At 39.3% G+C, this 252,387-nt stretch overlaps 3 protein-coding genes, 2 non-coding genes and 2 pseudogenes across 7 annotated transcripts; 4 read left to right on the forward strand and 3 right to left on the reverse strand.

Moving 5' to 3' along the window:
• Window positions 1-50,126: 50,126 nt before the first annotated feature.
• NAA15 (N-alpha-acetyltransferase 15, NatA auxiliary subunit) lies at window positions 50,127-153,236 on the reverse strand. 3 transcript variants are annotated; one of them, XM_008992689.5, is made up of 20 exons: window positions 152,910-153,236; window positions 110,514-110,598; window positions 107,391-107,495; window positions 103,124-103,281; window positions 101,842-101,976; window positions 97,124-97,277; window positions 94,303-94,422; window positions 92,594-92,689; window positions 92,288-92,394; window positions 90,097-90,169; window positions 86,694-86,863; window positions 84,841-84,993; window positions 84,160-84,288; window positions 82,859-83,072; window positions 71,882-72,075; window positions 63,833-63,941; window positions 61,449-61,547; window positions 55,286-55,429; window positions 54,066-54,163; window positions 50,127-52,550 (listed from the first exon to the last, which is right to left on the reverse strand). In XM_008992689.5, exons 1-20 carry the CDS (start codon window positions 152,961-152,963, stop codon window positions 52,350-52,352), a joined length of 2,598 nt encoding a protein of 865 aa, XP_008990937.1. In that variant the 5' UTR covers window positions 152,964-153,236; the 3' UTR covers window positions 50,127-52,349. The 3 variants fall into 3 exon arrangements, with proteins under 3 accessions (XP_008990937.1, XP_002745391.1, XP_054108886.1); XM_002745345.7 differs by having other exon boundaries at window positions 55,286-55,432; XM_054252911.2 differs by lacking the exons at window positions 50,127-52,550; window positions 54,066-54,163; window positions 55,286-55,429; ... (5 more) ...; window positions 84,841-84,993; window positions 86,694-86,863 and adding an exon at window positions 87,459-87,769.
• Window positions 135,914-136,022, reverse strand: LOC118152494 (U6 spliceosomal RNA). Its single transcript, XR_004741255.1, has one exon. It is a non-coding gene; the product is annotated as a U6 spliceosomal RNA (small nuclear RNA).
• Window positions 153,237-159,231: 5,995 nt separating the features above from the next.
• On the forward strand, window positions 159,232-167,418 carry NDUFC1 (NADH:ubiquinone oxidoreductase subunit C1). Its single transcript, XM_002745347.6, has 4 exons — window positions 159,232-159,324; window positions 159,875-159,978; window positions 161,772-161,849; window positions 164,520-167,418. Exons 1-3 carry the CDS (start codon window positions 159,258-159,260, stop codon window positions 161,829-161,831), a joined length of 231 nt encoding a protein of 76 aa, XP_002745393.1. The 5' UTR covers window positions 159,232-159,257; the 3' UTR covers window positions 161,832-161,849; window positions 164,520-167,418.
• Window positions 167,419-179,339: 11,921 nt separating this feature from the next.
• MGARP (mitochondria localized glutamic acid rich protein) lies at window positions 179,340-194,226 on the forward strand. Its single transcript, XM_002806641.6, has 4 exons — window positions 179,340-179,488; window positions 184,511-184,614; window positions 191,538-191,631; window positions 193,357-194,226. The coding sequence occupies exons 1-4, from the start codon at window positions 179,407-179,409 to the stop codon at window positions 193,800-193,802; spliced, it is 726 nt and encodes a 241-aa protein (XP_002806687.3). The 5' UTR covers window positions 179,340-179,406; the 3' UTR covers window positions 193,803-194,226.
• An 8,754-nt stretch (window positions 194,227-202,980) lies between these two features.
• On the forward strand, window positions 202,981-203,082 carry LOC118152543 (U6 spliceosomal RNA). The gene has a single exon (XR_004741298.1). It is a non-coding gene; the product is annotated as a U6 spliceosomal RNA (small nuclear RNA).
• A 17,847-nt stretch (window positions 203,083-220,929) lies between these two features.
• LOC108590911 (small ribosomal subunit protein eS26 pseudogene) lies at window positions 220,930-221,277 on the reverse strand (annotated as a pseudogene).
• Window positions 221,278-238,926: 17,649 nt separating this feature from the next.
• LOC118152544 (U6 spliceosomal RNA) lies at window positions 238,927-239,020 on the forward strand (annotated as a pseudogene).
• Window positions 239,021-252,387: the final 13,367 nt, after the last annotated feature.

The raw sequence follows: 252,387 nt of genomic DNA on the forward strand, positions 1-252,387 counted from the left end.
TTCAATATAGTACTGGAAGTTCTAGCCAGAGCAATCAGGCAAGAAAAAGAAATAAAGGGTATTCAAATAGGAAAGGTGGAAACCAAATTGTCTCCATTTGCAGACGACATGATAGTATACCTAGAAGACCCCATCGCCTCAGCCCAAAAACTCCTGAAACTGATAAGCAGCTTCAGCAAAGTCTCAGGATATAAAATCAATGTGCAAAAATCACAAGCATTCGTCTACACCAATAACAGACTTAAAGAAAGCCAAATCAAGAACGAACTGCCATTCACAATTGCTACAAAAAGAATAAAATACCTAGGAATACAACTCACAAGGAACGTAAGGGACCTCTTCAAGGAAAACTACAAACCACTGCTCAATGAAATAAGAGAGGACACAAACAGATGGAGAAACATTCCATGTTCATGGTTAGGAAGAATTAATATCATGAAAATGGCTATACTGCCCAAAGTAATTTACAGAATCAACGCTATTCCCATCTAGCTACCATTGACTTTCTTCACAGAACTGGAAAAAAACACCATGAACTTCATATGGAACCAAAAGAGAGCCCACATAGCCAAGTCAATTCTAAGCAAAAAGAACACAGTGGGGGGCATCACACTACTGGATTTCAAACTATACTACAAGGCTACAGTAATCAAAACAGCATGGTACTGGTACCAAAACAGAGATATAGACCAATGGAACAGAACAGAGGCATCGGAGGCAACACAACATATCTACAACCATACAATCTTTGATAAACCTGACAAAAACAAGCAATGGGGAAAGGATTCCCTGTTTAATAAATGGTGTTGGGAAAACTGGCTAGCCATGTGCAGAAAGCAAAAACTGGACCCCTTCCTGACACCTTACACTAAAATTAACTCCAGATGGATTAAAGACTTAAACATAAGACCTGGCACCATAAAACCCTAGGAGAAAATCTAGGCAAAACCATCCAGGACATAGGAGTAGGCAAGGACTTCATGAACAAAACACCAAAAGCACTGGTGACAAAAGCCAAAATAGGCAAATGGGACCTAATCAAACTCCACAGCTTCTGCACAGCAAAAGAAACAGTCACTAGAGTGAATCAGCAACCAACAGAATGGGAAAAAATTTTTGCAGTTTACCCATCTGACAAAGGGCTGATATCCAGAATTTACAAAGAACTCAAACAGATTTACAGGAAAAAAACAAACAAGCCCATTCAAAAGTGGGCAAAGGACATGAACAGACACTTTACGAAAGAAGACATATATGAGGCCAACAATCATATGAAAAAATGCTCATCATCACTGGTCATTAGAGAGATGCAAATCAAAACCACATTGAGATACCATCTCACACCAGTTAGAATGGCAGTCATTAAAAAATCTGGAGACAACAGATGCTGGAGAGGATGTGGAGAAAAAGGAACACTTTTACACTGTTGGTGGGAGGGTAAATTAGTTCCACCATTGTGGAAGACAGTGTGGCGATTCCTCAAGGCATTAGAAATAGAAATTCCATTTGACCCATCAATCCCATTACTGGGTATATATCCAAAGGATTATAAATCATTCTACTATAAGGACACATGCACACGAATGTTCTTTGCTGCACTGTTTACAATAGCAAAGACCTGGAACCAACCCAAATGCCCATCGATGATAGACTGGATTGGGAAAATGTGGCACATATACACCATGGAATATTATGCAGCAATCAAAAATGATGAGTTCGTGTTGTTTATAGGGACATGGATGAATCTGGAGAACATCATTCTCAGCAAACTGACACAAGAACAGAAAATGAAATACCGCATATTCTCACTCATTGGAGGGTGATGAAAAATGAGAACACATGGACACAGGGAGGGGAGTACTAAACACTGGGGTATATTGGGGAGAAAAGGGGAGGGCCAGCGGGGGTGGGGAGCTGGGGAGGGATAGCCTGGGGAAAAATGACAAATGTGGGTGACGGGGAGAAAGGAAGCAAAACACACTGCCATGTGTGTACCTATGCAACTGTCTTGCATGTTCTGCACATGTACCCCAAAACCTAAAATGCAATAAAAATATTTTTTAAAAAGCTTCATTACAAAAGTCAACTAAACACAAAAGAAGATAGGTAACAAATGAAGAACAAAAAAAGCTGAAATATATAGAAAATAGTAAAATGACAGAATTCCCTCATCAGTAATTATTTTAAATGTAAATGGGTTAAACATCAATGAAAAGACAGAGATTAGAGGAGTGGTTTTTTAAAACCATGATTCAAGACTCCCATGCCACATAACATTTCAGTCAATAATGAAATGCACATAGGATGGTAATATAATAGCAAGATTAGAATACCATATTTTTACTATGTATTGTTTGTGTTTAGATATACAAACATCATTGGGTAATGGTTGCCTACAGTATTTAGTATGGTAACATGCTATACAGCTTTGTAGCCTAGGAGCAATAGGCTATACCGTACCATCTAGTTTTGTGTAAGTACCTTCTATTATATTTGCATGATGATGAAACTGCATAACAATGCATTTCTAAGAACATATACCCATACATAAATGATACATGACCGAATATGTCATCCATAAGATGTAAGATCCAAAGACAAAAACAGGTTGAAAGTGAAGGGATAGGAAAGGATATTCCATGAAATAATAGCCAAATATTAGGGATGGTGATATTAATATCTGACAAAACTTCAAACAAAAAAGGTTACTGAAGGAAGACAAAGAAGGACATTATTTACTAAAAATTGTTTAGGATGAGCACATTGGCTCATGCATGTAATCTCAGCACTTTGGGAGACCAAGGTGCGAGTGTGTCTTGAGACTAGGAGTTGGAGACAGCCTGGGAAATGTTTAATAGTTGGAGACTTTAATATCCCAATCTCAATAGTGGATAGAACCATCAAAATCTAAGCAAGGAAATGCAGGACTTTCATAATACAATAAACCAACTAGCTCTAACAACCATACATGGAACACTCCACCCAACAATGAAATACACATTCTTCTCAAGTATACATAGGATAAATTCCAAGATAGACCATAAATTAAGTCTGAATTGATTTTGAAAGACAGCCAAGTATCTTCACTGACCACAATGGAATGAAGTTAGAAATCAATAACAAAAAGAAAACTGGAAAATTCAAAAAGTCATGGAAACAAACACACTCTTAACCAGTAGATCAAAAAAGAAATCATGAGACAAATAATAAAATACTTATAAAGACAAGTGAAAATGAAAACGTAGCATACCAAAACTTATGAGACACAGCAAAAGCAGTCCCAAGGGAGAAGTTTCTAGCTGTAAATTCTTACATTAAAAAATAAGAGTCTAGTTTGAAGAAAGCAAAAATTAAAAATAATTCTAAAAGTAAGAAAAATATCAAATTGCCAACGTAATTTTCCAATTTAAGGACCTGAAAAGGAAGAGTAAACTAAACCCAAAGCTAGCAGTAGAAAGAAAGTCGTAAAGATTAGAACAGATATAGGTGAAATAAAGACTAGAAAAATAATACAGAAAAATCAAAATGAAACCAAAAATTGGTTATTAAAGATCAAAACACTTTGCAAATCTGTAGCTAGATCTACACACAACAAATGAGACAAATCAGAAACGAAAATGAGAACATTACTACCAGTTCTACAGAAGTAAAAAAGGTTATAGGGAGTTCTATGAACAGTTGTATGCCAACAAATTTGATAACCCAAATGAAATGGACAAATTCCTAGAAACACTAAACCTACCAGGCTAAGCCATGAATAAATTTAAAAAAAAAAAGAGGCTGGTCCATGTGCAGTGGTAATTACAATTAATTGATCACAACCAGTTACAGATTTCTTTGTTCCTTCTCCACTCCCACTGCTTCACCTGACTAGCCTTTAAAAATATGTGTATATAATAAAATTTTTAAAAAGTAGATTTGTAACTACTGAAGAGATTCAATCAGTAATCAAACATCTCCTGCCAAAGAGCTCCAAACCTGATGGCTTCACTGATGAATTCTACCAAGCATTTAAAAAAGAACTGCATCAATCATTTCAGACTTTCAAAAAATTAAAGATAAGAGAATACTCTTAACTCATTCGGTGAGGCCAGCATTAACCTAATACCCAAGGCCAGTAAAGCCATTACGGGAAAACTACAGACTAGTATCCCTTATGAAGACTGAGGCAAACGTCCTCAGAAAGGTACTTGCAAATTGAATTCAGCAGTATAGTTAAAGGATTATATAGTAAGTCATCACTTAATGTTGATAGGTACCTGGAAACTGACTTTAAGTGAAATGATATATCAGGAAGCTAATTTTATCATAGGCCTGCCAGGCACAATGCCTCACACCTGTAATCCCAGCACTTTGGGAGGCTGAGGTGGGAGGTTTGCATGAGCTCAGGAGTTCAAGACCAGCCTGGGCAATATAGTTTTCTTAGTCTCCACCAAAAAAAACAAAACCTGCAGTCCTACTACTTGGGAGGCTGAGGTAGAAGGATCACTTGAGCCCAGGAGGTAGAGATTACAGTGAGCTGAGGTTGAGCCACTGTGCTCTCGCCTGACCAGCAGAGGAAGACTGTGTCTCAAAAAAAAAAAAAGAAAAGAAAAGAAAAAAAGCTAATTTATATAAACAAGAATTAAGTTCCTACAGCATGTTAGCATGTTTTTGGTAACAAAACATCATCAAAATTCTAAAGAAAGACCCAAAACATCTCCAGTATTAAACATTGAAATAAATGCAAGCTACTTGTACATTTAAGAAAGATTAATAAAAACAAGTAAAATATCTACATAATTTCTGGCAAATCTGCGAGTGGCAGTGGTTGTAGTAATGGTAAGTTAAAGAATGAATGTTTGCAATGAGAAAGTTGTAAGGGCACACAGTTCATAAACAATAACAGATTATGCCTGTAATCCTAGTACTTTTGGGAGGCTGAGGCCAGAGGATCCCTTGAGCCCAGGACATTGGGAATAGCTTGGGCAACATAGGAAGACCTCATCTCTACCAAAAAAATTAAAAACACAAATGAGCTGAGCATGATGGTGCACACATGTAGTCCCATCTACTCAGTGGGCTTAGGAAGGAGGATTGCTTGGTCGATGCTTCAGTAAGCCATTTTTGTGCCACTGCACTTCAACCTGGGCAAGAGTCTGTCTCAAAAAAAGAAAAGAAAAGAAAAACAAAAAGAGGCAGAGCAAGACAGCTAAACAGAAGCCTCCACCAATTGTGGAGGTGTCTCCTGACAGGGACATCAAATTTAACCACTAACTGTATAAAAAATCATCTTCATAAGAACCAAAAATCAGGGATTGCTGGCAAGATGGCCAAATAAGAACAGCTTCAGTGTGCAGCTCCCAGTGAGATTGATACAGAGGGCAGGTGATTTCTGCATTTCCAACTGAGGTATCTGGTTCATCTCGTTGGGACTGGTTGGACAGTAGGTGCAGCCCAAGGAGGGCAAACAGAAGCAGGGAGGGGTGTAGCCTCACCCAGGAAGTGCAAGGGGTCAGAGAACTCCCTATCCTAGCCAAGAGAAGCCATTAGGGTCTGTACCCTTCAGTCCAGCCCAGATACTGCACTCTTCCCATGGTCTTCACAACCTGCAGACCAGGAGATTCCCTCTGGTACCTGTACCGCCACCAGGGCCCTGAGTTTCCAGCACAAAACTGAGTAGCCATTTGGACAGACACCAAGTTAGCCACAGCAATTTTGTTTTTTCATACCCCAGTGATGCCTGGAACCCCAGTGAGACAGAAACATTCACTCCCCTGGAAAGGGGGCCAAGTGGTCTGGCTTGGCAAGTCTCACCCCCACAGATACCAGCAAGCTAAGATCCACTGGCTTGAAATTCTTGCAGCCAGCACAGCACTCTGAGCTGGACCTGGGATGCACAAGCTTGGTGAGGGGAGGGGTGTCTGCCATTGTTGAGGCTCGAGTAGGTGGTTTTAACCTTAAATTATAAACAAAACTGCATGGAGGTTTGAACTGGGCAGAGCCTACCACAGCTCAGCAAGGCCTCTGCAGGCAGACTGTCTCACTAGATTCACTCCTTGCAGGGCAGGGCATCTCTGAAAAAAGGCAACAGCCCATCAGGGACTTATAAATAAAGCCCCCTCCTTCCTGGGACAAAGAACCTAGGAAAGAGGTGATGGTGAGCACAGCTTCAACAGACTTAAACGTCCCTGCCTGGAAGCTCTGAAGAGACCAGTAGATCTCCCAGCACAGTATTCAAGCTCTGATGAAGGACAGACTACCTCCTCAAGTGGATCCCGGACACCCATGTATCCTGACTGGGAGATACCTCCAAGTACGGACCAACAGACTCCTCATACAGGAGAGTTCTGGCTGGCATCTGGCAGGTACCTCTCTGGGATAAAGCTACCAGAGGAAGGAACAGGTAACAATATTTGTTGTTCTGCAACCTCTGCCAGTGATACCCAGGTAAGCAGGGTCTGGTGTAGACCTCCAGCAAACTTCAGCAGACCTGCAGCAGAGGGCCCTCACTGCTGGAAGGAAAACTAACAAACAGAAGGAATAGTTTAAACATCAACGTAAAGGATGTTCACTCAGAGACCCCATCCAAAGGTCACTGACTTCACAGACCAAAGGTAGATAAATCCACAAAGATGAGGAGAAACCAGCCCAAAAAGGCTGAAAATTCCAAAAACCAGAACGCATCTTCTCCTCCAAGGGATCACAACTCCTCGCCTGCAAGGGAACAAAACTGGATGGAGAATGAGTTTAATGAATTGACAGAAGCAGGCTTCAGAAGGTGGGTAATACCAAACTCTTCTAAGCTAAAGGAGCATCTTCTAACCCAATGCAAGGAAGCTAAGAACCTTGAAAAAAGGTTAGACGAATTGCTAACTAGAGTAACCAGTGTAGAGAAGAACATGAATGGCCTGGTGGAGCTGAAAAACACAACACTAGAACTTCATGAAGCATACACAAGTTTCAATAGCCAAATCAATTAAACGGAAGAAAGGATATCAGAAATTGAAGATCAACTCAATGAAATAAAGCAAAACAAAGTTAGAGAAAAAAGAATGAAAAGAACAAAGCCTCCAAGAAATATGGGATTATGTGAAAAGACCAAATCTACATTTGATTGGTGTACCTGAAAGTGACAGGGAGAATGAAACCAAGTTGGAAAACACTCTTCAGGTTATTATCCAGGAGAACATCTTCAACCTAGCAAGGCAGGCCAACATTCAAATTCAGGAAATACAGAGAACACCACAAAGATACTCCTCAAAAATAACAACCCCAAGACACATAATGGTCAGATTCACCAAGGTTGAAATGAAGGAAAAAATGCTAAGGGCAGCCAGAGAGAAAGGTGAGGTTACCCACAAAGGGAAGCCCATCAGACTAATAGCTTATCTCTCAGCAGAAGCCCTCCAAGCCAGAAGAGAGTGGGGACCAGTATTCAGCATTCTTAAAGAAAAGAACTTTCAGCCCAGAATTTCATAACCAGCCAAACTAAGCTTAATAAGTGAAGGAGAAATAAAATCCTTAACAGACAAGCAAATGCTGAGACATTTTTGTCACAACCAGGCTTGCCTTACAAGAGCTCCTGAAGGAAGCACTTAATGTGGAAACGAACAACCAGTACCAGCCACTGCAAAAACATATCAAATTGTAAAGACTGTTGATGCTGTGAAGAAACTGCATCAACTAATGGGCAAAATAACCAGCTAACATAATGGCAGGATCAAATTCACACATAACAATATTAACCTTAAATGTAAATGGGCTAAATGCCCCAATGAAAAGACACAGACTGGCAAGTTTGATAGAGTCAAGACTCATCAGTGTGCTATATTCAGGAGACCCATCTGACATGCAAAGACACATATTGGCACAAAATAAAGGGATGGAGGAATATTTACCAAACAAATGGAAAGCAAAAAAACAAAAAACAGAGACTGCAATCCTAGTCTCTGATGAAACAGACTTTAAATCAACAAAGATCAAAAGAGACAAAGAAGGGCATTACATAGTGGTAAAGGGATCAGTGCAACAAGAAGAGCTAACTATCTTAAATATATATGCACCTGATATAGGAGCACTCCCAGATTCATAAAGCAAGTTCTTAATGACCTACAAAGAGACTTAGACTCCCACACAATAATAGTGGAAGACTTTACACACCACTGTCAATATTAGACAAATGAACAAGACAAAATATTAACAAAGATATTCAGAACGTGAACTCAACTCCAGACCAAGAAGACCTAACAGACTTATACAGAACTCTCCACCCCAAATCAACAGATTATACATTCTTCTCAGAACCACATCACACCTATTCTGGAATTGACCGCATAATTGGAAGTAAAACACTGCTCAGCAAATGCAAAAGAACAGAAATCTTAACAAACCATCTCTCAGACCACATTACAATCAAATTAGAACTCAGGATTAAGAAACTCACTCAGAACCCCACAGCTACATGGAAACTGAACAACCTGCTCCTGAATGACTACTGGATAATGAAATTAAGGCAGAAATAAAGATGTTCTTTGAAACTGATGATAACGAAGACACAATGTACCAGAATCTCTGGAACTCATTTAAAGCAGTGCCTAGAGGGAAATTTATAGAACTAAATCCCAACAAGAGAAAACAGGAAAGATCTAAAATTGATACCCTAACATCATAATTAAAAGAACTAGAGAAGAAAGAGCAAACAAATTCAAAGCTAGCAGAAGACAAGAAATAACTGAGATCAGAGCAGAACTGAAGGAGATAGAGACACAAAAAAAACCCTTCAAAAAATCAGTGAATCTAGGAGCTGTTTTTTTGAAAAGATCAACAAAATAGATAGACCACTAGCCAGACTAATAAGGAAGAAAAGAGAATAATCAAATCGATGCAATAAAAAAGGATAAGGGGATATCACCACCAATCCCACAGAAATAAAAACTACTGTCAGAGAGTACTGTAAACACACCTCTATGCAAATAAACCAGAAAACCTAGAAGAAATGGATACATTCCTGGACACTTACACCCTCCCAAAACTAAACCAGGAAGAAGTCAAATCACTGAATAGACCAATAACAAGTTCTGAAATTGAGGTAGCATTTAATAGCCTACCAACCAAAAAAAGTCCAGGACCAGATGGTTTCACAGCTGAATTCCACCAGAGGTACAAAGAAGAGCTGGTACTATTCCTTCTGAAACAATTCCAAACAATGGAAAAAGAGGGAATCCTCACTAACTCATTTTATGAGGCCAACATCATCCTGATACCAAAACCTGGCAGAGACAACAACAACAAAAGAAAATTTCAGGCCAATATCCCTGATGAACATTGATGTGAATATCCTCAATAAAATGCTGGCAAACTAAATCCAGTGGCACATCAAAAAGCTTATCCACCATGATCAAGTCGGCTTCATCCCTGGGATGCAAGACTGGTTCAACATACGCAAATCAATAAATGTAATCCATCACATAAATAGAACCAATGACAAAAACCACATGATTATCTCAGTGGATGCAGAGAAGGCCTTCGACAAAATCCAACAGCTCTTCATGCTAAAAACTCTCAATAAACGAGGTATTGATGGAACCTATCTCAAAATAACAGAGCTATTTATGACAAACCCACAGTCAACTCATATTGAATGGGCAAAAGCTGGAAGCATTCCCTTTGAAAACCAGCACAAGACAAGGATGCCCTCTCTCACCACTCCTATTCAACAGAGTATCAGAAGTTCTGGCCAGAGCAATCAGGCAAGAGAAAGAAATAAAGGGTATTTAGTTAGGAAAGGAGGAAGTCAAATTGTCCCTATTTGCAGATGACAAGATCGTATATTTAGAAGACTCCATTGTTTCAACCCAAAATCTCCTTAAGCTGATAAGCAACTTCAGCAAAGTCTCAGGATACAAAATCAATGTGCAAGTCACAAGCATTTCTATACACCAATAACAAACAAGGAGAGAGCCAAATCATGAGTGAACTCCCATTCATAATTGCTACAAAGAGAATAAAATGCCTAGGAATACAACTTATAAGGGATGTGAAGGACCTCTTCAAGGAGAACTACAAACCACTGCTCAAGGAAATAAGAGAGGACACAAACAGGGAAAAACATTCCATGCTCATGGTTAGGAAAAATCAATATGGTGAAAATGGCCATACTGCCTAAAGTAATATATAGATTCAATGCTGTCCCCATCAAGCTACCATTGATTTTCTTTACAGAATTGGAAAAAAAACTACTTTAAATTTCATATGGAACCAAAAAAGAGCCCACATAAACTAAGACAACCCTAAGCAAAAAAAAAAAAAAAAAAAAAAAAAAATGGAGGCATCACGCTACCTGACTTCAAACTATACTATAAGTTTATAGTAATCAAAACAGCATGGTACTGGCACCAAAACAGATATATAGGCCAATGAAACAAAACAGAGGCCTCAGAAATAATGCCACACATCAACAACCATCTGATCTTTGACAAACCTGACAAAAGCAATGGGGAAAGGATTCCCTATTTAATAAATGGTATTGGGAAAACTGGCTAGCCATATGCAGAAAGCTGAAACTGGATCCCTTTCTTACACCGTATACAAAAATTAACTCGAGATGGATTAAAGATTTAAACGTAAGACCTAAAACCATAAAAACCCTAGAAGAAAACCTTGGCAATACCATTAAGGACATAGGCATGGACAAAGACTTCATGACTAAAACACCAAAAGCAATGGAAATAAAAGCTGAAATTGACAAATGGGATCTAATTAAACTAAAGAGCTTCTGTACAGCAAAAGAGACTATCATCAGAGTGAACAGGCAACCTACAGAACGGGAGAAAAATTTTGCAATCTCTCCATCTAACAAAGGGCTAATTTCCAGAATCTACAAAGAACTTAACCAAATTTACAGGAAAAAAAAAACTGCATCAAAAAGTGGGCAAACAATATAAACAGACACTTCTCATAAGGAGACATTTATGAGCCAACAAATATGAAAAGAACCTCATCATCACTCGTCATTAGAGAAAAACAAATCAAACCCACGAGATACCATCTCACGCCAGTTAGAATGGTGATCATTAAAAGTCAGGAGACACATACTGGAGAGGATGTGGAGAAATAGGAACTCAGCCAGCACCCACGGAGGGAGCATTTAGACTAGCCCTAGCCAGAGTGAATTTTCCCATCCCAGTAGTCAGAACATGAGTTTCAGCAAACTTCGCCACCATGGGCTAATGTGCTCTACAGTCCTAAATAAACCTGAAAGACAGTCTAGGCCACAAGGACTGCACCTCCTAGAAAGTTCTAATGCTGTGCTGTGCTCAGAACCAGTGAACTTGGGGGCCATGTGACCTAGTGAGACACCAGCCCAAACTTAAAAAATATATCAATATTCAAGTACCAGAAGCTTATGGAACACCAAGCAGATTTAACCCAAAGAAGACTACCTCAAGGTATTTAATAATCAAACTCCCAAAGGTCAAGAATAAAAAAAGTCCGAAAAACATCAAGAGAAAAGAAACAAATAACATACAATGGAGGCCAGGCATGGTGGCTTACACCTGTAATCCAGCACTTTGGGAGACTGAGGCAAGTGGATCACTTGAGGTCAGGAGTTAAAGACCAGCCTGGCCAACATGGCAACCTGTCTCTAGTAAAGATACAAAAATTAGCTGAGGATGGTTGTCTGTGCCTATAATTCCAGCTACTCGGGAGGCTGAGGCACAAGAATTCTTGGAACATGGGAGGCAAAGGTTGCAGTGAGCCAAGATTGTGCCACTGCACCAGAGCCTGCTGACAGAGTGAAACTATGTCTCAAAAACAAACAAACAAACAAAGAAAACCCACGTACAATGGAACTCCAGTAGGTCTGACAACAGACTTTTCAGTGGAAACCTTATAGGCTAGGAGGGAATGGCATGACATTGATGGCATGGCATTGAAATATTTCAAGTGTTGAAGGAGAAAAAACTTACCCTCAAATAGTATATCTAGCAAAAATGTCCTTCAAACATGAAAGAGAAATACTTTCCCAGACAGACAAAAGCTGAGAGATTTCATCAACACCAGACCTGTCTTACAAGAAATGCCCAAAGGAGTTCAATCTGAAAGAAAATAAGCAATAAGAAATCATCTGAAGATACAAAACTCACTGGCAACAGTAAGCACACAGAAAAATACAGATTAGTATAACTGTAATTGGGGTGTGTAAATGACTCATGTCTTCTTGCCCAGGCTGGAGTGCAGTGGCACAATCTCAGTTCACTGCAGCCTCTACCTCCCGAGTACAAGCGATTCTCCTGCCTCAGCCTCCTGAGTATCTGTGCTACAGGCACGCGCCACCATGCCTGGCTAATTTTCATATTTTTAGTAGAGACAGGTTTTCACCATTTGGCCAAAATGTTCTTGATCTTCTAACCTTGTGATCCACCTGCCTTGGCCCCCCCAAGTGCTGGGATTACAGGCGTGAGCCACTGCACCTGGCCAACGACTCATATCTTAAGTAGAATGATAAAAATAAATCAGTCAGGCTGGGTGCTGTGGCTCACGCCTGTAATTCCAGTACTTGGGGAGGTGGAGGCAGGTGAATCACCTGAGGTCAGGAGTTCAAGACCAGCCTGGCCAACATGGTGAAACTTTGTCTCTACTAAAAATACAAAAAATTAGCTAGGTGTGGTGGCAGGCACCTGTAATCCCAGCCACTCAGGAGGCTGAGGCAGGAGAATTTCTTGAACCCAGGAGGCAGAGGTTACAGTGAGCCAAGATTGTGCCACTGCACTCCAGTCTGGGTGAGACTTCACCTCAAAAAAAAAAAAAGCCTGGGACCTGATGTCTTCACTGCAAAATTTCACCAAATGTTTAAAGAACTATTACCAGTCCTGCTAAAACTATTCCAAAAAATAGAGGAGGAGGGAATACATTCAAACTCATTCTATGAGGCCAGTATTACCCTGATAGCAAAATCAGACAAAGATGAATCGAAGAAAGAAAACTACAGGCCAATATCCCTGATGAACATTGATGCAAAAGTCTTCAATAAAACACTAGCAAACCATATTCAACAACACATTAAAAAATATTCATCATGATCAAGTGGGAGTCATCCTTGGGATGCAAGGGTGTTTCAACAAATGCAAATGAATTATGTGATATATGTGATAACATCATATCAACAGAATGAAAAACAAAAACCATATGGTCATTTTAATTGATGCCAAAAAACCATTTTATAAAATTCAACTTCCCTTCATGATAAAAAACCTGGGTATAGAGAGAACATACCTCAACAATAAATGCCGTATATGACAGACCCATAGCTAATGTCATATTGAATGAGGAAAAACTGAAAGTCTTTCTTCTAAGATCTGGAACACAACATAGATGTCCACTGTCACCACTGTTATTTAACACAGTACTGTACATCTTAGATAGAGCAATCACACAAAAGAGAGAAAGGGCATCCAAATTTGAAAGGAAGAAGCCAAATTATTGTTGTTTTCTGATGATATGATTTTATATTTGGAAAAACCTAAAGACTCCACAAGGAAACTATTAGAAGTGATAAATTACATAAAGTTACAGGATACAAATCAACATACAAAAATAAGTGGCACCCTTTCCAGAGCTTCCCATTCTTTAGAAACCAGAATACATATTCCCAGTGGTAGCACACTGGATTCCAGGCTCTCACATCCCCACCAGCCTCCCTGAAGGCAGATGGGTAGCCACAGAGACCCATCTGGACCCATCTGCAGGGTGGGTGATGCCAGTGTGCCAAGAACTATGTTTGACCAGAACACTGGGAAGGTCATAGCCATGCTAGAGGTTCTTGTGAGGTGAGTTGGTGAAGAGAGAGACTGGGATGAAGATGTCTCCAGGAGTGGGCCTGTTTGGGACTGGCAGCTCTGCCTGGGCTCTGCTCCCACTGCCAAGGGCAGAAGGGTTCACTAGTGGTGCCCTTTGGAGGAAGACCGAGGAAGCAAAGCAGCTTGCTGAGGAGATAAATGTCATCTTCTGTATCAGCCGGACTGATGACATCTTGCTGCATCAAGATGTGGATCTGGTGTGCATCAGCATCCCCCACTCCACTCACCCAGCAGATACATGTCAAGGCTCTAGATTTATTGTCTGTGTCTACAATTGTTTCTGCTGCAAGCTGGCCAGATGAGTTTCCCTCCTGAGCCTGTGTGAACAGAATCCATCTCTGTCTGATATGGTTTGGGTCTCTGTCCCCACCCACATCTCTCCTTGAATTGTAATTCCCATAATCCACACTTGTTGAGGGAGGGACCCAGTGGGAGGCAATTGGATCATGGGGGCAGTTTCTCCCATGCTTTTCTCGTGATAGTGAATTTCATGAGATTTGATTGATTTATAAGTGTCTGGCATTTCCCCTGCTTGCACCTCTCTCTCATGCCACCATGTAAAGAAAGTCCTAGCTTCCCCATCACTTTCTGGCCATGATTGTCAGTTTCCTGAGGCCTCCCTAGCCATGTGGAACTGTGAGTCAATTAAATTTCTTTCTTTTATAAATTACCCAGTCTCAGCTGGGCGCAGTGGCTCATTCCTGTAATCCCAGCACTTTGGGAGGCCAAGGTGGGCAGATCACGAGGTCAGGAGTTCAAGACCAGCCTGACCAATATGGTGAGACCCTGTCTTTACTAAAAATACAAAAATTAGCTGGCATTGTATCACTTGCCTGTAGTCCCAGCTACTCAGGAGGCTGAGGCGGGAAAATCACTTGAACTTGGGAGGCAAAGGTTGCAGTGAGCTGAGATCACATCACTGTACTCCAGCCTAGTAAACAGAGCAAGTTTCCATCTCAAAAAATAATAATAAATTATCCAGGCTTGGGTATTTTTTTAATAGCAGGGTGAGAATGGACTAATAACATAGTCCATCAGGGTATTGGGAAGAATGTGTTTTGCAAGAAGGCAGCAATGTCAGTGGATGCATTCCAGATGGTGATGGCCTTGTGCTACTGCCTGCAGCTGATGAGCCTGGTGGGGAATGTGCTGCATTTCCTGCCTGCCTTTGTGTGTGCTTGAAGCAACCAGTCTTGGAGCACTATGCAGGAGTGGTGATGATCTGCAACACCTCCATTTACTCAGGCAGCCTGCTATGACAAGCTCATTGGCGGCAGGAGCCTGACACAATGGGGACCTACATCGCGGACCTGCTGACTCACCTCACCTACTGGAGAGCTGAGAAGGTGCATGGGCTGGGTCAAGACATATGTGACACAGAATGCCACCATTTGTGGCATCTGGCGTGTCACCAGTGATTACTTCTGTTTCAAAAAAAAAAAGCCTGCCTGCCAAAACAGGATTCAACACTGTGTAAAAGAAGAAGGAAACAGCCTCACAACATCAAGATACTAAGCAATGTAACAATTACCATTATACAATAAAAAATTACTAGGTACATCAAGATTCAACAAAATGTGATGCATACCAGAAGAAATATCATTCAATAGAAACAGAATCAGAAATGACAGAGCCCATGAAATTAGCAAAAAAAAAAAAAAATTAAAGCTATTACTAATATAATCAAGAATTTACAAGAAAATATGAACATGAGAAAAATTAAAGATATGGAAAACAATGAAATGCAACTTTTAGACCTGTGTAATGCAATATCTGAAAAAAATTAAATCACTGTAGGAGTTTAAAGCAAATTTACTGCAGAAGAAAAGATTGGTGACCTTGAAGACATAGCAGTAGAAGCTATTCAAGCTGCAACACACAGAGAAAAATACACCAAGAAGCCAAACTGCTATGAGTGTCTGCAGAAATAACCTTTAATAGATATGTAACTCTAAGGACCATAGGTAGCGGAATTGACAAATATGAAGTATAGAATTTTTGTGTTCCAAATGTTTTAAAAGGTAAAGGATGTTATAAAAAAGAGCTAAAGATTACCAGGAATGAACAGTCAGGTTGGAAGGTAGGTGGGAGAGGGGGAGATGCTCTAGAAATACAAAATACAATTGTTAGAATAACAAAACTCGATGGAAAGGTTAAAGAGCAAATTTGGTACAAATGAAGAGAGAATTAATAAATGAAGCCAGTGCAGTGGCTCATGCCTGTAATTCCAGCACTTTGGGAGGCCAAGGTGAGACAATCGCTTGAGACCAAGAGTTCAAGGACAACCTGGACAATATGGTGAGACCCTGTCTTTACAAAAATAAAAATAAAAATTAGCTAGGCATGGTAGTGCATGCCTGTAGTTTTAGCGACTCAGAAAGCTAAGGCAGAGCATCACTTGACCCCAGGAGTTTGAGGCTTCAGTGCACTATGATTATGCCACTGTACTCCAGCTTGGGTGACAAAGTGAGACCTTGTCTCTTAAAAAAATAAAATAAATGAGAAGATACCTTTTAAAATTACCCAGATTATACTAAGGAGAGACAAGGAAGTACAAATATGAAAACAATATTTAGAGATGGAAGCTTGGATAAAAAAGTTACACGTATTTCAATTCAACAGGAAATTTTTTTAAAAAGTCACACATATGACTAACTGAAAGAAAGATAGAAAAGAAGAAAAAAGAAATGGCAGTATTCCCCGCCCCACAATATTTTGTGAAATTTTTCAAACATACAGAAAAGTTGAAAGAATTATAGAGTGACCTTTTATGTTTACCAATTAATTCTAGAACATTTTGTTACATTTACTGTATCATACAGCTATCCACGGATCCATCCATCAATCCATTCTGTTTTTTAGTGCATTTCAGAGTAAGTTGTAGACATCACCACTAAACAGTATGTTCATCATTAGTGTTAAATATTGTTTTATAGCATTTTTCTATTTAAAATTTACATACAATAAAATGCACAAATCTTAAGTACAATATTTGGTAAATTTTTACAAGTGCATACACCTGTGTTACACAAACTGTCAAAAAATACAACATACAGCACTTCAGAAAGTTCCCTTATGCCTTTTGCTAGTCAGTCCCTGACCTCTACCTCACACTGGTAAGAAGTGTTCTAATGAGAGGTATCATTTAGATAAATAGTGCTGTGATTTTTGCAGAAATGATGACAAAAATGAATCTGAAGATCTAGCAATCACAACATAATGAAAGGAGGATACATAAATAGAAATGTGTAATGACATTGTATAAAGAAACTGCATAACTGATAAGATCTTACAAGCAACTAGAAAGGGCAGATCACTTGCAAAAGAATGACAGTGAAAATGACAGTGGATTTCTCAGCATCAATGGAAGCCAGGAGTTAATAGAATAATATCTTTCCAGTACCAAAAGAAGATAATGGTCAGCTAGAATTTTGTACTTGGCCAAACTATCTTTAAAGAAGAAGAGTAAAAAGGAGATATTTAAAGAGAAATGATAATTGAGAGTTTAGCTCAGAAACATGCATGAAACTCCTAAATGACATACAGTCATGCCCTGCATGACAAAATTTTGGTCAATAACAGACCATGTATACAATGGTGGTCCCATAAGATTATTGGCTGAGTGTTGCTAATCCAAAAATCTGAAATCCAAAATTTGAAACTCTTTAAGTGCCAACATAATGCTCAAAGGAAACGCTCCTTGGAATATTTTGGACTTTGGATTTTCAAGTTAGGGATGCTCAACACTAAGTATCATGCAATTATTCCAAAATAAAAAAAAATTCAAAACCAAAATATTCTTGTCCTAAGCATTTAAGAGTAGGGATACTCAACCTGTAATACTGTATTTTTACTGTACCTTTTCTATGTTTAGGTATGTTTTAATACAAAAATACTCTTATATTACAGTTGCCTATTCAGTACAACAATATGTTGTACAGGTTGGTAGCCTAGGAGCAATAGGCCATGCCATATAATCTAGGTATGTAGTAGCTTATGCCATCTAGGTTTGTGTAAGTACACTCTATGGTTTGCACAATGATGAAATCACTTAAGGACACATTTCACCTTTCTCAGAATGTATCCCATCATTAAGTGACGTGTGACAGTAGTTGAGAAGCAGTATTTCACAGGGGTTAAGAATATGCGTTTTGGAGATTCCATAGGTGTGAATCCCTGTTTTACTGTTTGCTAGCTATGGAACACTGGACAAGTGAGTTAACACCTCTGTGCTTCAGCTTTTTTTTTTCTCACTTGTAAAATTTTGACAATAATTGCATTTACTTCATGAAATTGTTATGAGGACTGAATGAACTAATGTAAAATAAAGCACTTAGAACTAAACCTGGAATATAAGTGCTTTGTTAAGTCAGAGCTTTAAAAAAGGAAATTATAGAAGAATGATCTGAAGTACAAAATAGAATGTGAGTGAATAAAATGGTGAACAATCTTCTCAATCCAAACAAACATTATCAGTCTAGAAAAATAAGGTCTGATTTGTGAAGTTTTGAACTAATGCCTTCAATAACAATAACATGTAGGTATTTGGGGTGGGTCAATATAATTAAAATTATTCTAAGATCATTGTTTTGTTTGGAAGGAAGGTTAAGATATGTTTGCTTTTACATTTTATTAAGTTAGACACTTATAAAGTGCAGGGACAGTTGTAAAAAAAGGAATAAATATAGAGATATGAATTCCAATTCAATGGAGGAAAAATAAAATTTTAAAAATCTAACCATAAAATCACTTTTTTAAAAATGCAAAAACATTGGGGCTATAAAAATAGTAGCTCAGAAAATGCAAGGCAAATATAAACAAAAAAGTAAGATGTATTAACAAATCCAACTATATCAAGAATCACAATAAACATAAATGTATGAAATCTACCAATTAAAAGACAAAGTTTGTCAGACTGAAATAAATAGAAAAATCTAGCTGTATGACATATACAGGAATTTTAAAACATCCAAACACAAAACAATAGAAAATAAGAGATAGAAAAACATATACCAGGCAGATCCTAATACAAAGAATTCACATACATATAGTCATACCAGAAAAAAGACAGATTTTAAGACAAAAAAGATTATCAGAATAAAAATGTCATTACCTACTGATAAAAGATTGAATTCACCAGAAAAATAGAATAATTCTAATCCTGTTTGTAACTAATAAAATGGACTTAAGCTATATACAGCAAAATGTTAGAACTACAGCGGGTGGCAAAGTTCTATGTGACTCTCTCAGTTCTTGATAGGTTAAGCCAACAAAAACCAGTGCATTGGTCTAGGCCCTGGGAATACAGAAGTGAACAGGCAGACCATCATCTACATGCTAGTGGGAAGGTAAATTAACAAAAATATCAAATTTTGGATAATGACGGATGAAGAGAATAAAACCAAATATAAAGGTAGAATCTTATGGGAAGAGGCTATTTTATGAGGGTGGTTAAGGGAAGGCTTCCTTGAGGAGGTGGCATTTACACAGACACATGAACTAGTCGAGAGAGCAAATGATGCATACATATTGGGGAACATTTTTTCAGACAAAAAGAAACGCTACTGGAAAGACCTTGAGGCAAAAATGAGTTTCACATGATGCAAATATACATATTTAGATTTTTTGAATCTGCTTAGAATGTCTTTTCCCCCCATTTTAAGTAAGATGTAGAAACCTTACTACATACAGGTGCACTTATCCTCTACCCTTTACATTAGAGTTGTCATAAATTACATCTACATATGTTGAAAACCCCATCAGACAATGGTACAATTTTTGTTTTCAACTGTCCAATATATTTTATATTTTCTTTTTTTTTTGAAGGCACTAATCTGCCATGTCTAATATATTTTTAAAGAACTTAATGCCCATCAGTGATAGACTAGATAAAGAAAATGTGGCACATATACACCATGGAATACTGTGCAGCCATAAAACAGGATGAGTTCATGTCCTTTGCAGGGTCATGAATGAAGCTGGAAACCATTATTCTCAGCAAACTAACACACGAACAGAAAACAAAACACCACATGTTTTCACTCATAAGTGGGAGTTGAACAATGAGAACACACAAACAGGGAGAGGAACATCACCCACCGGGGCCTGTCAGTGGGTAGGGGACTAGGGAAAGGACAGCATTAGGAGAAATACTAATGTAGATGAAGGGTTGATGGGTGCAGCAAACCACCATGGCATGTGTATTCCTATGTAACAAACCTGCACTTTCTGCACATGTATCCCAGAACTTAGGGTATCATTTAAAAAATATATAACTTAAAAGGAAAATAGGCTACTATTTTTACACAGATATTTACTGTTTCTGATGCTCTTCCTTCATTCCTGATGTTTCAGGTTTCCTTCTGGTATCATTTCTCTCTGTCTGAAGAATTTTCTTTAGCAATTCTTTTAGAACAACTCTGATAGAAATGAATTCTTTTAGTTTGTCTTCATTATGAGAATGCCATTATTTCACCTGAATTCCTGATGGATATTTTCACTGGATGTAGTATTCTATGTTGACAATTATTTTCTTTCAGCATTTAAAAAATGTGCCACTTCTGTGGTTTTCATGGATCCTGCTGAAAGATTTGCTGTGATTCAGATTGTTTCTGTATAGGTAGTACTTTGAATTTCTCTAGCTGCTTCCAAGATTTTTTTCTTTGTCTTCATTTTTCAGCACTTTGATTATGATGTGCTTGCTTATAAATTTATGTGTTCATCCTGTTTGGGGTTTGTTGAACTTCTTGAATCTGTAGATTTGTCTTTTGCCAAATTTGAGACCTTTTCTTCCATTATTCTAAATTTTTCAGCCCCTTTTGTCATATCCAAGAGATCTTGGAGATTCTAGTCATTGTTTTTTCCAATCTTTTTTCTCTCTGTTGTTCAGATTGCTTAATTTTTATTGCTCTATTTACAAATTCATTGACTTTGTCATGTTTACCTTGCTATATTTGATTCTTCTTTATGTCTTCTATTTCTTTGCTGACACTTTCTATTTTTTTATTGGTTTCAAAAATGCTTGTGATTTTTTGTAGGAGAATTGTTATAGCAAAGTCAAGAACTTTGAAGGGCCTGAGATTTTTACCTTACTTGCAAGTTAATAAGTTAGGCTGCCACAATTTTATGAATAGTGACAGAAGACATGAGACTCCTGGGTCAGAGACAAAGGACAGTTTGTTACCCACACGAACAGCAGGAGGCAGAGTATCGGCATTTAACCCAGAGTATCAGCATAAACTGAGTTTTCTAAGCCTCAGTTCCCACACAGTGATGCTATGACGACCTGGTGATTACTGTATATGTAGTGGATTTTGTTATAGAAGAATTCTGTGGGAAACACCAGTCTTTAATAAAGCCCAGCCTTACCCTGAAGAGAGACATTATCTTTTTTTTTTATCCTGGAAAGCAAAAACATCTGTCCTTGGTCGCAAAGGAAGACATTCTATCTTCCAAGGATGTTTGCTATACAAACAGCCCAAAAAGATAGTTCAGAGAAAAAGCTGTTAATGCTTTTGCCTAGAACACATGCAGAAATGAAAGACACCAATGGAGAATAGTCTCCTAACAACTATTAATAGTTGCTTTAAAGTCTTCATCAGATAATTTTATCATCTGTGTTATCTCAACATTTTCCTTTTTTCACCTATATAAATTGAGATTTTCCTGTTTTTTTATATGCTTTGTAATTTTGGACTGTATCATGGATATTTTGAATATTCTGTTTTGAGATGCTGGATCTTATTTAAATCCTATTAAGACTATTGATATTTTTGTTTTAGCAAACAATTAAGCTGGATAGGTTCAGGCCACAAGTTCAGACTAGTCTTCTACGGGTGAGAAAGCACATAATGATATTAATATCCACCTCCAAAACCCCAATATGTATTAAATTCCAGAGTAATAAACCTAGAGAGGCCTTCTTCCTCTTCACCAGAGGAAATTCACTTACATTTCAAGATAATGAGTAATATCTCTCCTGAGTGGGAGGAATGGATAGGTCACCAGCAGCTTTGATAAAACCTTGGAGTCTTCTATATTTAAGATTCTTCACCTGTGATGGAACCCACTGCACAGGAAACATCTGTTGGCTTATGGGAAATGAGGTATGGGGAAATGACATAAGGTGTTGTAAATGCTTTGTGCTTTGAGTAACAAATCTTTTATGGCACTAGCCCAGCAGTCTGGTGTTCTCTGCCAATATATGTATATGAAACTGACAAGCTAACCTATTAGCTTGCGAGAAGGATGAAATCTAAGACACTTCATAGTTTCTGACTTAACAGGGGAGAGTGGCAGGATATGAAGATGAGGAAGCAGGCAAGGCAAATCATGTAGCACCATCCACAGTTGAGGCAATAGATGGATTGTTAATGTTAAGAATAATGACAGCAGTAGCATTGGAAAGGAAAACAAGACACTGCATGCTAAGCTCTTCTGTGATGAGGGTGAGAGACAAGGAGGACAGCAGATGATTGTACAAAAAAAGAATGAATGATATGGTCAAGAGAAGTAGAATTTTCAAAGGAAAAAAAGGGTCTGGAATTGTCAGAGGGGAATAAGCAGGACACCTACCTCATCTGGAATTGTCAGAGGGGAATAAGCAGGACACCTACCTCATCTCTAGGCCCCTTTGGTAAGTGAGTTGAGTGATTTTTAAAAGCAGGCACAATTTGAGAGTATTGTAGGGAAAGCAATATTATTAGGAGATGGTTAGGTTTTGGTTAGAGTAAGAAAATGAAAAGAACGTTTAGAAAAGGTGTTAAGGATTAGGAGATTTGACTAATGACAATACAGTGGAAGGGTCAACACAGATTAAGAGGAGTTGGAGGCTGGGCGGCTCACATTTGTAATCCCAGCATCTTGGGAGTTGAGGCAGGCAGATCACCTGAGGTCACGAGTTCAAAACCAGCCTGGCCAACATGGTGAAACCTCATCTCTACTAAAATACAAAAATTAGCTAAGTGTGGTGGCGCACACCTGTAATCCCAGCTACTCTGGAGGCTGAGACAGGAGAATTGCTGGAACCCGGGAGGTGGAGGTTGCAGTGAGTCGAGATCATGCCACTGCACTCCAGCCTGGGCAACAGAGAGACGCTGCCTCAAAAAAAAAAGAAAAAAAAAAGGAGTGAGAAATTAGGCTAGAAGAGCAAAGCATGATGGTGTTACAATTCTATACAATTGACTCTAAAAGATGCAAATAGGCAAATGAGGTATGACGGGGTTATTTCTAATTTTTTTTAAAAAGAACATCTCATTATAGCCTCTTGGGATTGTTCTTTTAAGCAGTTTATAGCTTGTAATTATAATCTCTTAGAATTATTCTCTTAGGCAGTTTATAAAGCAGGTGGATATTTCGATGGCATCATGGATAGATTTAGCAGGATCACACTCAACTCTGTGTGCCTCTAAAATCCAGTTGGAGTTGTGACTGAGAGGAACTTTGGATGTGTTATTTAAATCCAGGAACACTGGGAATTTTAGAGACTTTCTTTACAGTCTAAGTCTTTGGTGTTGCTGCCACTGGACAGGCAATCTCCAGGAGTTTGGAAATCCTGCTGTGGCTGGAAAAGAGCATAGTGATATAAATATCTACCTGGAAAACCCAAGAAAAGCAACAACACTTTGGGTGTCTCCTCAAACTTCAGCTCATCAGAGGGGGCTTATTTGAACACAATATCTGAGAGAGTATCTTTTCTGGTCACTTTCCATCCTCCTTTCTATGCTTCCCCCCTACCACCACCTCCTTAGCACTTATCACCACCTGTCATATATTTCTCTCTCTAGTATTTCCTCTCAGTAGGATATTAAGACCTTGAGAACAGATTTTTTTACTGCTATTTCCAGGACCCAGAATAGCATTTGGCACATTGTACATACTCAGTAAATATTTGTAGAGTGGATGAATGGATAAATAAACTGAAGAATATTAGAACCATTAAGAAAGTTTGGTAATTAATTACCAATTAAAAAATCAGTAATTCTGCCAAGCATGGTGGCTCATGCCTGTAATCCCAGCACTTTGGGAGGCTGAGGGGCGAGGGTCATCTGAGGTTAAGAATTAGAGACCAGTCTGGCCAACATGGTGAAACCCCGCTTCTACTACAAATATAAAAATTAACTGGGTGTGGTGGCATGCACCTGTAATCCCAGCTACTTGGGAGGCTGAGGCAGGAGAATCACTTGAATACAAGAGGCAGCGGTTACAGTGAGCCAAGATTGTGCCACTGCACTCCAGCCTGGGTGACAAATTGATACCCCGTCTCAAAAAATTAAAAAATCAGTAATTCTAAAATTAATTGTGTTTCTATGTGCCAGCAAAAAAAATTCAAAAAGTATAGAAAAAATGTATTAATAGTAATAAAGAATATGAAATATTCAGAAGTAAACTAAATGGTAAATAATACTCAAATTTTACCGACAGGAAATGGATGAATGGAGGAGAGTATCATGCTGCTGGATGGAAAGACATAATGTTGTGGTAATGCAAACTCTTCAAGTTAATCTGTAAAGTGGACACAATAACAATAAAAATTCCAGTGGAATTTTTAGAGGAAAGGAAGTGGCAAATTTGACAAAATGATTTTAAATTTCATCATGAAGAATAAATGCTTCAGAATAGTCAATTCAGATTCTGAAGAAAGGCATTGATAAGGGACCTTGCCAAAAAAAAAAAAAAAAAGAAAGAAAAAGAGAGAGAGAGAGAGAGAGATAAGGGACTTTGCTCTATTAGACACAAAAACCTATATAAGAAAAGACAAATGGTAATACCATTTAAAAAAAAAGTGTTGTTTTTTTTTAAGTACATATGCTTTACCCAGATATTGCACTTCTGGAAATTTTCCCTGAGAAATAACTAGATAATATGGCAAAGATGTTTATTGAAACATTGCCCAATACCAAACCAATTAAAAACATTCATTATTTGACAAGTAGAGGATGCTTTTAACAAAGTGTGGTTTAAATAAATTCCTGTGGAATACCACGAAGTTCTTAAGCATGATGTTGTGGAACTACATTAATTGATATGGAAGGTGATCGCCATATATTGTGTTTTAGCTGATTACAAAACATTATGTCTAATAGTACCCACATTTTTGTAAAATAAAAATTGGCATATACATGTGAAAAAAGACCTAGATGGAAGATTATATATCAAAATATTAACAATAGTTCTGTACCTGTACACTGAAAAACTGGTACGCTTTCCTCAAAATGGGATGGCGGTTAAACTCCTCATTACTGCCACCTGGTGGCAACCAAGGAAGATTCCTAATTTCTTTTCTACCACCTTGAGTACAACACACAAAACATCATAATTAAATAAAGTTATAAAGAAATCTTCAGTATCATCTGGTTCTACCCATCACTTTGTAGCTGAAGAAATAAAGACCAAAGACTTTAAGCCACTTGTCTAAAGTTTCACTATTCGTGAAATTTAATAATAGTAGCAAACATTTGTTGAGCCTTTTTGCTATGTACTTCAAATGGATTATATCATTTTATCATCACAGGAGTCTATGAGGTTGGTCCTATTTTACTCTCGCTTATCGCCATTTACAAGATGAGGATCCTGAGGTTCAGGAAAAGTAAGCAACTTTCCAAAGCTGTATACTTGAGATACAGCCAGTCATTCCGAGTTTCACCTCCCTCTCCTGAACCTCTGTACTGTACCTTCTTAGCCCATTAATTGCCTCTGCCCTTTCCACTAAGTGCCCTTGCCCTTTCCTTGTCCCTTCCTTCAATGTTTTGCTGACAACTCTTATCATATGCCCAGTCTTTGGGTTATGTTTCTCATGGTTGAAAAGACAGTATAGGCCAGGTGCGGTAGCTCATGCCTGTAATCCCAACACTTTGGGAGGCCAAGGTCAGGAGTTCGAGACCAGCCTGGCCAACATGGCAAAACCTCGTCTCTACTGAGGTAATCCCAGCTACTCAGGCTGCTGAGGCATGAGAATTGCTTAAACCCGGAGGCGGAGGTTGCTGCAGTGAGCCAAGATCACGCCACTGCGCTCCAGCCAGGGGATAGAGCAAGACTCTGTCTCCAAAAAAGAAAAGAAAAGAAAAGATGGTATAAACATTTACTGAGAGAAGTATAAGGAAACAAAATAACCTTTCCCCTGGCTCCTTACCCCAAGACCCTTGTCCAGATAGAAACTTAGACTTATTAACATATTGAATTGTTCAAGTGTCCGTATACCAAGAATCTTACATAGCGATACAGAACTATGGATAGGCTTCCTTGGATTCCCAGCTCCCCACTATAATCCCCCTCTTAAGTTTCTGTATAGCAGAGTTTAGATTAAATATCATTATATGCAGTTTTTCATGTACTTATTCCCCTTTCTTTACTAGCTCTTGACAAAATTCTCAGGGAAAACTGTGTTCAGCTCTAGATGCCTCCCTTTTTGTGGATCAAACACAAAGGGCATCATTCTAAAATGTATATGGAACCATAAAAGCCCCAAATAGCCAAAGCAACCCTGAGCAAAAAGAAGAAAGCTGGAAGCATCATACTACCAGACTTCAAAATTTACTACAAAGCTTTAATACCTCAAACAACATGGTGCTGGAATAAAAAAATATATAGACACATAGACCAATGAAACAGAATAGAGAATCCAGATATACCAACTCATCTTTAACAAAGGCGCCAAGAACATAGAATGAGGAAAGGATGGTCTTTTTAATAAATGATGTGGGGAAACTGGATAACTATATGCAGAAGAATGAAACAAGATTCCTCTCTCTCACCATACACAAAAAGCAAATCAAAATGGATTAAAGGTCTAAATCTAAGATCTGAAACTACGAAACTAGAAGAATACACTGGGGAAGTGCTCCGGGACCTTGGTCTTGGCAAAAGATTATTTTTGTGTAAGACCTCAAAAGCACAGACGACAAAGCAAAAATAGACAAAGAGATTACATTAAGCTAAAAAGTTTCTGCACAGCAGAGAAACAATCAACAGAGTGGGGAGACAACCCATGCAATGGGAGAAAATATTTTCAAACTTTCCATCCAACAAGGGATTAATGACCAGAATAAAGAGCTCAAACAATTTAATAGCAAAAAAAAAAAAAAAAAAAAAAAACCCACAAAACCCAAAAAAGAATCTAACAAGTGGGCAAAAAATATGAATAAACATTTCTCAAAGGAAGACAAAAATGGCCAACAGGTATATAAAAAATGTCCAATATGACTAATTAGAGAAATGCAAATTAAAACGTGTTATTTCACCCCAGTTAAAATGACTTGTATTTAAAAAATAATAACAGATGCTAGTGAGGATCTGGAGAAAAGAGAACCCTCGTACACTGTTGGTGGAAATGTAAACTAGTATAACCACTCTGAAGAACAGTATGGAGGTTCTTCAAAAAACTAAAAATAGAATTACCATATGACCTAGCAATTCCACTACTGAATATCCAAAAGAAATCTGCATATCAAAAAGATATCTACATTCCCATGTTTATTGTAGCACTGTATGCCAAAGTATGGAATCAACCTAAGTGCCCATCAATGGGTGAATGGATAAAGTATGGCATATAAGCACAATGAAATATTAATCGGCCGTAAAAAGCAATTAAATCCTCTTATTTGCAGCAACATGGATGGTATTGGAGATCACTATGTTAAATAAGCCAAGTACATAAAGACAAATACTGCATGTTCTCAGTCATACATGGGAACTAAATACATGGATGTTATGATGACACAGTAGATTGGTGGTTACCAGAGGCCAGAAAGGAGGGGATGGAGTAGGGGATGAAGGGAGAAAAAGTATATGAGTATATTTATTACCTCTGAACTGTACACTTTAAATGGTAAAGATGATATATATTACCTCAATTTACAAGAGAAAAAACAAATGGCATCAATGTTAATAAGTGTAAAATTTATACTGGGAATAAATCTCATTTAAAAGTGAAATTAGAAATCTGAAATAACTAGTGCAGTTAGCCTCTGAAGCCCTTGAAAACCCCAAAAGTCTTATTCAGAACTGGTCCCAAAATGAATATATACCTTTGTTTTATTGTGTAATTTAAGCTGCTTTTTTTCAAGTATTAATTTGCTTCAAAATAATTTTTTTATTTGTACTATAGTATTATAAGAGTGTTATTTCCTTTTTCCAGCTATATTTTTTGGAGAACAGTGTTAGTGAAAAGAACTTAACTGTTAGACAGTTTTGAGTTAAAATTCACATATTAGCTGTGATGAGGAAACTATTACATTAATTAAATTTTAATTACTTAATTTTATGATTTCTAAAATTAAGGAAAATAACGTCACCAAAGGTGGTGGAGAGGATTTAATGGGATGACACATAAAACTGGGACATAGAGGCATCTAACAAGTACACATTTCCTCCCTTTCTCCCTTGTTACATACTTATCCACATGGGCTAGAATTTCTTGGCCAGTGTTCTATCTGAGGTATTTGAGGCTCTCTGCTTTTTTCTTTCACATCCCACTTTCGATCTCTCATTACCTACTGCGAGCTCTGCTTTCAGACTAGATTCATAATTCAGTGATTACCTGCTCCTCCACAAACACCACCCTGGCCCAGGCCATCATCATTTTTCATCTGGACTACTGTAGTCACTTCCTAACTAGACTCGCAACTTCCACCCTTGCTGCTTGCCATTCATTATGCACATAGCAGCCAAAGTTATTCTTTCATAAATTAGATCATGTCACTTCTCTGCTCAAAACCTTCCAAGAGCTCCCCATGACTTTTAGAATAAATATCTAAAGTTCTTACCAAAGTCTACCAGACCTCTGATTTAACCCCAGCTTATCATTCTGACTTCAAACCTCTCTCCTGCTCCCTTACTCTGTTCCAGCAGCACTGGCCTCCTTCCTTTTTTTCCCCCCCCCCCAAAGGACATGATCTTGGCTCACTGCAACCTTTGCCTCCTAGGTTTAAGCAATGTTCCTGCCTCAGCCTCCCAAGTAGCTGGGATTACAGACACCTGCTGCCATGCCCAGCTATTTTTTTTTTTTTTTCTATTTTTAGCTAAGAAGAGGTTTCACCACGTTGGCCAGACTGGTCTCGAACTCCTGACCTCAGGTGATCCTCAGCCTCCCAAAGTGTTGGGATTACAGGTGTGAGCCACTGCACCCAGCAGTCCTTGCTGTTCTTTGATGGTGCCAAGATACTCCTGCCTCAGGCCCTTATACATCTGATGTTCCCACTGCCTGGAATGCTCTTTCTAGATCTTCAATGACTTGCTTTCTCATTTTCCACCTCAGAGAGGCTGAACCTAGGTACCTCATTTTAAATAGATATCCCTGCAAGACTTTCTTTCCTTATGCTTATTTTCCTCATAGCACTTACCCCACAATGATATTGAGATATATATTTTCTTTCCTTCTTTCCTCTCTTCCTTTCTCTTTTCCTTCCTTACTTCCTTTTTTCTTTCTTTCTTCTTCTTCTTCCTCCTTCTTCTTCTTCCCCTCTCTCTCTCTCTCTCTCTCTCTCTCTCTCTCTCTCTCTCTCTCTCTCTCTCTCTCTCTCTCTCTCTCTCTCTCTCTCTCTGTCTGTCTCACTATTTTGCCCAGGCTCTTAGCCTCAAGTGATCTCCCAGCTTACCCTCCCAAGTAGCTGGGACTATAGGCACACACCACCACACCTAACTATACATATACTGCCACCTGAAATGAGGGTTTCCCATCTGAAATATAGGTTCAAGACTTTGTTTTGTTCACTTTGTATTATCAGCATTTACATCTGCCAGGCACTCAAAAGTATTTGTTGAATAAGTAAGTGAGCAAACTTTAACTTACTGCTATCCAATCAGCAAACTTACCTGCTTCCACAGCCATCCTTTCCCCTCTCCCTCCTTTTAAGTAAGAGATGTTTTTCTTCCTGTCTGAGATTATAATGTGTTCCTGTGTCCTGCCTCCTCAGCATTCCTTAATATTGCCTATCTTCTATATTCATTTCTCCCTGGCTACACTATTTGTTTTCTGGCAAGCACACATCTCTCCCATCTTAAATTTTAAAAAAGAAAAAAAATCTCTGTGCATCGCCTGTCAGCTGCTAGTCTCTCTCTCCTGCTCTTAACAGCCAAACTTGTGAAATATTTATTTATACTCTTTGCATTGCCTCATTTCTCTTTCATTCTAGTTTCTCCAAACCCGTAGGAACTGCTCAGTCCTCTATAAAACAATTTATTTCCTGAGCTCTTCTAAGATACTACTCACTGATTGCTTTTTTATGTTACTTCCCTGATTGCTACTTTTCCTATCTCTCCCTTGAATTTTGTGTCTCACAGTGTTCTGATACGGGTTCTTTGTGTTCTCCAGATTCTCCCTTGTCAATCTTACCACATCCATTGCTTTAGTTACCACCCAAACCTAGATGCCAGCCCACATCTCTCTGTTCTAAGCTCATGACTTATTTGACCCAGTGCCTATTTGATCTTCCCCTTGATTTCCATAAGCACCTCAAAATAAAGATACCCTCTTCCATCTCCAAACTTGATTCTCCTCCAGGTTAACTTATTTTAGTGTGTGGTACCATCATTCAGTTGCTCAAGTAGAAAACATGGATATTGTCCTTGATTTATCCTTCTTCTTCAGCCCCCTTCCCCTGTCTAGCCAACCATTGGCTTCCATTAATTCTATTACAGTGAGGGGCTGAGCCTGGTGGCTCACACCTATAATCTCAGCACTTTGGGAGGCTGAGGCAGACAGATCACCTGAGGTCAGGAGTTCAACACCAGCCTGGTCAACATGGCGAAATTCCGTCTCTACTAAAAATACAAAAATTAGCCAGGTGTGGTGGCGGGCGCCTATAATCCCAGCTTCTCTGGAAGCTGAGGCAGGAAAATCACGTGAACCCAGGAGGCAGAGGGCAGAGGTTGCAGTGAGCCAAGATCGTGCCATTGCACTCTAGCCTGAGCGACAGAGCAAGACTCCATCTCAAAAAAAAAAAAAAAAAATCTATTACTCTAAGAGAAATTGTATCACCCCAAGAAGATATGTCAAAGTCCCAGCCCCCGCTGCTTGTGAATGTGATCTTACTAAGAAGTAGGGTCTTCGTAGATGTGATTCAGAATCTTGAGAGGTGATTATCCCGGATTAGGGAGGGTCCCAAATCCAGTGACTGGTGAAAGGAGTCATTGGATTAAACAAGAAAGGAGAGGGCAATGTGAGACACAGACACGGGGAGAATGCCACGTGGAGAATGCCAAGTGGGGATACCAATAAAGCTGGAGAGACAGACTGGAGTGACGCTGCTACAGGCCAAAGAACAAGAATTTCCAACCCTGCTGACGCCCTGATTTCAGACTGCTGGCCTCCACACTGTAAGAGAATAAATTCTAAGACATGAAGTTTGTAGTAATCTGTTATGGTAGTCATAGGAAACTGATTTTCTACCTTCTAAATAGCTCTGAAGTCCATCTGTGTTTCTCTACCATCACTGTCTCTAACAAATTGAGACTGATTACGGTAATCTCCTGCCTTAGCTCCCTGCTGCTAGTCTCAGCCCATCCTTCTAAAATGCATGAAATTCATTTCACTATTTAAAATCCATGAGTGGTTTGCCAGTGACTTGGATTAAGTCTAAATGCCTAGTATCATGGTTTATAGGACTTTGTAATTTGGCTTCTGCTTACTTGTGTAGCCTTTTCTTCCCCACTCACCCTCAAGTCTATGCTCCAGGCACATTAATAATTACTGATATTTCTCAGCACTTACTCTGTGCCAGCCACTATTCTAAGGGCTAAATCACACATAAGATAGAAAACAGGTTTCTTTGGATGTCTCAGCCTTTCTTTCTCTCACCTCCAGGATTTTGCTCATGCTGCTCACACAGCTCTCTGCCTGAAACACTCTACTTTCTTTTCCCGTGTTCCTTGACCCACCACACCCAGTGCCCACCACCACACCCGGTAATTTTTGTATTTTTTGTAGAGATGGGGTCTCGCCATGTTGGCCAGGCTGGTTTTGAACCCCTGACCTCAAGTGATCCACCCAGCTCGGCCTCCCAAAGTGCTGGGATTGCAGGCATGAGCCATCGCACCCAGCCTCAAACTTTTATTTTCAACCATCCATCTGTCTACTCCTGCTTGCTACTGTCATCTACTAAGCTACTAGTTACTCTTCTCTCTGGTTTATGGTCCCACCATAATGATTGTGGGTCCCACCCTCATCTGAGATGACTTCACTGTCCATGTGAACAGCCTTAGCCTCCATTTCCTTGAATCCTCCCAATTTGATACCATTTAACACATTGCACTTGGTCTACACTATGGCTATATCTACGTTTGCCACCATTAAATGATTTGTCACAACTTTGTTCTGTTCTTTGGTCTATTCTATAGCTAAATCTAAGTTTGTTACAAACCAGGTGGTTTATTACCTCCGAAATCCTACCTCTTCCATTCCTTTAGCTCATCCATTGTCTTGCTAAATGCCCTCTTCTGCCACTTCCTTCCTTAAATCAGCCTAGATGCATGATCTAGGTTTCATGATCCAGCTTTCCATAAACAACCTCACTCCTTTGTGCTCTTATTCACCTGGCTCAAATTTGGCCTGGGTTTTACCATGATACTGTGATCCACCACATTCCAAGTTTGTGGCCTAAATATTAGAGTAGGTACTTTTATATGGCAGGGACATCTAAAATGAAAAAAGAAAATCATCCAATCTAAAATGATTCCAGCCATATTCAATATAACAATATAATCATTTACTTCCCAGCTCTGTACCAAGCATTGTATAGGTCAAAATTCTCTTATCCTCTTATCTTCAATGTTGGTTAGGTGTTTTATGTAAAGCTCCTATGGCTCCAAATGTATTCAAGTGTTCAATGGATTTGTTCCCTTTGAAATCTTGTCACTATTCTGATGTAGGCTAAAAATGAAACTATCTATAAGTTTCTTGCTTCTTATTGGTAGGTTTATTCACTCATGCAGCAAATATTTGAGTATCTGCTACGTATTTGGCAGATACTTTCCCTTAAAGAGCTTATAATATAAAAATAAGACAAATTAAAAAGTTTAATACTACATATAAAAATGACTAAAAGAAAGATATAATGTGTTATGAACGATCAGAGAAGAAAGAACTGTTCAGCTGAGAAAATCTTTTAAAGGTGGGCAGAATTTGCTCAGTTGATAAGAGAGGAAATGATATTTCAGCCAGAGTGAAAGGTACAAGAAAAGGCTTGGCATGGGAAAGGATTAGAATAACCCGGTTCTTGTTTGTTTACAGGTGGATGGAAACCTGATTTCCAGTCTTTATGATAATGCCAATGTTCCACTTGGGAAAGAGACTGTACAGCAATGAAAGTAGCTCTTTCTCTTGGCCTCCCAAAGTGCTGGGATTACAGGCTTGAGCCACCGCGCCCGGCCCTGTTTTTCAAATAATGTATATTTAACAAACAGCCTCTGTGTGATCCTTTTGACCACACAATTTGTAAGGTTAACCCCGAAGTTTTCTTTGGCATTAGCAACAATGAATGCACACAGGAACAATATTAATATAGATTAATATCAACCTATTTTGATCAGAAAGCTCATTCAAATGTTTAAGAGACAGAAGTCCCAAATCGTAGTAATTTCTTCTACTAGCAGGAGGAAGCTCAGAATTGGTTTTTCTACAACACTAGAGGAATACTACTCAAAAATAAAAAGTAATAACCATTGATACATGCAACAACACAGATGAATCTCAAAGTAATTATGCTGAAAGAAACCAGACCCCCTAAAAAAGTAAATTCTATATGATCTCATTTATATAAGACTCTAGAAAATGCAGACTAATCTACACATATAGAAAGCTGAGGGCAGGTAGTGGGAAGGGTAGGAGGGAGGGATTACAGAGAGGCATGAGGAAACCTTTTGGGGTGATAGACATGTTTACTACTTTGATTGTGAGGATCAGGTTGCAATTCTGTACATGTCAGTGGTATATTTTAAATATGAACAGCTTATTTTATGTAAATTCTACCCTATAAAGCTGGTTTTTTTAAACAAAAAACACTTCTCTTTGTCTTTTATACCGTATTATGTTGAATCTAAGTAAAAAATCAGTGTAAAATTTTAGTAAGATCAGAGTATGTATGTGTCTTTACTTAAAAACTATCATAGTTAAATGATTAAGCACCTTGCGTAAGGTAAAATGATTATTTTATTCCTATAGATTGAAATTGCTCAACTTTATTAGAGAATAATGGATTAGAGGGCATAGTGACTTATACCTGTAAGCCCAACGCTTTGGGAAGCTGAAGCAAGAGAATGCCTTGAGGCCAGGAGCTGAAGACCAGCTTGGGCAACATAGCAAGAGCACATCTCTACAAAGAATTTAAAAATAAAAAATGTATCCAAGTGTAGTGGCACTCACTAACCTCCGGCCTGGAGTTCAAGGTTGCAGTGAGTTATAGTCACAACACTGCACTTCAACCTGTGTGACAAAGTGTGATCCTGTCTCTAAAATTAGTAAGTGATTCAATTTTTATAATTAGGAAACATTTAAATTCAGATTATAAGTAAATAATGGAATAAACAGGAACGATCCAAGATGGCCGATCGCTAACATCCCGGGATTGCAGCTCTCAGGGAAGGCGCGGAGAACTAGAGGACGCCACACTTTCAGACAAAGTCTGGTCGCTCACGGAGCAGAAGATCCCCCAGTGGTGGAAACACACGGGTCGCCAGCGCGACTCTCGTGGTCGGCGCAGCGGTTCCGCCGGCACCTCGGCGGGGCAGCTCTCGGAGCAGAGTAAACGGGACCGCTTCCCCTTCTGACCGAGGTTTGGAGCCCCGGGAAGGCAGAGTCGCCTACTATGGAAACAAGAAGGAAGCCAGACAGGAGAATCCTGGGCAGAAAAGCACCATCAGTTTTAACGCCGCTGCTCTGGCCCTGGGAACTAACAACCTGGACGTCCACTCAAGAGACCTAATCTGAAAGTTGGTAATTTCAAAGACGAGAGGAGGATAAATTTACAATGACGGGAAGAAACCAGCGTAAAAAAGCTGAGAATGCTCAAAGTCAGAACGCCTCTCCCTCTAAAGATGATCACAGTTCCACATCAACAATGGAACAAGGCTTGATGGAGAACGAGCGCCTCCTGATGACAGAATCACTCTTCAAGGAATGGATAATAACAAACTTCGGTGAGTTAAAAGAACATGTTGTAGCCCAACGTAAAGAAACTAGGAACTTTGACAAAAGGCTTGATGAAATCCTATTGAGAATAGACAACTTAGAGAGGAGTATGAGTGAATTAATGGAACTGAAGAATACAATACAGGAACTCCGAGAAGTATGCACAGGTTTAAACACCCGAATTGTTCAAGCAGAAGAAGGGATATCAGAGGTCAAAGTCCAACTTAATGAAATAAAACGTGAAGAAAAGATTAGAGAAAAAAGGATAAAAAGGAATGAGCAAAGTCTCCAAGAAATGTGGGACTATGTGAAAAGACCAAATTTACGTTTGATAGGTGTACCTGAATGCAACGGAGAGAATGAATCTAAGCTGGAAAATACCCTTCAGGATATTATTCAGGAAAATTTTCCTAAACTAGCAAAGCAGGTCAACATTCAACCCCAGGTAATACAGAGAACACCACAAAGATATTCCTCAAGAAGAGCAACCCCAAGGCACATAATCGTTAGATTCACCAGGGTTGAAACGAAGGAGAGGATACTAAGGGCAGCCAGAGAGAAAGGTCGGATAACCCACAAAGGCAAGCCTATCAGACTTACAGCAGATCTCTCGGCAGAAACTCTACAGGCCAGAAGAGAGTGGGGGCCAATATTCAACATCCTCAAAGAACAGAACCTTCAGCCCAGAATTTCATATCCAGCCAAACTAAGCTTCACAACTGAAGGAAAAATAAAATCTTTTATGAACAAGCAAGAACTCAGAGATTTTATTACCACCAGGCCTGCTTTACAAGAGCTTCTGAAAGAAGCATTACACACAGAAAGAAACAACCAGTATTAGCCTTTCTAAAAATACACCAAAAAGTAAAGAGCACCAACATAAAGAAGAATTTACACCAACACATGGATAAAACAGCCAGTCAACATCAAATGGCAGTAACCCTAAATTTAAATTGACTAAATTCCCAATCAAAGACACAGCCAAAACCCAACGGCATGTTACATCCAGACCTGTTTTACATGCAAGGATACACAAAGACTCAAAACAAAGGGATGGAGAAAGATTTACCAACCAAATGGAGAGCAAAAATAAATAATAAATAAATAAAAAGCAGGAGTTGCAATTCTTGTATCGGATAAAATAGATTTTAAAGCAACAAAGATATAGTGGTAAAAGGATCAATGCAACAACAAGAGCTAACGATCCTAACACCCAGATAGGAGACTTAGATTCAATGAGACAGAAAATTAATAAGGATATCAAGGACTCGAACTCAGATCCAGAACAAGTAAACTTAATAAATATTTATAGAGCTCTCCACTTCAAATACACAAAATATACATTCTTGTCAATACCACATCACACCTACCCATTAGTTTAAATGAAACATTGATTGGCCATTATTAATACCCAATTTTTTTCAAAATAAAGCAATATTTCCATTTACTCTCCCTCTTTCTCTTCCTCTTTCTTCCTCTCCTTTACTTATTTTTTTTTTTTTCTTTCTTTCTCTCAAAAAAAAAAAGAAATCAACTTGTAAACCTCTAGATCCAGGTCGGCAATGTCTCTTTCATTGCTTGATTTCCTTTCTTCCCTTCCCTCCCTCCCTCCCTCCCTCCCCGCTTCCTCCCTTCCTTCCTTCCTTCATCCCTTCCTTCCTCCCTACCGTCCTTCTTCCCTTCCTTCCTGCCTTCCTCCCCCCCCCAAAAAAAAAAAATAATAATAATAATGGAATAAACAGTCCTGTTAACTGATATGGTTTGGATCTCTGTCCCCACCCAAAACTTATGTTGAAATGTAATTCCCAGTGCTGGAGGTGGGGCCCAGTGGGAGATGATTGGATCATGGGGGTGGTTTCTCATGGTTTAACACCATCACCCCCTGGTGCTGTCATTGTGATGGTGAGTTCTCATGAGATCTGGTTGTTTAAAAGTGTGCAGTGGCCGGGCACAGTGGCTCACGTCAGTAATCCCAGCACTTTGGGAGGCTGATCACTTAAGGTCAGGAGTTTGAGACCAACCTGACCAACATGGTGAAACCCCATCTGTATTAAAAAATACAAAATTAGCTAGACATGATGATGTATGCCTATAATCCCAGCTACTTGGGAGACTGAGGTAGGAGAATCTCTTGAACTGTGGAAGCGGAGGAGCTGAGGTCATGCCATTGCACTCCAGCCTGGGCAACAAGAGCAATACTCCGTCTAAAAAAAAAAAGCGTGTAGCACCTCCCCCTTCTCTCTTCCTCCTACCGTGTGAGGTGCCTTGTTCTCCCTTTGCTTTCCACTGTGATTGAAAGTTCTCTGAGGCCTCCCCAGAAGTAGAGCCACGAGCCAATTAAACCTTTCTTATAAATTACCCAGTGTCAGATATTTCTTTATAGCAATGTTAGGATGGATTAATACACTACCTCATGCAATAATGTAAAAACAGGCAACTCACTGAGTAAACCTAATCAACGTGTTCATTTAGATGTAAACTGTAGAGACAACATTGCCATCTAGTTGTTGAATACTGAGTATATTGTCGAAACATTCTTGGCAATGTTCTATTTCTCTGTTTGGTAGACTTAAAAGGAACACACAGAAGCCCCTAACCAATTACATCTCCTTCCTAGGAGTGTGTATATGACTGCCATAGTGCAGCCTACACTGCCCCTGGTAGTTACATGCCTCAACCCAATCAGATGACTGTATATTCTGTGACTACCTCATGTTCAAGACTCTTCCATATCACACACACACACTCACACTCACACTCACACTCAAAAGCAAAAATAAAACAATCTGCTTGATCCCTGTGCTATAGAGATTAGTCTAGCATACAACCAAGCATTTGAATACAGTGCAGTGGGTGCTACAAGAGCAGAAGTACAGAAAATATGTAAGCTCCAAAAAGTACCAGCAGGAGTTAAAGGATTAGGGAAAATTAGTGGGAAATTTATCTAAAATGAAAGCAGTGGGTAAGAGGAGATGAGATTCTGCAGTGTCCTGTAAGCTATTTTATTCTAAAAGCAATGGAAAGCTTTGAACTTTTTGAAAGATCTTAAGCAAGGAAATGAAGTAATTGGATTTGTATGTTAGAAATCATATTCTGGTTTCAGTATGGAGAAAAAGAAGATAAGATTAGTAAGATTAGAGGCAGGGAGAGAGGGTGTTAGAGTTATTTAAGCAAGAGATGATGGCACTAAACTAGGATTATAAACATGGAAATGGAGAGAAGTTGGAGGATTTGAAAGATGTTTTGCAGATAAAATAAATGTGACTTGCTAAAAGCCAACTGTGGAGAATTAGGAAAATGGAAACACCAAAGATGACTTCCATGTTTCTGACTTGACAACTGAAGGCAAGGTGGTGTCCAAGAAGTGGAGGAGCAGGTTTTGAGAGAAGAAAATCTACTTTTACTCCTGTTGAGCTAGAGGCACTTATGGTGTATCTAAGAACAAACCATCTATTTGACAACTGAATATATGGTGTGATGCTCACTACAGAGATCTGGACGCTTCAGCACATACATTATCACTGACACATTGGGGTAGACATAAGGCACGCTGAATCTAATTCAGGAAATATGCCTAGACTTAAAAAAGATATGCACATAGAGTTGAAGAAAGAAGAGCAGAGAAAATTGAGAAGGAATGGTTAAGGAGGCTCCCTGCCTTTTCACTCCACCTTGGGCAGGCAGGCAGAACTTACTGTTGTCCCCTTGGGCTCCCACTGTTTTCCTTCTCTGCATCTACCAAGGCATCCCTTACGTCAGTTGAATATACTTATCTTTCTCTCTCCTTCTACTAAACTACAAGGATCTTAGGACAAAGATCATGTCATATTCATATTTGGATTCCCAGGACTTACAACAGTGCTTGGCAGATAGTCTTTCTTAAGACTCTTATTTAATAGCTAATGACAGGAAAAATTTATTGAGTACTTTCTGTGTTCTAGACACTTTATGTATAAGGTCTATTGAGATTAAGACTCAGAAAATTTAGGTGAGTTGTCCAAGAAGCTTCCAGGATTCAGACCTGGTTCTGTATGAGGCCATGCTTTTTTTCTACCATATCATACTCTCTATGACAGACTGGTGAATGAAATCTATCTTTAACAAAAGAGGAAAAAAGGGATTGCATCTTATATAAGGCACAGATGCTAATCTTTATGCTAAACACGGTGCAGTCCTGTAGAGAAAATTGTGGGGTTTTATCTCCTGGGGTTACATGCCATGTATACCAGAACGTATGTCAAGTAAATGGCTCCATGACTTAAACCATAAGGAAGATTAAGCAAAATACTATGAGTTGCCATTCTGCACAGCAGCTCTTGCAAGGAACCAGCAATTACCACTATACTATGGATCTAAAGACACCCTTACAAAGATAGGTCAAACACTGCCTGCAACCTTCAGCTTGTCAGCTTGTATATCAAAATGGATAAACACTGTGCAATACGTAATTTTAAAAATACTGATATTTAAAATTTCAACATTCTTTTCTTCTAAGGAAGCCCTAAATAGCATAAGCACATTTAACTTCACTTATAGTTCCCTAAGCAAAATAATGGGACCCAGGAACAAAATGCAGTTTACTTTGCCTTGAAACTGAAAACCTGGCTTGAAGTTCCTGCTCTGACATCTACAGTTCAGTGACTTTGAACAACCAGCTGATAACGGGAGGAGAAATAGGGAAAAATGTGTGTGTGTGTGTGTGTGTGTATGGATCCTTTGACCTGGCCGTCTGCACACCCCTTAACAAGTTATTGAACATGTATCTGAGACGTATCTATAAGGAAAGGATAATAATTCCTACACATGACTACCTTGGAAAATACAAAGGAAAGTAACATTTTAGATATTATTTGAGCCCCTTTTCCTCCTGACAAATTATGTTACACAGCCTAGTAACCTTCCCTCATGCTTTTTAAAATCCTTTTTTCATTTTCTGGCCATTCTTGATAAATCAGTAAAAGTGTCCTTGACCTTTGGGAATGTATAGAAACCAAGTAATCATTTGGTTCAATTATAGTTTCCCTGCTTTCTGAGTAAATTTGTATTATCCACTATTTTTGTACACCCACACTGTCAGTGGGGAATGCAAGATTTAAGTTTAAAAAAATCCCAAACAGACCCCAAATTCCAAACAGACCCCAAATTAGCAGAGAAAAAAATCTCAAAATTTTGCCACACTTGCCTCAAATGTTTAAGAAATAAGATTATAGAGGTAAAGCCACTGATGTGTCCCTCCTCCTTTAAAGAGAACCATTGCTCTGAATTTTGTTTATAATTCCCAAGCCTGTTTTTAAAGTTTTACTTTATGTGAATGTATTTATAAACCATTCCTACTATTGTTTTGCATTTTAAAAAATTTATATAAAGGATGTGTAATAAAATGCCATTTAACTTGCCTTTGGGCAACACCATTGTTTTGGAAGGTAATCCTTGATTCCCTTAATGCTAACTTAATGCAGTTAAACTGAACTGCACATTAGATGAACATAGTACAATCTATACATTCTTACGTTGACATTTTATTTCCAGATTGTATTATGAACAATGCTGCACTAAACATTCTTGCACACATCATTCTGGCAAATGTGTGGGAATGTTTACAGGGCATATACCTGAGTGGAATTATTGGTTCACAGGATAGGCATGTTTCATTTTACTAAACGAATATTGCCTCTAGCCCTCATAACAACTATGCCAATTATACTCCTGAAGACAGTGCCTGAGAACTGCTGTGGTGTTTTACAACATCCTCACCAACATTTGATACTCAGACTGTTAAAATGTTACCAACTTGATAGGTGTCAATTATCTCATCTTGATTTTGAAGGCTTGAAACTCTTCAGTTGCTCAGTATGGTTCTATTCTCTTAGCCTTTTGACTACAATCTCTTGCTAGCTTCTTCCTCTACTCACTTCTTTCGGTATTTGCCGGAGTCATCATCTCTGTTCATTCTGTGTAGTCTTGTTCCGGCCACAGTACACACAACTCATTCTTCACCCGTACCTAGCTGCCTACTAGACATCTTCACTTAGATATCTTATAAGCTCCTAAAATTCATGTCTAAAATGGAGCTCTCTTCTTCCCTCAATTTCTTCTACCCAATTCTTACTCTGTTTAAAGACAAAACAGTTTAAGTCAGAACCCTGGACATCACTGTTAATTAACCCTTCTCCATTCACCACCCTCTTTCCCCCAGAGTCAGCTGATCTGTTCCACCTTAATTAACATCCCTTGTATTCTTGCTTTCCTTTCCATATTTACTATTGTTATCTTTACCATTTCTTGCCTAAGGCTACATAGATTGTCCAGTTTTTAGAAGCAAGCAGTTTTGGAGTTAGACACACCTAGGTTTGAATTCAGATTTTGTTTCTTATAACCTGTGTGACCATTGGCAGTTACCAACCTGATTTCTTTGACCCTGTTTTCCTTTTAAGGGCAACAATACCTACTTCATATGTTTTTTATTTTTGTTGTTGTTCATGTATGGTTTTTTTTTGCAAGGATTAAATGTGCTAACAAATGCAGAATGTTTGCCTGGCACACAGTAAGAGCTCAGTGAACGACTGCTTCTATTAGCTCAACTATTAAGTCTCTAGATTAGTCTTGATGCCTCCAATTTTGCTCTCCTTCCCCCACCATCACATTACTAGCAGAATTATTTCAAAAACTTAGTTTTGTTTTGTTTGTAGGCAGGATCTCATATCTATCACCCAGCATTCTCTGAAGCTCTACCTTGTCTATTCAAACAGAAATGAGTACTGACTCCCAGGAGTTTAGATATTGCTGTTGTATTCACTTCTTGAGTTGTCTCCTTTAGGAGCTTGTGAAAAATGTGAAAGCAAGGACAATGTCATGTACCCCCAGGGTGAAGCATAGCACCTGGAGGTAGCAGGCATTCAGTAACTACTCACTGGATGGATGGAGGCATTATGAAGTTTGCCAAGTTTGTTAACAGTACTAAATAAAGGTTTCAATGAATGTCAAAACAGTAGCGGATGCAGATATTATAGGTGATTTTCTCAACTGTGGGAAAGGCAAAAAAGCACTAGCAAGTATAAACACAGGCAAACCTAATTTTATTGCATTTTGCTTTACTGTATTTTGCAGATACTCCCTTTTTTTTTTTTTTTGGCAGATACTCCATTTTTTACAAATTAAAGTTATGGCAACCCTCTGTCAAACAAGTTTGTTAACCATCCCAAAATCATGTGCTCATTTTGTGTTTCTGTGTCACATTATGGTAATTCTGGTAATATTTCTGACTTTTTAATTATTATTTCTGTTATAGCGATCTGTGGTCAGTGATCTTTGATGTTACTATTTTAGCCATTTGTGGGCACCACAAACTGTGGCCATATAACATCAACAAACTTAACAAATGCTGTGTGTGCTCAGACTGCTCTACCAACTGGCCATCCCCCCATCTTTCTCCCTCTCCTCGAACCTCCCTATTCCCTGAGAAACACAATACTGAAATCAGGCCAATTAATCACCCTGCAACGGCCTCCCAGTGTTCAAATTAAAGGAAGACTTGCACATCTCTCATTGTCAATCAAAGCTAGAAATGGTTAAGCCTAACGATGAAGGGATGTCAAAAGCCAAGACAGGCTAAAAGCTAGGCTCTTGTGCTGAATCATTAATTCCTGAAGGAAATTAGAAGTGTTACTCCAGTGAACACAAAACCTTATTGTTGATATGGAGAAAGTTTTAGTGGTCTAGATAGAAACTCAAACCAGCCACAACATTTTCTTATGCCAAAGCTTAATCTAGAGCAATGTTCTAACTTCAATTCTGTGAAGACCGAGAGGTAAGGAAGCTACAAATGTTTGAAATTTGCAGAGGTTGGTTTATGAGGTTTTAAGAAAGAAGTCATCTCCATAACATAAAAGTGCAAGGTGAAGCAGAAAGTGCTCATGTAGAAGCTGCACAAAGTTATTCAGATCCAGCTAAGATCGCATTGTTAAAGGTGAAAAAATCTTTTTGTTAAAATAACAGATGTAACAAGTCTTTTATTTTAAGAAGCCACCTTAGACTTTCACAGCTACAGAGAAGTCAATGCCTGGCTTCAAATCTTCCAAGAACAGGACTGACTCATTAGAAGCTAATGCTGCTGGTGACCTTTCACTGAAGCCAATGCTCATTTGCCATTCCGAAAATTGTAGGGCCCTTGAGAATTAGCCTGTGCTCTATAAATGGAACAAAGCCTGGAAGATAGCACATCCATTTACAGCATGGTTTACTGAATATTTTAAGCCAAATGTTGAGATCTACTGCACAAAAAGATTCCTTTCTAAATATTGCTGCTCATTAACAATCATCTCATACCCCAAGAACTCTGATGGAGATGTACAAGAAGATTCATGCTCTTTTCATGCCTGCTAACACAATGTCCATTCTCATAGACCAAGGAGCAATTTCAACTTTTAAGTCTTGTGATTTAAGAAATACATTGTCTAAGGCTATCTGTGCCATAAATAGTAATTTCTCTGATGGATCTGTGCAAAGTAAATTGAAAACTTTCTGGAAAGGATTCATCATTCTAGGTATCATTAAGAACATTCGTGATTCATGGGAGGAGGTCAAAATATCACTTACAAGAGTTTAAAAGAAGTTGTTTCCAATCCTCATATATTACGTTTAAGGGTTCAAAACTTCAATGGATGAAATAACTGCGGATGTGGTAGAAATTGCAAGAGAACTAGAATTAGGCTGGGTGTGATGGCTCAGGCCTATAATCCCAGCACTCTGGGAGGGCAGGTGGGCGAGTTGCTTAAGAGCAGGAGTTTGAGACCAGCCTGGGATGAAACCCTGTCTCTATAAAAAATACAACAAATTAGCCAGGCTTGGTGGCATGTACTTGTAGTCCCAGCTACTCAAGAGGCTAAAGTGGAAGGATCACCGGAGGCCAAGAGGTAGAGGCTGCAGTGAACTGTGATGGTGCCATGCACTCCAGCCCGGGGGCAGAGCAAGGCTCTCAAAAAGAAAAGGCCAGGCACAGTGGCTCATGCCTGTATTCATTCCAGCACTTTGGGAGGACAAGGCGAGAGGACCGTTTGACCTCAGTTCAAGACCATCCTGAACAACATGGCAAAATTCTGTCTCTACTAAACATACAAATATTAGCTAGGCATAGCGGCATGAACCTGTTGTCCTAAGTCTTGGACGGCTGAGGTGGGAGGATCACTTGAGCCCAGGAGGCAGTTTGCACTGAACCAAGACTGTGCCACTGTACTCCACCGTGGGCAACAGAGCGAGACCCTGGCTCAGTTTAAAAAAAAAAAAAAAAGTGGGGGAGAGGCCAGGCACAGTGGCTCACGCCTGTAATCCCAGCACTTTGGGATGCCAAGGTGGGTGAATCATGAGGTCAGGAGTTCAAGACCAGCCTGACCAACATGGTAAACCCTATCTCTAATAAAAATACAAAAATTAGCCTGGTGTGGTGGCGCATGCCTGTAATCCCAGCTACTCAGGAGGCTGAGGCAGGAAAACTGCTTGAACCTGGGAGGCAGAGGCTGCAGTGAGCTGAGATAGCACCACTACACTCCAGCCTGGGCGACAGAGCAAGACTCCGTCTCAAAAAAAACCCCAAAACAAACAAAAAAAGAGAGAGGAAAAAAAACTAGAATTAGAGGTGGAACACGGATGGGCATGGTGGCTCACGGCTGTAGTCCCAGCACTTTGGGAGGCCGAGATGGGTGGATCACTTTGAGGCCAGGAGTTTGAGACCAGCCTGGCAAAACCGTCTCTACTAAAAATATAAAAATTAGCCAGGCATGGTGGCACCTATCTGTAATTCCAGGTATTTAGGAGGCTGAGGCACGAGAATCGCTTGAACCTGGGAGGTGGACGGTGCAGTGAGCCAAGATGGCGCCACTACACTCCAGCCAGGGTTACAGAGCAAGACTCTGCCTCCAAAAAAAAAAAAAAAAGTGGAGCGTAAAGATGCAATAGAATTGCTGCAATCCAATCTCATTATGGAACTTGAACTAGTAAAGAGTTATTTCTTATGTTACTTCTTATGATGAAAAAACAAAGTGGTTTACTGAGATGAAATTTACTCTTGGTGAGGATGCTGTGAACACTGTTGAAATGACAAAGGATTTAGAATATTACATAAACTTGGTTGATAAAGCAGTTGCAGCATTTGGGAGGACTGACTCTAATTGTGAAAGTTCTACTGCAGGTAAAATGCTATCAAACAGCATCATATACTAGAGACTCCTACTTAATATAAAACAACAAAAAGTTAGCTGCGTTAGTTAATTGCTACAGCCAACCCAACCTTTAGCAACCACCACCTTCATCAGTCAGCAGCCATCAACATGGAGACAAGACCCTCCAACAGCAAAAAGATGACTTGCTGAAGGCTCAATCATCAGCCTTTCTTAGTATTTTTAAATTAAGGTATGTATAATGTTTTATTAGACATAATATGAACACACAATTAACAGACTATGGAATAGGTATAAACATAACTTTTATATGCACTGGGAAATCACAAGTTGTGTGACTTGCTTTAATGTGGTATTCACTTTATTAAAATATTCACTTTATTGTAGTGGTCTGGAACTGAGCCCACAATATCTCCAAGGTATGATTGTACTAAAAAATTAAAAAGGCAAAATTTGACCTGTTCTGACCTAAAAGCTTATTTTTAACTACCTTATACTACTGTTGCCCACACCACCAAGTATTTGTACCAGATATTTAGCAGCTAAGAGTCATTAGGATCAAAGAAGATACTAAGCAAGCATAAGGCATCGATGTGAAGACAGACTAAAAAATGCAGACCTCCCAGTTTGTAAAATGAGAGAAAATCATCAGTGTCTGTAAACTCAAGAATGGTGACCAACAGTATCAACACAGGCTGACTCATTATCAAATATTCTTTAACCAGTAAGAAACAAACTAGATTGGAGAGATTTGGCAGTTCTATCTAGAATGTTATTTCAACAAATCTCATGAGGTAAACTGTAGCTTGATACATGATTCTGTAGCAAATAAATCTCCTTTCCAAGTTCAACACAATCAGGCCAAAATGTTCAGCTTGAATTGTGTCCCAGAATTATGGATCCTTTCATGTTTAAGATTTGTTAATAGTAATTCATTGATTTATGGAAAATGCAGTCTTGTAGGGACAAGCAAATATGTATTTGAGGGTGGGGCATGTCTGTATTTTCAGAGGGTAATATCTACCACTGATCCTTATTTAAAAGTCTGCTGACTCTGCCTTGCTCTGATACTCACTTAAAAACTCAAGCACCTATCTATGGCAACTATTATTTTAAAAGCTGTTTCAACAGAGGTTAAGTTTCCATTACATCTAACAAAACTAAGAGGTGATGTTTTTCTCTGACTACTAGCATCCCACATAGTATAGTCACAGCATGATTTCATGGACTTTAAAAATGCCCAGAAAGTGCTTGACAGAAAGTTCCAATCTTACTTAATGTAAAACAGGAGAAAGATAATCTCTTTGCACTTCCATAGTTGTTTGTCCTCTGATCATTTTGAGGAGAAAAACCAATAGTATAAATATTTCTAAACTTCTTCATCAGAGAGTAGCTCTCAATTTTAGATGTATCTTAGAATCACTGGGGAAGGGAGAAAGGAAGTAGAGGATGGGAGGAAGAGAACAGAAAAGGGAGGAGGACTAATGCCTAGTACTGATTCCAGATCATTTAAATCAGAATCTTTGCTAGTGAACCTGGGCATTAAGATTTGTTGTCTAAGGTTTACCTCACATGCCAATACACAATCAATGTTAAATTTATGACTTAAAGGATTCAACTGCCTGTCCTCAATAGAGATTAACTGTGGGCCACAGCCATTATGAAGGACAGACTGTGGGTCAAGTGTCCAAAAAGAACCATAGCATATCCCTACCTGTTGTCTTCTGACTTGTAATGATTAAAAGTGGAGATACTGGACTGTGAAAAACAGACCCTTCCAGTAGGTATTTATGCTACCAGTATCCTTATACAGTTTGAAAGATGAAAAACAGAGTGACAATCCTTGTAGTAACTTAATTCCAATGGCATGATGTTACCTGGGTGGCTGGTTGCTAGAGACATAAGGGATGAGTAGATTCACTGACAACTAAGTCCACAATGAAAAGCCAACTGAGAAAATTAGAGGACGGTCCTTCCAGGCATCCATTCACAACCATTCCTCTGACAAACTACAGGAAAAAAGCAAAATTAAGATGTGAGAAATATATTCTTAGCATAGACTACAGTGGATCTATAGTATTTTGGAGGTATTCCTTAAGAACAACAGAGAAAGACAAGAAGATGAATGCGAATATTCTTCAACAGATGTAGATAAAAAATTGTGGCCTTGGCAGGTGATCTAAAAGTTAATTGTCTTTTATTGCTATTATACAATCTGTATGTACCGTTGTAGTCATGGTACCTTTATACCACAGCGTACCCAGTATCAACCCTTAAGATTTCATACATCGCATTAAAAATGGATGAGTCTGAAAACACTTAATTTCCTATCGTAACTGACATTTCTCTCAAATAAAAAGCATCCTGGCAGGTGAATGAAAAATGCTACATGAAATGGAATGCTTGAAATACCAAATAGGCTTTATAACTAAAACTGTTGTTATAAAAAAGTACAAGTGAAGCAACTGGCTTATTTTTAGGTTCTTTGCTATAAACTCCCGAACAAATGTTAGCTGTACAATAATGCTAGTTAATGCATGTTTCTAAACACTTTGACTGTTAATGCATAGTAAATGTATTAAGAAGGAATGAATTCGTATTTAGTATTCCAGAGTTCAGAACTTGAAAGGAAAGGGAGGAATCTAAGAGACAGGTTTATTATCTACTTCTTTAAATGGTTCCCTTTGCATTTTTAAAGATACCAAGTGACAGTATGACTATTTGAAGGCAACTAAGTAGTTCGAAAAGAGATGAGAAGTGGCAGCCAATTTAATTTTTCACTACTGATTAAAGAAATATCGATAGCTTTGGAAGAACACTTTAGAAAGGACCCAGGTCCTATCCCATTTGTGATAAGGCATGACACACTGGACACTAAACCCGGTAAACTTGCAGATCAAAGTAAACAAGTGGTACTTATAAAAGCCCAAAGTTAGGAAACCATGGTAGACTGGGAAAACTGCCATAGAATAAGAGAGGCTTCTTGTTTTTGTTAGACAATGCACAGATAACTAAATTAGAAGATAAATGTAATTATTAGCAGAAAGCAAGCCTTGGGATCCAGAACATACTCCAAAAATCTTTTCGCTTCCTACCTTGTTTCTAATTGAGAGGATAATTTGTATTTATTAAAACCTAGTTGAAGATTTAGCAACAGCATAAACCTTTATATCACAGAAAATTCTCCCATCAGCAGTTTTTTTCCAGTCAGGAAGCATTATACCACTTTTATAACATAATGCAGACCCTTAAACTAGGGACAAAGGCCTAATTTTTAAAATGTAAGAACCACAGTATAGTTTTGTTAGATTACCAAGTACCAACTTTACTTTTGGTACAAGCACCCTTGAATCAAGTCTGTATTTTGGTTTTGGCACATAGAATTCTATAAAGACTACAAGTTAGTAAAAGTTCTAATTTATATAGTACCAGTTTTTTTCTTTCTTCTCGCTACAATCCCAAGACATTGTTTGAAAGGCAACTGGATAACCTGAGGTGCTGGAAACTTTTAGATCTTCTTTCCTATAATATGCTGCTCCCTCTCCCTACTTTTAATATATCTTCCTAAGAGGGGGTGTGTCCTAAGCTGGGCATAGTATCTTGTTCCTATAATCGCAGCTGTTCGGGAGGCTGAGGTGGGAGGATTGCTTGAAGCCAGGAGTTCTCGATCAATCAGTCTGGACAACACAGTGAGATCCCATCTCTACAACTAAACATCAGCAACAAAAAAGGGAGTGTGTCCTGATGAAGGCAGCAGGTTTGAATATGCCATATAACCAAGAGAATACATAAAAGATACTGTGATTTATTAAAAGAGCATTATTTTCTCCAGAACCTCCTGCACACTACCAATATTTTAATTTCAGCACCCATCTCAGGTTGCATACTGAAAGGTAAAAGTGCAATTCAGTAATCTTTTCCAAAATGTTTTATTGCTACAGGTTGAAACTTTTCAACCATTAAAATTAGAACATAATTTAAGTTTCTGCTCACTATGGTGTAACACAGCCATTTCATGGGACTTCGTTTTTAATGCAGGTTGGCAGTAGAGTTCAGCAAAGTTTAGACAACAGCAGAATGGTATCATGAAATTTGGTCTATAATTTAAAGAAGTGTGGCATGAGCTAGAATAAAAAGATTGCCTTGTATCTGAAAGGTCAGTCTTTCAATTCTCAAAGATTAATTTCAAAATTTAAGGCTTTAATTATCTAACACAAGTATATACCTATCTTGCATCAAAGTCCAACATTTTACATTACAGCTTTTCCCAAACAAATACTACACATGGTAACCGAAATATTCTTAGAAATTGTACAAAAGACTTCCCTGAACTTATCATAACCCACCTGAATCTGGACCACACTTTTTTGATGATCGTCATAAAGTCACAGCTTTCATTTCACTGCTCTAATAGCAATACACCATGGAGTACAAACCAACACTGTGAAAAACAAGGGCCTGATTAAGCCCACAGGAAAGCTATTCACTAATATTGGCATTATCTTTAGCCATGCTGTTAGAGTTCACACTTTATTTTTGTGAATAAATAAGATACAGAAAAATGTTGAAAATATATGATTCAACTATCTAATTAAAGCTGAGTAAACTAACCTAGTCAGATTTTAGTTTTTCAATGAGAAATGACAAGAGTAGCTGAATATAAAGAAAAACAAAAAGAACTTTACTTTCCTATGTTAATACAGGTCAAGAGACCCTTTCTTCTCAAAAGGGTTGGTAACACCAGTTCTTAGCAATAAACATAAGGCACTTGTTTAGATTATAACATCACTGCGTTTGTTTCCACTTGTTTTTCTAACCCTGTTTTTCCCCCACAGTATCATTTAAAATTAATAGGATGAATGAGGCAAATATGAGATGATCCAGTTGATACTACTCAGAGCAAGATAGTACAGTACAGTGTTTCAGGGGTGATGTCTGGACATAAAATGAACCCAGTCAAGGTCCTCTGACACCAATGTATCCACTATCAAGTAAACCTGAAAGAAAATAAAAGATTTATTCAATAGTTCCAGTAAAATTGGGTTGGAATACAATATACATATTAGGAATTTAGCTCCTTACTGGTGGCATCTGCATCTTAAGAGTTCTGAGTACTTATGAATATTCATTCTAAGACAATCTACATCATTTGAACATCATCAAGACAAATAGATGAATTTCATCTCAATATACAGTAGAGTTAAAACAAAATTCACACATACACCCCCTATTATATGGCTGGTGCCTCCTCCAAACACCTCATTAGTGGCAGAGGTAGGACTAGTGTTCTTTCCCAACAATAAGAACTTCAGTTGCCACTCATAGGAGTTGAAAATAAGTTTTTGTTTTTTTTTGCCATTTGTTAAGATGTTCCTGAGACAGGGCCAGTTAATAAAACATAACAAAGCACTGGAGTTCAATTTGTACTTCTCTTTACATCACGACTAAACTGTTAGACTGGGATGTGGAATGCAGGTCATGTACTATGAAAGGTTGATTGTAGCACAACTGTTCAATCAGTAAAAGATCTTCGGCAAATTCCCTTTAGGGTACTCTTTCTATGAACTACATGTTCCACAAAAAGGTCAATTTTACATACAACTGATTCGTTTTACTTAATCTTATTTGCTCAGATCTTGCAAATGCAATCGGAATATTAAGCCTGAGGCTAGTTTTTAGTGTACAGGTTTAACATATTAAGGCTCATTTACTTAATCGAAATAGTTTTTAGTATTCCTTTTAAATTATGAATTACATTCATAGTACCTGCCACCATCCTTGCACTCAATGAAATATTAATGCAGGAGCAGCATTCTACTTCATTATGGAATTTTCCTGACACCAGCACTTAGTCCCTTCTAAAAAGCTCCCATCTGTATTAGCCTTACAGCATATGACACTGCCTCTGGCTTGCACCTCTGTTTCCACCTGTGTATTTCACAGAAGCCCAACACGGATTAGTTGAAATATTCACACAACTGTTTTTCAAAACAATTTATTGCATCATATTTGGTACCTTATGTTTGACAACAAAAAGGAAATTACATCTGTAACTGCAAGAAAAAGAAGCTGGTCTGTTATTTGGAAAAAAAAAAAAAAAAAAATCTTGGGCCCTTTAAAAATTACAAAGTCTTGGGCTTGCCTGAAACGACTGAGCAAGAAATATATTCTTAGAAATGTAGGGCTTCAAGTATTACAAACCTGTGACACTGTGGAAAAATTCCAGAGGTATCTAAACTGCAGCACTTTTTTTTTCTGCATATCGTGAACAAGGCCTGCTGAGGTTTTTAACTATTAGTCTTTTGATCAGTCATAGAATGGTAGTCAGGAGTTCTGCTCTTTAACTTCAAGCCATGGTAGATTTTCCTTTTTTCACTCTTGGGTGAAAAATTCATGCTTGCTAATTAGTTGGTGCCACATCACAGTGCATTTGGTTCTTGCATTACAGTTTTAACAAGTTTGGCCAAACAATGCTGAAAGGTTTGCATTGTTGTTTTAGTTCTTCAAGTTTTAGTTAAAATTGAGACTGTTACGACTGGTTCCTTCAGTTAAAAACTGTGGTACAAGAACACCAAACTGATCATGTACAGTGAATTTTGGAAAAACAAGCATATTGAACACCTTATAGGTTTCTTATAATTTTGCTTGGTATCTATATGTCCCAGTTTCTACAACATCAAGCATCTGTTGTAGATTTCTCTGTAAATAGTGATTCACATTGCATACTTCCTATGGTCAGAATCAACCCCGTAACAAAATCAGTCAGATGCTAAAGCCCCAACAACTCTTTGTGCTCAGTGAAAGAATCCAGTGCTAAAACAGCATTTATGCTGTCTGAGATATAGTAAAATCTCACAAGACAAATTTAAGGTAATATTTCTGCCACACACCTGCTTTATTAGCTGTAACAGCCTCCAGATTTTATATAAATTAGTTTAAAAACATGGGTGGGTGGGTAGGAATAGGATAAGGTATCTTTTTTAACCACTCAATTTTAGCAGCTTTAATTTTTTAAGAAACTGAACCTCTATCCTGTAATGTTAGATATTTTATATATACTTTTTCAGCAGGATAAAAAACGTAAAACACTATTTGAAGGCAAGAACATTTACTCCTCTCATTCTGTGTAAGTTAGAGCAATGCAGCAGGTGCGTGACAAAAATATTATATACTAGATATGGTCCAAAGTCATTCCATTTGCTTGTTTAGTGATGTTCAAATTTCATTGGCCAGTTCTTCAGCTTCTGCAGAACTATCTCCATTAACTGTGATCTTCATATCCTCTTCATATCCAGGAGGCATGAAAGCCAAAGCATAAGGGAAAAGCTTATGACAATTTGCTCTATAAACTTCAGCAGCTTCTTTACAGTCTCCTAGGCTACCATCACACAAGGCTTCCAATACCCCCATACATGTCTAAGGAAAGAAAAAAAAGTCATGTTATAACTGGTTAAAAAAAGTTCTTACTTTGAATTTATTAGACATTTCAGCAGCAAGGAATTTCTACAGTAAGAAATAAATACACATATTTAAGAAAAACAAAGCTGTTTACTCCTGCAAATACATTCCATTAGGATTTTCTTCAAGGCCTAATTTAACCATTTCTCCAGAATTGCAAGGTTTATACAAAAGGCTAAACAGGGACGACTGTAGACACAGGACTTTGGTGAGGCAAGCAAGGTAAACAGGGTGCTTTATTTAAAGAGGCACTCACTCTCAGCAAGTGTACCTTAGAAAGCAATGTTACCTTGGTCTAGCCTGGCCTTGGGTATAAACATCTAGACTGACAATGCCAGTATCAATTACTGCACATATGCCCTTTAATATTTTCGAAAGCTTAGAGCCAACCAGCATAATCAAACACCGTATTCAACCCTGTGTTCAAATTAAAGAGCATCTTAAGCCACATCCAATAACTAAGCAGAAAAGAGTGTCTCAAATATGAAGTGATTATTTGGAAGAAAAACTAGTTCATGAAAATGAGTGATTCTTTCAACCAAACTCCTAAGTCTGCTTCTAATCTTTTTTATTGATTCATGTTGACTTGCATTTCTCATGTTTGCTTTCTTAATATTTTCACTTAGAAAACACTACTTGGTTTCCAGATATGAAAAACCCTACAAACTTTGCCAGGTTACGAAGCAACTTAAACCCAGGTTACAAAGGACCTATATTAGAAATTTAAATCCAGGTTCTAATCTAAATGGTACAACTAACAAGTCTAATTTTTCTTTCTTAAAGATACTGCCTTCATTTGCTATTAAATATATTAATAACTGTCAGCATATACACATTTATCTAGCAAATTATAATATGAGGTAGCTATCCATTTGTTTCTAGTTTAAACTATAGCATTTTGCAATACACCCATATCAACTTTTGCTTAACTTAATCTCATACTGTATTACAAGTTAGGAAATGGGTATTTTTATTTAGCCCCTAGTAAAGATATTTTTTTGAGTCAGGGCCTTGACTTGTTGTCCGTACTGGAGTACAGTGACACAATCACAGCTCACTGCAGCCAACCTCTCAGACTCAACCTACCAAAGTGCTGGGATTACAGGCCATGAACCACAACGCCTAGTTGAAAAACATCTTAAAAACATCACAATCTTCATTGAGAGCACTGCATGCTCAGATATGCACAGATATGAGGTGAAATCCAAAAATGTATATATGATTTTATTAAAACATATTTCTTAAAAAGTTATTCCAAGCTACACAGATGTGAAACTAGTTACTGAATGCCAAGGAGCCTGGTGTGCATATGTACACACACAAAACTCTAAATAAATTTTAAGGTAAGTTGTTTTTGACACAGATTCATAATGATTTAAAGAACAGTATGTATAAGTAACAAATTATTTCTCTTGGTGAAAAAAGAAAAAGTAGTTCAGTATTCTTCCAGAGAGATAATGAAAAACTCTTTACCTGGAGGTTTCTGTTAGTAAGAGATTCATCAAGTGTTGTTGCCAACTCTATTGCTCGCTTCTGACTAGAAGGCTCTAAATAATATACCATTTTGGCAGCTAAATGAGAGGGAAACGGGAAATTTATTTCAAGGTAAAACCAACATCTTATCCTCTACTTATTTAGATATAAAATGCAAACAAGATATATGTGCACAGAGGGTGTAGCACTTTATTAGAAAAATGGGAACAGCTACTGGAGACACTGTTGTTTTTTAAAAAAAAACAATTCTCGGAAGATTAGTTTATTTAACCATCCAAAGTAAAAGAACAATTAAGGTATACTACATATCTCTACCCAATAAAATAGAATGTATATGCAAAACATGCACAGTAAAGGAGACTATGAAGAAACACAAGCATTCTAGTAATACTTGTCTTTTTGTGGCGGGACCATGATTGTCTTCTTTCTGAAATAAGCAGAATAATTTGGGGGTTTGGGGACTATCCCATCTTGACAGTATGAGCCAAAATGCTGAATTCAGGATTCCACAAAGGCATACAAAGCTGGTGGGCTTAAGCCAGGTATTTGAAAAGTACTACCCACATGGTCCCATAAAGTCCAGATTTTGGTTCAGTGGCTCAGATCAGACCCTTGCCTTAGATTTCTCACAAACTCGGAAGATAATTTCAGGTGTTTAGCATTGTCAAGTCTGATACCTACATAAGAATGAGAAATGGAAAAGGATGGTCATATCTGAGTGAATATTAAGAGCCCAATGATGAAAGAAGAAATAAAAGAAAGCTCTATCTTCATTTTATGGTATACATTTAAGTTCAGTTACACCTGCTTCTTTGTAATGCCAATGCTGAACCAGAAGAGACTACCGACCTTGATGTATAGTGATTATTTTGCCGTAAGAAATTTAAAAATGTGTAGGAAGCATATATATATGTTTGTTTTTGTTTTGATTTGAAACAGGATCTCATTATGTTGCCCAGACTGGTCTCAAACTCCTGGGCTCCAGTGATCCTTCGGCCTCAGCCTCCTGAGTAGCTAGGACTACTGGTATGTGCCACTGTGCCCACTTATTTAAGTTGCCTGTTTTCAAAGGATCACAATATAACATACACATTGCCTCTTCCATTCTAAAAATGTATACCTTATATTATTGCTGATTCATTAAAATAAAGACTGAAGTTGTTTTAGAAGGGTAAGAAACAATAAAATAAAATGATTACCTGATAATCTGTGTGGCAATGAATCAGAATTCCTTTTCAGAAAAGTTTCATTAAAATTCTTTGGATTCGTTGCTCCAAAAAGACGATTCATTTCTTGTTTTAATACTGTTCTAACTGTATCAGGTAAATCTTTACTTTCACACACTGCTGAATAAATTAAAAATAAAACCTTAGCAGTTAAATACTCTGATAAAGTTTACAGAAGTTTGTTTTTGACATAGGGTCTTGCTCTATCACCTAGGCTGGAGTACAGTGGCACAATCGTGGCTCACTGTAGCCTCAACCTTCCAGGATCAACCAATCCTCCCACTTCAGCTCCCCCAAGTAGCTGGGACTTCGGATGTGCACCACCATGCCTGGTCTGTAGGAGTTAAATTACCTAATGATGAGGACAATGAAATATGGCAATTATATATAAAGACAAGATAAAACCTACTGATAATTTTGCAAAAAGAGCTTACCTATATAAATTGATTGATTGAGACAGACATGGTCTTGCTGCTGCCCAGCTGGATGGAGTACAGTGGCACAATCATGGCTCACTGCAGCCTCAACCTCCCCAGGCTTCTGTGATCCTCCCACCTCAGCCTCCTGAGTAGCTAGACCACAGGTGCAAGCTACCAGGCACAGCTAAGTTTACTATTTTTTGTAGAGACAGGGTTTCGCCATGTTGCCCAGACAGGTCTCAAACCCCTGGGCTCAAGCGGTCTGCTCACCTCGGCCTCCCAAAGTGTTGGGATTACAGGCATGAGCCATCATGCCCAGCAATATACATTTGAAAGAATATATGTCAGCAGAACAATCTAATGTTCTAAAGGCATTTAAAGATTATTAACACAAGATTAATTTCCAGAAAGGAACTGTAAGCAAAGTAGATGACAAAACATGTAGTTTCACAGCCTACTAAACCCCAAGAGCTGCTCCCCTCAACCTTACGGTCTGCAAAGCAGCAACTTGAGAACACCTACCTGGTAAATAGTAACACAGCAACTATGTAGTGCTGAAGACAACAAATTTTCCTCACCCTCCCTATCTTTTATATCCAAGTAAGGCACATGTTTCAATAAACAGAACAAAACAAAACATGGCTGATGTCATTCACCTTTATTTCAGAAACTATATAAATTCAGCTATCACTATATAATAAACTCCCAAGGACCACCAAAGCATTTTCCTGTTAATAGGCTAGGCACCGTAGCTCGTGCCTGTAAACCCAACACTTTGGGAGGCCAAGGCAGGTGGATCACTTGAGGTCAGCAATTTGAGACCAGCCTGGCCAACATGGGGAAAACCTGTCTCTACTAAACAAAAAAATTAGCCTGGCATGATGGTGTGCACCTGTGGTCCCAGCTACTCAGGAGGCTGAGGCAGGAGTATAGCTTGGACCTGGGAGGTGGAGGTTGCAGTAAGCCAAGATCATGCCACTGCATTCCAGTCTGGGTGACAGAGGAAGACTGTCTCTATAGAAATAAAGACATACATACACACACACACCGTTGTCATCATATTCCCAGGCCTTGGGATTTGGAGATGAAAAACCAGACCCCAATTCCTCTGGATTGTATCCAAGTTATGTTTTGTTTCATTATCATTTTGGCATAAAGAGAGAGTCTGGAGCTTTGAAGCCAGAGAGACTTGGGTATGGATCCAGGCTTGGATAAGTCATAACCTCTTTGAACCTATTTCTGGATTTATAAAACTGGGGTGATACCTAATCTAGAAGGTTTACGGTAAGGAAAAGCTACTGTGTAAAAGTGCTAGCTTTATGTAACAGGTAGACAATAAATCTTAGTTACTATTTTTATCATAGTATGAAAACATAAGTCAATTTTCTTTATGGCTGGCAACTATGGTGATGGCTTTCAAAGTTTCACTTCAATTAGGTTATTTGTACTGTGACAAATATATATTCCATTTCTGTAACTTAAGTGAAACAAAAGTTTCACAGAACACTCACTGTGCACAACATATGCTGATCTTTTCTACACTATTCCATTTATATTTTGGGTTTTCAAATGCTAGTAATGACCCACTATTAACTCAGTTCACTATCCTGCTAAAGGATCATCAGTCTAAGTTTAAAAAATATACTGAACTCAGTGGGAAGTATTATCTAAGTGAAATATTCTACACATAAATATTAGCTCAATAATTCACCAACAGGCTCTTTGTTGGTTAAATAGCATTTCTTCTATTATTCTATAAAACTAAGTGGTTCAAAATAAATGAGTAAACTAAGTGGTTCAAAATAAATGAGTTACTTGTGAAATACTTTAGCTTAACCTCCATTATGGCTGTACTTTCAACTTGGTTTTGGTAATTTATCAATGCTTGTTTTTCAGAGGAGAAGCAGGAATAGAGAGAGAACAGGGGGAAAAAGTTATTAAAACAGATTACAGCCAACTGCAATGAACATTAAATATCTCAAAAAATATGTATCTTCTGAGAAATAAAAATTATTTACATAGGCTTTGTTGTTTTGCCTGAAATGCTTTCAGGATACTTTACATGTAGGAAGTATCTGCATAGTTTGTATCATAGTTGATAGAAAGAGGGGTAGACAAAGGGTCTTTATGGTTTTCATCATCTTTTTAAACTTGTTTTAATCAGATTAAATGGTTTCCCAGAAAAATTAAAACTGCTAAAAATATTCTACAAAATTAGAAGCAAATAACTTCACTAACAGCTGATTCCAAAAAGGTTGAGGCACACTTAGTTTTCTTCTAAACTTTTCTGGATTATTTTCCTGGAAATTATAGTTCTAGTTTTCTGGAACTATAATTTCTAGGAAAAAGTCAATTACAAAAAGGAAAAAAATTCCACTGCAGTAAATCCCAGAATGTCCTATGGAATTCTGTGTAATGAAACTTTACCTGTACCTTTAAGAAAAGGAGCAACCTCAAATGTCACAGATTTGACACAAAATCAGATGTCCTATTACTGCTAAAGAATAGTGGACAGGGGAAAAAACTCTAAGAAAACTTTGAAAATGATAAAACTGACCAAAAAACATCAAGGCCTCAGGAAGTAGAAAACCTCTTACTACCCAATTACCTTCCACAGCAGGACAGTAAGTCTTGAGAATCAAGGACAAGTAATAACTGGTGAGTGAGAAGGGGAATAAAACCTTTTGTAAGAGGCTTTGATTTGGGTCCTTGACATCTTAAACTGGAATGTTTGGTTCATGCTGTTAGCTTAGTAACAGAATGAATAAATTAAGCAAGCACCAGTGGTTAAAACACACAATGAAAAGGTAGCTGATTCTTAGCAAAAGGGATTGCACAGGGTTCTCGAGCTAGCTGGCATTGTTAATAATTTGGGTAGAAAATATTATTATTTTGTGTGAGGTAATGACTGTTCACTACCAGGTTACAATACAACTTAATAAGTGATTACAACTCAAAATGGCAACATAAATGAGATTAAACAATGCTTTAAAAAATTAAATTATTATTAAACAAGGTTTAAATAATAATAAATTAGAATATTAAAGAAGGTTGGGAAGAGATACCTAAGTATAAAAAAATCTCTGCAGAGAAAAGAAAAATGAATTTATGCAAATGGGACAGGAAAAAGACGTAAGTTTCACTGTACATCAAGGCAGCACTTAGGAGAATATAAACACATAAGAAAATAAGAAGACAGAATAAGAAAACAGTTCGTTTTACTTAGCACTGACCAGAAATGTAATTTAATTTAGGTCCTACAAGTTTAACATTTAAAATCATAAAAAAAACTTTAAAAGGGTATTAAATCATCCTAATAATAATAAAAAGACAGTATTCCTATATAGTAAATAACTGCATGCGGCTTAGTAATAACATTGTTAGTATGACAACATATCCTAGAGATTTGGATGGTGCCAGTAACCATGGTAAAATCCACCTTCACTCAGCAAAGTTTCCAAAACTGATGAAATAGGTCTGGAGACACTATTTTCCTCCATACTCTCCAGAAAGGTCTCTTTGAGGGTTTCTTTGTAAAGAAGCAGTTACAACAATGTATCTTAACATGACAAAAGTATTCCTGAAAAACTAATTATAAATTAAATATTTTTTTAAAGTACCAAATATTTTACTTAAAGAAACCCTTGGGATATAACAAAGATGGCACTATTCGGCTATCCGTAGTTTCTCATACACCTTTATAGTACAGCCCTGTTTCAACAAAGGCAGTGAAGCAGTCTACCCAACTTCTTAAAGGCTTAAGAGATGATGACAAGTCTTTACCACTGTAATTAAAGACAACTTAATTTCATTGCCTAAAGTCAGTGAAAATTGGATCACTTTGTAAAGTAATGATCATTTCAGCTGAACACATACAGCAAGAGGAATAGCCAGTATAGATATTCAATAATTCTAACTAATTATGAATCATTCTAAGTCCATGTGTGTTTTAATTTTCTGAAACCAACTATTGAAAGAAAACACGTTAACCAACCTACATACTGATTATAAGCAAATACATTTAAGTATGTCACTTTTAATTTGTATTTCAAAAGAAAGCATCTAACTCAATAAAATTTAGGTTATTTTAATACCTTTCAGGAAAATCTGTAGAAAGCATATAACAGTGTGTATATTATTTTTGAAAATACTTCATTTTGAAAAGACTTTACATAACTCCATCTTAACTGAGAATAAATTAAAACTATTATTTCTAGCCTTAATTTTATGACTCATGATTGCAAAGTTATTTTTCATACTTCCCTCCCAAAAAAAAACTAAAGAGAAACTACTAAATACAGCAATTCTCTCCTTCACATTCCGTAATGTGGTTATGTTGTTACTTTCATGATTTTTTTAAATTGAGGAAAAACACTACTACAATTCAGTTTCTGTAGCACAAATTATTTTTTGGGCAAGTATAAGTATAATTCAAGTCTAATTTTTCTTGAAAGTCAAAATAATGCTATTTTTTATTTTTTGAGACGGAGTCTCGCTCTGTGGCCGGGTAGAATGCAGAGTCACGATCTTGGCTCACTGCAACCTCTGCCTCCCAGGTTCAAGCAATTCTCCCACCTCAGCCTCCTGAATAGCTGGGACTATAGGTGTGTACCACCATGGCCAGCTAATTTTTGTATTTTTTGGTAGAGACGGGGTTTCACCATGTTGGCCAGGCTGATATTGAACTCCTGGCCTCAAATGATCCGCCCGCCTCTGCCTCCCAAAGTGCTGGGATTACAGGTGTGAGGCACACTGCCCAAGCCAACATGACGTTTTTAATTGGAACAATTTAGTATTTTTTCATGATTGGGATGCCTGATTTAATTTCATCAATTTTAAATTTATGGAATTGGCAATGAGATAGCTAATATTATTTCCAAATTCTATAGATTATTCTGTTAAAAGTTGTATTTCCCCTCCAGTCACTTAAAAATCAAAACAACAGTAACAATACAACCTGACTACAGGAGTACCTTATTATAAATTTACAGTTCTTACAGTGGAAAGAATATGAAGATGTTGGCTCTAGCCACTGTTGCATTACTAACTTTCTATCTATGATACCAAGAGTAAGTAGTATTTTAAGGTCTCAGATTTTTCCCACTATGAAATGAGAGATAATTACTATAAAAATCTACCTTTTGGAGTCTAAAATTCTGTAGTTCTACTTCACATTAAAACTAATGTAAAACTAATAGATCTGATTGTCAAAGTATTTGAAAACACAGATAATTGTTTTAAAGTAACAAAAAAAATTTATGACTCAAAGAACCGTGCTAAGAAAATGTAATTCATGCAAATTCAGATCTACAATACAGATAAATAAGGAGAAAACAAAAACTGTCAATTTCAAAGAGATTCTTCAATTTTAAAACAATTTACTAAGAAGTTTTACATAATGAAATGTGGTCAAAATTTCAATGTACATGTAACTTTCAGAAACAGAAACAAAAGTGATTCTCAAATATCTGGACTGAATAATTCTATGTCAAAATCAGGTAGTACTTGTAGCCTTAAAATAAAAACCTTCATCATAAAGAAAAAAAGCCCTGCTTTTCCCTTAGCTAATTTAATACACAACAGCTAATTTAATACACAACAGATTTTAAAGGAACAGCTTTAAAATCATTGGGTTTATGATAAACTTGTACAGACCACTTATACAGTCACTAACAACCACTGTATCAAATATTAAGTAATGAAAAACAAAAACATACCAGTACTAAAGAGTCGAATCATACACTCATGAAGCCAGGGATGACTAGAATCAATAGCAAATGCCCTCTTTACTGATTGTAGCATCAAAAGAAACTTTTCTATAAAAAGAGAAAGATACACTTTGATCATGTGATAAGAGGCCTCCTTTTGAGGGCCAAGACTTCACAAACAGAAAAAGTAAATTCAGAGTCAATCGCATCAGAACCACAAACATATGATTGAGGCAAATGATTTTCCTCAAACTTAGCAACATTAGTTAATATTTTTCATATAACATACTTTAAGAAAAAAGGTCTGTGAAATGTAGAAATTTTAGGTGGCATTCAGCAATATTTAAACTAATGACATATAAGCTAAGAAAATTTGAAGTGCTTTCATTTCCTAACCTCCTTTATTTCAAAATAAAGAAACCTTTCTCCCTACTTAGAAAATGTCATTGTGTATGTTTGAAGGTATTCTTTTATTTTGTGACATGTGAAACAGCTTCCCTTCTGTTTGACTGTTCCTTTCCTGTTAATCCATGACTCCTCCTTTCCCCTCTAAAGGTAGAATAGTTACCAAGGTTATCTTTTCAGTCATTCTCTGAACTATCCCCACTCCCATTCCCTGTATTTCCCAAGATTCAGTAGTATCTCCACTGTTAAATGGAAATTTGCACTTGAATACTCGGTCTACTTCCAAGTTTTATCTATAACCACCTCTTTGATAAGACTTTCCTAATTTGGCACCATTTTCCCTATATCAAAATTCAAAACCCCAGTCTCTTCTAATTCCCTTCCCTTGTCCCCAATCCTAAAAAAGCCAAACATACTGCCATGCCTTAGTCGTTCCCAATTTCACACAATTGCAGTGGATTCCAACCCCAGCATTCTTTAGAGGTTAGAATACAGCCAAGAAGCCAACTGAATGGGGTAGACTGCCCTTTGCCACTTTAAGCAGAGCAGCTTTTGTATTTTATACTTTGGGGTTCCATTTAAGAATTTTTAAAAAAGGGGGCATTGTATTAACTGTTAAAAGTTTGAAAATTACTGGACTATTAAACTTATTTTCCACATTACAATAATTGTGGGAAGTAGAAAATATAGTAAATATTTTAATCACTCAAAATTCTATCGAGACAATCTATTATGTTTTGATCTATTTCTTCCCAGCCACTTCTATATTGTATACCTATGTAAATATATTAATAAAATTTCAATTCATAGGCAGTTCTGTATCCTACTTTGGAATAATATAACATAGCAACTTTTCCCCAACATCAATTACTTTTGATAAACATGACTTTTTTTTTTTTTTTTTTTTTTTTTTTTTTTGAGACAGAGTTTCCTTCTTGTTGCCCAGGGTGGAGTACAATGGCATGATCTTGATTCACTGCATCCTTCACCTCCCAGGTTCAAGCGATTCTCCTCAGCCTCCCGATAGCTGGGATTACAAGCATGCATCACCACATCTGGCTAACTTTTTGTATTTTTTAGTAGAGACAGGATTTCTTCATGTTGGTTAGGCTAGTCTCCGACTCCTAACTTCAGATGATCCCCCACCTCGGCCTCCCAAAGTGCTGGGATTACAGGTGTGAGCCACTGCGCCCAGCCAAACATGACTTTTTAAATGGATACTCATATAGAGAAGTACCATGTTATTCAAATTTTCTTTAGTAGGTACATGGTTTAGAGCAACAACCTTTTCTTTAATCTTACTAAACAGTTTCTCTTCCCTTTAATATGCATCACCTTTGTAACAAACTTTTTTCAATGGACCATTTGGATAATATTAACTCAGTACTCTAAAATCTTATTATTTACTCTCTCTCTCAAAAATACATATATTATAAGCATTCTAAACCTGAAAACCAAGACACTCTTCATTGATCTTTTACCTGCTCCAGGCAGTTTAGACAACTTCAATATTATTTACATACTCCTGTGTATTAACAGATACTTTTCCCTTCTATGTATCTTTTCCTTTAGAAATATAATCTATCCTTCAAGATCCAGCCCCCAAATTTTATCTTCTATTTGTAACAATAGCTAATAATAGCTAACATTTATTTAATGCTTACTGTATACCAGGTACTAGTCTCAGCTCTGTGTATTAACTAATTTTATCCACATGATCATCAGTTCTTTGAACCATATACATGGTAATTACATCTGACCTGAATTCTAGCTATGTATATACATCTAATATTGATTCTAATATCCTAAAAGAAGTAATTGTATCATTGTATCTATGTACATTCTGTTCATAGCAGCCATGTCTGTGAGAAAGCTGCACTGGTATTTGCTAAATAATCATACAATAGTGAAGCTATTGGTGTTGGGTGATTATACCTAAGAAATACAGTGATCAGTTTTATCAGGGCCACTATACCCTAATTGCCTACCTTTCCTAAAGTAAATCTCAAAGGCAAAAAGATGAGTCTCTATCTTGTTCTTCACCAAGTTCTTCAATGGTGTTAAAAATTTAATAGCTTCTTCCAGTGGAGTTTCAACCTAACAAAAATAAAAGACATTACACAAATGGATGTCAGGTTCTTGGGGAATGTGATTTTATTCTACTAAAAATTCTTATTTTTAAAAAATAAAATCACTTACCAGTCACCCAGAAAAACACTGTCATATTTTAACCTCCCATAATCTAAACAAAGGGGATTTTGAATTCTAGAATTCTTCACTGATTTTTAACCCTAGATATTATATTATTGCTGGATAGGAACTATCCAAAAAGAAGGAAGTAGATAAAATAGAACCAGGAAGAGACAGTAAGAGAAACAGGTCAGATAGCCAAGGGGGAAAAAAAAGAGATGTGAACAAGGATAAGGAGAAGTACAAAGGAAACTATAGAGACCATGACAGAATGAGTGAATATTCTTTATAATTCAAACAAAGTGAAGTATAATCAAGCTATTCAAAACAGTACACTGTCCATTCTGTCTTACTTTGTTCTATAAATTCTATAGAAATTCATACTTATTCAAGTGACATATTAACAGTAAGGCGGCATTTTAAAAAATTAATATTTCTAGAACTGTGTTCCTACAACTTTTTATTAATTACATAAATGTCACAGTAATTACATACTTGTAATCATTACTAGGCAGGCATAATGCAACTGTGTTTCTATTCTACTCCTGGACTGAATATTGAGACAACACTATTTCCTGTCTTATCTGAGGTGGGGCTGGAGAACACCACCATATTTATCAGAAGGGCACTGGACATCTGGATTCTGTATTTGCCTTCTCTCATCACAGAGACAAGAACAATTTACCCTAATGGAAAATGGATTTGCCATATCTGTTCAACATGCCTCTGTCAGTACAGTAATTGTGTTTCACCAAAACAGCTTCTGACCAAGAAAACTGTTTCATTAAGAAGAAAGAAGGAAGAAGGAGGAAGAAGGAGGAAGGAGGAAGGAGGAAGGAGGAGGAGGAGGAGGAGGAGGAAAGAAGAAATGGAAGAAAGAAGAAAGAAGGAGGAGGAGGAGCAGCAGCAGCAGCAGGCAATGGAGTGAATTCTATGGGATTTACCATATCCTAATGTATAAAGCAGTTGGCCTTACAGGACAATAACACAATACAGTTCAATTGCTGGAATGTTTTCTTTTGAAGGATGTAAGTTCTAAACCAGAACCAGAAATTTCTAATAAATGTGGATTCAGGAACCAAGAAATAGAGGAGAAAATAAAGACCCTCATAGGTATGACTTCTCCACACATTTGTACATATTTTACTTCTTGCTCCCATGACTCCATATTCTACTAGATTGGAATTTGTGGTATAAGGGGAGAAATATTTGTATCAGAGAAAGGCAAAGAACTGGAAACTGAACCTGCCACCTAGTTGTATCATGCCTTTCACGCCTCTAGGGTACAGATTGAAATGAGGGTCTGTGTACTGACCAAGGTTATTCACTATCAGAGAGATATTTGGCTGCTATTACAGAAGGCAATAAGGACTATAGGACAGGTGAATCAATACATTGGATTTAGTTAAATCAAGTATTTGAATTTGGAGAGAAGAGACAGAGAAATTAATTCTGTCTCAAACTTTAATAAACAAGAATATATTCCCCCAAAGGAGACTTCAGTTTGATGTTCCCATATGTAGTCTCAGTTTCTGCTTACCTCTCAGGGTAAATCTAAGTGTTTAAATATACACAGATAGCCACAGTAAATCTAACTACACTATATATTTACTCATACATAGTGCAGAACAAGGTTTTATATATACATGAAAGCATGTAATCAGAAACACAAGTCTAAAATCAGTGTTTCAGGGAAAAAAAAGTCAAAATATCCCTTGAAAATCCTTTAAGCTGGGAGAACGATCCAAGATGGCCGATCGCTAACATCCCGGGATTGCAGCTCTCAAGGAAGGCGCGGAGAACTAGAGGACGCCACACTTTCAGACAAAGTCTGGTCGCTCACGGAGCAGAAGATCCCCCAGTGCAGGAAACACACGAGTCGCCAGCGCGACTCTCGTGGTCGGCGCAGCGGTTCCGCCAGCACCTCGACGTGGCAGCGCTTGGCGCAGAGTAAACAGGACCGGTTCCCCTTCTGACCGAGGTTTGGAGCCCCGGGAAGGCAGAGTCGCCTACTACGGACACAAGAAGGAAGCCAGACAGGAGAATCCTGGGCAGAAAAGCACCATCAGTTTTAACGCCGCTGCTCTGGCCCGGGGAACTAACAACCTGGACATCCACTCAAGAGACCTAATCTGAAAGTTGGTAATTTCAAAGAGACAGGAGGATAAATTTACAATGACGGGAAGAAACCAGCGTAAAAAAGCTGAGAATACTCAAAGTCAGAACGCCTCTCCCTCTAAAGATGATCACAGTTCCACATCAACAATGGAACAAGGCTTGATGGAGAACGAGCGCCTCCTGATGACAGAATCACTCTTCAAGGAATGGATAATAACAAACTTCGGTGAGTTAAAAGAACATGTTGTAGCCCAACGTAAAGAAACTAGGAACTTTGAAAAAAGGTTTGATGAAATCCTATTGAGAATAGACAACTTAGAGAGGAGTATGAGTGAATTAATGGAACTGAAGAATACAATACAGGAACTCCGAGAAGTATGCACAGGTTTAAACACTCGAATTGTTCAAGCAGAAGAAGGGATATCAGAGGTCAAAGTCCAACTTAATGAAATAAAACGTGAAGAAAAGATTAGAGAAAAAAGGATAAAAAGGAATGAGCAAGTCTCCAAGAAATGTGGGACTATGTGAAAAGACCAAATTTACGTTTGATAGGTGTACCTGAATGCGACAGAGAGAATGAATCCAAGCTGGAAAATACCCTTCAGGATATTATTCAGGAAAATTTTCCTAAACTAGCAAAGCAGGTCAACATTCAACCCCAGGTAATACAGAGAACACCACAAAGATATTCCTCAAGAAGAGCAACCCCAAGGCACATAATCATTAGATTCACCAGGGTTGAAACGAAGGAGAGGATACTAAGGGCAGCCAGAGAGAAAGGTCAGATTACCCACAAAGGCAGGCCTATCAGACTTACAGCAGATCTCTCGGCAGAAACTCTACAGGCCAGAAGAGAGTGGGGGCCAATATTCAACATCCTCAAAGAACAGAACCTTCAGCCCAGAATTTCATATCCAGCCAAACTAAGCTTCACAACTGAAGGAAAAATAAAATCTTTTATGAACAAGCAAGAACTCAGAGATTTTATTACCACCAGGCCTGCTTTACAAGAGCTTCTGAAAGAAGCATTCCACACAGAAAGAAACAACCAGTATTAGCCTTTCTAAAAATACACCAAAAAGTAAAGAGCACCAACATAAAGAAGAATTTACACCAACAAATGGATAAAACAGCCAGTCAACATCAAATGGCAGTAACCCTAAATTTAAATTGACTGAATTCCCAATCAAAAGACACAGCCAAAACCCAACGGCATGTTACATCCAGATCTGTTTCACATGTAAGGATACACAAAGACTCAAACAAAGGGATGGAGAAAGATTTACCAACCTAATGGAGAGCAAAAATAAATAATAAATAAATAAAAAGCAGGAGTTGCAATTCTCGTATTGGATAAAATAGATTTTAAAGCAACAAAGATATAGTGGTAAAAGTATCAATGCAACAACAAGAGCTAACAATCCTAACACCCAGATAGGAGACTTAGATTCAATGAGACAGAAAATTAATAAGGACATCAAGGACTTGAACTCAGATCCAGAACAAGTAAACTTAATAAATATTTATAGAGCTCTCCACTTCAAATACACAAAATATACATTCTTGTCAATACCACATCACACCTACCCATTAGTTTAAATGAAACATTGATTGGCCATTATTAATACCCAATTTTTTTTCAAAATAAAGCAATATTTCCATTTACTCTCCCTCTTTCTCTTCCTCTTTCTTCCTCTCCTTTACTTATTTTTTTTTTTTCTTTCCTTCTCTCAAAAAAAAAAAGAAATCAACTTGTAAACCTCTAGATCCAGGTCGGCAATGTCTCTTTCATTGCTTGATTTCCTTTCTTCCCTTCCCTCCCTCCCCGCTTCCTCCCTTCCTTCCTTGCTTCATCCCTTCCTTCCTCCCTACTGTCCTTATTCCCTTCCTTCCTGCCTTCCTCCCCCACCCCAAAAAAAAAAAAAAAAAGAAAATCCTTTAAGCTGAAGACAGGCAGATATAAAAATATAAATACTTTGTATTCTGTGTATGAAAACCATGTTTTCAATATCAAAGTAACAATCATCATTGCAAGATGTTTACACCAAGATAGGCACAAAAGAACTAAAATGGACTATGGCAGTCATGCCTCCCATCTCATACTGAGTTGGGGTCCAGTGTTCACTGTGGGAAATATTAGATAGAATTAACCATCATTATACATATTATTCTGTGTCTCCCTTAAAGAAAAAATTACATTCAGTCATGAAGAGTTGAATTCACCTAGGTTAAATGCATATAGGATGAGACTGGACTGCACTTACAGGCAATTTGACACTTGAAAGGGCAATTTTAATCATATGCAATTTTTAACTTTATAAACTGACTTGAAATCTAATCCTCATGTTAAGATATATTATAAAGGAGTATATCTCTCTAGCATAGCAACTCCCAGCACAGCAACAAAAAGTTTAACATGATTAAATTTTTTACTGTACTAAGAAATCATAGTCTATGGAAGGAAAGTGTAGATACAATGGGGAAAAAAATGCTAGGCGGGGCGCAGTGGCTCACACCTGTAATCTCAGCACTTTGGGAGGCCGAAGATGGTAGATCACCCGAAGTCAGGAGTTCAAGACCAGCTTGGCCAATATGGTGAAATTCCATCTCTACTAAAAATACAAAACAAAACAATTAGTGGGCATGGTGGCACATGTCTGTAGTCCAAGCTATTGGGGAGGCTGAGGCAGGAGAATCACTTGAACTTGGGAGGCAGAGGTTGCAGTGAACCAAGATCATGCTGCTGCACTTCAGCCTGGGAAAGAGTGAGACTTTTGTCTCAAAAAAAAAAAAAAAGTGCTGAGATAAGGCAAGGAGGAACATAAAATAAGTGGTACAAAAGGGCATAAATACCAATTAATGCCTCCTGGTAAGTTGGAGAATCAAGTTATAAAGCTTCTGCCAAGACCTCAGATTTATATGCAGTCGACTTAATACTGACCTTATTAACTGAACCCCTTCCCATTTTCCTTTTCTCCTTCTATACTGGAATTACTGCTAATTTAATAATGCTTTGTTTTTATTTTATATGCAGTCATGTGCCACATAACTATGTTTCTGGTCAACAATGGACTGCGTAAGTGGTTTCATAAGACTATAATACCCTATTTTTACTGTTACCTTTTCTATGTTTAGAAACACAACTACTTACCATGTATTACAATTGCCTATAGTATTCAGTACAGTAACACGCTATACAGGTTTGTAGCCTAGGAGTATCAGCTATACCATATAGCCTAGGTGTGTAGTAGACTTTACCATCTAGGTTTGTGTATGTACACTCTATGATGTTCACACAACAATAAAATCACCCAAGCTGGGTGTGATGCCTCACACCTGTAATCCCAGCACTTTGCGAGGCTGAGATGGGTGGATCCCTTAAGCCCAAGAGTTCAAGACCAGCCTGGGCAACATGGCAGAATCCCATCTCCATAAAAATAAAAATAAATTAGCCAGGCGTGGTGGCGCACACCTGTAGTCCCAGCTACTCCGGAGGCTGCTGTGAGAGGATCACTTGAGGCCAGGAGGTAGAGGCTACAGTGAGCCAAGATCATGCCACTGCACTCCAGCCTGGGTGACAGAGCGAGACCCTGTCTCAAAAGAAAACAAAAAACAAAACAAAGCAACAAAATCACCCAAGCATGCATTTCTCAGAATGTATCCCTGTTAAATGATGCATGACTGTGTATTATCCTGAACTGGTGACACTAAATTTGCGATTTAACACATAGAAGAAAGCTGAAACACAAGATCACCAAAAAAAGCCGGGGGGGGGGGAAACACTATAGACTGTAGATCAAGACTTAACAGGCAGCTTTTAAAATAACCTACAAAGTCACTCCTAGTTATGATGGGTTGGTATAATTTGACATTGTTATCACATCGGAGATCTTGGTAAATACAGATGCTTTTAGAGAGGGGCATCTTGGAGGAAGTTAGCTGAGGAATAAAAGGGTCTTATGTATCTAATAGGTAAGAATATGTACTGAGGAACAGTCCATGAAAAAGGGTGCCTTCCACTAAGCTTCCAACCAAAGCAGTCAGAAGCACCTTTTGTAGCCATTACTTGCTCTGAGACTCTATAATCCTGACTACCAATAATTAGACCACAGGTTGTTATCTAGCCTGAAGGCAATCATGACAGCCTGGACACAAGGAAAACCTAAGTGTTTAAGGAAACCTAGCACAAGAATTCTGCTCCGTAGGTATACTCTTTATTAAACAGTAACTAAATAATCAAAAGAAATCCTTCCTCTCCTTAAGAAATATATGAAAACATGAAAAATTATAAAGAAAAAATGTCATTAAGGAAACTCATAGGATAAAAAGAAAAGCAAATAGAGAAAGTGATGATGGCAGCAGGCGGGCAATGAAGGTGGTAACAGTAGTAGTAATAAAGAAAGTGGAGGCATAAAGATGGAAGGTCTAAAGTTTAAGTTATGCCCTGAGTAACTGAAGTTCTCCAAGAGGTTTAAAAGGTCCATTTTCTGTGCCTTCTTGCTTCCCTGTGTAGTCTTCCAATAAATGCCCAACAATAAAAAGGTATTGTGTTTGTTCCTAGCAGGTATGGAACTATTTGTAAAAAAGATATCCATGTATCTGTGAAATCCAACTGGATTTTTCTATATTTTGCACGTGCGTGTATGTGCACGAGCACGTGCATACTATTTTTCTTTTTTTAAGAGACAGAGTCTTGCTATATTTCCCAGGCTGGAGTGCAATAGCTAGTCACAGGCATGATCATAGCTCACAGTGTACTGCAGCCTTGAACTCCTAGACTCAAGTGATCCTCCCACCTCAGCCTCCATAGCTGGAACTACAGGCAGGTGGCTGTATTTCTTACAGCAATATTACTATGTCTACATGTTATTAGTGTCCACCTGCTCTGGTGGACAGAATTCTAAGTATATTCTCCAATTCCACTTGTTTGGTATTTTAGCTTTGCTTGGTTATAAAGCAGTAAGGAAATGATTTGGAGCCTTTTCTTACTAGTGAGGCAAAAATTAAAGTCTGGGCCGATTGCTTACTGTATTGCTTTAATATAAGAAATTATGCAACTATTTTCATACAAAGTAGGAAGATGTCTAGGGTCAAAAGAAAGGACACAGGAATGTTATTAATCAAAATGGTTCATGTGACAATGAATATCTTGGTTTCAACTTAACAGTTAAAAGCAGCAGGTCAGGTTTTGCCTGGGAAAAATATTTATGGCCTTATGCTAGAAAAAAAATAATGTAAACTGACAACATAGGTAAGTGGGAGATATATATATAGTCCTCAGTTTATAACAAACTCTATTTAGCCTAGACATAAAAACTTGCATATTACCACTTGTAATAGACACTGGATGCTTTACATATATATTTTCTCTAGCCCTAAATAAGGATTTTCTTAGTTCCATTTTGTAGAGAAAACCATCAGAGAGGTTAGCAAAGTGTCCAGGGGCACACAGTGAAAATATAAGAGGTAATATCTGAACCCAGATCAGAATGACTCAAAAGCCAAAATTTTTCCACCATACTATACTACATGACTTTGGAACAGGATCATTATTTCAAGTTTTAAACATAAAACACGATCAGAAAAAAATATTAAAGAAAAAATACTAAAAAATAAAATAATTTTGGCTCTAAAATCTATAATCATGTTGGTCAAATAAGACAGTATAAAAATGACAACACCTGGTTATAAAATTTCACTCAATTTTGCTAAACATTATTATTAAGTACCTTGGCCAGTTTCTCTGGAATAAGTTCTTCTTTTGGACCTCCAATTTCCTCATCGTCATCATCCTTCTTCTTTTTCTGATTTCTCTGCTGCTTTTCTTTTTCTGCATTTTTTTTCTCTTCTTCTATCTGGGCTTTCTTTTGAGCTCTTCTTTGTTTATTACGTAGCTTCTTTAGTTCTTTGTCAGACATGTTTGCTGTAGGCAATAAGTTAATTAATAAAATTAACAAGTATGTTAATCAGATTAGTAACTATTATTATTTAATATTACAAAATTCCCATTAAAAATATTGCATGAGGCTGACACAGTGTCTCATGCCTGTAATCCCAGCACTTTGGGAGGCCAAGGCAGGCAGATCACCTGAGGTCAGGAGTTTAAGACCATCCTGGTCAACATGGTGAAACACTGCCTCTACTAAAAATATAAAAATTAGCTGAGTGTAGTGGTGCACACCTGTAATCCCTGCCTACTCAGGAGGCTGAGGCAACAGAATTGCTTGAACCCAGGAGACGAAGGCTGCAGTGAACCAAGATCACAACACTGCATTCCAGCCTGGGCATCAAGAGCAAAACTCTGTCTCAAAAAACAAATAAAAACAAATACTGCATGGTATGGATGTAAATATCCCTATATGTACCTAGCTTTTTAATGGTTCAACATCAGATAGCAAACAATGGAACAAATTCAAAAACTATTTTGAAACGACATGGGGTATGCATGTAAACAAATGACCACAGCAAAACATACAAGTTAAACATCAATATGAAACTACTTGCAATCTATGAATAAAACAAACTGTTGCATATCGCATATCTCTGTGGCTTCAGAGGACTATGCTCTCTTAGTTATGTCTTCTCTAACCTGGCCCAACAATTATTCGTTCTCTCTGTGCTGCCACTACAGCTAATACATTTTGCTTGTCACAATAGTTTGCTTATACAGCTGTATCTCTTTTAAACTATGAGCTCTTTGGTAAAGGAGATCCTGTCTCCTTTGCAACCTTTTTATTTTCAGGGCCTAGCAGTCTGCCAAAACATACAGACAACACTCAAATATTTGTTAACAGAATAAATAACTGTATAATAAATTAAAAATTTAATATTGAAAATTAACAATATCCCTAAAACTATAAACCCCTGAATGTCTCAAAAGACTGGAAATCACTGACAAATATGCTACAATTTAGTGAAAATTTTATATTGTTTTGATTTCAAATAACAAATTTGAAAGCTACAGGCTCATCCAGTATTTATTTGGATAACATATGTTAATACTGAGAATTGAAAAAAGCCATTCCAAAATACACTACCACTGTGATTTCAACATATGCCCACAAGTTCTACCTTTCAAAAGGCAGACCCTATTTCCCCTTCCCCTTAAATGTGGGCTATATTTAGTGATTCACGTGTAAGGAATAACAGGTACTATACACCACAGTATGTAACATTAATATAAGGACGAAAAAGGACTATAGGTTTCTCCTTGCTTTCTTTTGGATCATTCAGAGGAACTAGCTCCTATATTATAAGGAAACTCAATCAGTCTTATGGAAAGACCAATGTGTGGCAAAGAATTGATGTCTCTGGCCATGAGAGTAAGCCATCATGGAAGGAGATCCTCCAAGCCAAGTTGATCCTTCAGATGCGCCAGTTGGCAACTTTGTTTTTTAATTTTAAAATATAGAGACAGGGCCTCACTATGTTGATGAAGCTGGTCTCCAACTTTTAGACTCAAGCAACCCACATGCCTGAGCTTCCCAAAGCATTAAGACTACAGGAATGAACCACCATGCCTGGCCAACATCTTGATTTCAACCTCCTGAGAGACCCAGAGTCTTCAGAAACATACAGCTAAGTGACTTCTGTTCCTGACACATAGTAACTGTCAGATAATAAATGGTTGCTATTTAAAGCTGCTATGTTTTTGAGTAATTTGTTTTGCAGCAATAAACAACATAGATTTTGGTACCTGGACATGAAATGCTGCTGTAACAAAAACCTAAAATGTGGGAGTAACTTTGGAACCAGGGAGTGGCAAAAGGTGGACAAACTTTGAGTAGAGCTTTAGTGGAAGTTTGAAGAGCCTTGGACTATTCCTGTAAGTCTAGTCTTGGAGAAGACTGCAGGTGAGTCCTTAAAATGAAGTGATGGCTATGTTATTACAGCCACAAAGTAGCAGAAAGTTTGGCAACAGTGTTATAAAATGTGTCAAATGAACTCAGAGAGCTAAGTAAGAGGGGATTTTCCGGCAAAGTGCCCAAGAGAAATGCAAGAGGAAAAAGAAGCTAAAGAAAGGAGACGGGCTTGATGATTTTGAAAACTCTCAGCCTCTCCAGAAATGGCTTGCTAGGCAAAGATCAAATCCAGGCAACTGTCAGGAAAATATGTCAAGAGAAAAGGCAAAGTGTTTTGTGTTACAATCTTTTGTTAAGATCCAGAACTCAGAATATGGTGGTGTCTCACTACTTAGTCTGAAGAAAGGCTCTCTCTATTACTCACAGATTCTCTCAAACAATAAAACATCTAAGAAACTTAAGGGCGTTCTCCCCTCCATGGCACCTCAACGTACATGTGGATTCCAATAAGATTCACAAAAGATTCATGATGTTTATTCTATGGGTGGAAATAGTAAATTTAGATGGAAAAGAACAGAGACAACACAAAATGAAAAGAGGCCTTCAGACTCTCAAAATTTGACTGGCCAGAAGAATACAAAAGAACCACTCAGTTGCAAACAATTCTTAACTTCCAAAAGAATAAAAGGATAATTTGGAAAGTGGAACGAGGAACCCAGAGGGCAGGGTCAAGAGCCACAGAAAATTATTCCAGTCTTGGGTCCTAATCAAAGAACTATTAAGCCATGGACTTGAGAATGGACGTGGTAACATTCCTGTGTGCCTCCTAAGAATGTCTACAGTGGTTGTCCTATGTGTGCCTCATTTTATACTGGGTGTGTAGTTGATAGGTAACTTGCAATTTTAGTTCAGAGGATTTCATATTAAAGGAACTAAAATTGAAAAGCCACACTTAAGGTTAAAAAGAATTTCTTTTAACTCTATGCTCAATCAGCACCTGAACCTGATACACATGACAAGATTCTGAACTTTAAGCTAATGTCATAGTAAGATAAATCTTCTGAAGGCCTTGGAAAGGCTAACTATATTTTCCATATAAGAATAATATAAGCTGGGCATGGTGGCTCATACTTGTAATCCTAGCACTTTGGTAGTCTGAGGCAGGAGGATCACTTGAGCTCAGGAGTTTGAGAACTGGCTGTGCAACACAGCAAGACCCCACCTCTACAAAAATTTTAAAATTAGTTGTGCATGGTGGCATGTGCCTGTAGTCCTACCTACGTGGTAGGCTGAGGTGGGGAAAATAGTTGAGCCCAGGAGTATGAGGCTGTAATGAGCTATGACTGAGTTACTGCACTGCACTCCAGTCTGGAAGGCAGTGAGACTCTGTCTCAAAAATTAAAAACAAACACCAAAAATGATAATGTAAATAATTTGTAAACCAAATGCAGACCATGGCAGTTAAACTTATGTCTACAAATTCTTCAGTTCTCCTCCCTTCAAATATAGGGTGTGCTTGGTGACTCTCGTCTGACCAATTAGAATGTGAAGGAAGTAATGGTGTGACATCAGGAAAAGAGAACACTAAAAAGGTATTGTTGCTTCTTCCTTTCTCTCTGTCATCATTAGCTACCATGTCTTCAGAAACATTAGAATCTCTACAGAGACACTAAGAACTAAAGTCTCCTGCCAACAGCCAGGTTGAGTGAGCCATCTAGGAAACAGATCCTTTCAATCCTAGCCAAGTATCCAATGGTTGCAGGCCCATCCAAATTCTCAACTACAACTTCCTAAGAAATCCTGAGCCAGAGTTACTCAGACACTTCTGAATTACTGACCCAAAAAAGGGTTATTTTAAGCTGCTAAATTTAGGGATTAATTTATTATGCAGCAATAGATAACATATAGCCAAAGAAAACAAATGCTTTATCTGTTTCTCTTTAGTGTACTTGAGCAAGTACACTAAAAACAAAATGCAAAAAAAAATTTCTAAGAGACCAAAAAATTACATTCTGGAAACACAAGACTATAAATGGATGGCAACATAAGCACTGACCTTTTTAATGACTGGTAAAATAATTGCTACCACTTGCATCCTTGCTACATGATAGATATAATGCATACCTTATATTTTCTTTTTCTTTCTTTTCTTTGAGACAGGGTCTCACTTTGTCACCCAGGCTGGAGTGCAGGGGCATGGTTCACTGCAGCTCTGACTACCAGGGCTCAAATGATCCTTCCATATCTACCTCTTGAATAACTAGAACAGATGCTCACCACCATGCCTGTGTTTGCTGTTGCTGTTTGTATTTGTAGAGACAGAGTTTCACTATGTTGCCCAAGCTGATCTCCGACTCCTGGACTCAAATGATCCACCTGCCTTGGCCTCCAAAAGTGCTGGGATTACATGGATGTGTGCCATGGCATCCAGCCCAAACCCCATACATTGTATTTCGTTTGACAACCTCATGAATTAGAGAATAATATTTTATTTATAAGAAAACTGAGGTTTCAGAGGAAAATAACTCAAAGTGATGGTAAAAGGTAGAACAAGGATGTAAATCTACTTCGCTTGGACTCCAAAGTCTAGGCTTCTTCTACGCTATACTAAACTCCAGGTGATTAAAAATCTAAATGTACGTGGGCGTGGTGACTCACGCCAGTAATCCCAGCACTTTGGGAGGCTGAGGCAGGTGGATCACCTAAGGTCCGGAGTTCAAGACCAGCCCAGCCAACATGGTGGAACCCCACCTCTACTAAAACCAAAAATTTGCTGGACGTGGTGGCATGTGCCTGTAATCCCAGCTATCTAGTAGGCTGAGGAAGGAGAATTGCTGGAACCTGAAAAGTGGAGGCTGCAGTGAGCCGAGATCACGCCACTGCACTCCAGCCTGGGTGACAAAGTGAGACTCTGTGTTGTCAAGAACAAAAAAAAAGCCAAATCTAAGAATTACAAAACAATACTCCAAAGTCTAAGGCCTTTTCTACTGTGTCATACCAAACAAAAGTCAGCAAACGTTTTTCTGTAATGAACCAGATGCTTAGTAATTTCAACAATGTAATCTATAGGTCTCTGTTGAAATTAACTTAGCTACTGTAGCACAACAGCAGCCGTAGAGAATATGAAAACCAATGGGCTTGGTTTTGTTTATTCAATAAAATTTCATTTACCAAAACAGACTGCACTATGGATTTAACCGAAGAGCTGTACTTTCAGCACTATTCTATACTGCATGCCTTAAAAGGTCTCATGTCAGTTCACCACAGAACTGCCACAAAAAAATACAGAAAACAACCACCATATATGTACTTAATGAAGAATTAATAACAGTTCGAATCCTGTTTCAATTGACTTATTAGCGCTAATTATCTAGAGAATATATATATCTCAACTTTACATATATTAGCTATTACTTCCATTAGCATAAGAGGCTCAGAATTTTAGCTTAGGGCCGGGTGCAGTGGCTCATGCCTGTAATTCCAGCACTTTGGGAGGCCAAGGCAGAAGGACTGCTTGAATTGGGGAGTTCAGGACCAGCCTGGGCAACACAGGGAGAACTCCATCTCTAACCCCACAAAAAAATGTTTTTTAAAATTATTCATTCTGGTCTAGAAGAACAAAAAATAAAGAAAAAATTAAAAAGAAATTAGCCAAGTGTAGTGATACGTATCTATAGTCCCAGGTGATAAGGAGGCTGAGGTGCATAGATTACTTGAGCCTGGGAGGTTAAGGCTGCAGTGAGCTGTGATCATGCCACTGCACTCCAGCCTGGGCAACACAGCAAGATCCTGTCTCAAAGAAGAAAAAAAAGATTTTTACCTTAGAAGAAACTAGAGGAAAATTTTACTCTGCTAGAAGATAATATTGCACCATCTTTTTTTAAAATTATGTATGTATATATAAACGTATACAGAGAAAACAACATTCGAGCCTAGACAACTATAACCAGTCAAACTAACATCAACATAGCAGGGTAGAAGAAATCTGGACATATAAAGACTCGAAATAATAAAAATACAAGAAAAGTAACTTCTGAAGAAATAAAGGCTAACTCCCAGATGTTTATTTTAAATATTAAACTTTCCAGGGGTGGTGGCTCTCTCCTGTAATTCCAGCACTTTGGGAGGACGAGGCGGGCAGATCGTCTGAGGTCAGGAGTTCGAAACCAGCCCAGCCAACATGGTGAAACTCCGTTTCTACTAAAAATACAAAACTTAGCCAGTCATGGTGGTGGGTGCCTGTCATCCCAGCTAGTCTGGAGGCTGCGGCAGGCAAATTGCTTAAACCCAGGAGGCAGAGCCTCCACTGCACTCCAGCCTGGGTGACAATAGTGAAACTTTGTCTCAAAAATATATAAATAATTAATTAAATTTTACCATCAGAAGTACTACTTCTATAGAAAAAAAAGATAGCAAGTACACTTTCATTCCTACTAATCACCACCACAACTCTAACCATACAATAAGACATGGGGGAAAAGGTATAAACATTGAAAGAAATAAAACTACTGCCATTTACAGATTAACATAATTGCTTACATAGAAAATTTTTAAAAATCAACTAAAAAATGACTCAACCTAATATCAGAAACTTTCTGGAAGACAAGCTGATCTACCATGTATACAAAAGCAAAAATCTGCATGTAAAACCACGAAAATTCTAAAGACATAGTGTGTTAGATTGAGAAAAATGGATCATAATAACAGAAACCTATCTGTGTACTGATGTCCATACCATGTAGTTTTAATTGTTATCTTTAATATATGTTAGAACAAGAAACCATGCCTACAACCTACTTCATTATTTTTTCAGAATTTAGCATAATAAAGATAGCATTTGAAATCAGTGGGGAATACAAAAACCTATTCAGTAAATATTACTGAAGGGTTAGTAGTTTATTTTGAGGAGAAAGGGAGGTGGAAAGCCACCCTCCATCTTACAACATGTATAAAAATTAACTCCACTTTCGGAGGCCTAGACGGTGGATCACGAGGTCAAGAGATTGAGACCTTCCTGGTCAACGAGGTAAAACCCCGTCTCTACTAAAAATACAAAAATTAGCTGGGCATGGTGGTGCACACCTGTAGTCCCAGCTACTCGGGAGGCTGAGGAAGGAGAACTGCTTGAACCCAGGAAGCTGAGGTTGCGTTCAGCCGAGATCGTGCCATTGCACTCCAGCCTGGGTAACAAGAGCAAAACTCCGTCTCAAAAAAAAAAGGCCTTTCTAAGCAAGACCTAGACGCCACAAAAGACTAAATATTAAAAATTAAAATTTTACATGATGAAAGATACTCATCTTAAAGGTTAAAACCTAAGTGAAAAAATATATATATAATCCACTTCATTAAAAATCTAGAAATTGGCCAAACATAGTGGTTCCTGCCTGTAATCCCAACAATTTGAGAGAGCAAAGCAGGAGAATCACTTGAGCCAAGGGGTTCAAGACAAGCCCGGGCAATATGACAAGACCATGTATCTATAAAAATAAATTAGTTGGGTGCAGTGGCATGCACCTGTAGTCCCAGCTACTCGGGAGGCCGAGGTGGGAAGATCGGCTGAGCTCAGGAGTTCTAAGGCTGCAGTGAGCTATGATCACATCAGTGGATCCAGACTGGGCAACAGAATGAGATCATGTCTCAAACAAAGCAAAAAAACCAACAAAATATAGAAATTGGAAACGAGGTATTTTGCCTAACATGCAGAAATATAAGAACAATAACTTTTAGAGCTGGCGATAATGTAAAATAAAAGAAATTCTCAATACCTGCTGGTGGTAATAAAAACTGATGAACCCTTTATCTCAAATTCTCATACCCTTTGACCCACCAATTTCCACTTCTTTTTTTTTTTTCCTTTGGAGGCCTCACTCTATCACCCAGTCTGAACTATGCTAAGATCATAGCTCACTGTAACCTTAAAATATTTCTTTTTTTTCTTTTTTTTGAGTCGAGGTGAGGAGCTAGGATGTTGAAAAGTAAAAAAAGGAGAGGAGAGGAAGAAAGAGGAAGAAAAAGAGGGAGAGAGAACAAGAATATTGCTTCATTCTAAAAATGGGTATTAATAATGGCCGATCAATATTTTGTGTATTTAAAATGGAGAACTCTATAAATATTTATTGAGTTTACTTGTTCCGGATCTGAGTGGAAGTCCTGGATATCCTTATTAATTTTCTGTCTCGTTGAGTCTAAGTCTCGTTATGGGTCTTATGTATTTGGGTATTAAGATCTCTTATTGTTGCATTGATCCTTTTACCACTGTATCTTTGTTGCTCTGAAATCTATTTTATCAAATGTCAGAATTGCAACTCCTGCTTTTTGTTTATTTATTTATTTTTGCTCTCCAATTGGTTGGTAAATTTTTCTCCAACCCTTTGTTTTGAGTCTTTGTGTATCTTTGGATATACTGTTAGGTTTTGGCTGTATCTTTTGACTGGGGGATTTAGTCAATTTAAATTTCGGGTTACTGCCATTTGATGTTAACTGGCTATTTTATCCATTCGTTGATGTAAATTCTTCTTTATGTTGATACTCTTTACTTTTTGGTATATTTTTAGAAAGGCTCATACTGGTTGTTCCTTTCTATGTATAATGCTTCTTTCAGAAGTTCTTGTAAAGCAGGCCTGGTGGTAATAAAATCTCTGAGTACTTGCTTGTTCATAAAAGATTTTATTTTTCCTTCAATTGTGAAGCTTAGTTTGACAGGATATGAGACTCTAGGCTGAAAGTTCTGTTCTTTAAGTATGTTGACTATTGGCCCCCACTCTCTTCTGGCTTGTAGGGTTTCCGCTGAGAGATCTGCTGTACATCTAATAGACTTCCCTTTATGGGTAACCTGGCCTTTCTCTCTGGCTGCCCTTAGTATTTTCTCCTTCGTTTGGATCCTGGTGAATCTAACGATTACGTGCCTTGGGGTTGCTCTTCTTGAGGAATATCTTTGTGGTGTTCTCTGCATTACCTGGAGTTGAATAGTGTCCTGCTTTGCTAGATTGGGAAAGTTTTCCTGGATAATATCCTGGAAAGTATTTTCCAGCTTAGTTTCATTCTCTCCAAGCTGAAGGATGAAAAGGAATGAGCAAAGTCTCCAAGAAATATGGGACTATGTGAAAAGACCCAATCTACGTTTGATTGGTGTACATGAATGTGATGGAGACAATTTCCACTTCTAATAATGCACGCTAAATAAATATGCACATAATTATGTACAAGGACATTTACTATAGTACTATTCACAGATTCCTACATAGTCATTAAAATGTTAATGGTGAAAACAATAATTATGATTATGCAGACATGAAGCAATACTATTAAATGAGGTAAAAAGTCCAAGTTGCAGAACACTGGGTATGATATAAACCCATTTATGGACTAAAGAACAGTAAAAGAAACAAGAAACCCTGCAAAGAACCATCCTGAAATTAATGCGTATATGTACACACAGAACTTTGGAAATTGTAGTTGTGCATAAAGGGAATTGATCCTTTCATGGGGATAACGGAAGAATGGGTGGGAGAAAAGTGAAAGGGGATCTTCATATTTACTAAGTATATTTCTGTACTGTCTCAGCTTTGAAAAGTTCATTGTACATTATTTGTATAATTTGAAGAAGAGGAGGAGGAAGGCTGAAGAATAAAAAGAAAGAAAAACAAAAGAAGCCAGAGGGTCAGAGCTCTCAACTTTAAATTGTCCAACAGTTTCTTCTTACTGCAGTTTTCTTCTAAGTTGAAGCAGCACCAACTGGTAGAAAGAGATTCAAGTGATATCTCTACAAGGGCGTCAGTGTGTGACCTTAGAAATTCCTATACTGTCCTTTGGCAACAAGAAGTACAAATTTATGACAAATTAGCAAAATAATTCAAAAGCTCTTTGGCAGGAAGAAGGATATAGAAAGTAGCCAATAATATCCTCAAAAAAGGAATAAGCTCAGAAGAAAAAAGAAAATCGAACACACTTTTTATGCCCCAATTCCTGCAACATTTTTTTTTGCCACAAGTAAGTCACAAAATTTTGGACATATAATTAATTTAAATTTTTCTACATATGAGATCACTCATTCTCAGGTTCTTCCCCAAATAACCGTCTAGGGAAGACTTCTCCCTAGTCATTCTGATACCCTGCTATAAAAATAGTACATTAAAAATGGGTCAAATGATAAGTCACTGGGCAATTTTCCTAGCTTTATCCCAAGCTGGTTTTTCATGTTCAAGCAATATTAATTTTTAGTAGGTTAATCATAAATTACTATTAAAAAGAGGAATAGGCTAGGAACCGTGGCTCATGCCTATAATCCCAGCACTTTAGGAGGCCAATCCCAGCACTCTGGGAGGCTGAGGCGGGCAGATCACTTGAGGTCAGGGGTTTGAGACCAGCCTGGACAACATGATGAAACCCAGTTTCCACTAAAAACACAAAATTAGCCAGGCATGGTGGTGGGTACCTGTAATCTTAGCTACTTAGGAGGGTGAGGAAGGAGATCACCTGAACCTGGGAAGTGGAGGTTGTAGTGAGCCGAGATCACGGCACTGCACTCCAGCCTGGGAGACAGAGCGAGACTCTATCTCAAAAGAATAACTAGTAATACTAATAGCCAACGCTTATGTAGAATTATAATACTAATTATATAATTAGCAGTCTAGTACCTGTAAAATAGTTAGCAATTTATAATTTTGGGTAGACCAGCTATTAAATGTAAAATTCATGACATACAAACTTCTTAAATGCTAATGAATAATTGCAAATTAAATTCCTGTTTAACTTTGGAAGTAGAAAAGTAAACATTTTTCTTTTGTTGCTTAGAGAACCTTGTATAGTATCTTCCCATGTGGTGCTCAAGAAAAATATGTATTACTGAAAAACATAAATACACATACACACACCAGAACACAAGAAAAACTCTAAATATTATACCTGTATCAGCTTCATGTTCTTTATTCTCATCTGTAAGGGGGTTGTCATGAAGCTTCAAATAGATCTCTATAGCAATTCTTGCTGCCTTGAAGTAAAACGGATGCTGCCGAAGTACATCTTCTAGTTTTAATAAGTCCACATATGATCTAAGGGTAATCTTCCTCATACAGTATGTATGAAAGTCAAACTGGTCATCAGTGATTTCTATAAAATGCTAACAAAATTATCTTTTTATTATTATACTGAAGTACAGCAATGGCTAAGAAAACTATAAAATAAAAACCTTGTGATACTTGTTACTTTGGCATGAAAAAAAAACTAGTAAAATAAAAAGAAATAAAGAACTATAATTATTCAACAGGAATATTTTGAATTTCAAATAGGCAAATACAGTTAGCCATTGTGTACCAAAAGATATGGCACACTGCAGGCACTGAATCATTTATTGAAAAGGGAAGCTTTAAAAATATTTATTCATTATCTCTTCCTTAGTTACACTTAAAGCTATTGTGACAATATCAAACATAATTATTAGCAGACATAGCAGTGCAATAAAGTAGATTCACATGTCAAACACTGAGTTTTTATATTCAGAATAATTTGCAAAGGACTATAGTATTTATTTGGTAACTTTTTTGAGGATACAAATCTGAATCCTACGCAATGTGATGCTGGTGTGCGGAAAAGAAATCAATTAGCAAATAAGTCAAGCAACCAGGAACTTAATGCATTTCACCTAAGCTTTGGTATTCTACACATGGCAATATTACAAATGTGAAATTAGTTATAAAAACTATGTTTATCTGTGAAAAACACAAAAAAAAACCAACCACGAGTCATGGAAATTAGTCAAAAGTGAAGAGGATTAAGAAAACAATGATTTTATTAAAAAAAAAAAAAAAACAATGATTTTATCAAAAAACATGAAATTACATAAGCTATAGAAGGAATACTGTGAAAAGTCCTTAACATTTATATCTTACCAAAGGTATATGGCATCATCAATATACTCTACAAAAAACCAGGGTCCTAGGAGTACCTTAATGAGCTTTGTATGTACTACTAAAGAGGCAGCAGCAATTTGCAAGAAAGATTCAAAAATCAATAAAAACAGCCAAGATACAAAATTTCCATAAGTTTTTAAAAAAGAATCCTTACAGAAAGAATAGACAATAGAGACAGTGGCTGAAAATGTAGTCTATATTTCCATCATAAAAACTGAAATTATAAAAAAAACTATAAAATTTGTCCAAAACCATCAACAGAATAAAACAAGAAACTTTTATGTAGAAGGTACTTACTCTCTCAATCTCATGACATTTCTTAAGTGCTTCACCAAATTTATTCATTGCTTTATAAGCCTGGGCACATTCTGTTTGGAACCACATACACTGCATTTCATTCAAATTCTCTACTGCTGATGTTCCTTCCTATACAAAAATCAAAAATATTCAAAATCATTTTTTATCAGACATCATTCTACCACAGGATTAAAAAAAAAAAAAAGATGTTCAGCTGATTTGAACTCTTTCAAATTTTTTTTTAAAACATTCTTAGAGTAAAAGAGAATACTTAACATGTGAAAGCAATTGAAATTCTCTAACCACTAAAAATAATTTGTAGTTCACAAGTGATTAAACAAAAGGTCCACATAATTGATGGTAGAGATTAACTTAAGAAAAAGAATACCAACACATAGCAGGTATTCAATAAATATTAGTTCGTTCCCTTGGCCCCTAAAAAATTCATCTAAAATACATCAATATAAACCAGTTTAAAAGTCCATTGCACAACCCTCTAAAAGGAAAATCCTTTGTAACAATGTTGACTCCACTGTCTTCTGATTTAGGGATTTAATTAAAATCTTGGCTATTTTGGTGTTGAAAATATTAAAAATAAACTTTGAAAAATAAGCATGGTATACAAATATGAACTGGTTCATGTCTTCTGTATTCATAATTAAGAACACTAGCTGTACAAACCCTTGTAAACTTTGAGCACATTTCTTCTGCTTCTTTAATCAGATTGGCTTTTAGCATGTATTTTGCACATTTGGAGTTGATAAATCTGTCTGCTGTGTCCAAGGCCTGGGCTTCATCCATCCACCTTGCAGCTTCTTTAATATTTCCAGCGTGCTTAAAAGGTACAAAAGCAAAATAAACCGGTTAGTATGCTAAGTTTCCTGTGCAGGCAATTCATTACCTGTTGATAAATAATTTAAAAACAAAAGTCAAGGTATTCTTCTGACTCGTAGATGCTAGTCAACATAGAAGAATGTATTCTTCCATAATATAAGTTCTGACTCCTTTTTCCAGCCATCTAGAATATAAGCGAACAGTAAAGACTTATTTTAATAGTTCTGTCTACTGTTATATCTCCATTGCCTAAAAAACTGCCTGGCACATAGTGAAAATACTCAAAAATAATTGTTAAAGAATAAATAAGGCCAGGTGCGATGGCTCACGCCTATAATCCCAGCACTTTGGGAGGCTGAGGCAGGTGGATCACCTGAGATCAGGAATTTGAGTCCAGCCTGGCCAACATGGTGAAAACCTGTCTCTACTAAAAATACAGAAATTAACTGGGCATAGTGGTGCGTGCCCTTAATAGGGGAATCGCTTGAACCCAGGAGATGGAGGTTGCAGTGAACTGAGATCATGCCACTGCACTCTCCATCTCTATAAAAAGGAATAAATAATAATAGAAATGTTTAAGTCAAAACATAATTCAATGTGAAAGTCACAAAAGGCAAATGGATGGCCAAAGCTCTACCTTAAAGGAACATGGAAACATTACTCATTAGGACCACTAGTAGACATTCCCCAATGATCTTCATTCTAAGTTACCTAACTAGCCAACTGGGCAAAGCCTCAAAACCAATGAGCCACAATCTGCCTTTAAAAAGTGCTTCTTTAGCTGGGTGAGGTGGCTCATGCCTATAATCTCAGCACTCTGGGAGGCCGAAGAGGGTGGATCACTTGAGGCCAGGAGTTCAAGACCAGCCTGGCCAACAGGACAAAACTTCATCTCTACAAATAATACAAAAATTAGCTGGGCGTGGTGGTGCACGCCTATAATTCCAGCTACCACTCTGGAGGCTGAGGCACGAGAATTGCTTCAACCCAGGAGGCAGACGTTGCAGTGAGCCAAGACTGTGCCACTGCACTCCAGCCTGGATAACATTCTCTCTCTCAAAAAAAAAAAAAGTTTCTTAAATATTACTTAATTTCATTATTTTCTCACTAAATAAATTACTGGCTTAATATCAGTTCTTTAAGAGCTTCATTACTAAATTTTATTTGCAATAAGATAGACAAGAGCCACCTTTATTTTAAGATGATACTAAAACATATGACTAAAAATTCTCAAGCAAGGCCCAGGAGTTGAGAAGTCAAGAGATAACTTGTAGAATTTACAATAGAATCTTCACAGTTTCATCTCATTAACATTGCCAGATACTGATTTGTTATACTCAAATGTTAATAGAAATACACATTTCACAGCAAATATAATTTCTTTTGGATTACCTATATACTCTTAACTCCCCAGTCCCAAGATAATTACTCGATATGTGTGAATATATGTACATTAATGTGTGTGTGTGTGTGTGTGTTTGTGTGTGCGGGTGTGTGTATGGATATAGATGAATGATCAGATTAGTATGACAATGACAAGTCTCAAAGTGATTAGACTGAGAACTTTACTATACTTGTTATTTCATGTATTGAGTTATCAAATGTCATTTTCCTACATTTAGAATCTATAAAGTACAGGGGAAAAAAATTCTTGTCAAGTCTCATTCCCTTATAAGAAAATAGAAAAAAAAGATTTTTACCTTATAGATTTTAGCTTTCACAAGAAAGAGTTCTATTAATGTAGGTGTACTTTCAATAGCAGTATTTATGTACTCCAGAGCAATAGATGGCTGACCAATTTTGTCATAATGTTGTGCCAAGTAGTACTGGACCCAAAGTAATGTGGTTGGTGGTTCCTCCTTTCCATCATCTTAGAGGAAGAGGGAGAGAGGGAGAAGAAACTAAGATGAGGCATTACATATATTAAGAGCACCCCCCAAAATGGTTCCTATTAATGTTTATTAATAAGGGAGGCACTATGACAGGAGTTTATTTATACATCTAGCTATAAAACTCCCATAAGTCTGTAAGATCTTTGGAAAGGTCCATGTTTTCTGTTCTGCATCTTTACAACCCCTATCGCAATGTCTTGTATATAATAACTTCATGAAACAAAAATGGGAGATAAATAAGGTCTTAACTACCTAGAAAGAAAACTGAAACAGGCAGTGGGGACACAAGCTGTTAGAACTATGAGAGCATACTGATCAGGATGTTATTTATAAAGAAGGGAAAAAAATTAAAAATTTTCTCCGTTCATAAGAGGTGAAAAAAAAAAGCCCTGACTGCTTAACTGAGTTTCTAGCTAATGCACCAAACCATATGTAAATATACTTGTAACATGGTTGTTTTGAATTTGGTGATTATATTCTTAACATATTTTAATATCATGCTGAATATGCAAAGATGCATAACTTAAGTCAAATAAAAATTATACCCTAAAAATGAGATGACAAGTAAAAAAAACTTTATATTGTAGTTTATGATTTAATTTTAATATACTCACAAGAAAATGTGTAAGTTAAATATACAACCCACACATTAAAAAATTCTTTTTTAATACAAATTTCTAAAATCTGAGAACTGTAACATGCTTTCAAAGAAAGCAATGGATTGATTTTTTTTTTTTCCCTACTAAAAGCAGGATGGCTCAGTGGACAAATAATAGGAGTGGAACTCACCAACTCCCCATCTGATAGATCTGCAACAAAAGTGCTGCATATTCTTGGGCATGTCATTGAACCTCTTCCACATTTGTAAAATATGTAGGAAAATGCTGATAATCAAAGGAACATCAGGATGATTAACCAATGAAACCATGGTAACACCTTTTCAAAAAGTACTATTAAAATTAATCTGAGATCTAGAAACAATGACCAACCCAATAGCAATATGCACCCAGGGTCCCATACTGGGCTTTCCCACTATAGGAACCAGAACTCCTAGGAAAAATAATTGATTCCAGATCGGCAGTGGCAGCAATAAACTGGAACATCCTGTCTTATTAACACCCAGGAAGCTATCAACTACTACTATGGTATGTAAAGAATGGGACCATTTGAGATTTAAAACATCAAATATGCTTAAACCCATGAATTTGTAATACTTTTTAAAAATGTATTTGCTGTCTTTGAAGGATGCTACTGAACCAACAATTTATTGTTTTGAAAATTGATAAAGAAATTTTAAAAAGCAGGGTGTGGGGAAAAAAATCCATTTTATCATGCTTTTCCTATGCAAACTGAAACACTGTGTAAACAGACAGTAGAGGAAGAAAATTTTCTCTTTTAAGATAATAAAGAATAATAGAATATCACCAGTTCGTAATTCTCAACAGATGCTAACATATAAAACACACACTATATGCCTACAAATAGAAGAATACGCTACCACCTGTAAGAATCTTGCTCACTGCTCTGTTTAAAAAACAAAAACAAAAGCAAAGCCATCAAAACAATACTGAATCTCATCAAATCTCTAGTTGGACCTGTCCATTAGAAAATTCTGTCATGACAGAAGTGTCCTATATTTTCCCTGGCCAACATGGTAGGCATTAGCTATGTACAGCTATTGAGTAGCACTTAAAATGTGGCTATTGCAACTGAGGAATGGAATTTATTTAATTTTTTAAAAATTTTAATTAGCCACTGTGCTACTGGCTATCATACTAGCAACAAACTTCTACATCCAACTACCAGTTTATAGGAAATTCAGAAGGCAAGGAATAATGTGTTAAGTAACACATGGGGTACAGTCAGCAAATTCTAGACTAGAAAAACTGAAAAAAAAATTTCTTCAACAAATAAATTGCTGGAAAAAGGATGGGACAGAAACCCACAGATTAAAGAGTTTAAGAGACATATCAGCCAAATTCAAAGTACAAATCTTATCTGGATCTTCATTCAAACAAACTTCAAAAAAGAAAAGACAAGAAAAAAAAATGACATTTATAATATACTGGAAATGTAAACACTGAATAGTTAAGAAAGTATTAATTTTTGCCCGGCATGGTGGCTCACACCTGTAATCTCAGCACTTTGGGAGGCTGAAGCACGTGAGGTCAGGAGTTTGAAACCAGCCAGGCCTGGCCAACATGGTGAGACCCCGTCTCTGCGAAAAACACAAAAATTAGCCAGGCATGGTGTTGGGCACCTGTAATCCCAGCTACTCGGGAGGCTGAGGAAGAAGAATCACTTGCCCATGGGAGGCAGAGACTGCAGTGAACTGAGATAGTGCCACTGCACTCCAGCCTGGATGACAGAGCACAACTCCATCTCAAAAAAATATATTTATAATAATAATTATTATTATTTATAATAATAATAATTTTCAGGCATGAGAGCAGTATTAGGTTATGTTTTAGGTTAAGTCCTTCTCTTCAGACATACTGAAATATCCATGGATAAAATGATGTGATATTTAGAATCTGCTTCAGAGTAATATGGGAGTAGAGAAAAGTAGGAGAGGCTATAAATAAATTCAATATAAATTAAACATTATTGAAACTGAGTGCTGGGTAAAGACAGGATCATTATACTGATACATTTGGTTTTGTAAATTTTTTTAAACTTTTAAATAACATTCTTTTCAATAAACCAATGTGAGGCTGGACACAGTGGCCCATGCCTATAATCCCAACACTTTAAGAGGCAAATGCAAGAGGATCACTTGAGTCCAAGAGATTGAGACCAGCCTGGGCAACAAAGTGAGACCTTATGTCTACAAAAAAATTGAAAAATGAGCCTTGCATGGTGGTGCATGCCTGTGTTCCCAGCTACACAGAAGGCAGGAGGATTGCTTGAGCCCAGGAGGTCAAGGCTGCAGTGAGCTATGTTCACACCATTACACTCCAGCTTGGGGAACACAGCAAGACCATGTCTCAAAAAATACCCAAAACACAAAAAACAAAGATAATGTAATTCTCTTCTAACCAAATATCACACAATGTGCAAATTAATGGATCTCCATCTTAAAGGGAAAAAAAATTTAATGCACTAGTGCTTACTGCCTAAGTAATTAATAATACTGACCTTCTGATTAAGAATTTCACAATATATTAAAATTTTTCAACATGTTTTTAAAACATAAAACTTGAGCACTTACCATTGGGATTAAATAACCGGCAGCTTTTTAGAGACGTTTCATAACCTACTACTAACTCTTCTATGATTGCCACCTAGAGTACAAACACACAAACACACTTTAATAGAAAAAAGTTACTATTCTTATGCAAAATGTGTTATTTTCTACTAAAACACTGAATGAATAAACATTCCAACACACACGCTCTCCTTTTAAGTAACCTCTAGATATAAATTTTAAAATACATCGTACTTTTGCATAGGTATGCATTAAGATGTAATTTTCTATAAACTTATTGGTTAGAAGTTTTTAGAAACTTCTAAAAGCTGCTAGAACTTCTTAAAACTGCTAGAAAATAAAGCATCAGCTGAACAAGAAATCAGGAAAGAGTTGGACAAAGAGGCAATGTTGTGGACGATTTATATCTTGATTCTTTATCAAAAATAGTGTAAAATAACACCCATGGCAAACATTTGCACTTAAGAATTAAACGTTATGGGAAAAGAGAAATTCCCTAAGTAGATGTCAGTAATCAACTTTCAATTTCATAATCCAGGGGAAAACATTAGTAAAACTCAAAGTTTAGAGTTTCTGAGATCCAGAACAATGAGTGGCCATCCAGGTTTGGTTTCTCTTGAGTCTTGACTATACTACTTGCTCCTGGCTTCCTGAGAGATCTCTGAGCACTTTTTATTTACTACTTCTGTTCTTTGTTTAATCCATATTACTATTATGGTTTTCTTGAATGATCTCAACTTAACTGACTCAACAGACTAATAATATCAGCTCTCCCCAAAACCTCAGTAAATTCTGAGGACTAATGATTGCAGCTGGGTTATTCTGGTGCACCCATGTTCCCTCCCACAAGTTGAGCTACATGCCTACTAAGACTGTTTTGTTTTCTCAAACTTCTTTGCATCGGTTGCATTTATTATCCTAATGGGAGAATTCAGTATTGTGTAAACTCAAGAAATGAGAACGAAAAGAACTGTTCCCTAAGTTGAATACCAAAGAAAAACTAAAAAGATAAATTAGGTATTTATAACCAGTTTAGATCTAAATCAAAATATCCTAAGTAGAAGAAAATCATAAAAATATAAGATTCTATACTTAAGACCACTTCATAAGCATCAAAGTCTGACTCTTTCAAAACTGGAAATAATAGATCATACTTGGCCAGGCATGGTGGCTCAAGCTTGTAATCCCAGCACTTTAGGAGGCAACGGCAGGTGAATCACCTGAGGTCAGGAGTTCAAGACCAGCCTGGCCAATATGGCAAAACCCCGTCTCTACTGAAACTACAACAATTAGCTTGATGTGGTGGCAAAGTGCCTGTAATCCCAGCTACTTGGGAGGCTGAGGCAGGAGAATCACTAGAACCTGGAAGGCAAAGGTTGCAGTGAGCTAAGACCATGCCATTGCACTCCGGCCTGGGAGACAAGAGCTAAACTCCATCTCAAAATAAAAAAAGATCATATTTTATGGATGTGATTTATGCAAGAAAAAACAGTTAAAGAGCAATCAAAAAAGGCCATACATTGGGCCAGAAGACTGGCAAATAAATGCACATTATATAATTCTCGTTAAAGTGTTTAGTATGTTTCATTTGTTCCATCTTTGACTCTTCAATGTAACTGATTTTTTACAATCTAATCAATATGTCTTGATGAAACTGTACTTACAAGCAAAATAATAGAAATTAAGATTAAAATACCCTTGGCTGGGCATGGTAGCTCAAGCCTGTAATCCCAGCACTTTGGGAGGCCGAGGCGGGTGGATCACGAGGTCAAGAGATCGAGACCATCCTGGTCAATAAGGTGAAACCCCGTCGCTACTAAAAATACAAAAAATTAGCCAGGCATGGTAGCACATGCCTGTAATCCCAGCTACTCAGGAGGCTGAGGCAGGAGAATTGCCTGAACCCAGGAGGCGGAGGTTGCAGTGAGCCAAGATGGTGCCATTGCACTCCCAGCCTGCGTAACAAGACCGAAACTCCGACTCAAAAAAAGAAAACAAATAAGCACTAAGTTACTGGGCTAAAAAGAGGGTAAAATGGTAAACAGGAATTAGAAAGCATTTAAGTTGCAAACTGGGAAGCCTGATACAAGATTCACAAAACATGTATTACTGGGCACAGACAATCAAGAATCAATAATTCCAAATACTGAGTAAAAAAATGGTAGCCAAAAGAAAATACCGTATTTCACTTTACCTTTTCTTTATCTTTGTATAATGATCTTAAAGTATTGAAGACTGGTGGGCAACCCTTGCTGAAATTCATCCTTAGGAACTTATCCAAACATTCTTTAAACTTCTCACCTTGGAAGAGAAAAATCCTTTTGGCTTATATTTATCAAATATGTACTTACATTTACCAACTTACATTTAGTAGAGTTGTTAGACAACTGTAACAATGTAACAATGTATAGTTCAACCTTAATATGCATACTCATACTTAAAAACCAAGAAAAGAAACTAAATCATAAAAGCATTTTTATTCCTTTGCAATTATTCTCACCAGATAAAAAGTTTAATGGCAGCCTTCGTGGCACCAGTCCCCTGGGATATTTAGTCCAGGCCTCCTCGTAAATTTTTAGCCGTTCTAACATATTGGCTGCAGACAAAAAAAAGAAATTATTTGTTATATGTAATTATAAAATGTATATTTTTTTCCTGGAAAATTACAAATTTCTCAAATTATATTAAAATGCTAATATTTAAAAGAAAATTGGAATTATTTGTAATCTTATACCTAATATTTCAACAATCATTTGAGACTATTTCTTTTCAATTTTTTTAATCTTAAATACATAATTATCTTTATCCTGTTCTGCTTTAGGTAGGTTTTTAAAACCTGAGAACTCCTTTAGTCCTGAAAAGGCCTTGCTTATCATGTTTCCATATATTGCTTCTACTATTCTCTTCCTCTAACTCCTCTCCTCTGATTTTGGCCATGGCCTCACTTCCATTCAATTAAACTTTTTATTTCAGTAAGTAGGTTTTTCATTTCAGATTCCTAATTGGTACTTCTCCTAACTATTCATGTTTCACGGCAGCAATTCTATCTTAGATTCCTCCATCATCTCTCCTCTTCCTTTTGCAGACAATTGTGATTACCTTCCTTGCTGATGTTCCTTAAACAGTCTGAGAATCTTTGTTACAAAGTAATCTGCAACAAGAGGTTTCTCTTGTATATTTCAATGGCTCACAAACAGCCTTGAAGGAAACAAATCAGATAATCTCTGCTGAGCATCCTGCCTATTTGTTTTTGTGCCTGTTCCCACAAGTGGACCCCATTTATGGGAGAGGGTGACTGGGGGAGCACAGAGTCTGAATATAAGTTTGAATGACAGAAATTTAAAACCTCTTCCCAAAAATGAACAGTGATGCTCATTCAGCTTGGCTACACTTATGTGACCCTGGCAGGTCACACTGATGCAGCCACATCTTACCACAGAGCTTATGCTTGCTTTTAGGAATATAGCTCCATTTCTGTCACTGGAAACTTCCTTTTTTCTAAAAAGACAGAGTCTCGCCATGTTGCCCATGTGGAGCTCAAACTCCTGGGCTCAAGCAATCCTCCTGCCTCAGCCTCGCAAAGTGCTGGGATCACAAGTGTGAGCCCCTACACCTGGCGTCCCTTCATGTTTTTGATGCTATTATACATTTGTGAATTTTTTTCTAAATTTGTTTCTAAAATCATTTTCTCAACCACTCTATAAATTTGCAGAAGAGAGGTTTCAGAACATGCTCAATCTGTCATATTAAAGAGAAGTTTGAAAACGTACTTTCGTATTCCGATTTTTTTTTTTTTTTTTTTTTTTTGGAGAGTGTCTCACTTTATTGTCCAGGCTGGAGTGCTGTGGCACTATGTTGGCTCATTGCAACCTCTGCTTCCTGGGTTCAAGCAATTCTTGTGCCTCAGCCTCCCGAGTAGCTGGAACTGCAGGTGCATGCCACTGCACCAGGCTAATTTTTTGTATTTTAGTAGAGACAGGGTTTCACCATGTTGCCCAGGCAGGTCTCAAACTCCTGAGCTGAGGCAATCCGCCCACTTCAGCCTCCCAAAATGCTGGGGTTACAGGCATGAGCCATTGCAACTGGCCTGTATTCAGATTTTGAACCAATTCTTGACCACAAGTATTCTAGTTGTGCTTTTCAGTGAGTAAATAAAAGATACATTAACAAAAGAAGCAATAAAACTTAGTAAGTTTTAAACAGTACTACCTGGTTTGAGTGCTTTTTCTAAGCCTTTGTAATAGGCCCAGTTTTCAGGATTCCTCTCTTGCAATCCTCTATAAACATCTGCAGCATCTTCCAAACGACACAGTTGTAACAGAAGTTCCCCTGATTAAAAGCAGGAAAAAAAAATTAAATATCTGAGAAAATCTTCTAATTAGAATTTTAACTTTTCCTCAAATTTTCTCTTAACATCTCATTATAAATCAATGTGCTAAGTGGACAGATCTGGTATCCTCCTGAGTTCTCAGTTCCCTTAAGATCATTTACCACCAAGTTGTTTTATCATCTGCTTCCTTTTTTGAAGTTCATATTATGTAGAAATGCCATCCTCTTCACATCCTCAATTTATTCAGAAAATCTGTCCAATGTCAAGCCAGTTTCCCACATTCACTGAACACACTGTTATCAGGCAATCTTCTATTCCTCAATTATTCCTGATATCATATTAATAACTTCAGCATCCAAATTAATGACTCAATCCAATATCCTAACCTTATAATCCCTTAATCGTCTATAAAACAATACTGCTGTAGCAGCCCTTAATCTGGCCACATTCAAAACCACCTAGACTTTACCTTTTAATGTCTTTCAAGAAGCAAAAAAACACCCTATTTTAAGCTTAATTCTCTTATTTCCTTTTGTCTCACTAATCCTACTATTCAACTACAGAAAAAAAACTATCAGCCTATCAGCAACTTGTCAACTCACTGCTTGTGTTCCCTAGGCTGCATGACCAACCACATCCCTGAATGATATTAGGAGCCCCAATTATCAAAATCAATCTTAAAACCTAGGCTCTTTTGTTTACTAATTTTAAAGCCCAGATCATCCCAATTGTTTATTTGCTCCACACTTTCTCATGGAAGGAAACAAGCCAGATGAAGAAAGAGACAGTGGTTTCACTACTATATATGAGCTCCAAAGTCATAGAGGCATCAAATACTCAGGATTCCTTTTCCCTATCTTTAATGTGCTTCCCTTCATCCAAGGTATTATTTTAAGCCACTACTTCACCCTTGCATCCTTCCCTTTCTGTTGCATCTTTCACTCTCATATGATAATAAAAATGAACACTTATTGAGTACTTATGTGCCAGTGACCTTTTTTTTTCACTGAGACACAATCTCACTCTGTCACCCCAGCTGAAGTGCAGTGGTGCAATCAATCACAGCTCACTGCAAACTTGACCTCCTGGGCTCAAGCGAGTCTACCACCCCAGTCTCGCTAGTAGCTAGCACGACAGGCATGTGCCACCATGCCTGGCTAATTTTTTATGTTTTGTAGAGATGGGTTTTTGCCATGTTGCCCAGGCTGGTCTCGAACTCCTAGGCTCAAACAATCCACCCACCTCGGTCTGCCAAAGTGCTGGGATTATAGGCGTGAGTCATCATATCTGCACACCAATGACTTTTACACACTTCATATGCATTAATTAATTCAATTCTCAGAACTTTATGAGATAGGTTACTATTATTATCACTTTAAAACCCAGAGGACTCAAGTAAACTTGCTAAGTAAGGGTCTTGCAGATCTCTTTTAAATGGACTTGGGCTTTTACCATCCTTCTTCCAGAGGCTCAGAAAGTGCTTCTGTTAGGTCACCAATGACTTCTAAATTGCTAAAAATCCACTGATTAGTTCTGAGTCCTTTATCTAACTTGACTTATCTGCCACTCTCCTTCATTAATAAAATTATGAAAGGGATCAAATGAAAATAATTTGTCATTTATTTCCATAAAGAAACAAGGCCCAAGCCTTGACTCTGGTCATAAAGCTACTTAGTGGCCTATGAGGCAAGTTTTTCCCAGACTTGTGATCTTTTCATTAAGTCAGAAATTTCCTTCCTTTATGATTAACAGACTACTAAAGGATGATTACTTCAAATGAAAGAAGGTTGCCTTGGATCTGCAGTTCACAAGAGAGCTCCCTCCAGGAGCCTCAGACTTCCAGTTTTTCTTGTCAGTAGCGTTATCCTCTGATGAAAGTTCATCTGGCAAAACAATGGCTATACCTATTATGCACATGGATATGTATTACACTTTTCCAGTGTTCAACCTCAAGGTGAGCCAAGAGAATTTGAAACCAGCAAAGTTCAGTTCCCTAGACTAGCAAGGGCAAAGCAGCATTTCAAAAGGTAATTTTTTAAAAAGTACTTGTCCTTTCATTACTTGTTATCCTTCTTTCATTTTCTATAATCACACCCGCAACTTCTAAAACTGTTAAGACTTGTTTTTCTCAGCTCTCTGATAAGAGGGATCTATCCCTCCTATCACAGTCTACACATATGAAACCAAGTATCTCATCTCTTTCTTTCAGAATTTATATTCGTTCAGTGTCATTGAAGACATTGAGATTAACCATAAAGACTCTCTGAAATATCCTATATGTATTTTAGTAAAGACTTATTCATCAATATATATTATTAGCAATAAATCTGGCACATACTACATATACTGTTGTTTGTTAATAAACTGTTTCTAAGAAATTTAATCCTCTCTTATAAAACTAAGTAATTGTCTGAGTTTTGATCAAATTCCATAATATTTTCAATACAAAGATACTTAATTTAAAGAAAGAATGCGATGAGTCATTTCATTCAACTCCTTTTTATTGTTCACAATTATCTTTCTCCTCTATCTATAATATTAATATTTTCCCACATTACAAATTATTCAAAGTACACAAGAAATAGATTTTCCATCATCAAAAAGCTGAATTATATGCAACTGTCAGCAGCAACTAGATTTTTCAGCTTTGCTCTTTGTCATATTTCAATATTAGAATAAATAACATTTTTTTAAAAATACCTTTGGTTTCTTCTACAGCAAGTTTATCACAAATCTGCTTTTCATAGGTACAAAGATGTTCCAAAGCTTCTCTATAGAGACCTGCTTCCCGAAGAACTTGATTCTGATATAGAAGTAGTTCACTATATTCATAGTCCACCTTATCAGGGGATGTCTGTATATGGATATAAGGAATAATGACAGTAAGAATTTTATTTTCATATCAGAAAATTATTTAACATCCAGTTAATAAAACTAATTTTTAAAAAATTCTTAAGGCTCTGTCTATGGAGCAACTAAGTAAATAATGACAATATTAGGATATAACAGGTTGAATAAAATAATAATACATTAAGCCCTTACATACAATAAATATGGGGAAGAAGGGAAAGATCTTACTTAGCAGTAGAATGCCAAACAATAAACGTACAAGGAATGACAAGAATTAAGAAAATCACCATTTTTCAACTATCATGGTAATAGTTGATTCAGGTAAAAATCATGATCAATGAATGCTAAAACTAGATGGTGAAAGTCTGAACAGGCTATTCAGTCTCAGACTACATATTAAACACAAAGAGAAAAAAATAAGTTCACAGTTGCATATACAACTTTCACCATGTAATCAAATGGAATGAACTGATAGCATGTGCCTCTTGATGGGATGAACTGAGAAGGACCCAACATCGCTTCTCTGCTTTCCTGCCAAGATTACAAATCTCTATCTAACAATGAGGAACAATCACACAAATCCAAATTGAGGGACACCCTACAAAAGCACAGCCTTCTTCAAAAATGTCTGTCATAAAATACAAAGGAAGCTGTCAAAACTTAGCTCAGATTAAAAGAGTCTGAAATGATAACTAAATGCAAGGTATGATTCTTTAATTTTTCCCCCCCGACACACAGTCTCACTCTGTCACCCAGGCTGGAGTGCAGTGGCATGATCTTGGCTGACTGTAACCTCCACCTCCCGGGTTCAAGTGATTCTCCTGCCTCAACTTCCCAAGTAGCTGGGACTACAGGTGTGTGCCACCATGTCTGGCTAATTTTTGTTTTTGTTTTGTTTTTTTTTAGTAGAGATGGGGTTTCACCATATTGATCAGGCTGGTCTTGAACTCCTGACCTCGTGATCCGCCCACCTCGGCCTCCCAAAGTGCTGGGAATACAGGCGTGATCCACTGTGCCCGGCTACAAGGTAAGATTCTTAATTTGGATCCTGCAATGAAATCAAATCACTAGAAAGGCTATAACTAGGACAATTAGTAAATTCTGAATATGGGCTGGGGAATACATAACAGTCTATCAATGTTAAATGTCCTAATTTCCACAATCTATCCATATAATACTATCTAGAGAACTGACTATACAGTTATTTTTAGAAAATACACACTAAAGCATTTAGAGGTAAAAGAGTATGATGTCTTGTAATTAGACTGAAATGTTTAAGGAAGAAAATTAAAATAAACAGATATACAAATTTTTTTAATTTTTTTTTAGAGAGAAAAAGAGAAAAAGGAGAGAAAGAAAAAAATAATAAAAGAAGAATGAAAGAGAGAAAGAAAGAGGAAGAGAAAGAGAGACAGAGAACAGGAGTCTTGCTTTATTGCCCAGGCTAGAATGCAGTCTAAAAATGGGTATTGAAAACCTCTTTTATGGCCTATAATTGTGCTTAACAATGGAGACAGGAAGGAATAAGGGAGGAAAATAACAAACAAGCAGCTAACCAGTATTTCATTTAAACCTGTGAAATGCTATGCAATTACTGAGGAGTGATTTACTTCCAGTTATGCAGTCACTTTTAGAGTAGATGTCATGTGGTAGTGTTAAGAATGTATGTTTTGTGTATTTAGGGTGGAGAGTTCTATAAATGTTTATTAAGTTTACTTGTTCCGGGTCTGAGTTCAAGTCCTGGATATCCTTGTTAATTTTCTGTCTCGTTGATCTAATATTGACAATGTGATGTTAAAGTCCCCCACTATTATTGTGTGGGAGTCTAAGTGTCTTTGTAAGTCATTAAGAACTTGTCTTAGGTCGGGCATGGTGGCTCAAGCCTGTAATCCCAGCACTTTGGGAGGCCGAGGCGGGTGGATCACGAGGTCAAGAGATCGAGACCACCCTGGTCAATATGGTGAAACCCCGTCTCTACTAAAAATACAAAAAATTAGCTGGGCATGGTGGCGCGTGCCTGTAATCCCAGCTACTCGGGAGGCTGAGGCAGGAGAATTGCCTGAACCCGGGAGGCGGAAGTTGCAGTGAGCCGAGATCGCGCCATTGCACTCCAGCCTGGGTAACAAGAGCTAAAACTCCGTCTCAAAAAAAATAAAAAAGAACTTGTCTTATGTATCTGGGTGCTCCTGTATTGGGTGCGTATATATTTAGGATCATTAGCTTTTCTTGTTGCATTGATCCTTTTACCATTATGTAATGTCCTTCTTTGTCTCTTTTGATCTTTGTTGCTTTAAAGTCTATTTTATCAGAGGTGGGAATTGCAACTCCTGCTTTTTATTTATTTATTTTTGCTCTCCATTTGGTTGGTAAATCTTCCTCCAACCCTTTGAGTCTCTGTGTATCCTTCCATGTGAGATGGGTCTGGATGCAGCATACCGATGGGTTTTGGCTTTTTATCCAATTTACCTGTCTGAGTCTTTTGATTGGGGCATTTAGTCCATTTAAATTTAGGATTAATAATAATATATGTGAGTTTAATACTGCCATTTGATGCTAGTTGGCTGTTTTGCCCATTAGTTGATGTAAATTCTTCATTATGTTGATGCTCTTTACTTTTTAATATATTTTTGGAAAGGCTGATACTAGTTGTTCCTTTCTACGTGTAGTGCTTCTTTCAGAAGCTCTTATAAAGCAGGCCTGGTGGTGATGAAATCTCTAAGTACTTGCTTGTTCACAAAAGATTTTATTTTTCCTTTGCTTGTGAAGCTTAGTTTGGCTGGATAGGAAATTCTGCGTTGAAAGTTCTTTTCTTTAAGGATGTTGAATACTGGCCCCCACTCTCTTCTGACTTGTAGAGTTTCTGCTGAGAGATCTGCTCTGAGTCTGATAGGCTTCCCTTTGTGGGTAACCTGACCTTTCTCTCTGGCTGCCCTTAGCATTTTCTCCTTCATTTCAACCCTGGTGAATCTGACGATTATGTGCCTTGGGGTTGCTCTTCTTGAGGGGTATCTTTATGGTGTTCTCTGTATTACCTGGAGTTGAATATTATCCTGCCTTGCTAGGTGGGGAAAGTTTTCCTGAATAATATCCTGAAGAGTATTTTCCAGCTTGGATTCATTCTCTTTGTCACATTCAGGTACACCTATCAAACGTAGATTAGGTCTTTTCACATAGTCCCATATATCTTGGAGACTTTGCTCATGCCTTTTTATCCTTTTTTCTCTAATCTTGTCTTCTCATTTTATTTCATTAAGTTGGTCTTTGACCTCTGATATCCTTTCTTCTGCTTGATCAATTCGACTGTTAAAACTTGTGCATACTTCCCGAAGTTCTCGTGTTTTCAGCTCCATTAATTCACTTATATTCCTCTCTAAATTGTCTATTCTCATTAGCATTTCGTCAAACCTTTTTTTAAGGTTCTTAGCTTCTTTGCATTGGGTTAGAAGACGTTCTTTTAGCTCAGAGAAGTTTCTTATTATCCACCTTCTGAAGCCTGATTCTGACAATTTGTCACACTCATTCTCCATCAGGCCTTGTTCCCTTGCTGATGAGGAGCTACAATCCCCTGAAGGAAGAGAGGCATTAGGATGATTTTGGATGTTTTCGGCCTTTTGGCACTGGCTTCTTCCCATCTTTGTGGATTTATCCACCTGTCATCTTTGTAATTGCTGACTTTCAGATTGGGTCTCTAAGTGGACATCCAGTTTGTTGGTGGTGATGTTATTTCTGATTCTTTGTTTTCCTTTGGCAGATGCCCCTCCCCCACAGAGCTGGAGCTTCCCGGGTTCAGCTGTGCTTGCTGTGAAACTCTCAACCTTCAGCGTTTCCAATTGCTGTTTTTTTGTGGGGGTGGGACCGGCCAAGCCCGATCACCTGGCTCCCCGCCTCGGAGACCCCTTTTTTCTTTTCCTAATTGAACGGTTGATTCTCTCCCAGGTGCCCCAGTTGCCCCCTGAAAAGACGCTGGGATCGATGCAATTTCTCGTGTGGCGACTGTGCCAGATGAAACAGCGGCACTGAGATTCGTGGCACTTTTCTGCCCGGGAATCTCCCGTTCTGGCTTCCGGCTTCAGTCGCCCTCCCAGTCAGCTGAATGGGTGACTCTGCCTTCTCGGAGCTCCAAACACCAACTAAACGGGCACCCAGTCCCGCATACCCCGCACTGAGAACCACCGCGCCGGGACACTGGCAAAACAGCTGCACCAGCCAAAAGAGTCACGCTGGCAACCCGTGGGGCTCCTCTGCTGGGAATCTCCTGGTCCATAAGCAACAAAAATTCATCTGGAAGTCTGGCGTCCACTCACTCCCTGCACCTTCACTGGGAGCTGCAACCCTGAGCTGCTGCTAGACGGCCATCTTGGATCTCTCTCCTACACAAATTTTTAAAGTAAATGCACCAAATATTAACAATTAGTTTAACGTGAATGAACCCCTATGTAGAGTTCTTTGTGCTATTCTTGCAACTTTTCTATAAGTTTGAAACTATTTCAAAATTAAAAGCCAGACTCTGCACACTTTTTTTAGTTATACTTAGAATCAGACTTAGTAAAATGGCTTCTAGTTACTACCTGTTGTGTTTTCCTAAATTCTTCTAAAATCTTTGCTGCCATTTCATAATCTTCTAATAAATGGTAAGCAATAGCATAACCAATCCATGATGCTCTCTGTGCAGGTCGAAGCTGAAGTAACTGATATCTTGTTTCCTTTAAAAGAAAAGAAAATAAACACTTTTTCTTAGGCTTTCAGTTACAACAAGTGATCCTTTAAAAGATGATTATTAATTTATCCCACAACCCTAAGCATTTTACAAAACAATGCTGGGAACAATAACAGAAAATAGTTCAAACATCTATATTGCCTAGTTTTATGGAGGCAAAGAAATATTTGTTAAGAACATAATGAAGCCTCCTAGCTAATCTTAGATTTTTTTTTTTAACTTAAGACCAGATAACCTTTATTTCTTGATCTGCTTACTCCAAGAAAAGAGACAGGATAGAAAAGATGGTACAAAGGAAAAATATTCAAAAATTCTTTTAAAAATTAAGTATCCAAATACAGAGTTAAGATATATTTGGAGAACAGTTCAGTAGGTACTATCATATAAAAAAGGAAAGCATATGAAAGAGGAAGTAAATAGATCTAACACTGATTTAAGGGTTAAAACTGACACTACAAAAACATATTAGACTCAGTGGAGGTAGAAAGAAGAAACAAAACATTTGCTTTCGCCAGGTGTGGTGGCTCATGCCCATAATCCTAGCACTTGGGGAGGCTGAGGTGGGTGGACTGTCTGAGCTCCGGAGTTTGAGACCAGCCTGAGCAACATGGTGAAACGTTGTCTCTAACAGAATATAAAAAATGAGCTGGGCATGGTGGCACATGCCTGTAGTACCAGCTACTCAGGAGGCTGAGGCATAAGAAGTGCTTGAACCCAGGATGTGGAAGTTCCACTAAGTTAAGATCGTACCACTGCACTCCACCTGGGCAACAGAGCAAGACTCTAATGTCAAAAAAAAAAAAAATTCCTTTCCAGAAAAATGTGTGAAGTAAATGTTAGAGTTACATGTCAATACCAGACAGAGGCATTGTTTGAGGAGTACTGATGTCAATTTTTAACAGATTAAGTCAACCCTAATACACAGTAGTCCAAATCTGCCTCACCGTAAAATAATTTATTTTTAAAGATCTGATTATTCCAATAATAAACACAACCACTATGGCAGGAGGAAAAAGGGTATTCAATTAAATTCTCTTCAAAATAAAATAAACAATTTCTGTATCAGAAAGTACTCAAAGTTGTACGTTTTCCCCTTGGAATAATTTTTTTTTAAAAATCTCTACTTTACTTACTCTGTAACCCTCAAGATCTCGCATTTGAATCTGTAGTAAGGAAAGGTCCCTTAAGATTTGAAGATTGTCTTTATCCCATTTTAGTGCATTTCTGTAACACTTAATGGCTTCATCATACTTCTTGTCTGACCTCTGAAGAAGGCCATAAACATGCCAACCTAAAGAATGTAGTTAAGGATACAACCTACAAGTCAAAAATTACTATTCCAAATGACTTCCCAAAAAACTTGGAGAACTACAGCCATTTATAAAATTACAAGCTTAAAAAGAGGGAGAAGGAGAGACTTCAAAGCTACAAAGCAGTTTAATACAGTGGAAAAGAGCACAGCTTTTGGAGCCAGAGAAAATTAGGTCTAGCCTGTCTTTTCAGCTCTGTAACCTTGGACAAATCAGTCTCAGTAAGTTTCCTCATTTATAAAATGTAAACAGAAATCGTCTATGCAGCAAATCATACTAGTGACAAGTAAGTGGGATAGCATATAAAAAGGGCTCACTGGCTGGCACAAAGTCAATATATATACCTATGTAAGCAGTTACTATATTACTAATAGTATAAAGAAAAAGAAGGAATGGGTCGTCACGGAATATAATTACGTAAAGTCATAAATATTTTATTCTCTTGAACTAACAAGGTCCTTAAGATAACCTTTAGTGTAATACAAACTTTCTAAAACTCAGCCACAACCCTTAGTATAATATAAAGTTTCTAAAAGCCACAATCCTTAGTGTAACACAAAGTTTTTAAAACTCAGCCACATATAAAATAAAAACATTTCACTCATTTAACTAGTAATCATTTAAACTTTTTGCTTTTTTTTGAGACAGGGTCTTGTTCTGTCACCCAGTTTGGAGTGTTGTGGCATGACCTTTGCTCACTGCAACCTCCACTCCCTGCGCTCAAGTGATCCTCCCACCTCAGCCTCCTAAGTAGCTGTGACTACAGGCGTTCACCAGCATGCTGGCTATTTTTTGTGCTTTTGGTAGAGATGGGATCTCACCATGTTGCCCAAGATGGTCTCAAACTCTTAAGCTCAAGCAATACACCTGCCTTGGCCTCTCAAAGTGCTAGGATTTCAGGTGTGAGCCCCCACACCCAGCCTAAAACTTCTTAGTAACTAAGATATAGGTCATCAAAGTGGTTTAATATATTCAAAGATCTGAAAGTCTAGAAAAGGACAGACAAGTGAGCAAAATTAAAGTAGACTGTAAAAACTGCTTTAAAGGAGGAAAATATCATACTTCCCCAAATACAGGCCTTTTTCACTTTTCTTAATTACTGTACCAGTTACCCAATCCACCTATCTCCAGTCTTTCTTTCATTCTCCTACCAAAGTAACTCGATTTTGTTTTGTTGTGTTTTTTAAAAGGGACAGGGTCTTGCTCTCTCACCTAGGCTACAATGCAGTGGCATGCTCATAGCTTACAGTAGCCTCAAACTCCTGGGCTCAAACAATCCTTCTACCACAGCTTCTAGAGGAGCTAGGACTGCAGGAACGGTGCCACCACCACATGCAGCTAATTTTTTTATTTCTATAGAGACAAGGTCTCACTATGATGCCCAGACCAGTCTTGAACTCCTGGCCTCAAGTGATCCTCCTGCCTCAGCCTCCCAAAGTGCTGAGATTACCAACATGAGTCACTGTGGCTGGCCCAAAATAATCCTTCTAAAACACAATCAAAAGGAAAAAGGGAGTCGAATTCCCTTTCCAGAAACTTACAATATTTCTTTCTGAGATCAAGTTCAAACTCCAATCTGGCCAGGTGCAGTGGCTCATACCTATAATACCAGCATTATGGGAGGCAGAGGCGGGCGGATCACTTTAAGTCAGGAGTTCAAGACCAGCCTGACCAACACTATAAAATCTTGTCTCTACTAAAAATACAAAAAAACATCTGGGCATGGTGGCTAGTGCCAGTATTTCCAGCTACTAAGGAGGCTGAGGCAGAGAATTACTTGAACATGTGAGGCAGAGGTTGCAGTAAGCCAAGATCACACCACTGCACTCCAGCCTAGGTGACAGAGTAAAACTCTTTTCTCGAAAAAGAAAAAAAACCTTCAATCTAACAACTTTTAGGCCAGAGATCCTCAATAGCAATAAAATACAGAATGTTGGCTGGTTATGGCGGCTCACACCTGTAATCCCAGCACTTTGGGAGGCCGAGATGGGTGGATGGCTTGAGGTCAGGAGTTTGAGACCAGCCTGGACAACATGATGAAACCCTGTCTCTAATAAAAATACAAAAATTAGCCCAGCGAGGTGGCACACACCTGTAATCCCAGCTACTCAGGAGCCTGAGGCAGGAGAATCACCTGAACCTGGGAGGCAGAGGTTGCAGTGAGCTAAGATCATGCCATTGCACTGGGTGACGAGTGAAACTCCGTCTCAAAAACAAACAAACCAACCCAGAATGTTTAGGATGGCATGTATGAAATCAAAACACTTATTATACATTTTGAAAGCAAGTCAAATATTACACATTTTATTTGAAAAATAATCTTGGTTTCTGTAATGTAAGTGACAAAGTACAAATGGCTCAAATCCTCTCAGCTGGTTGGATCGTGGTTTTACAAACTAAGAAACACTACCCATTAAAATGTAGCTCCCATACCTATCTTCCCACTCCCTCCCATTTCTATCACTAATACCCTTTAACTCTCTTAAATATTACCACGGCCACTTAACTACCTCTCATCTTCACCTCCTAAGAATTCTATCCTCATTGAGTTTAACATTGCCAAAAATTTGAAGAAAATTATGTCCATCAAGAAGAACTGAAATCAATCACAATAAAGACATTAGTAGAACACTAAAGAATCATTAACAATTATGGAAAGACATTTATCCACAATGGTCTTAATAATGAAGCCTTTGCTTATCTTTCTAGTCCTCTAGTCACTCTCAATTCATATACTTCTGCTTTACTGGGTTAGTGACAATTATTTGAGTAAACCATAACATTTTATGTAATACTCATACATGTTCAGTATTTTCCTTCACCAAACTGTAGTTCTTTGAGAGCAAAATCTGTTGTCTTTTGTCTGTACTAAATTAAGGACCTGGTCAACATCTGAAAATTTGCTAAATATTTCAGTACTTAAAATTGTGTCAGCCCACAAAGTTGGTACAGAAAGTCTATCTTAAAAATAGCAACCCACAATTTTTTCTCTATCCTCCCTCAGATATTTCAATTTGCTCTTACTCTCCCTTAATATTTATCCAATATGGTACTTAGCATTATCAGGAACTGTTATATATTTCATCATTAAATCTTTAATCCAACACAGTGAGGTGGGTATGATTATCCCCATTTTATACATGAAGAAAGTGAGCCTTAAGAACCGTTAGAAAGAAGCTGGAACTGGGTTTTGAATCTAAGTGAAGCACATTCTAAGCCTACACTCCAAAAGCTTGTACTCTAAACCAGGGTATTATAAAGCCTCTATAATATTTCTTATTTTATATCCTTTTTCTTTCCGAGACCCACCATCTGACACTATCACACTGGTGATGAGATTTCAACAAGGGAGGTAGGGAGTGCCACACAAATATTCAGACCATAGCAATGCCCCCTTTTAAGAGTGAGAAAAGCTTTCACAGATATTTTTAAAGGCAAGTCCCATTTATCTGTGAGATAAGAGAATGTTAAAACATGGTAGGTATATAAAAATGTTCTCTGAATGAGGGTAGTCGCTGTTATATTATTTTCAAAAAATAACGCAGTAAAGCCAAGCTGGAGGGGCCCAGTATTAGCTCAAACATGCGGAAGGCTTAGAAGAAGCAAATAAAGCCTAAATGTGCACAATGGGAACCTGAGGAAGTTGATATGCACCTGGCCACTTGATGCAGCTGGCCTGGGAAGCGGGAGAACCAGAGGCCTGGAGGGCGGCTCAGCCTGCTGAACCGGGAAGCTGTGTGGGACACGTTGGCCTGCCTTGAAAACTAGGTGAGGGGACTCAGTGTGGTGTCTGCCCAGCCATGAGCTAGATCTGGGCCAAAGTAGGAGAACTTAAAACTTCTAAAAGTATCCCCTCTAAATGCTACTTCAAATGCTAAAGGATCAATTACTTTCAGATTGGAGGTGAAACTGCTAGGGGGCAAGCCATTTTATTTATTATTATTTTTTAATATAAAAAATGTTTTTAATTAAAAAAAAATATTTTCCTCTGAAATTGCACAATAAGAGAGATCTAAAACTTTGACTCTCAAATTGCTGCCTTAGCTCAAAACACCCCACTCAAATCTTACATATATCTCAAAAAGGATACACACATGACTCTTCAAGTCATTTCTCAAACCTCTACGAACCAATTCATAAGCTTCTTCCTTTTTCCCCAAACAGTTCAGTGTTAATCCTTTCATTGCCAGGGTTTCTATTGTTAAAAACAAAGAAGAAAAGTAACATAAAAAACAGAAATTAATATTAAAAATAACAACAAAACCGTAGTCTCAAGAACAAATGCTACATTGGCCTAAGAATTAAAAATTTAAAGGAGATCACTCAGATACTTTCCACTGTCTTGAAGATTTAGAGTATTTTTTAACATTGACAATCCAAATAAACAGATTTCCAGACTATTCTTGGAAGGAGGCTCTCCTATTTTTTTTTTTTTTTTTTTTTTTTAAGATAAAAAACACAAAATGCATGCTACTTGACTAGAAAGATAATCTAGTAACTCATTTTTCAGGGGAATTCCATGGGATAACCTTACATATCTACTTCATTAAAATATAAAAAACTTTATCATGAAATCATACTTTATTTCCGTGAACCTAGGTTATATAAGAGTTAAATTCATTCTTCAGTGATTAAAAGAATACATATAAATTTCCTACATTTTTTATTTTCCTAAATTTACTTTAAAATGATTCTTTGATATTACTATTAAAAGTATAGGAAAAAGAAGATGTCAGAAATCTGTCATTAGCAACCAAAAAATTAAAAGAGAGTTAAAAGAAACATTAAGTTTTCAGAAAACAGGAAAAATAAATTCTAATTTTATGTGTATCCTATGAAGCCTAAAGGAATCGAGAATATTATTTGCCTAACTTTTTCATTTGTTTGATGGATTTGCCTTACTTTTTACACTTTAGAGAGAAATTAATTAGGTATAAATGATAAGTATTAAAGATAAAATCCTGAGGAATAATCAACATGTACTGTTTAAAAATCCTTTCAGCCAGCCACGGTGCCTCACGCCTGTAATTTCAACATGTTGGGAAGCCAAGGTGGGCAGATCACTTGATGTCAGGGCCAGCATGGCCAGCATGGTGAAATCCCGTCTCTACTAAAAATACAAAAGTCAGCCGGGCACGGTGGTGGGCACCTGTAATCCTAGCTACTCAAAAGGCTGAGGCAGAATGATTGCTTGAACCCAGGGAGGCAGAGGTTGCAGTGAGCCAAAATTGTGCCACTGTACTCCAGCCTGTGCAACAGAGCAAGACTCCATCTCAAAAGAAAACAATAAAACATAACAATAAAACTTTCGCCGGACGCGGTGGCTCAAGCCTGTAATCCCAGCACTTTGGGAGGCCAAGGCGGGTGGATCACGAGGTCAAGAGATCGAGACCATCCTGGTCAACATGGTGAAACCCCGTCTCTACTAAAAATACAAAAAATTAGCTGGGCATGGTGGCACGTGCCTGTAATCCCAGCTACTCAGGAGGCTGGCTGACGCAGGAGAATTGCCTGAACCCAGGAGGTGGAGGTTGTGGTGAGCCGAGATCACGCCATTGCACTCCAGCCTGGGTAACAAGAGTGAAACTCCGTCTCAAAAAAAAAACAAAAACAAAAAACTTTCAATGAAATTATGACAATTTATATGCAACCTGATTTCAGATATGTTACACTGGTGGGTAGGGAGTTGGAGAATCACATTTTAGAAACAATGAAATAGGCTGGGCACAGTGGCTCATTGTAATCCCAGCACTTTGGGAGGCCGAGGTGGGTAGATCACCTGGGTTCAGAAGTTTCAGACCAGCCTGGTCAACATGGTGAGTCCTCACCTCTACTAAAAATACAAAAATCAGCCTGGCGTAGTGGCACATGCCCGTAATCCCAGCTACTTGGGAGGCGGAGGTAGGAGAATAGCTTGAATCCAGGAAGCAGAGGTTGCAGTGAACTGAGATTGTGCCACTGCACTCCAGCCTGGACAACAGAATGAAACTCCAATTAAGAAAGAAGAAAGAAAAGCAGAAAGAGAAGAAGAAGAAAGAGGAAGAAGAAGGAGGGGAAGGAGAGGAGGAGGAGGAGGAGGAGGAGGAGGAGGAGGAGGAGGAGGAGGAGGAAAACAGTGAAATAGGGAAAACTGAATTTTAGAAATAATGAAATCTGATACTTTTCTGTATTAAACACATTATTTGTAAGCTTACTTTAGAAATGAATATCAAACAACCTAATGCCCAGCTGGTAAGCAAAAATAATTTTTAACATGGAAAGACAGACAAATTTATTTCTATTTATTTATGTTTTATAAAATATATTTTTTGTTTTAATTAAAAAGGGTCCCACTATGTTGCCCAGGCTGATCCTGAATTTCTGGCCTCAAGCAATCCTCCTGCCTCAGTCTTCCACAGTGCTGGGATTATAGGCGTGAGCCACAGCACCAAGGGGAGAGATAAATTTAGATACTTTTATCTCCACTGTTTTCCATCTCCAAATAATTACATTTAAAAAGAAAGTAAAAAGTGAAATGCAGTCAAAGAAAATGAGAATTACTATAAATATAGGTTAAAAAAAAAAAGCAAGGAATCTAATGCAGAATTATTACTCTTCCCCTCCTCTTCAATACTAAGAGTACATTATTAAGTTACTTAAGAGCCATATTTCTTACCTCTATACAAATGATACCTGCAAAACTTTTCCTTTACCTCCTCACAAGTTTAGCGACATACTCTCCCTTTGCTCTACAAATATCTCACCATCCAATAATCTACCTTCATATAGGCGAAAGCTAATAAACTTTCAGAACATTACAATATACAAACCATGTCTTAAACATGACTCAGTCTTGAGAAACTGAAAAACGTAAATTAAAAAGTTACTTCATAAGCAAAGGACCAAATGGTCACTTTCTGAATAAGCTTACTATAAAGCATAAAATTTATCCAGCTCAACCAAAGTTCTAAAGTAAATTTTGGCATTCTACCCTATTAAGTTCTTCCTCTCTTCTTACAGAGCTAATATCAAACTAAAAATAAATCAGAACTCAAGTAGAATGTGTTATTTTCTTAATATTAAATTCAAATTCTGTTTTAAATTTCACCTTCTCACAGAAGTCAAAAAGGGGGGGTCTGGTCTCTCTGGAAAATAGTTAAGGCAAATGGAAATAATACAATCCAGTAAGAAAGCCAGACAAGTAAGTACTAAAGCCTTATCTGCTTGCACTTACCTCCATGCTCTGCAAATTTGGGATTAGAAAGTATTTGTTTACAGAATTTCAGTCCATTCCTATACTGTTTATGTTCATAACACCTCTGTCAAAACAAAAAAGAAAAATTTAAGTTTAGCAAGGAATCTCAAACAACTTTAAATTCAATGCTACATTTCTATTCTATTAAATATAACAAAATGTTATTTCCATATGCTTCTAAATCCCAGTAAAATGCCAATAAAAAATACAGAAGGTTCAAAGACAGAAAGTAAAAGAAAGACAGAGGAATAGAACATAGATTAGTAAAAATAAGAAAAGCAGAAGCTCGCTCCAAAAAGTCCAACAACTGAGTGATGCAGAAAGAGAACAGAAAATAAAAGGTAAAGATTTTATTTCTTTTTTTTTTGAGACTGAGACTCACTCTGTCACCCAGGCTGGGCACAGTAACGTGATCATAGTTCACAGCGGCCTTATCCACCTGGGCTCAAGGAATACTTCTATCTCAGCCTCCCAAGTAGCTAGGACTACAGGTACATACCACCATGCCTGACTAATATTTTTATTTTTCTGTAAAGACAGGGTCTCACTATGTTGCCTAGATTGGTTTCAAATGCCAAACACCGTCTCTAGACTGGTTTCAAACGCCAAACACCATCTCTACTAAAAATACAAAAATTATCCAGGCATGGTGGTGCTGCCTGTAATCCCAGCTACACAGGCGGCTGGGGCAGGAGAATCACTTGAACTCAGGAGGCAGAGGTTACAGTGAGCAGAGATCATGCCACCACACTCCAGCTTGGGCAACAGAGCGAGACTCCATCTCAAAAACAAAACAAAACAAAAAACAACCAAGACTGTATAAAAGCAAAATGACATTTTAAAGCTTTGTGAAGGCCAGGCGCAGTGGCTCACACCTATAATCCCAACACTTTGGGAGGCTGAGGCGGGCAGATCACAAGGTCAGGAGTTCAAGACCAGCCTGGCCAATATGGTGAACCCTGTCTCTACTAAAAATACAAAAATTAGCTGGGCATGGTGGCGGGCACCTGTAGCTACTCGGGAGGCTGGGGCAGGAGAATCACTTGAACCCAGGAGGCAGAGGTTGCAGTGAGCCAAGACCACGCCATTAAGCACTCCAGCCTGGGCATAGACAGAGAGACTCTGTCTAAAAAAAAAAGCAAAAAAGCTTTGTGAAAAGCTAAACTTTTGTGTCCATGTCCTCTTCCTTAGGAAGCCATTAAAAGAAGTTAAAATAAAAATTTTAAAAGGCACTATGGGACTTAGTAAATAAGGAATCTAATACAGAAAAAAGAACCAGAGAACAGCCACTCCAAATTGAAGAGAAGTCAAAAACTGCTATGGAATAGGTTTCCAGCAAGAGCAAAAATGGAACTAGTGTGCTTGCTAATATGGAAAATGTTAATCATAAGCTCATGACAGAAATATAGGCACATTTGCAGAAAATGAGCAATAGGTCTACAGAAAACAAGGCAACTGCCTAAATGAAATAGGTATTAATGCCAGAAAAAATAACACTTGGATTTAGTATAAATTTGGCTTAATACTGAACAATATATGCATAGTTATAAAAATGTAAACGTTCAGTATTAGTTTACAAAAAACTTGTGATATGGCCAGGCAAGGTAGCTTATGTCTGTGATCTCAAAGCAGCTGAGGCAAGCGGATCACTTAAGGTCAAGAGTTTGAGACCAGCCTGGCCAACATGATGAAACTCCATCTCTACTAAAAATAAAAAATAAAAAATTAGAAGGGCATGATGGCATGTGCCTGTAATCCCCACTACTTGGGAAGCTGAGGCAGGAGAATCCACTGGAACCTGGGAGGCAGAGGCCGCAGTGAGCCAAGATCACGCCACTGCACTCCATCCTGGGGAACAGAGCAAGATTCTGTCTCAAAAAGAAAAGAAAAGAAACAGAACAAAAAAAGCAAAACTTGTGATATAACTATGCTGAGGAATGAGGAAAATGAAAGTGGGCAAATGTGTGAATGAGTAAGCTGAATCCTCATTTTGAAAAACCAGAGATCGACAAATATTTAAAAGTTATGTATCAATAAAATATAGTGATAAATTACTAAGCAACGAGAAGGCAAACACCAGACAAAGAACTGAAGTTGCTTGATTCTAGAGTGGGAAAGCAAGAGAATGGGAGAAAATAAGGGACATATTTCTTTCATCATACATCTTTTAGCGCTAGTTGACTTAGATATCAACATATGCTTTCACATAAAATTTATTTTTAAAGCATTGTATTTGTTACAGAAAAAAAAAGTGCATCTAAAAGATATAATTCATGCCAGAATTCACTGACATAAATTTTTAAAATTTTGCTCACAATTTTTGAAGCAATATATTTAAAATCTGGAAAGACAGTTAATGCAAGTGATCACAAAAATCGGTAGAAAATGTATAGAAACAGAAAATAAAAACGTAAAATTTTACATTTTAACATCAAGAAATCAATTAGTTAAGCTAACACTATAGCACACTAAAGTCGTTTTACAACCAACTATATACCCATCATCTCCACTTTGTTGTTGTTGTTTTGAGACAGGGTCTCACTCTGTGGCCCAGACTGGAGTACAGTGGCTGAGTCAGTTCACTGCAACCTCAAACTCCTGGGCTCAAGCAATCCTCCTGCCTCAGCCTTCCAAAGCTGTTGTATCGCATCTGAAACCTAATATATCCAAAGACAACTGATTTTCTTGCCCAAAATTTATTCTGCACCAAGTTTTCACCATCCTGAAGAGTTGATGCCCTCCCTTCAACTCAGTCAACCAGCTAATTATGCAAAAAATCTAATCATCTTTGGTGCTTCTCCTTCCTACTACTTTTGTCCTCTAGTAGGTCCCATCAGCCCCAGTTTCTTTGCAATAGCTTAAGTGGTTGCATATCTTCTCTGCCTCCCACAATCAACTATGCAGTCAGCAGGCACAGTGATTTCAGGGATAAAAAGAGGAGAAAGCAGAAGCAGTTACCATTAATCACATGTAGCTGAAAAAACATAAGACTAAGTAACTAAATTTAGTGTTCCCATTTACTTAGCAGAAAGCCTAAAAGCAACCTGTTTTTCTTATAACAAGAGTAAAAAGCACTAAAGGAAGCTATGATATAAAGACTAACATAATTACAAGGAATGTTCTTGACTTCTTGCTGTTTATGAAAACTACATACCTATAAAGAAGAGGGTTAAGTGTTACTGTCCATGCAACCATCAGCTTTCTGAAATTTTACATTTATAAAAATGTAGTTAGTTAGGTGACTTTCACTTTTGGCATGATGGAGTAAGTGAAGCTGAACTTGTTCTTTCATTATAAACAAAACTGGACAAAATATATGAAATAATAAGTTCAACAGGTGGTACCAACAGGTGGCACAAGACTATGAACCACGAGGAAGGGAAACAAACATGATGAGCTCTAAAAATGCCATCGCTTTACACCTGGAGGCACTTTCTAGATCACATAAAGGAAGAAGGATCCTAAGCAAACTACAGGAGTCCACAGAGTTAAGAAACAAAGACTTATGTTCAATGAGGCTGAGGTACCCTGCAAGAACAGTACCGAAAATGAGGGAACTACCCCCGATAAACTCCAAAAATCTACAGAAGGTCCCCATGTGTCTGTTCCTTAAAACTGTTGAGTATTAAGTTTTGCCTATGTAAGGTGAAACATAACAAGGCCAGACAAAGAATGATCAGGAAACATTAAGTTTAACAATTCTCATGGCCCTCATGGTAGTGAGAGTTCTGACCAGCCAGAATGGAGTGTCAACAAACAGCTGTAGAATTCAGTAAATATTGCAAAAAGGTCATCCTTAGTAGTAGACATACACTAGCCCTAGAGTATTACTGTAGACTTACCCTAACAAAGCCTCAAAAGGATCAGGTTGACAGACAACCATCTTCACTGTGCACCACAAATCCAACACTCTTTAAAGACAGTTAAATTTAGTAAAATAATATAAATCCTATAATTTCTAACATCCAATAGAAAATATTTAGACAAGCTATGAGCAGGAAAATACGATCCATAACCAGGAGAAATAAGAAACATGATAGAATTATGATTAAGAAGTTAAAACAACTAATATAAATGTGCTGAAAATTTAAAGCAATGAATAAACAAATGAAGAAGAAAATGGAATATTGTCTTAAAAACCAAACAATTTATAAAGATGAAAATACAGTATTTAGGCCAGGAACAGTGGCTCATGCCTATAATCCCAACACTTTGGAAGGCCAAGACAGGTGAATCACTTGAGACCAGGAGTTTGAGACCAGCCTGGCCAACATGGCAAAACTCCATCTCTACTAAAAATACAAAAAAAAAAAAAAATCAGCCAGGCATGGTATGTGCCTATAATCCCAGCTACTCAGGAGGCTGAGGCAGAAAAATCGCTTGAATCTGGGAGGCGGAGGTTTCAGTAAGCCAAGATCATACCACTGGACTCCAGACTGGGCAACAGAGCAAGACTCTGTCTCAAAAAAAAAAAAAAAAAGAAAGAAAGAAAAGAAAAGAAAATACAGAATTTAACATGAAACCAGCTGGCTGGGGTGGCTCACACCTGTAATCCCAGCACTTTGGGAGGCTGAGGCAGGTGAATGACTACAGGTAAGGAGTCTGAGACACGCATGGCCAACATGGTGAAACTCCTGTCTCTACTAAAAATATAAAATTAGCTTGGCCTGGTGGCGGACACCTGTAATCCCAGCTACTTGGGAGGCAGAGGCAGAATTGCTTGAACCCAGTAGGTGGAGGTTGCAGTAAGTCGAGATTGTGCCGCTGTACTTGGGCCTGGACAACAGAGCAAGACTCTTGCCTCAAAAAAATAATGAAATTAAATTTAAATAAAAAAAAAAAAAAAAAGAAATGCAACCTTTCCCAGATAACAGTAAAGCAGATTTTATGACACTTCAGAAGAAAGAAAAAATCAGTGGACTAAAAGGCAGACATAGCAACATAAACCAGTTCAACGAAAGAGAGAGAAAAGATAATGTAGAAAAAATAATTAGAGGAACTACAGTGACCTTTCTTCACAACCAAAAAAATCCTAAAAACACTGCAGATCTAAATGTTTAAGTTAAAATGAAAAAGCTTCTAGAACCTCTGTAATACCAGCACTTTGGGAGGCTGAAACGGGTGGGTCGCCTGAAGTCAGGAGTTCAAGACCAGCCTGGCCAACATGGCAAACCCTGTCTCTAGAAAAATACAAAATTAGCAGGGTGTGGTGGTACACACCTCTAATTCCAGCTACTAGGGAGATTGAGGCAGGAGAATCGCTTAAACCCAGGAGGCAGAGGTCACAGTGAGCTGAGATTTCATCGCTACACTCCAGCCTGGGCAACAGTGCAAGACCATGCCTGGGGGGAAGGGGGGTAGCTTCTAGAAGAAAATATAGAAAAATATCTTCATTACATTGAGGTAGGTAAGATCCCTTAAATAAAAAGTTTAACATAAGAGTCTGAAAAAACAGAAGCCAGGAAAAAGGTATTTACAATGAATATGTATGTCCAACAGAGGATCTTATAGCCAGAATGAGCTGAGACTGCACCAGTGCACTCCAGCCTAGGTGACAGAGCGAGACTCCCATCTCGGAAAAAAAAAAAAATTCTTAAAAATTTCTTAAAAATCAGTAACAATAAGGCAAACAGCCCAACTAGCAACATAAAGGTCTTCCTAAGAAAGGATGTCCTAATACATAATTAGGATGTATTAAAATGTCCTAATACCCAAGAAAGGATGTCCTAATACATAATTAACGTATTAAAATGTACTTAATTACATTTTTAAAAATGCTGTATCATTAAATTAGACAGTATCAATGGTTGCAGAAGTTGTGAAGCAACTGTGAACTCTTATACATTGCTGGTAGGATAAAAAAAAAATTGGTTTGACCACTTTGCAAAACAGTTTGGCAGGACTTTTGTAGCATAAAAAGTATTTTAAAAATACTGTTAGCAGTTATCTAATAAAACTAGTAAACAGCCAGGTGTTTATTCTCCCATACCTATAATCCTAGCACTTTGGGAAGCCAAGGCGGGAGATCACTTGAGTAGAGAAATTTGAGACCAGCCCAGGCAATACAGTGAGACCTCATCGCTACAAAAAATAAAATAGCCAGGCACGGTAGCAAGCACCTGTAGTCCCAGCTACTTAGGAGGCTGAGGCAGGAGAACTGCTTGAGCCAGGGGGGTCAAGGCTACACTGAGCGATGTTCACACGACTGTACTCCAGCCTGGGCAGATTGAGACTCTGTCTCAAACTAAACTAAACTAAACTAAACTTAACAAAAACAAATACGCATACTATCTGATCCAAGCCTTTCAACCTAGGTGTACACCCAACAGTAACAGAAACATATATTCATTATAAGATAGGAAAAAGAGGCTGGGTGCAGTGGTTCATGCCTGTAATCCCAGCAGTTTGGGAGGCTGAGGCAGGCAGATCACCTGAGGTCGGGAGTTCGAGACCAGCCTGAGCAACATGGAGAAACCCCATCTCTTCTAAAAATACAAAACTAGCCAGGTGTGGTGGCACATGCCTGTAATCCCAGCTACTGGGGAGGAGGCAGGAGAATTGCTTGAAGCTGGGAGGCAGAGGTTGTGGTGAGTCGAAACTGCACCACTGCACTCCAGACTGGGTAACAAGAGAAACTCCGCCTCAAAGACTTACTGGGTGGGCACCATGGCTCACGTCTGTAATCCCAGCACTTTGGAAGGCCAAGGCAGGAGGATTGCTTAAGCCCAGGAGTTCAAAATCAGCCTAGATGACATAGTGAGACCTTGTCTCTACAAAAAAATAAAAATAAAAAATTAGCCAGGCATGGTGGCATGTGCCTTTAGGATCAACTACTCAAGAGGCTGAGGCAGGAGGATTCCTTGAGCCTAGGAGGTTGAGGCTGCAGTAAACTATGGTCACACCACTGCAACCTAGCCTGAGCAAGACAGAGAGAGATCCTGTCTCAAAAAAAAAAAAAAAAAAAAAGATTTATTAGTAACTGATTAAAAAAAAAATTAAAACAACAAAAGGACCCCCAAAATTAATGACATACCTAAACTAAAACTACTAACTTAAAGTCTCTTTTAACTAAGAGATGAAGTAAAAATCTCTTTTAATTGACTTTGTATTAATGGCCTTTAGGCCACAGGCTTAAATTTACCAAAACTAATACAGTAAATATGATATAAAAGGAAATCTAGGTCTTACCCGTTAAAAGTATACAACTGATAAAGTATCACCACTCTCTCATAATCCTAGCACTGCATTCCAAGGTAATTTTTATATAATAGAAACATTATGAACTGGAAAATTTACTTTGAGGAAATAACGAAGTAGTGAAAAGGGCCACCTTTGGAATCAAATAGCTCTGGTTTCAAACACTGACTCTAGGCCTGGTACGGTGGCTCACACATGTAATCCTAGCACTTTGGGAGGCCAAGGTGGACAGATCACCAGGTCCGGAGATCAAGACCATCCTGGCCAACATGGTGAAACCCTATCTCTAAAATACAAAAATACAAAAAAATTAGCTGGACGTGGTGGCACACACTTGTAGTCCCAGCTACTCAGGAAGCTGAGTATTGCTAAGACAGGAGAATTGCTTGAACCCAGGAGGCGGAGACTGCCGTGAGCAGAGATTGCAACACTGCACTATAGCCTGGGCGACAGTGTGAGACTCTGTGTCAAAAACAAACAGTGACTCTAGACTTCAGTTATGTAATCTTATGTAGTATTTTGCTGAGTATCAAAAAGACTACTTAACTCATGGAAAGCAATTATGAGAAAAAAAAACATGTGAAACACTTAGCAATAAATAACAGCTAATGCTTTCTGAGCATTTACTAAGTCCCAGCCACAGTGCTAAGTGCTTTACAGGGAAAATTTATTTAATCTTACGAAGCAGTTTTTTTTACATGAGATAACTGAGGTTCAGGAGGTTATATGATTTGGCCAAGGTCACACTGCTATTAAGTGATGAGAAAAATCTGAACCCAGACAATCCAGATACAGAACCATAACACTTAACCATTATAATTACTTCCTACTATAGCACCTAGAACATCTTACAAAAAACATAAAACTCCTAACACAAGTATAATAGCCATTGTAGAAAGCTTTTAAAAAATGATAAGAGAAAATCAATCCATTATCTCATTGCAGACACAACTGTTATCAAACATTAAGATTTTAACAAGAAAGTTTTCACCCAAAACTTATGAAACAGTTTACTATTCTACAATACAAAAGTGAACCTATACAAATATAATTCAAACTAGCACATAAAAACATAGTCAATGGTGGCTCACACCTGTAACCCCAACACTTTGGGGGACTGAGGCAAGAGGATTGCTTGAGGCAGGAGTTTGAGACCACCTGTCTCTACAAAAAATTTAAAAATTATCCGGGCATCGTGGCATGCCTATACCCCATGCCTATCCCCCCCACTACTCATGAGGTTGAAGTGGGAGGATGGCTTGAGCCCAGGAGTCCAAGGCTGCAGTGAGCCATGATGGTGTCAATGCACTCCAACCTGAGCAACAGAGCAAGATGTTGTCGCTTAAAAAAATAATAAAATTGATATCCTTATTTGACATGCACAATGTGACTTCATTTTGTGTAGCTGATTTTTAAAATATTCAGGATTCCAGTGGGTGTTTTTTTTTGGTGGTGGTGTGACTGAAAATATCTTTATTTATTTACAGTATGGTTTTCAAAGATATTTCTCAGTGACATTTAATCAGCATGATAATTCTATAAGCACAAAAGGTTTAATCCTTATCATAGAGATAAAATTTTGAAAACAAGTAACCTACTCCAGACTACACACCTAGCTAGAGGCAAAATTTAAGACTACAATCTAGGCTCTCTGACTCCTGGTTGAAACCTCTTTCCATGACAAACAGAATTTTTGTTAAATGTTAACATAAAAGTTATTAAAGCCAAAATGTTTATTTTTTAAAAGATCTTCTAATCAACAAATTCAACTGTTATACTGCTTACTCAGTCTTATACTCAAATGGACAATAAAAATGCCCAAAATAAAGTGAGAAATGAACATACAAAACAAACTAGATAATCCCCTCCAAATAACTGACATGAAAATTAAAAACTAAAGCCTCTCTCTTTGAATGAGATATGTTTATATTATAGCACTTGGCTTTTTATTTTATCATACTTAGAACAGTAATGAAGTTTTGGATCCTAATGATTATGTTCTCAGTTAATGAAATTCAGCTATGTCCATATTGAAATTATATTCCATGCCATTATTTCAATTATCTCCTGTCACTGTGAAATGTAAAAATAATTCAGGATGGCATACCCCTCCAAATAACTACAATTATTCATTTCTCCTCAAAAAGAACCGAGATGCATTTAAGTAAATAGATCTCAATTTTTTCCGCCAAAAGTAATACTTCTATAATAGGTCACTTATTACAAATGAGAGTAGAAAAGAAAAACTAACAAAAGATATCCAATTTATGGGAAATCCCACAAATTTTTCTTAACGCATCTGCACTTACCTGTTAATAAACTTTAGCAGCAAATAAAGGTTAACAAGAAAAACAGAAAACATGTATCATATGTTTCCCTTTCCCCCGCAAGATTTATTATACAGAGGGCTAGATATATATATACAATACCTATGTGTGTGTGTGTGTATATATATATATAATTTAGCTTTAACACAGATATTATCTAACTAAAATGAAATAAAAACTAAAGGCATCTTAAAATATAATAAACAATAATTAATGGTAAATTGTCATCAAAATACTAGCAAACTGAACTCAGCAGCATATTACCAAGAGGAATCTCTGGCTGGAATGCAAAGATGGTTCAACATATGACAACTGACCAATATACCACATTAAGAAAATGAAGGGGAAAAAAAAACGCACAAAATCATCCCAATTGATATACAAAAAAACTGCTTGAACACCACCTCTTGTTGATAAAAAAAAAAAAAAAACAATACTCAATAAACTTAAGAGTAAAGTAAATTACCTCAACATAGCAAAAACTATATATGGAAATCCCACAGCAAAAATCATATTCAATGTAAAAGACTGAAAGCTTTTCCTTGGGATCCAGAACACAACAAGGATGCCCTTTATTGCCACTTCTACTCACCATAGTACTGGAAGTGCTGGCCAGAGCAATTAAGCAAGAAAAAGAAATAAAAAGCATCCAAATTGAAAGGGAAGAAATAAAATTATCTCTGCAGATAACATGATCTTGTATGTAGAAAACCCTAAAAGATTCCACCCACAAAAAAGAAATCTGTTAGGACTAATAAAGGAATTCAACAAAGTAGCAGGATATAAAACTCAACAAGTTCAGTTGCCATTTCTCTACACTAAAAATGAGCAATCCAAAAAGAACATTTTAAAACAATTCCATTTAAAATACTATCAAAAACAATAAAGTAGTTAGGAATTAACTTAACCAAGGAGGTAAAGAACTTGTACAATGAAACTACATAACATTTCTGAAAGAAATTAAAGATATAATACAGTAAATAGACGTATTAAGTTTATGGATTGGAAGACTTAATATTGTTAAAATGTCTATACTACCCAAAGTGACCTACAAATTTAATGCAATCCCTACCAAAATCTCAATTTTTTTTTTTTTTTGCAGAAACAGAAAAGCCCATCTTAAAATTTATACAGAATATGAAGGGACCCCAAATATCCAAAACAATCCTGCAAAAAACAAGGCTGGAGGACTCACACTTCCTGATTTCAAACTTATTAAAAGCTACAGTAGTTAAAACTGTGTGATACTAGCATAAAGACTGACATACAGATCAAAGAAATAGAAAGTCTAGAAATAAATACTAGCATACACGGTTAAATGATTTTCAGCAAGGGTGCCAAAATCACTCAATGGGAGAAAAGACAATGTTTTCAACAAATGGTGCTGGGAAAACTGCATACCTGTATGCAAAAGAATGAAGATGGGCCAAAAGTTGTGGCTCACACCTGTAATCCCAGGACTTTGGGAGGCTGAGGTGGGTGGATCACTTGAGTTCAGGAGTTTGAGACCAGCCTGACCAACACGGTGAACCCTATCTCTACTAAAAATACAAAAATTAGCCAGGCGTGGTGGTGCATGCCTATAGTCAGCTGCTCAGGAGGCTGAGGCACAAGAATCACTTGAACTCTGGAGGCAAAGACTGCAGTGACCAGAGATTGCACCACTGCACTCCAGCCTGGGCAACAGAGCAAGATTCTGTGGATAAGGAGGGGAGGAGAGGGGAGAAGAGGGAAGGGGAGGGAGAAAGGAGGAGGAGGGTGGGGAAGAGGAGGGGCAGGGCAGGGAAAAAAGAAAAGAAAGAAAAATGAAGATGGTCCCTTATCTAACACCATATATGATAATTAACTCAAAATAGATTAATACCTAAATGTGAGGCCTAAAACTGTAATAGTCTTAGAAAAAAACATAGGCTAAAAGCTTTACAACAATGAATTTGGCAATAATTTCTTAGATATGACACTAATGGCACAAGTAATAAAAGAATAGACAAATCTGACTTCATGAAAATTAAAACATTTGGGATCAAATTGTGTTGGCAGTATACACACTATCAACAGAGTACAAAGATAACCTACAGAATAAGAAAAAATATTTGCAAATCATATATCTGACAAGGGACTAATATCCAGAACACATAAAGAATTCCCTAAATCTACAACAACAAAAATCCATTAAAAAATGGGCAAAGAATTTGGATAGATATCTTCAAAGATATACAAGTGTTTAAAGAGCAAATGCAAAGTGGGACCCTGCTTCAAAAAAAGCAAAAGGAAAAAAAGGAAGGAAATTCCACAATATGCTACAACATGAATGAACCTTGAGGACATTATGCTAAGTGAAATAATCCAGACACAAAAAGAAAAACACAGAATGATTCCACTTGTTCTCTTTTTTTGGAAACAGTGTCCTGATCTGTCACTCAAGCTGGAGTACAATAGCGTAATCATAGCTCACTGTAACCTCTACCTCCTGGGCTCAAGCAATCCTTCTGCCTCAGCCTCCTGAGCAGCTAAGCCTACAGGCACACACCATAACACCCAGCTAATTTTTTTCTTAATTTCTGTAGAGACCGGGTCTCAGTTATGTGGCCTGAGCTGGTCTTGAATCTAACTCCTGGCCTCAAGTGATTCCCCAACCTCCCATTTTTTTTGCAAAATGAAAAAAGTTCTGGAAATGGATGGTGCTGACAGTTATACAATATGAATGTACTTATATCATTGAACTGTAACTTTGAAATGGCTGAGATAATGGGGAAAAGTCTAGTTGCTTTTTTTTTTTTTTTGAGACAGAGTTTTGCTCTTGTTACCCAAGCTGGAGTGCAATGGCACGATCTCAGCTCACCGCAACCTCCGCCTCCTGGGTTCAGGCAATTCTCTTGCCTCAGCCTCCTGAGTAGCTGGGATTATAGGCACGCGCCACCATGCCCAGCTAATTTTTTGTATTTTTGTAGAGATGGGGTTTCACCATGTTGACCAGGACGGTCTTGATCTCTTGACCTCGTGATCCATCTGCCTCGGCCTCCCAAGTCTAGTTGCTTTTTTAAAATCCCATGTAACACTACTACTGAAGTTCATTCTACATAAACTATACCAGAGGAAATGTATTATTTCTGTTGTTGTTGTCGCCCCTTGCTAGAGACAGGATCTTACTTTGCTGCCCAGGCTGGAGTGCAGTGGCTCTGTCATAGCTCTTTATTAAAGCCCCAAATTCCCAGGCTGAGGTGATACTCCTGTCTTAGCCACTCTGAGTAACTGAGACTATAGGTGCGTGCCACCAGACCTAGCTAACTTTTAAAATTTTTTGTAGATACAAGGTCTCACTATGTTACCTAGGCTGGTCTCAAACTCCTGGGCGCAAATGATCCTCCCACTCTGGCCTCCCAAAGTGCTGGGATTATAGGTGTGAGCCACCAGGACCAGCCAGTGATGAGATTCTTAACATTGTTTTCTCAACTAAACCAAGACGCCTAAACTAACTTTTTTTGAGACGGAGTTTTGCTCTCGTTGCCCAAGCTGGAGTGCAATGGCACAATCTCGGCTCATCACAACCTCCACCTCCTGTGTTCAAGCGATTCTCCTGCCTCAGCCTCCCGAGTAGCAGGGGTTACAGGCGTGCACGCCTGGCTACATTTGGATTTTCAGTAGAGACAGGGTTTTTCCATGTTGGTCGGGTTGATCCTGAACTCCCAACCTCAGGTGATCCACCTGCCTCAGCCTCCCAAAGTGCTGGGATTACAGGTGTAAGCCACCACGCCCAGCCCTAAACTAACTTTTCAGGGAATTTACTTTACTTTTATTCAGGGAAAATGAATGCAAAATACTACATACAGTATACTTTTCAACATGTTTCACATTAAAACAGGTTTTATAAAATGACGATTCACTTAAAACAGGTTTTATAAAATGACACAGTAAACAGACATTTTCAGTTCTCCACAGAAGAATCATTGTATTAAATGGAAATATAAGTCTACATTCCTTCATCTGAAACTCTTCTGTTTGGGGAGTTCTTGAAATTTCAAAACTGTGAATAAGGATTTCCCTTGCTATGGAAGGAATGCTGGAGTATCTGTTTGTCCTCCTGTTTATGACACCGAAATATGTTAGTTCAAAATTTAACATAATAGTTTCAAAAATACTAGTATAGGCAATTGTTTTCACCAGGAATTAACATTTAAAATATTAACACTGGGCCGGGCACAGTGGCTCAAGCCTGTAATCCCAGTACTTTGGGAGGCCGAGGCAGGTGGATCACGAGGTCAAGAGATCGAGACCATCCTGGTCAACATGGTGAAACCCCGTCTCTACTAAAAATACAAAAAAATTAGCTGGGCATGGTGGCGTGTGCCTGTAATCCCAGCTACTCGGGAGGCTGAGGCAGGAGAATTGCCAGAACCCAGGAGTCAGAGGTTGCGGTGAGCCGAGATTGCGCTATTGCACTCCAGCCTGAGTAACAAGAGTGAAACTCCGTCTCAAAAAAAAAAATATTAACACTGTGCTACAGAAACAATGAAGCAAAGAAACAAACCAGGATATAATTACAACAGACTGGGCCAGGCGCCGGTGTAGCACCTGTAATCGTAGCACTTTGGGAGGTGGACGTAGGTAGACTGCTTGAGCAGGGATTCCAGACGACGCTGGGCAATGTAGTGAAACCCTATCTCTACAAAAAATACAAAAATTAGCTGGACCTGGTTGTGTATGCCTGTAATCTCAGCTACTGAGGAGGCTGAGGTGGGAGGATTGCTTGAATCTGGGAGGACAAGGCTGCTGCACTGTAGCCTGAGCAACACATCAAGACCTGTCTCAAAAAATAAAAGAAAATGAATTGTTCTAATAGATAATAAAATTGCATGTGCTAAGTTCTGGCACCATATACTCTGAGACTTCTGTTCCTGTATATAAAAATAAAAGAGAATGAATTGTTCTAATAGAGAATAAAATTTCATGTGCTAAATTCTCGCACCATACACTCTCTGAGACTTCTGTTCCTAAATATGTAAGAATAACCGACAGTAGATGAGGTTCCTGCCAACTATAAAACTGGAAAGTAAACATGAAATAACTGTTTTCAGCTGTTGGACAAAAGCCAACACAGGATTATGGTTTCAGAAGAGAAGCAGGATAAATCCCAAGAAAAATCCCCATTTCTGTCTAGAAGCATCTTCTAGATTGCAGATTAGGTGTTCGAGATGAGGGAATGTGGGTGGGAACCTAAAGAGAGCTTAGCAATCTCACTGACTTGAGTAGATAAGAGAGTTAGAAACTGCTAGGGATTCCAGACGACGCTGGGCAATGTAGTGAAACCCTACATTGAATGGAATTTATGGGGCAGGGTGCCAGAGAAAACTATGTAGAGAAGAGGCTTCAGAAATCTGCCACAGGAGTTGGACGCTGTGGCTCATGCCTGTAATCTTCACATTTTGGGAGGCTGAAGCAGGCAGATCACTTGAGGTCAGGAGTTCAAGGCCAGCCTGGTGAACATGGCAAAAACCCTTGTCTACTAAAAATACAAAAATTAGCCAGGTATAGTGGCACAAGCCTGTAATGCCAGTACTTTAAGAGGCCAAAGCAGGCGGATCACCTGAAGTCAGTAGTTCAAGACCAGCCTGGCCAACATGGTGAAATCCCTTCTCTACTAAAAATACAAAAATTAGCCAGGTGTGGTGGCAGGCACCTCTAATTCCAGCTCCTCAGAAGGCTGAGGCAGGAGAATCGTTCAAAACCAGAAGGCTGAAGTTACAGTGAGCCGAGATTGCGCCACTGCACTCTAGCCTAGGCAACAAGGGCAAAACTCCATCTAAAAAAAAAAAAAAAAAAAAGAAAAGAAAAGAAAAAGAAAGAAAGAAAGAGAGAAAGAAATCTGCCACAGGAATCCTTTGTCAAACACTAAGCTAAAGCTGGGCATGGTGGCTCATGCCTGCAATCCCAGCACTTTGAGAGGACAAGATGAGTGGGTCGCTTGAGGTCAGGAGTTCGAGATCAGCCTGGCCGACATGGTGAAATCCCATCTCTATTAAAAATACAAAAATTAGCCAGGCATGGTGGTGCACACCTGTAATCCCAGCTACTCAGGAGGCTGAGGCACAAGAATCACTTGACCCAGGAGGTGGAGGTTGCAGTGAACTGAGATTATGCCACTGCTCTCCAGCCTGGGTAACAGAGCAAGACTCAGTCTCAAACACACACACAGACACACACACACTCTCTCTCTCTCTCTCTCTCTCTCTCTCTCTCTCTCTCTCAGCTGAACAGGTATACAGCAAAGGTCTATGAAAGCTGGGCAAAGAACAATTAGCAAGTAGCATGAGCCTAACAACTACTGGTGCTCATGCATGGCTAGCAGACATTTGAATTCCAAGTTAAGAGACTACATTAAACACTGCAGAATTCAGCAGAGATCCAGAAAGCTCATATCTTAGGAATAAGATTAATCTAGACCAATGTATTATCCATTTTCATGCTACTGATAAAGACATATCTGAGACTAGGCAATTTATAAAAGAGGCTAGAGAAGCCTCACAATAATGGCAGAAGGTGAAAGGCAAGTCTTGAGTGGCAACAGACAAAAAGAGCTTGTGCACGGAAGCTCCCCTTTTTAAAACTAAGATCTCATAAGACTTGTTCACTATCATGAGAATAGTGCACAGGAAAGACCTGCCCCCATGATTCAATTACCTTCTGCCAGGTCCCTCCCACAACACGTGGGAATTCAAGGTAAGATTTGGGTGGGGACATGGCCAAACCATATCAGCCCATCTTTATTAAAACTTAAAAACAAGCCTCAAAAAGAACAAACTGATGCACAAGCAAATTAACTGTCTGCCAAAACAAAACTCTATTAAGAAAGGTAAGAGGATGCCATCAAGAGGACTCGGAAAAAAAAATTAAAAAGAAAAAAAAAGGCAAGAGGACCTAGACATTAAATATCCTAGGGTCCATATTATGCAAAATTATGGGAAGAAAGTAACTATAAATTATAAATTCCAAGCAGTAAACTGTGACCCATGAGCTACAGAGGAAAGAAATCAATAAATAAAAACAGACTCAGAAATATTAATAACAATGACAGAAGTAGCCGAGACTTTAAACAAGTTACGATTATGTAACACTAAAGAATTTAAAGCAAAACATGAACACAACAACTACAAACAAAAACAAATAAGGGCCAGGAACTATGGCTCAAATTTGTAATCCCACTGCTTCTGGGGGCTGAGGAAGGAGGATCCCTTGAGGCCAGAAGTTTGAGACTAGCGTGGGCAATGCAGTGAGACTCATCTCTACAAAAAAATAAGTAAAAGGCAGTGAATTTTTTTTTTTATAGAAGAAACAAAACCATAATGAAGAAATGGAAACTTTTTTAAATTGAAATTTTTAATAGAAGTTACCTTAAGAAATTAGAAAAAAAAAGAGCAGCCGGGCACGGTGACTCATGCCTATAATCCTAGCACTTTGAGAGGCTGAGGTGGGTGGATCACCTGAGGTCAGGAGTTCAAGAAAAATAAGAGCAAATTAAACCAAAAGAAAGCAGAAGAAAACAATAAAGATAAAAGCAGAGTTGATTAAATAGAAAAAATGTGGTCAGGGCTGTGGCTCACACCTGTAATCCCAGCACTCTGGGAGGCCAAGGTGGGCGAATCACCTGAAGTTGGCAGTTCTAGACCAACCTGGCCAACATATATAATTAGCCGGGTGCGGTGGCACATGCCTGTAATCCCAGCTACTCGGTAGGCTGAGGCAGAAGAATTGCTTGAACCTAGAAGGCAGAGGTTGCAGTGACCCAAGATCGCGCCATTACACTCCAACCTGGGCAACAAGAGCGAAACTGCATCTCAAAAAAAATAAATAAAAAGAAAAAGCAAAAATTTATAAATATTTGGCTTTGGCCGAAAAATAAGAAAAACAGGAAATTCGTGAAATCAAAAGCTGGTTCTATGAGAAGATCAAAAAAATGAATAAATATCTAGCCAGACGCAGATACAAAAGTGCACAGCACAAAACAGCTTATTAAAGACGCAGCTTTCTTGCAGAGGATAAAAACAGGTGCCTGGGCAAGGTGGCTCCCACCAGTAATCTCAACACTTTGGGAGGCCAAGGCAGGAGGACTGCTTGAAGCTAGGAGTTCAAGATCAGCCTGGACAAAACGATGAGACCCAGTCTCTACCAAAAACAAAAAACACCAGGGAAACATTCAAGAAGATCACAGAGAAAGAACTGAAAAAAGCAATACCACAGAGTTGTTTATGAACACCTAGGTTTGCCCCCTAACCTATACATGCAAGAATATGATCCTACTCACAATATTAAAGATTTTGATAACTGAACTAACAGATAGTCCGTTCAGGCACCAGACTGGCTATGAGGCAGCACATACATGGAACAGACCCAAATAGGACTGCAAAGATGTTGAAAATAAACTGGTATTAGAACAACATCATTAAAACAAATTTAGCAACATTTTCCACAGGACTTAAGTAAGATCCAGAGTCTAATAAAATAGTATGCAAAGTGGAAAATCTCAACTTGCCTAGGAAAAGAAATAGATACCAATGTAGAGCTGAGAGAGATCTAAGACTCTATTTGGTGCCATAAAAATGCTCAAGGAAGCACTAGTGAACACTCTGAAACACTTTTTTTATGGAGAAAAAAACCTCTCTGTATGGACTTAACAGCAGAAAGAAGATAACATGAAAGTATCAGTGTCCTGGAAGAGAATGCAATAAAATTTTCCAATCCGAAAAACAGAGAGAAAGATTTTTAAAGAAATGAACAGAACTTTAGAAACCTGTATAAGAGGAATCCCAGAAGGAGACATTCTCAGTCATCAGGCACAGTCCATCAGCACCGAGGCTGAGCTGAGACATCATCTCATGAGATCATGGCATCTGAAACCCACAATATTAAGAAATGGAACTTGGCCGGGTGTGGTGGCTCACACCTGCAATCTCAGCACTTTGGGAGGCCAAGATGGGCAAATTGCTTGAGCCAGCCTGGGCAACATGGCAAAACCCTATCCATCTCTACAAAAAATACAAAAATTATCTAGTCCTGGTAGTGCACACCTGTAATCCCAGCCACCCATGAGGCTGAGGTGGGAGGATCACTTCAGCCTGGGAGGTTGAAGCTGCAGTGAGCCATGACATGTCACTACACTGCAGTGTGGGCAAGAGTGAGATCCTGTCTCAAAAAAAATAATAATAATAATAAGCAAAAATAAAACAAAAGAAATCTAACTTTTGGTTGGGCACAGTAGCTCAGGCCTGTAATCCCAGCACTTTGGGAGGCCGAGGTGGGCAGATCACAAGGTCAGGAGTTTGAGACCAACCTGGCCAACAATAGTGAAACCCCATCTCTACTAAAAATACAAAAATTAGCCTAGTGTGGTGGTACACACCTGTAATTCTAGCTGCTCAGGAGGCTGAGGCATGACCTGAGATCATGCCACTGCACTCCACCTGGAGGACAAAGCAAGACTCCATCTCAGGAAAAAAAAAAAGTGATATTTCTGTTTTTTTTTTTTTTGAGATACAGTCAAAAAAAGATACAGTCACTTTGGGAGGCCTGTCACCTAGGCTGGAGTGCAGTGGCGCGATCTCAGCTCACTACAACCCTTGCCTCCCGAGTTTAAACAATTTTCCTGTCTCAACCTCCTGAATAGCTGGGATTACAGGTGTGCATCACCATGCCTGGTTAATTTTTGTAGTTTCCACAGAGATGGGTTTTCACCATGTTAGCCAGACTGGTCTCAAAATCCTGACCTCAAGTGATCTGCCTGCCTATGCCTCCCAGAGGGCTGGGATTACAGGCATGAGCCATTGTGTCCAGCCAGAAACAGAACTTAAAATATTGTGCATCGTTCCATTGATCTTTATGGAAAAATAGAATTTTTTTTAATTTCACTAATGAAAACATGTAGGAGGTTAAGAAATCTCCAAAACAGTTGACTGCTTTCATAAGTAGAACAATTAGACAAGCTGTGAAAGGTACAGAAAAAAATTCATAAAGTGACCCACTGCAGAAACAAAAGTTCATCATCCTTTTCTAAATCCTTGTTACAAGAAAAAAAGTTTCCTGAAGATTCAGACATGGCAAATAAAGAAGCCAGGCTATTTATTGATACTTCAATAGAAGATAGTGACACAAAAAAATTTAAATAAAATACATACAATTTAGATTTGGCATTAAGATAATGTGAGAATCTTCTTAAGTATTAAATGTATCTTCCCATCATTTTCTTTCAGTGAAGGCAAAAAACATATTTCATTTCCCTAAAACTGGTTAAAAGGAATACAGTCTTAAGCCAGGCATGGTGGCTTATCCTGAAATTCCAGCACTTTGGGAGGCTGAGGCCAGCAGATCATTTGAGCTCAGGAGTTCAAGACCAGCCTGGCCAACATGGAGAAACAATGTCTCTACTAAAAATGCAAAAATTAGCTGGGCATGTTGGTGCATGCCTGTAATCCCAGCTACTCAGCTCTCCAGTAGTAGGAGAATCGCTTGAAGCCAGGAGGTAGGGGTTGCAGTAAGCCAAGATCACGCCACCTCACTCCAGCCTGAGTGACAGAGTGAGCCTCCCTCTCAAAAAAAACAGAAAAAGGAAAGTCAACCATGTTGAAATGGTGCCCAGAATTTCTTCAACAATATCCAGGGTTGTAGGGGTCACAGATGAAAAAGAACGAACTACAAGTCAATACTATCAATACTAGGAGACAGGTTCATTATATTATTCTCCTTATATTTACATGTTTGAAATTTTCCATATTAAAAAGTCAAAAAGAAGGAACCCTCCCTAATTCATTGTATGAAGCCAGCATCATCCTAATACCAAAACCAGGAAAGGATACAACCAAAATAGAAAACTACAGACTCATATCCTTTATGAACACTGATGTTAAAATCCTTAACAAAATACTAACTGAATCCAAAAACATATCAAAAAGATAATCCACCATGATCAAGTGGGTTTCATACCAAGAATGCAGGGCTGGCTTAACATGCGCAAGTCAATAAATGTGATACACCACATAAACAGAATGAAAAACAAAAATTGTATGATCATCTCAATCGATGCAGAAAAAGCATTCAACAAAATACAGCATTCCTTTATGATTAAAACTGTCAGCTAAATCAACATACAAGGGACACACCTTAATGTAATAAAAGCCATCTATGACAAACCCACAACCAACATAATACTGGCTGGGGAAAAATTGAAAGCATTCCCTCTGAGAATGGGAACAAGACATGGATGTCCACTCTCACCACTCCTTTTCAATACAGTACTGGAAGTCCTAGCCAGAGCAATCAGACAAGAAATAAAGGGCATCTGAATTGGTAAAGAGGAAGTCAAACTGTCCCTGTTTGCTGTTGAGATGATCGCTTACCTTGAAAACCCTAAGGACTCCTCCAGAAAGCCCTCAGAACTGATACAAGAATTCAGCAGTTTCTGGATACAAGATTAATAATGTACACAAATCAGCAGCTCTTCTATACACCAAGAGCGACCAAGTGGAGAATCAAATCAAGAACTTAACCCCTTTTACAACAACCATAAAAAAATAAAATAAAATACTTAGAAACATACCTAACAAAGGAGTCAAAAGACCCCTATACAAGGAAGACTAAAAAACACTCCTAAAAGAAATCATAGATGACACAAACAAATGGAAAAAACACATCCCATGCTCGTGGATGGGTAGAATCAATATTGTAAAGTTGACCATACTGCCAAAAGCAATCTACAAATTCAACACAATGCCCATCAAAATACCACCATCACTCTTCACAGAGTTAGAAAAATCAATTCTAAAATTCATACGGAACCAAAACAAAAGCCCACATAGCCAAAGCAAGACTAAGCAAAAAGAACAAATTTAAAGGCATTACACTACCCGACTTCAAACTACACTATAAGGGCATAGTCACCAAAACAGCATGGTACTACTGGTATATAATTGGGCACACAGACCAATGGAACAGAATAGAGAACCCAGAAATAAACCCAAATTCTTACAACCAACTGATCTTTGACAAAGCAAACAAAAACATAGAGCAGGGAAAGGACACTCTTTTCAACAAATGGTGCTGGGTTAACTGGCAAGCCACATGTAGGAGAATGAAAGTGGATCCTGTCGGTCTTCGTATACAAAAATCAACTCAAAAGGGATTAAGGACTTAAACCTAGGACCTGAAACTATAAAAACTCTAGAAGATAACACTGGAAAAACTCTTCTAGACATTGGCTTAGGCAAGGATTTCATGACCAAAAACCAAAAAGCAAATGCAATAAAAACAAAGATAAAAAGCTGGGACCTAATTAAACCAAAGAGTTTTTGCATGGCAAAAGGAACAGTCAGCAGAGTAAACAGACAACCCACACAGTGGGAGAAAATCTTCACAATCTACACACCTGACAAAAGACTAGTATCTAGAATCTACAATAAACTCAAATCAGTAAGAAACAAATGAACAATCCCATCAAAAAGTGGGCTAAAGACATGAAAAGACAATTCTCAAAAGAAGATATACAAATGGCCAACAAACATGAAAAAAATGCTCAATATCACTAATGATCAGGGAAATGCAAATCAAAACAACAATTCAGTATCACCTTACTCCTTCAAGAATGGCCACAATCAAAAAAATCCAAAAGCATTAGATGTTGGCGTGAATGCAGAGATCAGGGAACACTTCTACATTGCTGGTGGCAATGTAAACTAGTAGAGCCGCTACAGAAAACAGTGTGGAGATTCCTTAAATAAAAGTAGAATTACCATTTGATCCACCAATCCCACACTGGGTATCCACCCAGAGGAAAAGAAATCATTATTTGAAAAAGATAAGTACACCACATGTTTATAGCAGCACAACTCATAATTGCAAAATGCCTATCAATGAATGAGTGGATAAAGAATCATATATATATATATACACGTGTGTGTGTATTCCGTCACATATATATACACATATATGTGTATGTAGTAGTATAATCATGTACGTGTGTATATTCCATAATATGATGGAATATTACTCAGCCATAAAAAGGAATTAATTAACAGCATTTGCAATGACCTGGATCAGACTGCAGACTATTATTCCAAATGAAGTAACTCAGGAATGGAAAACCAAACATCGTATGGTCTCACTGACGTGTGGGAGCTAAGCTATGAGGACACAAAGACATAAGAATGATACAATGGGCTTTGGGGACTTGGAGGAAGAGTGGGAGGGTGGTGAGGGATAAAAGATAACATGTATGGTACAGTATATACTGCTAGGGTGATGGGTGCACCAGGATCTCCCAAATCACCACTAAAGAACTTACCCTTGTAACCAAATACCACCTGTACCCCAATAACTTATGGGGAAAAAAAGTTAAAAAGAAAATTAGTCTTAGGTATGCCAAAATCATAGGAGCCTGGCTGGCACTCAGTAGGTCCCACAGAGGTGGAAAGGTATAAATAAAGGGCATACACAATCTTAACACAGAGTCTAGAGCTATAACTTCTTAACATTTAAATTAATTAAAATGAAATAGAACTTTAAATTCCTCACTACCCAGTCTCAGGTGTTCAACAGCCTCATGTGAATAGGAACTAATGTACTGGACAACCTGAATACAGACTGTTTCCATCATCACAAAAACTTCTACAGGACAACACTGGTTTAGAGTTCAAATCTTAGCAACTCTTAATAAACACCTTTGTAGCACTGGCCTAAATAAACCTCATAGAGCCTCAATTGTGTTACTGTAAAATGCAGATACTAACAACCTTGCAGGATTTGGTTGAGAACTGAATGCAAACATAAATTTTTTAAAAACCTCTTCTCCACTCTCACTGCTTCACTAGCTTTTAAAAAAATAAAAATAAAGTTTAAAAACCCAAGTAAGCACTCAATTAAATGTTTAAAGAAAGCATTATAATATTGGTTACAGAGTATAACTTTAGACTCAACCAGCCTTACTGATTATAAAGAAATCCAAAAGCTGAAACTGAATTAAAATATAGTCGAGGGAAACAAGGGGACTTTTTCAGGTAAAGAAAATATCCTACATCTTAAAATGAAGATAGGTTGTACAAAAGTATCCATTTGTCAAAAATGACAGAACAAGGATGGGCGCAATGGCATACACCTGTAATCACAGCACTTTGGGAGGCCGAGGCGGGTAGATCACCTTAAGTCAGGAGTTCAAGACCACCTGGCCAACATGGTGAAATCCCATCTCTGCAAAAAATAAAAAATTAGCACACGCCTGTAATCCCAGCTACTTGAGAGGCTGAGGCAGGAGAATCACTTGAACCAGAGAGGCAGAGGTTGCAGTGAGCCAAGATCACGCCGTTGCTCTCCAGCCTGGACAACTTGAGCAAAACTCCATCTCAAAAACAAACAAACAAAAAAGATAATATATCTTTATTCTCTCTTTCCTAAAATTATTATTATTTTTTTTTTGGGGGGGGGACAGTCTCACTCTGTCACCCAGGCTGGAGTGCAATGGCATAATATCGGCTCACTGCAGCCTCAATCACCCAGGCTCAAGCGATTTTCCCACCTCAGCCTCCCCAGTAGCTAGGACTCCAGGCATGCACCACCAAGCCTGGCTAATTTTTGTACTTTTTGTAGAGACGGGGTTTTACCATCTTGCCCAGGCTGGTCTCAAACTCCGAGGCTCAAGCAGTCTGCCCACCTTGGCCTCCCAGAGTGCTAGGATTACTGGCATGAGCTACCATGCCCAGCCTTAAAATTATTTTAGTTGGACCTTCCATCTGCAGACAATATGTTGTACTTTTGATACCATATGATTTTTTACAAACTACTACAAACATGAAAAATAATTCTAAGGATGACTTTTCTTCCTTCTTTTATTTACTTTTTAAAATACATTCATTTACTCCTACAACAAATAAAAATAAGACACATTAAAATAAGAATTAACAAATCAAGGCTATTTTACAGTCTCTTCATCTGAAGGGATCTTAAACATCATCTGATTCAACTAGTCACAAAGCTTATGTCTGATGCCAACGCACTGTTTAACTACAAATATGTGTTTGTTTGTTTATTTTTGAGAGAGTCTCATTCTGTCACCCAGGCTGGAGTGTAATGGTACAATCTTAGCTCACTGCAACTTCCGCCTCCCAGGTTCAAGCAATTCTCCTGCCTCAGCCTCCTGAGAACCTGGGATTACAAACGACCACCACCATGTCCAGCTAATTTTTTGTATTTTTAGTAGAGACGAAGTTTCGCCATGTTGGCCGGCCTGGTTTCAAACTCCTGATCTCAGGTGATCCACCTGCCTTGGCCTCTCAAAGTGCTGGGATTACAGGTGTGGGCCACCACAACTGATCTACAAAAATGTTTTTAGATATACTGATCCAAAATATCGCCACTAACTGGATAACGGATTCTAGCTCTGTAAGAGTTCAGTTTTCTTTTATTCAAGCTAAACATCTTTGCTCTTTCAGCTGTTCCTTATATGAAAATTTTAGCTTCTTTGGGTTGTTGTTTTTTTTTTTTGAGATGGAACCTAAGCTGGAGTGCAGTGGTATAATCTTGGCTCACTGCAACCTCCACCTGATTCAACTGATTCTCCTGCCTCAGCCTCCTGAGTACCTGTGATTGTGGGTGAACACCATCACGCTGGGCTAATTTTTGTATTTTCAGTAAAAATGGGGTTTTGCTATGGTCCAGGCTGGTCTCGCACTCCTGACGTTAGGTGATCTGCCTGCCTCAACTGCCCAAAATGCTGGGATTACAGGCATAAGCCACCATGCCCAGCCTCCTTTGACATTTTAGACCACTCTATGAAGTTGATAATAATATTGTTCCCATATTTCTGTATTTTGTTTTTATATTAAAAATATGGAGTATTTCATGATTTACATGTCATCCTTGTGCAGGGGCCATGCTAATAATCTTCTCTGTATTATTCCAATTTTAGTATATGTGCTGCCAAATAAATCACTCTCTATTTTTAAAAACTATATAATAGAGTTTCAAAAAAAACAAACTGGGGAACTGAAATGGAATTACTAAATTTTTATTTTTCCAAATAAGCCATTAAAAAATTTTTGGCATTTATTATTTCACTAAGAAAAGCATCTTAAAATTAAAAAGGTAAGAAATACATAGTCTCAGAATAAAACAAGAAAGATCTGTAAGAATTTTATATCAATTTTTTTTTCTCTTTACAATCACGATGTATTAGGATACACCAATATTTTTTGCGGAGTACAAGCATTAGGGTGTCATCGGTCTGCACTTCTGTTTTGAACCCAGAAGTGAAAATCACAGATATGGTCTTATTAGAAAGCAGAATTGAGTGTAACAATCACCATCTGCTTTCTGAATACTATACTCTTGTTAATGTATCATAAAATGTGCCAGATCTTAACTTCATTTATTTTCTAGTATGAAATTATGTCACTTGAAGAAAGAACATTAAAGGGGCATTTCAGATTCCTGCTTAATATGAGTAGAAATCTGCAAAACAAGGATTATACACATGATTGAGAGACAGCTATAAAACAAAACTTCATAATTAGTTCCATGACAAATACTTCCAAGAGAGTTTGAAGAAAGAACAATAGGGTGGTTATGGGGACACAGAAACAGAAGTATAATCAATTATCCAATTACATAAAACATGAATTGCAAATTATTTTAAAGCAAACAAATATTTTCAAGTATAACACATAAAAAACACGGATTAAGTCCCTAGAGGTTAACAGCCATCCTCTAATTTCTAAACACTCCGTAAATCCTCATAATAACCATACAGGCTCAAAATGCACATTGTCAATTGCAGGAAAAAAAAAATACACGCCAAGAAAGAGAGCAAATAAACTCATCCATGGCTAACCCCACAGCATTATAAGGAGATGAAACAACTAAAAACTCCAATTCACATGTTAAGAGCATAAACATCCAAGACCAGAAACCTGAATGGGAACCATCCAGAAAGGCAACACAGCAGAGTCTTAGGGGTGAGTGAATTACAAGTAATATGACCTAGGATTTACCCTCAGGAGAGGGACCCATCTGAGAGAAAGTACTGACAGTTCATCTGAGACACGACAGAGCAATGGCTACTGGGAAGTCAAAAAGAATACACTGGGCCGGGCGCGGTGGCTCAAGCCTGTAATCCCAGCACTTTGGGAGGCCGAGGCGGGTGGATCACGAGGTCAACAGATCGAGACCATCCTGGTCAACATGGTGAAACCCCGTCTCTACTAAAAATTACAAAAAATTAGCTGGGCACGGTGGCGCGTGCCTGTAGTCCCAGCTACTCGGGAGGCTGAGGCAGGAGAATTGCCTGAACCCAGGGGGCCGGAGGTTGCGGTGAGCTGAGATTGCGCCATTGCACTCCAGCCTGGGTAACAAGAGCGAAACTCCGTCTCAAAAAAAAAAAAAAAAAAGAATACACTTAGAAAGTATGTAAGATCAAAGGTGACAGTTTTAGCAAGGCAGTTTCTGGGAGAGAGGAGGTGTCCTTTGGAGGGTTTATGATAAAGGGAAAAAAGGAAGTGATCAGAGGATAAACGGCCTACTAAAACAAAATAGAACTATGGTGGGGGAGGAGGGTGTTAATTTATGTTTAAAACTACATTTCACAGTGGCAACAAATCAGAGTGCTCTTGAACTAAGAATCTGAGAAGGCCACCCCAACCCCATCACAAAATAAGATACAATATTGTTGGTCCAGTAAAATCCAACACAAACAATCTGAACAGAAAAAAGGACTCAGCATTCATATCAAATTACTTATAAGGAATAAAAAGTACTTGGGCACAGCCAGGTACAGTGGCTCATGCCTGTAATTCCAGCACTTTGGGAGGCTGTGGTGGGCGGATCACAAAGTCAGGAGTTCGAGAACAGCCTGGCCAACAGGATGAAACACCATCTCCACTAAAAGTACAAAAATTAGCCAGGTATGGCGGTGCGCACCTATAGTCTCAGCTACTTGGGAGGCTGAGGCAGGAGAATCGCTTGAACCCGGGAGGCAGAGGTTGCAGTGAGCCAAGACCGTGCCACTGCACTCCAGCCTAGGTGACAGAACAAGACTCCATCTTAAAAAAAAAACTTTGCCAGGCAGAAATACACCAAAAACCCTAACCATATAGAGGAAAGATGTAATACAAAACTCCATCACAAGTGCAGTAATTAATTAACAAATGCAGACATAAAAGAACACCTCAAATAAAAAACTCAAAATTTCAAACAGAGTAGACAAATAACAGGAACTTGCAAAACACAAACAAACTGAACTTAAATGAAGACTAAATTACAGAAGATGTCCTAAAGAAAACAGATATGCCCTAAAGAGATAGAAAATAGGAATGCTCTTATGTAAATGAAAAAGAAAGAAAAGTGAAAAGAATCAAAGAAAAGTCATACATATAGAAGAAAGAGGACAGGTGCGGTGGCTCACACCTGTAATCCCAGAACTTTGGGAGGCCAAGGCAGGCAGCTCACTTGAAGTCAGGAGTTCAAGACCAGCCTGACCACATGGTGAAACCCTGTCCCTACTAAAAATACAAAAATTAACCAAACATGGTGGCACATGCTTGTAATCCCAGCTACTTGGGAGGCTGAGGCACGAGAACCACTTGAAACTGGAGGTGGAGGTTGTAGTGAGCTGAGATTGCACCACTCCCCTCCAACCTGGGAGACAGAGCGAGACTCCTCACAAAAAAAAAAAGAAGAGAGGCAAATAAGATCCAACTGTCAAAGATCTGAAGAATGAAACAGAACAAAACTATCAATACTCAAGGCTGTAACTCAAGAAAGTTTCTTGGATGTTTAAGAAAAAAACCAAGTCATATACTAAGAAATCAGGTTGGCATCAGCAAGACAAGCAAGATAAAAGCAGGATAATATTTTCAAGAAAGTTAAGAGGATATGAATCCTTTTTTTTTTTGAGACGGAGTTTCGCTCTTGTTACCCAGGCTGGAGTGCAATGGCGCAATCTCGGCTCACCACAACCTCCGCCTCCTGGGTCCAGGCAATTCTCCTGCCTCAGCCTCCTGAGTAGCTGGGATTACAGGCACGCGCCACTGTGCCCAGCTAATTTTTTTGTATTTTTAGTAGAGACAGGGTTTTACCATGTTGACCAGGATGGTCTCGATCTCTCAACCTCGTGATCCACCCGCCTCGGGAATCAAATATTTTATATCTAGCCAAGCTGTCCTTCAAATATCAAGGATACAAGAAACAATTTAAACATGTAAAAATTTAAGAAATAGTACCACAAGCATCCCTGAGGAAGCTACTAGATGATGAGCTTTATCCAACCAAAAAGTGACTGAGAACTTCAAGAAAAGATCTGATCACGAGAGGTCAGGAGTTCGAAACGAGACTGGCTGACATGGTGAAACCCCATCTCCTCTAAAAATACCAAAAAAAAAAAAATTAGCCAGACATGTTAGTGCACACCTATAGTCATAACTATTCAGGAGGGTGAGGCAGGAGAATCACTTGAACCCAGGAGGCAGAGGTTGCAGTGAGCTGAGATTGCACCATTGCACTCCAGCCTGGGCGACAGAGTGAGACTCTGATTAAAAAAAAAAAAAATTAAACTCAATCTGGACTGAAAAAAATAAAATCTAATGATACTGTAGTACTAAATTTAAAACAAAGGTACTGATGAGGAAGAATAGGATGTAAAATGGCATAATCTCACGAAGTAAATATAACTTCAAAAAAATCATAGGAAAAGAGACAGGAAAAAAAACTGGAATAAGAGCTCATACATAAGAAAATGAAACTAAATGGCTCTAATTTAAAGCTGATAAACCAAACAGAAGAAACCTAAATATTTTTTAAAAGATTAAGAGGATTTTTAAAGGTATAATAAAAAGGTAACTAACAAAAATATAAACTCTCTTAAGTAAAAAAAAAAATTAAACAAATAAAGACATCAAACAGAATACAAGACCCAGAATAAGTATAACATAATCCAAAGATGAGATCGTTCAGTGGAAAAGCTAAAGTTTAAAATAGACTACATCTACGAAAGAACAAGCACTAATAATACATGTGCTTTACCGTTTGCTGTGCACTTATATACTTATCTCTAGGTAGTGAGATTAGAGAAGTTTTCCTTTTCTCTTTTACTCCGATTTGCCAACTGAATTTTGTTTTGTTTTTTAATGATGTCTCACTCTGTCACTCAGGCTGGAGTGAAGTGGCATAAACACTGTTCTCTGAAGCCTGGACCTCCCAGGCTCAACCAATTCCCCACCTCAGCCTCCCGAGTAGCTGGGATTACAGGTGTGCACCACCATGCCTGCCTAATTTTTGGATTTTTGTACAGATGTGGTTTAATCATGCTGCCCATGCTGGCCTAAAACTCCTGGGCTCAAAAGATCCTACCACTTCTGCCTCCCGAAGTACAGAGATTACATGCGTGAGCCATCATGCCTGGCCTATTTCCTGGGTTTTAAAATGTTACTTAGTCTCCCCACAGAAATCTTTAGGATAAATTAGCCTCTATCAAAACCTTCCCTAAACTGGGTGAGGTGGCTCATGCCTGTAATCTCAGCACTTTGGGAGGCTGTGGTCAAGAGATCAAGATCATCCTGGCCAACATGGTGAAATTCCACCTCTACTAAAAATACAAATATTAGCTGGGCATGTTGGTGCTCACCTGTAGTCCCAGCTACTCGGAAGGCGGAAGCAGTGTAATTGCTTAAACCTGAGAGGTGGAGGTCACAGCCGAGTTTATGCCACTGCACTCCAGCATGGCAACACAGGGAGACTCCATCTCAAAAACAAAACAAAATAAAGCTTCCCTAACAAAGAAATAGTTGGAAGATGCTTAAGTCTCCTTGGTTTTCATTTAGTGGTAGTGACAACCAGAGACCCCAAAGAATGTGGCACTATCTAAGGTACTAGATGCAAGATCAGGGCTCTTAGTAAACACCCATACTCCAGAATTAAGAACTACTCAAACACAGGCTATATGATCTCTACAGCTCTAAGTTAATCCCGTACAGTCAAATTCTGTTCTAATGCTTGCTTTTAAAACACACATTGGCTCCAAAACAACTGATGCATTTTGAGTATTTTAAATTTCATGTTTGCTTCTGTGAATTTCACCTGTTAGAAACTCTAGATGAAGATGGAAAACAGCATCCAGAAAAAACAAGTCTCATAGGCATGCACAGCAGCATCTAGACACACACCTCAAACATCTACCACTACCTCAGTTCACCTTGTATGTTGTGAGCCACAATGAACCACACCCATCCACATATGATGTTACAACTTTCCATCAGATTTCAGATAACCTACTTTCCCCGGTTCACAATAATTCACAAATTGTAATCCTTCGGACACCTACTTCTGCAAGCAAGCACTATCTTTTCCAAGGTAAAGTACAATATTTACGCCATAGTATTAATGTATTTGTTAACCATTTAACATATGTAAAACACTACTACCATTTTTATTAAGGTATTATCTTTGTTTTTAATCTGCCACTAATAATGTTCTTGAATGTTGTGGCCAACCTCATTCTTCCCATAAGCCCTGTGGTTTTTATTGCAAAGTGCAGTGACTTTTAGGAATCTGTATGTCCAGAACAAGAGAATTACCTGTATGCATAGCATTTAGAAACATACTGTAACAATGTAGTCATTAAGTATTGGCTATACTTATTCTTCCTGAAGGGAATATCACAAAGTTTGTATCAGCAAACATGTAAAAAGTCTGGCATAAAATCTGGCTCAAAATAGATACTAAATATAAACTGTTTTGCTTCATGTTCCCCTTCTTAAAAATTCTGACTTGGTCCTCAAGCACTGATAATTAAAGATAATCTTGTACCATCCAGTGAGTTCTCTCTGAAAAATAGAGAGTACCATTTTAAATGTAAGCCATTTTATTTTAAGAGGAAAAAAAAGTTTTTGAATTGGAACAGCAACCAACTGTAAAAGCAGACAACCAACCAAGGCTAGGCTTTTTCCCCCACCAGGTCTATTATTTTTAAAAGCAAACTTTCACTTCTTGTTTTAGGTAATCAGATAAAACAACTCTTATAGATGCCACTCAGGAATGTTTACACAATCTCCTCTGTAATAAAATCAAATGGACTCTTTATGATTAAAAATATTACTGGCTTCAAATAATATTTTCCCAAGAGGTTTTAGTAGAAATTTCATATGATTTCAATTGAAGATTTGTTCATATTATACTAACCAAAGAAAACTGCAGTGTAGTAGAGCCCATCACATAACAAAAACATCCACCTCTCCATCATTTATTTCTTAAACTGCAATTTTTATTTTACTTTTTTTTTTTCAGACAAGGTCTCGTTCTGTCCCGCAGGCTGGAGTATAGTGGCATGATCATAGCTCATTGCAGCCTTGAACTCCTAGGCTCAAGAGGTCCTCCACCTCAGCCTCCCAAGTAGCTGGAACTACGGGTTTGCACCACCACCACACACACAGCTAACTTTTTTATATTTTACAAAGAAAGACCCTTGGTATGTTGCCCAGGACAGTCTTGAACTCCTGGCTTCAAGAGTTCTTCCACACTGGCCTCCCAAAGCAATGGGATTACAAGCTATTTTACTTCTAAATAAACAGGTAAGAAAAGATTGCTTTAACTTAATTAAAAATGTAAGGGATTATTTTAATGCCACATTAAGTAGTGAACAATCTAATTTCCTACCTTACCTAGAAGGAAAAAAATCCATGCCACAGGTTGAACTAGTGTTCTTAAAGTTACAACTTTAATACAAGTTTGTTCAGCATGTATCATAAAACAGCTTAGATTTTAAGCCTACAGCTGACATTTCAGGGAAATTTCCAAAAGTCAATACAACCACAGCATAAAATTCCCTCCACAACCCTAATATTTACACTGAGAACTATCACTGAATTTAAGTCTCTTCACTCACCCTTCTTACTATCAGAATTAGCAACTGACATTCTTTTCAAAACCATTTTTCACTAAGAATCTTAAGTTTGTCTCAACAGGATATTGCCTGTAAATAGAGAGCAAAGCTGTATTTAGATACAAAGTTGTATTTAGAATGCTGATTGCTGGCTGAGCTCACTGCTAAATGACTTGTTCTCTCTTCCACATCAGCTTCCCAGCATACCAAGAATTAAACTTGATTTTTAAATTTTCTGATAAATACAAAGCAACTCTACACTACAATTATTTACAATCTAATTTTTTTTTAAAGAGACAGAATCTCCCTATGGTGCCCAGGCTGGAGTGTAGTAGCAATTCACAGGCGCAATTATCACAAACTACAGTCTTGAACTCCTGGGCTCAATCAATCTTGCTGCCTCAGCCTCCCAAGTAGCTGGCATGCAACCCTGTGCCCAGCTCTTCTAACAGTTTATATTCTAGACTTTATAAGTGTATTTCTTAATATCATATACAGCACTCATCAACCCTGACTCTGCTTCAGAATCAGTTGTAAAGCTTTATAAAATGACATATGACTAAGCCCTACTACCTGAAGATACTCATTCAGCAGCAGACCCCTCACAACAAACTCATTTAATCCTGATACCATTTCTCCTCCAATGCCAAAACCAAAAAAACAATAATAAAATTTTCCTCTTATTATGCTTTTGTGATGAGAGAAAGGGTATGTAAACAAATACTATGGCTAATTCAAAAATTAAACTTGAAAGTCTTACCGGATAATACAGGCTCTGCCCAATATTCTACAATTATTTCATATAATAATGTACTCTGTAATGCCAAAGACCACCTTAACTCCCCTCTCCAAAAATTTATGCATGCACACAATCCAAAGATCTTTCTCTCGTCTTGTACCACTGTTCTCACACTCACTTCACATAAATATTTATTAAACATCTACTATGGCACATCATTTTAACCAATGTGAATACAGCCATTAAGAGAAGTCCTTATCTTCACAAAACCTACATTTTAATTGTGGAAAGTACCTGAAAAATATACAAGTAAATGTCAGATGGTGATGAGAATAAAGTAAGAAATAAGAAAATAAGGTTGAGAAGGACCAACTGCTAGCCAAGGAACATCTCGAAATAACATTTAAAGGACACCTGTTTAAGCCAGGTGTGGTGGCACGTGCCTGTAGTACCAGTTACCCAGAAGGCTAAGATGGGAGAATCGCTTGAACCCAGGAAGCAAAGGTTGCAGTGAGCCAAGATCACACAACTGCACTCCAGCCCTCCAGCCTGGGCAACACAGTGAGACCCTGTCTCAAAAACAAAAAAAAATTTTTTTTAATTAGGCCATGCGTGGTGGCTCACGCCTGTAATCCCAACATTTTCGGAGGCCAAGGTGGGAGGATCACCTATGGTCTAGAGTTTGAGACCAGCCTGGCCAACATGGTGAAACCCTGTCTCTACTAAAAATACAAAAATTAGCCAGTATGGTGGTGTGCACCTGGAATCCCAGGTATTCAGGTCACTAAGGTAGGACAATTGCTTAAACCCAGGAGGTGGAGGTTGCAGTAAACTAAAATTGTACCACTGCACATCAAGCTGGGTGACAGAGCGAGACCTTGTCTCAAAAAATAATAACAAAAATAAAATTAAAAGTAGAAATAAAAATATTTGGGGGAGAAAATTCTGAATAGTGCTTTGCATATGATCCTTTATATGACTTAGCTTTTTGTATCCAAAAATGCTTTTATGAAGAAAGAAGATATACTTGAATCAACGCTCATCAGAACTGCATTGTCAGAAGTAGAAATATTAAAGGATATAAGACTGCACACTAAGGAGAGAGATCCCTTCAGTTGAGGCCAGCTGGACAGTCCTCCAATCACACCGAGTACCACGATGCCTGCCTCTCTGAAAACTGTCCTTTAACCAGTGCTTGAAAGCAATGCTTTGGATGGCAATTCTATTATCAAATAACTAGTCTCAGCCCCAATAATGACCCAGTACTGCAAGGCTTTGACACATCTAAAGAATGGAACATTACATTCAGTTCCCTTTTAATCTTTAGCCTTGCTTTTCTGAAAACACAGTATTGTCCATCTACTACTACTGAAAACTGAACCGTGGTTACTATGCACAGGTATTTTTAACCCACACTCTTGACACAAAAGAATCATTTTTAAAGACATTTCAGGTTTCTAACACAATACAGAATTTTAAAAACACATGCTTTGTCAGTTTAAAACAAAAACATGTATTTATTTATTCATTCATACATCTCACTGCAGAAAAGCAAAAATTAAAACAGGCCAGGTACAGTAGCATGTACCATAATCTCAGGTACCTGAGAGGAGGAAGCAGGAGGACCACTTGAGCTCAGGCCTAGCCTGGGCAACACAGTGAGATCCTAGTCTCAAACACATACAAATAATAAAAATATCCCCACCTTGAAAAGATTTGAGAATTAAGAAAGGACTCTAAATAAAGCATGCTGTGTCCAAAATGGTAATTGTTCATGACATGTGACTATCTGAATTTAAATGAAGATTAATTAACAAATAAATTTAAAAAGCAAGCAAAGAATAAATTTACCACACTATTAAAAGATTTTTACTTCTCACTAAATTTTTAGAGACAAATTATTTTGTAATTTTTGTAAGAATTATATATACATTACATATACATACATGAAATAGCAAAACTGCATTTTGTTTTCTGGTATACTTCTAAGGAGAAATTTATCCTAGTTTAAACTTAGGATTACCTACTATGTACAGAAGGGGACTTCAGAGCAGACCAAACTTTGTTTCCATTTTTTGTTTTTCTTTTGTTATAGTCTAAATATACACAGTACAAGCAAAAATATATTAAAACCAATTTCAAAGTTACTGTCCACTCTTAGTTGCAAAACTGGAATTCTGTCACAAAGAAATTTAATTTAAATCAGTTAACCTTTCATGTGCATATGGACACCTACTTGCTAACAATTCCTAATCTAAATTTCATCAGCAACTAAAGCTAAACTAAGTATCATTAACTAGCAGAAATAGCAACTTTCCCAAAGGCAATAAATCACATAAAATAATTTACCTATTATACAATGTATGCAGCCACCTAATAATTATTACAACTCCTTTGCCTAACAGAGAATTCCTTCCCCCTCCTCCTCCACCCCTCCCCTAAATAGTTACACACTAGGCAGGTGTGATGTTAAGTGCCTTGAAAAGAAAAAAAACTTTCATTCCAGACTGTAACTAACACTAGCTGTTGACCTTAATCTCAGTGTTTCCTTAATAAAAATGTCCCACCTTGACAAGTTTTGAGCATGCTGTGTCGAAAATGGTAACCATTCACCATATGTGACTATGTGAATTTAAATTAATTTTTCTTTTTCTTTTCCTTTTTTTTTTTTTTTAAGAGACGGGGTTTCACCATGTTGGCCAGGCTGGTTTCCAGTTCCTGACATCCAGTGATCCACCACCCTCGGCCTCCCAAAGTGGTGGGATTACAGGCATGAGCCACCACGCCCAGCCAAGATTAATTAAAAAAAATCATTTCCTCAGTTGCACTAGCCATATTTCAAGTGTGCAACAACGGCCAGGCACGGTGGCTCACCGTGACCAAACCACCGCACTCCAGCCTGGGTCACAGAGTTAGACCCTGTCTTAAGAAAAAAAAAAAACATATAACTTGATCAAGACAGTTGAAGGTGAGCAAAAAAAAAGACACTAAGAAAAAAAAAACCTACAGATGGCCAATGGCTATCATATTAGAGCAGATAACAAATATTTCCATCATCATAGAAAATTCTACTGTGCAGTGCTATACTCTAAAGCAAATAGAGCAGAGCCTGGCAAATGACAGATTTCTCATTTTACCTGGCAAATAGTGACAAATCACCAACATAATCATCATGCTATGCTAACTTCTCTCATCACTTTTCTATGAAAGAAAAATTCTGTTCTTTAGACGTATAACTAACAATACATAAGTCATTCAGGCTAAAGTCCAAAACTTCATGTATTGATGTACAATATTTTAACTATTCTCAACTTAGATTTTTCTTATAACTGTTATTAACATCTAAAGAGCAAAAAAAAAGAGAAAGAAGCAGCAACAACAGCAACCAACCTACAAGCACTTCATTGCAAGGCATTAGGGTATGTCCACCTTTTCCAAGTGGGTTAAAATCTAAGGTGCGGATTTCATTCTACCCTGGCAATCTCATTTTCCCTACCCTTACCCTAGATCCTAACAAACTGGTGTAAAAATCTGGGAATATCCTCGAACTTTTAAACAAACAAATAGCATCAACGTTAGGCAAAGGCCACAATTTTCCAATGATTTAATTTTCCAAATAAGTTAAAACATTTTGTAATTAAAAAAAAAAAGCTTCTGGCAAACACAAGTAAGTCTTAAACTCCTACATAGGGCCGAGCACGGTGGCTCACACCTGTAATCCCAGCACTTTTGGAGGCCAAGGCAGGCAGAACACTTGAGGTCACTAGTTCAAGACCAGCTTGGCCAACATAGTGAAACCCCATCTCTACTAAAAATACAAAAAAATATATTAGCTGGATGTGATGGCAGGCGCCTGTAATCCCAGCAACGTGGGAGGCTGAGGCATGAGAATCGCTTGAACTCGGGAGGTGGAGGTTGCAGTAGGCCAAGGCCACACCACTGCACTCCAGCCTGGGCTATAGTGTAAAACTCTGTCTCAAAAACTAAATAGGCCAGGCACAGTAACTCACGCTTGTGATCCCAGCACTTTGGGAGGCTAAGGCAGGGGATCACAAGGTCAGGAGTTCAAAATCAGCCTGACCAACATGGTGAAACCCCACCTCTACTAAAAACATAAAAATTAGCCAGGTGTAGTGGCAGGTGCCTGCAGTTCCAGCTATTCAGGAGGCTGAGGCAGTAGAATCTCTTAAATGAGGGAGGGGGAGGTTGGAGTGAGCTGAGATCATGCCACTGCACTCCAGCCTGGGCAACAGAGTGAGGCTCCATCTCAGTCAATCAATCAATCAATAAATAAATGCCTGGGTGACAGAACAAGACTCTGTTTCAATAAATAAAATAAATAAATAAATGAAATGAAATGAAATGCCTGGGCAACAGAGCGAGACTCCATCTCAATAAATAAAATAAAATAAACTCTTCCATGGTATGTATCACATTAAATTCATCCTGTCCTTTTTCTAGACAAATTATCAGGAAGAAACATTATGCAAAATTTTGACTAACTTATAACAATGCTTTAGTCAGAAAACAGTAGAGTAATATTGGAGAAAAAGGGAAAAATATGCAACAAAACTGAATTTTAGTTATCAACTAGACTAGATTAAGCCAAACAAATCTGCTGCGGAAACGCTAACATTCTTGCAAACTTATGTGTAAACCAGGTTTCCATTAAAAAATTAAGGGAAAAGCATGATTATTTTGAAATACAAACTAACATCATTTCCTACCTATCAAAAGTACAGTATAACTAAGAAAGTAGCAGCTCAAATGTTGAATGCTACAGGAATGATTTAACAAGTTACCAACTAGCCAGGTACGGTGGCTCACACCTGTAATCCCAGCACTTTGGGAGGCCGAGGCGGGCAGATCACCTGAGGTGGGGAGTTCGACACCAGCCTGACCAACATGGGGAAACCCTATCTCTACAAAAAATACAAAATTAGACAGGTGTGGTGGTGCATGCCTGTAATCCCAGCTACTAGGGAGGCTGAGGCAGGAGAATCACTTGAACCCAGAAGGCAGAGGTTGTTGTGGCGAGCTGAGATCATACCATTGCACTCCAGCCTGGGCAACATCAGTGAAACTCTGTCTCATTTAAAAAAAAAAAAAAAAAGTTACCAACCTAGCAACACTTAATTACACACAGCTCACACATCACAGTATGTCCAACATTTCCTTTATCAGACAGGGCAAAAAAAAAATCTTAAAATCAAAAGCACTAACTTACTACCAAATCTCAAGAAACAGAAGCAATTTCAAAAAATCAATACTATACTTTTGGTCAATAATACTTTCTTCATTCCTAATTTATGAGAACAAAAAGGACATTTTAGCTCCTTTACTTTTCTTTCATTTAGTGCTTTCCACACTTCTCTTAGATATATCTTATCAATAAATCTTCAGCATTGTGATTTTAGCAATGAACTTACAGGTTTTTGCCCCACTAACACTACCACACAAAAAATTATTTAAGATGTTTAATCAAAAATTGCTACTCTATGAATGGTTAAACACATTGTGGTACATCCATATCATGAATACTACTCAGCAATAAAGAGGAATAAACTATTAGCTGGATGCAGTAGGCCTATAGTCATCCCAGCTATGCTGGAGCCTGAAGAGGGAGGATTCCTTGATCCCAGGAGTTTGAAGTTGCAGGGCCCTAGTGACAGAGCCTGTGAACAGCCACTACACTCTAGCCTGGGCAACAGAGGAAGACGCCATCTCTAAACCCAAAAAATTGTATACTGTATGATTTTTTTAGTAAACATACTGGAAATGACAAAATTATACAAATAGAGGACATGTAGTGGTTGCTGGAGGGGATGGGAGGGAGGTGGGACAGATGATGGATTTGACTCTAAAAGGGCAACAGAGGGGTACTTTGGACTGCTGCAAGTTCTGTAGCCTAACTGTAGTGGTGCAGTCTATATATGGGATAACACTGCAGAAATGTATACAATCAGCTCTCATTATCCTTGGTGCCTGTATCTATAGGTAAAAATTATTCAAAAAAAAAGAATTTAAAAATACAAATTTTTGTTACTGGATGGCAAGTCTTGAGTGTTAAAACAAAAACTACAAATTTTAAAAAATACAGTATAACTACATCAATTTATACTGCATTAGGTATTATATGTAATCTAGAGATGATTTAAACTGTATGGGAGATATGCATAGGTTACATGCAAATACTACATCACTTTATATAAGGGACTCAAACATCCGCAAATTTTGGATCTGGCAGGATCCTGAAATCAACCCCCAACAGATACCAAGGGATGACTGCACATGTGTGGATAAGCACTCACACACATGTACAAATAAACTGGGGAAATCTGAATAGAAAATTGGTAGATGATATCAATGCTATAATAATGAACCATGGTTTTGCAAGGTATTGGTGTTGGAAAAACTGAGTAAAGTGTTATTCCTTAAACTATCTGATTATTACAGTCTTCTCAAAATTAAAAGTTTGATTTATTTAAAAAGTGCTAACAATTGGAAAAATATGAATATGAACCAGATATTAAACAGTATTAGAGAATAACTGTTAAAAGCATAAAAGGGCCAGGTGCCGTGGCTCACGGCTATAATCCCAGCACTTTGGGAGGCTGAGGCGGGTGGATCACGAGGTCAAGAGATCGAGACGATCCTGGTCAACAAGGTGAAACCCCATCTCTACTAAAAATACAAAAATTAGCTGGGCATGGTGGTACGCGCCTCTAGTCCCAGCTACTCCGGAGGCTGAGGCAGGAGAATTGCTTGAACCCAGGAGGCGGAGGTTGCAGTGAGCCGAGACTGTGCCATTGCACTCCAGTCTGGGGACAACAGCGAAACTCCATCTCAAAAAAAAAGCGTAAAAGACAATGTCCTTATTCTTAGTATATGTTTGCTGAAGTATTTAGAGATGAAGTTTTTTGTTTTTGTTTTAAGACAGTCTCACTCTGTCACCCAGGCTGGAATGCCATGGCATGATATCAGCTCAATGCAACCTCCACCTCCTGGGTTCAAGCGATTCTTGTGCCACAGCCTCCCTAGCAGCTGGGACTACAGGCACACACCACCACGCCTGGTTAATTTTTGTATTTTTAGTAGAGACAGGATTTCCCTATGTTGGCCAGGCTAGTCTGGAATTCCGGACCTCAAATGATCTACCTGCCTCAGCCTTCCTAAGTGCTGGGATTACAGGCATGAGCCACTGTGCCCAGCCTATGAAGTTTTATGTCTACAACTTACTTTTATACAAATATATACATAAATATATATAGGGAGAGAGAAAGCATTTATGGCAAAATATCAAGTGTTAAAGAGTTTATGAGTGTTTCTTTTTCTCAACCTTTCAGTTTGATTTTTTTTTCAAAATAAAGAATTGTGAAGAAAAGGTTCAAGATAAATTGCTATCCGAAACCTATGTTACAGTCCTTCCTACACACCAATTAGTCTTTTTAAGGGTTTAAAAGTAACTTTTTTCCTAAAACTATTTTATAGCTCCACCTACACTCTTAGTCTTAGAAAAAAAACAAAACAAAACGCCAATAAGAATTTCAGGGTACGGTGGCTCACGCCTGTAATCCCAGCACTTTGGGAGGCCGAGGCGGGTGGATCACGAGGTCGAGAGATCGAGACCAACCTGGTCAACATGGTGAAACCCCGTCTCTACTAAAATACAAAAAATTAGCTGGGCATGGTGGCACGTGCCTGTAATCCCGGCTACTCGGGAGGCTGAGGTAGGAGATGTCTGAACCCAGGAGGCGGAGGTTGCCGTGAGCCGAGATCGCGCCATTGCACTCCAGCCTGGGTAACGAGCGAATGTCCGTCTCAAAAAAAAAAAAAAAAAAAAAAAAAAAAGAATTTCAGGGTAACAGTTTTGCGACACTGCATGTGACTTCCTAATGTTTTTCAACATGAATTCACTAAATCTGCAGGGCATATGGACACTTTTGTAAAATCAAAGTTAGTTCAACAGGATGATTATTTCTAGAAAAACTGAATCCCCAAAGTTGTTCTACTTTTCAAACAGGTGAAATAAATTACAACTGCAGGGGAAAAGGCTAACACTTTCATACACACATCCCAAATATTAGAAGTCTTAAGTTTGGCAAACATAGTTAATTCTATTATAAGGAAATGTTTGCGTGAAAGGGGCAACCCACACACTAAATGCCAAACAAAAAATGTGCTACAATTCATTAATTATGGCTCCAAGGCTACAGGACATACTTTACAATGTAAACAGTCCCTACAAGCATCAATGCATTTATGGTTTAAAAAAATGCAAACTGCACACATTTGAAATGTAGGGAATAAGTTTGAACCCGCGTCTACAAAATCCATCTTAAAAGTTTTATATTTATATTCTCTTTTCTCCGGTAAGTTCTTGCATGTGTTAGCACACTTCAGAGTGTAAGAGAAGTCTAGGTCTGGAACGTTTCAACTTAAGACTCAACTTTTGACTTCCTACCGAACCGCCCCATCGCAATGGGCCCCACCTCCCGAGCAAAGTGACGGGGTGGTGCTGTTTCCCGCTCGGAAACTGAGAAATAAATGCCTCATCCCAACTCCAAAAAACGAGAGAACAAGGGAGGCAGAGGAGCTGAAGACACCAGAATGCAACTGACTACAAGGAGGTAGTCGTTTGAAAAGCTTTCTTTCCTTCTCTGAACTCCTTTCCCTCCTCTCAGGTCATTCGGTGACCCAGGGCCGGGCGGAGACAGGTGAATCCCAAGAGAGGAGGAAGAGGGAGGGACAGATGATGGAGGAAGAACCGCGTTTAGGCAATGAATGAGCCTGCTGCATCCGCACCACCTGTTCCTTCCAAGGGTGCCACCCCGGCCTGCCTGCAGGGTTCCTACACCAACCGGGCCGCGACTCCTGCCGGTATATCGCCCACTTGCCGGCTAAAGGCCGGGCCTCTTCACCCCCAGATCGGTGAGAATGAGAACCGGAGTCTAGAAGCCGGGAGGTCGGGGCCTAGTCCGGAACCAGGGCCTCAAGCGTGGGGATGCAACGAAGAAGCCCGTGGTCCCCCGCGCGCGGGCCGAAGTAGCAACCACAGAGAGAGGGCGAAGCAATGCATTCGGCCTGACGAGGACTACGAAGGCGGGGTCCCGGGCGGGAGTGGCTCAGTGCCCGCCGGGCCGAGGTTAAGGGTGACAGGCCCGGTTACCGGCTAAATCCTCCCCACTGCTTTCCCGAAGCCTCACACTTACCAAGATCCGCTTGAAGAGCGCATTCTCCTTGGGCGGGAGGCTCACGGCCGGCATCGTTCCGGCTGCTCCCGCTGCTCCCGCCACCACCCGGCTCGGTCAGTCAGTTTGTCCGACCGCCGCCGCTGCCGTACCCTGGCTGCTTCAGCCTTGAATATCCCGATCCGCCGCCACCACCAGGCCTCGGGTGTCGCCGCGTTGCCCTACCCGGACACCTCCTTTTTCCTCGTTGTCTTTTTCCCTTTCTCACTTAACGCTGCCGCCGCCTCCCCCACTACGGGTCTCCGTCGGCGGTTCACGTGGTAACTGAACAGACCGACAGAGGCAGCCAAAATGGCGGACGCGGAGGGCTTTCCCACCCGGGTCACGCCTCCTAACACGCAGGCGCGGTGACCTCCTTTCCCCACCTCCTCTGGGTTTCGGAGCTTGCCGGGAAACCTGGAGGCTGGCTCCCCTGTGGAGGCCCGGAGCATCGGAGCAGGCCCCGCCCATCCTTTCAGAGCGCGGTGCCCTCGAAGCGCCCGCGGAGCTACCGGAGGCTAGGCGAGTACGGTTCAGACCGCCTCCTCATCAAAAATAGCCTCTCTGGCGCCTTCCTGCTAGATTGACCTTTTATTCATTGGATAGAGTCTCTCACACTGAATGATCATCGTTTTGAGCCTGAAGTGCTAAAATACAGGTGCAGGTGTTTGAGAACCACTGTAGTAGATAATGGACGAAGTGCCTAATTTAAGGAGCAGAGGCGAAGTGGAAAATGAAAAAAGCTTCGCCGCAGTGGGGACTTAACAGCCCTGGAGAGAAAGGGGCTTAATAGAGTCTGAAAACCGTGAAAGAGCTTGACCGATGAAATGGGCCTGGCTGTCTGGGGTATCGGCAATTTGGTGAATGTTGCCTAAGATCAGCCTGGAAAGGTAGTTAGCCAGATCCGAAGTGACGTATTTGCACTGCCAAACGAGCTGCTGGAGGTTAAAAAGTATGTGTTTTTATTTCATTGAGGCCATATAATGCAGGGTTGACGGACCGGCCTTATAAATCACCTCGGAGTGGAGTAGTGGAGAGTTAGAGACACTGACTACCCTAGAGCTGGCCGCAAACTAGTGCTTGTTATTGTGACTCGAACTCCCCATCCCCAGAAATTCTCAGATCTTAGAAGCCGAAGACTGGCAAGGATACTAGAGAGAACTACTTGAGTAGGCGAAGTCAGACTAGATACCGAATAGGACCCCTTCCAAAAATGTAAGTCATTTCATTAACAGCTGACAGCAAAACTTTTTCAAAGTGGCTTTCCATTGATCTAAAAATTTTCAAGTCATATGAGCCATTGGCTATTGATTACCTCTTTCCAAATCCTGATTTCACTCTGTAGCATTCTTTGCATCATGAATTATTTAAACAATATGATATATGTGTGTTTTTTACTATTTTTATTTACAAAGATATTTTAATTTTCAAACTTCTCTTAACTGTCCTTGAAAAGTGTGAGTTGAGAAATATGTTTCCCTATATAAACTTGAGTTTTCTAGCTGCTATCTTGATTGTCCTCTCCCTTCACCAGGGTCATAAATAAGGTTTTTAACAGTTAAATCCTGGAGTTTTCTTAAACTCTAATCTCTCTTCAAAAGTTTAAGAAAATAATATACACAGGAAACAATGTTTCAGTTTGAAAAGTGGCCAGTCTTTAACCTTAACTTTATAAAACTAAAAAAAAGCTTAGAATTCATTCTTTAAGCTGTTATTTAGTGATAACCTGCAAAATTCACTGCCCCAAGAGGTCTTTCAACTGAACTATTGAAAGACAGAAAAATAGTCTAAATGCAGTTGATGAGTTTAGCTTGGATTTCCAAATCTCTGGCTTCATATCCAAAAATCCCTACAGCAATACTATTTGCTATAGTTCTCTAAATTATATTCTGTTTTCTTTCAGAGGAAGAAAATTTCTGGTCTTTGAAACAATCAGTAGTTTCCACCAAAACCTGAGTACCTGATTAGATGAGCCAGAAATATAGTTTGGCAAATGTTACATTCTTTTTGGATGATGACAAAGAAATGGCAATTTTAAAGGCTCAGTGAATTCTAGTCCGATTCGACATTTAACTGATTCATTTCCTACTTAAAATGCACCTACAGATAACAGTCTGACCACACAGCAGTAGCCTGAACTCAATAAAAGAAATATTTACTCTGATCACCGTAATTTGACAAATAGAGATCCCATTTCAGTTATACTGTGACAGCCATGCTTTCAGAAAGTTAACATATCCAAGGCTATATGCTGCGGTGGCTGCTGCTGCTGCTAGTTAATTCATCTTATCCCATGTGCTTGCATGTCACTGTGTTCAAAATGCCAACTCTAAAAAATATTAACCAAAAATAAATAAAATCATTTACCTCACAACTTTAATTCTATGAAAGGAATATGTTGAGCCAGGCGCTGTGGCTGAAGCCTGTAATCCCAGCACTTTGGGAGGCCAAGGCGGGTGGATCACGAGGTCAAGAGATCGAGACCATCCTGGTCAACATGGTGAAACCCCGTCTCTACTAAAAATACAAAAAATTAGCTGGGCATGGTGGCGCATGCCTGTAAGCCCAGCTACTCGGGAGGCTGAGGCAGGAGAATTGCCTGAACCCAGGAGGTGGAGGTTGCGGTGAGCCGAGATCGCGCCATTGCACTCCAGCCTGGGTAACAAGAGCAAAACTCCGTCTCAAAAAAAAAAAAAAAGAAAGGGATATGTTGACTGAAATTTCTCTATGTATGTAAGATGTTCTCTATTGAGACTGTTACATCTAATTTATTAAGTATTTGGGTCTTATTTATAAAAACAAAAAGACACAGGCCAGCCATAGTGGCTTATGCCTATAATCCCAGCACTTTGGGAGGCTGAGGCAGGAAGATCACTTGAGCCCAGAAGTTCAAGACCAGCCTGAGCAACATAGTGAGACCCCGTCTCTACAAAAAAAAAATGTTTAATTTGCCAGGTGTGGTGGTGTGAGCCTGTAGTCCCACCTGCTTTGTGGGCTTAGGTGGGAGGATGCCTTTGGCCCCAAAGGTTGAGACTGCAGTGAGCTGTGATGACACTGCTCTCCAGCCTGGGTAACAGAGCTGAGACCTTGTCTCAAAAGAAAAGAAAAGGCCAGGCGCGGTGGCTCACGCCTATAATCCCAGCACTTTGGGAGGCTGAGGTGGGGTGGATCACGAGGTCAAGAAATCAAGACCATCCTGGTCAACATGGTGAAACCCCATCTCTACTAAAAAAATACAAAAATTAGCTGGGCATGGTAGCTCGGGCCTGTAGTCCCAGCTACTCGGGAGGCTGAGGCAGGAGAATTGCTTGAACCCAGAAGGCGGAGGTTGCGGTGAGCCAAGATCGTGCCATTGCACTACAGCCTGGGTAACAACAGCGAAACTCCATCTCAAAAAAAAAAAAAAAGAAAAGAAAAAAATAAACAACATAAAAGAAATTCATGTATTTGTCACCTCGATATAACAAATATTAATTCGCTATTGCTTCAGGGGTTTTGTTTGTTTGTTTGTTTTTTGATAGAGATAGAGTTTCTCAATGTGGCCCAGGGTACTATTGAACTCCTGGGCTCAGGCAATCCACCCCGCTAAGCCTCCCAAAATGCTGGGATTACAGGTATGAGCCCCAAATCCTGGCCTGCTGCTGATTCTTAAAAAATAAAAATTTGGCCAGGCGTGGTAGCTCACACCTGTAATCCCAGCACTTCGGCAGGCTGAGGTGAGTGGATCACCTGAAGTCAGGAGTTTGAGACCAGCCTGGCCAACCATAGTGAAACCCCATCTCTACTAAAAATACAAAAAATTAGCTGGGTGTGGTGGCAGATGCCTGTAATCCTAGCTACTTGGGAGGCTGAGGTAGGAAAATTGCTTGAACCCAGGAGGCAGAGGTTGCAGTGAGCTGAGATCATACCATTGCACTCCAGCCTATACAACAAGAGCAAAACTCTTGTTTCAAAAATAAAATAAAAATTTTTAAATATATCAGGAGGTATGTCTCTCTCCAAGTCCTGAATTTGATGTGTGGGAGGTGGGAGATTGTTGGGTTTTTTTCTTTTGTTTTGTTTTTGTGTGTGTGTGTGCCTGGGTCTTACTCTGTTACCCAGGCTGGAGTGCAGTGGCACAATCGTGGCTCACTGCAGCATCAACCTCCCAGGCCCAAGCAATCTTCCTACCTCAGGCTTTCGAGTAGCTGGGACTACCACACCCAGCTAATTATTTTTTTAATTGTTTTGTAGCAATGGGTATCTACCTATGTTGCACAGGCCGGTCTCGAACTCCAGAACTCAAGCAATCCATTTGCCTTGGTCTCCCAAAGTGCTAGAATTAGAGACGTGAGCCACTGTGACTGGCCCAAGTCCTGAATTTGATACATAGTATTCTCATGCTTGCTATATCAATAAACATAGGCAATTTTTTTTGCATTTGCATTGTTTTTCAATTCTTGCTGTTTTTTTTTTTTTACCTTCCTTGAGAGATGTGATTTTTCCCAGTAGAAAAATCTTGGACTGAAACTTTGCTTTTCTGGCTGCTAATTCAAATCCTCTGTCTTTTCACCTGGATGATAAATAAGGTTTTAGTGTTCAAATTCTGAAGATGCTTACATAAATGTTATGAAGCAACTTCTAACAAAATATCATAGATATTAGTTCCTAGCTGGAATTACTTAATCAGGATTCTTTTCAAGATGGAGTTTCATGTACAACTGGGTACTCCAAGTGTACAGTTCCATCAGCTCTAATATGCTCCAAAAAATGTGCTTATACTTCATCACTTTCCCAAAATACACCCTAGTAAAAGGATACAAGGGCCGAAGCTCTGAAAAAGAACAAAGCCAGTCTTTCCCAACAGCAGTACTGAAATTAGTAATTTGCTTACTGGTTCTTATACTCTGACCAAATGTGGCATCTGTTTCAACTTGTTGGATACTGGCAAAAGCTTCGTCAGGACAAGCTTCCAAAGGGTGGTGTAGAAAGGATATTCAACTGACAGGTTGCTGAGTGGACAAGAAGCCAATAAGTTGAGAACCAACAACTGGCTCAGCGTTAGGCAGTTTACTTTACTTGCTTGAGCTTGAATCCAGGAGGCTCAATCGAGGTTACAGACTAAAGTGACTCACAGTTTAGCAATGTTAAAATGAGCCAAAAAACACAGTGCAATTAATTGACTTTTTGGTCAGTAATTTTTGGTTTAAAAAAAGATTTTAAAATAACACTGCTGAAAAGAATATAGGAGATTTGCTAACATTTATTTTGGTTTTAAAGTTAACCTAAATGACATAAGGATTATCTTTAAAGGGTCAAAATATATTGGTCTGTTGCCTGTACATATTTTTACTGGTCTTTAGACATCAGATTGAACTGAATTGAATGCACAAAGATCTGGCTCAGTTGTGCAAGATAAAACCTCTTCCTCAAAACAATGTCTTTAATAGGCAAAACCAAATAAATTGTTTACGACTACCAGACACTTATCTAAGCTTCTCAACAACCCTATAAGGTTTATGTTACAGTTGTAAAATTTAGGTAAAGAGAGGTTAAGTAATTTGCCTAGAAATCGTAGAGCTAAAAAGTGGTAAGCAGAATGGCTTTGAACGCTGATCTACATCTTATGGTCTAGGGTTGCCCAAGTCTGTTAGGTGACTCACGAGGATCACTAGATCTGGGGTCAGAAGACCTCAAACTGTATCTCTCCTCTGCCAGCCGTGTGATCTTGAGCCTCTCCAAGGCACTTTCACTTCTAAAATACGGAAATTCTACTTCACAGGTTTGTGAAGCTTCATTATGATCGTGAGTGTAAATGGTAAGTGTTACGAGATTTTCAACTATAAAATATATGTCATCTTGGGTGAGTAGCTGTCTTCTTTGACCTTCATCTGTAAATTGAGGCTAATAATCATGGCATGATATGCGCTCGTTGTGAAGATGAAATAAGACAATGACTATAAACCATATGATACATTAATGCACCGTGCCTGGACCACAGAATTCAATCCAAACTCTAGTTATTATTCAGCACGACACTTCATTTTCTTTTTCTGGCTCATTAGGAAAATTTTAATAAACCTCTTGATGAGTAGCCTTAGAGATGGGATGAAAAAACCCCAGAGGACAGAGGATAGGTAAACTTTCCTTTTCTTTTAATTACATTCTTCCTAATTCCACTTTTTAGACAGAAGGCTGAGGCCGGGGTGCTGGGGAACCTTGCCGTACTGGGATTCCAGTTGACACCCCGACGAAGCTTGGCTGCAGAGCCCCCGAGTCCCGCACTTCCGCCCGCCAGGCGGCGCTGGTTCTGACGCCGACTCCCGGAGAGACCAAGGCCGGCGACTTAAGATGGCGCTGTCTGCGTTGCTGCGTCCCTTCTCCCGGCTGCTGGCCCCTGCCAAGCTCCCGAGCCGCTGTGAGTGTCCCTCCTCTTGCAGGCCAACTCGACCCTCAGATTAACCCTCCTAAGACGGACCCAGCCCGCGGGTGCAGGACGCGGCAGCGGCCCGGGCTCGTCCTGCAGTGACCTTCGGCTGCCAGCTGCCCAGGCCTACTTCCCATCACCTGCCTCGTGCACTTATCCAAGTGCGACCTGACCACTCTTGGCCTTTGTAAATGGACTTTGGGTCCCTGCCTTTCCCAGCTCTGCACGTTCGGTCCCGTAGACAGGGAGAGGAGACACCCTCCCCGGGGCGCCCCCTAGCGCACTCCGGAGTCGTCTGAGGGTCTGCAAGCCCTTAAACGAGGCTTTGAAGGCGTCGGGCAGGACTGGTGCGACCTGTCTAATTCTGCCAGTGGCCCTAGGCGAGTTACTTGACCTCTCTGAACCTCTATTTCCTTGGCTGTTTAAGTGGGTGATGGGTGAGTTGAACGGAGAGTTAAACGCGATAATACGCCCATAGATATTAGGGTTTTTTCCCTACAAGGCAGTAAATTACAGATTTACAGACACTCTGCCCTTTCAGCTTCAGCGCGGTCGAAGTTCTACGTTCGAGACCCTCCGAATGCCAAACCTGACTGGCTGAAAGTTGGGTTGTCCGTGGGCACCAGCGTCTTCTTGTGGGTCTATGTAAGTACTTTACTACCGGATGTCGTGAGACTATGCCAACATAGTAGGAGAATGAGATAGCATTGCGAGATTGGTGCTGTTACGTTGTATGGCAGTGAAACTCTACTAGCAGGAGGATATTTATATAATCGCTGATAACATAATTATCCGTAAGGAAAATCCCAAGGACTAAAAAGAAATTAAGATTTCGGCAACATTGAAAAAGTGTGATGGGACTGAAATTTCTGTTACTGTTTCTTAACATGATTTTGTAAGGAATAGCAGTTTTACTAAATAGTAATTATACTTTATTAATGAGAATTGAGGCTGATTGGAGTTCTATGAAGGCAACTTTTTCAGATGCTGTACAAAGTTGTACAAACCAGCGGTGTGCAAGTGTACAAATTGAATCCCAGTAGACTTCCAAAACATTAGGTTTTAATCAATGTTTGTTTAAATACTCTGTTGGAAATTGTACTTAGCATGTAGTGACCTTTTTAAAAATTTTTTCACGTCACATGCTTCACACATAAACTTGTATTTAATCATTTCAACAACACTATGTGGTACCTACTATTGTTGACCCGTTACAGATAAGAAACACACTTGGAGAAATTAATTTGCTGAACTCAGTTCTCCTGACTTCAGAAGCCACAGTATCCCGTAGACCACTGTGAAACACTGCCTCTCTAGAGATAAAATTATTTTTTAAAGTTAAATTATCTGCTATATTAATATTTAAAATTTTATTTATTATCTAATGGGTCTGGGGCTTCCTCAACTGGCCCCCAGGTCTTAGATATTTTAATTTTTCTTGTTAAAGTGGTTCAGATTTTTGATTAGGAAAGGGATGAGAGATTTTGAGTCGCTTACAACTTAATAGTAACTCGTCTTTTTTAATAATACTGCTTATAATAAATTTTATACATTTTTAATTTAAGGTTTATTCTAACAAGATGCTTGATTACTGCTGAGAACACTAGTGATTGAACTTGGATCTTTGATTGCCATGAATGTCATTGTATATAAACTATTTTTCCAGTTGCATATTCTATCAGACAGTGGTTCTAAAAAAATGTGACTGTCCTCCATGACATCTAAGTAATACACACACAGTTTTGTGGTGGGATTGGTCGTTCAATCAAGGTATCACACTTCTAATATTAGAAGCATAACAGGAATCACCAACCAGCCTGGATCCCATTTAATAAGCAAATTCTGCTGTATCATGTTGCTTTACCCCTGATAAGGCATTTCATTACATTTATTACCCACCAAATGAGAAAAATTTTTTGGCAGTAGTTGAATTTAAATTTTGGCCAGGCATAGTGGCTCACATCTGTAAGCCCAGCACTTTGGGAGGCCGAGGTGGGTGGATCACCTGAGGTCAGGAATTTGAGACCAGCCTGGCCAATATGGAGAAACCCTGTCTCTATTAAAAATACAAAAATTAGCCAGGCGTAGTGGCGGGTGCCTGTAATCCCAGCTACTGGGGATATTAAGGCAGGAGAATCGCTTGAACCCAGGAAAAGGAGATTGCAGTGAGCCTAGATCATGCCATTGCACTCCAGCCTGGGCAACAAGAGCAAAACTCCATCTCTAAATAAATAAATAAATAAAATTTTAAGGGCTCCCTTCTCAAATTTAGTATGTCAGATTGTGGTGATCAAGTGTATACCATTCCTGGTTTTTGAACTTTTGGATCTCTTAGCCTTTTATTTCTAACCAGAATAGTTATTTTTTCTCTTCTTAATCATCTTACAAAATATAAGTATCCAGGAAGATTACATTTCTAATTTTAACTTTATTTGTAGCTCATCCGAAAACATAATGAATATATTTTAGAGTACAAAAGAAGAAATGAACTGGAATAAACTTGAAATACTAATACAGTAAGTATACAAGTTTACTGGATGAATAGATAATGCAAATTAACTTGACCTCTTTTTTAAATACTGAAAAACAATCTTGTTGTTTGTTTTGTATTAGGTTTATACATTTTGGCACCCATATTTCTGTCTGTGACAAATTTATAAATTTGTAATACCTTGCCTCAAGCAGTTGGTTTGGGGGGTTTTTGTTTGTTTGTTTGTTTCTTTGTTTGTAGACCTGTTTGCTAGGCTGGTCTCAAACTCCTGGCCTCAGATGATCCTATCTCTTCAGCTTCCCAAAGTCTTGGGATTATAGGCATGAGCCCTTTTGCTGGCCTCAAGAATCTTTTAGCAGAATCTTTTTTTTTTTTTTTGAGACCGAGTTTCGGTCTTGTTACCCAGGCTGGAGTGCAATGGCGCGATCTCGGCTCACAGCAGCCTCCACCTCTTGGATTCAAGCAATTCCCCTGCCTCAGCCTCCCAAGCAGCTGGGACTACAGGCGTGCACCACCATGCCCAGCTAATTTTTGTATTTTTAGTAGAGACGGGGTTTCACCATGTTGACCAGGATGGTCTCAATCTCTTGACCTTGTGAGCCACCGCGCCCAGAGCAGAATCATTTTTAATCGTTAATCTTTTACTCTGTTCAAAGAAAGATATGTTTAAGAATGAAACCATAATCACATTATTTTCCTAAATCTAATAGTGCTTTACACCTTGTTTTCATGGCTCTTACAACAAATTATTATTCTTTGTGTGTGTTTTTCTTAATATCTGTTTGCTATATCCCACACTCGAGTATGAATTCCATGAGAACAGAAACCTGTTTTTAATTGTTTATTCAGCAACTTATTCATCTTGTCCATTTAGAGTTTAATATTTGTAGAAGTGATGAATGTATAAGGGCAATTTATTTTTAAATGTTTTTCTGCATGACTATTTCATTATGATTGTCACTACAACTAATATCCAATTGGACAGTTCCTGGTAAAAACCTAGTTATCAACAAAATAGCATATTCTGCATGGTCTAGGATTTAAAAGAGAAAGTTTATGTATATATAATATATACACCTGGCTGGGTGTAGTGGCTCATGCTGGTAATCCCAACACTTTGAGAGGCCTTGAGGCAAGGAATTTGAGACCAGCCTGGCCAACATGGTGAAACCCCATCTGTACTAAAAATACACAAAAACTAGCTGAGCATGGTGGTGCACGCCTGTAGTCCCAGCTACTTTGGGAGGCTCAGGCACAAGAATTGCCTGAACTCAGGAGGCGGTGGTTGGGAGGTTGCAGTGAGCCAAGATTGGGTTGCTGCACTCCAGCCAGCCCGGGTGGCAGAACGAGACTCTGTCTCAAAAATAAATAAATAATTTAAAAGTATATACACCTGGCCAGGCATGATGGCTCATGCCTGTAATCCCAGCACTTGGGGAGGCTGAGGTGAGTGGATCACCTGAGGTCAGGATTTCAAGACAAGCCAGGCCAACATGGTGAAACCGCATCTCTACTAAAAATACAAAAAATTAGCTGGGTGTGGTGGCAGGCACCTGTAATCCCAGCTATTCAGGAGGCTGAGGAAGGAGAATTGCTTGAAATCAGAAGGCGGAGGTTGCAGTAAGCCGAGATTGTGTCATTGTACTCCAGCCTGGGCAACAAGAGCAAAACTCCATCTCAAAAAATAATAATGAATATATATATTTTTATATATATATATCTAATAGCTATGTATCAAATATATATATAAGTATACCATACATATATATGGTGTATTTCTGAAACGCTTATTTTAAAATCCTATATTCTTTTTTTTTTTTTTTTTGAGACGGAGTTTCGCTCTTGTTACCCAGACTGGAGTACAATGGCACAATGGCACAGTCTCGGCTCACCGCAACCTCTGCCTCCTGGGTTCAAGCAATTCTTCTGCCTCAGCCTCCCGAGTAGCTGGGACTACAGGCGCACACCACCATGCCCAGCTAATTTTTGTATTTTTAGTAGAGACGAGGTTTCATCTTGTTGACCAGGATGGTCTCAATCTCTTGACCTTGTGATCCACCCCCCTCGGCCTCCCAAAGTGCTGGGATTATAGGCGTGAGCCACCGAGCCCGGCCTAAAAATCCTATATTCTTTTATAAGTGAAGAGTCACTTAAAAATCTCAGGTTTTGTGACTGGGTTGATTAACGTTAAGTAACTTATATCTGCTGTATAATAAACATAGTGATCAACAAACTATCCTTTGTTTTCCATATTTTATGACTCTGAAACTCAGCTCTTTATGGTTGATTTTCCAAATCGTTTGCCTTTTTTCTATAAGTACCCTGCCCATTTTACTACTCCAAACAGCCAATCAAGAGATTAAAAAATGAGGCTGGGCTTGGTGGCTTATGCCTGTAATCGCAGTACTTTGGGAGGCCAAGACAGTGGGATAGCATATGCCCAGGAGTTCAGGGAACTCTACCAAAAAAAAAAGAGGTAAAAATGAAATAGGCATTTAAATACAAACCAGATGGTTTTTGCTATTCTTTTATAGTTAACGCAAAATATTTTTTGTTAAAATAAGGTATTGCTACTCTTTGTGGGTTTCTTTTCTAGACTTTTTCTGATGCTCTAAGATGAATTATTCAGAGTATTTTAATTTTAATATTACTTCTGCTGGCTAATGCTATATATTTTTTTCTTTCTTCATTATAGGTATGCTCCATATAGTGACTGTAGTTGTTTCTCTGGATTTACCATCTGTCGAATTGTAAATGTGAGAAAAAAGGTTATATGTGACTATATACGAATGTGAGAAAAAAGGTTATATGTGACTATATACGAAGTCAGCATTTGTATTTTGCATCATTAAATGAAAATATATAAAAAATGCTTCTGTATTATTCAGATAAAGCATATTGTGACAACTTGTAGAAAATGTTCATTCTAAGGTACATTAATAGAAGTATTTCAATATGGAAGGAACCATCTGATGACAAGGTCAGTGATAATTAAGGACATAGATTCAAAAATCAGGATTTACTCTTGTATCACCTTTACTTTTTTTTTTTAATGGTCAAAGGTGATGACTTTTTTTTTTTTTTTTTTAAGACAGAGTCTTGCTCTGTCACCCAGGGTGGAGCTCAGTGGCACGATACTGACTCACTGCAACCTCCACCTCCCAGGTACAAGTAATTCTCCTGCCTCAGCTCCTGAGTAGCTGGGACTATAGGCGCTTGCCACCACGTCCCAGATAATTTTTGTATTTTTAGTAGCAATAAGGTTTCACCATATTGGCCAGGCTGGTCTTGAACTGCTTGACCTTGTGATCCACCCACTTGGCCTCCCGAAGTGCTGGCATGAGCCACCACCCCTGGTCATCACCTTTTAATTTCTGATCTGAACATTTAGTATATTATGAAGACAGAACTACCTTAATACTCAAAATACATAGGATCACAAAGATTGTTTTCTCTAGAGGAGTCATTTTGGTGAGTTAGAAAGGAAGGATGAATCCTGTTACCAGAGTTTTTTCTAACTCTCTGAATTTGAATGATTTTCATGAGGGTGACTACTTTTACTCACTGTTATGGCAACACAAAATTTGTTGTCTTTTTTGCTAATAGGACGTTAAGCCTATGATTTAGTAAACTTTAACTCTTGATTATTTTTAGGGGAGTTATTTGTTTGGGGCTTCTTTTTGAGACAGGGGCTTGCTCTCAGGGTTAAGTGATTCTCTCACCTCAGCTTCCTCAGTAGTTGGGACTACAGGGGTGTGCCACCATGCCCAGCTAATTTTTTTTTAGTTTTAGTAAAGACAAGATCTCTCTATGTTGCCCAGGCTGGTCTCCAACTCTTGAACTCAAGTGATCTTCCCACCTCAGCGTCCCAAAGTGCTGGGATTACAAACACGAGCCACCTCACCCAGACTCTTGATTTTTAAAAAGAGGGTGGAGGATTAATAGACAATTTAAAATTATATATTTGACTTCCTCAGTAGGAGCACCAACTCCTTGAGCAATAAAAAAATCCATGTGTAACTTTTGACTCCCCAGAATCTTAACTATTACCAGATGCTGTGGTGTGTTCCTGTAGTCCCAACTACTTGGGAACCTGAGGCAGGAGGATCTCTTGAGCTCAGCAGTTCTGGAATATAGTGCGCTATGCTGATTGGGCTTCCTCACTAATTTTGATATCCATATGGTGACCTCCCAGGAACAGGGGGCCATCAGGTTGCCTAGGGAGGGGTGAACCCGCCCAGATCAGAAACAGCTGGTCAAAACTCCCATGCTAATCGGTAGTGGGATCACGCCTGTGAATAGTCACTACACTCCAGCCTTAGCAACATAGCAAGACCTCATCCCTTTAGAGGAAAAAAAAAGTGTCTGTGTGTGTGTATAAACCGTTGGGTCTCATAAATAAATTAAAAAATTTAAAAAGCTATTAATATCCTATTGTTGACTGAAAAACTTACCAGTAACAGTCAAGTTAACACATATTTTATATGCTATATGTGTTATATACAGCATTCTTACAATAAAGTAAGTTAGAGAAAATAAAGTGTTCTTTAAAAAAAAAATCCTTGGGCCAGGCGTGGTGACTCTACCCTGTAATCGTAGCACTTTGGAACACTGAGGCAGGCAGATTACTTGAGCTCAGTTCAAGACCAACCTGGGCAACATGGCAAAATCCCATCTCTACAAAAAAATTAATACAAAAATTAGTCAAGCCTGATGGCTAATGCCTGCAATCCCAGCTACCTGTGAGGCTGAGACGAGAATCTCTTGAGCCTGGGAAGCAGAGGTTGCACTGAGCCAAGAAACCACTGCACTCCTTAAGGAAAACATAATTACTATTCATTGAGTGGAAATGGATCATTATAAAGGTCTTCATCCTCATCATCTTCACACTGAGTAGGCTGAGGAGGAAGAGGAAGAGTCGGTCTTTCTGTCTTGGGTGGAAGAGGGAGAAGAAAATTCTGCATAAGTGAACCCATGCAGTTCAAAGTCATGTTGTTCAAGGGCGAACTGTACTTCATTTGACCCTCAGGAAAGCCCTTTTCCCTTTTTTTGAGACTGGATCTCCTCTCGCTCAGGCTGGAGTGTAGTGATACGATCACAGCTCACAGCCGCCTGGATCTCTTGGGCTCAAGTGATCCTCTCATCTCAGCCTCCCAAGTAGCTGGGACTACAGGCCTTTGCCACCAGATCTCGCTAATTTAAGTTTTTGGTAGAGATACGGTCTTGCTATGATGCTCAGACTGGTCTCTAACTTTTGGGCTCAAGCAATCTGCCGGCCTTCATTAAGTTGTAATGTTGACATTTATCCTGAATTATGTTGTTGGGCCCAAGGTAATCACAAGGTCCCTATAAGTGGGAGAGGGAGCACAACAATGTGTCAGAGTGATGTGATGTGAAAGTCTTCTTTGCCATAGCTTCTTTGAAGATAACAGCCAAGGTATCTCAGGAAAATAAATTCCCCAATAGAGGCTGCAAAAAGGAACACAACCCTGCTAGCACCTTGACTTTAGCCCACCTGTATCAGATTTCTCACCTACCAAACTATAAGATAATACCTTTGTGTTGTTACAATAAAAAAGTTGTTATAGCAACAATGTGAAGCTAATGTGATTTGTCACATAGTAACAGAGTAAGAGTGCAAGTACCAACTCTGAATTCAGGGCTCTTTTCACTAAAACACTTAAAAATTCACATCTCTAAAGGGAATAGAAAACTAAGACACTTGAAATTTTGGAAACGTACAGCCTTAGTTGGTGGAAATAAAGTACACCTTAATAAACAGAACTTACTGTAAAATGGGCTTTGAGAATATAGCTACGTGTGTTGTGTGGACCCTTACCTTTCTTTTTTTCTTTTCCTTGTCTTGGCACAACTGAGGATGGACCTTCCTCTTGATTATGCCCCTTTAACTCCAGGGAGCCATTCATGGAAGACCAGCGCTACCCAAAAGAACTTTCCAATGATGGAAATGTTCTGTCTGTGCTGTCCAGTACAGTAGCAACTAGCCCCTTGTGGCTATTAAGCATTTGGAATGTGATTAGTGTGACTGAATTATTAGTTTTATTTAATTTTAGTGGGGTTCATTTGTTTGTTTTATTGTTGTTGTTGTTGTTGTTGTTGTTGTTGAGGCAGAGTCTCACTCTGTCGCCCAGGCTGGAGTGCAGTGCAATGGTATGATCTCGGCTCACTGCATCCTGTGTCTCCTATGTTCAAGCAATTCTCCTATCTCAGCTTCCCGAATAGCTGGAATTATAAGTGCCCACCACCACGCCTGGCTAACTTTTTGCATTTTTAGTAGAGACGGGGTTTCACCACATTGACCAGGCTGGTCTCGAGCTCCTGATCTTAGGTGATCTGACCACCTCAGCCTCCCAAAGTGCTGGGATTACAGGCATGAGCCACTGCGCCTGGCCTTAATTAATTTTAAATACATATTTGTTATTACATTTAAGAAAAAAATGTTTTGTAGAGACAATGTCTCACTATCTTGCCCAGGCTGGTTCTCACACTCCTGGGCTCAGGCAGTCCTCCTGCCTCAGTCTCCCAAAGTGCTGGATGAACAGACGTGAGCTACTGCCCCTGGCCTAACTTTAATTAATTTAAATAGCTAGATGGAGCTGGTGGCTGCTGTAATGAACAGCACCACCTAGTGTTGTGCCACACAGCAGTCCTGGTAAAAATGCTTCCTAAATTAAATAATTGAAACCTAACTCAAACTATGTATTTTTTAAAAACAACTGTGAGTGTAGACAATTGTAAGTATACACAACTCACCCCAAGAATAGGAGTAAACCTGAGCCCAAGAATAATTGAAGCCTGGGACCCAAATGTCACTAAGACTCGCTCTTGACTCAGCTACCTGTGCATCTGCCTTATCTTTTTGGCACATGGTCCTTCTCTTCCTCAATCCACATTGTAAAGAGAAAGCCACAGCAAATGTCTCCTGAGTTACTTCTCAATTCAAGAGAGTAGCTGGACTGCGCAAGTATCATTTTGATTCTAAAATCCACAAAGGAATTTAGAGTTACCTCTGGTCAAGGAATGATTCTTTCAGTAATAAAAGAGTTTCCAGGCTGGGCACGGTGGCTCACACCTGTAATCCCAGCACTTTGGGGGCCAAGGCAGGTGGATCACAAGGTCAGGAGATTAAGACCATCCTAGCTAACACAGTGAAACCCCATCTCTCCTAAAAATAAAAATCAGCCAGGCGTGGTGGCACGCACCTGTAGTCCCAGCTACTCAGAAGGCTGAGGGAGGAGAATCGCTTGAACCTGGGAGGCAGAGGTTGCAGTGAGCCGAGATTGCTCCACTGCACTCCAGCCTAGCAACAGAGCAAGACTCCATCTCAAAAAAAAAAAAAAGTTTCCATATAAAGGAAGATGCAGACAAAATCATATTTCAAGTACAGTCAGTTTAATAGATCAAAATCAGGTAAACCTTTCTTCAGATTTAATGTGTCTATGAGGTAGTCACACTTAAATTGCCTTGGAAAAAACAGGCTGTGTGTAAACTAAGTTTCTGGTATAAGAAGTTGTGGGTTAAATTGTTTCCCCCAAAAGAGATATGTTAAGATCTCAACCCTGAGGTTGGGCATAGTGGCTCATGCCCATAATCCCAGCACTTTGGGAGACTGAGGCGGGCAATCACCTGAGGTCCAGAGATGGAGACCAGCCTGACAAACATGGAGAAACCCTGTCTCTACTAAAAAGACAAAATTAGCTGGGCGTGGTGGCACATGCCTATAATCCCAGCTACTGAGGAGGCTGAGGCAAGAGGATCGCTTGAACCCAGCGGAGGTTGTGGTGAACTGAGATAATACAATTGCACTCCAGCCTGGGCAACAAGAGCGAAACTCCATCTCCAAAAAAAAAAAAAAAAAAAATCCCAACCCCCAGTACCTCAAAAAATGATCTTAATTGAAAATAGAGTCATTGCAGATGTAATCAGTTAAGATGAGTTCATGCTAGAGTAGAGTGGGCCCTTAATACAGCATGACTAGTTTATTTAAAAGAGACACATAAGGAAAAGATGGTCATGTGATGACAGAGGCAGAGATTGGATGAATCTACGACCAAGGATTGCCAGCAAACAGCAGAAGCTCGAAAAGGCAAAGAAGGATTCTCCGTTCTTAAAAATCACAAGATCTACAAGTTTGGAAATGGAAACTATTTCTTTTAAAGGATTACGGCTTACACGGTGGCCATCCTATAGGCTGGGAAGTACAGCCTCTAGCAGAGTCCAGAGACAGGCACTTTGGAGGAGAAGGGATTGAGGTAGAGCTTTATGAACAGTTGGCTAAGCACTCATATTCAATAGGTTACAGGGGAGCTATGAATATTCACAAAGGTAGTTGTTTTAGTCTGTTCTCACATTGCTATAAAGAGCTACCTGTTGGCCGGTTGTGGTGGCTCACACCTGTAATCCTAGCACTTTGGGGGGCTGACACGGGAAGATCACCTGAGATTGGGAGTTCGAGACCAGCCTGAACATCATGGTGAAACCCCATCTCTACGAAAAATACAAAATTAGCCAGGTGTCATGGCATATGCCTGTAGTCTCAGCTACTCAGGAGGCTGAGGCAGGAGAATCTCTTGAACCTGGGAGGCAGAGTTTGCAGTGAGCCAAGATCACACCATTGCACTTTGGCCTGGGCAACACAGCAAAACTCTGTCTCAAAAAAAAAAAGAAGAGGAAAAGAAAAGCTACCTGTGACTGGGTGATTTATAAAGAAAAGAGGTTTAATCTGCTCACAGTTCTGCTGGCTATACATGATTCTGCTTCGAGAGAGGCCTCAAGAAACTTAACAATTACGGTGGAAGGCAAAGGGGAAACAAGCAGTTCTTTACATGGCCAGCAGGAGATAGAGAGAGAGAGAGGAGAGAGTGAGTGAAGGCAAAGGTGCTACAGGCTTTCAAACATCCAGATCTTGTGAGAACTCACTATCATGAGAACAGCAAGGGGGAAACCCACCTGCACGATACAATCACGTCCTACCAGGTCCCTTCCCCAACATTGGAGATTACAATTCAACATGAGATTTGGGTGGGGACACAGAGCCAAATGATATCAGTAGTTCTGATGCATGCATATTGACCAAACATGCATGTAACATACAACTTACATTCACTTTGGAGTGGAGACTTAACATTTAAATGTATTGCCAGGCATGATGGCTCACACCTGTAATCCAAGCACTTTGGAGGCTGAGGCGGGCGGATCACCTGAGGTTGGGAGTTCAAAACCAGCCTGACTAACATGGTGAAATCCCGTTTTTTGTTTTTTGTTTTTTTTAAAAAAGAACATTTAAATGTGTTATAATTAGGCCCTATATGTCAAAAGATCTTTTTAGGATATGAAGGCACTGAAGTGCTCAGTATCTGTAAACAGGCCAGACCCAGTCCTTGGTCTTTTTTTTTTCCTAAGAAAAAAAAAGAAGCCACCGTGCCCGGCCTTCTTTTTTTCCTAAGAAATTTGGCCTTGCAGTGCAGTGGTGCAATCAGCTTACCGCATCCTTGAACTCCTGGGGTCAAGGGATTCTACTACAGGTGGGTGCTACCACACCCTGCCAATTTTCTTTTTCTTTTTCTTTTCCCTTTTTTTTGACAGAGTCTTGCTCTGATGCTTAGGCTGGAGTGCAATGGGAGGATCTTGGCTCACTGCAGTCTCCGCCTCCCGAGTTCAAGCGATTCCCCTGCCTCAGCCTCCCAAATAGCTGGGACTACAGGCATGTACCACCACACCTGGCTAATCTTTTGTATTTTAGTAGAGACAGGGTTTCACCATGATGACCAGGATAGCCTCCATCTCCCGACCTCGTGATCAGCCTGCCTCAACCTCCCAAAGTGCTAGGATTACAGGCATGAGCCACCGTGCCCGGCCTTCTTCTTCTTTTTTTCTTCAATAGAGAGGCAGTCTCGACATCTTGCCCAGGCTAGGCTTGAGTTGTTGGGCTCAAGTGATCCTCCTGCCTTGGCCTCCCAAAGTGCTGGGATTACAGGCATGAGCCACCACACTAGCCTGGTGGTTTTATCAGGAGAAGGTTACTGAAATCAGTCTCTCACCCAATCAAAGCTGTAGTTATGGCTTGTGTAACAGGGGGTCAGTTAGTGTCTGGTGATGAGCTACAATTGTTTTAATATTCCTTATCTGGAGACCAGTGCTTGTTTAGCTGCTAGAGAAAAAAAAAAAAAAAAAAACACCTTATGGAAGTTAGAACAGCTTATTCTTTTAAGTGGAGGTGTGATCTCCACTTAACCCTTGCCTCACATGACCTTAACTCCTGTTTATAATTTGGTATCTTATTGCCACAAAGAGTCTATTCCATCAATTTTAGGATCTCTATTATAACATTTATGCTGGCCAGTTACTATATCTAAAGTGCAAAAGGTAGTGGATATAATGAGGGATATCTGACCTCCCATCCCATCATTCCCGGGAACTCAGTTTTTAAGGTTTTTCTTGGGTCCCCTTGGCCAAGAGGAGCTCTATTCAGTTGGCAGGGAGCTCAGGATTTTATTTTTAGTTTATATCCCTTATGGGTTTCAGAGAGGGAATGGCCCTGCCAACATCTTCATTTCAGACTTCCATGCTCCAGAAAACTGTTAGAGAATAAATTGTTTCAAACCATCCAAGTTTGTATCCTTGGGGAAATATTACAGAAGTGTTAGAAAATCTGATGTTTATTTTGCTATGGAAGAGATAGTTAATAGATGGGGAGAGTACTGAGTGACTTTCAAGAATACCCTGAGAAATGGCTATCTTGATTATCTTTTCTCCTTCACTTTAAGAAGTTTAAGCTATGAAAAAGATGCTTATCAGGACTTTCTTAACTGCTTGCCAGTTTGTCCTCCTAATTACTCCTCTAAATTGTTTCAGTTTGTGTCAGTATTTATCTCTCAACTGTGTAGACAATAGCCTAAGAACTGAGTGCTCAGAAAAACTGAGCTGATTTTTCTTTGAAATCTAGGAAACCACCCAGAATTTGAAAATTTATTTTAGTTATATAGCACTTAAGCCTTTAGAGTATAATTAATATAATGTTTTCAAGACTAATATAATCTTTGTCAATAATCACAGTTAGATGGAGGTCATCTAAGGTAAGCTGAGTTATCTCTGACTCTAAATTCTTGTTTTTCCAACAAAATGAAGAAAAATTTCAAGATGTGCTCAAGGGCAGCATTATGAACAGTATGACTAATAGGAAACTATTGGCTGAGCCTTACAGAGTCTTCACAAAGATCCATTAAATTTATCTGGGTTTGGAAGAAACAGCTTGCTATGGAGTGAATTTGACAACTCAAAGGCATATCCTCTCTTGGAAAATGTTTCCTCAAGATTTGAAAAGAATTTGCCATCCAAATGGAAAGCCACAGGAGCAAATGAGTAGATAGAAATTCTCTTCAACTTGAAAGGCACGAGCTTTTAGCTAAGGAAAATAATCTGGAGAAGTGGCACTATTTATCTCATAGTTCTTTTATATCCCAGCTGGTATGGCCACATTCAACCTAGAGAGTGTGATAAGCTCCCCCTGGACCTTATCATCTGATAAGAGATGGTGGAATACAATGAAGCTCGCCATGTGCTACACTGAAAGCAGCAGAGTGTATCAGGAGAGACTTGAGCTTCATCTTAGGCTGGAAGTCAGAATCTAGCACTGCCTCCTCCAACTTGCTGAGCACATTTCATATCCTTTTTATTGTTTTACTTTATTTTGTACATTTCATATCTAATGTGCCTTCTTTTTATTTTTCAAAAAAGAAACAGATTTTATTATTATTTTTGAGACAGAGTCTTGCTCTGTTGCCCTGGCTGGAGTGCAGTGGTGCGATCTTGGCTCACTGCAACCCTCACCTCCTGGGTTCAAGCAATTCTCATGTATCAGCCTCTGGAATAGCTGGGACTACAGGCATGCACCATGAAAACTGGCTAATTTTTGTGTTTTTAGTAGAGACAGGATTTCACCATGTTGGCCAAGATGGTCTCCAACTCCTGATCTCAAGTGATCCACCTGTCTCCACCTCCCAAAGTGCTGGGATTACAGGTGTGAGCCACTACACCCAGCCTTTTCTTTTCTTTTTGAGAGACAGGGTCTTACTCTGTTATCCAGGCTGGAATGCAGTGGCTCTATCATAGCTCACTGCAGCCTTGAAATCCTGGGCTCAAGTAATCTTCCCACCTCAGCCTCCGGAATGGCAGAGACTACAGGTGCATGCCAGCATACCTGGATAATTAAACTTTTTTTTTTTTTGTAGAGATGGGATTTCACTATGTTGTCCATGCTGGTCTTGAACTCCGTGGCTCAAGCCATCTTCCTGCCTCAGCCTTCCAAAGTGTTGGGATTACAGGCATGAGCCACCATGCGCAGCTCCTAATGTGCTTTAAAGGTTTCATCTACCCTGTGAATAAATGAATTATTCACATTTTAGTCAGTCCAGCAAATCAGATCAGGTATATGATTTCCAGATGCATACCCTTAACTACAGTATTATACTACGTCAATTTTTTTCATATGTAATATAGGGATAATAAGCATTCCATTCACCTACTCTTAAGAACTGGTAAGTAGCCAGGTGTAGTGGCTCACACCTGTAATCTCAGCACTTTGCAAGGTCAAGGCTGGCACATCACAAGGTCAGGAGATGGAGACCATCCTGGCTAACACAGTGAAACCCCCATCTCTCCTAAAAATACAAAAAATTAGCCGGGCGTGGTGGCATGGTGTCTGTAGTCCCAGCTACTTGGGAGGCTGACGCAGGAGAATCACTTGAATCCAGGAGGCATAGGTTGCAGTGAGCTGAAAGGTTGCACCACTGCACTCCAGCCTGGGTGACAGAGTGAGACTCTGTCTCAAAAAGAAAAAGAAAAAGAATTGGTAAATAAATGTGACAATGCCTTGGGAAAAGTTTTTAAAGCCCTATATACATGTATGTTATTTTTACATTAAATCAATTTGATTTTGGCCAAAGCCCTTATTACATTTATTATTTATATCTGATGAGAGATGTATTTGTGATCACTAACCTCAATGACAGACTTGCCAGCTAGACCTGAGAAAAGGTGTTGGTTCCGTGTCTCTTTAACCTGAAACTATAACCTCTGTGATAGCAGAAATCTGATTTTGCTCATTGTAGAACCTCCAAAACGGTGCCTATCACATAATCGATATTGATATGTATTTGTGAGATAAATTATAATGAATCTTTGTCATCTATCACAGTTTCTATCCTTCTTGTTTGAGACTGGATCTTGCGGTGTAGCTCAGGCTGGAGTGCGATGGCCACAATCTCCACTTACTGCAGCCTAGACTTCTGGGGCTCAAGTGGTCTTCCCCCCTCAGCCTCCCAAGTACTGGGACCACAGGTGTGCACCACCATGCCTGGCTAATTTTTGCTATTTTTTTGTAGAGACAGGATTTTGCCATGTTGGCCAGGGTGGTCTCAAACTCCTGGGCTCAAGCAATCCTCCACACCCAAAGTGTTGGGATTACAGGTGTGAGCCACTGTGTGCGGCATTTCTTTTTTTTCGGGACAGGGTCTCGCTCTGTTGCCCAGGTTGGAGTGCAGCAGCATAATCTCGGCTCACTGCAACCTCCACCTCTCAGGTTGAAGTGATTCTCCTGCCTCAGCCTCCTTAGTACCTAGACTTATGGGTGCCCCCCAGCATGCCTGGATAATTTTTTTTTGTATTTTTAGTAGAAATGGGGTTTCACTATGTTGGCCAGGCTGGTCTCAAACTCCTGACCTCAGGTGGTCTGCCCACCTCAGCCTCCCAAAGTGCTGGGATTACAGGTGTGTTTTGTCCAGCCTCTTCGTAAACATTTTAAGATTCTTATATAGTTTGACTGAGGTTGGGTGGCTTCTATGGAACCTGAGGGTGATGCAGAGACCTCAGACTATTCCAGGCCCTGAGTCTACAATTGAAAGCTGAAGGAATGTCTAAAAGAGTGTTTTGGGAGCCTTCACCATTTACAAGTATTTACTCAGAAAGAATACTTTTTTAACCCTGCTTTAGAATGTAATGCTTATAACATAGTAAATAACAATATGATGCATCCATTCATTCATTTAAGTACATTTACTGCCTTTGACTATTTTCTGTCCACGGCAACCAAGTAAAAATTCCGTCCTAGGCCGGGCGTGGTGGCTCAATCCTGTAATTCCAGCACTTTGGGAGGCCGAGGTGGGTGGATCACGAGATCGAGACCATCCTGGTTAACATGGTGAAACCCTGTCTCTACTAAAAATACAAAAAATTAGCTCGGCATGGTGGCGCATGCCTGTAATCCCAGCTACTTGGGAGGCTGAGGCAGGAGAATTGTCTGAACCAAGGGGGCGGAGGTTGTGGTGAGCCGAGATTGCACCATTGCACTCCAGCCTGGGTCACAAGCGAAACTCTGTCTCAAAAAAAAAAAAATTCCGTCCTAAGTGCACCAAAAAAAGAATGAGCCATAGTAGGTAGACAGATGTAGTTTCATTGTCAATTTGCCCTAGCTGCTAGTAGTTCATTAAACATTCTACACCGGCAGTGGGATAGCTAATCATTAGTTGCCAGAGGATGTGTACTTGATGGTGGTCAAATGTAGCAAACATTCAAATAATCTGTGTTTTGCTATTTCCAGGACTACCAACTTCTTGATGAAGGGTCTGGGTATCTAGCCCCTTCTTGTGCTGCTTGGAAGTCTAAACTTGACCCTTCATTAACTACAGATCACATCATTGCCCTTGTTAAGTGTTTAATCACTAGGGATAGTTAACTCTCTTACTGAGTATCGAAAAATCAATCGGATCATTGGCTTGTATTCTTCATATAAGAATATGTTAAATATAATTATAATGGGGTTCAGGACTATAACTTCTGAGAAATGTTTTTACATAGCAAATGAACAAGTATTGTGCCTGTTACATGTAAACAGAACTTTAAGCTAGAAGTATTATGTTCATGTCCTTTTTGTTTTTTTAATTCTTGACCACCAGTAAATCCTTGAACATTCTCACCTACCACCTGATAGTGTCATTTGCTAAAGGGAGTAATTGCCACCTCTCTCAGAGGGTTGCAGTGAAAATTAAAAGAGATAGTAAATGTAAAATTGCTTTATAATCTGTCAAGTGCCAAACACACATACCGGGATTATTATAGTAGGAAATGGTGTCTTCCAAAGAGTCATCATTCAGACAATGTTATAAACGTGATAAATTATTGGTTTCTATATTCAACCCATGACAAGTTTTTGTAGCCATGATGAGGCAGAAGAAACTAATAATTTAGAATTTTCGGTTGATGTGGTTTTGTTTGTTTGTTTGTTTGTTTGTTTTGAGACAGGGTCTTGTTCTGTCACCCAGGCTTGAGTGACAAGCCATTTTGGCTTGCTGCAACTTCTGCCTCCCCGGTTGAAGTGATTCTCCTGCCCCAGCCTCCCTAGTAGCTGGGACTACAGGCACACATTACCATGCCTGGCTAATTTTTGTATTTTTAGTAGAGAAGGGGTATCACCGTGTTGCTCAGGCTGGTCTTCAACTCTTGACCTGAAGTGATTCACCTGCCTCAGACTCCCAGAGTGCTGGGATTATAGATGTGAACCATTGTGCCCAGCTGTTATGTGGAAATATTAATTTCACATCCCATAGAGGAATATACAGTGTTTTTGGAGTTTATATTTTAAACACATTGTAACAGTGAATGTCTAGAAATTCAACCATTGTCTGGAGATTTTCTTACAATTCTGAGCTTCTCCCAGTGCATTAATGGAAGGCTGAGGCTACCCCTTTGCTCTTTACTTTTTGTTTTTTTAGCATCTGGTGAATTTATTCAGCATACCCACAGGCATTATCTTTATGCTTTCACACATAAACACAGACACAGCACAATATCCATATTTAGCCCAAGTGCATTCCTTTTGAAGTTCATTTATATGTCTTCATATGCCACAGCCCATCATTTAAATAATGGATTTTTTTTTTTTTTTTTTTGAAACAGAGTCTGGCTCTGTCGCCCAGGCTGGGGTGCAGTGGCGCAATCTCGGCTCACTGCAACTTCTGCCTCCTGGGTTTAAGCAATTCTCCTGCCTCAGCCTCCTGAGTCACTTGGATTACAGGCGGCAGCCACCACACCCAGCTAGTTTTTGTATTTTTATTAGAGACAGGGTTTCACCGTGTTGGCTAGGCTGGTCTTGAACCCCTGACCTCGCGATCAAAGTGCTGGGATTACAGGCGATATTTTCAATGCCAATTCCTTTGTTGACTTTCTCAGTAACTTCTTCAGACATCTTCGTGACTCCAACACATAGAGCATGCTGTTTTCCTTCTGCCATGGTAGCAACAAGGGCATCTACTGCAGCAGGGCAAAGCTTACTTAGCTCCAGGAGAAGTTAAGCCATTGAATACAAATTTGATGGCTCCTTTATCAACCTGCTGGTGTGGCAGGATAAAAAGATATTTGTGAATTAACCTTAGGGTTGGATAAAAAGGCCCTTCTCTTTGTCTAAAAAAAATAGCAATTCTCAAAAAAAAAAAAAAGTAATTCTCCATTTACTGTAAGAATTTTTATATGTTCATGGCATCGGACTATTTTGACGGGATCTTTCTTAGGCATGATCTGATTAAGCCATGGTTCAATACCTGGAAATTACTCTATCAATTGATTCTTTTTTTTTTTTTTTTTTTTTTTTTTGAGACGGAGTTTTGCTCTTGTTAACCAGACTGGAGTGCAATGGCGCAATCTCGGCTCACCGCAACCTCCGCCTCCTGGGTTCAGGCAATTCTCCTGCCTCAGCCTCCTGAGTAGCTGGGATTACAGGCACGCGCCACTATGCCCAGCTAATTTTTTGTATTTTTAGTAGAGACGGGGTTTCACCATGTTGCGCAGGATGGTCTCAATCTCTTGACCGCGTGATCCATCCGCCTCGGCCTCCCAAAGTGCTCAATTGATTCTTAATACCTTTAATAACTGAGGTTTTCAACTGGTTGCAGTTGGACATATTTTCTTTTTAATCAAATTTCTTGAATATGATCCAAGGTGAAGGAGGCAACGGTAGAGAAGGGCCCGGAATGGGAAAGAAATTGAATTTGCAAGGGTCCGGCAGATCCCCTTACATCAGGAAGGCCGGCACCGACAGTGGAAGCTGTAGTCGTTATCCGAACCGCTCTTCATATTTGTAAAAAAACTTCCCACTATCCTTCCCTCTCCTCGGAAAGCGAACAGAGTGCATGAGATAAAGTAGTTCAGATTACATCCAGCATGATAAACTGTGTCCTTGACTTAATCTCATGCGATTCCCAAAACATTTCCAGCCTACTGTGAGGAGTTATATTCAGTGGTCCACAATGAGTCAGGCAGGCAACGGCGACTTCTAGGTCCCCCATCCCTTTTCTGAGAGACTTCAGGGAAAGCAACAGAGTTGGAGATGGGTGTGGGGAGGATGGTGAGGACTACAAAGGTCTCCCCACCTCCCGGGGACCGCCGGGGCGGGGCTGGATGAAGGTCGACGTGCCTCCTCCGGGCGGGGCGCTGCCATGCTCTCAGCCTCTCTGTGGAAGGGCAGCCTGCGCCTGGGTACCGAGGCTGCTGCGCCGCAGACGGCGGGCGCGATGTATCTCCGCAGGGCGGTCTCCAAGACCCTGGCGCTGCCGCTGAGGGCGCCCCCCAACCCCGCGCCGCTCGGGAAGGACGGTGAGTAAGGACGTCTAGCCCGAAGGGGAGGACTGCGCCTCGGGCGCAGATTTCGCCTCTGCCCGGGTACTGGCCGGCAACCAGTTGGCCAAACCCGACCCGGAGAAGCAGAAGTCTGGATTGGAGGACGAGGATAATGGGGGAGAGTACCGGGAAGACGTCCCGAAGTAGGGAACTTTTCCAATGTGCCGTTGAGTCCAGATTATCTGGGTTCGCATCCCGATCTTGGACAAATGGCTTAACCTGTTTTCTCATCTGTAAAATGAGGGCGATAACGGTTTTGCGTTTAAATGAGTTATGAATGGTTAAAAGTACTTAAAACTTACCTGGCTGACATAGTCGTAGCTTACTACTTTTATTGTTAGAGACACCATTCGCTCTCCATCCTCCTGAGGAAGCAGAGGAAGGGTGGGAAGGTGGGAGCCGACCAGCGAGCTGGCCCGGGCAAGCGCTGGGAGGCAGATGCAGTGCCCGCTCAGTGGAAGCTGGACGAATGCTCGTGGGGTGAATAAACCTAACCCTTGGCCGGGTCTCAGCAGCCTGAACCCCGCGAGCGCCCGACTCCGAGATCCACCCCCTCCAAAAAAGAAGCGGCCTTCGGGGCACTTTCCTTTGAGGTTGCAGGTCGTCCTGCGGCTGCTTGGCTCTGTCTTCCAAATATCGACACCTTTGGGTCTGGGGGTGCGCGGGATAAAGCAGAATACTCAGAAATTAACTAAAGGGGGAGTTCCAGTGTGAACTGGAAGCTGATTAAATAAAAATGGACGTATGGGAAAGCGCCTCGTATAGAGCCTGGAATAAAGTAGGTGCTTAATAGGTGTGAACAAGGAAGATTGTTTTTCTTCCCAGCAGCCTGCGGCTCTAGGACCAGACTTGCGCTCCCAGGCGGTTATGCCCCAGCCGCTCTTCCCTAGTCCCCGTCTTCCCCTCCGGATTGGGGGACCGCTCTTAGACACATCTTGAAGCGTACTTGATGCTCTCTTCACTTCCCCTCATTTTCTGAGGCTTTCGAGCCCAGAGGGTGGATTCCAGCGGGAGAGAAAGACGCTCGCGGAAAATTCCATGGGCCGATTTTTTTTTCACATTGATTAGGCCTCTGGTGGTGGTGGTGGTGGGAGGGAAGGAGGGAGGTCTAATCAACTCGTTTTATTTTTCTTCTAAAATGCTGGTGGGAGGAAGTTGCCCCTCAAGTATCAGCAATAAGACTTCTTCGCTTTCCTATATCTTTATTGTCTTTATTTTTCTAGACCTTTATACCAAATAACATAGAACTTTTAAATATATATATTGATGAAATAGGGAGAAGCCATTTATTTTAAACTTCTGAAGATAACGGGGCTGTTCTGATGGGAATGGGGAGAAAGATTAGTTCTCTGACTGTGGCCTTTCGCTTTATCTGTTTGCCTGCACCCCCCACCGACATCACGCGCTCGCGCACGTGCTCACACACACGCACCTCTTTTTGTAGCTGAACAAATTTTAAATACTTTTCTTCCCAATTTGGGGCAAAATAGAAGTAGTTTAAAATTTTTTAATACGTACCTAGCAATGCTGCTTGTAGAAGTACTGGTCTTTCTCTAATTTCCATCCAACTACTATTTTTACAGCACTTAAAATGTATTTAAGAACTATTATTGACTGTAAACAAATGCGTCTTCAGTCGTGGACATTAACCTTTTGTCGATATTTTCTACTTTGATGAAAAATAAAATTTTTTCAGTTTCATTGAAGGAAAATTTTTTACTATCTCATCACATTTTGTTCTCTCATTTTTTGCTTTTAAAAGGGCAACTTTTTCTTTCTTTTTTTTTTTTTTTTTTTTTTTTTGCTCTCGTTGCCCAGGCTGGAGTGCAATAGCGTGAGCTTGGCTCACCGCAACCTCTGCCTCCTGGGTTCAAGCGATTCTCCTGCCTCAGCCTCCTGAGTTGCTGGGATTACAGGCATGCACCACCACGCCCGGCTAATTTTGTATTTTTGGTAGAGATGGGAATTCTCCATATTGGCCATGCTCCATATTGGTCTCCAACTCCCGACCTCAGGTGATCTACCTGCCTCGGCCTCCTACAGTGCTGAGACTATATGGTGGCAGTGAGCCACCATGCCTGTCCTTAAAAGGTTAACTTTTTAATGAATAAATAATTTAGGTGTATAATAAATAATTGGGGAAAAACAGGTAAAATAGAAAATAGAATTCTACGACTCAATGAACACAACTAATTACATTTTAGTATGTTTAGTTTTCCAGACCTTTTGTTTCTCATTCCTTCCTTACGCACATTATTTTCACAAACCTGGGATAGTCGTATACAGAGTATTTTGCTATGACTTTTTACCTAATACATTGTAAATATCTTCTCATTGTAAGTAAATATTGTTCTATTTAAAGAAATAGACATAGTAAAAGTTTTATCTATTTGTTTCACATTATATGAATCTGCTAAAATTGGTCCAATTAATTCTTATTGAAAATTTCTCATTTCATTGTCTTTTTAAGTAACTTGTCCATCATTGTATTTGTATTCAAGTCTACTTAAATCTCTGATAATTTTAGTTCTTTCATTTAAAAAATATTGCTGATATTTTTGTCTGTTTGAGAAATATGAAGGCTGTATATTCCCTGTTTGATCACAGAGGTATTTGTAAGCTAACAGAAGTCCCACCACAAGTCAAAGCCATAACCTCTTCTCATAACCTTTTGGGCACATTTGAAGGAAAAAAAGTTTTTACAAGAAATGGTCATTTATAGCCAAATTAAGACATAAACAGAGATCGTTGTGATTTTGCTACTGTGAAGGATTGTAAGCAGTGCAAATGTCTTAAGATTTTCCCCGTGCAAAGCATAATCTTCCACTAGTCCCTGCAACCCTACACTTTATGTTAGGCCCATCAAACTACAAGTTGGACATGCTCAATCTGAAAAACTGAAATCCAGAATGCTCCAAAATTAGAACAATTTGAGCACTGACATGATGCTACAAGTAGAAAATTCCATACATAAGAACTTAACACAAACTTTGTTTCATGCACAAAATTATTCAAAATATTATATAAAATTACCTTCAGTCTATGCATGTAAAGCGTATATGAAACGTAAATTAATTTTGTGTTTAGACTTGGGTCCCATTCTTAAGATATCTCATTATGTGTATCCATATATTCCAAAATAAAAAATATCCAAAACCCCAAACACTTCTGGTCCTTCTGGTCCCAAGCATTTTGTTTTATTTTAATTATTTTTTTTGAGACAGAATCTTATTCTGTCACCCAGGCTGGAGTGCAGTGGTACAATCAGAGCTCACTGAAGCGCTCAAGCGATCCTCCTGCCTCGGCCTCCCAAAGTAGCTGTGACTACAGGCACATACCACCACTCCCAGCTAATATTATAAAAAATTTCTGTAGAGATGGGGCTCACTACGTTGCCCAGGCTGGTCTTGAAATCCTGGATTCAAGCGATCCTCCATCTCTACCTCGCAAAATGTTGGGATTACAGGCCTGCACCACCGCACCCACCCCTAGCATTTTAGATAAGGGATATTCAACCTGCACTTTGCACCTTCTATGTCACGAAACTCTCATGCTTTTACACATTACACCTTCTGAATCCAGTGCCATTCCTCTTTCCCTTACTTATCTGACAAACTTATTTTCCTTCAAAACTCAGGTCTCTTCTATTAGGGCAGCTACCGTGGCCAACCAGCTGAGTTTTTTCTCTGCAGATAGCTTGGCTTAACACTTATTACATTTGTCATACTGCATCACAATTATTTGTCTGTATGTTCATACCCTCCTTCTAGACTGTGAATGGCTTGAGGCGAGGAACCTTGTCTGTCTTGTTCACGGTTGTATTCTTAATGCTTCTAACCATTCCAAATACATAGTAGATGCTCAGCTGTGTTAGTTGAAAGCATACATAAATGTCTGTACATCTTTAAAGAATTTGAGTTGTATATACTTTAAGCTCCTTCCAACTTTGAGTTTATTGTAAAAATTTCAATTCCAGGGCATTATGGGATATACAAATTTTAGTACAATAAAACAAATATATTTAAATATAATAATATAGTACTTTTTTTTTGAGACAGAGTTTCGCTCTTGTTACCCAGGCTGGAGTGCAATGGCGCGATCTCGGCTCACTGCAACCTCTGCCTCCTGGGTTCAGGCAATTCTCCTACCTCAGCCTCCCGAGTAGCTGGGATTACAGGCAGCACCACCGTGCCCAGCTAATTTTTTTTGTATCTTTAGTAGAGACGGGGTTTCACCATGTTGACCAGGATGGTCTCCATCTCTTGACCTCGTGATCCACCCGCCTCGGCCTCCCACAGTGCTGGGATTACAGGCTTGAGCCACCATGCCCGGCCCTATAGTACTTTTATATGTTTCTATTAGTTTATACAGAATTGTACTTCTATTTCAGATACAACCTGATTGCAACACTTGGCTTAAAAACCTTTTGTCTGCCCATTTTTGCTTTATAAGAGAAAAATTGAGATTTCTTCCTATATCTACATTTGCATTATAGAGTTATAGAAATCTGTTGGATTTCAACATAAATGCTTGATTTAACATATAAATACTAATTTTATTGCATTTTAGGTATAAACATACTGAATTCATATTTTAAAAAATAATTTTTTAAAAATAATCATTTCTTAAAAAATAATCATTTTCTTTGAATTCTGTAGTGGAGTATATGGCTTTTTCTTGCTAATGTGCACTTCATTTGGCTGTTAAAATTGTTTAGTGCTTTTGCTATTTCTCCTTACCCACACCTGCACCGCTCCCAAGAAGGCAAGATGCTCAGCATCAAGATGACAGGTTTCATGAGTGTTTATCAAATTAGATTGGGAGAATGTCAAGTGGAATTATTACCCAGCCTTGTAATACTGTATTCCCTTAAGCTAAAATCACTTAATATTAATAGATTCTAGGTTCACTGAAGAGAAAAAATTTAAAAGATGTAATTATTTAAAATAGTTTTGCTTAAGTAGTGAAGCTAACTGTGTTTAAACGTTGTTTTCCTAGCATCTCTGCGCCGGATGTCATCTATCAGATTCCCTGGATCATCTGGATCAAATATGATTTATTATCTGGTTGTAGGCGTCACAGTCAGTGCTGGTGGATATTATGTAAGTGATTACATAACCACAGTGCTCAAGAATTTATGTATTTTACAACTCGTGGTAAAGCTCAAAGCAATGTCAATATCAGGACATGGGATTAATTAAATATAAAACGGAGCAATCGATTTAAGTGTCATTAAGCATACACATATGAAAAATACCTTGCAAACATTAGAAATTCAGGGTTTTCATAAGAATATATTAACTAGACTATTATGAAGATTTTTCTTCTTTATTTTTTAATTTCATTTCATTTGAATCTCAGCTTTCTAAATTATGAAGAATTTTGTATGTGTAAACTCAACATTTCTTAATACCATTAATATGGATGACTTTTAGTAAAACAATTTTATTATAAATGCTAATAATGAGAGCTGATATTTGAGTGTTTATCATATGCCAGACTCCTGGATCATTTAATAATTACAGCAATTCTATCAGGTAGGCATTATTATTAACATTTTAAAAGAACTATTTTGAAAGATTAACTTAAAAATTAATATAGGTGCTGGGCTCAGTGGTTCACACCTGTAATCCTAGCACTTTGGGAGGCTGAGGCAGGTGGATCACCTGAGGTAAGGCGTTCGAAACCGGCCTTGCCAACGTGGTGCAACCCCATCTCTACTAAAAACAGAAACTTTAGCTGGGCATGGTTGCACGAGCCTGTAATCCCAGCTACTCGGGAGGCTGAGGCAAGAGAATCGCTTGAACCTGAGAGGCTGAGATTGCAGCAAACTGAGATCGCGCCATGGCACTCCAGGCCTGAGCGACAGAGTGAGACTCTGTCTCAAAAAATAATAATAATTTAACTATTTTAAAAATCAACAGTTTTTAATTTTTAAAATTGAAACTGCTTTTTTTTGGAGCAATTTTAGGTTTACAGAATAATGAGCAGAAAGTACAGAAAATTCCATATACCCCCCCTTGCACCCCCTCTTCCTTTCCCTATTAACATCTTGCATTGATCTGGAACATTAAAATTGACAAGCCAATATTAATATATTATTGTTAACTAAAGTCCAGGGTTTACATTAGGATTCATTCTTTGTGTCGCATGTTCTGTTTTTATAAATAGATTATAGTATTATACAGAATAAATTATAGTATCATACAGAATAAAATATAATATCATACAGAGTAAATTACGGTATCATACTTAATAAATTACAGTATCATGCAAAGTAGTTTCATCACCCTAAAAATCCCTCTACTCCACCTACTCATTTCTCCTTCTCTTCTCCCAATCTTTTTACTGTCTCCATAATTATTACTAGTTTTACATTTTCACGGTTTTATTATTTGAAAAAGTCATATTTGTTCATAAGTTTTTAAAAAATTCAACATAGACATATATAAGATGAAAGGTGTATTTTCCTTCCCAGTCCCCGTGTCTATCCAGGTAACTATTGTAAGACAATTTTAATAGTGAGATTTTGGGACTAAAATAACAGACATTTTTTAGTTGAGTAAGATAAGCCTGTTGAATCATTCACTATTTTGTCATAAAGTTTCTAAATCAAAATCTAATCTTTATTAAAAATAAAAGTAGGCTGGGCAAAGTGGCTCAGGCCTGTAATCCCAGCACTTTGGGAGGCCAAGGTGGGTGGTTCGCCTGAGGTCCCGAGTTCAAGACCAGCCTGGCCAACATAGCAAAACCTCATCTGTACTAAAATACAAAACGTAACCAGGTGTGGTGACAGGCACCCATAATCCCAGCTACTTGGGAGACTGAGGCAGGAGAATCTCTTGAACCCAGGAGATGGAAGTCACAGTGAGTTGAGATTGTGCCACTGCAGTCCAGCCTGGGCAACAGACCCAGGCTCCATCTCAAAAAAAAAATAACAGTAGAGCAGTGACTCATGCCTGTAATCCCAACACTTTGGGAGGCTTGAGTCCAGGAGCTTGAGACCAGCCGGGGCAACATAGTGAGACCTAATTTCTACCAAAAAATTTTAAAATTAGCCTGGTCTGGTGGTATGTGCCTGTGGTTCTCGATACTCGGGAGGCTGAGATGGGAGGATCACTTTACCCTGGGAGGTTAAAGCTGCAGTGAGCTGAGACTGCACCACTGCACTCCAGCCTGGGCAACAGAATAAGACCCTGTCTCAAAAAAAAAAAAAAATAGAGCCTAGAGTGGTGGCTCACACCTGCAATCGCAGCACTTTGGAGCCAAGGCAGGAGAATTGCTTGAGGTCAGGAGTTTGAGACTAGCCTGGCCAACATAATGAGACCCCATCTCTACAAAAAATTTTAAGAAAGAATAAAAGTAGAATAAGCAGAAATTCTTTGTAAACTATGAGAGTACACAGTCACTGTATTTTGGTTTGCCTCTATAGAAATATGAATAAAGGGGACCAGGAACGGTGGCTCACACCTGTAATCCCAGCACTTTGGATGGCCGCAGCTGGTGGATCATGGGGTCAGAAGTTCAAAACCAGCCTGACCAAGATGGTGAAACGCTGTCTCTTCTAAAAATACAAAAATTAGCTGGATGCGGTGGCAAGCACCTATAATCCCAGCTACCCAAGATGCTGAGGCAGGAGAATCACTTGAACCCAGGAGGCAGAGGTTGCAGTGAGCCGAGATTGTGCCACTGAACTCCAGCCTGGGCAATAAGAGCAAAACTCCATCTCAAAAAACAAACAAAATAAATACAAAATAAGCCAGGAGTGGTGTCACATGCCTGTAATCCCAGCTACTCAGGAGGCTGAGGCAGGAGAATCGCTTGAACCTGGGAGGTAGAGTTTGCAGTGAGCTAAGATCATGCCATTGCACTCCAGCTTGGACAACAGAGCTAGCCTCCATGTCAAAATAAAAAATAAAAAAAAAAAAAAGAAAGAAAAGAAAAGAAATATGAATAAAGGGATGTTTAGTCATAACTAGAAGCAGTTTCAAAGGACTCTGTAAGATGGCCAAACCAAAATACGTATTCTAATCCTCAGAAAATTTTTTAAGGCTAGTCATAATCTTCAGAATTTTGAGAGCCTCAGGTAGTCAGGAAACTGTAAACCTGTCACTTATATTGTCCTCTGCTAATCTGCCGGCTCTCACTTATGCCCAGATTCCTTTGTTTCTGTCGTCTTTCTACTGCTTAATGTTGAATTCATTGCTCAGAGCCACTCTAGTTGTATGTAGGCCACCAAAAAAAAAAACAGAGATAGGCCATGTGATGGGCTGGGAAGCTAGAAGACTGAATTGCATTTGGACATCACTGTATCCCTAATTATATTAATATTTGCCAGTGCTAAGCACAAACCTTTCCAGACTGCTAACTCATTTTTGCAAAAAGGAATCTTAAACTAAAAGGTTAGGCCAGGCGTGGTGGGCTCACACCTGTAATTCCAGCACTTTGGGAGGCTGAGGCTGGTGGATCACAAGATCAAGAGATTGCGCTCATCCTGGCCAACATGGTGATACCCTGTCTTTACTAAAAATACAAAAAAGCTGGTCTTGGTGGCGCACGCCTGTAGCCTCAGCTACTCGGGAGGCTTAGGCAGGAGAATTGTTTGAACCTGGGAGGTGGAGGTTGCAGTGAGCTGAGATCGCACCACTGCACTACAGTCTAGCAACAGAATGAGACTTCACCTCAAAAAGAAAAAAACAAAAACAAACAAACAGAAAAACCATATAAACTTATAAACCAGCTATCCCTGAGAACCCTTTTGGCCTTATTCTCTCACAATAAGGATGAAAGTTGTTCCCTTCCATTTTTAAGATTGTATGATTTTTATCTCAAACATTGGAAGTCTTAATTCCCAAGAATCTTAGGCTACTTTCAGGAGGAAATGCTGAATGTGAGGCACTCCGAAACCTGTATACTCGTTCTTCCCTCCCTTCAATGTCCTGTACTAAAATAATCTCTATATTAGATTTCTATGAATTGACCCCACAGATGCTTAGTAGCCAAAAGCAGTTTTTCATTTCCAAGCAAAATCCTCTACTATTATGGGTCATTGGAATCTGAAAGAGGCCAAGATCACTTGAGGTTTTTTGAGGGTCTGGATATACTTTAAAAAGTAGTACTGGCCAGGTGGTGGTAACTCATGCCTGTAATCCCAGCACTTTAGGAGACACAGGCAGGCAGATCATGAGGTCATGAGTTCAAGACCAGCCTGACCAATATGGTGAAACCACATCTCCACTAAAAATACAAAAATTAGCTGGGCATGGTGGCACATGCTTGTAATCCCAGCTACTCAGGAGGCTGAGGCAGGAGAATTGCTTGATCCTGGGAAGCGGAGGTTGCAGTGAGTTGAGATTGCTCCACTGCACGCTAGCCTGGGCAACAGAATGAGACTCCATCTTAAAAAAAAAAAATTAAAAAGTAGTACGAGACTGGCTTATTAAAATTAGAGTATATTTAAATGCTTATACATAATAAATAATAAATATCATTTGTAAATAACTGCCAACGTCTAAATTTGAGACCCTCTCTTCCAATAGGCCTTTATTCTACTTTGTGCTTAGCTGTGCTGGATTTGGAAAACCCAGATTCTTTGGGCCACACATTAGGGTGAATTATTATAGTATCGTTTCTCTTCAATTGTGCCTAAAGTTAGTCTTTTCTTCTTGCCTTGTGTTTCAGCCCCTTGAGCAATGAGACTAATGTCCCTTGGAATGTTGTTTCTGAGATGATCATTTCAGGGATGTGAACATGTTTACTGGTTTTGTTTTAGTGTACTGAGAACTGAGGATACTGATTTGTCATATTGGTCCTGTAAGGTGTCAGGAGCATACACCCAACTCTGAAAACATTCCTTGCTTTTATAGAGAAAATGTTGATTACCATTCCTGCTGATATGATATCATAGTTGTTCTGTATGTTTCAAAGCCAGATAATTCAGGTTTGAGTTCACTATGAGAAGTTTGTTATAAAAGGGTTACTTTGCATCACTTCTACCCTGACATTACAGATTTTCTTTCTTTTTTTTTTTTTTTGAGACAGAGTTTCACTGTCGTTGCCCAGGCTGGAGTGCAATGGCACGATCTCACCACAACCTCTGCCTTCTGGGTTCAACCGCTTCTCCTGCCCCAGCCTCCCAAGTAGCTGGGATTACAGGCATGAACCACCATGCCTGGCGCTGACATTACAGATTTTCTACTTTTATAGCATAATTTTTATGCTGTAAAACGGTTTGTAATTAAGTAGTATAATTTTTAAATAAGGTGCTTGGTTCCTGATTATTTAAAATTTAGAAGACACTATATATAAATAAATTTTATAAATCTATCATCTTATCATTAAAAGTTAAATCACTACCAGCCAGGCATGGTGGCTCATGTCTGTAATCTCAGCACTTTGGGAAGCCGACATGGGTGGTCACCTGAAGTCAGGAGTTTGAGATCAGCCTGGCCAACATGGTAAAACCCCGTCTCTACTAAAAATACAAAAAGTTAGCTGGGTGTGGTGGTGAGCGCCTGTAATCCCAGCTACTTGGGAGGCTGAGGTTGCAGTGAGCCAAGATCCCACCATTAAACTCCAGCCTGGATAACAGGATCGAAACTCTGTCTCAAAAGAAAAAAATGAATAAAAATAAATAAGTGTTAAATCACTACCAACATTTTCTTAAAAGCTAAATTAACACAAACAGTAATAACTAAATAATGAGATTTTCATTTTTTAATATCATTTTCTAATGTGAATACAAGCCAAAGAAGACTACTTAAATATAGAATGAAAGGAAGCCAGCACATTTTTCTATGGTTAAAATAGCTTCTTTTCAATACTGCCAATACTGTTTCTTTCTTTGTTTTGCCTTTTCTTTTCTTTTCTTTTCTTTTTTGAGACAGAGTCTCCCTCTGTCTCCTAGGCTGGAGTGCAGTGACGCCATCTCGGCTCACTGCAACCTTCATCTCCCAGATTCAAGTGATTCTCCCACCTAAGCCTCCTGAGTAGCTGGGACTGCAGATGTGCACTACAATGCCTGGCAAATTTTTTTTTTTTTTGAGACAGAGTCTCACTCCATCACCTAGGCTGGAGTGCAGTGGTGCAATCTCGGCTCTCTGCCCCCCGGGTTCAAGCAATTCTTCTGCCTCAGTCTCCTGAGTAGCTGGGACTACAGGTGCATGTCAACACGCCTGGATAATTTTTATATTTTTAGTAGAGTTGGGGTTTCACCATATTGGTCAGGCTGGTCTTGAACGCCTGACCTCACAATCTGCCCGCCTCGGCCTCCCAAAGTACTGGGATTACAGGCATGAGCCACCTCACCTGGCTTCTTTTGTATTTTAAGTAGAGACAGGGTTTCATCATGTTTGCCAAGCTGTTCTCAAACTCCTGACCTCAGGTGATCTGCCTTCCCCGGCCTCCCAAAGTTCTGGGATTACAGGCGTGAGCCACCATACCTGGCCTGATTTCTGTTTTTGACTATTACAAATAAAGGTACCATGAACATTTGTGTACAGGTTTTTATGTGAACCTAGATTTCCATTTCTCTAGGATAAATGCTAGAGAATATTTGTAAATGCCTGTCAGGATATTCTGGTTGTAGCATAATTTATTTTTTTCTTCCTTGTTGTTAGTTATCTTTAGCTAAGATAGAGCATCTATTTCCTTCCCTTTTTAAAAAAATTTATTTTAGGTTAAGGGGTACATGTGCAGGTTTGTTAATAGGTAAATTGTGTGTCATGGGGGTTTGATGTAGAGATTGTTTTGTCACCAGGTAGTAAGTATGGTACTCATTAGGAAGTTCTTCTCTTCTTACCCTCCTCTCACCCTTCTTCCTTTTTAAAGCATTCTATTTAATAACAAGGTTTCCAAAAGGGAAGTAAAGAAGTAAGTGGTGTGCCCTGATTTCTCTTCTTTGCTACATTGGGATTACGGTTTAAACTTCTAATGATGATTACACAGAGAATTGAGTGTACCTTTGGATGTGGCGTGATGAATCTTAAAGCTCGAGAAATAACCCTCAGCGTACATTTACTTTCAGGCTTACAAGACAATCACATCAGACCCAGCTAAACACACGGAACAGACAACAAATTTGAAAGAAAAAACAAAAGCGGAGATACGTCCATTTCAAGGTAAATGAATTTATTAATTTTTTATTTTCATTTATTTTTTGAGGCACTACTTTCCATCTACTTAGTCTAGCAGTGAACACTATTTGCTTTCGGTTTCTTTTCTAGCTTAATGCAAAATGACTCTGGGTATAAGTTCATTTAGAAAAGAAAAGCTCAACTGAAACCTAAAGAATATTGTTATACCTTTTGGATGAGTGCATTTGACAAATGAACATTTTACATACATATTGCCGACCGTGACTTTTGACTCCTTTGTGTGGTAATATTATTTTTCCCCTACTCAGACATTCACTTATGCAGGCATAATTTTAGTATCTGTCTCTCTCAGCAGGTTGATCTTTCATTTTCCTCATTATTTAAAAATAATAATGAAACTAATTGATCTTTCAGTTTGGGCTAAGACCACCTGTGTGCCTTTGTGCAAATCAGGTACATATGACATAATAGAATCAGTTGTGTATATATCGAGTCCTTCAGTTGACCAGATAGTGACCATGAAAACAGAAACTTTATCTTTTCACCCTTTCTTTCCTTCCTACATTTCTTTTTCTTCTTTCCTTCCTTCCCTTCCTTCCCTCCCTCCCTTCCTTCCTTTGTTCATTCCTTCCTCCCTCTCTCCCTTCCTCCCTTTCTCTTCTCCTTCCTTCCCTTCCCCCTTCCCTTCCCCTTTCCCTCTGTGGGCTCTCTGTCAACCAGGCTGGAGTGCAGTTGTGCAATCATAGCCTACTGCAGTCTTGAACTCCTGGGCTCCAGGAATCCTCCCATTTCAGCAGCTAACCTGCAAGCATGCACCACTACACCCAGCAAATTTATTTTTTATTTTTTGCAGAGACAGGGTCTCACTGTGTTGCCCATGCTGGTCTTGAACTCCTGGCCTCATAGGATCCCCTCCTGCCTCAACCTCCCAAAGTGCTGGGATTACAGGCATAAGCCACTATGCCTAGCCACTTCTTGCTTTAAACCATACTTTTTTTCCATGCTATTATTATCAATTACTATGATCACTACTCAGAGATATTAGCTGCTTATGAGCCAGTTTTAACCTGTCATGACAATAATAAAAAACAGAATGTCATCAATATACATTATTGAATATAATCATGTAGTTGTTTATAATAATAATAAAATAAGCATTTGCATAGAACTTTTTATATTAGTCCCCTTTTAATATACAATATTTTAATTAATCTTTAAAATAGTCCTGTGCAGTAGATATTATCAATACCCCTATTTTACAGCTGACAAAAATGAGGTTGAGAGAGGATTAGTGATTTCTCAGTTATCAGCTAGGAACTTGGCTACCCTTCCATGATATCTCATGGAAGATGAATATGGTAGCTACTTATTTTTGTATTCTTCATATTTGGCTAAGTAATATATTCAAGTTTTTTTTAGTTCAAAGTGTTTACAGAAAAGCAGGTCCCCCATTTTCCCTCCAAGAGGCAACCAATAAAACCAGTTTCTTTGAATCCTCCTGAAGAGTTTTGCAAATACGATTATCTAGGCATGCAACTTACCCCTTTCCGCTCCCCTACCATTTTTCCTAACACAACAGTAGCATGCTGTATATGTTGTTCTTTCTTGCTGTTTCACTTGAGAGTCTACTTGAAGACTATTACACATCAGTGCATGTAGATCTGTCTTATGTGTTTAAATGACTGCCATGTTTCACTGCCTTCCCATTATCTTTAAATTAATACCTTGCTTAACCACTAATTCTTAAAGGTGAAAAGGAGAATGTTGCAGAAACTGAGAATGCAAGTTCAGAAGCCCCAGAAGTACTTGTAGTGGAAGCTGACGTGGTGGATGCTGAAGAAAGTCCAAGTGCTACAGCTGCAGTCATACAAGAAACATCTGCCTGTCCAGGTCACGTGGAGGCTGCTCCGGAGACCACAGCAGTCAGTGCTGAAACTGGGCCAGAGGTCACAGATGCAGCGGTGGAGGGGGAAACCGCAGAAGTCAACCCTGAAACAACCCTCGAGGTTACAAATGCAGCTCTGGATGAAGCCGTCACCATCGATGATGATAAAGATACAACAGAGAAACGAAGCTCTGATGAATATGCTGAACTAGAAGAAGAAAATTCTCCAGCTGAGTCAGAGTCCTCTGCTGGAGATGATTTACAGGAGGAAGCCAGTGTTGGCTCCGAGGCTGCGTCAGTTCAAGGCTGATCTGCTGGTAGACGTTTCAGCAGCAAATGCCATAGAGTGTCTGATAAGTGCTTCTGTGTTTTTAGTACACTTAGTTTAAAAAAAGAAAGACTTATTTTCTAGAAAACGTTAATGTGTCTTGAAGATTTTTGGCATCCACTGATAGATTTTAGGATTAAGAGACTTGAGATTGTACATTTCTTATTACTCTTCTACTGTCTGAGATTGGCATTGCAGTAAAGAGCTTGAATAGTTTCACCTTTGGCTTTTCTTTCTATACATTTTTCTTTTATCACAGTCATCTTTGAATTTAGATTTTTTATTAGAGAAATTGAGCTATCCACACAACCTGTATTCACTTTAATTTTGCTATGCCTTCAGCTTACTTTATTGTATGGTATGTAGATCCAAAATATAGTTTGAGTCAAATAAAATTAGAAAAGCTTTGGTGTTTCTACTTTTTTCACTAATATTTACATGTACAAATAATATATATTAACATACACATACATAACATCACATAAAGAAATTTAAACTTTCATAATATCATTGAAGAAAGAGCATATAATCTACGGAGAAGCCTGCATACGACAATATGTGTGCCCTCTCCCTTCTATAGTACTTACATAGGGGACTTGGAGATCCTTTTGGTTTCAGTTCAGTTCAATATTTATTGAAGATTAACACTTTGTGCCAGGAATCATTCATTCATTCATTCATTCATTCACATGTTCAGCAAGTACTAACTGAGCACTTACAACATAATAGGTATTGTTTTAAGTGCTCCCCAGTTTATATTCTAGAGTGGAACTGGGTAATAAGACAAACGAGAAAATTATGTAGTATGTTAGATACTGATAAGTGCTAAGGATAAAAGTAATGAAAATAAAAGATTGTAAGTGTTAGTTCGAGGTGGAAGTTGTAATTTTAGATAGGATGGCCAAAAGAGACCTTACTAGGAAGGTGTCTTTTGCATAGAGACCTGAAAGATATATAAGGGACCATCTCATGGTTGGAGTTATTGGGGATCAGCCAGGTAAGGGAACAGAAAAGGGCAAAGGATCTGAAACAGGAATATGCTGGGAATTTGAGGAATTGTGAGGTGGCCACTGTGGCTAAAGTGGAGTGAAAAAGAGGGAGAGTACCCAGAAATGGTCTCAGAGAGAAAGGAAGTAGGCAGGCAGGGTGGGCTAGATCATGCACGGTCATGTAAGGTTTCGGCTACGGAGTAAGTTGGGAAATCGCAGTGGACACTGCTGATGCTCTGCCCAGATCCCATTAATTGGGCCCCTTAACTGAGTAAATTTATCCCTGGCTGCTATAAATGTTACACTCCACACCCCACCGTCACCATAGGCAGTTCACAACCAAGAACTGACTGCCATAGAAAAGGGGCGCCGATGCTGCAGTACAACTGAACAGCTCATACTCCAGCCCACCCCAAGGGGCAGATTGAAGCTGGTCTGCAGCTGAGATGATTTCCCTGCTTAGCTCTTTCCCCTGTTCTTTTCTGCTTTCCTGTCTCCATTCTCCTGGGAACACTCCTCTCATAAATGGCTTGCAGAAGAATCCCTGTTTCTAGGGAACGTCACTTTAGATCATTGGTACTGGATGTGATCCTAGGAAGCAGGCTCTAAGAATAGGATTCTGGAGTTGTATCACTCTTCAGCTAGAGGGCAATGAGACCTTGCACACACATACAAATGCATTTTCCTCCATTTTCTACTATAAATAACAGAAACATACTCAAAAGGGATTAAACAACAGAGATCGTTATTAAATAACTGGACGGATAGTTATTATATAACTAGATATCCAAGGTTGGCTTATTCTGTGGCTCAGTCATCAAGACCCTGGTAGTACCTGTTGTCATGCTCTGTCAAGAATATTTTGGTCCAGGCACAGTGGCCCACACCTGTATTCGCAGCACTTTGAGAGGTCAAGGCGGGAGGATCACTTGAAGTCAGGAGTTTGAGACCAGCCTGGGCAACAAAGTGAGAACCTTGTCTCTACAAAAAAAATTTTAAAAATTAGCCAAGTGTGGTGGTGAATGCCTGTGGTCCCAACTACGTGGGAGGCTGAGGCAGGAGGATCACTTGAGCCCAGGAAGTCGAGTCTGCAGCGAGTCATGTTCATGCCACTGTACTCCAGCCTAGGAGACAGAGCAAACCCTGTCTCAATAAAAAAAAGAATGTTTGGCTTTGTCCCTCTCGTAATTACAGGATGAATCACCACAACTCTAGGTATTTTATAGAGTTTACTAGAAGTGTTAAAAAAAAAGAGTTTCCTTATCTTAAAAAAACTTCTACTGTTCTATTTTAACATTTAGAAAATATAGAAAGTTTCAAACACAAGTACAGAGAATAGTATAATGAATCCTCATGTGCACTACACCCAGATTTACCAATTATCAAGTCATGGCAAATCTTGTATTCATATTCCTATCCATTACCTTCGATCACCACAACTGAGGGCCCACCTACAGCTAACACTAATCCGAGACATGTGAGTAAGGTTATGAAGTCAAATCTATGATACTGGATATATGTCTGTAAAATAATAAGAATTGTTTACCATTATTAATTATCTAGTCAATGATCAAAATTTCCTCAACTGCTTCATAAAGGATTTCTCTCTCCCTTCAGTTTGTTTCTTAAGTCAGAATCCAATTAAAGTCTACAAGTGGGTGGCCAGGCACTGTGGCTCACGCCTGTAATCTCAGCCCTTTGGGAAGCTGAGGCAGGCAGATCACCTGAGGTCAGGAGTGCAAGACTAGCCTGGCCAACATAGAGAAACCCCGTCTCTACAAAAATACAAAAATTAGCCTGGCATGATGGCAGGTGCCTATAATCCCAGCTACTTGGGAGCCCAAGGAGGGAGAATTGCTTGAATCCGGGAGGTGGAAGTTGCAGTAAGCCGAAATCACGCCATTGCACTCCAGCCTGGACGACAGAGCCAGACTCCAAAAAAAAAAAAAAAAAGTCCACAAATGGTAAATACATATTTAAGTCTCTTTTTCTGTAGGTTGCTCCTCCATCTCTCTTCTACTTTTCTTTGCAATTTATGGTTTTAATAAAGTGACTCATTTGATTTGTAGAATTTTTCAGTCTGGACTTTGCTTATTGCAACCACATGTGTTTGTTCTGTTTTAACATGTTCCTCTCCCCCATATTGCCTATAAATTGGTATTTAGATCTAGAGGTTTGATCAAATTGCTATTTATTTATTTGTTGTAGGAACAAGGTCTTGCTCTGTTTCCCAGGCCAGAGTGCAGTGGCACTATCAAAGCTCACTGCAGCCTCCAACTCCTGGGCTGAAGCAATCCTCCAACCTCAGCCTCCGAAGTGGCTGGGACTACAGGCACACACTAATTTTTTAAATTTTTTTATAAGGATGAGGTCTGTCTATGTTGCCCAGGTTGGTCTTGAACTCCTGGTCTCAAGTGATCCTCCCACCTCAGCCTCTCAAAGTGATGGGATTACAGGGGTGAGCCACTGTGCCTGGCTTTGGAAGGAATTATTTGTAGGACATGTTCATACATCCAACAGGAGGTGCATAATATTTGGTGCTTTTCTCTTCGTGATGTTAGAAGCCATTGATTCATTATTTTATTAGGAGTTGTTAAATGGTGATACCCTTTCTCTATATTCCTTCCATCTGTTTCTTCCACTTCCTAATATAGATTCATTCTGGCTTATCGTTCTTTCCACTTTTTCTTTATATAAGCTCTATATGTTATATATATGATATATATAAGTTACATATAACATATATAACATATTGTTATATATAGAATATATAATATATGTTATATATAGCATATATATGGCTTATACAAATAAAAAATGAAAAGATAAGCCTAAATCCTTCTTAGCTATACATATAGACAGAGCTTATTTATTTATATACATATATATAAGAATTTAGTCACAAATTCTTCCCACCCTTTATATGTATAATATGTAACCTATATATATTATATATATATTGTTATTTTTTCTTAGATAAGCAGTAGTATACTATACACATACATTTTTCTACCTTGCTTTTTTCATTCAACTATATGCCTGGAGATTAAATTGTTGATAGTAATATTTCTCATTGCTTTTCATGGTTGCATAGAACTACACTGTGTGGGTACTATGGATAGTTTATTCAACCGGTCCCCTGTTGATGGACATTTGGCTGGTTTCTAGTATTTGCTATTACAAATAGTGCTGCAATGAATAATTTCATGCACATATATTTTTGCTACTGTATCATTGGGATAGATTTCTAAAAGAGGGATTACTAGGTCAAATACATATGTAATTTTTCTGCTATTACAAAAGTCCTTTCATAGGAGGGCTATCATTTTATATCTCCAAAACGACAACGTGTGAGTGCCTGCTTCCTGTTTTACATGCAGAAACAGCAATGTATGTGAGTTCCCTAACATTTGGGTTTTTGCTCATGTGATAGATGAAAAAATATTTCAGTGGAGTTTAAATTTCTGTTTCCCTTATTAAGAGTGAGGTCGGGCTGGGCCCAGTGGCTCATGGCTATAATCCCAGAACTCTTGAGAGGCTAAGGTTGGCAGATCACTTGAGCCCAGGAGTTGGAGCCCAGCCTGGGCAACGTGATGAAACTGTGTCTCTACAAAAAATATAAAACATTAGCAAGGCACGATGGTGTGCACCTGCAGTCCCAGCTACTCAGGAGGGTGAGATGGGAGGATTGCTTAAGCCTGGGAAGTCAAGGCTGCAGTGAGTCATGATCATATCACTGCATTCCAGCTTGAGTGACAGAGTGAGTCCTTGTTTCAAAAAAAACAGAAAAGAAGAGTGAGATTGGACATTAATTTTTTTTTTTTGAGATGGAGTCTCATTCTGTCGCCAGGCTAGAGTGCAATGGTACGATCTCGGCTCACTGCAACCTCCGCCTCCTGGGTTCAAGTGATTCTCCTGGCTCAGTCTCCCACCTAGATGGGACTACAGGTGTGTACCACTACAGCAAGCTAATTTATTTGAAAATTTAATAGAGACAGGGTTTCACCATGATGGCCAGGACGGTCTCAATCTTTTGACCTCATGATCCACCTGCCTCTGCCTCTCAAAGTGCTGGGATTACAGGTGTGATTTAAAAATTTTTTTAATATACTCTTTTGTAGCTACAGGGTGTCACTATGTTCCCTAGGCTGGTCTTGAACTCCTGGCCTCAAGAGATCCTCCCGCCTCAGCCTCCCACAGCGATGGGATTACAGGCATGAGCTACCATGCCTGGCCTGAACATTTTTTTTTTTTTATGGTGAAGGACCATATGCATTTCTTTTTCTGCAAACTGTCTTTTTATATCTCTAATGCATTTTCCTGTAGTGTGTCAGTCCTTCCTTCCATTTTTTAGAAGCTGTTTATATGCTAAGGACATTAAACTTTTATCTCTAATATAAATTACAAATATTCTTCAAAGTTTGTGATTTATCGTTTTACTTTTTACTTATGGTATTTTTGTAGTATAAGATTTTTTTTTAAATCTCAGTGTAATCAAATTGATCAATCATTTTATGTATTGTTTCTGAATTTTGAGCCATTGTTAACACAGTAGTTTAAAAAAAATAGTCATAAATTCTTCCCATCCTTTTGTATACACTCCTGTTAAATCTAACTTTAGGCCGGGCATGGTGGCTCAGGCCTATAGTTACAACACTTTGGGAGACCAAGGTGGGAGGATCACTTGAGCCCAGGACTTGAGACCAGCCTGGGCAATATAGCAAGACCCTGTCTCTACTTCAAAAATGTTTTTTTCTTATTAAAAAAAATTTTTTTAATAAAAAATTAAAGTGTGGCTTTATATCTCTTCCTATCAAAAGATAGAGACTGGGCTGGGTGTGGTGGCTCACGCCTGTAATCCCAGCACTTTGGGAGGCCAAGACAGGAGGATCACTAGGTCAAGGGATGGAGATCATCTTGGCCAACATGGTGAAACCCCATCTCTACTAAAAAAATACAAAAATTAGCTGGGCATGGTGGCGCATGCCTGTAGTTCCAGCTACTCCGGAGACTGAGGCAGGAGAATTGCTTGAACCCGGGAGGCGGAGATTGCAGTGAGCTGAGATAGGTCACTGCACTCCAGCCTGGCGCCTGGCAACAGAGCGAGACTCTGTCTCAGGAAAAAAAAAAAAGAAAAAGATAGAGGCTGTTTCTTCATTCCCTTGAATTTGGGCTGCCCTTGTACTTTGTTTTGACCAACAGAATGCTATGGAAGTGACTTTCTGAGTTCTCACCCTCTTGAAATCCTGAGACGACCATGTGAGAAGCCTGAGCTATGCTCCAGGAGAATGAGAGAGCAAATGGAAAGAGATGCCCCACCTACAGCTAACACTGATTCCAGATGCGTGAGGCCATCCAAAACCATCCAGCTCCAGCACCATGCCAGGTGGCTCCAGTAGTTATATGAATGACCACAGGGGAGACCAGAAAAGAATCACCCAGCTGAACACAGACCAAATTGCTGACCTGCTAAATTGTGAGCAAATAAGATGGTTGTGTTCTAAGCCGTGAAGTTGGGGTACTTTATTAAGAGCAATACATAATTAAAATACTTAGGAAATAGACTAGGCATGGTGGCTCACTCCTAATCCCAGCACTTTGGGAGGCCGAGGCAGGTGGATTACCTGAGATCAAGAGTTTGAGACCAGCCTGCCAACATGGCAAAACCTTCTCTCTGTTAAAAATGCAAAAATTAGGGCCGGGTGCAGTGGCTCACACCTATAATCCCAGCACTTTGGGAGGCCAAGGCTGGTGGATCACGAGGTCAAGAGATCGAGACCATCCTGGTCAACAAGGTGAAACCCCGTCTCTACTAAAATACCAAAATTAACTGGGTGTGGTAGTGTGCGCCTGTAGTCCCAGCTACTCGGGAGGCTGAGGCAGGAGAATTGCTTGAACCCAGAAGGCGGAGGTTGCAGTGAGCCGAGATCGTGCCATTGCACTCCAGACTGTATAACAACAGCTAAACTCCATCTCAAAAAAAAAAACAAAAAAAGCAAAAATTAGTTGGGCGTGGTGGCGGGCACCTGTAATCTCAGCTACTAGGGAGGCTGAGGCAGAAGAATCGCTTGAACCTAGGAGGCAGAGGTTGCAGTGAGCCCAGATCATGTCATTGCATTCCAGCCTAGGGTGACAAGAGTAAAACTCCATCTCAAAAAAAAAAAAAAAGAAAAAGAAAAAACATACTAGGAAATAAAACAATTTGAAATTGACACCTCTTTTTCTTTTTTTAGATTTAGTATTATGACTTTTCACATTCCTCAACGGGACTGAAGAAAGAACTAGCTGTGCCTAGCAGAAACAAAATTTGTCTGGCTTAGCCTTCCGGCCAATTGGTACCTTTTCTGAAATTCTTTTCAGAGCTGCTAAATGCTGAAATGTGACTGCATATGGAAAAATTATCTTTTCCATTTTAAAATTCAGTATTATTTAAAACACTCAAGGCCAGGAGTTCAAGACCAGCCTGAGCAACATAGCAAGACCTCATCTCTACAAAAAAATTAAAAATTAACTAGGCATGGTGGCATGTGCTATGGTTCCAGCTACTCAGGAGGCTGAGGTGGGAGGATCACTTGAGCTCAGGAGTTCGAGGCTGCAGTGACCTATGATAGTGCCACTGCACTCTAGCCTGGGCAACAGAGCAAGACCCTGTCTTAAAATAAAATAAGATAAAATAAAATGACCCTTTAAAACAGCAGCTATCCAGTACAAAAAACAACCTATGTCTTATTGATCTTTTTCGAGTTTAACAACGAGTATAATGAAGGTTTCACAACAGTATTCCATAAAAAGCATTTTTACTATTATATCGTTGACTGCTTTTTTTTTTTTTTTTTTTTTTTGAGATGCAGTCTGGCTCTGTTGCCCATATTAGAGTGCAGTGGCGTGATCTTGGCTTACTGCAACCTCCACCTCCTGGACTTAAGTGATTCTCTTGCCTTAGCCCCCTGAGTAGCTTGAATTACAGGCACTCACCACCATGCCCAGCTAACTTTTGTATTTTCAGTAGGCATGTGGTTTTTGCCATATTGTCCAGGCTGGTCTCAAACTCCAGCTTGACCTCAGGTGATCTACCCACCTTGGCCTCCCAAAGTGCTGGGATTACAGGCATGAGCCACAGTGCATGGCCTGATTGATCTTAACATAATAAAAATGTATTATATATTGAAAAAGTCAAAGTGAGGTAGGATGTGAGGTATAGAATATGAAATTATTGCAAAAGATAAAAATTGACACAGAATCAAGTAGTTCAGTTACTTCTCTTTGATGTAGACAAGAGATATAAAGGAAGCCTAAAATAGAAAATGTAACATGTTTTCCAAACACTGACATGACCATAAAATTTAAATATTAATATATTAATGGCTGGGCATGGTGGCAATTGCCTGTAACAACAGTGCTTTGGAAGGCTGAGGTTGGAGGATTGCTTGAGGCCAGGAGTTCAAGACCAACTTCAGCAACAAAGAAAGACCCTGTCTTTACCAAACAAAAAAATGCCAAGTGTGGTGGCATATACCTGTAGTCCCAGCTACTCAGGAGGCTGAGTCAGGAAGATTGTTTGAAACTAGGAACTCAAGTCTACTATGAATCGGTCATATCACTTTACTCTGGCCTGGGAAACAGAGCAAGACCCTGTCTCGAATAAATAAATATTACCTTAATTGTGAAAAAAATGTATGAAGCAGTCTTTAACAATGGAGGAGAGATAACTATTTTTGTCCATTTTTTAAAGCGTGAATTTTCTACAAAGTACAGTATACTCCCCAGCCCGTTTTTGAGAGTTCAAGCTGGATTCAGGGGAGATTAGATTCTGAATGTGTTAGTGGTTTTGGTGCCAACTATTTGTCCTGTTGGATAGCATTCATTGACTAGAAACGACACTGTCCGGTATAATAAAACACATTACATAATGTTTTTTCCCAGTGAATAGAATCACTGCAGAAATTTCTAGAAAAAAAAGTATTTAATTCAGCTTTTAGGGTAAGATTTTAGTGAACAAGTTGGAAGAATTATGAAAGTTAAATATTATTATTTGAATTTCACACATGGATATATAATTTTAAATAATTATTGCTCAGTTTAATAATTAAACTAATAAAAAACTTATTTCTGACATTATTTCATAAGGATAGTGATTTCCAGGGGAAAAATGGATTAAGAGTATATTAGCAGCTCACTTCGGCAGCACATATCCTAAAATTGGAATGATACAAAGAATAGCATGGTCTCTGCACGATGCTGACAGGCAAATTCGTGAAACATTCTATGTTTTTAAAAATAAAAAATAATTAAATTAGCTGTTTCCTTTATCAAGTGGCAAGATGATGAGAAGATTATGGGCATTACTACTTCTCCTTTAGGAATGAGAATTCTTCACATATCAGAAATGCTTTCATTCAGAACTAGGACAATTAGGACAAGGAATGTTCCTTTGCAGTAGAAGAATCTGTGAAGATTGTAGTTATATCTATAATGTCTCAAACAGAAAACAAATAGAATAAAAAATTAACTGAAGTTTTAAAATTCATTTTGAGATTAGGTGGTAATTAATGAAATTCACCATGCAGTGATTTTATTGTTATTAAAATGTCCAGAATAACAGGTGTTAAAGTCACAATGCAGATATTTTAGTCATATAGCACTTTCAGTAAAGAAAATTTGTCACATTTTTCAAAAGAACTCAAGGAGTAGCAAAGTATTCTGAGCCTTTCAATTTTACTTCTCACATCTCTCACTCCTTCCCATTCCCTGCATCTCCAGATTGTTACCTTAGTTCACTTCTTCATACCTATAAACTCTAAGCAAGTCTCCCTACTGGTAAGTTCACAGAATTACTTAACTTCTAAAATGGTAAATTGATCGTGTTAATGTCCAGCTAAAACTTCACTAGCCTACCATAATCTGAATCAAGACATTTAATTTGTTATATCCTGCCCAGCACAGTGGCTCACACCTGTAATCCCAGAACTTTGGGAGTTCAAGGCAGGTGGATCACCTGAGATCAGGAGTTTGAGACCAGCCTGGCCAACATAGTGAAATCCCATCTCTACTAAAAATACAAAAATTAGCCAGGCATGGTGGCACACTTATAATCCCAGCTACTCAGGAGGCTGAGGCAGGAAAATCACTAGAACCTGGGAGGCGGAGGTTGCAATGAGGTGAGTTTCGCCATTGCACTCCAACCTGGGCAACAAGAGTGAAACTTTGTCTCAAAAAAAAAAATTGTATGTCTTTACAGTCAAAATTTTTATACTATGACATTGAAGGCAACCTATAGCTGTCAATTCCACAATCCATAACTGTTTAATCTCTCTCCACACTTACTTTCTGTCCTTACTCCTATTTTTCTACAGCCTCTAGCTACCTTCCCTCCCCTATAGATCCAGACATCCTAAATGATTTAACAGCATTCCTTGAACTTGTCATCCTGTTTTGTGCCTCAAAGATCTTACAGGTGGTTCACGCCCTCTAGAAAGACACTATCCATCCCACGACCAACCCAATTCCTTTCTAATTACTCAATTAAACATCACCTGCTTTGTAAAGTCTTTCTTTGCCTGACTGAGCTGACTTGATGACAACTTCCTTTGTGCTATCCTGTGCCTTTATTATTGCATTTATCATTCTGATTTGCAATTATTTGTTTATATTTTGGAATCCTTCACTAGAATGAATGTTGCCTGAAAGCAAACAATACATTAGGGCCTTCAATAAATGTCTGCTGAATGAAATTGTGAGGCTTGTGGAGCTGTGGCCTATTTTATAGAGCTGAACCCTATGAATCTGCTGGTATTTGGCCATTTCTGATCTGTCAAAACAGCCATTTCATAGGTTTCAACCTAACTATATTCCAAAAGGTACATCTTGGCCAGATGCGGTGGCTCATGCCTGTAATACCAGCACTTCGGGAAGCCAAGGCGGGTGGATTACCTGAGGTCAGGAGTTCAAGACCAGCCTGATCCACATGGCGAAACCCTGTCTCTACTAAAAATTCAAAAATTAGCCAGGCGTGGTGGTGGGCACTTGTAATCCCAGCTAATGGGGAGGCTGAGGCAGGTGAGTTGCTTGAACTGGGTAGGTGGAGGTAAACAAAACCAAAAGGCAAATCTTGAGAAAAGTTCAGCTTGTTTAACTTCACTAAAGTAAGTCTAACTTCTGGCCGGGAGTGGTGGGTCATGCCTATAATCCCAGCACTTTGGGAGGCCAAGGTGGGTGGATCACAAAGTCAAGAGACCATGCCCATTCTGGCCAACATGGTGAACCCATCTCTACTAAAAATACAAAAATTAGCTGGGCATGGAAGCATGTGCCTGTAGTCCCAGGTACTCAGGAGGCTGAGGCAGGAGAATTGCTTGAACCCAGGAGGCAGAGGCTGCAGTGAGCTGAGATCATGCCATTGTACTCCAGCCTGGCAACAGATAGAGACTGTCTCAAAAAATTTAATTAACTAAATAAAATAATAATTATAACTTCTGATATAAATGCAAACATTTCTCAGATTACATAGAAACTCAGCTAAAACATTTCTCACATAGAATTTCTTTTCCTTAAAGAAATCAGGCGAGGTGCTGAGGCTCTAGCCTGTAATCCCAACACTTTGGGAGGCAAAGGCGGGAGGATCACAAGGTCAGGATATCAAAACCATCCTGGCCAACATGGTGAAACCCGTCTCTACTAAAAATACAATAAAAATTAGCTGGGCTTGGTGGTGTGTGCCTGCAGTCCCAGCTACTCAGGAGGCTGAGGCAGGAGAGTTGCTTGAACCCAGGAGGCGGAGATTGCAGTGAGCGAGATTGCACCACTGCACTACAGCCTGGGCGACAGTGTGAGACTCTGTCTCAAAAAAAAAAAAAGAAAAGAAAAAAAATCAATCAGGCTAAGCTGGATGCAGTGATGACACTGTAGTCCCAGCTATTAGGAAGACTAAGGTGAGAGGATCAGTTGAGCCTAGGAGTTTGAGGCCAGCCTGGGCAACACAGTTAGGCCGCCCATCGAAAAAAAATCAGCCTATTTTTCTTTTCTCAGTACAAAGCCCACTTGTTATGCTGAATGGAATGTTCATTCCATTTGTACTTTTTTCTTTGCTGGCGGGGTGGTGTTAGGGAGGTGAGGAAGGAGCATCCTATTTGTTGATATCTTGCTCAGGTTTCCCTCTAGACTGTTGCCCTTTGGAACAAAACAGAGGCCCAAGCGTAGGACTGGGGTTCACCATCGCTCTGGGAAGCCTTTTGAGCTTTGGAACAGGCATCACCACATTAATCAGTTTACATGAGAACTGTTGCTGCAGGCAGATTCCAGTGCAATTACATGTGCCACCTCACATTATTTTAGCTCCACTGCTCCTGAAGAGATTGTTTCCCAAGTATTCAAACCTGACTCTTCATATAAGAGCGACTAACTTTCTCCTAAACTGAAAGTTAACAAATACTCAATATCCTCCCAGTATTCCTTAAAACCCTGTCAGGAATCAAGTAAGTATAACAAAGTTGATATGAGCGCTCCTAGAAAGGACACAGTAATGTCCTTAAATATACTGCTTGTGAGCTGAAGAGGGGAGCAGATTTAAGCCCATCTTCTGTTTTCTTGCTCAGCCTTTTCCAATAAACCTTTTTCTCTAAAATAATAAAAATAAAGTAAAATAAATAAAGTCGATATGATAGCTAATATAAGTTCTTGCAAAGACTTTTTTTTGTCCAATCATATCTTACTTCAAAAGACTTATTCAGGAAACAACAGTAATGAAGCAGGGTTCCATCTTAACTCCCTTTTACCTGTTGGCTGTTTGGTTGCAGCAATATTTCCTGCTTCTCCCTGAAGTTCAATTTCCTGTTTCCTCAGAACTCAGTATTAATTAGAGGCAGAGTTTCTCATATTTTTGCTAGCACACACAGTTGGCCATCATCTGGACTGTCTGCAATTTCTTCGCATGAATGAATTTTTTGTCTAGTCAAGTTCCCATAGTTTGAAGTCTAATAAAAATATAGGGCTAAAAATATACCATTAAAAACTGAAGGACCTGTTCTCATACTCATAGATCTTGCTTAAAAAAAAAAAAAAATCCCAAAAACTGAAGGACCCAGGCACTGTGTCTCATAAGTGAATTCCCAGCACTTTGGGAAGCTGAGGTGGGTGGATCACCTGAAGTCAGGAGTTCGAGACCAGCCTGACCAAAATGGAGAAACCCTGTCTCTACTAAAAATACAAAATTAGCTGGTCATGGTAGCACATGCCTATAATCCCAGCTACCCAGTTGAGGCAGAAGAATCACTTGAACCAGGGAGGTGGAGGTTGCTGTGAGCTGAGATGTGCCATTGCACTCCAGCCTGGGCAACAAGAGAGAAACTCCGTCTAAAAAAAAGAAAAAAAAAAGGAAGGAAAGGGTGTGCGTATAGGGGGGTGACTTACCCTACTAAATATAAAGACTTAAAAAGCTATTAGCAATTAAGATAGTTGGTATCAGACAAATAGTTAATAGAAAAGAATATGGCACCGAGAATAAATGCTCACATGTATTTGTAAATTAGTATCTGACTGTTTACAAACCAGGGAGGAAATGATGGGCTCTTTAGTAAGTGATATGGAAATTACTGGATACTCATGGAAAAAGAAAATAAAGCCAGCCTCTTACCTCATAATATAAGCTGAAAAAATTACAAACGAATTAACAATTTAAAAACACAAAGAAAAATTCCAAAATTTTTGAAAGAAAATCGTTTTGTGACTTCAGATAAGGAGATCAAGACACAAAATTACAAAACAGAAGAAACCAACTGATAAATCGAAGTATAAAGATATAAACACCTTTTTTTTTTTTTTTGAGACGGAGTTTCTCTTTCGTTGCCCAGGTTGAAATGCTATGGCGCAGTCTCGGCTCACCACAACCTCCGCCTCCTGGGTTCAAGCAATTCTCCTGCCTCAGCCTCCAGAGTAGCCGGGATTACAGGTGGGAGCCACTGCACCCGGCTAATTTTGTATTTTTACTAGAGCCAGGGTTTCTCCATGTTGGTCAGGCTGGTCTCAAACTCCCTCAGGTGATCTGCCCACCTCAGCCCCCAAAATACTGGGATTACAGGTAAACAAATTTTTTGTTTTGTTTTGTTTTGTTTTAGATGGCCTCTCGCTCTGTTGCTCAGGCTAGAGTGCAGTGGTGCAATCTCAGCTCACTGCAACCTCCACCTCCCTGGTTCAAGCGATTCTCCTGTCTCAGCCTCCAGAGTAGCTGGGACTACAAGCGCGTGTCACCATGCCTGGCTACTTTTTGTATTTTTAGTAGAGACAGGGTTTCACCATGTTGGCCAGGATTGTCTTGATCTCTTGACCCTGTGATCTGCCCTCTTTGGACTCCCAAAGTGCTGGGATTACAGACATGAGCTGGTAAACAACTTTTATACAACAAAAGTCACCATAATAAAAGTGAAAAAATAAGCCATAGGTAGAAGATGTATGCAAGATATAAAACTAGCAAAAGACTAAGATTCAGAATATTTGAACTATTTCGACCAATGGACAAGGAAAAAAGAAACACTCTAAATAAAAATTCACAAAGAATCAGAATTCATACAAGAAGAATGCTGAATAGCTAATATATATATATATGAAAAGATCTTCAACTATGCTGGTAACCAGGGCAATGCAAACAAAAAATAATATGTAAACACTTTATACCCATCATCTTTACAAAAATTTCAAAAATCTAACAATGCCAAACAATGCATGTGTATAGTGGTTATTGGTAGAGCTGATTTGAAAGGGAATTTGACAATATCTAGTAAAGATGAAGATACACATACCCTATGGCCTAACATTTCATTTCTAGGTATGTACTCTATGGAGATTATCACATGTGCTCAAGATGATATATACCAGAACAGTACTAGAAACATTGTAATAGCAAAAAATTAGAAATGAATGAAATTAATATCAGTAGAAAATGGAGAAATAATTTATGGTTTGTGGATACAACTGTGTCCTGGAAAAGTCAGATTCTGCATGGATTTTAATCTATTTAAGTCTTCTATTTATTTTACTAGGAAAGCAACTTACTTGAATACTCTTATAAGCACTATATATCAACTGTACATCTAAATTAAGAAAAAGTTTAATGTTTTACATTAAACTTTTGGTTTAATCATAATAACATTACTGAGAAAAATCAACCTCCCAGGTCAAACACAGTCTATAATTTTTTTCTACATTTTTTTTTTTTGTTCTTGTACCAAAGATAGTGCTGACACGCAGTTTATAATTTAAACTTAGAGTAAGCAAACTTTCTTTTTCTTTTTTTTTTTTTTTTTGAGACAGAGTTTTGATCTTGTTGCCCAGGCTGGATTACAATGGTGCAATCTCTGCTCATGGCAACCTCCACCTCCCAGATTCAAGCGATTCTTCTGCCTCAACCTCCCAAGTAGCTGGGATTACAGGCATGTGCCACCACACCAAGCTAATTTTATATTTTTAGTAGAGACGGGTTTTCTCCATGTCAGTCAGGCTGGTCTTGAACTCCCAACCTCAGGCGATCCGCCTATCTCGGCCTCCCAAAGTGCTGGGATTACAGGCATGAGCCACCTTGCCTGGCCTTAACAAATTTTCAATGGCAATCATTATAACCAATATAATTACCAGTAATACAAAATTATTCTTGTTGAACTAAAATAAAACTTTTGAAGTTATAGAAAATTATTTTGTTTTGTTTTCAATAAATAGGCTTAGAAAAGCAATTTCCTGTTGCTGAGATAGAAAAACCATATAGATTTCACTTAAATTTTATGGTAACTGGTATGCAAATATAATATTCAGCCTTGTTGTTCTTTCTAAACAAGAGATAATTGTTAATCTTGTCTTTGACACTCTAAAAATCTCATTTCAATGGCTTCTTAACATTTTTCCTTGTGTCATTGGAATGAAATTTAGGACCTATAATTTCAGATTTGCTTTAGCTTCACTGTTTCTGAAAAATTATTTCCCATGGATATATCTCAAAATTTTAATGTTGAATGGAAAAAGCAAATTGTAAAAGAAAAAAATATGTCGAGTATGATGTCATATACTTAAAAATAAGAAAAATGTTATCTGTTGTTTGTAGATACCTATGTGTATTATAAAACTATAAAAATATGCAGGGAGATGATATGTATTTTATCATATGTGTAAAGTGATTACCTCTGAGGAGGAAGGAAGAGAGGGGAATTAGATGGGGAGAAATACAAACTTTGCCTGTATTTTTATTGCATTATTTATTTTGAAGGATGTGAAGCAAACAAATAGCAAAATGTTAGGATATTTTCAAGCAAGATGGTATGTACACATGTATTTATTATACTATATCTTTTTCTGTATGTCTGAAATATTTTGAAATAAGAATGTTAGATAAAAGTGAGCTAGGCCAGGTGAAGTGGCTCACACCTATAATCCCAGCATTTTGGGAGCCTAAGGCCGGCGAATCACCTGAGGTCAGTGGGTCACCTGAGGTCAGGAGTTCGAGACTAGCCTGACCAACATGGTGAAACCCCTTCTCTACCAAAAATACAAAGAAAATTAGCTGGGTGTGCTGGCAGGCGCCTGTAATCAATTCCAGCGACTCAGGAGACTGAGGCAGGAGAATCACTTGACCCAGAGAGGCCAACATTGCAGTGAGCCCAGAACATGCCATTGCACTGCAGCCTGGGCAACAAGAGTGAAACTCCATCTCACACACAAAAAAAAGTGAGATAAAGCTGGGTATGATGGCTCATGCCTGTAATCATGCCACTGCACTCATCCTAGGCAAGGGAGTGAGACTCAAAAAGGAAGGAAGGAAGGAAGGAAGGAAGGAAGGAAGGAAGGAAGGAAGGAAAAGAGAGAGAGAAAGAAGGAAAGAGAAAGAAAGAAGGAAAGGAAGGAAAAAAGAACAAAGGAGGGAGGGAAAGAAAGAAGGAAGGAAGGAAAGAAAGAAAGAGAGAGAGAGAGAGAGAGAGAGAGAGAGAGACAGGAGTGCAGTGGCTCACATCTATAATCCCAGCACTTTGGGAGGCTGAGGCAGGTGGATAGCCTGAGCCCAGGAGTTCAAGACCAGCCTGGACAACAGAGCACGACCCATCTCTCTCTCTTTGTTTTTTTTTTTTTGGACATGACATCCCACTATGTTGCCCAGGCTGGAGTGCAGTGGTGTGATCTCTGCTCACTGCAACCTCTGCCCCTTGGGTTCAAGCAATCCTCCTGCCTTAGCCTCCCAAGTAGCTGGATTTACAGGCACCTGACACCATGCCCGGCTAATTTTTGTATTTTTTAATGGAGACAGGGTTTCATCATGTTGGCCAGGCTGGTCGCAAACTCCTGACCTCAAGTGATTCACCCACCTTGGCCTCCCAAAGTGCTGGGATTACAGGCATGAGCCACTGTGCCTGACCTCTATCTTTTTAAAAAAAAAAAAAAAAGTGGTATAAGATCACTGTTTTATGTTTAATACAGTACTTTATAGTTTTTTTCAAAATTAGATGAATAATTAGCTAACTGGTCCTTTTAAAATAGAAGAAACATACATTTGGCATATTTGAAATAGAAACAAATACATTTGGCAACATTATTGAGAACTCGAAAGGCTTGAGTTTTACTCTCCTTCAGCACTAAACTAACTGTAAGACCTTGAACACATCACATATCCTCTCTAACCTGTAAAATGAGAAAGTTGAGCGAGAGTATCTTCTGCGTTTTCTTCTGATTTTAAAAAGTTGAGATTACCACTGTACCTGTGAGAATGGATGGAAGAAAAAATCTGCGCTATTCTAAGACTAAATAGACCTATTCTAAGACTAAATAGCTGCCAGGAGACTTGGGAACCCGTGTTTGCCGTGAAGGCAGACACTGGCTGTGATGTGAAAACTGTAATGCTGCAATGCCTAGAAATCCTACCAAAGAGTGAGGCACACCATGAACTTCATCTTTTAGGAATGTTGGGTCTTATTTTCTGCCCCTTACCCCTGTGGCTAATAACTAAATCATCTGTTATTTTTTTCTCTGAACTTCTCATCGCTCTTCTGCCACAAACAGAACATTATCCTTCCTTATCAATCTGGCTGATTCTAAATGGTTTATTATCTTAATGATCTTAAAATCCTTCTCTCAAATGCCACTTCTGTGGTCTATTAGGCTTCAAAAATTCTACAGCAACTTTCTAAATAAAGTTAAAAATATTGACTGCAGGCTCCAGCACTTTCCACCAGTTAGTTCTGTCTTTTTTTTTTTGAGGCTGGAGTGCAATGGTGCGATCTCAGCTCACTGCAACCTCTGCCTCCCAAGTTCAAGTGACTCTCCTGCCTCAGCCTCCCAAGTATTTGGAATTACAAGCATGCTACCAGGCCTGGCTAATTTTTTCTATCTTGGTAGAGATGGGGTTTCACCATGTTGGCCAGACTGGTCTCAAACTCCTGACCTCATGATCCACCTGCCTCGGCCTCCCAAAGTGCCAGGATTACAGGTGTGAGCCACTGCACCCAACACAGTTAGCTCCGTTTGCCTTCATTACTCTTCATTTCTTTGCTAATTTACAGTCTATAAGTCCATCAGGTACTTTTGCTTCTTTATTTTTCATAGATCATTTCCACAGTTACTTCCTTTTTACCTCTTGGCCTTTTCAGAAGATGCTCTGAATATTTGCAAACAAATAACTTTCTCCCTTTAATTATCTCTGTTCTTCCTTTCAACATTATCCCGAGAGAAATAAAATAAACTTGCATTATATATTTATCATTTATCATCATATATCATGTCATGTATTGGTTGATTTTATTTTTGCCAGTTTATTAGAGCTTGGTGTCACATGCTGATACATAATTGTCGCAATTAAAACTGGGAAACATGTTCCTCTCTGCACTTGGCTTCCTTCTTCATGGAAATGTGATTAGCAGGTTAGAGGATAATAGAAATCAGGTCAGGCTTGGGAATTAGAAACTGTGTGTTCTGGTTATCTCTGTTTTGTTTCAAGAACAAAACCTACAGTCCCCACTATAAGATGTTTAGAAAAGGTATGCATGAGTGAAAGAAGAGGCCACTAAAAAGAAACTGGTTGATGCAGCACAAGATCATCGGTACTACTAGAAAAACCTTTCAAAGATAATGTCTGACTTGTGGATAAATAGTGTACATAAGGTATCACTCCTTATCTGGGCCTCTGGGTTACAATCTATGTAAGGACCCAAAATATTCAGAACAATTGGCTTCAGCATAAAAAATTAATAAATAAAGGACCCAAAATATCTTATTAACCTTTCTCCACAGCGTACAGATCAGTGCCAGAACATATAAGCACTCAGAGTTAGTTAGTGATGATTAAGAAAACGTTTTAGGCCTGGCGTGGTGGCTCATGGATGTAATCCCAGCACTTTGGGAGACTGAAGCAAGAGGATCACTTAAGCCCAGGCAATCAAGACCAGCCTGGGCAACATAGTAAGACCCTGTTTCTTAAAAAAAAAAAAATTTAGCCAGGCATGGTGGCATGTGCCTGTGGTCTCAGCTACTTGGGAGGCTGAAGCAGGAAGATTGCTTGAGCCCAGGAGGTTAAAGGTGCCATAAGCTGTAATTACACCACTGTACTCTAGCCTGGGTAACAAGAGAGATTCCATCTCTAAAAATGAAAAAAGAAATGTTTTATACTAGTTACTTACTTATAACAGTTACCCATCTAGACTTCAAAAGGTATTGGCAGTAACTTGCAATAAATCACATTCACACTCTGTGAAAATTGATATAGGAAAATGTAAAACCAAGCAGAAGGAGGAAGCAATTATGAGTAATTTTTTATGAGTAATTGTTTTTTTTTTGAGAAGGAGTCTTGCTCTGTTGCCCAGGCTGGAGTGCAATAGCGCAATCTTGGCTCACTGCAACCTCTGCCTCCCGAGTTCAAGTGATTCTCCTGCTTCAGCCTCCTAAGTAGCTGGGATTACAGGCACCTGCCACCACGCCTAGCTAATTTTTTTAACATTTTTAGTAGAAACCGGGTTTTACCATGTTACTCTGGCTGGTCTCAAACTCCTGATCTCAGGTGATCCACCTGCCTCAGCCTCCCAAAGTGCTGGGATTACCACACCGGGTCAAGTGAGTAATTTTATTAAATATAAAATAAATAAATATTCTAGTGCTTTAAACCTTCCACTCTTAAGTGAACCACTCACTATACTGATTTCAGTTGTAATTTTAGTTTTAAGGAAGCACAAATATTCAATTTCTTTAACATGGAAAAGAAATACAGTAATAAGAATTCATTCAGCTAAGATCAGAATGAGTCCCAGTTACATTTCAAAATTTTAGGATTTAATAAAAGTCATAGAGAGAAAGAGAGTATCCTTTTCTGCCTCTGCCTGAATCCCAGAGACTCGAGATAATACAAACAAATGGCATTTTCAGAAAGGCATTTCTGGTTCCCTGCTGCATCCTCTGCATCTAGAAAAGATAAAACCACCTAGACACTTTTACTACAGACTTGGAAGCCGAGCTGCAGGTGACAGCCAAAGCATTCTCCATAGCCAGACAATGCAGACAAGGAGAAGCAGCTGGCTATCCCCCTCCTTTGAACTGCTGGGACACAGGAGAGATCAGAGAAGATCTGAGTGTATTCCCAGATACCAATAGTAATAACCCAATGAATGGGGTGTCCAAATATGATAGTATAATAGTGGAATAACAGCTGTTTTTTCCTCCCTTTGGCTTTTAAACAATTAGACATTACTTGCTTTTTTCCCCCTTTGGCAATTTTTTTCTTTTTTTTAAGAGATGATCTCTCTCTGTTGCCCAGGCTGGAGTGCAATGGCGTGATTATAGCTCACTTCAGCCTCAAACTGCTGGGTTCAAGTGACCCTCCCACCTCAGCCTTTGGAGTGGCTGGGACTGCAGGCATGCACCACCAGGCCTGGCTAATTTTTTTTAGTTTTTATAGAGACAGTCTCGCTATGTTGCCCAGGCTGGTCTCAAAGTACTGAGGTCCCAGGTGTAACCCACCATGCCTGGCTCCCTTTGGCAGGTTTTAATTTTTGAAAAATTCCACTCTTGTGAATCATTTGAAAAGATTTGATTTTCTTCCAGGCATTTTCTTGAAGTAATTTCCTGTTTTACTTTCAGAAATGTAAAATATGGGATGGAGATAAAGAAAGATCTGCCAGGCTGGGTGCGGTGGCTCATGCCTGTAATCCCAGCACTTTGGGAGGCCAAGGCAGGCAGATCACAAGGTCAGGGGTTCAAAACCAGCCTGACCAACATGGTGAAACCTCACCTCTACTAAAAATACAAAAATTAGCCAGGCATGGTGGTGTGCGCCTGTACTCCCAGCTACTCGGGAGGCTGAGGCAGGAGAATCGCTTGAACCCAGGAGGTGGAGGTTGCAGTGAGCTGAGATTTCGCCACTGCACTCCAGCCTGGGCAACAGAGCAAGACTCCTTCTCAAAAAGGAGAAAGAAAGATCTGCCTGACTTTAGGACACATAATACTTACATAAGGCCCTATCTAAAGTATCCTAAGAGAGGTATATGTTTGTCATCTTTTAGAATTTATTTAAAAAGATTGAACTAAAAAGTAAAAATCTAGGCCATATGGTGGCTAGTGCCTGTAATCCGAGAACTTTGGGAGGCTGAGGTCAGGAGTTTGAGACCAGCCTGACCAACATAGAGAAACCCCATCTCTACTAAAAATATAAAATTAGCCAGGCATGGCGACAAATGCCTGTAATCCTAGCTACTGGGGAGGCTGAGGCAGAAGAATCATTTAAACATGGGAGGTGGAGGTTACAGTGAACTGAGATCATGCCACTGCACTCAAGCCTGGGCAACAAGAGTGAAACTTTGTCTCAAAAAAAAAAAAAAAAAAAAGGGAACAACCCAGGATTGGAGCCCGCGTTGAATTCGCAAACGGTGAGTCAGTGCTGCATTTCCAGACTGATCTTTGTTGCCCACAGAACGGGGAAATTCTCAAGTATAAAAAGACACGGGACGCCAGGCAGTAGGTCTGCCTGGCGAAGCCGGCAGCCGGGGCTGCGGAGGCCGGCCCTACCCAGCAATCCCCACAGGGCGCGCTTGTCCGGGTGCCTTGTTGAACCGGCAACCTGAGACTTGAGAGGGCTGGACTTGAGACTGAACGAGACTTGCACAGTAGCCCAGCCCAGGGGATTGCAGGGACAGATCGCTTGGGATACCCAGTGGGACGAACAAAACCGCGATTTCAAACTATCCCGGGCAGACGGTCCGAGACGCTCTGTGGGGGAGGGGCGTCCACCACTACGGAGGCAACCTGCCCCAACTGAGATACACACCCACTGCTGACGCAGCCAGCCGTTGCCGAGGCAACCCGTCCCTACTGAGATACACGCCCACTGCTGACGCAGCCTGCCGTTGCTGAGGCAACACGCTACAACGAAGAGACTCCGCCGCAGGGCGTGGCGGAGACCACAGCAGAGCCGGCAGGAACAGCGCGAATCACACAACAGCAGGGCGGAGCCTCGGCAGCCAAACAGTGGCTAGTCTGCCTTTGAGCTGGGCAGGACACCTGATCGGACATCCAAAAATAAAGCCCAAACCCCTCAACACAGAGCATTTGAGAAAAAAAAAAGGGTTGTTTAATGAGCTGTGTTGCAGCAGAATCAAACATAGCAGCCTAACAGCCCTGAATGAACAACAGAGTGCACAGCTCAGCAATTAAACCCCTATAAAGTACAAACTGTCTCCTCAAGCAGCTCCCTGACCCCTCTATATCCAAAAGACTGTCATTAGGCAGGCATCATCCTGGGACAAAGAGAGCAGAAAAAGAAACTGGTAGCATCCCTCGCTGTGCCACGGCTACTAGAGGTGCACCCCAGACAAGCAGGGTCTGGAGCGGACCTCAACAGTCGTACAGCGAAGGGGCTAGACTGGTAGAAGGAAACCAAGCAACAGAAATACTTCATCATCAACATTCTGGGTGTCCACTCAGAGACCCAAACGAAAAGTCAGCAACTACGCAGACGACCAGCGGACAAATCCACAAAGATGGGAAGAAACCAGCGCAAAAAGGAGGAAAACACCCGAAACCAGAACACATCGCCTCCTAGAAAGGACCAAAACTCCTCACCAGCAAGGGAACAAAGCTGGACGGAGAATGACTGTGACGAAATGACGGAATTAGACTTCAGAAGATGGATAATGAGAAACTTTTGTGAGCTAAAAGATCATGTATTAAATCAATGCAAAGAAACTAAGAACCTTGAAAAAAGATTTGAAAAAAGATTCGAGGAAATGATAACAAGAATGGATACCTTAGAGAGGAATATGAATGAATTAAAGGAGCTGAAAAACACAATATGAGAACTTCGCGAAGCAAACGCAAGTTTCAATAGCCGAATTGACCAAGCAGAAGAAAGAATATCTGAAGTTGAAGACCAACTCAATGAAATAAAATGAGAAACCAAGATCAGAGAAAAAAGCGCAAAAAGGAATGAACAAAGTCTCCAAGAAATGTGGGACTATGTGAAAAGACCTAACCTACGTTTGATAGGTGTACCAGAAGGGGACGAAGAGAATGAATCCCAGCTGGAAAATACTCTTCAGGACATCATCCAGGAAAATTTCCCCCACCTAGCAAGACAAGCCAACACTCAATTGCAGGAAATACAGAGAACACCACAAAGATATTCCGCAAGAAGAGCAACCCCAAGGCACATAATCGTCAGATTCAACAGGGTTGAAATAAAGGAGAGAATACTAAGGGCAGCCAGAGAGAAAGGTCGGGTCACCCACAAAGGGAAGCCCATCAGACTCACAGCAGATCTCTCGGCAGAAACACTACAAGCCAGAAGAGAGTGGGGGCCAATATTCAACATTCTTAAAGAAAAGAACTTTCAACCCAGAATTTCATATCCAGCCAAACTGAGCTTCAGAAGTGAAGGAAGAATAAAATCCTTTGCGAACAAGCAAGTACTCAGAGATTTTGTCACCACCAGGCCTGCTTTACAAGAGCTCCTAAAAGAGGCACTACACATAGAAAGGATCAATCAGTACCAGCCATTCCAAAATCACACTGAATGCTAAAGAGCTTCAACATAATGAAGAATCTACAACAACTAACAGGCAAAACAGCCACTTAGAATCAAAATGGCAGTATCAAATTCACACATAACAATATTAACCCTAAATGTAAATGGACTAAATGCACCAATCAAAAGACACAGACTGGCAAATTGGATAAAAATCCAAAACCCATCAGTGTGCTGTATCCAGGAAACCCATCTCACATGCAAGGATACACAAAGGCTCAAAATAAAGGGATGGAGGAAGATTTACCAAGCTAATGGAAAGCAAAAAAAAGCAGGAGTTGCAATTCTCATCTCTGATAAAATAGACTTTAAAGCAACAAAGATCAAAAGTGACAAAGAAGGCCATTACATAATGGTAAAAGGATCGATACAACAAGAAGAGCTAACGATCCTAAACATATATGGACCCAACACAGGAGCACCCAGATACATAAGGCAAGTTCTTAATGACTTACAGAAGGACTTAGACTCCCACACAATAATAGTGGGAGACTTTAACACTCCACTGTCAATACTAGACAGATCAACCAGACAGAAAATCAACAAGGATACCCAGGGCTTGAACTCAGACCTGGAGCAAGCAAACCTGGTGGACATTTACAGAACTCTCCACCCCAAATCCACAGAATACACATTCTTCTCAGCACCACATCACACCTACTCTAAAATTGACCACATAATTGGAAGTAAAGCACTGCTCAACAAATGCAAAACAACTGAAATCATAACAAACAGCCTCTCAGACCATAGTGCAATCAAGTTAGAACTCAGAATTCAGAAACCGACCCAGAACCGCACAGCTTCATGGAAACTGAACAACTGGCTCTTGAATGTTGACTGGGTAAACAACGAAATGAAGGCAGAAATAAAGAAGTTCTTCGAAACCAATGAGAACGAAGACACAACGTGCCAGAACCTCTGGGACACATTTAAAGCAGTCTCTAGAGGAAAGTATATAGCAATAAGTGCCCATATGAGGAGAATGGAGAGATCCAAAATTGACACCCTATCGTCAAAATTGAAATTAAACATAAGACCTGGCACCATAAAAACCCTAGAAGGAAATCTAGGCAAAACTATCCAGGACATAGGAGTAGGCAAGGACTTCATGAACAAAACACCAAGAGCATTGGCAACAAAAGCCAAAATAGACAAATGGGACCTAATGAAACTCCACAGCTTCTGCACGGCAAAAGAAACAGTCACTAGAGTGGATCGGCAACCAACAGAATGGGAAAAAATTTTCGCAGTCTACCCATCTGACAAAGGGCTGATATCCAGAATTTACAAACAACTCAAGCAGATTTACAGGAAAAAAACAAACAAGCCCATTCAAAAGTGGGCAAAGGATATGAACAGATACTTTACGAAAGAAGACATATATGAGGCCAACAATCATATGAAAAAATGCTCATCGTCACTGGTCATCAGAGAGATGCAAATCAAAACCACATTGAGATACCATCTCACGCCAGTTAGAATGGCGATCATTAAAAAATCTGGAGACAACAGATGCTGGAGAGGATGTGGAGAAAAAGGAACACTTTTACACTGTTGGTGGGAGTGTAAATTAGTTCAACCATTGTGGAAGACAGTGTGGCGATTCCTCAAGGCCTTAGAAATAGAAATTCCATTTGACCCAGCAATCCCATTACTGGGTATATATCCAAAAGACTATAAATCGTTCTACTATAAGGACACATGTACACGAATGTTCATTGCAGCACTGTTTACAATAGCAAAGACCTGGAATCAACCCAAATGCCCATTGATAATAGACTGGATTGGAAAAATGTGGCACATATACACCATGGAATATTATGCAGCAATCAGAAATGATGAGTTCGTGTCGTTTGTAGGGACATGGATGAATCTGGAGAACATCATCCTCAGCAAACTGACACAAGAACAGAAAATGAAACACCGCATATTCTCACTCATAGGTGGGTGATGAAAAATGAGAACACATGGACACAGGGAGGGGAGTACTAAACACTGGGGTCTATTGGGGGGAAAAGGGGAGGGCCAGTGGGAGGGGGAGGTGGGGAGGGATAGCCTGGGGAGAAATGCCAAATGTGGGTGAAGGGGAGAAGAAAAGCAAAGCACACTGCCATGTGTGTACCTACGCAACTGTCTTGCATGCTCTGCTCATGTACCCCAAAACCTATAATCCAATAAAAAATTTAAAAAAAAAGAAAGAAAAAAAGTAAAAATCTGTCACTTGCTTGCCCTGCCATTAGTGTAAGGGCAAGGGTAGTGAAAGGGTTCCAGCTCCATGGTGAGGTTGCTGGGCTATAGTATCAAGAACTTCCCTGTCATCCCCTCTAGGATTTCTTTCTTGTTCTGTGATTTGCTGAGTGATCAAGGACCAATGATTACATGGCTCTGCATCTGTATTTCTGTTAAATGAAAATTTTAAAACAATTTTTTTTTCTGAGACACAAGCATTGCAGATTTGAGGCTGGATCCTCACTTTTTGTGGTCAAGAGGGAATTAGGAATGTGCCATCCTGAACCTGGAAGAGAAAGACAGAGTAATGAGTAGTCAGTGCCTGGTCATAATTTCTGTCAGCCATTTTTACAGTCACACAGCAGGAACCCGAGGTGAAAATGAAAATAAAGGTGATTGTTTTCATTCTGAGATTTTTCTGAGCATAAAAAGAAAGGCATCATTCATTCTTTTTTTATTATTATTATTTGAGATGAAGTCTTGCTCTGTTGCCCGGGCTGGAGTGTAGTGGCATGATTTCAGCTCACAGCAACCTCTGCCTCCCTGGTTCAAGTGATTCTCCTGCCTCAGCCTCCCGAGGAACTGGGATTACAGGTAGGTGCCACTGCACCCAGCTAATTTTTTTATATTTTTAGTAGAGATGGGGTTTCACCATGTTGGTCAGGCTGGTTTCAAACTCCTGACCTCAGGTAATCCACCTGCCTCAGCCGCCCAAAGTGCTGGGACTATAGTGGTGAGCCACGGTGCCTGGCTAATTCACTACTTTTCAAGACTGAGTAACATTTCTCTTTTTTTTTAAAGTACAATTTCCATTTTATTTTTCTCCAGAGAATAGTTGCCTTCAGTCTTTTAAGGACTCAGTTCCTTACATGGGTTTTGTTGAGAGTCGTGGGGCAGCACCCGTGGGTCGAAATAAGGGTGGGGGTGTTCGGTCCTTGCGGGCTTCACGAGATCAATTCCTGACTACTTTGCTGTGAATTGCACAACTCACACAGTAATGTAGCTTCACATAGAGCTTGGGAAGTGCATAAGCATCAAGGACGCTCACTTTAAAATTGTCCCTGACTGCTGTGGCCTCCACTATGTTTTGAATGACGAATGTCTTAATGGCCTTGTCCTTGGGCACGCATTGGGCACTGTTCATGCAGTGAATAGGCTGAACATGACCTTGGCCCTTTTTGGCACGATGGTTGTTCCTTCTTTTCTTTGTCATCTTGGAGGCACGCAGCAGAGAGAGATGAATAACATTTCTCAATGTACATTTGTTGAGCTGCCTACTATGGTAATTGCATTTTACTAGGTGCATGAATAGACTAAGAAGCTTATATTTTGGGCAGAGGGAAAGGCAAACAAAATATGTCACATAATGTGTTAACTACACAGAAATTTGAAAGATCCTATGGGAGCTTATAGGAGAAGTGAGGACGTGAATTATACTCAAAGAGGGCTCCTGGCTGAGGAGGAAATCTTACCTGGGTTTTGAAGGATGAACAGGTGTAGTCAAATGGACAGGTGGGAGTTAAACTGATCTAAGATCAGTGGGCATTCTAGGTAAAGGGAACAGTCAGGGTGAACATTCAAAGTCTAAGATCTTTGGGGTCTGCAGGTGATTCTTGTGGACACTAACACAATTATTTTATTTTATTTTAGACAAGGCCTCACTCTGTCGCCCAGAATACTCATGTACTCTCTAAATCAGCTACGTCTTGTATTTCACAGCTCACTGCAGTCTCGCTCTCCTGTGCTCAAGCCGTCCTCCTACCTTAGCCTCATGAGTAGCAAAGACTGAAGGTGAGTGCCACCACGCCCAGCTAATTTTAATTTTTTGTAGAGACAGGGTCTTGTGATGTTGCCCAGGCTGGTCTCGAACTCCTGGGCCCAAGCAATCCTCCTGCCTTGGTCTCCCTAGGTGTTAGGATTACAAGCATGAGCCACTGTGCCTGGCCTACTATTTTAATCAGAGTTTCATGGCTGGATGCAGTGGCTCAAGGCTGTAATCCCAGCAGTTTGAGAAGCCAAGACAGGAGGATTGCCTGGAGCCTGGAGGAATGCCTGGAATTTGAGGCTGCAGTAAGTCATTGCACTCTAGCCTGGGTGACAGTGAGACCCACATCTAAAAAAACAAACAGACAAAAAATTAGAGTTTCTGGTTATTGGAGAGTTTCTGCTGATTGAGTTTCAGTGCTACCTAGAGCTCTAACCCTTTGGAACATAACCATAATGAATCAGAGTATGGACTTGTTTGGACAGGGCAATTGCCTCACTGGTCCTATTACAGTTACTGCTGCCTTAATGCCTAAAGCATTTCCATGCTTTCACATGAACTAGATTTTTTTTAAAAACGTGGATATTATGTAATCAGAGCACCAGTACCCAGAGGCAACTCTTATGCTATTAATCAAGTATCTTATTGACTACTGTTAGTCTCAGCTAACCCATCTGGATTGCATTGTGTTACTTTGCAATCATAGAAAGTTGTCCTTTTTCTTTTTCTTTTACTTTGTGTGTGTGTGAGATGGAGTCTCGCTCTGTTGCCAGGCTGGAGTGCAATGGCACAATCTCAGCTCACTGCAACCTCCACCCCCTGGGTTCAAGTGATTCTCCTGCCTCAACCTCCCAAGTAGCTGCAACTATAGGCGTGCACCACCACACCCAGCTAATTTTTGTATTTTTAGTAGAGAGATGGGATTTCACCATGTTGGCCAGGATGGTCTTGATGTCTTGACCTTGTGATCTGACTGCCTCAGACTCCCAAAGTGCTGGGATTACAGGAGTGAGCCACGAGGCCCAGCCAACTTGCCCCCCCACCTCTTTTTTTTGAGATGAAGTTTCGCTCTTGTTGCCCAGGCTGGAGTGCAATGGCACGATCTCAGCTCACTGCAAACTCTGCATCCCAGGTTCAAGCAATTAGCCTCCAGAGTAGCTGGGATTACAGGCCTGTGCTACCACACCTGACCAATTTTGTATCTTTAATAGAGATGGGGTTTCTCTATGTTGGTCAGGCTGGTCTGAAACTCCTGACCTCAGGAAATCTGCCCGCCTCATTCTCCCAAAGTGCTGGGATTACAGGCATGAGCCACCACTCTCAGTCAATTGCTTTTTTTCTAAGGTAATAAAACATTCTGACAATTAGGACATTCTTGGGCGTTTTCTTGGTTCATAAGAGAAAAATACATACAGAATTGTTAGGTTTTTTTTAGTTTGAAGCTTCATTTATCAGGAAGAATAACCCACACATCTACAGCCTAATTATTAGATTCTAAATATGACCCATTTAAGGGAAAAAAAATTTTAATGTCATTATTATAAAGGCGAATTCCTGACACCTGTTCCCCTGGAAAACAAAACAAGCAAACAAAGAAAAAAAAGCAACTCTAAGCAAGACTACAGCTGTGTTTCAGGACCACACAAAGTGATGATTTCTGTTTCTGAAACCCAGCATATGGTCTGTCTGGAACACTCTCATTTGTGTGTGGAAAGGTCACGGTCTTGGACAGGAGTCACGGCTCCAGATTGGCACACATACAGCAGGAGGCTCAGTAAAATCACTCTTGGTTCTCAGTGGGGTGACAGAACACCCTCACTCTTCACTTTCTAGATGAGTTAGTGAAAAGTTTTCCTTTTGTGGGTAAATAAATCATTCTAGTCTCATTGATCACTGACTTCCAGATCTTGCCTGCCTTGCCCTGTGGCCCCAGGGGCTCTGTCTCCCTGCCAGGAGAGATGCTGTGGTGCTGAAACCCAGAGAAAACCACAGACCAAGGGCTTGGCTGGGTTCTCACTCATACATTCATCCTCTCCACAAGTATTTATTGAGTGCCTTGTACATGTCAGGCACTATTCTTTTTTTTTTTTTTTTGATCTGGAGTCTCGCTCTCAGGCTGGAGTGCAGTGGTGCGATCTCAGCTCACTGCAACCTCCGCCTCCTGGGTTCAAGCGATTCTCCTTCCTCAGCTTCTGGAGTAGCTGGGATTACAGGTGCCCGCCACTACGCCTGGTGTTTTATATTTTTAGTAGAGATGGTGTTTCACCGTGTTGCCAGAATGGTCTCCATCACCTGACCTCGTGATCCTCCCAGTCAGGCACTATTCTAAGCAGACACCAAAATAGACAATCTTAGTTTTCAACAATCTTCTATTCTAAGGTACATTTCCTTTAGCCCTGGTGAGGCAGGAAAATAGGGTCTGGAGGTAAGGAACATAAGGCTGAATCACACTTCAACTATGACAGGAAATACCCTCTCCATAGGGCACAGGACAAGTAAATGACTTGTAACTTTACTTCATCCTCTCTATTTACATAGGGCATACCCCAAGTAGAGGTATTTGAACTCCCACAGACTCTGCCACGGGGCCTTTGAGCCCCTGTACTCAGGCCTGCTCCCACACTGTGGAGTGTACTTTCATTTTCAATAAAACCCTTCATTCCTTCCTTTCTTTGTATATTTTGTCCAATTCTTAGTTCAAGAAGCCAAGAACCGGGATACCCTCCACCATTAACATTGTGGTGAGAAGGGCAGGAGGAAGAGGTAAGCAGAAAGTGTGGGATTCATTTTTCTCTCTTCCCTTTCTGCTCCGTACAAGGGCGTGCTCTCTCTTTTCCTTTCCAACCGGGACCCTTGCGGGGCAGCGCCTAAACATGGAGACAGCTGCAGGTTTCTGGCCTTGACCAGCGAAATAAAGGAGGCACCTAACTGCCATCGCACAGTTCACTTAAGGGACCTGGGCCTTTTTACAGTTCTCTTAAAGGATCTGGGTCTTCTTATTTCTTTTTTTCCCTTTCTTTTTTTTTTTTCAGTCTTTCAGCGGCTGTTAATAATTGCCCAGCCCAGAAAGCAAACTTTTTTCCAGGCAGCCCTGATCCCTGCAGCTCGGAGCAAACTTGCACGTGTTTCAAGGGACTTAAAACTTTCTTTTCTTAGGCTAAATTCTTCCCTTATCGATTCAACTGGCTAAGGACAAAAAGCCCACCCAGCATCCCCTTCTCATTAGAGTTCATAGCTATTCTTTTTTTTTTTTTTTAAGACGGAGTTTCTCTCTTGTTACCCAGGCTGGAGTGCAATGGCGCGATCTCCGCTCACCACAACCTCCGCCTCCTGGGTTCAGGTAATTCTCCTGCCTCAGCCTCCTGAGTAGCTGGGATTACAGGCAAGCGCCACCATGCCCAGCTAATTTTTTGTATTTTTAGTAGAGACGGGGTTTCACCATTAGAGTTCATGGCTATTCTTATAAGGGTCATAGTAGGCCTCAGAGGGGCCTTGGTACTGGTGCCCATCTAAGGTCAGAGACCTCTGGCAGTCTAAGATTGGACCCCACAGGAGGATGCTCTGTGGGTCCTATTGTTAGAGATGGGAAAGTTCTTCTTCAAAGTTTATATCAGACTACATTATAAGGAGTTAAACAATCTTTTGCTCTATGGCCATTATCCCCTATTAGCATAAACATATACCCATGTATATATATTCTCTAAATCAGCTACATCTTAAATCAGTTACCTTGACTTGCTCTGGCATGTCTGAACAGAACTGGGCAAGCTCCAAACCCTGGTGCGTGCCATTCCTTATTTGGAAACCCTCCTGACCTTCTCCTGACTGGCTTCCTCTTCTTACTTGTCTTCTTTCTCCTTGTCTTTTCAAGAAATTTCCAAGTTTTTAGCAAATCCGGTCAAGCATAGAATGTGAGGTCCTGTTCTAGCCAATGGAAACTGGACTCAGGAGTAGGGCGATTGTGTCAGGTTATGAAAGTTATAAATGTCCCTGTCTCCCTTGTTCAGGTGTGTGCTCTGGTGGCAAGATTGCCGGCGAGTTGCACACTTCCTGCAAGAAGTAAACTGGCCTTGCTGAGTCATCCATTGTCTCAGAGTGGATTTTTCCTGACATTATAAACCTGTTTCCAACATCTGTGGACCTCAATCTGCCCAAAGTGAAGCAGGAGTGGCCGTGAGAAACAGACCTCTTGGACACCGAACTAGGAAGGAAGAGGTGATTTATTCGGCCGGGAGCAAGGCGACATAGTTGTCTAACAGCCAAGCTCCTGTAACAAAGAGAAGTTCTGCCTTTATATAGACTTACAACTCTAGATATTACACGTAAAAGGGTCTTGGGTTTATAGCCTTAGAAATTACATGTGAAAGGGTCTTGAGCTTATAGTTTTAGAAATTACATGTGAAAGGATCTTCGTCCATGGAGTAGGTGTGGGTTTGAAGAGGGGAAGACCCAGGCATCTGAGATCAACTTCCCCTTTGACTATCACACTGTGTTTCAATAGAAGAAAAGGCTGACCGACTGGCGCCTCTTGTTTCACCTTCCTGTAGGTGGCAGGCTTGGTCTTGGGACACTCTCCAGAAGGCACTATTTTCACTTAAAACAAGATCAAACCAGAAACCTTTTCACATGTGAGTCCTAAAACTGTAAACCGGAACCCTTTCATATGTGATTGCTGAAGCTGTAAACTGAGACCCTTTTCATATGTGATTTCTAAAGCTATAAACCTAAGATTCTTCCACGTGTAATATCTAAAGTATAAGCCTATATAAAGACAGAACCTTCCTTTGTTAGATGAGCTGAATTTGGACAGGTCATTTCCTCAGCTCCCGGCTGTGATAATAAACGCTTTCCTTTCCCATTCGGTGTTCGGGAGCTCGGTTTCTAGATTCTGATACAGGGTGGGAATTTGATCTTGTTTAAGTAAAAACAGTGCCTTCTGGAAAGATTCCCCCATCCTACGCCTGTTATCTATAGGAAGGTGATTAAGGAGGTGCTGGTTGGCCAGCCTTTACTTCTATTGAAATGCAGCGTGGAAGTCAAGGGGGAGGTGATCCTAAATGCTTGGGTCTCTTTCCTCAAAAGGGGATGCTCTTGGCAGAGGCACTGAGATCTAGTACTAAACCCTTCTTAGAATTTTCTCTGGCAGCTGCAATGCTGTTTGGCCTCAACATTGTTTGGCATCTGCAGTCTACTGTCTAATGGGAAAGTGAAATGACATTGCATGTATCCAGGCTTTTGTGCTGTGGTTCTAAGCACACCTGGTTAATGTGTGACACCCTCCTTTGGTACATGCCCCAGTGCTCTTTGGAATCTGGGAAGATTTGGCCTTTAAAAATCAAACTGCCATGGAAATTGCTTTAACTGAAATATTGGTTACACAGTCTTAACTGAATTATCTATTGGGGCAAGCTTGCATTGCTGCTATCTCATGGCTAAGGTTCCAAGCTACTGGATCTTCATCTATGTGTGTGTATACATGTCTAGATGTGTTTATTTGTATGTACACTTGTTATATGTTGTGTCTACCAAAATTGGCTTATAAGTGAAAAGTGCTCATAAATTAAGTAAATATGTCTAAGCAATCTTCAAGTTCACATGATTTAAAGTATAACTTTACTAAACAAGCTAGCTTCAAAATTATTTGTAGAATAAAAATGGAAATGCCTTTAGAATTGTCAGCATACATTTTGTCTGAAATTTATGTTTGTCTTTGCTAGATATTTTAAAATGTCAGTGTTAATTCAAGCTGGATGCTGCTTGGGGAGAGCCTGCCTCCCATTCTATTCAAAGTCTCACTGAGATAAATGCATATCTGATTGCTTCTTTGGGAATGGTTAATCAGAAACTCAAAAGAATGTGACTGTTGGCCTGTGATCTGAAACCCCCCAAGCTCCCTCCTCACCTCAAGTTGTCTTGACTTTCTTCACCAAACCAATACTTTTTGCGTAAATTAATTTTTTTTGAGACCGAGTCCTGCTCTGTCGCCAGGCTGGAGTGCAGTGGCGTGAACTCAGCTCACCAGAACCTTCGACTACCTGGTTTAAGTGATTATCCTGCCTCAGCCTCCCAAGTAGGTGAGATTACAGGCATGCATCACCACGCCTAGCTAATTTTTGTATGTTTAGTAGACATGGGGTTTCACCATGTTGGCCAGGATGGTCTTAATCTCCTGACCTCGTGATTCACCTGCCTTGGCCTCGTGAAGGGCTGGGGTTATGTTTGTCTTTGCTAGATATTTTTATTTTATTTTATTTATTTATTTATTTTTAGATGGAGTTTCGCTCTTGTTACCCAGGCTGGAGTGCAATGGCGTGATCTTGGCTCACCGCAACCTACGCCTCCTGGGTTCAGGCAATTCTCCTGCCTCAGCCTCCTGAGTAGCTGGGATTACAGGCACACACCACCATGCCCAGCTAATTTTTTGTATTTTTAGTAGAGACGGGGTTTCACCATGTTGACCAGGATGGTCTCGATCTTTTGACCTCGTGATCCACCCGCCTCGGCCTCCCAAAGTGCTGGGATTACAGGCTTGAGCCACCGCGCCTGGCCTGCTAGATATTTTTAAATGTCAGTATTAATTCAAGCTGGGAGCTGCTTGGGGTGAAGACTGCCTCCCATTCTATTCAAAGTATCACTGAGATAAATGCATATTTCAGCCATGAGCCACCACACCCTACCAGTAATTTAAAATCTTAAAGTTGTTTTTAATGCCCATTTAATACCTGAGTCATTTTTGTCAGAGATGATAAATTCCTCTTCAAAAAGCTTTAATTCCTGTTCTTTGTTTCTTAAGACCAACTTCCTTATACTTCCTTGTCTTCTAGATACCTGTTCTGTAAACAACGTTCCTGCCATTGCCGCACCAAGACAAGTCCAAATATGCCTCCCCACCTAGTAACAGACAGTCCCTCTTCCTTCCTGCCTAATAGACCCTATCCAATTTTAAACCTTAGCCAAATGAGTTAGCTTAGATTGTGAGGTCCAACCCCAGCCAATGGGAAAAAGACACAGAAGTGCTAGTAACTGCATTAGGGATAAAAACCCCTGTCCTATCCTGCTCAGTGTGCCTTTGTGATTGTGACTGGTACAAGCTGCACCCTTCTGCAGAAGTAAATTTGCCATGCTGAAGAATTTTCTGCCTACCTGCCGGTTTCCAAACAGGCACTGGGCACTTGTTTCTAACATTCCAAGTAAGAAAGCATTGTAATATAGGAAAATATGTTTCTGAAATTGTGGAACTGTTCTTATCTATAAGTGTCCATATCTGATAGTTCAGGATTTCTTGCTTTTTAGGGTTTCACTAAAGTTTTAGGTTACTAAAGATAAAAATTCTAGTTAACACATAATTCTGTATACAAAATGTGCCAGAAATAGTTATTAGTGGAAAAAAGAATAATTTTGTCTAATTCAGAAGTTATCTAAAAGTTAGTTCAAATTAGATTTGAAAAGTTATTGATGAAACAATGTAGTAAGGAACCATTAAGTCGAGGAGAAAGATGTGGAAAAAGTTTAAATAATATTGTTTAAAACCTGATAAGTAACTGGAGATATTTGGCTAATTAGCATTTTTATAGTTAAAACTCTCAGTCTGGATTAAAGTAAAATAAGAAGTATTGTAAAACATTCATTGGCAGGGCACGGTGGCTCAAGCCCGTAATCCCAGCACTTTGGGAGGCCGAGGCGGGTGAATCACTAGGTCAAAAGATCAAAACCATCCTGGTCAACATGGTGAAACCCCGTCTCTACTAAAAATACAAAAAATTAGCTAGGTATGGTGGTGTGTGCTTGTAATCCCAGCTACTCAGGAGGCTGAGGCAGGAGGATTGCCTGAACCCAGGAGGCGGAGGTTGCAGTGAGCTGAGATTGCGCCGTTGCACTCCAGCCTGGGTAACAAGAGCGAAACTCTGTCTAAAAAAAAAAAATTCATTGGCAGTTTGGCAATTTTTTTTGAGGTGGAGTCTCACTCTGTCACCAAACTGGGGTACAGTGGCATGATCTCAGCTCACTGCAACCTCCGCCTCCCAAATTCAAGCAATTCTCCTGCCTCAGCCTCCCAAGTAGCTGGGACTACAAGTGTGTGCCACCACACCCAGCCAATTTTTGTATTTTTAGTAGAAACAGGGTTTCACCATGTTAGCCAGGATGGTCTCAATCTCCTTACCTTGTGATCTGCCCACCTCAGCCTCCCAAAGCGCTCAGATTACAGGTGTGAGCCACTGCGCCTGGCCACTCTTTTTTAATATAGTTAAGCATGAAGCTGTATTTAGCATAAAGCCAAATTTCACATACTTGCTTGCATTGCTTCACTATATGTTTACTGTTTTGTATGGATAGTACTAGAGTACTTATTGGTCGTGTGCCGGAAGTGGATTTCTTGACTGCACAGAGTGTAAAATAATATTGGTGAATGTAGGGATATTGAATTGTGTATCAGAAACAAAACATTCATTATATGGGTTTTTGGGGGCCCTAGGTAACACTGCAGCTTCCAAGGTAAATCGAATGGGAAAATTTAGAGTTGATTTCCTGCTTGTTTTTACTTCTAGTTTGTAATTCGTTTACTGTTAATGCACCTCTGACTTTGCTGTGTATCCATGTATGTAAAACCATAATGCTTTTTAGTTTTTAGTGGAAGGCTTTTATTCGGTTCTGTGAATAGTTATTTTGTTTCCTATGCATTTTTAACAAGTCATCATTGGTTCCATTTATCTGAAATTCCTAAGCTACCTTTGTCGGGCCTGCAGGAATTAATATAATGGAGAACACCAGCTTTCTATCCTTAGACTAACTTTTTGGATTTTAGGCTGCCTGATATTTTAAGTTTGTTGTGTTTACTCTCCCAAATAGAATTTGAGTCATATTTCTCTCTCTTCCTAGTTTCTCCAAAATATGTAAACTACCTATGAATATTCTTAATTCATAGCAGTGTCTCTGCATACAGTCAAACAGGGTGGCTAGGGCCTCTCAGGAAGAGGGAACCCAGAAACCTGGCATGCTGGCAAAAGGGCAAGAATTTCTTACTAGTCAGTCTCTGGTCTCTTTCTCTCTGTGCAAACAGAGTAAAAGTAAAAGTCACTGTTTATCTCCCATGTAAAGTTTTAAATTAATTGGTTTAATAATAATAAGACATTAGACCAGGCAAAGTGGCTCACCTCTATAATCCCAGAACTTTGGGAGGCTGAGGTGGGCAGATAGCCTGAGGTTGGGAGTTCCAGACCAGCCTGACCAGCATGGTGAAACCCCGTCTCCACTAAAAATAGAAAAATTAGTTGGGCGTGGTAACAGACACCTGTAATCCCAGCTGCTTGGGAAGCTGAGGCAAGAGAATCACTTGAGCCCTGAGGTGGAGGTTGCAGTGAGCTGAGATCGAGCCATAGCACTCCAGCCTGAACTACAGAGCCAGATTCTGTCTCAAACAAAATGACAGTAATAATAATAAGAACTTAAATCAAATATTTTGTCAGAAAAGTAGAAAGTGTAATGCCTTTTAGTTCACATGACTTTAGCAATCTTTGGGAAATAAAGATGGTTTTAAAGATTATTGGTAAAATACAATGTTTTCAAAATGCAAATGTATGGTCTAAGTTATGTTCAAATATTAGGTTTGCTAAATGCTTTAAGGTCACAAGCTGCTTCTTTAGTTTTTGAAAATTCTTTAACTTGCCTGCTTTCAGCTAAGTGTTTGGGGGAACCCCACAGGAGCTGAGGCAAGGGTCTGAGGCCTCAGTCTGCTCTCATGTAAATATAGAATTAGAGATATAGTTATGTAGTTATTCCAATATCTAATAATAAATAATCACATAGCTATTCCCAGGTAATCATAAATATATACATATATATATAATCATATAATCTTTAATCTTACTAATAAGTCTCAGGTCAAGAAGTATGGGACTCAAATGGCATCGGAAAAAGGGGTAACCCTAAGGCAAGGTGCTCTAAGTCCTCTGTCACGCCCACATAAGGGCTGCTGGAGGACACCTCAGTTGTGCAGCAGCACCAGTGCTGTGAAAGTGCCTGCAGTTTAGCCAGCTAGGAAAGGAGACGTCCAAGATGGCCGAGATGTTGCCTTCCTTGGGGGAATTAAGAGAAAACTCTGCTCTTCCAAATTCTTGTGGTAGGCCTGGCAGCTGTCAGGGAGGCCCGCAGACATCTGGGGGCTTAATTGTCTGTGTGATGCTGTGCTTCCGCGGTCATGTTCCATGTTCACTTTCATGTTCTGCTTCTGCACCTGGTTCCTCTCTTTCTCAAAAGATGAGAATTAGTAATAGTGACATAAATCTAAGTGACCTTGTTATTTCTTGACAAGTATGAAAAAAGTGCTGATGCCTTAAGTTTTCTCCTTGCCTTGGCTTCTTGAAAATCCTGAGCCCCTGTCACCAAGACACGTGATTTACCTGACCCTATCACTGACCACCATTACCTCACCCTGTCTACCCTTCCCCCTGCTTTGTACTCAATAAAAGTCCGAGTGTCCAGGCACTCAGGACCACTGCAGGACTCCGAATTTTGGTTGGCAGTGGACCCCTGGGTGCAAACTCTCTTTTTACTATCTCAGTGTCTTGTGTCTTTATATTCACAGTTTCTCATCTCCACACCAGCAGAGAGGGGCTCACAGGACCCTTTAGGGCTGGACCCTACCCTAGGTCAGGCCTGGGGATGTGTGGAATTAGCCACACCCTAACTATGCTAGAAATAGTCAAACCTTATTAGAACATAACTTACCAGGTTTTACATTAAGGTTAAAATTGCTAAGAGTCGCCATTGTAACATGCAATTAAGACTACTAGAGACCAGCACAGTGGCTCATGCCTGTAATCCCAGTACTTTGGGAGGCTGAGGTGGGCAGATCATGAGGTCAAGAGTTTGAGACCAGCCTGGCCAACGTGGCAAAACCCCATCTCTACTAAAAATGCAAAAATTTGCCAGTAATGATAGTGGGCACCTATAATCCCAGCTACTCAGAAGGCTGAGGCAGGAGAATTGCTTGAACCAGGCAGGCAGAGGTTGCAGTGAGCCGAGATTATGCCATTGCAGTCCAGCCTGGGCAACAAGAGCAAGGCTCTGTCTCAAAAAAAAAAAAAGAAAAAAAAAAAAGACTACTAGAAAGTTTTACATATAAAGAGTGTAAGAACAGTCAAGGGTGTGTGTTTGTAAAAGTTATGAAAGATTTTTACTAGTTTAAAATTTCTGAGTCATCATTTTGGCAAAATAAATAATTTATGCTTCTGGAATTCTAAAATCAAACTTCAGTTTCAAAATTGTCTTTCCTAATCCCTGGATTTTTGTATAGATAAAAGGACCCTGAAAACATTCAGAAAAGAGGTAAACAGGATTATTTGACATGTTAAGGTACATAGGATTGCTAAAATAATGTTCAGTTTTCTTTAGTTTATATTTTTGTGAATAATATGAATATATGTTTCAAAGTTGTATGGGATTTCTAAAATAGTATATGCTATCAATTATAATTATGGTTATTATATTGTTATTGTAAACCACAGAAATAACCAAATTTCCTTGTAAAAAGCTACTAACCTGAGTAGAACAAAAATTAATTAAATACCAAGAAAATACTGTCAGATTTTCATATTAAATCAGCTGATACTAAAATTGTTTAAAACATATTATAACTGGACAGGTGCGGTGGATAATGCCTATAATCCCAGCACTTTGGGGGGCCAAGGCGGGTGGATTACTGGAGTTTAGGAGTTCAAGACCAGCTCGGCCAACATAGTGAAACCCCATCTCTACTAAAAATACAAAATTAGCTGAGCGTGGTAACGTGTGCTACTCAGGAAGCTGAGGCAAAAGAATAACTTGAACCTGGGAAGCGGAGGTTGCAGTGAGCCAAGATTGTGCCATTGCATTCCAGCCTGGGCAAAAAGAGTGAAACTCCATTTCAAAACAAACAGCAACAACAACAAACATTTTATAACCAATGCTTGGTTCCATATTCCTGGGAAGACAATTAAATCTGGCCACCCGGTGGGCCATTTAAACATTGTATAAAGGGATTCATTCTATTGTTATTTTCAATATATGTTTTCTGGTTGTGTAAAAACTTTCCCATGCAAGAGAGTGGATGTTATAACAGTAGATTATCATTCTACAGTGTACTTTCACCAGGTGAAAACAAGCTTTTTTATGGTTTGGGTCTTCTGGAAACATTAAAGAAAGACTGTCCTTGTCATTCACACTACAAGAAAACTTCAGAACCCAGGGCTTTGGGTTCACGGTCTCACACAACTGAGAAGGGTCCCGGGTCCCTCCACGCTTTTGGAACTGTGCGCTCATTGGAGTCCTTGAGGTAAAGCTACCCAGGGAAATGTCTCCCAAGAAGCAGACGACATTCTTAATATGAACAGCTTTTCCCAAATTCACAGATAAGATTCCTACTGTCATGAAACTCTTATCTTTGAATATTTTTTCATATGCCTCTATGAACAATAGAAGTGGAAAACGGGTCTGTTACGTGCCTTAATGGGATATACTTTTATTGTGAAGGAATTTGCAGACAGCCTTATACGGTATAAGGGCACACTTTGGTAGATAAAAGATGAAGGCCCAATGTAGGTGAGAAACTTTAATTGTACATACGTTGCCTCCTAATCAGTCAAAAACAAAACATTTGTTCACTCCTCTTAACCCGCATCGTGGCTTAAAGAAAACACTGCCAGAAGGCCTTCGCTCTTCTAACAGGGCATCATTTTTTAGGTCCTTTTTCCGTGGGTTAAAGTAAAAAAAGCAATGATTAGAAATGTATCCCTCAGGCTGGGTACAGTGGGTCATGCTTATAATAACAGCATTTTGCGAGTCTGAGGTGGGCGGATCACCTGAGGTAAGGAGTTCAAGACCAGCCTGGCTAACATAGTAAAACCCTGTCTCTACTAAAAATACAAAAATTAGTTGGGTGTCATGATGGGAGCCTATAATCCCAGCTACTTCGGAGACTGAGGCAGGAGAATCACTTGAACCTGGGAAGCAGAGCTTGCAGTGAGCCGAGATTGTGCCACTGCACTCCACCCTGGGCAATAGAATGAGACTCTGTCTCAAAAAAAAAAAAGAGAAAAAGAAATGTATCCCTCATGATAGGGTATATAGGAAACTCTACTGTAAAGGCTACAGTTATGCAACAGACTTTAAATTCTTTTGTGAAAGTTATGATAGAATTGGCTGAACAAAGAAGTATCTGTGCAGCTGCTGGCACTTGTGGCCTATAGAGAAATATATCGAATGAAGAGTACAGAAATCCAGTGGTAGGGGATTAACAAAGAGCCTGCCTAGTTAAGTGAGTAAACTTTATGTAGCTCATTCTTTGATCTATTTGATTTTAGGAGGTTTGGTTTATGGGGGACCTTGGGTAAGGAGCTGACTCCAAACTCTTGCTATTATCCTCCCAATAGTCCATAGTTATAAAAATAGTCTCCCTGGTGCACTGTATTCTCTCAAAGGTTTTAAATGCTTGCATACAGCCATCTCTAGAATGTCATATGGTCTCTCTTCAACTGGAATAACTGGAGCTGAAGGAAATGTGCAACCATGAGGACACTGTAACCTATAAATGATGTGCTGTGACTGGAAACCCAAAATGATGGTAACTGAGAGTGGCACTGAGGCCTTAACTTTTGGTCACACTCTCACCTAAATGAAAACTTGACCAAAAAGGAGGAATTTTGGTAAACAGGATTCTGGGAAGCCATCGTTTTGGACTAAGCTCATACACTAGGCCTCAACAAACTAAACCAAATCAAAATGAAGTCATTTGTGCTAAGACCTTAAGGAAACACATGAATTCTAGAACAGATCAGGTTTTGTTTTTTCTTTTGCAAATCTCTATAACAAACATTCTTGACAGCATAGGTATCCACCCCCTGAGAGAGGTTCATAGAAAATAAAAGTATATAGAAGTTTCTTTTCAAAGCTTTCTTCTTAGCTTATTAAGGATGAATAACAGCTTCTTCAAAGGTTGGTTTACTCTAAAACCTTTTGTTAATAATCCTAAGTAGCTCTTAGTTATAATAAAGAAATAGGTATGTTCTGTGTTCCTAGTTCTTATACTGTAGCCCAGATATCTGCCCTGACGTGTCTGGACAAGCCCAGGGAGACCTCAGCCCATAGTTAATTCCCCTTCCTTATTTGGAAGTGTTACTGCTTCTTTAAGTCTTTCATAAATGACTTCCTCTTTTCCTTTGTTCTCTCTTGCCTTTACCCTTTTAGAAAAAGTTTTGAGTTATTAGCCAATCAACATAGTTTAGATTGTGAGGCCCAGCTCCAGCCAATGGAGGTAGGGCACAGCAGTAGGGGCCAGCTTGTAAGGGATGAATATGTCTACCTTTTCTTTGTCCTCTTGTGGCAAACTACTGGTGAGTGTACCCTTTCTGCAGAAAGTAAAGTTGTCTTGTTACCTTGCTGAGAGAAAATTTATATTCAAGTGCTACTTCTTTTGCAACACCAAAAATTTACATATAACAGGTTCTCATTAAATCTTTTTTTTTTTTTAATTGAGACAGAGTCTCACTATGTTTCCAGGCTGGAGTGCAGTGGCTCGATCTCGGCTCACTGCAAATTCTACCTCCTGGGCTCAAGCAATTCTCCTGCCTCAGCCTCCTGTGTAGCTGGGACTACAGGCATGTGCCACAACACCCAGCTAATTTTTGGATTTTTTAGTAGAGTTGGGATTTCATCATGTTGGCCAGGATGATCTCAATCTCTTGACCTCGTGATCCACCCGCCTCAGCCTCCCAAAGTGCTGGGATTACAGGTGTGAGTCACCGTGCCTGGCCCATTAAATCTTTTAACCAAATTCATTTTGTCTCGCCTAGAGACCATAAGCTCCAGATGATCATGCAACAAAGATTTCAGCCAGTTCCAGGTGAAGACACTACCCCTGGCCATCAAGAAACTACCCTACCTCCACTAAACAGAGCAGGGTAAAAATTCCATAATCCCCAATAGGTAGGAACTATGCCCCAAGTCAGCATGAAGCACTTACAGAAAAAAGACCACAGGTCCCTCTGCCTCCCATAAAGATTTATGAGGATCGCATCTCTCAGTGGGAAAATGAGGCAGGAAAACAGGGTCTGGAGGCAGGGAACATAAGGCCATTCACACTTCCACTATGACAGGAAATACCCTCTTCATAGGGCTTTACTTCATCCTCTCCATTTACATAGAGTGCATCCCAAGTAGAGGTATTTCAACTTCCCAAAATTCTGTAATGGGGCCCTTGAGCCCCTATGTTCTGGCCTGCTCCCACACTGTGGAATATACTTTCATTTTCAATAAATCCTTTATTTTTTCTTGGTTTTGTGCATTTTGCCCAATTCTTTGTTCAAGATGCAAAGAACCTGGAGACCCTCCACCCTTAACACTGGTGCCTTGCTCTCTGTTTCTAGGGCAGCTGAAACAGGTTTCTGCCAGTGCAGCTGGGGCTCAGCATTTCTTTCAGGTACTTGCTCCAGTGTCACTCTTAGAAGTGGCTTTCTCAGTACAGCACTTCAAACGCATCAAATACAGACATTTTCTTCAAGATATTGTATAGTATCTAGGTAGGGAGAAATTTCTAGTTCAACTACATGTTGTCCCTCAAGGTCACATCTGCCATCAATGATTCCGGTCCTGCAGAATGGTCTGGGTCATCCCTTCCTTATAGTAAATTCCCTGTTAGGTATTTCACCCCTACTCTATCTCCATTATCATTTTAACTATCTTGTTCCTGCCAGGCTCTCTTTGGCCACATTTGTCATCAGACATGTGCTAATGAACTTGAATCTTAAAATAAAGATCCCAGTTTCTAATCTCATGAATATTTTCCCTCCCATCCTATATAAATTTGTAGATGCAAATGAAAATGAGAAAAAAAATACCTGGCCGGGTGCAGTGGCTCAGGCCTGCAATCTCAGCACTTTGAGAGGCCCAGATGGGTGAATCACTTGAGCCCAGGAGTGTGAGACCAACCTGGGCAATATAGTGAAATCCTATCTCTACAAGAAATACAAAAACTTAACCGGGCATGATGGCATGCACCTGTAGTCCCAGCTACTCCAGAGGCTGAGGTAGGAGGATCGCTTGAGCCTGGGAGGTCGAGGCTACAGTGAGTTGTGATCAGATCACTGTACTCCAGCCTGGGCAACACAGTGAGACCCTGTCTCAGAAAAAAAAAGAAATACCTTCCAGCTTCACTAGACAGCATTTAAGACTAAATGCCAGTAGATGTTACTTCTTTTTGTCTAAATGTCTAAGCCACAGGTCTTTCTTGAGCTAAAAAAAAAAAAAAAAGGTCCTGTTGGCTGGGCAGGTGGCTTATACCTGTAGGGCCAAGGCAGGTGGATCCCTTTGAGCTTAGGAATTTGAGACCAACCTGGGTAACATGGTGAAACCCAGTTTCTACTAAAAATACAAAAATTAGCCATCTGTGGTGGTGCATGCCTGTAGTCCCAGCTACTTGGAAATTAGCCATCTGTGGTGGTGCATGCCTGTAGTCCCAGCTACTTGGAAGGCTGAGGCAGGAGAATTGCTTGAACTTGGGAGGCGGAGGTTGCAATGAGCTGAGATCTCCTCGCCACCACACTCAGCCTGGGCGTGAGAAAGACTCCTCCTCAAAAAAAAAGTTATATTATCTGTGAAATACCACAAATATTGTGCTAAAGTTGACTTTTTAAAAATGATACAAGGCAAGACTTCATCTCAAAAAAAAAAAAAAAAAGATTCAAGGCCGGGCGTGGTAGCTCATTCCTGTAATCTCAGTACTTTGGGAGGCTGAGGCAAACAGATCACTTGAAACTAAGCATTCGAGACCAGCCTGAGCAACATGACAAAAACCTGTCTCTACAAAAAATACAAAAATTAACTGGGTTTTATGGTGGGCACTAGCTACTGGGGAGGCTGAGGTGGGAGAATTGCTTGAGCCTGGGAAATTGAGGCTGCAGTGAGTCATGATGGCCCCACTGCACTCCAGCCTGGGTGACAGAGACACTGTCTCAAACAAAACAAAAACAAAAACCTTTTCAAATGTTTCCTGGCCTTCTATTTTAAATTCAACCCGTTCAATTTTTGTCGGAAAAGTAATATATAATCATTTTTAAATTGGCAAATGTGCTCACTTCAGCAGCACAAACACTAAAATTGGATCGATACAGAGAAGATTAGCATGAATGACATGCCAATTTGTGAAGTCTTCCATATTTTCCTGCAGCACTATAGGATGACTATAGTTACCAGTTATATATTACACAGTTTCAAACAGCTAGATGGAGGATATTCAAAGTTCTAACCCAAAGAAATGATAAGTGTTTAAGATGGTAGATATGCTAACTACCCTGATCTGATCACTATTCATACATGTGTGACAACATCACTATGTATCCCATAAGTTTATCATGTGTCAAGTTAAAATTTTTTAAAGTAAAAAAATAAATAAATAAAATTGGAAAAAAAAAACCTAGAAAAACAAAAAATATAAGCCATGTTCTATCATCCAAAGGTAATACTTATAAATCTCATTGCGTTTTACATATCTTAACTTCCCATCTGTTAAAAATTAGCAGGTTTTTGTTTGTTTTTGAGATAGAGTTTCACTCTTGTTACCCAGGCTGGAGTGCAATGGTGTGATCGGGGCTCACTGCAATCTCCACCTCCCATATTCAAGCAATTCTCCTGCCTCAGCCTTCCGAGTAGCTGGGATTGCAGGCATGTACCACCATGCCCTGCCAACTTTGTACTTTTAGTAAAGATAGGGTTTCACTATATTGGTCAGGCATAGTTTCAAACTCCTGACCTCGTGATCTGCCCGCCTTGGTCTCCCAAAGTGTTGGGATTACAGGCGTGAGCCACCACACCAGGCCAAAAATTAGTTTTTGATTACATTTAAAATTTTTCATTATTGCCAAAATAATCATATAGAAAAATATATAATGTAAAAAGTTTCCCAGTGTCCTCCACAGTAGCATTTCTGAGAGTTAATCACTGGTAATAGATAATATCCCTCTAGACAGTTTTATGTATCTATTTAACATATTTTATATATTTTTGAATAAATAGATTTTTTGTTTGATTAATAAAATATTAAATTTCTTGTTTTTTGACAACTTTATTGAGGCTTATTTTACATATTATATAATTCGCTGTTTCAAGTGTACAATTCAACAAAATTTTTAGTACATTTATTTTATTTTACATGTGCAACCATTACCATATCAGTTTAGAATATTTTTGTCACTCAGTAAAATCCCTCATACACATTTACTATGAACTCCTGTTCTCTTGAGCCTCTCCCCTAGACAATTACTAAATTTTTTTTTTGTCTCTTTAGATTTGTCTTTTCTGGACATTTCATATAAGAGAAATCATACAGTAGACATTTCTTGTCTGCCTTTATTTCCTCAGCATAATCCACTTATTTAAAAAAAAACTAGAGGAAATGTTTATTGATACTTAACAAATTGATCTGAAATGATCTCTCACAAAAATTACAAAATAACTTATATTCTGGTATAGAGAAAGAACTAAAACCAGTTATCAACTATTGTGAATCTGTGGAAGAGATTTAAATTTTTTGACATTCCACTCTTCCCCCTAGTGGCCAGGACAAAAAGTGTACCGTATATTGTGATAGAAAGCATCCCAGATTCTTCAAGTGCTACTCAGAGGCATTACACTTGGAGTGTTTACATGAAAGATATTTCCTTTCTGATTATTGGAGACCTTTAATAAAGTAAATTTCTCGGGAGGCATAATTTATCATTCTCTGTGATTCTTCCCGCTGCTGAATCCACCAGCCTCTCCATATAGAGAGATTTAGAATAGTGGTTAAGAGTTCAAGATATGATACCAAATTGCCCACATTCAAATCTTAATGCTGTTACTTGCTAGTTATAGGCCTTACTCAGCAGGTAAGTGTCTTTTGTAAGATGAGGATGATAATAATATCTGTTTTATGGGGTTGTTGTGAGCATTAAATACTTTAAGATACATGGAACTCCCAGAACAGTACCACTGCTACCCCTACAGCATACTGTCATTCAGCAACCTTAGTATTTAAAAAATTTGTATTTAAAAAACACAAACCAGAATTTGTTTCTGCTTAAAACTAATGTTTTGGCCAGGTGTAGTGGCTGATGCCTGTAATCCCAGCACTTTGGGTAGCTGAGGTGGGAGAATCTCTTGAACTCAGGAATTCAAGACCAGCCTGTACATGTAGTGAGATCACTACACTACAAAAAATAAAAAAATTAACGTGACATGGTGGCGCACACCTTTTGTCCCAGCTTCCTGGGAGGCTAAGGTGGAACGATTTATTGAGTTTGGGAGGTTGAGGCTGCAGTGAGCCATGATGGTACCACTGCACTCTAGCCTGGGCAATAGAGCAAGACCCTCTCTCAAAAAACAAAAATAAAAATTAGCATTTTGTGTGAGTGGGTTATTCGGATGCTGTAAGTGATGGGTGCCGAAAGACTTTCTACTCAAAATTAGCTCCTTCCTAGGCAACTATTGAAGCTTGACAGTCTGCTTTTACAGAGCCCTGTAACCACTGCTCCCCAGTTTTGGAAACAGCCCTCACCAATAACCTATTTTTACCCACAGGTTGTGTCTGAGATGAATTCAACTAGCAGCCCTGTACTTCCACCACTTGTACATTTTTGTGCTAGCTTTGGGACCCTGGTATCTCCACCTCTCTAAATTTCATCCTTCTTATAACCTACTGTGCTTGCACAGGTCTGTCTGTCCCTAGACTTTTGCTGCAGTGTCTACTTTAGGCACCAGGATCCTCTGCAGGAATTAGAATCTTTCCTGACTCTGAACTTAATTGGATGTGGATATTCATTATATGCTAAGTTTTGCTACTTTTCTATCCCTGGTGTTGGACTGAGTCTTCATCCTGTATAATTTATCTGTGTTCTGTTGGAGCTAGATAGACCACCCAGTACTGCCATTTACCTAACTCTGAATAACATCTTCCTGCCAGGAGACACCTGTTGATATGCCCTGCCTGTCAGACTAGAATTCCTTGGGAATTGTGGGGCTTATGCTCCCTCAATTTAGACATACTGGCCAAATTCCATGGAGCAGATTTTATTTTGCAGCAAAAACAGGTTATAGGTCTATTTCCTCTCCTAACCCTCTCCTTCCACAAGGGTTCACACATGGTAAACTGACCAGAAAAGGCTCTAATCCTCCATCCCTTACCCCAAGAGGGCTCCAAGTCAGGTAAGCAGCACAAGAATTCAAACATATGCCCACATACTATTTATCTACATACGTGTAAATTATAAGGCAAGGTAACAGACTGTTTAATAAAGTCTATTCTATCCTCCTTCCATGAAAAATAGACCTTTGCCGGGCGTGGTGGCTCATGCCTATAATCCTAGCACTTTGGGAAGCCGAGGTGGGTGGATCACCTGAGGTCAGGTGTTCAAGACCAGCCTGGCCATCATGGTGAAACCCCATCTTGTTTAAAAAAAAAAGAAAGAAAAGAAAAGTAGACCTTAAGAGCAATAAAATGAAAATATATATAAAGTTGTGGTTTTTCATACAAGCACAGACTGGCAAATTATTAAAGATGACTGAATTTAGTTATTATTGCACATTGTTATTTAATTGTTATTGTCTGGGTATTCTATTGATGAGTGATATAATAAAGACAATAATAAGGCATACATTTTTATACATTAATTTCGTGAGATTCATTTCAGCAAACCACCAATTATTTTTTATTGTTTTATTTAGAGACAGGGTCTTCTTCTGTCACCTAGGCTGGAGTGCAGTGGCAAAATCATAGCTCACTTGACTGTAGCCTCAAACTCCTGTGCTTAAGCAATCCTCTTGCCTCAGCTTCCTGAGAAGCAGAGACTACAGGCACATGCTACCATATCCAAGTAATATTTTGTATTTTTTATAGAGATGGGGTCTTTCTGTGTTGCCTGGACTGGTTTTGAACTCCTGGCCTCAAGCACTCTTCCTGCTTAAGCCTCCCAATGTCTTAGGATTACAGGCATCAGTCACTGTGCCCAGCACAGTGTTATAATCAAGATTTTTATTATGTTGTTATAATCAAGATTTAAAAAAATTTTTGTGTTAATAGTAACCATGATCTAAATTATTCAAAAATAAGGCTGGGCACAGTGGCTCATGCCTGTAATCCAAGCACTTTAGGAGGGTGAGGTGAGCGGATCACCTGAGGTCAGGAGATCGAGACCTGCCTGGCCAATATGGCGAAAACCCGTCTGTACTAAAAATCTAAAAATAAGCCAGGTGTGGTGGTGAGTGCCTATAATCCCAGCTACTATGGAGGCTGAGGCGTGAGAATCACTTGAACCCAGGAGGCAGAGGTTGCAGTGAGCCAAGTTTGTGCCACTGCACTCCACCCTGGGTGACAGAGCAAGACCCTGTTTCAAGGAAAAAAAAAAAAAAAGGCTGGGCAAGGTGACTCATGCCTGTAATCCCAGCACTTTGGGAGCTGAGGTGGGTAGATCACGAGGTCAAGAGATTGAGACCATCCTGGCCAATATGGTGAAACCGTGCCTCTAAAAAGAAAAAAAAAAAAAAGAATAATTTTATAATGACCATCCTGGCTAACACGGTGAAACCCTGTCTCTACTAAAAACAGCAAAAAAAAAAAAAAATTAGCTGGATGTGGTGGCACACACCTGTAGGACCAGCTACTCGGGAGGCTGAGGAAGAAGAATCACATGAACCTGGGAAGTGGAAGTTGCAATGAGCCGAGATAACATCACTGTAGCTTGGGAGACAGAGCAAGACTCCGTCTCAAAAAAAAAAAAAAAATATTCAAAATAAAATGTAACTGCATTCAAAGTATTGAATACTTTGAATACAAAATTTGAGTATATTAGAATCTATAGTTATAAATTAAATACACAAATACAACTTCAGGTACAGGCAATCTCATGCACTCTGCTCATCCCAGCACTTTGGGAGGGTGAGGCAGAATGATCACTTGAGCCCAGGAGTGATATAATAAAGACAATAATAATTCATATATTTTATATGTTTACTTTCTGGTGCACATTTCAGCAAATCATCAATTATTTATTATTTTTGTTGTTGTTTTAGAGTCAGAGTCTTGCTCCGTCACCCAGGCTGGAATTCAGTGGCACAATCACAGCTCATGCAGCCTCAAAATCCAGGGCTCAAGCAATCCTCATATGTCAGTCTCTAGAGTAGCAGAGACTACAGGTGCATGCACTAGCCCAGCTAATATTTTGCATTATCATGTTCAATATCTATTTTCCCATATAAAAAATTGATGTCAGGCCAGGCATAGTGGCATGCACCTATAATCTCAGCTACTTGGTAGGCTGAAGATGGGATGCCAGGAATTTGAGGCTGTAGTGCATTATGATTGCACTTGTGAATAGCCACTGCATTCCAGCCTGGGCAATATAGCAAGACCCCATTTCTAAAAGATTTTTAAAAAATTGTTGTCATGGTTAATATGCATTGTATCTAAACCTATGCAGTAGCCAGCTATGATGGTTAACACTGCATCAACTTGATTGGATTGAAGGATGAAGAGTATTGTTTCTGGGTGTCTGTGAGGATGTTGCCAAAGGAGATTAACATTGAGTCAGTGGACTGGGATAGACAGACCCACCCTCAGTCTGAGTGGGCACCATCTAATCAGCTGCCAGTGCAGCTAGGATAAAGCAAGCAGAAGCTGGAAGGACTTGACTTGCTGAGTCTTCTGGCCTCCATCTTTCTCCCATGCTGGATGCTTCCTGCCCTCAGAGTCCAAGTTCTTCAGCTCTCGGACTCTCAGACTTACAACAGTGGTTTTTCCATGGGCTCTTGGGCTGTTAGCCAAAGACTGAAGGCTGCACTGTTGGCTTCCTTACTTCTGATGTTTTGGGACTCAGACTGGCTTCCTTTCTGCTCAGCTTGCAGGCGGCCTATTGTGAGACTTTATCTTGTGATCGTGAGTCAATAATAACTCCTTAATAAACTCCACTTCATATACATATATACATCTATCCTATTAGTTCTGTCCCTCTAGAGAACCCTGACTAATACACCAGCTTCTAAGATGGCTTCCGATTGTCCTTACCTCCTGGTATTCCTACCATTGTGTAGTCTACTGTCACACTGAATCAGGGCTTCTGTATGACCAATAAGAATATGGTGGAAAAGATGCTGCATGACTTCCAAATTAAGATCACAGAATTCATTGAAGCTTCTCTCTTAATCTGAGATTGCCTGCTTTGGAGGAAGCTGGCAAGCATGACATGAAACATTCAAATAGCTCAGGAAGAGAGGCCCACATAGAGAGAAAATGAGGTTTCCTGCCAACACCCAGCACCCACTTGCCAGATATGTCAGTGAGTCATTTTGGAAGTAGATTTTCCAGCCTCAGTCAAACTTTCAGATAACTGTAGACTTAGTTGACATTTGATTACAACCTCATGAGACATTTAAAACCAGAATAGTGCAGCCAAACAATTCTTGAATTTCTGATGATCAGAAATGGTGAGAGACAATAAATGATTATTGATGTTTTAAGACACTAGGTTACAGGATGATTTTGTCATGCAACATTAGATAGTGAACATAACACACATATTCATATAAAAGAGTAAAATGAATTTCTTTTCATTGCAAAATATTTCTCAGCTGCCATTGCAACTACTGCAGAAAAACACAAATTCATGAATAGCTCCAGAGCCACACATTGAAACATGAGTAAAAGCAGGAAAAATATATTTTTATTCTATTGTGAACCAATGCCTTTTTAGTGAAAGAATGTACTGCATTCATGCTGTTGAAAAAAAAGATATAAAAAGTAAATTAATTTTTCTTTTCTTCTACTTAAAAACTTTTGCCACTCAAATCCTCCCCACACCACAGAGCGTCATCTCTCTCCAATGTCAGCAGCAGAACCACATAAATCTGTCAGCATTTTTTTTTTTTTTTTGAGATGGAGTCTTGCTCTGTCACCAGGCTGGAGTGTAGTGGCATGATCTCAGCTCACTGCAACCTCTGACTCCCGAGTTTAAGCGATTCTCCTGCCTCAGCCTCCCAAGTAGCTGGGACTACAGGCGTTCGCCATCACTTCCAGCTAAATTTTGTATTTTTAGAGACAGGATTTCACCATGTTGGCCAAGATGGTCTCGATCTTCTGACCTTGTGATTTTCCTGCCTCGGCCTCCCAAAGTGCTGGGATTACAGGCATGAGCCACCACAGCTGGCCAATCTGTCAGCATTTAGAGGCAGTTGTCTTGTTTCAAGGACATGGGACAAGGGATGCAGAATGGGTCCTGTGGCCTGAACGCTGTTGGTCAGAAGAATGGATATTTAGGGCCTGGGTTCTAGTGCAGTGAACATTGGATCCCAAGTGCCAGAGGTACTCATGGGTTGTTTAACAAATACACGTGTCTGTGATATGTGATATATGTGGCTGTCTAAAGTGCAGGGCCCAAGACAGAGGCCACCACTTACCTGGGCCTAAAGCTGATACTGTAAGTGGACTCATTGTCCAGGTTCTGTGAAAAAAGGAATGATAGAGTGAAGAAGATAAACAGAGTTGGCTGTATTGAGGAAATCGATGTTTTCATATACCCTGAGCAGCAATTATTAGCCTTGACACTGACTGTTGCATACCATTTGGGGAACAGAGAAATCTCCTTTCCCCTGGCTCCATGTCTAATATTCCTGGCCTTTCACCACCTCCTTCACTTACTGATCCCTAAAGTATTTGAATGGAGAGTTTGGGAAAAGGAGCTGAGCATGCTCAGGTTCTTCCTCCTTTTCTCTTTGAGTATTGCCTGTCTGCAGGGTACACGATCTGCTCTGCTTTTCCATGTAGTTGTCCACTACTGCCTGCGATGAGGTAGGTAAGTTCAATTCATGGATGAAATAATAGGTAGCCCACCTGGCTAACACTCCTAATCGACATTCTTCGACTGCTTTTCATGACAGTACAGGTGATATTTTTTGCTCTCCTGCTGCCTTACTCTTTCACTTCTCTCTCAGTTTGGTTCCACATATGGACGTGAAACAGGGATATCATTCACTGGGCCCTCTAAATCCTAGCACGCATGATGGATGAGGTTCACAAAGGCGTGTGGACTACTTCTTTCATAGATGTGGCCATGTTTGGGCACAACCATTAACTAATTCTCCATGATACAATTTAAACCATGGTTTCACTGGAGGCTCAGTGAGAGAGTGCAAAACAGAAAATAACTTCGAACTATGGCTCAAGCCCAGATATTCCCTCAGAGTCTCTGGCCAAGTTAGCTCCCTGCCTGGCTCTAGCACCATTGTAATGGGTCTGAGGCAGCTAGCACTGTCCCCCCAAACCTACTTCACCATTGTAATCGCTAGCATCTCTGCCTCAGCATCTAGACCCTGTCAACCAGCCAGACTATGCTGAGTGCCATGGAGAGGAAGAAGACCTTCTCTCCTCTGAGCCACAGCTCACCTCTCCAGATCCTCAATTATTGTCCTGGAACTGACTTCTTTCCAAATTAAGTGACCATGGGAACATAGTTTTCTTTCAGAGAAAAATTCATTGCCATATATAAGTGTGAATTCTGGCCCTATAGTTCTTTTTTTTTCTTTTTTGAGACAGACTGGCACAATCTCAGTTCACTGCAATCTCTGCAGGTTCAAGTGATTCTCCTGCCTCAGCCTCCCGAGTAGCTGGGATTACAGGCATCCACCACCAGGCCTGGCTAATTTTTGTATTTTTGGTAGAGACAGGGTTTCACCATGTTGGCTAAGCTGGCCTCGAATAAAAAAATAAAATAGAAACTTACCTTCTGAGCTGGTTTCATGAAAAAGTTTTTTTTTTTTTAATTTTTTCCTCACAATTATAGAGCCTGGAAGTCTGAGACCAAGATGCCAGCATGACGGTCAGGTCTGGTGAGCACTTCTTTCTGGCTTGCAGTTGGCTACCTTCTTACTATGTCTTCACATAGCACAGAGTGAGAGAGAGAGAAATCTTTCCCTCTTCGTGTAAGGCCAGTGATAGAGTGAAGAAGATAAACACGATTAGGAACCTACAGTCATGATCTCATTTACCCATAATTATCTCTTAAAAATCCTATTTCCAGATACAGTCCCATGAGGATTAAGGCTTCAACATATGAATTTGGGAGGAGACACAAGTTAGTTCACAACAGGAACTGTGAAAAAATCATTAATACATAATATTCTGTGAAAAAAGCAGAATACAAATTGATAAAATTAGACTCTAATTTCTGGCAGTACAGTTGACTGGATATCCTGAAAAACTTCTCACTATAAAGCATCTAGAGGCGAGGTGCAGTAACTCACCTCTGTAATCCCAGCACTTTGGGAGGCTGAGGCGGTGAATCACGAGGTCAGGAGTTCAAGACCAGCCTGACCAAGATGGTGAAACCCCGTCTCTACTGAAAATACAAAAATTAGCCAAGCATGGTGGCAGGCGCCTGTAATCCCAGCTACTCCGGAGGCTGAGGCAGGAGAATCACTTGAACCCAGGTGACAGAGGTTGCAGTGAGCCAAGATCATGCTACTGTACTCCAGCCTGAGTGATAGAGTGAGACTCTGTTTCAAAAAATTAAAAACATTAAAATTTTTTAAAATCTAGAAAATATAATACATGTGGTGGAGTTTTTTTGTTTGTTTGTTTATTTGCTTTTTCGTTTTTTGAGACAAGGTATTGCTCTGTCATCCAGGCTGGAGTGCAGTGGCATGAATGAACACAGCTGACTGCAGCCTCAGCCTATTGGGTTCAAGTGATCCTCCTTCCTCAACCTCCTGAGTAGCTGGGACCACAGACATGTGCCACCACACCTGGCTAATATTTTTAAATTTTTTGTAGAGATGGAGTTTTGCCATGTTGCCCAGGCTGGTCTTGAACTCCTGCGCTCAAGCATTCCTCCCTCCTTAACCTCCCAAAGTGTTGGGACTACAGACATGAGCCACTGCATTCAGCCAATTTTTTTTTAAATATAAGGCTGAACTTTTGCAAAAGAAAGAAATAGCTGTAAGGGAAAGGAGGTGCAAGAGAAAGAAGAGAGAATAACAATTGAAAATTACTATTATTGGCCAGGTACAGTGGCTCATGCCTGTAATCCCAGCACTTTGGGATGCCAAGGCGGGGGGATCACCTGAGGTTGGGAGTTCAAGACCAGCCTCACCAACATGGAGAAACCCTGCCTCTACTAAAAAAATACAAACTTAGCCAGACATGGCGGTGTGTGCCTGTAATCGCAGCTACTCCAGAGGCTGACACAGAAGAATCACTTAAACCAGAATGTGGATGTTGCGGTGAACCTAGATTGTGCCATTGCACTCCAGCCTGGGCAGCAAGAATGAAACTCTGTCTCAAAAAAAAAAAAAAAAAAGAAGAAGAAGAAAATTGTTATTAACAATTTGGATTGTTAATAATAATTGAAAATTGAATATTAACAATTGAAAATTGTTAAAATTAAATGAGGTGTAAACAGGAGTTCTTTAAACTAGTCTTTCACTTTCCTGTGGGCTTGAAAATTTTCAAATAAAATCAAAGTAAAACAGCAACAAAAATGACAACAATATAAACCTCAAATTCTGAACACATATTGTATAAGACAGGAGAGAGGATGAAGGAGGGTCAAGTTCATGAATTTCAACGCCCTATATTCTACAAGAGGGGTAGTGATAACTACTTTTTAGAGGTAGAAATAAAGAAGCTATACATATTTCCTTTTTTAAAATTTCATGCTTTCATCTGAGATATTTTCAATTTCTTTTTTTTTGAGACAGAGTTTCACTGCTGTTACCCAGAGTGCGATGGTGCGATCTAGGCTCACTGCAACCTCTGCCTCCTGGATTCAGGCAATTCTCCTGCCTCAGCCTCCCGAGTAGCTGGGATTACAGGCGTACACCACCATGCCCAGCTAATTTTTTTTTGTATTTTTAGTAAAGATGGGGTTTCACCATGTTGACCAGGATGGTCTCAATCTCTTGACCTCGTGATCCACCCGCCTCGGCCTCCCAAAGTGCTGGGATTACAGGCTTGAGGCACTGCGCCTGGCTGATATTTTCAATTTCTAAGTGTGACTTCATGATTTTTAATGTCTTGTTAGTCCCGAAGACATTAGATATGCTTATACACATATTTCTAAAAGTGGTAAAAAATATATTCAGAAAGATGTTTATCTCAGCATTGCTTATAGTAGCTTCATAAATTGCAGATGACCTAATTGAGGACTGGCTAAGTGAATTATGATACATATATTTAGAACTATTCTATGAAATCATGAATAATGATATTCCTTCATATTTATTGACAGAAAAATTTCATGCTTGTAGTTTAGTAAAATTGGTTACAGATTGTATATATGAGCTCATTTGTATAAAATCATTTTACTATATCTGTGGTTATGACCATGACTGTGTCTGGGTAATAATACTCTAGGTGATTTTTGCTTTGTACTTTAGACTTTTCTGTATTTAGATTGGCTTAAATGGGCATGTATCATTAAAAACCAACCAACCAAACAGACAAAACTAAAGCTATGCTTCAACATCAATGAAAAAAAAAAATCAAGCTCTTTTTTGTTCTCTCTACTTCCTCCTGGACTCTGTCTATTAGCAAAGAAGTTTATGAAATCATTGCACCTGGAAAGCAAGGCAAGACCAGAGCATGGTTGTATGTCTTCCTCTTTTGCAAGCAGTTGAGCTTCTGCAGTCTGTAGTAGGACTTTAGTATATACACACACAAAAAAAATCTAATGTTTTTTTCTTGTTTGGAAGTTTGGAAGATGTGACCTATTCCTGCCTGACAGGGAGATACACAGAGAAAGGGGTCATCATGTCCCTGGTTGATTTGAGTAAAATAATGGTTCCCTAGGGCTCAGCTACCACTAGGGATTAGAAAAGTAGCTGTGATCAAATAAATACCCAAAGGCTATGGAACTCAATATCAAAGAATTCCTCTTGATCCCAGTTCTCAAGATGACTTCTCCCTTCACATTTTTTCAACATTCCACCCAGTTCATTTACCAGAATACTTTTTAGTTCCTTTCTCAGCAACTCATTTCCATTTTCTCTAAAGCTTGCACTAGGGCACTGCTTCCAACAGGTTTTGGCAAAGTATGTAAGTGCACAGGTAAGCTTGTTCCAAGTTATAAGGCATGGGTACCACCTAGGCTCAAAGACGAACCAAGGTTCTTAGTGTTATGTAACCCACAGGCAGGGAAATGAATCTGAGAGTCTCTGAAGTATTTAATACTGAAATGTTTATTCTGACCCAAGTCACTTAGCCAAGCCTCCTATTTGTACAGCTATGAGCATTTTTATCATTTTGGAGGTCCTCGAAATCCATTTTCAAAATAATCTAAATTTTAAAATGTTAAAATCTTTGTTGAGAGTGCAGGATAGCCACTCTCAAACACTGTTAAAGGAAGTATAAGTTTGTATAATCTTTCTGAAAGACAATTTGATAAAAGGTATTGCTGTGAACGGAATTTCGTCCCCCTACCACCCCTCACAAATTCATTTGTTGCAGTCCTAACCCCCAATGTGACTATATTTGGAGACAGGGCCTTTAAAGAGGTAAATAAGGTTAGATGAGGTCGGAAGGTGGGGCCCTAATCTGATGGGACTGGTGTCCTTATAAGAAGAGGAAGAGAAACCTGAGCTCTGCTTCTTCCCATGCACCCAGAGGCAAGGCCATATGAGGACACACCAAGCAGGCAGACATCTACAAGCCAGGAAGAAAGCCTTCAGCAGAACCTGACTTTTTGGTTAGAGCACGTCTCTGAATGCAGGGCGTTGGTCTGTGTTCACAATAATGAAGCAGATCTCAGAGTAGCCAACAGCGGCCAGTGAGGCAGCCTAACACCCACTAATCCAGGCTGTCTCCTAACTATGAGACCTGTTTCTAATGTATTTGTTTATTCATTTTTTTCCACTTCCAAAATAGAAATATTTTTAAAAAATGATTTTTAAAGTAGTATATATGCTCCCTGTAAACAATTAAAAAATAATGCAAAAGTATGTGAACTAAAGAGACTGTCTGCTCCTTTCTACTCTCTGTTTTAGTATTCTTACATAAAAATGATACATTCTGGCTGGGTGCAGTGGCTCACGCCTGTAATCCCAGAGATTTGGGAGCCCGAGGCAGGCATATCACTTGAGGTCAGGAGCTCAAGACCAGACCAGCCATCATGGTGAAATCCTGTCTCTACAAAAAACACAAAAATTAGCCAGGCATGGTGGTGGGTGCCTGTAATCCCAGCTACTCAGGAGGCTGAGGCAGGAGAATCGCTTGAACCCGGGGCACAATGGTTGCAGTAGCTGAGATCTTGCAATTTCACTCCAGCCTGGGCAACAGAATAAACTCCCTCTCAAAAAAAAGATAGATTCTATCCACAGTTTGGAATAATATGGTTCTTCATGCAATAACATACATTGGATGTCTTACAATGTCAAACATGTACTGGGTGTCTAAAAAGTTGGGAAATCTGAAATAAATTTATTTTATTTTAAAAACTGTGGTAAAATATTCATAACCTAAAGTTTATCATTTTAGTCATTTTTAGGTAAACAGTTCATTCAGTACATTCATAA

This window comes from Callithrix jacchus, chromosome 3 (genome assembly GCF_049354715.1).
Source record: "Callithrix jacchus isolate 240 chromosome 3, calJac240_pri, whole genome shotgun sequence".
NCBI classification, from domain to species: domain Eukaryota; kingdom Metazoa; phylum Chordata; class Mammalia; order Primates; family Cebidae; genus Callithrix; species Callithrix jacchus.

Coding starts and splice junctions, on each gene's coding strand:
- NAA15 (XM_002745345.7), bottom strand. CDS start 152,963: ATGCCGGCCGTGAGCCTCCCGCCCAAGGAGAATGCGCTCTTCAAGCGG. Junction 107,496..110,513: donor CAAATTTGCAGAGCATGGAG/GTAAGTGCAAGC, acceptor TTTTAACAATAG/AAACCCTGGCAATGAAAGGA. Junction 84,289..84,840: donor TGTGCTCAAAGTTTACAAGG/GTTTGTACAGCT, acceptor ATTTTTGTATAG/GAAGGAACATCAGCAGTAGA.
- NDUFC1 (XM_002745347.6), top strand. CDS start 159,258: ATGGCGCTGTCTGCGTTGCTGCGTCCCTTCTCCCGGCTGCTGGCCCCT. Junction 159,325..159,874: donor TGCCAAGCTCCCGAGCCGCT/GTGAGTGTCCCT, acceptor CTGCCCTTTCAG/CTTCAGCGCGGTCGAAGTTC. Junction 159,979..161,771: donor GCGTCTTCTTGTGGGTCTAT/GTAAGTACTTTA, acceptor CTTTATTTGTAG/CTCATCCGAAAACATAATGA.
- MGARP (XM_002806641.6), top strand. CDS start 179,407: ATGTATCTCCGCAGGGCGGTCTCCAAGACCCTGGCGCTGCCGCTGAGG. Junction 184,615..191,537: donor TCAGTGCTGGTGGATATTAT/GTAAGTGATTAC, acceptor ATTTACTTTCAG/GCTTACAAGACAATCACATC. Junction 191,632..193,356: donor GGAGATACGTCCATTTCAAG/GTAAATGAATTT, acceptor TAATTCTTAAAG/GTGAAAAGGAGAATGTTGCA.